The following is a 233,989-nucleotide window of genomic DNA, read 5'->3' as shown; positions in this document are numbered from 1 at the left end:
TGATTTCAATCCTGGGGGAGAGAGTCATAGCACCAGATTGCGCTCTTTAATGGTATGTTAGTTTGAGCTTGCTCTATCTGCACCCATAGTTTAGTTGTCATGTTGCGTCTCCAGTCAAGTATTCGACCTAGGTGGGTGGCCTGAAAATATTGACTGACGTCTGGCAGCGCTAGACCTGTGTACTGTTTAGGGTGGGCATCACTAAATGGCGGCCCGCGTCCGGCCCGAGCTGCTGCTCTTTCCGGACCGCGGCGATCGCGCCATTTAGCCGCCACTTTTGTCCCCAGCCTCCTATTTGTTAACAGAGAAGAGGAGCGGACGGCGGGACAATCCCGGACCGTGGGCGGGACCAGAGAGGTAGCTGCCTGTCATGTTAGATGGAGGTGATTGGTTGCTAGGAGGCGGTCCTAGCAGCCAATCACCAGTTCGCCGGAAAGTCAACCCGACAGCTCCCGCGCCTTTAGTCCCCGACTGTCCCGCCTCCCGCCCTCCGCTCTGTGAAAGGTAGGAGTGGAGAGGGAAGGGAGGAAAATGTATGAAAATGTTAAGGATGGGGAGCGGGGCAGTGCTGTGTGTGTGGAGGGGGGTCATGTAAAGGGAGCATCGTGTAAAGGGGGCAGTACTGTGTGGGGGGGGGGGATGTGATGGGGGCAGTACTGTGTGTGTGGGGGGGGATATGTGATGGGGCAATACTGTGTGGGGGGGAATATGTGATGGGGCAATACTGTGTGGGGGGATATGTGATGGGGGGATCTGTGATGGGGGTCATGTAAAGGGGCAATACTGTGGGGGGATATGTGATGGGGCAATACTGTGTGGGGGGATATGTGATGGGGCAATACTGTGTGGGGAGATATGTGATGGGGTCATGTAAAGGGGACAATACTGTGTGGGGGGATATGTGATGAGGCAATACTGTGTGGGGAGATATGTGATGGGGTCATGTAAAGGGGACAATACTGTGTGGGGGGATATGTGATGGGGCAATACTGTGTGGGGAGATATGTGATGGGGTCATGTAAAGGGGACAATACTGTGTGGGGGGATATGTGATGGGGCAATACTGTGTGGGGAGATATGTGATGGGGTCATGTAAAGGGGACAATACTGTGTGGGGGGATATGTAATGGGGCAATACTGTGTGGGGGGATATGTGATGGGGGTCATGTAAAGGGGGCAAAACTGTGTGGGGGATATGTGATGGGGGTCATGTAAAGGGGGCAATACTGTGTGGGGGGATATGTGATGTGGCAATACTGTGTGGGGGATATGTGATGGGGCAATACTGTGTGGGGAGATATGTGATGGGGTCATGTAAAGGGGGCAAAACTGTGTGGGGGGATATGTAATGGGGCAATACTGTGTGGGGGGATATGTGATGTGGCAATACTGTGTGGGGGATATGTGATGGGGCAATACTGTGTGGGGGGGATATGTGATGGGGTAATACTGTGTGGGGGGATATGTGATGGGGCAATACTGTGTGGGGGGGGATATGTGAAGGGGGGGTAATACTGTGTGGGGGGATATGTGAAGGGGGTAATACTGTGTGGGGGGATATGTGAAGGGGGGTAATACTGTGTGGGGGGCATATGTGATGGGGCAATACTGTGTGGGGGGATATGTGAAGGGGGACAGGGCTGTGGTGGGGAAGATGTGAAGGGAACAAGCAGCTGCACACAAAATGAGGTGCTGCACAGAAAACGTGAATGCACTAAAATGCAAAGTGCAATTTTCTGCACATGGAAATTGCATGGTACAAACGCATCATGCAGTTTCCATGTGGCTGCCTTTTTAAAAAGATGCCAGGACCTTTTCCCAGCAGAAACACAGGCGCAGCAGCCCATTCAAACGAATGGTGTGTCGTGCCTGCACCCCTTGGTTGCGATGTAAAGTATCGGGGTAATCGCACAAAACTGCGATGCGGACCTTCGGCTGGAAGAAAAATTTACTAATCGGACCTCCATGAATTTTAATTCAATACCCCTGGTTTAGGGAGTGAGATTTGGGTCCTACGGAGTCAGGGTTTTTATTGGCCCATATAAAACGGGTGAAGAGGGCATGTACTTGCTTAAAGAATAAGTTTGGTATATGTACAGGTAGGGCTTGGAACAGGTATAGGAATTTAGTTAAAATACACATTTTTATGAATGTAACAGTGTTGATGTCTGCGCTGTGTGACAAAGGAGAAAGGGGGGGGGGGGGACAGTGTGACTGATGAACACACTAAGTGCATAAAACTCCAGAAAAAATGTAATAAAGTGAACCTGATATTGTGAACAATAAGTGATCTAGATGCATCAAATCTTCAACAAAAAATAAAATATGTGAAACAAAAGGCATAAATCCAAAGTGAAACACAGTTATATGTGTAAAACTTTACAAAAGGATAAATGTATACAAGCCAAAAGAAATTGGCATAAAGAGCACACACGTGCAAAAGTAATTTAGATAAGGTGAAAGTAAAACACTAAAAAAGTCTCTAGATAGTGATCCCAGAGCCAGGTGTTGAGGAATGGATAGCTTCAGTGTGCACACACCTCCTGTGATTCTTAGCAGCTCACCTCACAGCTGTTAGACTGACAGCCTGACAATCTTCACATAAAAACACAGCAGTTGTTATGGTAAGCCTGGAATACAGCTAAAGGACCCGGTCCCGGGTGGTCACATGTGGAAAGACAACAATGGAATAATAGTGTAACTCTGTAACCCAATACAGTTGTGGAAATAAGTGAAACACCAATGCACTCACTCAAATCAATAAAATAATGGGCGTATCTCCACGAGCGCCGACCTCGTAACAATCTCCTGTATGTCCTTTCTTATCTCTCCTTGCCTCACACTTGCAGCAATTCGTTACTCAGAGAGTGGCAGAGCAATGGGAAAAAGAGGAAAGGCACATCGCATAATCCCGTAACACAGGGCACGTTTATTGGTAAAAACAATAATAAAAACTCATATGCAGCCAAACTGCGGTTTATATATATATATATATATATATATATATATATATATATATATATACACAGTGCCTTGTGAAAGTATTCGGCCCCCTTGAACTTTGCAACCTTTTGCCACATTTCAGGCTTCAAACATAAAGATATAAAACTGTAATTTTTTTGAAGAATCAACAACAAGTGGGACACAATCATGAAGTGGAACGAAATTTATTGGATATTTCAAACTTTTTTAACAAATAATAAAATGAAAAATTGGGCGTGCAAAATTATTCAGCCCCTTTACTTTCAGTGCAGCAAACTCTCTCCAGAAGTTCAGTGAGGATCTCTAAATGATCCAATCTTGACCTAAATGACTAATGATGATAAATAGAATCCACCTGTCTGTAATCAAGTCTCCGTGTAAATGCACCTGCACTGTGATAGTCTCAGAGGTCCGTTTAAAGCGCAGAGAGCATCATGAAGAACAAGGAACACACCAGGCAGGTCCGAGATACTGTTGTGGAGAAGTTTAAAGCCGCATTTGGATACAAAAAGATTTCCCAAGCTTTAAACATCCCAAGGAGCACTGTGCAAGCAATAATATTGAAATGGAAGGAGTATCAGACCACTGCAAATCTACGAAGACCTGGCCGTCCCTCTAAACTTTCAGCTCATACAAGGAGAAGACTGATCAGAGATGCAGCCAAGAGGCCCATGATCACTCTGGATGAACTGCAGAGATCTACAGCTGAGGTGGGAGACTCTGTCCATAGGACAACAATCAGTCGTATACTGCACAAATCTGGCCTTTATGGAAGAGTGGCAAGAAGAAAGCCATTTCTTAAAGATATCCATAAAAAGTGTCGTTTAAAGTTTGCCACAAGCCACCTGGGAGACACACCAAACATGTGGAAGAAGGTGCTCTTGTCAGATGAAACCAAAATCGAACTTTTTGGCAACAATGCAAAACGTTATGTTTGGCGTAAAAGAAACACAGCTCATCACCCTGAACACACCATCCCCACTGTGAAACATGGTGGTGGCAGCATCATGGTTTGGGCCTGCTTTTCTTCAGCAGGGACAGGGAAGATGGTTAAAATTTATGGGAAGATGGATGGAGACAAATACAGGACCATTCTGGAAGAAAACCTGATGGAGTCTGCAAAAGACCTGAGACTGGGACGGAGATTTGTCTTCCAACAAGACAATGATCCAAAACATAAAGCAAAATCTACAATGGAATGGTTCACAAATAAACATATCCAGGTGTTAGAATGGCCAAGTCAAAGTCCAGACCTGAATCCAATCGAGAATCTGTGGAAAGAACTGAAAACTGCTGTTCACAAACGCTCTCCATCCAACCTCACTGAGCTCGAGCGGTTTTGCAAGGAGGAATGGGCAAAAATTTCAGTCTCTCGATGTGCAAAACTCATAGAGACATACCCCAAGCGACTTACAGCTGTAATCGCAGCAAAAGGTGGCGCTACAAAGTATTAACTTAAGGGGGCTGAATAATTTTGCACGCCCAATTTTTCAGTTTTTTATTTTTTTTTAAAAGTTTGAAATATCCAATAAAATTTCGTTCCACTTCATGATTGTGTCCCACTTGTTGTCGATTCTTAAAAATTACAGTTTTATATCTTTGTTTGAAGCCTGAAATGTGGCAAAAGGTCGCAAAGTTCAAGGGGGCCGAATACTTTCGCAAGGCACTGTATATAATCATACACATAGGTTGGAAATTATGGACTTTTTCAACCTCACCTACTATGTAACTATGAGACCAAAATTTTACTTTTCGGCCTAATAGCATTTTGCTATGTGTGGCAGAAAACGAACACTGCACATCACCCTGAACACCCCATCCCCACCGTGAAACATGGTGGTGGCAGTAAAATAAAAATAATGATGATGAATGTTATTGGCTGATTGTAACCAAAGAGGTTACGAAAACGAATGCACAGAATATATAGCAGTAAAATAGCTAGAACGAACTTGACAATTCAACATGAACGATGAGGATTCGACAAAGCATCGAAAAACATACAAACTTCAAATATGTCATTGAAGGCTTATGGTGTCTGTCGAAAGTTCTAAGAAGATTTGACGAAGCAGCTAAACTGTACGACGCTGCAATCATACATTTCTGATCAAATGCTTGGTCCATAGGCTATAGAAAAGTTCTAATGTTGGTTGACTACTACTAATAATAAATATAATTATTACTAGTCATACAACATTAGAATTCTTCTATAGCTAGCTTGTAGGCGGAACATTCGACCGGAAATGTACGATCGCGGCGTCGTACAGTTTCACTGCTCTGTCAAATCTTCTTTGAACATTCAACAGACACCATAAGCCAGGGGTGTCCAAACTTTTTTCAAAGAGGGCCAGATTTGATGAAGTGAACATGGGTGAGGGCTGACCATTTTGCCTAACATTCTTTGAACCATTAAAATTAAATGCAAATTAACAAATACACTGCCCAACAAGAATTCTCTTGCCTCTGTGGCTGTGTGTGGTGAAGAGTCTAAGGATGAGCTCGGGCGTGTTATTTGGATATACCATATTTATCAGCGTATAACACACACCTTCACTTTAAGAGAGAAGTTTTTGGATTTTTTTTTTTTTTAAATAAAGAACTGTGAATCAAAATAAGGTTCACTGCCCATCAATGCAGCCTTACCATTGCCATGAATGCAGCCTCTGAATGCAGCCTCACCATTGCCATCAGTGCAGCCTGATCAATGGCCATCTGCAGCCTCTAAGGGGGCGGGACGAGCGCAAACAGATTACATACATAGGAATCTCATGTTTGCTCGGCGGCTATTTTAATACTAAGTCATGCCTCCTATGATAGACAGAACAGTCATCTAATAGCAGCCCAGGAGACGGGACTTACTATTACAAACGCCACCGAGTAAACAGGAGATTCTCCGGTATGTAATCTGACAGGACTCGTCCAGCCCCCTCCCTGTCCCCTCCGAGGCTGCCAGAACAATAAATACGGTATATAGCTTTTGTGGCCCCCCCAACAAATCCCAGTGGCGCTCAGGGATTCATTGGGGGCCACAAAAGATATATATATATCCAAATTACCAGTGGGGCCTCATTAAACTGGAACGAGGGCCGGACTTTGGACATGCGGGCCGGACTTTGGACATGCCTGCCATAAGCCTTCAATGACAGATTCAACCTTAATTCATTCAGATTTTCGTACGAATGCAATTTCTAACTAAAAACAAAATAAATAAAAACGAATTTCGGGAGTAACTAAATAAATTTATTTTTCGGATGAAAAATATTTCAGTGCGCACATGTCTACTTGCATCAGAGATTAGCTTTCTGAAGGATGTAATGTAAAGGCTACTTCATCCTTAACCACTTGCCGACCATTCTACGGCGGCAGGTCGGCTCTCCTGGGCGAGAGCACGTAGTAGAACGTCAGCTCTTAGAGTGCCCACTAGGGGCGCGTGCGCGCCCCCGACTCCCGTGCGTGTGCCCGGCGGGCGCGATCGCCGCCGGGCACACACGATCGCTCGTTACAGAGCGGGGACCGGGAGCTGTGTGTGTAAACACACAGCTCCCGGTCCCGTAAGCTAGAGTTTAAAGCAAAATAGTTTTTTTGATGGAACCTCCACTTTAACCACTTACGAACCTCCAGCCATCGTTATACGTCGGCTGTTTGAAGAGGATTACCGTTATGGTAGCAGCTAGCTCATATAACCCCCGATATTCTCTTCTTCAGTGGGCGGTCCGCTACAAAAGATAAAAGTGGTTTCTCTGGTGCCCTCCGCCGCTTATCGGAGCCGTCGGCAGCGATCCAGTCCTTTCCCTTGATGTGTGTGGAGATGAGCGAGGGGAAGATGGCCCCACCCATCGCCATATCACTGCAGGGTGGAAGCGACATCAAAACATCACTTCCACCTATAGCTCTTAGAAGGGACTTTTTTTTTTAGAATGACATAAAAATATTATATTCTAATTATATATATATATATATATATATATAAAAAATATTGCATTTTAGTGTAAATATGAGATCTGAGGTCTTTTTGATCCCAGATCTCATATTTAAGAGGATCTGTCATTCTTTTTTCCATTATAAATGTTTACATTCCTTGTAATAGGAATAAAAGTGACCCAAATTATTATTTTTTTTAAATGTGAAAAAAAAAAAAAATAATTTTTTCGAAACCGTCTGTCCCGATGAGCCAGAAGCGACGCGCAGAAGCGAATGCATATGTAAGCAGGGCCCGCATATGAAAACTGTGTTCAAACCACACATGTGAGGTATCGCCGCGATCGTTAGAGTGAGAGCAATAATTCTAGCCCTAGACCTCCTCTGTAACTCAAAATATGCAACCTGTACAATTTCGCCTATGGAGATTTTTAAGGGTAAAAGTTTGTTGCCGTTCCACGAGCAGGCGCAACTTTGAAGCGTGACACGTTGGATATCAATTTACTCAGTGTAACATTATCTTTCAGAATGTATAAAAAAAAAAATTAAGCTAACTTTACTGTTGTCTTATTTTTTTCATTAAAAAAAGTGATTTTTGTGCGACAAAAAGTATTGCAATGACCGCCATTTTATTCTCTAGGGTGCAAGAAAAACATATATATATAATGTTTGGGGGTTCCAGCAAAAAAAACGTTTTTTTACTTGTAAAAAAACAAAATTTCAGAGACTCAGTCCTTAAAAGGGGTTGTACATTTATTTTTAAATAAATAAAAAACATGTTATACTTACCTCCACTGTGCAGCTCATTTTGCACAGAGTGGATCCGATCCACGTCTTCTGGGGTCCCTCGGCGGCTGTCTCTGGTCCTCCCTGCAAGAACTCCACACATTCATGCGAGCTCCCTCGCATTGTGTGGAGACCTTGCGGGCGCGCTCCCGTGATACAGCGAGCGGTCATAGCCGCTCACTGTATCACTCAGCCCCGCCTTGTCATTGGATGTGATCGACAGCAGCGCCGGCCAATGGCTGCGCTGCTTTCAATCCATCCGCTCTAGCCAATCAACCGGTCAGGCTGAGGATGTCGGGGCCGAGCGCGGGACTTTCGAGTGGTCAGGTAAGTATAATGGGGGGGGGGGGGGGGGTCGGTATTGTTGGAAGTTTTTTCACCTTAATGCATTAACTACTAGCCGACCGCGCACCGTCATTATACGGCGGCAAGTCGGCTCTCCTGGGCGAGAGCCCGTAGCTATACATCCGCTCTTCGAGCGGCCACTAGGGGCGTGCGCGCGCCCCCCGCTCGCCCCCGACTCCCGTGCGTGTGCCCGGCGATTGCTCGTTACAGAGCGGGGACCGGGAGCTGTGTGTGTAAACACACAGCTCTCGGTCCTGTCAGCAGGGGAAATGCTGATCTTCTGTTCATACAATGTATGAACACAAGATCAGTGTTTCCCCTAGTGAGGCCACCCCCCCCACAGTTAGAACACACACAGGGACATACTTAACCCCTTCACTGCCAGTGGCATTTTTATAGTAATCCAATGCATTTTTATAGCACTGATCGCTATAAAAATGCCAATGGTCCCAAAAATGTGTCAGAAGTGTCCGCCATAATGTCGCAGTACCGAAAAAAAAAAAATCGCTGATCGCCGCCATTACTAGTAAAAAAAAATATATTAATAAAAATGCCATAAAAATACCCCCTATTTTGTAAACGCTATAACTTTTGCGCAAACCAATCAATAAATGCTTATTGCGATTTTTTTTTACGAAAAATATGTAGAAGAATACGTATCGGCCTAAACTGAGGAAAAAAAATGTTTTTTATATATTTTTGGGGGATATTTATTACAGCAAAAAGTAAAAAAATATTCATTTTTTTTCAAAATTGTCGCTCTATTTTTGTTTATAGCGCAAAAAAAAACAAAAACGCAGAGGTGTTCAAATACCACCAAAAGAAAGCCCTATTTGTGGGAAAAAAAGGACGCCAATTTTGTTTGGGAGCCACGTCGCACGACCGTGCAATTGTCAGTTAAAGCGGCGCAGTCCCAAATCGCAAAAAGTGCTCTGGTCTTTGGGCAGCAATATGGTCCGGGGGTTAAGTGGTAAAGGTGACAAAACTTTTACCTTTACAACACCTTTAAGTGGTTAAACAGCTGCTGTGTCCCACAAAGAACTGACTAGTACTCAAAGTTCTGCATTTTATTGTTCCCGGCTGAATTTACCTCTCAGCATGCGTTTCCCTTTCAGTTAAGAGGAAAATGAATACACCATACAACATAAAACTTTATTTGTCACCTGAACATTTGTACAAGGAGAATGATGTACAATATATTCCATGAAGCAGCCAACTACAGTCCAATATACAGAACTCTGTTTAACAAAGAAAATAATTAAGGCATCTTTTTAAATGGATATGTCATCCGCAAACACACACACAAATACAAATTGTAAAACGTAAGTTTTCCGCACTCATAAGGAACCTGCAGGCTTACTGGGTAAGATATTGCAAAGAGGAATGAGTATAAAGAAAAAACACACCAGCCAATCAGATTTTAACATTTATGTCAGAAAAGTGCAAGGCGATTTCCGATTGGCTGCTGTAGGCAACAGCTCCTTTTTGCGCGCTTCTTTGCTTTATGAAATAAGCCTGCTTTGATGTGCGTGAAATAATGGATTCGGATTTGGTGAAGTAGACAAAGATCAGTAAATAGGATGAAATATTTTGTAATATGGTCTTTGGATCGGTCATAAATGCCAAAACAGAAAAAATAGGATTTTTGTACTCACCGTAAAATCCATTTCTCTGAGTTGATGGACGGACACATCCTTCTTTGACATTAGGGTTATGCTTCTTCCTACCAGGAGAGTCCTAGAAGGAAGCGGATATAACCCTAAGGTCAAAGGCTGCTGTGTCCGTCTATGAACGGAAGAGAAAATAGGATTTTTGTACTCACCGTAAAATCCATTTCTCTGAGTTCATGGACGGACACAGCAGCCTTTGACCTTAGGGTTATATCCGCTTCCTTCCAGGACTCTCCTGGTAGGAAGAAGCATAACCCTAATGTCAAAGAAGGCTGTGTCCGTCTATGAACGAAAGAGAAATGTATGTTGCTGCTGATTGGTAAAGTGACATTTTGCACACCGCCAGTGAAAATCGTGTTATAGGGATTTTCACCACTCCAAGCCATGCAGCCGGTGCTTGAGGAGTTGGGGGCAGAGGAGCTCTGAAATGCACACCTTTTCTAGCTGGCTACCAATCGCAGCAACTAATCCAGGAGTGGTGTAAGGCCAAGACATCCAGTCCCCCCTGCTTATCATTGTTACTTCTTTAGCGAAATGCTGGGGATGATAGCAAAATGGTATGTGACTCTGCATAAAGTCTTAATCTTTCTCACTCCACCAGCACTAGGGTTGTCACCTGTCTGGGATTTACCCTGACAGTCCGGGCTTTGAATCTTGTGTCCAGGTTTCAGTCCACCTGTAAACCGGACATATTATTCAGACCAGACTGTGGCTCTCTAAGATAGCTGGAAAGAGAATTGGGTGTTCTTCTTCCTCCCGCCTGCAGGAGGCGGTAGAGAACCGGCACAGTTCAGTGTCAGCGAAGCACCGAAGGGGAGTGAAGACTGGAGGGAGGAAGGAGGAGCTGCGTTGTTTTCAGTTTTGATGCGCAGAGGGACACCTGGGTGCACCTGATGTAACAGGGGGACTGTGAAGGGTGTACCTGATGTAACAAGGGACTGCAATGAGTGTAAGGGGGGAGGGAATCTGAAGGGGGCACCTGATGTAAGGGGGGAGGGAATCTGAAGGGGGCACCCGATGCAAGGGGGGGAGGGAATCTGAAGGGGGCACCTGATGCAAGGGGGGGAGGGAATCTGAAGGGGGCACCTGATGCAAGGGGGGAGGGAATCTGAAGGGGGCACCTGATGTAACAAGGGACTGCAATGAGTGTAAGGGGGGAGGGAATCTGAAGGGGGCACCTGATGTAAGGGGGGAGGGAATCTGAAGGGGGCAGGGAATCTGAAGGGGGCACCTGATTTAAGGGGGGAGGGAATCTGAAGGGGGAACCTGATGCAAGGGGGGGAGGGAATCTGAAGGGGGCACCTGATGTAAGGGGGGGAGGGAATCTGAAGGGGGCACCTGATGCAAGGGGGGAGGGAATCTGAAGGGGGCAGGGAATCTGAAGGGGGCACCTGATGTAACAAGGGACTGCAATGAGTGTAAGGGGGGAGGGAATCTGAAGGGGGCACCTGATGTAAGGGGGGAGGGAATCTGAAGGGGGCAGGGAATCTGAAGGGGGCACCTGATTTAAGGGGGGAGGGAATCTGAAGGGGGAACCTGATGCAAGGGGGGGAGGGAATCTGAAGGGGGCACCCGATGCAAGGGGGGAGGGAATCTGAAGGGGGCACCTGATGCAAGGGGGGAGGGAATCTGAAGGGGGCAGGGAATCTGAAGGGGGCACCTGATGTAAGGGGGGGGGGAATCTGAAGGGGGTACCCTTTAAAATGCTGGAATTTGCAGAAGACATGAGAACTTTACATCTGGGCAGGACTGGTCACCTGACACAAATCAGAAATACTGAACTGGAGTATATGACAAAATACAGATCCAGAGATTACCTTCAGTGACCACATGTAGATCCTGATCTGCTTGGCTCCACAACCTCTCTACTGGGTCAAAAGTCATCCATTCCAATAAACCACCTACTACTGGCCCTTTAAGGGACCGTTTACGGCAGATCAGTAGGTTGGCTCCCGATCGACAGCGTGGTCACTGTGTTGGGGGGTACTGAATGAATGGGCTCCCAGAAACGATGCCACCTGTAGGCATACACCTGGCAGTGCAGTTTGGAAGTCCACCTCTGTGCTGCTATATAGATGTATATGGCCGGCAGCAATAGGTTAAAGGACCAAGCAGAAGCCACGAGGTAGGATGCGATGGGCCAAGGTCACCTTTTGCAGATAAAGTCAAGGTTTGCATATACTTCAGCTGTCCCTAGCATTGAGTCTACTGATTATGCCAACATCCAGTTGTCATTGAAGGTAATATCTGGAGTATTTTGTGATCATATGTGCCATCTAAGTTACCCTTGTAACGGGTTTTGTACAGAAGCCATTGCTGTCCTGAAAATGCTTATTGCCTGGCAGCAGATGTTTCAATAGTTTCTAAATCATTAACCTGGAACGGGTATGCATATAATTTGTCTTTCCCCTGCCACCTGCTGGTTCCAGGTTTGTGACTGGAGAAGAAATTGCCATTTTTAGAAAGAGGTAAGCAGGAAAAAAAAATTCCTTTCAAATGGAAATCTCGCAAGAAAAGTTACAATAGGCACAGTCACCGCGTTCTCCATTGGCCACACTCTTGAGAAGCGCTAAAATGGAATTACTGTACAAAGAGGAAACCGTTTTGAATAGAGATAACTGCACCCATCTTCATAAAAAAAAAAATGCTTTTATTTTTTTATATTTTACATAGGAGCCTGGAAAGCATTACTGATCACAGTAGATCATTACTTTCCATATTCGCTGGCAAATACCAAAGTAGAGACCTTTGGTTACATAAAGTGTCAATAGATACGAGTGCAGCTACATCCCCTTCCACTGAGATCTAGGAGTCCCTCCGACACAATCAAACCCTCTAAGGGCCCTTTCACACGTACGGACAAAAAGTCAGTTTATTACAAGTCCGTTTACGGACTTGTAATGTATCCCTATGGGATTGCAGACGTTAGCGGATAAACATCCGCTAACGTCCGCAACCATCCGCGTCCGCAAAGATCCGCTTTTGCGTACAGAAGAAAACCCTATTTTTCTTCCGTCCGGCGGAACGGATCGGATGAATACGGACACACGGTCCGTATTCATCCGATCCCCCATAGGGGAGAGCGGAGGAGAGACAGGGCGATCTCTGCACTGTGTGCGGGGACCGCCCTGTCCGCCGACAGCTCAGCTGGGATTACGGAGGAATCCCCGCTAAGCCAAACGGGCTAACGGAGCGTATCAATCAATTACCGCTCTGTGTGAAAGAGCCCTAACACTTCTGTGAATGAATGATGGCGCTCTGTGGTCAGAGCCACAATCAGCCACTCCAATTTCAAATCCTATGCCCTGTACACACGATCGTTTTTTCCATTGGAAAAAGTCAGATGCGGGGTTTTGGTCGGGAATCCCAACCGTGTGTATGCTCCATCAGACTTTTCCCAACAGAAAAACTGCTGGAAAAAGATAGAGCGCAGGTTCTCCATTTTCCCGTCAGGAAAAAATCCGATCAGAATTTCCAATTGGGTGTACAAATTCCGACGCATGCTCGGAAACAAATCTAAGCATGCTCAGAAGCATAGAACTTAATTTTCTCGGCTTGTCTTAGTCTTTTACGTCACCACGTTCTTGGCAGTCAAAAGTTCACAGAACTTGTGTGTGACCGTGTGTATGCAAGGCAGGCTTGAGCGGAATTCCATCGGAAAAACCATCCAACTTTTTTCTGACTGCAATTTCTGCTCGTGTGTATAGGGCATTACAGGAGCCAGCCAGGGAGGAAACCTACCAGCTTCTGTAAGGGGGGGTGTGTTGGGCTGCAGACTCTGACCATGCTTCATGTTGAAATATGGTCAGAAAGATGGAGTTAGCAATTGCTACAAAACAATCCAGATCTGGACGATTCTGAGCCAGCTTAAAGGAAAAGTCCAGCCTGAGATTCTTATGCCGCGTACACATGGTCGTTTTTTGTGATGAAATAAAACAACGTTTTAAAAAACGTCATTTAAAATGATCGTGTGTGGGCAAAACGTTGTTTTTTGTCTTCTGAAAAACGAAAAAAAAAAAAAAAAAATCGAACATGCTTACATTTTTTATGTCGTTTTTCAAAATGTCGTTTTTTGTGTCATTTAAAATGATAGTGTGTGGGTAAAACGACGTTTTTAAACCCGCGCATGCTCAGAAGCAAGTTATGACGCGAGCTTGAATGGAACAGAGTGCCGTCGTACGTGCTGAACGTAACCGCGCTTTGCTAGAGCATTTTGAAAAAACGATGGTGTGTAGGCAACGTCGTTTTTTAAAATGAAGTTTTTTTACAAGACAAAAAACGACCGTGTGTACGCGGCATTAGGCCGAGCTTCTCCTAAAGGGTCACAGGAGTGCAATTGGTTTTGCACTCCTGTGACCTGTTTCCAGTGGAGAGCGGTATGAAGTCTGCTCTCCGCCAACGTCACTGCCATCATTCAGGGCAGCGCGTCATCACGACTTCCAAGTCGGGATCCGCCAGCTGCTCTGATTAATGGCAGTCTCAGCGAGCCACTGAGACAGCCTTTCCCTGCCCCTCCACTGCTCAGTACTCCAATGAGCGTGGAGAAGCAGAGAGGAAAGACGCTGACTGACAGTCGGCAGCTTTCCTCTCTGGGATCTATGAGAACCGAGCCATCGGCGGTGTTCGTTGGCTCGGTTCTCAGTGCAGAGGCCTCAAGGGACAGATGGAGCATCGGTCTGATGCTCCATCCACCGAGGCAAGTATGAATCTAAAAAACCTGAAAACCCATACCTCTCTTAATTATTTACCCGGCTGTCTGCAATGTACTGAGGCTGAACAGCTGTTGTCTGCAAAGCGTCACTGCCTACTTCCGGGTTTAGGGCACGCATACCCGTACACAGCGGGAGCCTGTCAGCAGGTTCAGGCCAATGATTTATGGCTGGGACCTGCTGATTTGCTGTGTACATTCACAGCTCAGAGTTCTGTGTTGCCATTCAACACAGAGCTCTGTACACAAGAAACTATCTCTGTTTCTCGTCCCTGCAAACAGAGATGGACTAGTAAAAGTAGCACACTTTACACACAGTTAGCCACATATTAAACCCCTTGATCACCCTAGATGTTAACCCATTCCTAGCCAATGTCATTAGTACAGTGACAGTGTATATTATTAGCACTGATCACTGTATTAAAATCAATGGTGATGTCAGTGGCAGTTAATCAGTTCCCTACATTGTGATTTAGTGTCAGATTGCCCACTGCCCTACTGCAGTCTCATTAAAGTGGTGATGCTTCAGTGTCTCTACGAAGCCGATTTGGAGTTTTGGAAAATCTCTGTAAATGTCCACCAACCATTTGTTTTGAATGAAAAAAAAAAAAAAGGAGAGAGAAAGAACATTTTAGCACTGGCCTGTAAAGTGCCGATATGAAGATGGGCAAATATCTCATAGCTTATTGTCCTTACTGAATGATCTTCCTGCCTAACACAGTGCAGGAAAGGTGGCCAATGGGTAGTGCGAGAATTTGCCTCTTCTGCCCTACATTTCCCTTCACCGTGACGACCTACCTCACTAGTCAAAAGGAACGTACTGAAGGTTGGAGAGGCCAGGAAAGAAGCGCCATCCTGGAATAAGGCAGCAAGTAAATAAGCTGCTATCATGTGCAAGCACCTCTAGGCACCTCCATTGTTTAACCATGACAAGTTTACTGTTATGACATGGGAGGAAGGGTTAGGTTTGGTTAGATCAGTGTTTCCCAACTCCAGTCCTCTAGGCACACCAACAGGTCATGTTTTCCCTCAGATGAAACGGCTGTGGTGATACTAAGGCAGTGAAACTGATCAAATCACCTGTGCAAAATAATGGAAATCCTGAAAACATGACCTGTTGGTGTGCCTTGAGGACTGGAGTTGGGAAACACTGGGTTAGATACTGTAAAATCATACAATGAAAACAAGTAATACTTTATTTTTCTGCAGAAAATATTATTTTTTTTCTAAGAGGTAACCTGGTGGGTTGAGTCAGCCTCTGGTTTCTTGCGTGTTCCAGCACTGAGATCTCCCTGCCAAAAATACCCAACTCTGATCCAGGCCTCTTGGGAGTATTTGGGTGTTCTCACCCCCTTGTTTTGGTTCCAGTTTCTCCTGTTACATCTTCCATAGCATACCATAAAATCTAAGTGAGTGAACGGGATCAAGGACACAGTGAAATCCCAGACCAGTGCAGGCATGGTGGGAAACCCTCATGATGGGCACAGCGGGTTTGCAGACCTGGGAACACAGCTCAGGGATTGTGGGAAACCCTTATAATGGGCACACCTGGTGTTTAGACCCAGGATCTCAGTTCAGGATTGGAGGGAACCCATTATAAAGGGCACAGCAGGTATAAAGATTCAGAACTCATTGTAGGGATCCTGGATCTCCCCTCATAATAAGCATATACAGTGGACAGACCTGCAGAGATCTTACCAACAGAATGGCTGAGAAAGAATAGAAGCTATCAGGGGATTAAACTCTCTAGCAACCCCCCCCCCCCCAAAAAAAAAACAGTTTTAAGTGAAGTATCCCTGTAAGTTGCAGTTATTCTAACAGCAGAACCCATTACAAGCAGTCTTTGGTTTACCAGTTTGCTTTGTGCTCCAGGAAGGACGCTCTCAACAGACCTTTCCTGTTTAGTAACACCTTCTCTCTTGTGCGTATCATAGGTGAACCATTAGGACTCCCAGGACTGTCCTCAGTGTGGTTTAGGAACATGTCCATCCACATAAAAGTTTCTGGTTATTTTGGGGAGTGTAAACTCCACTCCGTTCAGTTCTTCAGTGAGAATAATTTGACATCCAAGTCTGGAGTTCTCCTGTAATAATGGGGCCATGTCCAGCATATCATCTTCCCTATAACAAAGGGGGGGGGGGGGGGAAAAAAAAAACAAAAAATGGGAATTATAGTAGCCCGTCATTTTAGTCAAATAAATCAATCAAAGTAGAGCTTTGTGATGTGTGGTTTCTACTGCAACATTTAAGTGTTAAAAGCTGCGATGAAAACTATGAAGAATAGCAAAAGTACCAAAGAAGTACAAAACATTCATTTGGCTTCGTAATGGCTGCAGAAGTTGGAAACTACTGTGAGTGCTGGTAAAAAGATCCAACCCCTGGAGTCTTATGCTGCGTACACACGATCGGAAATTCCGACAAGAAAAGTCCGATGTGAGCTTTTGGTCGGAAATTCCGACCGTGTGTATGCTCCATCGGAATTTTGCCCTCGGAATTTCCGCCAACAAAAGATTGAGAGCAGGTTCTCTTTTTTTCTGACGGAAAAAGTTCCCATCAGAAAATCCGCTCGTCTGTATGCAATTCCAAAAAAACATGCATGCTCAGAATCAAGCAGAAGATCCAAACTGCCTATTGAACTTCATTGATCTCAGCTTGTCCTACTTCACCGCATTCTTGACAGTTGGAATTTCCGACAAGATTTGTGTGACCGTGTGTATGCAACACAAGTTTGAGCCATTTCGTCAGAAAACAAAATCCACGGTTTTCTTGTCGGAATTTCCGATCGTGTGTATGCGGCATTACAGATATACAAGAATTCAGATTACAGACAACCAGTCCAAACATTGTTGCGCATACATTTTTTGGTGTAGTCAGAGCTGTCTCCTCCATTAAAAAGGGGTTGTAAACCTTTGTGTTTTAACCTTAATACATCCTATGCATTAAGGTGAAAAAACACCTTGCAGTGTCTGGCCCCCCATTTTACTTACCTGATCCCCGAACTTCCGTGGGCGCGATCCCGCGTCGCTCTCTCCACGGCTTCTCTGCTCATCATTGGATAGATTGACAGCAGCCATTGGCTCACACTGCTGTCAATCAAAACCAATGACGCGGGCGCCTGGGGTGGGGCCCAAGTCATACACTCGGCGGCTATAGCCGCCGAGTGTATGACATAGGAGCGCGCCCGCAAGGTAACCCCCTCAGGAGAGAGCTTCCCAGAGGGAGTTATCTGAGGCGGGAGGAGCTGCGAGAGCCATCGTGGGACCCCAGTAGAGGAGGATCAGGACCACACTGTGCAAAACTAACTGCACAGTGGAGGCAAGTATGACATGTTTGTTATTTTAAAAAAAATGATGTTTATTAGTCTATATGGATCATCACTTACACTGAGAGGATGTTATGATGCAAGGCACCATATACACATATCTATTCTTACATATTTGGCAGCACCACCACACCCCTCCCCCGTCATTTTATACTATTTCAGCAACTTCACTTAGCGCGGACTTAACGGTTTATATACTATCCATAAGAAGTCTGCTAGGCTTTGGTGAGAATTGCCAGTTTATTCAGCATCTCATATTTGAGGAGAACAGTCTGAACTATATTACCTCTCATCTGGCTCAGGAAGTTGATCGAAATACTCTTGGCTGACGTAGACCTGACATGTGGAACATGCGAGGGAAGATTCACAGGCTCCTGAGTGCAGAAAAAAAAGCATTGTGGTAAAAGTTAGACAATAAAATGAAAGCAGAATAATTAATGTTCAATTGTCAGACTGCATATACGCGAAGACACGTCTTTTTTACTTTCATATATATATTTTTTAAATCAGCCAATTAGTCCAGCAAGAGTATACCATTTTTTCCTAAGACCCCTTTCACACTGAAGCGTTTTTACAGCGTTTTAACGTTAAAAATAGCGCTATTAAAATGCTCATAAAACGCTCTCCATGCATCTCAATGGACTCTTTCACACCGAGTCCTGCAAGCAGCATCTTTGGAGCAGCTTTTGGGCACTGAAAAAACCCCGCCAAAAACACCATTGAAATGAATTGAAAGCGCTGTAAAAACGCCTGAGGCCCTGTACACACGATCAGTCCAAACTGATGAAAACGGACTGAAGTTCAGTTTCATCGGTCCAAACCGACCGTGTGTGGGCCCCATCAGTCCGTGAACCTTCAGTCCAGAAATTTATAACTTGCTTTAAAATTGAACTGATGGACTGATAACCGATAGGTCAAAACCGATGGTTAGTACGCAAAAGCATCGGTTCCAAACCCGGGCATGCTCAGAATCAAGTCGATGCATGCTTGGAAGCATTGAACTTCTTTTTTTTCAGCACGTCGTTGTGTTTTACGTCACCGCGTTGGACTTGATCGGTTTTTGAACCGATGGTGTGTAGGCACATCAAACCATCAGCCTTCAGCCCGTTTTCATCGGATGGACTGATCGTGTGTACAGGGCCTCACCCCTTCACACTGAGGCACTGCAAAAGCGCCCTAAAACGTTAGGGTCTTAGCGGTGCTTTACCAGCACATTGGGATTGCAGATGAGGCTTCGCTCGAATAACGCTTGAAAAATGCCCCAGTGTGAAAGGGGTCTAAGGGTATACAAGCAGCAGCCCAACACTCCTGGAATACTGCTCTAATCAGCAGTTTTGCACAAGGAGTGATAAATAAAGTTGATTAGAGCGGTGTTCTGTTTGTCGCTTCAGGAAAGCTGGGCCGCTGATTGTGCACGAGAACCAAGGCCCGACTCCCCTATGTGCTGGCAGCATAGTTTTTTTTTTTTTTTTGCTGCAATATCTAGCTCATGGGTGTCCAACCTGTGGCCCTCCAGCTGTTGCGGAACTACCAGTCCTCTCATGCCACTCTGGCTGTTTGCAATCAACATCTATCTGCTGTAACCATCAGTAACCACTGACTAAACTCTTCCCTGTAACACTGGGCTACATTGCATGACTGATATCAACTACTGCATTCTTAAAGCGGGGGTTCACCCGAAAAACATTTTTTAACATTAGATTGAGGCTAATTTTACTAAGCAGAATCGGGTGTTTTTTTTTTTTAAATCAATGCAGTACTTACCGCTTTAGAGATCGATGTTCTCCGCCGCTTCCGGGTATGGTCTTTGGGACTGGGCGTGCCTATTTGATTGACAGCCTTCCGACGGTCGCATACAGTGCGTCACGAGTTGCCGAACGTCGGTGCGGCTCTATACGGCGCCTGCGCACTGACGTTCGGCTACTTTCGGGAACTCGTGACGCGCTGTATGCGACCGCCGGAAGGCTGTCAATCAAATAGGAACGCCCAGTCCCGCAGCCCATACCCGGAAGACGCGGAGAACATCGATCTCTAAAACGGTAAGTACGGCATTGATTTAAAAAAAAAAAAAACACCCTATTCTGCTTAGTAAAATTAGCCTCAATCTAATGTTAAAAATTTATTTTTTGGGTGAAACTCCACTTTAAGACTTTGAAACTGCTGTTTATACCTGTCTGTTGAGGTCATTCTTTATTTTATTATGGTGCTTTGGCCAAGATCAAACACCTATCCTTATCTTGCTGTCCCCCTTTCGCTTAGCAATTAGTTTAGAGCAGAAAACCTTTAAACTCTTATGCCTGTACACACGACCGTTTTTCCCATCGGAAAAAGACAGATGAGAGCTTTTGGCCGGGAATCCCGACCGTATGTATGGTCCATCGGACTTATTCCTACAGGAAAAACTGCCAGAAAAAAACAAAAACAAAGAGCAGGATCTCCCCCCACCCCATCAGGAAAAAATCCTAGTGGAAAAAACGTTCGTCTGTATGGAATTCCTTGGCTCATCGTAGTCTTTTACGTCACCGCGTTCTTGGCAGTCAAAATTTCACTGAACTTTTGTGTGATCGTGTGTATGCAAGGCAGGCTTGAGAGGAATTCCTTTGGGAAAATCACTTGTGTGTAGAGGGCATTAGACCTTTCTGCTGCCTTTGACACAGTTGACCATCCAACTCCTCCTCAATAAACTCCACTCCCTTGGCCTTTGCGACTGCTCTTTCCTGGTTCTCCTCCTCGCTCAGCAGACTTTCATTGTCACATACAACATCTCCTCCGCTCCTCTATCTTTCTGTTGGGGTAACCCAAGGCTCTGTCCTTGGGCCCCTCCTATTCTCTCTCTCTATACCTCTTTACTGGGCCAGTTGATAACTTCCCATAGCGTCAAATACTACCTCTATGCTGATGACGCCCAGATCTATCTCTCCACGGATCTCAAACTTACTGAGTGACATATCTGTATGGATGTCACGCCTCTTCCTTAACCACTTAAGCCCCGGACCATTTTATTGCTAAAATGGCCGGGACACTTTTTGCGATTCGGCACTGCATCGCTTTAACTGACAATTGCGCGGTCGTGCAACGTGGTTCCCAAACAAAATTGACGTCCTTTTTTTCCCACAAATAGATCTTTCTTTTGGTGGTATTTTTTTTTTAACAGAACTTTTGGTGGTATTTGATCTCCTTTGCGGTTTTTATTTTTTGCGCTATAAACAAAAATAGAGTGATAATTTTGAAAAAAAATGCAATATGTTTTACTTTTTGCTATAATAAATATCCCCAAAAAAAGATATAAAAATGTTCCCCCCCCCCCCCCCTCAGTTTAGGCCGATACGTATTCTACATATTTTTGGTAATTTTTTTTTATACTAGTAATGGAGGCATTCAGCGATTTTTATCGTGACACATTATGGTGGACACATCGGACACTTTTGACACATTTTTGGGACAAGTGTCATAAAAATGCACTGATTACTGTGAAAACTACACTGGCAGTGAAGGGGTTAACCACAAGGTGGTGCTGTAGGGGTTAAGTGTTCCCTAAGGAGTGATGATTACTGTAGGGGGGCGTGGCTAGCTGTGACACATCACTGATCGTGCTCCCGATGACAGGATCAGCGACAGTATCACTAGGCAGAACGAGGCGATGCGTTTATACTAACATCTCCCCGTTCTACCACTACGCGAGACGGTCGCGAGTATGCCCGCGGCAATCGAGTCTGCGGGACCCGTGGGTGCGCTCACGGAGATTGCGGCGGGCGCGCAACAACCGCTCCCTAAAGGGGATGTATATATACGTCCTTTTGCCTGCCCGTGCCATGCTGCAGACGTATATCGGCGGGCGGCACGCGGTTAAGCTCTATCTGTCTAAAACTGAGCTTGTAGTATTTCCTTCTCCCCGATCCCCTCCCCATGACTTTACCATTGAGATCAACAGCACAACCATTGGTCCCTCCACACACGCAAAGGTGCTGGGTGTAATTTTAGACTGACCTCTCCTTCAGTCCCCATATCTCCGCAACATCTCCAGAATTCGCCCCTTCCTATTGACCACAAAACAGTTTATTCACTCCTTGGTTATTTCCCGCCTTGACTACTGCAACTCCCTCCTCACTGGCCTACCTTTACATAGGCTATCCCCCCTTCAGTCTATCATCAATGCTGCTGCTAGACAAATACACCTTACTAACCAATCCACAACTGCTGCCCCTCTCTCCACTGGCTTTTTTTATTGTAAAGCGCTGTGTAAACTATTGGCACTATATAAATCCTGTATAATAATGCCTCTGCCTTTGGGAGCCATGCTTGCAACTGTCAGCCTTGCAATGCCTCACGGGACTTTCCTTGCAATGCCTCATGGGTCCTGTCAGTGGCGGCCCGTCCATAGGGGGTGCCCGGGCGCCGCCCCCTCCTGTAGTCATAAAAAAATAAAAAAAAATAAAACGGGCCCTTTAAGGCTTATAAAAATTCGTTTTGCAGCGCCGCGCAAATAACATACACTCATGCATTGCAAAAGTTCCCTTCTCCTCCTGTTCTGTATGACAGTCATCACCTGAAAAGGAAGCAAGGGGAAATCACCTGAAAAGGAAGCAAGGGGAAATCTACCTCATGGGGACAAGGACAGCAACAGTCAATGTTTTTTTTATTATGCTCTATTGAAGCACCCCCTGCAAAATCAATATACTCAGCCTTTTTTCAGGTTATGTCACAGGTTCTCTTTTTTTATGATGGTGGATGGATCCTAATGCCCTCTACAGCTCTCTCCTGCGAATGTAAAGATGAAGCCAGAGCCTTGACACACTGGGCTCATGGGAAGTGAGGCCTAGTGTCATTCAACATGGAAACTGGGTTGGGTTGCCAGTCAGATATTCTGCATAAGGCGGCGCTGAAGAGGTGGCAAATATAGCAAATGGAGCTGCCATTTTAAAAAGCTATTGGGGGGGTTAATTTTTTTGTATCCACCACAAGATAGAATTGGGTTTTTAATGTTGAACTCCAGCTTTTGATACAATTCACATATTTTGTTTCGCCCAAACAAACTATGTCCCTCACCAACATGTGAGGCCCCTGGATGTGCAGTATGAAGATGAGGCCACATACAGCACTGTGTTCCGGGTTCGAACCGCGACTTTCCTCTCTTATATCCGGAACAGAATAGAGTCCGATTGGCGCTCAGCTATTCAGAGAATGCAATGTATTCTAGTAGTGAATACGAATCTTCCTACAATTGTCTGAGGCAGGGGTTCACACCATCGCCGCATTCGTCTCACAGCAGGGGTCGGGTGCGTCCTGGTTCATTGTTTCAGGTCCGATTTCAGCCCAAATTTTGGGCTGAATTCTGACCAAAGGACACACAGGGCTCCTGTGCTGATTCGCAGCGGAGATATGTGAACCGGCTCCATAGAGAGTCGGTCAAAATCTAATGCTATTGCGAAATTGGATGTGGTGGGAACCCTCATCCAATTCGCAATAGTGTGAACCCAGCCTAAGTCAAAGGTTGTGACGTCATCAGCCAACCTCTCTGACTCATTGCTAGAATACATTGCTTTCTCTGAATGGATCCGATAGATAGACTATTGTGTTCCGGGTATAGGACAACAAGGCCTCGGCGGAGCACAGTGCGGTATTCTGTATGTGGCCTCAGCTAAATACAGTTTATACAACACATTCAGCAGCCTCACATGTTAGTGAGGGACATTGTTCATTTGGGCCAAGCTGGCCGAAATTAACTGTGTAAAAGTGTATCAAAAGCTGGAGTTCAGCTTTGAGCAGGGAGGAGAAAATCAGCTTTGGAGACAACACATCTCCTGCTGACCTTCATGTCTCTTTAATAATGGAAATTATTCAGCGCTGGAAAATAACAATTATCAACAAAATATGCTAGCCAGCACTAAAAGGATAAATTTGAAAAAAATTCCCAAAATGGCATAAGTAGTGAAACAGTGCGGCGCAAACAATACAATTATTTAAATGATATAATAAAAGTCCATGAGTGTCTATAAAAAAATATATTACACTGAATAATATATTTATATATATATATATATATATATATATATATATATATATATATATATATACTCGTGGCGGGAAAGCGGGTATCGGCGTATACCGCGCACCCACGATTTTGCCCTGATTTTCAGGGCAAAATAGTGCGCGGTATACGCCGATAAATACGGTATATATATAACAGTAAAAAAGTGAAAAAATCAAGTAATCAAAAAGAAGTCCATCAGTGATGAAGTGAAAGAGAAATCCAAATGAATTTCATTAAAAACGGTGCAGATTCCAATCTAGTGACCAAAGAAAGATCCTCCACCAAGAAGAAACAGATGGCCTCTCACCTCAATGATTCGACCCTCAAGGAGTCACACAGCGTTGTGTAAAATAAGGAATCCAGATAAATGGCATTCAGCAAGTCAATGGACAGCTCCAGATGTCAATCATGAACTCGGAAAGATGGCAACATGTGTAAACATATAAAAGAAAAAAGAGAGATCTAATGCTCTCAGTAGCAACAAAGGGGTGTTTATTAAAACAATAAGAACCACTCACATGGTAGAGCACTCACAACAGAGTGCAGGTACACAGGCAGAAGACGCTAGCAAGCGTATGCAGCATAGGGCGGGACTTCATCAGTGTCGGGTGTGGAGAAGCTGATGAAGTCCCGCCCTTGGGACGAAATGTACGAGGGGGAGGAGTCACGTGCTGACGTCACCCGCGATCACCTCTCCCATCCTATGCTGCATACGCTTGCTAGCGTCTTCTGCCTGTGTACCTGCACTTGGTTGTGAGTGCTCTACCATGTGAGTTGTTCTTATTGTTTTAATAAACACCCCTTTGCTGCTACTGAGAGCATTAGATCTCCCTTTTTTCTTTTATATGTCCACACATGTTGCGATCTTTCCGAGTTCATGATTGACATCTGGAGCTGTCCATTGACTTGCTGAATGCCATTTATCTGGATTCCTGATTTTACACAACGCTGTGTGACTCCTTGAGGGTTGAATCATTGAGGTGAGAGGCCATCTGTTTCTTCTTGTTGGAGGATCTTTCTTTGGTCACTAGATTGGAATCGGCACCGTTTTTAATGAAATTCATTTGGATTTCTCTTTCACTTCATCACTGATGGACTTCTTTTTGATTACTTGATTTTTTTACTGTTTATATATATTTTTATAGACACTTATGGACTTTTATTATATCATTAAATACATTTTATTGTTTGCGCCGCACTGTTTCACTACTTAGACCTTCATGCCTCAACTAGGGGTGCAACGGATCGTCACCGATCCATGATCCGAACGGGTCACCCCCGTTCGGATCGGCACACCCCGCGATCCGTGGAGCGCTCCGGAGCCTAGGCCTAGGAAAGTCCCCGACCTTCGGCCTAGCTCCGGAGCGGCGGCCATCTTGCTCCACCCAGTCTGCTTGCCAGAGCCCAGCGTGACACGCCTCCCCGGGGAGGCGTGTCACGCTGTGCACTGGGCTCTGGCAAGCAGACTTGGAGAGGGAATGTTAGTGAAGCACTGGTTGAGAGGAGGGGAAAACATTTTTAAAAAAAGAGCACAGTAGCAATTCACAAGGGTGGATTAAACAGGACTTGTTAAAAGTACAATCTTGCTGTTTTTACAGCAAGATTATTTACTACTACTGCATGTTATTTCCCCCCAGTTCTGACAATGACTATAAAGTGTGTGTGTGTGTGAATATATATATATATATATATATATATATATATATATATATAAAATTATTATTATTATTTTTTTGGACCGATGAAAAGGGACTTTTTTTTTTTTGCTAATCCGAAAATGATCCGATCCGGGACTCCTGATCCAAGGATCGATCCGATCCGTGATTTTTTTGATCCGTTGCACCCCTAGTCTCAACTGTATTCTGTAGTGATGTGGAAGTTGGCGGGAAGGACCAGTGAGAGCTGCAGGGGACCCAATTTCTCCCAGTGGATATCGGGGGAACAGTCCTTAGCAACCCAGGCAGCAGGAGCGGTAGATGCTCCGTTTGTTTACAGGTACCCTTTCACACTCAGGCGCTATAACGCAAAAAATAGCGCCTGCAATGCAAAGCGCCCTGAAAGAGCCGTTGCTGTCTCCCAGTATAAAAGCCCCAAAGGCTTTCACACTGGAGCGGTGCGCTAGCAGGACAGTAAAAAAAAGTCCTGCTAGCAGCATCTCTGGAGTAGTGAAGGAGCAGTGTTTATACCGCTCCTGCCCATTGAAATTAATGGGCTGCAGCAGCACTTTGCAGTGGTTTTAACCCTTTCTCGCCAGCTAGCGGGGGGTAAAAGCATGGCCGAATAGCACCACAAAATTTACGGTAAAGCGCCGCTAAAAATAGCGGCGCTTTACCACTCACGCACCACCGCCCCAATGTGAAAGGGGCCTAAGAGACAGGAGTCTCTTTAAACGTATCTAATCTTCTGTACATTCAGTAACCACTTACCTTCCAAGTCTACGTCGTACCTATGAGCAAGGTACAGAACACTCTCTCCGATCTTCCCTTTAACAGGAATGCGCTTGCCGGCCCTATCTATAAATACAACATCCACCCTGTGAAGAGAGTTGACATGCGTTTACAATCCATTCATACAAAATTAGCCCATTAAAGTCCACCTAGCCCCACGCTTTGTATTATTCCTTTGCATTTGTCTGGTATGACCAATGCCTTCTATTTTAAAGTGGTTGGAGGATTGTGAACAAAAACATTGACTTTGTAGGCACCACTTAAAAAAGTAACAATGTTTTTTTAATAATACATAAATATATATACAAAATGTATACTGAATGCATCCAATGAAATACATAAAACAACAAATAAAAAGAAGAAACCATGTGTAAAACCACAGGAAGGCACTCAATAGATAGTTGTCACTGTTGCAGTGATATACATGATGAAAATGCCCATGCTGGAATAAAGGAAGAGTGTCTCCTGGGTGAACACAACCGGAATCTTGAAGCATAAATAAGTAGCTCAACATGTTTCGCGATTCAAACTTTGCTTACTCAGAAGCTTCTATATAACAAGAAAAAAATTACATTTAAAAACGTATTACGTATTTCATGGCTATCTGACCTTCAATTCGTGTCTTCAGTCCATTGCGCATGATCACTCGTTTTTAAATTAGTTTTTTTCTTGTTATATAGAAGCTCCTGAGGAAGCGATGTTCGAATCGCGAAACATGTTGAGCTACTTTTAATGCTTCAAGATTCCCGGTTGGGTTTACCCAGGAGACACTCTTCCTTTATTCCAGCATGGGCATTTTCATCATGTATATCCCTGCAACAGTGACATCTATTGAGTGCCTTCCTGTGGTTTTAAACATCGTTTCTTCTTTTTATTTGTTGTTTTATGTATTCAGTATAAATGTTGTATATATTTATGTATTATTAAAAAAAACTTTGTTACTTTAAGTGGTGCCTACACAATCCTCCAACTATTTACTAAAATGTGGCACTATAGCTAATTGGGGAGTTGATTGCCACCCAAGGGCATAAGCAATCAAGTTCCGCATTCTAATTTAAAGCGGTTGTTAAGCCACTCTAACCTGTATACACAATTAGCACTGCCTCCTATTGTAGTATCCCCCCTTCTGTGTGCGATTTATGGTTTGGGGTTGTTTTTCAGGGGTCTGACTTGGCCACAAAGTAGGCGTTGCACCGATCCATTGTAAACAATAGGGTATGGACTTGTTAAATCGCATTGACAAGTCACACCAGTGTGAATGGGGGCTAAACCTCTAAAATGCAGGACCTACCTTATCGACATCAAATTAGAATGCTGGGGAGTAACTTTTGTTATGAGGGGGAAGAATGTTGGAGGCAGAGCCAGGTGGGCTGCTGATAATAATAGCAAATGGGGGCCTGGTGTGTATTGAATTTCATATTGCTCAACAGATTCAAGAGTGAACAACATCAAAAAAGTTTAATCTGCTTCGATTTCGTCTTCCCTGGTTCCTTCTTCTTTCCTCATTAACACGCTAATTAAATCTTTTGAAAACCTATTTCCAAGAAATACTTTATTTTAGACACAGTGACATCATCACTACAAGGCCTCGGTGCTTCCCTGTATAATGCAGGTAGGCATATAATGGGTATTAGGAGGGGCTGGCAAGGTGCCGTACATAGTTTGCTGATGCTGAACCTCCACGAGTCACTGAGTCAAGAACTGAAACCCTGTAAATGAAAAGGGGCAGATCAGGGATAGTAAGGCTCGGGAGGAAAGGGGCTTTACATAATACTGGACATCCTCCAGCCACGAAAGGAGACAGGCTCTATCTGACTTGCAAGTTGCTGCAGTGTCTAATAAAGCTCACAGTGTGCAGCAAAATCAGAATACAGAAGAAGAGCGTGAGCAAGACTGAAGACAAGGCTGCAGTTCAACTTTACTACTACAGTAAAACCTTGGATTGCGAGCATAATTCATTCCGGAAACATGCTTGTAATCCAAAGCACTTGTATATCAAAGCAAAATTTCCCCATAAGAAATAATGGAAACTCAAATGATTTGTTCCACAGCCATTTATTCACAAGTCCTTCTGTTCATAGTCCATATAAAAAGATTATAGCAATGTGATTGGTTGTGTAACCATAAAATATCATTCAGAAATGGAAGCCTCCGCAAGGGGATTAGAAGAAAAATCCAGCAGGAGCTCCAGAGTATAAAAGAGAAGAGAGGCGCCTCCAAGTGTAGCAATATGGTTACATTTAATACAGGTACAACATTTAGCAACTCACATGGTTGATGATGATTAAAAAGGGCACATAGACCGTCCTCTTACTGTCGGCTCTCGCCGATGTCAGTCTGCAATCGTGACCGGGAAGACTATCCTGCAGTATAGCGATCTGAAAGAGAGGCTTGAACCGCTCGTGGAAGGGTGGTCTATGAGAACAGCTTTACCCTGGATCCCTGCATACTTAGATGTGCCTGTTTTAATCATCAACCATGTGAGTTGCTAAATTTTGTACCTTCATTAAATGTACGTGGAAAAAATACTACGCATACCATAAACCATAAATAAATTGTAAGCTGCGACTCAAAAAATGTTATACAACATAAACAGTAAAATATAAGGAGAACGGAGTTGCGCTATAAATAAGCAATATAATATGCCTAATGTAATGAAAACCAATCAAACAAATGCACAATGGTGAATACAATAATGAGTGAATGACACAATCATATACGTCACAATCAAAAAAGAAAAAGGTCCAATCATAGACGTGTGATGATATTCAATAGTGACCCCAGAGTGATATTGATCCACAAACGGTCCAGACACAGTGATGACAGAAGCACCTCCACCACAATCAAACACTGACCCTTACCAGAAGGAATGATCTCTAGGAGATCAAAAACAGCATAAACATATGGAATCCTTGGATTAATCGCCAAGCTCGAGCGGATCTTCACCAATAGGTAATTCCTCAAGCAATGCCACAGTGGAAGGAATATGCAGAGAGAAGGGGACTCGCATAGCATAAAACCTTAGGATGTTTTATTTAGAATAAAAGGATGTACACTTACATCAATGATGTTAAAAAGGAGCGCTAAAAAGTCAAGCCGGCCGGCTTCCAGAACGTGCAGCCCGTATCTTCCGGGTCTGATCATGTGATGCGTGACCACGTCCCCATCGAGACGAAACGTTGGGAAGCGACGTTCTGACGTCACCGCATTACGTGATCAGACCCGGAAGATACGGGCTGCACGTTCTGGAAGCCGGCTTGTTATTTTAATGCTCCTTTTTATCATCATTGATGTAAGTGTACATCCTTTTATTCTAAATAAAATATCCTAAGGTTTTATGCTATGCGAGTCCCCTTCTGTCTGCATATTCCTTACACTGTGGCATTGCTTGAGGAAATACTTATTGGTGAAGATCTGCTCGAGCTTGGCGATTAGACCAAGGATTCCATATGTTTATGCTGTTTTTGATCTCCTAGAGATCATTCCTTCTGGTAAGGGTCAGTGTTTGATTGTGGTGGAGGTGCTTCTGTCATCACTGTGTCTGGACCGTTTGTGGATCAATATCACTCTGGGGTCACTATTGAATATCATCACACGTCTATGATTGGACTTTTTTCTTTTCATCTCATTTTTCATTTTTTGATTGTGACGTATATGATTGTGTCATTCACTCATTATTGTATTCACCATTGTGCATTTGTTTGATTGGTTTTCATTACATTAGGCATATCACATTGCTTATTTATAGCGCGACTCCGTTCTCCTTATACTTTATTAAATGTAACCATATTGCTACACTTAGACCACTTTCACACTGGGGCGTTTTTCAGGCGCTTTGGCGTTAAAAAAAGCCCCTTCAATAAGAAGGAGGATTTAGGAGCGGTGTATTCAATGCTCCTAAAGCGCTGCAAAGAAGCTGCTTGCAGGACTTTTTTTTGATGCCCTGCCAAAAGCAGCGCCTCAGTGTGAAAGTGTTCAGGCTTTCACATTGCAGATGCAGCTTCTTTCAGGCGCTTTTTTTTTTATGCTAAAACACCTGAAAAATGCCCCAGTGTGAAAGGGACCTTGGAGTCACCTCCCTTCTATTTTTTTTACTCAGTTGTGACATGACGCTACTTGTATATCAAGACATTGCTTGTATATCAAGTCAAAATGTATTAACATTTTTTGCTTGTCTTGCAAAATGCTCTCAAACCAAGTTACTCTCAAAGCAAGGTTTTACTGTATAACATAATAGTTCTGGTGTTTTTTTCCCCACCGTTATAGAATTATATAAACATTTTTCTTCTAGGAATTTACATCACAGCCAACTGTCCAGAAAGTAATGAGAATGATAATTTAAAAATGATTTTATAATTGAACATGGGGGTTGATTTACTAAAACTGGAGAGTGCAAAATCTGGTGCAGCTCTGCGTGGTAGCCAATCAGTTTCTAACTTCAGATTGTTCAATTAAGCTTTGACGAAAAAAATAAAAAAAAGGAGGAAGCCGATTGGTTTCTATGCAGAGCTGCACCAGATTTTGCACTCCACTTTTAGTAAATCCACCCCACTGTCTCCTTCAAAGTATGGACCTTGTGAGTGTACACAACTCTACCAGCCATTTTTCCATTCTTCACAGCATCTCTGGAAGTCAAGTGGGATGGCGTTTAGAGCCTGGGTAGTTGGTGGTGTGATAGGCTTCCCTGAAGAGATTCAGGGATCATCTAAAGACAGCCAGAGTAGGAGATAGACAGTTTGAGGTAGAGAGTTCCAGAGGATGGAAGAGGCTCTGGAGAAGTCCTAGAGATGACCATGGGAGGAGTAGACAAGGGAGCTCGAGAGCAGGAGACCTTGAGAGGAACGGAGAGGACAGTTTTGGGTGATATTTGTTGACAAGATTAGTGATATAGCTCAGGGTAGAGTTGTGGATTCATCTCCTGTGATCACTCGAAAAAATTCAGTTCGCTTCCCAGAATTGTTATTGAAAGGGACCTCATCGGGTCCCTAAACCAATCCAAATACCAGTAGCTTGCAAGAGATGAGTAGCTATACTGACCTCCTCTCTGTTCCTTCTGTGTACCAGCTCTCCAGCCTTCATTAGAATATTGGACATTTACCACTTCCCGGAGTGTCAGATGCCTGTGATGTGGTTTCAGCCTCCGACTCCTTATTCAGAATACAGTAGAAGCAAAAGGGGTCAGAGGATAGAAAGGTTCATGGAGGGGGAACATCAGCATCTGGCACTTCTGAAAGTATTGAATGCCGAATCCAAAAAGAGAAGCTTTTTAGCACGAAGAGTGTGAAACCACACCTAAGTCCAAAGGAAACTGTTCATCAAAAAAAAAAACAAAAAAAAAAAGTTTCGGGGTCTGAACCCTACCTCTCTTCTTCATGGCTTAAATGCTATATATATTCTAGTAAGGTCTCAAATAAGCTTATTTTGTCTGCTGATGCAGATACTGCTGGCCATGGATCCTAATCCAGCAATCAGCTTCCCTGGACAGGTTCCAACAGGAAAGGCTTACTTTGAGTCCACTCATGTTTAACGGAATCCATGATGAACGGGGAGTTGCTTTGACGCCCCAAAGTGCGTTGGCCGTCTTTTAACACAACCTCAATAAATAGATTTGAACCCTTATCTTTTGGTCTGGCGCTCCTTTCATGTATGCACGTCTTTTTCTGGTAACTTGCTGGAGTACACAACTGGAGGCGAGCCTTGTCTATTGTGAGCAGCCTAACCTGAACCAGTGAGCTCTTCAAATGGTTTTTGCCACCTTACTACTATGTTTAATTAAACTCATACAGGGCAGTTTGAAGGAATTTGGGGGCCCCAAGCGAAATGGGGGCCCCCAAGCACCCACCCCGCACACAAAACCTACGTTAGCGCTACACTATTTTTTTTACACCCATGTTCTTACTCCCCTCCCCCCCCTAGTCCCTATGTGTTTCTATTGTCACCTCCCCTTCTTCCCTGTAGACTGTAGTGTGGCCAAGCTCCTCTTCCTTCTCTTATTCCGGTGTTCTATCATTATAGGTCCCCAGTCCCCTATCATGTAAGTACCGGGGCTGGGTCGGGTACCGCGCGGTACAGGACATTCAGTTTCCTGTGTTCCCAGGCCGGACTGAAAGGAAGTGAGCACTCAGTATGCACTTCCTGTCAGTCCGGCCGGGAACCGGAAACTGAATCTCCTGTACCACGCGTGGTACCCAGCTGGACTGACAGGACTCCAGGAGGAAGGAAAAGGAGCTCGGCCACGCTACAGCCTGGGAAGGGGAAGTTGGGGGCCCCAGGCAAGCTCGGGGCCGCAAGCAATTGTTTGTTTTGCTTGTCCTGTAGCGACGGGCCTGAACTCATATTAAAAAGTCCCAGCGCCTCTTTGATTCCCTTTTTTTCCCCATTGGAACTCCAATTGGCTGGGATCCTATCGGGATCTAGAAGGAGGATTGAAGTCAGACTGAGGAAAGTGAAGGGCAACCGCCGGTGTTCTATCAGAAAGTCACTACCTATCAAAGTGCAACCGAATCGACATTCCATTGCGGCCATCTTGGTACACCCGCACTCGTCTGCACTAAGCCTACAGTCTGAAACCATAAAGCGGACATCTTTTTACACCCACCAGAGTTTTGCATTTTCACACTTATTTTTTACAAGTTAACTGAGCTTATATAGTGACATACAGGATTTTGAAATCCGTCAAGCTGTTTTGATGTTGAATCTTAAAGCGGAGGTTCACCCTAAAACATCTATATACCATTACATCCAGCATACTTCCGACATCTACAGTATGCTGTTTTTTTTTTTTTTTGCCGTACATACCGTTTTATTGTTATTTTTCCCCCCGGCTTCCGGGTTCTGGCTCCCGCGGGAGTGGGCGTTCCTATTCAGAGGTTAGATGATTGACGTCTGGTGAAAAACTTCCCCTGGCGCATAAGGCGCGTCACCAGTTTTCCGTAAGTAGCCGACCTGCAAGTCGGCTCTATACGGCGCATGCGCCCGCCGTGTAGAGCTGACTGCGCAGGCGCCATATAGTTCGGCTACTTACGGAAAACTTGTGACGCGCCTTATGCGCCAGGGGAAGTTTTTCACCAGACGTCAATCATTTAACCTCTGAATAGGAACGCCCACTCCCGCGGGAGCCAGAACCCAGAAGCAAAATAACAATAAAACGGTATGTACGGCAAAAAAAAACAAAAAAACAACAGCATACTGTAGATGTCGGAAGTATGCTGGATGTAATGGTATATAGATGTTTTTTAGGGTGAACCTCCGCTTTAAAAGCAGCGGTGTTCTGTCAGATTACCAAACCTGTGAGATCAGCAGGCTTGCCGATGCCTTTAAAATTCAACATCAAAACAGTGTCACGGACATCCAAATACTGAATTTGACTATATAACCTCAGTTTACCGGTAAAAAAATATGTGTACAATGCAAGACTTTGGCGGGTGTAAAAAGATCTCCGCTTCCTGCCTGACCGTAGGCTTAGTGCAGGCGGGTGTACCAAGATGGCCGCAACGTAACGTCACTTCCGTTGCATTTTCTGATGGGTAGCGGCTTTCTGACAGAACACTGCCAAGAGTTAACATGCAGCTAGTACTTCCAGCAGGAGGAAACGGCCTCTGCAAAAAAGCTAGATGGGAGATTTAGGTGCAGATAAGCGACTTCACCAGGTAAGAAAAACTGAACATCTGAAAGGAAGGGATAGAGGGGGTGGAATAGATTTTGGCCAGATTTGGGCTATAAAACTCATGGTGATTGCATGGGTTTTCCTTTTTCAGGCTAAGGAAATTTTCAGCATGTACAGGAAATACTTGTTGATTTTACCATAAAAACGCAGCGTTCTTGCCATTTCATGTGAACTAAATACAGACAGCGAAAAACAATATTATCTTTTTTTCTAAGCTGTCGTTTCTGAAATAATAATTTCCCTCCACCTACGTTCCTCTTTCTTACTTCAAAACATTGTTGTTTTTGGGTAGGCTTTCAGGTGTCATTACATCCGATGCTTGGATATGGCAGGGTTGGACCTATTCGGTTTTATTGCTGTCCGTGTTCCTGACCCCCTCTACATTTGCTATCCCCAGGGCATTGCTCCATGGAGAACTTCCTGTGCTCCCCCCCCCCATATACTCCTATGGAAAATCCACTAAGGAGCTTGAAATTTACATTTTTTTTTTAACCACTTGCCTTCCAGCGTACGTATATAAACGTCCTGGACAGCAAGGGCCAGATTCTCAAAGGCGTTACGACGGTGCAACACCATTTGCGCCGCCGTAAGTCCTAATCTGGCCCAGGGTATCTATGCGACTGATTCTTAGAATCAGTTACGCATAGATACCCATTAGATCTGACAGGCGTAAGGCTCTTACGCTGTCAGATCTTAAATGCAATTTTTTCCCCCCCGCGCTAGGTGTCGCATCGTCGTTTTCCCCGTCATCTATGCAAATTAGCTAGTTACGCGAGATGCGCGGACGACGCACTGATTTTACGACGTTTCCGTAAGCGTAAACTTGCCCCTGCTATAATGAGTGGCAAGTTTACGTAGGTCCGTCGTATGCCATGTTAAGTATGGCGTCGGGTCAGCGTTGGCTTTTTCCGTCGTTTACGCAAGTCGTTCGCGAATACGACTTTACGTCAATGACGCTCACGTCGGCGTCATTGACGTTTTCCGTCATGAGCTGGAGGATGCGCACTGGCATTTTTCCGCCTGGCGCATTGCGCAGTTTCGATCGGCGCGGGGGCGCGCTTAATTTACATACAAGCCGCCCCCTTTGAATTACGCGGCCTTACGCCGGGCCAATTACACTACGCAAAAGGAGAAATTAAGGAACAAGTGCTTGGAGAATACGGCACTTGCTCCAGTAATTTGGGGCGGCGTAGTGTAAATGGCTTACGCTACGCCGCCGCAGATTCTACAAGAATCTGGCCCCAAGTGCTTATATACCAGGATCAAGACTCCAGCGGTCGCTCTGATCCTGGTACCGTTTTTTCAGCTGGCGATGTTACTTTGATTATTTTTTACTTGGCCCAGCAGTAAAAGTTGATAACAATGGAGTAAAATACAGGGAAATGCTTTGACTCACGTATCTTCACATGGCTCACTTGCAGGACCAGCGTCTTCTGATTGGGCAGCAGCTAAAACACAAATAATTTAAGTCATATCCTTGAACCACAAGCAATAATTATAAACCGATGCAACACAAAACAAAGTGCAGTAAATATACAATCACAAGAGCAATAAATAAAAATATTGAAAGTGAATCTAAAAATGGTGTAAACTAGAAGTGACAGTCCCAAGTAAAGTCCCCTCTGCAAGGGCCAGTTCACAGCATAAAAACACAGTCCGGATGCGTTCCAGATGTTTTTCTGAATGTGCGTTTTTGATGCGGTCCAGTGCATTTTCCCCCTCTTTTTTTTTTCTCTTAACCACTTCAGCCAGAAGTATTTGGCTGCCCAATGACCGGGTAATTTTTTGCGATTTGGCACTGCGTCGCTTTAACTGACAATTGCGCGGTCGTGCGACGTGGCACCCAAACAAAACTGACGTCCCTTTTCCCCCCCACAAATAGAGCACAATTTTTGGATTAATTTCCCGTTTTATTTATTGTTATTTTATTTTAGCGCTGCACTATGTCCGTTGACGTGCCAGCTGCTAGTTCCTTTCTCTGAGCACCTGCTGTGTCCACCGGCTGCTGCCAGTACCACGTAAACCAAGAAACCCCAGTCTGATTTGAAATCTTTACCTGGGAGAGACCTTGCTGATGCAGTATAACTACCTTGCGTCTTCTTGCTGTGCTCAGTCTTGCCATGGTGTATGACCACCTGTGACATGAACCTGTCTTCTGTAACCTCACCTTAGTATCAAAGTTTGGCTGTTCCTCACCCAGTTTTAACCCTCTTACACAGCCGTTTCCGTTAATGACGGTTTTAACCTACATATGAAATTGATGATCATTAGCCCCTGCTTTGTATAATGGGTTAATCATACACCTGACTCTAAGGCCCCGTACACACGGCCGAGGAACTCGACGTGCAAAGCACGTCGAGTTCCTCGTCGAGTTTTGGGATGAAGCCGCCGAGGAGCTCGGCGGGCCGCCTTCTCCCATAGAACAACGAGAAAATAGAGAACATGTTCTCTATTTTCTCGTCGAGCTCCTCGGCGGCTCCATCGAGCCAAAACTGTACAGACGACAGAGTTTCTCGGCAGAATCCGGGTTTTGACCGAGTTTCTCGGTGAATTCTGCCGAGAAACTCTGTCGTGTGTACGGGGCCTGTACGGGCCCTGACTTGTAAGAGTATAAGAATTGATGCAAAAAGGCATTCCTACCAAATAATGATTTGATTTGAATTTTTCTTCTGTTCCCTCACTTTGCATTTTGTAAATTGATAAAAATAAACTCTTAAAATATATATATTATTTTTTAAAGAATTCTTACTTTACAGCGATGATCACTGTAACAGCAATGATTTGAACGGTCATGAATGGGTTGCATCCATACCAGCTGTGATTTACCGTTGTTGTGTGCTGTAATTTTCCCACAGCTATCTCATGATACAGGGTGCTTTGATTGGCCCAAGTACCATGTGATAGCTGTGGGTCAATCACAGCATCACTATAGGAATTACAGCTGTTATGAATGAAATTTAACAGCTTTGTTGACATTGTGATTGTACAGCAATCACATGATCCGGAAGCCACAATCCGCTGTGTCTGTCGTGGAAGCGGCCCACTTCTCACCCCTAACCTGGAAGGGGCAGAATGGCGTACATGTACCGTATTTATCGGCGTATACCGCGCACTTTTTTGCCCTGAAAATCAGGGCAAAATCGTGGGTGCGCGGTATACGCCGATACCCGCGCTGAGTTTGAATACTGCGCCGACATATACCGAGCACAGTACACTCGTGTATTGTCGGGCAGTCTCGGCTCCTCCCGTGCTGACGTCCTGAACGTACAGGACGTCAGCGCGGGTAGCCGAGCATTGCCGACAATACACGAGTGTACTGCGCTCTGTATATGTCGGCGCAGTATTCAAACTCGGCGCGGAAAAAGAGCGGGGAGGACGCCGCAGAAGGACGCCGGACCCGACGAAGAGGACACCCGAAGCCGCAGACGGACGCCAGATCCGACGAAGAGGACACCCGAAGCCGCAGACGGACGCCGGACCCGACGAGGCCGCCGCACAAGACACCAAAACTGTAAGTACAAAAAAAACGTTTTTTCCACAGGATTCGGGGGAACTTTAGGGGTGCGCTGTATACGCGGGAGCGCGTTATACCGCGATAAATACGGTATGTGATCCTGCCTGCCCATGCCGCAAAAAGTGTACTGTGAACGGGCGGCAATCAGGTAATTTTTTTTTTACCACTTTGTGGCAGTTTTCCTTTGATAATAATAAAATGAAAAAATAAAAAAATAAAAAATCAGGAGATATCTATTTTCTTTTACCACCCAAAAAAAAAAAAAATGCAATCTGTCCTAAAAATAAATAATAATAAAAAATAGGAAATAAAATAAGAAAAAATATAATGCATCTCGATACGCAAAGTAGTTGCGATGAAATTTACAGTTTTACTGACACGTCGAAGTTGCAAAAAAGTGTTCAGGTGTTAGTTTTATGTATTACATTTTATTATAGATGCTTATACAGCACTGTCAATTTACACATATGTATTGTACATTTACATCAGTCATGAAGAAGACAAAAAAAAAGAAAAAAAGAAAGGGAAACACGCAAAGCATTATAATTCCAACGCATCACACCCCCATACACCACGGACTCTAGTGACGGTGTGTTTTATGTGTGTAAATAAATGGGCATAAAGAATGTCATACGATTTCTCCATTACCACATCCCATTACCTGTAGTCTGGAAGGTTCTGCACCCGCCCTCCACATTGGACGTCCGCGGTTTTCCCACAGTTTGTTGTTCCCGCGATATTCGAGATATTCTGGCGAAGGCAACTTTACGTATGGACCAGGAGCAGCACTGTCCTCCAGTCCTGAGGCCTCTGCTTATCAGAGACACAGCCATCAGGAGCCGGGACTCAGCCACACCTTTCTTATTCAGAACCTTCTCCAAATGAGCAACTTCTTCTTACAACTGGAAGATCTCCAAAGAGGTGAAACTCTGGGAGGACAGAAGGGAATAAAAAACGTCATTATGGATTGCAGTAAATGGAGTCTATAAAACATCACACATCAGGCTGGTCTTACAATGAAGCAGAAGGAAGCGAGGCTTTACATGAGTCCTGCTAAGTTCTGTAACCACTTGATGACCAGGCTTTTTTTTTTTACAAGTTAAAATTCTTTTTTTTTTTTGTTGCTAGAAAATGACTTAGAACCCCTAAACGTTATATATTTGTTTTTAGCAGAGACCCTAGGGCAGGGTTTGACAAATTTGCTTGGAATCTAAGAACCAGCTAAAAAAGTTAGGAGCCAGAAAACGCACCCTGTCCCGACGAGCTTGCGCGCAGAAGCGTACACATACGTGAGCAGCGCCTGCATATGTAAACGGTGTTCAAACCACACATGTGAGGTATCGCCGCGATTGGTAGAGCGAGAGCAATAATTCTAGCCCTAGAGCTCCTCTGCAACTCAAAACATGCAACCTGTAGATTTTTTTAAACGTCGCCTATGAAGATTTTAAAGGGTAAAAGTTTGTCGGCATTCCACGAGCGGACGCAATTTTGAAGCGTGACATGTTGGGTATGAATTTACTCGGCGTAACATTATCTTTACTGTTGTTGGCATAACTTTACTGTTGTCTTATTTTTTAATTAAAAAAAGTGTAATTTTTTCCCAAAAAAGTGCGCTTGTAAGACCGCTGCGCAAATACGGCGTGACAGAAAGTATTGCAACGATCGCCATTTTATTCTCTAGGGTATTATTAGGATAAAAAAATATATATAATGTTTGGCGGTTCTAATTAGAGGGAAGAAGATGGCAGTGAAAATAGTGACAAATTACATTAGAATTGCTGTTTAACTTGTAATGCTTAACTTGTAATACCAACGGCCACCACCAGATGGCGCCAGCTCACACGAGGAAGAGCTGGGAACTTCACAAGGCCGCGGCCTCAATTACCATACATCACAGGCCCCCCGCGATCGAGCGGCAGGGGAGGTCGGGGCCTAGTCCGTCGCGATCCTGGGGAAAAGGCGCTCCGGACTAGGCCGAAGCCGCGGCCTCACCTAAAACATCCTGCCCGCAGCGATCCTGGGAAAAGGCCGCTCGCGGCCTTTTCCCAGGATCGCGGCGAACTGCGGGCAGGATGTTTTAGGCGAGGCCGCGGCTTCAGCCTAGTCCGCGGAGCGCCGGTCCTATGGAACAAAATGTTTTATTATTTTTTTGCCCACCTTTCAAGCCAAGTCGCCAGGACGCTATTTCTAGTCGCCATGACGACTGGGATTTGTCGAGCCCTGCCCATGGGAAAAAAATAGCGATCGTTGCAATATTTTAAATGTCGCAGCTGTCTTTCAAACGCAATTTATTTAGAAAAAATACACTTTAATGAATAATCAATAAAGAAAAAAAAAAAAAGATACAAAAGTTAGACCAGTTTTTTTTTATGAGTAAATAGATACCCAAACATGTAATGCTTTAAAATTGCGCATGCTTGTGGAATGGCAACAAACTACAGTACTTAAGGCGAAGCTTTACATTTTTTTTTTTTACAGATTACCTGTTTTGAGTTACAGAGGAGGTCTAGGGCTAGAATTATTGCACTCGCTCCAACGATACCTCACATGTATGGTTTAAACACCATTTACATATGCATGCGAGATTTACGTATGCGCTTGCTCCTGCCCCGCGAGCACGGAGAGATGGGCCACTTTTGCATCCAATACATTAAGGTGAAAAAACACCTGGCTGTCAAGGCTCCCCCCTCCCCTTACTTACCCGTTCACCTGCTGTGCGCGTCCCCCGGCATCCTCTTCTCCACGGAGTCTCGGTGTTGATTGGATAGATTGATGGCAGCGTAGCTATTGGTAATGCGCAGAAGTGAACGCATACATGAGCAGCGCCCGCATACGAAAACGGTGTTCAAACCACACATGTGAGGTATCACCGCAATCATTAGAGCGAGAGCAATAATTCTAGCTTTAGACCTCCTCTGTTACTCAAAAGATGCAACCTGTAGAATTTTTTAAATGTCACCTATGGAGATTTTTATGGGTAAAAGTTTGTCGTCATTCCACAAGCGGAAGCAATTTTGAAGCGTGACATGTTGGGTATCAATTTACTCGGTGTAACATTATCTTTCACAATATAAAAAAAAACAAATTGGGATAACTTTACTGTTGTCTTATTTTTTTAATTAAAAAATGTGTATCCCCCAAAAAAAAGTGCGCTTGTAAGACCGCTGCGCAAATACGGTGCGACAGAAAATATTGCAACGACCACCATTTTATTCTCTAGAGCAGTGATGGCGAACCTTGGCACCCCAGATGTTTTGAAACTACATTTCCCATGATGCTCATCTACACTGCAGAGTGCAAGGGCATCATGGGAAATGTAGTTCCAAAACATCTTGGGTGCCAAGGTTCACCGTCACTGGTCTAGGGTGTTAGAAAAAAAATATATATAAAATGTTTGAGGGTTCCAAGTAATTTCCTAGCATAAAATAAAAATTATTTTAACTTGTAAACGACATTTTCTGTGAAGTAAAAAATGACGTTTTTGAAACTTCAATTTTCAAAGACGAAGTTGCCTTCCATTGAAGCTCACTTCATAACTAGCTTCTGGGCATGCGCGGGTGTAAAAACGTCTTTTTAAATGACGTTTTTTGCTACACACGGTCAATTTCTGTGAAGTAAAAAACGACGTTTTGAAAAACGACACATAAAATTGAAGCATGCTTCAATTTTTTTTGGTCGTTTTTTACAAGACATAAAACGACGTTTTCCCCCACACACAGTCAATTAAAGTGACGTTTTTAAAAACGTCATTTTTTTTCATCACATAAAGTGATGGTGTGTACGGGGCATTAAACTTGTGGCGGCGTAGCTTAGCGTGTTTAGGCTACGCCGCCGTAAGTTAGCTAGGCAAGTACATGATTCTCAATGTACTTGCCTGCTAATATACGGCGGCGTAGCCTAAAGCGGGCGGGCGTAAGGAGCGCCGAATTCAAATGACTTGGAGGGGGGCGTGTTTGATGGTAATGAGGCTTGACCTCACGTTTTTGACGTTTTTTTTTCACTGCGCATTGCGCCGGGCGACTACATTTCCCAGTGTGCATTGCGGTTAAGTACGCCGCACGGGCCTATTGATTTTGACGTGGATGTAAATCCCGATTCGCGGACGACTTACGCAAACGACGTAAAAAATTTGATTCTCGCGGCGGGAACGGCGGCCATACTTTAACATTGTTATTCCACCTAATAGAGGGAATAACTTTAGGCCTGCTAATGCCTTACGGAAACGGCGTAAATCTACTGCGGCGGCATTTACATATTCTACGCCGACCGCAATGGAAGCGCCACCTAGCGGCCATCCGAAAAATTGCAACCTAAGATAGGACGGCGCAAGCCGTCCTATCTTAGATATGTTTAAGTGTATCTCTGTTTGAGCATACGCTTAAACATAAGACGGCGTAGATTCTGAGTTAGGTCGACTTATCTACTGATAAGTCGGCCTAACTCTTACTGAATCTACCTGAGTCTGAAAAAATAGGCCTAGTCCTTAAGTAGTTAAAGCCACAGCTACCTATAGCAATGAGTTTGAAAAGCACATGGGGAGGTCCTGTGTCAGTACATACAGGACAGAAGCAGGTAAGGACGATGGAGAGAAGTAATCCAAAGGTTTTTTTTTTTAGGGTTATTATTCTTCTCTTGAGACCAACCAAACCCAGACTTCATATTGAATTTCTATACAGGAATGTGACCTCACTGTACCAGCCATGATCTAGAGAAAGACTTCAGCAGTTTCCCATAGCAACAAGTTAGGCATTTAAAAAAAAAAAAAAACAGCCGATTGGCAACTGCTATATTTATACTCCTAGGTGGTGGAGAAGTGGGTGGTCTATCATCCCTCCTGATAATCCCTTCACTCACCTGGACTCCCCACCTCCGGTTGCTATGCCACCTCCAACATGGCGCCTTCCCTACTTCCGGCGACCTCTACCACCATAGAGATGTAAGTCGCCCCGCCCCTCCCCTCTCGTTCCCCTAGGCTGGCTCTCTGTGGTTGTGCGGTCCTCCGCCACTCCCCCCGTGCTCTGCTCCCATTGGTCGCGGCGCGCGTTGTTCCCGCCCGTTCCCTCTGCGGCGGAAGTGACGCAGTGGAGCGGCAGTGCGGTGATGACATCTCGGCGGAGCTAGAGGGAGATTGAGTGGCAGCTGGGCGATGTGAGAGGCCGCCGGGTCGGGGGACGGAGGGGTACCCGGGTCACTGACTGACTCGCTCCTCAAGCCGGTGAGTGTGCGGAGGGGGAGCGGCCTTCCGCTGGGTCCGTGTGAGGGGGGCTTAAGCCGGGGGAGGGGGCCCTCTGCCTTATTAGGTGTAGAACCGGCTGCGTTGCCCCTAGCGACCCTTCACGTTACTTTTATACGTACTCAGGCCGTGACAGGAAACGAATGGGAGCATTTGATTGGTTGCTAGGCGGGGAAGTGTAGGCCTCGCGTGTCTGCGGCCCACCTGAACTCCAGCTGCTCCCCTGTCCTGGGCTGACCTGCCCTAGCAACAGGATAGGGAGAGCCTGATTGGTTGCTAGGGGCAGCTGCAGGTACGTTGGGGTGCTTCACCCCTCGAGCTCTGGCTGCTGAACTGCCCTAGCAACAGGAATGGGAGATGCTGATTGGCTCATCGAGGACAGCTCAGACAGTCCCTTTGTCAGGCATTTTCTATAATCTGTCAGGTTATCTGCATATTATTAGGGCTGATTGCTGTTCCTTATTGCCATGGATGTTTATTTCCAGCAGAGGGGGCTCCACCCCATGTTGTTGTGTGCAGGGAGCCCATGTCTGCTGACAGACACCCCTCCCCCAAATACAGCCATTAGACTGGGATGTCATTCTGCTGCAGGCAGGAGGCAAAATTCCCACAGTCTTTTCTCCCCCAGCGATGATAATGCAACATTGTAACACTGACTAGGCTGAGAGGAGGTCATCAGTCTGCTGCATGCAAGAGGAAGCATATCCCCAGTCTCCTCCACTGATCAGACTGCAATATTCTAACTCTGCCTTGGCTGAGCTGGTGCCACCAGTCTGCTGCATGCAAGAGGAAGCATATCCCTAGTCCCCTCCACTGATCAGACTTCAATATTGTAACTCTGCTTAGGCTGATCCGATGCCACCAGTCTGCTGCATGCAAGAGGAAGCATATCCCCAGTCTCCTCCACTGATCAGACTTCAATATTGTAACTTTGCTTAGGCTGATCTGATGCCACCAGTCTGCTGCATGCAAGAAGAAGCATATCCCCAGTCTCCTCCACTGATCACGCTGCAATATTCTAACTCTGCCTAGGCTGAGAGGAGGTCATCAGTCTGCTGCATGCAAGAGGAAGCATATCCCCAGTCTCCCCCACTGATCAGACTGCAATATTCTAACTCTGCCTTGGCTGAGCTGATGCCACCAGTCTGCTGCATGCAAGAGGAAGCATATCCCCAGTCTCCTCCACTGATCAGACTTCAATATTGTAACTTTGCTTAGGCTGAGCTGATGCCACCAGTCTGCTGCATGCAAGAGGAAGCATATCCCCAGTCTCCCCCACTGATCACGCTGCAATATTCTAACTCTGCCTAGGCTGAGGGGTGGTCATCAGTCTGCTGCATGCAAGAGGAAGCATATCCCCAGTCCCCTCCACTGATCAGACTGCAATATTCTAACTCTGCCTAGGCTGAGATGACATCAGTCACTGAGTGCAGGAGAAAGCATTTCCTCAGTCTCTTTTTCACCAGGGATGAGAATGCAACATTATAGCTCTGCTTAGGCTGAGATGTCAGTCTGCTGCAGGCAGCCTTTTCTTTAGTCTCCTCTGTCTCTCCCAGTGATCAGACGGCAACCTTATTACTCTGCCTAGGCCGAGATGTCATCAGTCACGGTGGGCAGAAAGGAAGCATTTCCTCAGTCTCCTTTTTACCAGGGATAAGAATGCAACGTTATTACTATGCCTAGGCTGGAATGTCCGTCTGCTGCAGGAAGAAAGTGTTTCTTCGATGTCCCCATCTCACCCCCAAGAACTTGATATTTGTATAACTCCTCCCATGAGCCGGCCTACTGCTGAGAGATGTTGTGAATTTTTCTCCCTAAATATCTTCCTTTACCTTAGTGCAGTCCTCCTTCACTTACCTCATCCTTCCATTTTGCTTTTATTGTCCCTATTTCTTCTGAGAAATCCTCACTTCCTGTTCTTCTGTCTGTAACTACACACAGTAATGCAAGGCTTTCTCCCTGGTGTGGAGTGTCGTGCTCGCCCCTCCCTTGGACTACAGGAGCGTCAGGACACTCTCTACATTGCAGATAGAGAAAGGAGCTGTGTGTTAGTGGGCGTCCTGACTCTCCAGTAGTCCAAGGGAGGGGGCGAGCACGACACTCCACACCAGGGAGAAAGCCTCGCATTACTGTGTGGAGTTACAGACAGAAGAACAGGAAGTGAGGATTTCTCAGAAGAAATAAGGACATTTAAAAGCAAAATGGAAGGATGAGGTAAGTGAAGGAGGACTGCACTAAGGGAAAGGAAGCTATTTAGGGAGAAAAATTGTACCTTTACAACCCTTTAAGACTGGTGTCAGTGGTGTATTTTGAAAATAAAGTTTTATTTTTTTGCTTTTCTAAGGAGCCTGCAGAGCATTGCACGTGCATCGGTTCAATCTCAGGATAGCTGTCTGCACTTGCCTTGTATGGTCAGGCAGTAACTTGAGAGACAGAAGAATGAACTACCAGAGCGCTCACCAGCACCCTCTTAGTTCATTGAGAACTACAAGCTGTCAGCCGCCATGGCTGATGGAACATGTAGTCTCTCCATTCACAGGATACTCTGAATGATGCGGCTGTGTGGGCGGAGCCCTGCGCGGTCATGCTGTGTTCAAATTCTGACCGTGGGTCGGGGACAAAATTTGCCACCTGCTGTCATAGCTGGGTGGGCTGCAGATGCTGGAACATGTTATACGTTCCATGCTAAAACCAGGTTAACCGCTTCAGCTCCGGACACTTTACCCCCCTTTCATGACCAGGCCATTTTATGGGGCACTGCGTTACTTTGACTATTGTACAGTCATGCAACGCTGTACCGATATAAAATATCACTCGCTAGGAGACATTGGGGGTTATTTATGAAATGCAAATCCACTTTACACCACAAGTGCACTTGGAAATGCAGTCGCTGTAGATCTGAGCGGAAGCTCTGCTGATTTTATCATCCAATCATGTGCAAGCTAAAATGCTGTTTTTTATTTTCCTTGCATGTCCTCCTCAGATCTACAGCGACTGCACTTTAAAGTGTACTTTCAGTGCGTTTGTAGTGCAAAGTGGATTTACCTTTCGTAAATAACCCCCAATAGGTCGCTGCTTCACCGCTCCGGAGATCTGAAATCACAGTGGCTTTCTCTCTTCTCCTCCGCTGACAGGATGGGCTAGGCGGGTTCTGATTGGTTGGCACCGACCAATTGGAATGTCTTCCATTATGAGGTATGTTTAGGAGATTAATCCACAGGGATTTCAAATCCCCAGACCCGTGAAGTGGCGACCTGATGTTTCCAAGCGGGTGATCCCCAGCCTCAGGTACAGCGGGACTGGGGGGAGGGGGGTCCAGTGGAAGTTCACCTTACAGATTTTCTGTAAAGGTGAACTTGCCCTTTAAATCTTCTATATGCAACTATCTTCAGTTCTTAGAAATCCCACCCCTAGCAAGAGACAATTCTTACACCCCCACTTCCTTGCATGCCATAGGTCTATCCCCCTCTGGCAGTATCCAATTACAGTCTGTGCTGGCCCAGCTCTTCTGCCCCTTTCTTTTACCTCAGTACATAGCCTTTTGTGTAGCAGTTGGAAGGGCATAATATATAGAACATGGGTATTCAAACTACGGCCCTCCAGTTGTTCAGGAACTACAATTCCCATCATGCCTAGTCATGTCTGTGAATGTCAGTGTGTTACAATGCCTCCTGGGATGTGTAGCAACAGCTGGAGGGCCGTAGTTTGAGGATCCCTGATATAGAACATCTCTTGGGTGACAGCTCTGGGTTGTCAGAGCTTTTAGACGTCTATACAAGGGGGGAGTTTACAGGTAAATAATATGAATACGAGGCGTTTAGACTGGGGATTGAACAATATCGTTTTTTTTGGTGCCATACCAGGGTGGATATAAATAAAAATCTTTTTTTAATCGTTTTTTTATTAATTTTATAAAATGCTTTATCTAAAGATAGTTTTCTATTTAAGATACATTAATAATTTTGTTTATTTAACATGAAATGTAGTTTGAGGCCTGTATGTTCTGCAATGTTTACATTTCTGGTAAACTCATTCAATGAATACAAGCTGGGATAACATGCACTGTATTGATGTATTAACACAATAACCATGAAATAAAACAAAGTTCAGGACTATTATTTTAGCCCATTGTTTTGCAAATCTATGTACATTACAAACTGTATCAGTTGTGATATCGCTGTTTTACTAACCTGACAGCTTATTATAAATAAAATTAGTACTTTACATCTAAAGAGCACCTGTCATTTCAGATCCATCATGGCAGCATCTGTTAGCGGGCATACTTTCACCTGCTGCCGCCACGTCCCTCTCTTTGTTTGGTCACTGCCGCATCTCCAGCCGTCCCATTAAAGTGAATGGGACTGTTGGTGAGTCAACAGCAGGTCAGAGGGGGAGCCGCTGTGGGACAGAGATGACAGTTGCTCTATAAAAATTATGATTTTTAAATCAAACATTTTTACTAGTGATTTAACCATTTGCTGACCAGCGCATGACTATATACGTCGGCACAATGCCACGGCTGGGCAGATGGACGTACCCCATTAAGAAGCGGCATTATGGGAACGCGCCGCCACCAGCTCTGTGAGTCTGACTGTGAGTCCTGCGGACTCGATGTCAGCGGGGATACCCGCAGTTCTCTCACAGAGAGGAAGAACGGGGAAATGCTGATGTAAACAAGGCATTTCCCCCGTCCTTCCTAGTGATCGGACACTAATCTCAGCTCCCTGTAATCAGGAGTGGTGATCAGTGTTGTGTCACACACACAGCCCCCCCTACAGTTAGAAGCACTCCCTAGGACACATTTAGCACCTTCACTGCCACCTACTGGTTAAGACCTTCACTGATTTTACATTAAACAGTGCATTTTTATAGCACTGATCGCTGTATCAATGACAATGGTCACAAAATGGCATCAAAAGTGTCTGCTGTAATGTCGCAGTCATGATAAAAATTGCTGATCGCCACCATTACCAGTAAAAAAAGAAATGGTAAAAATGCCATAAAACTATCCCCTATTTTGTAGACGCTATAACTTTTACGCAAACCAATCAAACGCTTATTGCAATTTTTTTTACCAAAAAATATGTAGAAGAATACGTATCAGCCTAAACTGAGGAAGAAAATAGTTTTTTATATATTTTTGGGGATATTTATTTATTTGCTTTTTTCAAAATTGTCGCTCTATCTTTGGTTATAGTACAAAAAATAAAACCCGCAGAGGTGATCAAATACCACCAAAAGAAAGCTCTATTTGTGGGAAAAAAAGGACGTCAATTTTGTTTAGGAGCCACGTCGCACGACCGCGCAATTGTCAGTTAAAGCAACACAGTGCCGAATCGCAAAAAGTGGCCTGGTCTTTGGTCAGCCAAATGGTCGGGGGCTTAAGTGGTTAAATCAAATCCATCCTGGCCGATATGATACAGATATTTCGGCCGCTTCTCCTGTCGATGGCTGACGATATTTGCCGATATATTTTGTACATTTCAAAACATTTTTACACTGTCTTTATTTTTTTTTATTTTTTTTATCACTGTTATTGGTGTCACAAGGAATGTAAACATCCCTTGTGACAGTGATAGGCATTGACAGGTACTCTTTATTGAGGGATCGGGGGTCTATAAGACCCCAAACCCCTCCTCTGCACTTGAAAGTATTCAAAATGTCAAGATCAGTGTTTTTTAATACTTTTTTGTTTGTTTGTTTTTTTGTTTAAGGCTGCATTCACACCTAATCGCATCGTTTTGTACCGCGATTTGCGGCGAACGCGAACGCCGAAGCCGCCTGAAAAAAAGGGTCCGAGACTTGTTTTGAGCTTCAGGCGTTCGGCGTGGAGACGTGAACCATCTCCATAGAGGGCAATGGTATTTCTCCCCTCCAGCATATCGAGTGTCGGGCGTAAATACGCCTAGGTGTGAATGGAGCTTTAAAACTGGTGCCTTTTAAGATGCCAGTAATCCGGGAAGTGAGGTCATGAGGGGACGTCCCTTCCCGTTGCTTGTAAAAGCTGCTGAGCTGCATCAGTTGTTACAATAAAGCAAACCCCTTGAAGCAATATCTGTAATATCGGTCAGTTTTTTTTTTTTTTATTATTCTACTTCTGAAAGGGTGTTTTTGGATGCTTTGAAAGGCAGAGGAGGGATTTGGGGTCCTATGAACCCCAGATCTCTCCATAAAGAGTACCTGTCACATGCCTATTGCTATCGCAATGATTTTAACATTCCTTGTGACCGCAATAATTTTTTTTTTAAAGTGACAGTGTAAAAATAAATGTAATTTAAAATGCCCGCACCCCGGCTCATAGGCGAAGGTGGTCCTGCACTTCCCCAATCAGCGATTCTCACACGTGACGTATTGCTGCAAATGTCAGCTCATGAGCACTAATTCTAGCACCAGACCTCCTGTGTAAATCTAAAGTGATATCCTGTAAAGGCATTTAAAGCAGTGCCTATGGATAATAAGTTACATAGTTTGTTGCCATTGAACGGGTGTGCGCAGTTTTAAAGTGTGACATGTTTGGTATCTATTTTTTTCGGTGTAACATTTTATATTTTACAAACAAAAATGGGTTATGTGTTATTTCCCCACCCCAACATTTTTTTTTTCTTTAGGGCAGGGGTCTCAAACTGGCAGCCCTACAGCTGTTGCGAAACTACAAGTCCCATGAGGCATTGCAAGGCACTGACAGTTACAAGCATGACTCCCACAGAGAGAGGCATGATGGGACTTGTAGGTTATCAATAGCTAGAGGGCCATCATTTCGAGACCCCTGCTTTAAAAAAAATATAGTATGTTTGGGGGTTTTACATTTTTTTATTTTTTTTTGCAAAAAAAATAAAATAAATATTAAATTGGCTCTGCTGCTGTCAGTCAGTAAGCCACTAAGGGGGCGGGCTGGGTCACAGCTCCATGTCTGAATGGACACAGGGAGCTCAGCTCGGGGTGCCTCCATAGTGCTGTGGGGGCACTCAACAGGAAGGAGAGACCAGGAGCACCGAAGAGGGACCTGAAAAAGAGTATCCAGGTTGCTCTGTGCAAAACAAACTGCACAAGGCGGGAAAGTATAACATGTTTGAAAGTCTTTGTTAATTTTAACAAAAAAAATAAATAAATCAATGTAAAGTGAAGTTCCACTCTTTGTTTATTCTTAAAGGTCAGCAGCTACTAAAACTGTAGCTGCTGACTTTTAATAAACATACACTCACCTGTCCCATGGTCCAGTGATGCGGCCGCCTGAACCATCGCTTCTCTCCCTCTCTGTCTCGCCGACATTGCAAGTGTGGGCACCCGACTGTGACAGCTTGGAGCTTCAAGCTGTCGGTGGCGCTCCGCTTTAAGCTTTGACCATAAAGCCTGGAAGCTGACTGGTTTCTATATGCAGAAATAAACCTGATTTTGTGCTCTCCAGCTTTAGTAAATAAGACCTCAGGTGTCTTAAAGCGGAGGTTCACCGGTAATATGCTCTTTTTACCCTTAGATGTATGCTCATTTAGTCTAGGGGAATCGGCTAGTTGTTTTAAAATCCGAGCAGTACTTACCGTTGTAGAGAGCGATCTTCTCCGCCACTTCCGGGTATGGGTCTTCGGGACTGGGCGTTCCTTCTTGATTGACAGTCTTCCGACAGGCTTCCGACGGTCGCATCCATCGCGTCACGATTTTCCGAATGTAGCCGAACGTCGGTGCGCAATATAGAGCCGCACCGACGTTCGGCTTCTTTCGGCTACTCGTGACGCAATGGATGCGACCGTCGGAAGCCTGTCGGAAGACTGTCAATCAAGAAGGAATGCCCAGTCCCGAAGACCCATACCCGGAAGTGGCGGAGAAGATCGCGCTCTACAACGGTAAGTACTGCTCGGATTTTAAAACAACTAGCCGATTCCCCTAGACTAAATGAGCATCAATCTAAGGGTATCAAAGGTTAAAAAAACATTTATGGGAGAACCCCCTCTTGAAGATTGTGGTCCAGTTTCAGTCCTGGTAGACTTGCTTCGGTTAATATTGGACACACTGAAATAGTTTACCTCTTGTCATTTCTATATTTGAAATCATATTTTTCTAATTAGAAGAGAAATATTGGAGTGTAAGTGTTCTCCACCTCCATACACAAGCTTCGCCCAGTCTATTTATTAATAGGTTATTACATCAATCTGGCTGACAATGATCAAATTCTAGTATGACATTGTACCATGTTGGTCATCAATTAATGAGATGTGTGTGTGTGTGTGTGTGTGTGTGTGTGTGTAATATATATATGAGAGAGGGCTGCACGATTAATCATTAAATTGTGATCTCTATTCAAGCCCCCTCACAATATTAATCTGGCATATTCATGTACCGTTCTATGCTCACAGCTGTCAAAAAAAAAAAAAAAAGGCAAAGTTTATCACAACATTGCTCAGCGCTAAGAGATAAAAAGTTCTTTTAGTTCAAAGGGATGATCTTTTGTCTGTAAATGTCAGTTTAACCACTTAAAGGCCAGGCCTTTCTGACACTTGTTACTTACAAAATCAGTATATTTAGCTAGAAAATTACTTATAACCCCCAAACATGTATACACGCACAAAATAAATATATATAGGCAGATTCATAAAGACTTACGACGGCGTATCAGTAGATACGCCGTCGTAAGTCCGAATCTGCGCCGTCGTATCTTTAAGCGTATGCTCAAATTGAGATACGCTTCTCTGTTGCTAAGATACGACCGGCGCAAGTCTCCTACGCCGCCGTATCTTAGCTGCATATTTACGCTGGCCGCTAGGGGCATGTACGGCGATTTACGCAGAGAATATGCAAATGAGAAAGATACGCCTATTCACAAACGTACGCACGCCCGTCGCAGTAAGATACGTCGTTTACGTAAGGCGTTTTCAGGCGTAAAGATAAACCACCAAAAAGATGGCGCAGCCAATGTTGTGTATGGACATCGGGACAGCCATCGTATTTCACGTCGTCTGCGTAAGCCGATTCAGAATGGGACTGGGCGTAGGTTACGTTCACATCGAAAGCATTGACTATTTGCGACGTGATTTTGAGCATGCGCACTGGGATATGTTCACGGACGGCGCATTCGCCGTTCGTTAGGCATGTCATTTACGTGGGGGTCACAATTCATTATTCAGCAATTCAGTAGCCCACTACAGCTTACTTTGAATTGCGAGCGCTTACGCCGGCCCATTTACACTACGCCGCCGTAACTTAGGACGCAAGTTCTTTGTGAATACTGTACTTGCCTCTCTAACTTACGGCGGCGTAGCGTATATGAGATAGGCACGTGTACCTGAATCTGGCTAATATTATTTAGGTGTGTGTGTGTGTGTGTGTGTGTGTGTGTGTGTTTTTTTATATTTAGAGCTGCACAATTAATCGTCAATCGTTATCGCGATTTTTTTTTTTTTTTTTTTTCCTGTTGCGATCTTGACAAAAGGTTTCCTGATCTTTGGTATGCAGAGAATTTTCTCTCTGCTCTCAGCCAGCAAAAGTCAAAGTCTGGGCTGTCTGCCAAGTTTTAGGGCCAGTTAACACCACATGCAGTCCAGTGCGTTTTTTTTTCCTGCATGGAAAGTGGGTTATATGGTTTTCAATGACACAGTTCACACCAGTGCTTGCAGTTCCAGAAAAAATAAGTAGACCTTGCTGCATTTTTACTTGCACTGGACCATCCTGGAACGCACCTAAATGCACTGGAACACGCTTGTCCTTATCTAAGGTTAATAAAAGAGGGGTGAAAAAAGCACTGGACTGCATTAACCACTTCAATACCCGTGTATTGTCATATGACGTCCACCTAGGTGGCTCTGCCATCCTGGGTGGACTTCATATGACGTCCTCGGGCCTCCTGGCCATTTGGATCAAGTGTCCAGCGTGTGTGGCGGCAACCAGGTGAGGAGTACAAAGACAAGTGTGTCTTGCCTACAGTCAAGCATGGTGGTGGGAGTGTCATGGTCTGGGGATTCATGAGTGCTGCCGGCACTGGGGAGCTACAGTTCATTGAGGGAACCATGAATGCCAACATGTACTGTGACATACTGAAGCAGAGCATGATCCCCCTCCATTTAGAGACTGGGCTGCAGGGCAGTATTCCAACATAACGACCCCAAACACACCTCCAGGACAAGCACTAGCTTGCTAAAGAAGCTGAGGGTAAAGGTGATGGACTGGCAAAGCATGTCTCCAGACCTAAACCCTATTGAGCATCTGTGGGACATCCTCAAATGGAAGGTGAAGGAGTGCAAGGTCTCTAACATCCACCAGCTCTGTGATGTCATCATGGAGGAGGGTAAGAGACTCCAGTGGCAACCTGTGAAGCTCTGGTGACTTCCATGCCCAAGAGGGTTAAGGCCGTGCTGGAAAATGGTGGTCACACAAAATTTTGACACTTTGGGCCCAATTTGGAAATTTTTCACTTAGGGGTGTACTCACTTTTGTTGCCAGCGGTTTAGACATTAATGGCTGTGTGTTGAGTTATTTTGAAGGGACAGCAAATGTACACTGTTATACAAGCTGTACACTCACTACACAACATTGTAGCAAAGTGTCATTTCTTCAGTGATTCCAACAGTACAACATATAAGATCTATTGATACCACCCCTTGGGGCTGTCACATGCTTGTGGCCTCTGGGCATAAACATACATGAATTCTGAAGCTCTCTGACGTCTTGTGTTGACTGAGACTCGCAGCAATCATTACAGAGAGAATGGGGAGATAACACATGTTCAGCATGCAGAGAAGATTGTAGGAGGACTTGTGTATGCAGTGCATTAAAGCCAAGGTTAATCACAGGACGGAGTGAGCTAAGCTCTCTGAACTATCAACCACGTCATAGTTATTGTTTTTACACATTTACAGAGCCGATCCAGCAAAGGCGATGTATACAGCTTGAATGTTTTTCTTATGGAAAGTATGCTTTAGGGCTGGGTCACACCAAAAAACACACTCCAGGTGTGTTCCTGAATGCATTTCTGCATACTCTTTTTTTGACGTGTTCCTATGTGTTTGTGTTTCCGGATGCATTTCAGAGCTTTTGTCTTTTTGCCTTTTTTTGGGGCGTTTTTTTGGTGCTTTTCCAGTGCGTTTTTTGAAGTTTACCGCGTACCAGTACAGTCCTCTGCAGAAAAAATGCAGAAAGTTTACTTTTTTCATTTTCCCTCGAACTGGTATTGCCATGTGTAAAGGAATGACCCGGGACAAACAGACTTTGTAAGGATGAGGGGTACTCCTGTACCGGCGTCACCAAGGAGTCTTATGTCTAGGGTCACCTTATGTCCGATAGGGCCATAGGGTGACTGAGAAATGATATCCTAAATTACAGGACAGGGGACATCACTGATAGTTCATATTGCAGGATCTTGAGATATTGCAAGTTGTTGGTTAATTGTGACCCAACCAGTCAATAGTGACTCATTTCTATGATTAGCCCTGGCTAGTGACATGCTAATTGAGTCAGGCTTCTGGAAGACCTTTCATTGTGTGATAACACTGCTTAAAGCTTATTGATGCTCAGAGGTGTGAATACCTTTCTGTCAAGCTGTATACGGAGACAGAACGTCTGTCTAGGGATGTGGATTGAGAAGAGATCATTGTGTGATGGTGTTTTGTTTGCACATTCCTTCATTAACAGAACTCAGTGATTAGGTCAGGATAATTATAGCCCGGCATCAAGATGTCTAGAATGTTTAGCAATTAGCCATCTGAAGGTGTATTGAACCCCCCCCCCCCCCAGGGTTGGGGTGGACAGTCTGATTGTTCCTGTAATTTCTGTCACATACTTGTACTGCATAAAAAGCTGAGAAGAAACCATTAAAGCATTCATTCATTTTGGAACAAGTACAGAGCTGCGTGTCTCGTCTTGATTCTGGGGAAATGGGATGGATCGGGTCCTGTTGGTTGGAGTGTCTATTAGCTGTCTTGGAAGGTCGTAAACGGTGGTGACCGTTACACCATGGAACTGATTACATTTGTGTGAACTATGCTATTGGAAAGTATATAACCCGGGGTTCGACAAACCCCGGGCGCCAGGTCTCATTTGCGGTTATCCTGTCTCTCCGTGCCCCCCCCCCCGGCGCGACCGTGTTGGGCCGCGCCGGCCGGTAATTAAGGCCACGGCTTTGCGGCCTTCTGCAGTCCTATGCTTCTCTGGCATTCTCTTGTGGTGGCCGTTGGTATGACAAGACAAACTGCAATGCTAAGGCTGCTTTCACATTGGGCAGCGGAGGTGCGGTGACGGTATAGCCGCGCTATTTTTCGCGCCGCTATACTGTCGTATTTACCGCGATATTCAGGCGCTAGCGCCTAGCGGTGAGGTTTTAACCCCCGCTAGCGGCCGAAAAAGGGTTAATACCGCCCGCAATGCGCCTCTGTAATGGGAAGGCGTGGTATAGGACCGGTAAACACCCCTGCTCCTATTCTGTAATGGGAAGGCGCGGTAAATACCGCGCTCCTATACCGCTCCAAAGATGTGGCTAGCAGGACTTTTGGAGCGGTCCTGCTACCACACCGCTTCAGTGTGAAAGCCTTCGGGCTTTCACATTGAAGCCTGCAGGGCAAGATTTATTCATGCGGTATAGCAGCGCTATTTTTAGCGCTGTACCGCATGAATCACGCCTCAATTTGAAAGGGGCCTAATGGAGCTTCCCATGCCTGTTTTTTCACTGCCCGCCCACCTCTTTCCCTTTACTTAGAACATTATATATATATTTTTTATTTTAACACCCTAGAGAATAAAATGGCGGTCATTGCAATACTTTCTGTCACACCGTATTTGCGCAGCGGTCTTACAAGTGCACTTTTTTTGGGGGGAAAATACACTTTTTTTAAATTAAAAAAATAAGACAACAGTAAAGTTAGCCCAATTTTTTTTTTTATATTGTGAAAGATAATGTTACACCGAGTAAATTGATACCCAACATGCCACACTTCAAAATTGCGTCTGCTCGTGGAATGGCGATAAACGCTTGCCCTTTAACCACTTAAGGACCGCCTCCTGCACATATACGTCGGCAGAATGGCACGGCTGGGCACAGGCACGTACTAAGTGCCCAGCCGTGGGTCGCGTGCACCCGCGACCCGGTCCGAAGCTCCGTGACCGCAGGACCCGCAGACCCGATCGCCGCCGGTGTCCCGCGATCGGTCACAGGAGCTGAAGAACGGGGAGAGCTTAGTGTAAACACACCTTCCCCGTTCTTCACAGTGGCAATGTCACTAATCGTCTGTTCCCTGATATAGGGAAAGGCGATCAGTGACGTCACATGTCCAGCCCAGCCCCTAAACTGCAATTGTCATTTTTACAGTAAACAATGCATTTCTATAGCAATTTTTGCTGTCAAAATGACAATGGTCCCAAAAATTTGTCAAAATTGTCCGATGTGTCCGCCATAATGCCGCAGTCACAAAAAAATCGCTGATCGCCGCTATTAGTAGTAAAAAAAAATAAAAAAATATTAAAAATGCCATATAACTATCCCCTATTTTGTAAACCCTATAAATTTTGCGCAAACCAATCGTTAAACGCTTATTGTGATTTTTTTTTCTTTTCTTTTTCTTTTTACCAAAAATAGGTAGAATACGTATCGGCCTAAACTGAGGGAAAAAAATAATTTATATCTTTTTTGGGGATATTTATTACAGCAAAAAGTTAAAATATATATATATTTTTTTAATTGTCGCTCTATTTTTGTTTATAGCGCAAAAAATAAAAACCGCAGAGGTGATCAAATGCCACCAAAAGAAAGCTCTATTGGTGGGGGAAAAAAAGGACGCCAATTTTGTTTGGGAGCCACATCACACGACCGCGCAATTGTCAGTTAAAGCAAATTATGCGTAATGGTCCGGGTCTTAAGTGGTTAAAGGTGACGTTTAAAAAAAAAAAAAAAATTCTACAGGTTGCATGTTTTGAGTTGGAGGAGGTCTAAAATTATTGCTCTCGCTCTACCAATCGCGGCCATACCTCGCATGTAGGGTTGAGAGGCGTGCTACGCCACCTCTGGCTGAAGGAAAGTCCTGGGTGCGAGGGCCACATGAAATAACCTGGCGGGCCAGATTTGGTCAGGCGAATCCGTGTGTGTGACACATGTACTACCACACTGCAACTGTGTGCATGGTTGTGGTTACACCCTATGCTGCCTTTTCAGCTAAAAGTGTGTGTGTGGGGGGGGGGGGGGGGGGGGTGGTTGACGGGTGGTAAAAATCTAGCTCGGCCATGTGGATTTTCTTTCCCCAACCGACTTGCTCTCTAAGGGCTTGTTTACACTAGTCTGTGGACTATTAGTGCTGTATTCGCTGCTCTTTTTTTCCATTGAAAACTGTCACAGTGGCACGTGGAACTTTGTTTACTCATTCACAGATCTGTATGCCTTCAGGAAGGGCTATTTTGGGAAGGGGGGACCCATTCGGCACCATGTTATACCATACATGAGTAGAACATGGCCTTAAAGTGGCTGTAAAGGCTCAGCTGTGTGTTTGTTAATTAAAAAATAAAAAATAAAAAAGTTATACTTGCGATTTGTAATTGTATTTAGGGGTGCAACGGATCAAAAAACTCACGGATCGGATCGATCCTCGGATCAGGAGTCACGGATCGGATCATTTTCGGGTCAGCAACATTGCCCCCACATTAGTAATACTAGCCACTAGCCAGTAGTTTAACATTGCCCCCACATAGTAATAATGGCCAATAGTTTAACATTGCCCCCACATGACATTAGTAATAATAGCCAGTAGTATAACATTGCCCCCACATTAGTAATAATAAATTCAAGGTACATCTATAGCCACTCAGTAGTATAACATTGCCCCCACATATTAGTAATAATAGCCAGTAGTTTTTGCATTGCCCAACAATCATGATTCAACTCACTGTACTGGCAGTCTTGCAGATGCATTCAAAATAGATCGCGGCGCGTGCTCTGGTAGGAATAGCAGAGGGGTGATGACGTCAGCGCGCACCGCTGCCGGGTGTACCAAGATGGTCGACCGCTCCGGAGCTAGGCCGAAGCCACAGTCTTTCCTGAGGCCACGGCGGGGGTGCGCTCCGCGGATCGCAGTCTGTGCCGATCCGAACAGGTCGACCCGTTCGGATCGCGGATCGGGCACGATCCGTTGCACCCCTAATTGTATTACACAGAGTGGCCCCAAACCCCCTCTTCTGGGGTCCCCTGCCAACCATCTTGGCTCCTCCTGTTCTTTGCTTTTTTAGCAAGCCGCTTGCAATGGAGGCCGACATGCAGGCTTTTTCCCGAGCCAGGCTTTGTGCAGTGTGTCTTGGCCCCACCCCCTCTTCACACGATTTGACGTTTGACAGCAGGAGGAGCAAATGGCGCTTGCTACCTCAGCAAAGCAGACGGGCACAATGCTGGATCCAGTGAGGAAGGCATGGTGGGAAGTGGGCTATACTACTACGATCATTTTTTACCTAATGCAGAGAACACATTAAGGTGAATACCTTTTTTATAACACTTTTTTAAAGGTACATTTGGCCTTTGCCAGAACATTTCACTGCAAACAAACCTCAACCCAATACATTGGAGAGTTGTCCACACGCTTTTAGTCACCTCAGTAGGTGTGATGAGATGTCAACAAGCCTTCGCGATTCTCAAAGATTTCATCACTTGAATGAAGATGACCGGACATGTAAATCCGTGTGTCTGTCTGTCTGGTAGTCTTCATGCCCTTGCTGTTTCACACTTATTGTCTCGCATTGCTTGCTTTCCTGCCGCTGCCTTTCATTTTATAAGCTGCCAAAAATACATAACTGGCTTGTGGGGGGAGAGAGACACGACGGAGCTGAGGAAATGTTACCAATTACATAATCCTACCAAGATCCTGGACTGACGCACAAGGACTGCTATTCCATGGTGACAGTGGCATTTAGGAAAAAGAAATGTGCCCACTGTATATGGTGACACACCAGGAGTGTATACAATTTTCACTGATGGGTCCACTTTAAAGCGATGCTAAACGCACCCTGTTTAATTTACATTGTTCCTTCTATTTCTGTATGTGGTTGCCGCCAATATTCTTTTTTTAAAGCAGAGTTCCAGCCTTTTACTGTTTATTAAAAGTCAGCAGCTACAAAAAGTGTAGCTGCTAACTTTTAATAAACACACTTGCCTGCCCCAAGATCCAGCGACGCGGCCGCCCGGAGCTCCACTCCTCTACGACCGGCACCTTCATTCATAGTGTGGGCACCCGGCCGTGACAGCTTTCGGCTTTCGTCGCTCTATGAATGGACAGGCGATCTCCTGGGACTTGTCACCTGTCCCAGGAGATGGCCTAAAGTAGTGATGGGGAACCTTGGCACCCCAGATGTTTTGGAACTATATTTCCCATGATGCTCATGCACTCTGCAGTGTAGGTGAGCATCATGGGAAATGTAGTTCCAAAACATCTGGGGTGCCAAGGTTCCACATCACTGGGGAAGGGGCCGCCTAAGGCAAGCGGAGGAGTCGCCTAGGTGGAAGTGGGACAGGAAGTCCCACTCCTACCGAAGCCCCCACTACCCCCCCCCCCAAAAAAAATTACATGCCAATGTAATGTGGCATGTAAGGGGGCAAGGAGTGCTTAAAGCGGAAGTTCCACTTTTGGGAGGAACTTCGCTTTTAATAAAAAAAAATACTAAATACTTTTTTCCTTATATACAGCTGTCGTATGACCCAGATTTTTCCCAGCCTGTCTGCTGGGAAACATAAGCAGGATTCGAGCCAGGACTCTGTGCAGGCCAGTCAAGTTCCTCCACCCCAAACTTGCTCAGCCATGTCTTTATGGACCTTGCGTTGTACACTGGTGCGCAGTCATGTTGGAACAGGAAAGGTCCCTCCGCAAACGGTTCCCACAAAGTCGGGAGCATGAAATTATGCAAAATTTCTTGGTATGCTGATGCCATAGGAGTTCCCTTTACTGGAATTAAGGGGCCCAACCCCTGAAAAACAACTTCGCACCATAATCCCCACCAAACTTTACACTTGGCACAATGCAGAAGTCGAATACCGTTTTCCTGGACTCAACCCAATAGAACACCTTTGGGATGTATTGGAAAGGAGACTAGGAGCCAGACCTTCTCATCCAATATCAGTGCCTGACCTCACAAATGTGCTTCTGGAAGAATGGTCAAACATTCCCATAGACACTCCTAAACCTTGTGGACGGCCTTCCCAGAAGAGTTGAAGCTGTTATAGCTGCAAAGGGCGGGGGCCAACTCAATATTGTACCCTATGGACTAAGACAACATTTTTTCATCTTTCCATCTATTAAATCTTATGCCCTTATGGTAAAACATTTTTTTTTCCCCTGACAGTAAATACCTTATACAGTCCACTTCCTGTTTCGTGTCTGATAAAAAGCCTAGGCTTATGATGACATGCATCTCTCTCTCTCTCTGTGTCTGTCAATCCAGGAAGTGAACAGGCAGTAGCATCAGCTGCCCACAGTTAAAATGGATGCAGCCAGACTTGGTGAAGGGAGATTTCTGCAGCATATTTGGCATAATATGCAAAGTGGTTGGAGGGAAGCTTCAGCATGGCAAAGATGTTTTTATTACAAATTATGTGGGCAGACTGCAGTTCCTCAAAGCAGAGTTCCAGGCATTTTTTATAGATTATTAAAACTCAGCAGCTATAAAGTCTATCTGCTGACTTTTAATAAATATACACAACCCTGTCCTACTGTCCAGCTCCTCTGCGGTGCCGAGCTGGGCAACTGGCCATGACAGATCTTGGCTGGGCGCGCACTGCACATGTGCGAGTCGCGCTACGCTCTGAGTGGACAGGCAATCTTCTGGGACCTTTAAAGTGTCCTAGAAGATTGCAGAGGGGGAGAAGACGCCTGGGGGAGAGCATTAGTCTCCTAGGTGGCCTGAAGACAGAAGCAGGAAGTCCCTCTCAAAACTAGGCACCCACTCCCCCAGATGTGGCATGTAAGGGGGTGAGGAAGGCTTAAAGTGGAAGTTTCACTTTTGGTGAGTTTTTTGATCCGTTGCACCCCTAGTATAAAGGCAGGTGTCCCAATACTTTTGGTAATATATAGTGTAGGAGAGAATGTGTGCGTATTTTTGCTTAATCCCACACTACTGATATTAACACAGGAACAGCTGCTGGAGTGCTTTACCTCCTTCAGTTGACCATTTCTGACTACGATAGGGGCCAGTGTAGCACAAAATCCGATGCATTGCACACTGCTGCCTTTTTTTTTTTTTTTGTACAAACAGTTATTTGAAGTTTAAAAAAAATACACTTCATTCCTGTTGCTCTACCGCTGCACTGCTGTACAGTGCCATGAGATTCTTTACAGCGCACTGCAGTAAAATGCATACAGCATGGGATGCGTTGCAGTTTGAATGGGGCACACAGGAAACCTCTTTCCTTCTTGTGTTCTTGCGATGACAGGCGTTTTACAATGCAGTAAAATGCTTTTCAGCGCATTTTTTGGGAATTGGCCTTAATTAATGAAGCTGACTGGTTCTTGAATTCTGCAGTGATTTAGTCCGATGGGACAAACATGAACATTACCAGAACGTACAATTTTCCTTTTTAATCAGTACAGTTTTTGTCCAAAAACTCAAGACCACGCATGCCTGGAAATGAAAGACTACGTCACTTCTGAAGTTTTTTTCTGTCTGAGTATTTTTGTAAATTGAGTAACCTCATATGAGGCCAGCATGCAAAAAAAAAAAATGGACGATCATTCATCTGATATTCTCATGTGTGCGAGGCTTAACTACTTCAGCCCCGGAAGGTTTTGCCCACTTCCGGGCCATTTTTTGCGATACGGCACTGCATCGCTTTAACCGACAATTGTATGGTTGTGCGGCATTGTGCCCAAATAAAAATGTTGTTCTTTTCCCCCCCAAAAACATGGCTTTCTTTTGGTGGTGTTTGATCACCTCCTGTGGTTTCCATTTTTTGCGCTTTAAACAAAAGTTGATTGACCAATTAAAAAAAAAAAAAAAGAAACTATTACTTTTTGCTATAATATTCCCCCCAAAAATTAAAAAAAAAATCTTCATTCATTTTAGACCAAAATGTTTTCTGCTACATATATTTGGGAAGAAAAATCCCAATGAGCATATATTGATTTGCAAAAAAGTTATAGCGTCTACAAAATGGGGGATTTATTTGGGGACTTTAACTTTCTTTTTATTTTTTACTGGTAATGGCAGCTATCTGCTATTTTTTTTGTTTGACTGCAGCGGACAAATTTGACCCTAAGTGACACTTTTTTTTTGGGGGGACCAGTGACACCAATACAGTGATCAGTGATTAAAAAAAATGCACTGACCCCTGTATAAATTACACTGGTAGGGGTAACTGCAGGGGTGATCAAGGGGTTAAATATGTTCCCTGGGAGATGTTTCTAACGGGGGGGGGGGGGTGGATTCATTGGAGAAAAAGAGATCGAGATTCAGCTAAGCGGAAACACTTTTTTATTTTATTTTTTATTTTTTTTCCTCCTTGACGGAGCAGCGTTGTCCCTTCAGTGTTTGGCGGCCGCCAATCACAGCGGAAGCGTCACGCATGCCCCCTTAACCGTGTGCATGAAATCGCATACAGGTATGTGATTTTTTTTTTTTTTTTGGCGTACCCGGGCAGTCCTGCCTCAGTAAATGTACGTGGGGTGGTCCAGAAGCGGTTAAAGTGTTACTAAACCCAGGAGCCTGCATTCACTATATCTGATCTCCCACAGAACATGGAAATGCAATTATTTTAGTAAAAATAAACTACTAAATACCCCTTTGTCACCAGTTAGAGCAGTCTTATGACTTCTATCCGTGTCTGTTTAAAGCTTGTAGGAGGAGTTTTCATTGTACTGTCCCAGAGGCTGCAGGATCTCTGACCCTCAGTCTGGACAGTGCTGATTGGCTCTGTGCTAAACACACGCACCCTCTCAAGAAAAAAAAAAAAAAGCAATACACACCAAACTGAGCATGTGCAGAGTGACAACAAGGCTCTGTACTGTCAGGAGATGAATTGGGGACAGTGAAAGAAGGGGAGAAGACGGTATCAAACTTATTTTTACACAATGCAGAAGATTATTCCCTGAGTATAATGAGCATGCTTTACTGCATATACAGACTGATTTGACCTTTTGTGGGTTCAGTAACACTTTTTTTATCTATCATACAACACCTGGGTGTATAATCTGATTTTTTTCCTGCCTCCAGACATAAAACTGGCCCTGCTTGTTACACATTGTGATGGACTTTGTACGAAAATTGTATTCTAGAAGTATGTATTTTGTATTTAATAACACAGCAGCTATAATGTCTGTCCATAGAAGAAACATTTATGGTTCTTTATTATATTCCAAATAAAATGCACGTCGTTAAGAGATGTTTTAGAAATGTGTTTATATTCAGTAAGTGTCAGGAGACACACCAGCCTTTGTATATAGCTGGAGGCAGTAAATTGCTGGACGAGGTGTGTATACCTACAAGATCGTTCCTACTTGTATCTTTCTGTTCTTTCCGGCAGCCTGCTCTATAATATGGTTTGTTTTGGATTCTCTCTTCTAGGAGTTTGAAGAGTGGAGGAATTTAGGAGTCATTTAGGGCAGTGTCTAGGTGAAGCTGTATTTTTTATTTATTTTTTCCAAGTGGAATGGGGTGTTTCCTGTTATGATAGTTCCTCCTTTATGGTTGTAAGGAGATCTTCCCTGCTGCTAAATAATACTTGTTTGTAGGTTTTTTTTTTTTCTGGTCATGGGGGAGATTTACTAATACTGGAGCATTCAGAATCTGGTGCAGCTGTGCATAGCAACCAATCAGCTTCTAAGGGCCCTTTCACACGGGCGGATCAGTAATGATCCGCTCTGTGTCCGCAAAAGCTCAGCGGGGATCCTCCGTAAAATCCCCGCTGAGCTGGCAGCTGACAGGGCGGTCCCCGCACACTGTGCAGGGACCGCCCTGTCTTTCCTCCGCTCTCCCCTATGGGGGATCGGATAAACACGGACCATATGTCCGTGTTCATCCGATCCGGCAGACGGAAGAAAAATTGGATTTTCTTCCGTCCGCAAATGCAGATCTTTGCGGAGGCGGACGATTACGGGTGTCAGCAGATGTTCAATCCGCTGACACCCGTAATCACATAGGGACCAATGTATGTCCCGTTTTCATCCGCAACGGACAGATGAAAATGCGGACATACGGTCTGCACGTGTGAAAGGGCCCCAACTGTTTAACGAGGAAGTAAACCCTGATGGGTTTTACTTCCTCTTTATTTCCCTGCAAAGGTAAAGCATAATGGGCTACTATGCATCACATAGTGGCCCATTATGTGTCACTTACCTGAAACCGAAGCCTGCAATGTCACTGCTGTCTCCGCTAGCAGCGAGCGTCCATCTTCTCCCCTCTCCCTTCCGGGGCCGCAAGCTCTGTCTCTGTGACTGGCCGGAGCCACCTGACGTCACTCCTGCGCATGTGCGCTGGAGCCGCCAGTCACGCCATGACCTCCTTTACAAGCGGCATGATCGCTGTTTCTAAAGTGCGCCGCGTTTACGGCGAATGCGCCGTAGACATTGGCGCTCATCTCTATTGTATTTCCAGCAACTACGGGTAAGCCTTAATATAGGCTTAACTGTAGGTAAGTGGTTTTACAGGGTGTACAACCACTTTAAAGAGGGGGTTCACCCTATACATTTTTTTTCCGAGCATTAAATTAAGCATAGTAGCGCGAGCTACAGTATGCCTTTATTTTATTTTTTTGCCCCGTACTCACTGTTTAATGATTCGTATAGTGAAGATTCCGTGAAGAGCCGAGACCTACTCCGGCTATCTTCGGGGAGCGTGACGTGCCATAGCCGGCCGTCAATCATCTTCCCTCTGGGGAGTCGGAATCTTCACTATACGATTGAACAGTGCGTATGGGGCAAAAAAATAAAATAAAGGCATACTGTAGCTCGCGCTACTATGCTTTATTTAATGCTAGAATGTTGTTATTGAGGGTGAACCACTGCTTTAAGCTTTGGCAATAGAACCTGGAAGCGGATTGGTTTCTATGCAGAGTTGCACCAGCTTTTGCACTCCAGTTTTAGTAAATAACCCCCTTTGTGTGTGTGTGTTCTCTTCATTGGCCTAAATGTAGGCAGGGGTTGCTTTTTCGCTGAGGCCCGCATCTTGTGCATGGGCTGTTTATGCGGCTTGAGCTGTTGGGTGCTACATGTGAAGGTGAGCATGCCCGACCGCAGACAGTGTGCGTATAAACCCGCATGCCTGTCAGAGGACAATCTGCCAAGTCCATGTGTCCTCATACGCTTGCATAGACTGGTGACTCAAGCTACATAAACAATTGGCCCATTGAAGGAACGGCACGGGTATGCCATTCCCTAAGTGCGCATGTGCTGGTGACGTCACCGACTGCTTCTTAAGTAAATATCTCCTAAACCGCGCATGTTTAGGAGAGATATACTGTACCTAATAGGTAAGCCTTATAGGCAAAAATTATCCATGAGTTTACTACCACCTTAGATATTTACTATTTACTAACGTGAGGCCGCTGGATGTGTTGTATATAGCTGAGGCCACATACAACATACCACAGTGTTCTGGGTGCAAGCCAAGACCTTCCTGTCTCATTCCCGGAACACAATGGAGTCTATCTGATCGGCACTCAGGTATTCAGAGAAAGCGATGTATTCTGGCAATGAATACAAAGCTTCCTCTGGCAGAGAGGCGGGCACAAGCTCTGACTCAGCCAATCAGAGGATGCTTTGTATTCATTGCTAGAATACATCGCTTTCTCTGAATGTCTGAGTGCCAATCAGACCAGGGATATGCAATTGGAAGACCTCCAGCTGTTGCAGAACTACAAGTCCCATGAGGCATAGAAAGACTGACAGCCACAAGCATGACGTCCAGAGGCATGATGGGACTTGTAGTTTTGCAACAGCTGGAGGTCTGCTAATTGCATATCCCTGAGATAGAACCTATTGTGTTCCCGGTATGAGACAGATCTCGGCTTTCACCCAGAACACAGTGCTGTATGCAGCCTCACCTTGACCCAAACTATGTTAAAGTGGAGGTCCACACAAAAAGTGAACCTCCACTTTTCGGAACCCTCCCCCTTCCTGTGTCACATTTTGGCACCTGTCTGGGTGGAGGGGGCTGCAGATACCTGTAGAATACAGGCATTTACACCTACTTCCAGTAATAGACTGCCGCAGGAGTAACGCCCCATCGCATCACCCCCTGCTGTCTTCTGCGAAACACACAGGTCCCAGAAGGCAGCAGGGACTAATGAGGGCGCGCTAGGCAGCTCACGCATGTGCAGTAGGGAACCGGGCTGTGAAGCCGCAGCGCTTCACTTCCTGATTCCCTCAACCAAGATGGCGGTGGGGGCAGCCGAGAGACGAGTGATTGCTCGGCCTTGGCTGCCGACATCGCGGACGCGCTGGACAGGTAAGTGTCCATTTTTTTTTTAAAAGTCAGCAGCTGCGGTATTTGTAGCTGCTGGCTTTTAAAAAAAATTGGGTGGACCTCCGCTTTAAGTATCAAAAGCTGGCATTTGGCTTTTAGACCCCCTTTCACACTGAGGCAATGTTCAGGTGGTTTAGCACCTGAAAACTGCCTCCCATGCCACCCGAGGGTGAAAGCTTGAGTGCTTTCACACCTGGGCGGTGCGCTTGCGGGACGTTGGAAAAAGTCCTGCAAGTGGCATCTTTGGGGTGGTGCGAGTGCTGTATACACCGCTCTGCCAAGCCCCTGTCTATTGTGCGATGAATGGGCAGCGCTTCAGAAGAGCTGCAACACGGGAATTTTTATCCTCTTCTTTGGGGTAAAAAACTTCCGAAAAGCACGGCCTAAACAATGTTTAAGTGCCAGTAAAACAAGCGGCGCTTTACCGCTAACGTGCAGGCGGCCCCAGTGTGAAAGGTGTCTTAAGTGGTTCTAAAGCCTTAGGGCCCTTTCACACGTGCGGACCGTATGTCCGCATTCTCATCCGTCCGTTGCGGATGAAAACGGGACATACATTGGTCCCTATGTGATTACGGGTGTCAGCGGATGACCATCCGCTGACACCCGTAATCGCCCGCAAAGATCCGCATTTGCGGACGGAAGAAAATCCTATTTTTCTTCCATCTGCCGGATCGGATGAACACGGACATACGGTCCGTGTTCATCCGATCCCCCATAGGGGAGAGTGGAGGAAACACAGGGCAGTCCCTGCACAGTGTGCGGGGACTGCCCTGTCAGCTGCCAGCTCAGCAGGGATTTTATGGAGGATCCCGCTGAGCTTTTGCGGACACACGGAGCGGATCATTACTGATCCGCCCATGTGAAAGGGCCCTTAAGGTGTTTTAACTTTGTGCATGGTACATGTTTAAGAAAAATAAGAGCTGTGTGCTCTACTTTTGGGGAGAAGCCTGGCTGGGAATTGAGGGTTGTGACCCTCAAATGGGACTTGAGGACTAAACGACAGTTCTTTCTACCGTTTTACTGTTTGTATGGACTATGTGCAGCCTTTACCAAATCTCTGGAGCAGCACTAATCCCATTGCTGTAGACTGTTTGCATTTATTTCCAATAATATAAAAAAAAAAGATGCAAGTACAACATGCAGCCTCGTGTGATTAATGAGATTAGACGTGTGACTTGGTGTGGAATAGAAATTATCCAAGGACTGGTACAAACCCGATGGTCCCGGGAGCAGGTCATGATCGGGGAAAGGAGAATCACCACAGACCCTGTTCCAGGTGATCTCGGCTCCCATGCCCCTTGAGCCCCAGTTCGGCTGGACATCCGGAGCCCTAATCTGAACCACAGCAGATCACAGGCCTGCATGAGAGGTGCTCCAGCTGTATGGGGGTTGTAGTGGACTTGGATCAGAGGGAATGGGGTCAGCTGGTCTCAAACCAACATCCATGCACATAATGGCAGAAAACAGGTCTGTGTGAGCTTGGCCAGTCACAAAGGTACATATTATACCCTGGATAGCATGTTACTGGTAGAGCCTCAGCTGCAGGTTATGGCCACGTGAGGCAGCGATAGAGCTGCATCTACATACAACGCTCAGCATAAATTAATACACCCCCTTGTAAAAGTAGGATTCATTAAGGTGAAAAAACAAGAGCGTTTACAACCCCTTTTAAGTTTTTGATGCGTTTTTTCAGTCACATAACTTATGAAAAACACATAAGCACAGTAAAATCGCATGCCTTTTTGGCCCCGTTATCGGCACCTTTTTTCTATAAATCGGCAAAATGGCGAACACAATTTTTGGCTATGTTTCGGCCACTGAAATTTCATTGCAGCTCTAATGGTGGCTTTTTTTTTTCATTCTGAATAGCATAAGGAATGAATAAAACCTGTCTGAATTGTATTGTTTTGCCATCTGTCCCTTTCCAGATATTTTCCTTCATTTCTTCCTGTCTTGTAGACATAACAGGAAGTGACAAGAAAATCTCAGAATTTTAGGTCCCATTCACACGGACGGATAGAATGGTGCTTTTAGCTGCAGATTTTCTAGTTTTCTACCGCAGCTAAAAGCACACAATGCTTTCCTATGGCCCCATTCACACACCGCGTTTAGCTGCGATTTCGTTGCATGCGGTTTGGTGCAAATAGAATGCGTCCAGGTGCGATTTAGCGCAGCTATATGCACTTAACCGCAGGTAATCGCAGTCTTTTGTGTCAACTGCGGGATAGCAGCGTGAGGAAAAAAAAAAGAACAGGAAGCACATCATAATCTAAAAAAATAAAAAGGGTTGCTATGGAAATGACTTCCACAGCTAAACGTGGCCGCACGTAATCGCAATGTACAAATGCAGCTAATCGCAGTGCCCAGAGCCTTGAATTTCACTGAAAAAGTACATGCTTTTAATTGCGGCAAATCTGCCGTCCGTCTGAAAGGGGCTTTACTGCAAGTGTCCCAGGTGACGGATTTCCCTTCTTCTTAAAGTGGTAGTAAACCCTGTCTGACATTTTTTACTTACAGGTAAGACTAGATTAAGGCTTACCTGTAGGTGTTTGCAATATCTCCTAAACCTACATGGTTTAGGAGATATTTGCCGCAAAGAACGGCGGATTGATCGCCTTGGCCACAACCAGCATGTTGTATTTTTAGCATGCGATATTTGCCATCGGCTATAGCCACTAGCAATAATCACTATGGGGTTGATTTACTAAAACTGGAGTGTGAAAAATCTGGTGCAGCTGTACATAGAAACCAACCCGCTTCTAACGTCAGCTTGTTCATTTTAAGCTTTGACAATAAATCCTGGAAGCTGATTGGTTTTGCAGAGAGAGAGCAGATTTTGTGCACTCCAGCTTTAGTAAATCAACCCCTGTGTTCTCCCGGCAGGGACAGTTCCCCTTTCCTGCAGGGAGAACACAATAGCTGTGCGATAAAGATTCCCCCCCCATCGACCATGGCTGTGTTGATGAGGGAATAATGCAATTTTGTTCCCAGCAACCCATGTTTGAAGGATAGACAATCGCACCTATGGCCTGCTTTAGACACGTGTTCTTCTATACCGTGCTATATACACAGACTGGAGATTCTGTCTCTGCAGATCAGGGAATGTGGTCAGAATTCTTGCTGAAGGATATCTGGGGTAAGACCAATTAGCACACAGTCTATTCTGTTCAGTCAGAGGGAAAAGCTAGCATTGAGAAGGAATAGTAGCACAATCCATCCTCCTTTTATCTGCAGGCAGGCTGATAAGACTTGGGCTTATCTCTCTTATCTTGGTCTACATAATAGTTCCAGGTCAGTGACTCCAAGTATGGATTCTGGTGGGTCAATGGGTTTATGTCTTAATTGGTAAGATTATTCACGTTCAAGTGGACCTTGAAAATTATCTATTGGTCTTTCCTTTTTTTTTTTTTTTAAAGTATGAGGCACATATACAAACTGTTGTAATTCCTACATCTTCACCTGATTTGGATGTAAATACCCTCAAATTAAAGCTGAAAGTCTGCAGTTAAAGCGTATCATGTTCGTTTCATTTCCATTGTGGTGGTGTATAGAGACAAAAAGATTAGAATTGTGTCGCTGTCCCAAAATTTATGGACATGACTGTGTATGTGTGTATATATGTGTGTGTGTGTATAATATATATATATATATATATATATATATATATATATATATATATATATATATATATATATATATAATCACAATTATAAAAAAAATTATACATACAATATTCACACACCAACACAGTTTTAGATTTTTTTTTTTTTTCCCAGGTATTTACCAAGACATAGTCAAGCTATAGTTCTATTATGGCTAAGGGCTGAAAGTGCACACGCTCAGGTTTAATTTAAGGGTATGTATGTCCAAATTGGAGGAAGGGTTTGGGAATTGCAGCTCTTTATAGCCATCCCCGCTTTTTCAAGAGCCCTAAAGTAATTGGACAATTGAATCACAAGCTGTTTCATGGCCAGGTGTGGGCTACTCTTTCTTTCGTTACGTTTTAATTAAACAGTTCAAAGGTCTGGAGTTGATTCTAAGACCCCATACACACTATTGGATTTTCTGCAGGTTTTTGTCTTCAGATTTACCAAAACGATGTAGTGCAAGGCCTTCCTGATTGCATACAAATTTAAACTTTTAAGGTTTGATTTCATATTTTGGTTTTGGTAAATCTAAAGACAAAAATCTGCAATCTAATAGTGTGTATGGGGCTAAAGTATGCATTTGGAATTTTATTGCTGTAAACATACATCATGCGTTCAAAGGAGCTGTCCATGCAAGTGAAACAGGCCATTGTAAGCTTCAAAAACGAAAAAGAGATGGCAGCAACATCAGGAGTGGCCAAATCAACAGTTTGGTACATTTTGAGGAAAGAACGCACTAGTGAGCTTGGCAACATAAAGCCTGGACGTCTACGGAAGACAACAGTGGTGTATGATCACAGGTTCTTCTCTATGGTAAAGAAAAACCCATTCAAAACATCCAGACAAGAGAAGGACACACTCCAGGAGGCATATCATTGTCAAAATCTACAATCAAGAGAAGACCTCACAAGAGCAAATACAGATGGTTCACCACAAGGTGCAAACTATTCATAAGCCTGAAGAATAGAAAAGCCAGATTAGACTTTGCCAAAAAACATCTAAAAAAATCTAGACCATTTCTGGAAAAGCATTCTATGGGCGGATGAGACTAAGATTAATCTGTACCAGAATGACGGGAAGAAAAAAAAATGGAGGAGGCTTGGAACAGCTCATGATCCAAAGCACACAACGTCCTCTGTAAAACGTGGTGGAGCTTGCAGTGTGATGGCAGTAGCTCTGAGTCATTGGTGTTTATTGATGATGTGACAGAAGCAGCCGGATGAATCTGCAGTGTTTAGAGATGGATAGACTGTCAGCCCAAATACAGCAAAGTTGATTGGACGGTACTTTCACATAACAGATGGACAATGAGCGAAAACACACTGCAAAAGAAACCCAGGAGTGTTGGAAGGAAAAGTGGAATATTCTGCAATGGCCGAGTCAATCACCTGATCTCAACCCAATTGAGCATGTATTTCACTTGCTGAAGGCAAAACTAAAGTCAAAAATCCACCAACAAAGAACCCAAGACAGCTGCATTTAGATCCTGGCAAAGCATCAAAGGAGGGAACCCAGTCTTTGGTAATGTCCATGGGTTCCAGACTTCTGGCAGTCATTGGCAGTAAAGGATTCTCAACAAAATATTACAAATTAACATTTAATTTATGATTTATATTTGAGCCCCTGAAAATGGGGGGACTGTGTATAAAAATGCAGTTCCTAAAAGTTGCACTTGAATTTATGCTGAAAGTTTGCAATTCACTTGGATTGTTTTGTATTTAATTTTATTCTGGTGGCATACAGAGCCATAAAAATGAAACTTGTGTGTGTGTATCTATATATCTCTAACTTTGCATTAGAGCTGGGCGATATTTGGCCCCAAAAAAATCTGCGATTTAAAAAAAAAAAAAAAAAACTTGGTTTATGTTTCGAATTGATTTTTTATAACAAAAAATTCTGATGGAAACGCGCCGGTCCTAAGGAGCTGCCGGCAGGAGTTTTTAGGCAAGGCCGCAGGGTTCGGCCTAGTCCGCCGCGATCCTGGGAAAAGGCCACGGACAAGGCTGAAGGCGTGGCCTGGACTAAAAATCCTGCTTGCTGCGATCTTGGGAAAAGGCTGCGGCTTCAGGCCTATTCTGCAGCGTCCGGCCTTTTCCCAGGATTCGCTGCAAAATGCGGGCAGGATTTTTTAAGCGAGGCTTCGGCCTAGTCCGCGGAGCGCTGGTCCTATGGGGGATGGGAAATTGAATTGATTTGACCTCCCAACTCTATTCAAGATTCAAATCGATTTTTTTTTTTTTTTTTCCCAGCACACAAGTGCAAAATCACTTTGTTTTGCTAGAAAATTACTTGGAACATATATATATATATATATATATATATATATATATATATATATATATATATATATATATATATATATATATATATATATATATATATATATGTTATTTACGAAATTTGCAGTGCAGTCGCTGTAAATCTGAGGGGAAGCTCTGCTGATTTTATCATCCAATCATGTGCAAGCTAAAGTGTGTGTGTGTTTTGTTTTAAAAAAAAAAGAAATATATGTGTGTAATTATATATATATATATATATATATATATATATATATATATATATATATATATATATATATATATATATATATATATATATATATTATTTATTTTCTCCCCCTCGGATCTACAGCGACTGCACTTCCAAGTGAAGTTTGCACTTGTAGTGCAAAGTGGTTTTGCCTTTCGATAATCACTCCCCATTTGTGTATTGGTGGCCGTTACTTTGGAATTTCTCCAAGTCCTATTATAAGCCCGATGCATGCCGTCCGTTTCCGTTTTCTCAGTAGGTGTCTCCCTGTTCCCTTGCACTAGTTTTACACTTGCTGTTATAATACAGCTGTAAATAGCTTTTACCACGTTTTGTAGACATTTTGGCCTCAGCTTAACATCACATGCATTGAGAGGTATCGCGTCTCAAAATAGGAAACCAAACAGATTAGCTAATTAAGCCATGCCCGCTGCAATGAAAATCTGCCCATAAATGTTTTATAAAGGAAATGCTCCCTCTCGAGGCATTCTCCACAGCATGGAGCTTTAATGGCCCTTTGGCTGTGAAGTTTCTGTATCTCTCTAGTGTATTTATTTCATGAAACCCCAGTGCTGTAACCTTATGTCTCTTCTCGCATTCCCGCAATGCCTTAATGCAGTATCTGGTGCTCACAGCTGTCAATATAAGAGGCCAGCCTGCTTTTAATTATACCTTGTCCCAGCCTCCCGTAACTGCCTGGATGTGCTCCTGTATTGCAGCGTCCTGCAAGAACCTCCGGATTGTACTGATTGCAAAGAGCTGACCTCTGTTCACTGGAGACACTTTCCCCGTCTCTGCTATATTTATTGCAGACATTTGTAGCCTGAAATTCAGCTCTCCGCCGCAGAGATCACTGTTATCTGAAAGCGGACCGCCCGCTAAAGAGGATACTGGAGTTATGGTAACTAGCTGCTGCCATAAAGATATCCCTCTTCAAAATACCAACGTATAACGATGGCGGGCGGTCCGTAAGTGGTTAATATTCGATTACAATATGACTTGTGTCGCAATATATTTTATATATAGTGTGTGTGCAACGGATCAAAAAAACGCACGGTTCGGATCGTTCCTTGGATTCGAGACGCGAATCGGATCACCACCATATATAGTCCCCACGGTAATGTCCACCACATCCCCCCCTCCCCCACTGTAATGTCCACCACATCTCCCCCCCCCCACTAATGTCCACCACATCTCCCCCCCACTAATGTCCACCACATCTCCCCCCCCACTGTAATGTCCACCACATCTTTCCCCCCCCCCACTGTAATGTCTACCACATATCTCTCCCCCCACACTGTAATGTCCACCACACACACCCCCACTTTAATGTCCACCACATCTCTCCCCCCCCCCCCACTGTAATGTCCACCACATCTCTCCCCCCCCCCCCCCCACTGTTATGTCTCCCACATCTCCCCCATCAGCGCGCCGCTCTGGGGAGCTCACCTAGGCCGCTGCTGGGTGTACCAAGATGGCCGCTGCTCCGGGGCTAGGCCGAAGCTGCGGCCTTTCCTATGGGCTCAATCCGCGGATCGTGTGGTGTGCCGAAATTTATTTTAATACCCCGCCCCCACGAGAGTGGAGTTGCCCTTTTTTAAATGCAATAAAATGGTTGTAGGGCAGAAGTGATGTCGCGGCATTGAGTCAAGTGGGGGGGGGTCATCATTCTCTCACTCGACTTGGTGACTAAGGGGAAATGGTGTGGATCGTCTCAGCAGCTACCGATGGCTTCGGTAAGCGCCAGAGACTGGCACGCGGCAGGGTGGGCGTGTCAGCACAAAATCTGATCATTGGAGAAAAGCAGGCTGAGTACCCAGCATAGTTGGAGAACTGACCTCGCTGTTCTCTCCTGGTTGGTGTGGTCCGTTTCTAATGGGAAAGCAAAGGGACTGGCAGGAACACCAGTGATTTGGAAAAAAGATATGAAAAAAAAGTGCATGGTACAGCAGGCACATACCAGGAATATGAAATGCTGGGGTAAGAAACTTTAAGTAGCACCAATTTTTATTTTATTTTTTAACTGCTGCCATTCAAAAGAATAGGCTGCGACTTGTCATTCGACTTTGATGTTTAAATTCTCCCATGACTAGTCACACAAGTGTGAATGTCGCCTTGGGATTGCGCATGCTGATAAATCCTATACTCTGTTGAAACGTGAGCCTGTTTTTAATGGCAGTGATGTCTGCTGGGATGTCTTTTAAATACCAGAGCAATTTTCTTGTTTCCTTGTTCACAGTGTGGAATACATCTGTACCTCGCTGACTCAACCTGTCACTACATTTCAGCTCGCTTACTGTGAGCGCAAAACCCGCATCTCTCTCCTAATGACTCATTTCCCTGATGACTTATTCATCTAGTGCAGAGTAATATTTGCTGCATGTTCGGGATTTACACCCTGATTCACTGACATCAGCATTGCTTTTTATCAGAAGGTTGTTCCATAAAGCGTTCCCTCACAGGGTCCAGTGTACTAGTGATCCCTCACTGACGCAACATTAGCGTCTCGTAAAGCAGACTTTCACTTGACACCAGCTTAACCCTCCTGCCTGCAGTCTTCTGGGACACCTAACATGAGACTGCAGGACCAGTTATATAGCTCTTCGTGATGTGGTGCATTCACAGTGGGGAGCCGGCTGTGAGACCCGAGGAAGTCGCAGCTTTCTCCCACATCCAAGATGGCGGTGCTGGGCATCCAGAGCCTGGGGAAGATGGGGGCTGGGAAGTACCTGTTAACCACTTAAGACCCGGACCATTATGCAGCTAAATGACCTGACCCCTTTTTCTGCGTCGCTTTTACTGACAATTGCGCGGTCGTGCGACGTGGCTCCCAAACAAAATTGGCGTCCCCCCCCCCCCACAAATAGTGCTTTCTTTTGGTGGTGTTTGATCACCTCTGCTATAATACTTTTTGCTATAATAAATATCCCCAAAAAATATATAAAAATGTTTTCCTCAGTTTAGCCCGATACGTATTCTTTTACATATTTTTGGTAAAAAAAAATCGCAATAAGCGTTTGGTTTGCGCAAAAGTTATAGCGTTTACAATCTAGGGGATAGTTTTATTGCATTTTTATAATTTAATATTTTTATTTTTTTTTGCTAGTAATGGCGGCGATCAGCGATTTTTTTTTTTTTTTTTTTTTTTTTTTTTATATATATATATTCCATTGACTGTGGAGGCTACTGGTCTATCCGTCATTATTGGGGAGCCACAACCTGTGGCTGAATTGCAGTTCTCCGGTTGGAGTATCTATGCTTTGAGCCCGGGAGAGACCTTAACTGTAAATCGCTCCATCCAGTGTTCCAGAGGTATAAAAGGCAGTGAATTTTTTTTTTCCCTCTCTTTCGTGACTGTGACATTATGGCGGACACTTTTGACACATTTTTGGGACCATTGTTTTCACAGCGAAAAGTGCTATAAAATTGCACTGATTACTGTGAAAATAGCAGTGAAGGGGTTAACCACTAGGGGGCTCTAAAGGGGTTAAGTGTGCCCTGATTTATGTTTCTTACTGTAGGGAGGTGTGGCTGGACGTGTGACGTCACTGATCGCCGTTCCCTATAACGGGGAACAGGCGATCAGTGACAAGCCACAGAGAAGGTTTGTTTACACTCACCTCTCCCCATTCTTCAGCTCCTGTGACCCGATGGCGGGACACCGGCGGTGATCAGGTCTGCGGGTCCCACGGGCGTGGTCACAGAACTTCGGACCGGGTCGCGAGCGACCCACAGCTGGGCACTTAAAGGACAACATACCTGTACGTGCTTGTGCCCAGCCGTGCCATTCTGCCGATGTAGATCGGCATTAGGCAGTCCTCAAGTGGTTAATAAAAGTCAGAAACGACATTATTTATAGCTGCTGACTTCTGTTTTTCAAAGGCCAGTTCATACCAGAATGCAGTGCGAGAAAGGAGCGTTGCGTGTGCGTTTCCCATACCCCAGATGACCTGCCCTTGGGATCTCTATGTAGGTGTCAGTGAATTGTTAATTGCACCCCAAATGCATATGACAAATGCAGTGCGTTTGTGGGCAGCGTGTCAGCCACTGCACAGAACAATGATCGGGTGTCACAAAATTAACAAAAGAGCTTGTGTTCCTGGAATAGGCTCCAAAAGTAATTGGTACTGACAACAGCCAGCTTGGAGACTGGAACCGTGCATAGTACAGTGTGTTTTATTCTCCCACCCCCACATATGACGTTATACGATGTCCTTGATTTTTGGTGATGATATCAGAATGATGCATCACCCCAGTATTCTCTTTTTTTTTTTTTTTTTTTAGCTGGCAATGGACTTTTATGTAAAAGCAATCCTAGTGACTAAATAGTTGCTGGATTGCTTTTACATCTGTTTGATCAGATGCTTTTAAGGGCAGAGAAAATAACTGGGGTTTAATAGACCCCATATGTCTCAGTAAAGAGTACCTGTCAGTGTTATCATAAAATGTTGTTCATTGCATGTGATGGCAATAAACGTGCTAAGAAAAGTAAATAAAAATTTAAGGTACTCAGCCCAAGCCTTCTGTCAGCTGACATCACAGAGCCAGTCCAGGCTCGAAAGATCACGACCATATATGGTTGGAATACACCCAGGAGCCTTAGAATTGGCACCTGGCTCAGCCTCTCAGCAAGCCGGTGAGAGCCTGAGTCTTTTGCTCCCACCCCCTTTACAGCCCAGCGCTTCAGTGAGCGAGGACCGATGCTGCATCCATCTAGGTAAGTATGAGTGCAAAATAAAAATTACTCCCATACTTCTCTTTTTAAAGTGTCGCTTTATGGAGATTATTAGGTACTGGAGTTTGGTGCCATTCCACGGGTGTACGCAGTTTTAAAGCATGCCATGTTTGCATTCAAAAACGGCCTGTGCAAATACTGTGCTGTGTAAAAAAAAATTGCAACACTGACCATTTTATTCTCTAGGGCCAGGGTGTTTAAATATAAAAAAAAAAAAAGTCATTTTTAAACAGGTCTTGTTAAAAAAATAAAAAATACTTTGGCGTGAAATCTATCTAAAGATAGTGTGTGTGTGTGTATGTATGTATGTGTGTGTGTGTGTGTGTGTGTGTGTGTATATATATATATATATATATATATATATATATATATATATATATATATATATATATATATATATATATATATATATATATATATATATATATATATATATATATATATATATATATATATATATATATATATATATATATATATACTTTAATAATTGAGTTTATGAAGCATGAAGTGGAGCTTAGTTATGTAGCACAAGGCTGTATATTTTGCAATATTTCCATTTTTGGTAAACTCATTGAATGCAAGCTGAGTTAACTTTTGATGCATTCACACAATTTCACAGTAACCATGAGATAAAACAAAGTTCAGAAATATTCCTTTTATTTCATTGTTTTGAAAATCTGTGTACACTACAAACTGTGTATAATTTGAATCGGTTCTGATATCACTGTTTTACTAACCTGATGGCTTATTCTTCTAAATGGGAAACCTTCATTTTGTTTGCAAAAATATTAAAGATAATTACCAGCAGTCCTTAAATTTTAAAGGGCACCTGTCATTCCAGATCCATCATGGCAGTGCCTGTTAGTGGCATCCACTCACCTGCTGCCGCCATGTCCCTAATGTTGTGTCACTGCCGCATCACCAGCCGTCCCATTAAAGTGAACGGGACTGTCTGTGAGCCAACAGCGTGTCGGATGAGGAGGAACTGCTGTGAGACAGAGATGACAGTTGCTCTTTAAAAATGATGATTTAAATGGAGTTGAATTAAATCGAGCCTTTTTACTAGTGATTTTAATCAAATCCACCCTGTCTAGTGCCTCTGTTTAAAAAATAAAATAAAAATTATCTTTTGGGCTTTCGAAGTAATTTTCTAGCAAACTTTTCTATATATAAAGTGTGTGTGTATTTATTTTTATTCTCTGTTCTGCTGAATCCAACAGCTTATTAGTGGAGACCCTAGAGAATAAAATGGTGGTTGTTGCATTTATTTTTTATCTCACAACTGTATTTGCACAGCGATCTTTCGAATGCAATTCATTTTTATTTATTTTTTAATAATGTGAACGATTTTACGCCGCGAGAATCGTGATCTTTATTCTAAGCTAAAAACATTTTGGCTAGAATCGTGCAGCTTGTATATAATCTCTATATATTTTTCACGATTGTATGCACTTATCACATGTCTGATGAAGGGATTCTGTGCGGCTCCGAAACGTCGCACTTCTTTGCTGTGATGTGATCTCTCTTCGCTAAAATCTGGACTTTACTTGAAAACAATCGTGTGCCAGCAAATATTCACAGTGTGTTTTTGTAATTGGGCTCAAGATGTGTGCCATTTCCTCAGGATAGAAGAGTGGTGCAAGCATAAAGCCTCCTCCCCCTCTTTCATTTTCCCTATTCGGAAGCAAAGGCATGTGAAAGGATGGGATAAAGTATGGCAGCTGGTTTTTATAGCAGTGGACATGTCTGAGTTTAATATTTCTAAGTCAGATATACTGTAAGTCAGGGGTGTCCAACCAGTGGACCACGTAGCCCTCTGATGTGGCCCGCGACCTCCTACTCTGGAGTTGCGGGTTGGTAGTGTTGTGAATGAAGCCAGCAGTAGAGGAAGTGAGCAGCTGCAGAGCCACATAAGCCAATGCTTACTGTATAGCATCGGCTCCTGTCATAGGTGGAGTGATAACAAATGCACTCTGCCTGGGACAGCAAGTTTATTATTAAAATCGCAGTGTATATATGGACATATCATCATCTGTTCTACAGTGGTTACTGGGCTGCTCACAAACTGATACGCAGGTGTAGCGCAGTGTTCCTGCAGCTTGCCTGCACTGAGCCTTAGTCTTCTGGTTAAACCTGTGGGTTTGGTGAACTTTCACAAAGTGCACCACACCTACAGGATATGATAGAATTCTATGTCAAAGTACAGCTAACCTGCAGCAAAGCCACAGGTGCACTGCACTGTATCCACGGTGTGGGCAGACCGCAGAACCAGGGCCACCATCGGGGGGGGGGGTACAAGCAGTACACCTGTAAGGGGTCCGGTGGTCCCCAGGGCCCTGGATGGCAACCCCCCTTTTTTTTATTTTATCTTTTGTTCGTCAGCACCCAAAGCCCCCCCAACCGTAATTTGCGGCAGCCTGAAGTTGTGTAAAGAGCCCCAAAACTCCTGCGCAGACCATTAATGTAAAAGTAGCCTTAGGCCCCTTTTAACATGATCTGTCTGACCCAATCGGACCCTCCATTCACCTCTATGGAGTAGCAGATGTAAACAGACTTGTGTCCGTTTACACATGCCTCCTTCCAATCTGATCTGCTAAAAAAACAGAAATGGACCCGTCCCCATCCAAACTACGGCCCTCCAGCTGTTGTAGAACTACACATCCCATGAGGCATTGTAACACACTGATATTCACAGACATGACTAGGCATGATGGGAATTGTAGTTCCTGAACAACTGGAGGGCCGTAGTTCGAAGACCCATGGCGTATAGAATAGAGTGGGCTGTGTCTGTGCTTTGCATGGGCAGTGTGGACGCAGACCTGTCCTCTACTTATTGTGGCCCCGCGACTGGTTGTGGCCCTCACTCTTCACAAGGTTGGACACCCCTGCTGTAAGTTAACAAAGGGTAAATGCAAAGGAACGTACGTGCTTTGTTTTTAATTCTCGCTGTTTGGAATTTGGATTAGAGTTTGTTAGTCAGTATAGCGGAGCACGTGTGCGTTTCTCTCACTGATGACTCGCCTGTCCAGTACAGGAAGGGGGTGGAGATTTCTCCTAGTAGTTAGGTTGCTAATCCAAGCAATGTGCATTAAATGTGACTGTGGAGGCAGATTGTAATTTGTCACCAGCTAATGCCCGAAAGGTAAATATGTATTTCTATTGCTGTTTTATGTGGGGGTGTGTGCGTGTTTTTTTTTTTTTTTTTTTTTTTTTTTTTTTTTTCAGATGGTCGTTACATTTTAATGATTTTAAATTGAGGTCAAAATTCTTTTGTTTGCCTTTGGGATCTTTTTCCTTTTCTGCCTATCTTTTGAATCTCATTGTCCTCTTGTGTAGATTTTGTGCACTGATGAGCCTAACCAGCATTTCTGAACCTTGCGATTTTATATCTGTCAAGATTTTATCTCCGCTACTGAAATGTGCTTGACCTGTGTGTGGGAAAAAAACTCCCTAATGCACCCTGCTTCTTTTCCTTTTTTATTATGTTTTAAAAAGGATATCCTTGTTTTTCGATGAAGTTTGTTAACTTTAAAGCAGGGGTCTCCTAACTTTCTGGACCAAGGGCTTGTGTACTGCCCTTGACTTTAATGGGGCCAGACTGTGGCCAGTGTGACTAGAAAATGCCCTGGCATCTATGGGCTTAAACAATGCCCTATCATTGGTATTAGTGGTGAGCATATTGCCCCATTGTTGGTATCGTGGGAGGAATGGTGCCCCGTCATTGGTGGGAGGAATGGTGCCCCGTCATTGGTGGGAGGAATGGTGCCCCGTCATTGGTGGGAGGAATGGTGCCCCGTCATTGGTGGGAGGAATGGTGCCCCGTCATTGGTGGGAGGAATGGTGCCCCGTCATTGGTGGGAGGAATGGTGCCCCGTCATTGGTGGGAGGAATGGTGCCCCGTCATTGGTGGCGGTGGGAGGAATGGTGCCCCGTCATTGGTGGCGGTGGGAGGAATGGTGCCCCGTCATTGGTGTCGGTGGGAGGAACGGTTCCCCCCTCCCAAGGGTCAGATAAAGGAAAGCAAAGGGCCATATCCAGCCCCCGGGACGCCGTTTAGAGACCACTGCCTCAAAGCATTGGTTTCCAAACACTGGCTCGTGGGCCAAATTTGCTTACCTTTATCTCAGGCCCTTGAGCCACTATTCCTCCCACTGACACAAACACTGGGCAACTGATCCTCTTGCTGTGAATAACGATGAGGCATTTTTTTTTCTTTCACTGATACCAATGACGTGGCACTATTCATCCTTTCACTGACTAGACACTGTTATTTTTTTAATCCCCGTTTTTTTATAGTGGGGGGGAAAAAAAAACGCAGCGGTGATCAAATACCACCAAAGAAAGCTCTATTTGTGGTGGAAAAAAACCTACATTTTATTTGGGTACAGTGTCGCACGACCGCGCAGTTGTCAAAGTAACCCAGTGCTGTATCGCAAAAAATGGCCTGGTCACGAAGGGAGGGTTAATCTTCCTGAGCTGAAGTGGTTAAGCTGGTTTTAAAGGATCATGTTTTTTTACCTTCATGCATTCTGTGTGCAGCTCCGTCTTGATCCAGCGATGGGCACGAGAGCTGAGCTTCTCCGGGTCACTATTTACTCATTGGCTGAGACAGTCATTGTCCATTACAGCCAGTGATCAATGAAGAGAGAGCGGGTGGTGGGGCAATGCCGCAGCTTTTTGTATCTAATGGACGCATATAGCGGGGCTCGGGAGTGAGCATGTACCAGTGTCCCCCAGAGCACTGGCTGAAGAGGATCAGGGCTGCTCTAAGCAAAACCACTTTGCACGGCAGGTAAGAGCAGGTTGTGTTTTTTTTTTTTTTACACCAAAAAAATGAAAACGCTGGAAAAAATGCATTGCGGAAAACCATGATCTATGCATGTTTTCTGCACTTCTTTCGAATTGAACTGCCCTTGCGATTGTTAATGGGTGTTGGTGCAATCTTAACAATACCCCCCCCCCCCCCAAACACAGGCCGTAATTGCAGTGCACTTGCCTAGTTTTGACAGATACCCACTCCAACCTCCACTTGGATCGCTGCGGCCTTCTAAACTGAAGTTTGCTACATCTTTCCCTAGGGACGCTGGGACAGATCAGAGTAGTTCTGACTGATCTGCAAAGCATACTATCTCATTATGAATTACTTACCTGAGATCGAAGCCCTCGCAGCAGCCCTCGTTCGCCTCCTCCGACGCCGCCATCTCTCCCGGAGTGACTTCTGGGTATCGTGGCTCCGGCGCTGTGACTGGCCGGAGCCACAATGACGTCACTCCTGTACATGTGCGCGCGTGTGCTGCCACTAACAGTATGATCGCCTTTGGAAACGGCACGCTCAGTCTCTCCTAAACCTTTTAGGCTTTGGAGATATTTCTTGCACCTACAGGTAAGCCTTAATCTAGGCTTACCTGTAGGTTAAGGTGGTTGTAATAGGTTTACAAGCACTTTAAAGCAGGGTGGATTTGATTTAAATCGCTAGTATAAAGGCTTGATTTAAATAAACTCTATTTTTTTTTTTTAACCACTTCACCCCCGGAAGAATTTTTCCCTTTCCCGACCAAAGCACTTTTTGCGATATGGTACTGTAGCTTTAACTGACACTTGCGTGGTCGTGCGACGTTGCACCCAAAGAAAATTGACGTCCTTTTTTCCCCACAAATAGAGCTTTCATTTGGTGAGATATGATCACCTCTGCGGGGTTTTTTTTTTTTGCGATATAAATAAAATGTCAATTTTGGAAAATATATATATATATATATATATATATATATATATATATATATATATATATATATATATATATATATATATATTTTTTTGCTATAATATCCCCAAAAAATATATAAACTATTTTTTTTTTTTCAGTTTAGGGCGATATATATTTTACATGTTTTTGGTAGCGTATATTGATTTGCGCAAAATAGGGGATAGATTTATGGCTTTTATTTTTAGCAATGGCGGCGATCTGCGATTTTTTTATTGTGACTGCGACATTATGGTGGACACATCGGACCCTTTTGATGCTATGTTGGGACCGTTGTCATTTATACAGCGATCAGTGCTATAAAATGCACTGATTACTGTGTAAATGACACTGGCAGGGAAGGAGTTAAACACTAGGGGGTGATTAAGGGGTTAAGCATGTCCTAGGGAGTGGTTCTAACTGGGGGGGATGGGCTACCAGTGACATGACAGCGATTACTTCTTGTTTACATAGGCATCTCCCCATTCTGCAGCTCCGTGTCATGATCACGGGGGACCCACGGGCATGGTCACGGAGTGCGCGACTGGCGAGCCTGCGCCCACCAAGCCGTAATTTAAAGGGGATGTACCCGTACACCCGTTTGCACAGCAGTGCCATTTTTTTTCCGACCAACATCGTTGTGCGCTGGTCTGCAAGCGAATAAAGAGCAACAGCTCCTCCTCTGACCTGCTGTTGACTCACCGATGGTCCCATTCACTTAATCGTATGGCTGGTGATGTAGCAGTGATAGGTGTGAAGCACGTGGCAGCAGCAGTTGAGTGGATGCCCACTAGCAGGCGCTGCCATGATGGATCTGAAATGACAGGTGCTCTTTAAATGTAAGGACTTCTTCTTGCTGGTAGTTAAAATCTTTACATTTTGCAAACAAAATGAAGGTTTCCTATTTGGAGTAATAAGCTGTCAGATTAGTAAAACAGCGATATCAGAACCGATTCAATCATACAGTTTGTAGTGTACATAGATTTGCAAAACAATGGGATAAAGGAATATTCCCGAACTTTGTTTTATCTCATGGTTACTGTGAAATTTTGTGAATGCATCAATGCAGTGCATGTTATCTCAGCTTGCAGAGCTTAGGTTCAAATGGAAATATTGCAGAATATACAGCCTCATGCTACATAACTAAGCTCCATTTCATGCTGAATAAACTAAATTACCAATGTATCTTAAATGGGAAAACTCTTAAAATAAATTTTAATAAAAATCAAAAAAATGTATTAACCACTTGATCACTGGGCACGTAAACCCCCTTAATAACCAGACCAATTTTCAGCTTTCGGTGCTCTCACAATTTGAATGACAATTACTCAGTCATACAACATTGTAACCAAATGAAATTTTCGTCCTTTTTTTCACGCAAATAGAGCTTTCTTTTGGTGGTATTTAATCACTGTTGGGTTTTTTATTTTTTGCGCTATAAGCGAAAAAAAACTGAAAATTCTGTAGAAAAATAAATAATTTTTCTTTGTTATAAAATTTAGCAAGTTTAGTATTTTTTTCTTCATTCTTTTGCATAAATGTGAAAGATGAAGTTGCGCCGCGTAAATAGATACCCAACATGTTACCCTTCAAAATTGCGCACGCTCGTGGAATGGCGCCAAACTTTGCTACTTAAAACTCCCCATAGGCGACGTTGCAGGGTATTGTGGGGTATTGCACAGTATGGGTATGGGATGGATGGCTTACTGGATCTGTGACTGCATGTGTCACAGATCCAGCCCACAGCAGCTGCTGCTGCATCCGCTCTCTCTCCCCCCCTCTCCTCTCACACTGTACCGTTCGGTACAGAGAGGGGAGGGAGGAACCGGCGTCATCACATGACGCCGGTTTGTTTACAAGTGATCGCTCCGTCATTACCGTGTGTGCGCCCCAGAGGGCGATTCTGGGAGGACGTCCTCCCAGAGTTAAGCAACCGCCTTGTAGACGTACATCGTCTATAGGGCGGTTGTTAACTGGTTAAACATTGATTTTTAATCCACCCTGGTTTAAAGCAAGAGTACCAAAGATCACTACTAATAATAATAATAATGATTGGTGAAGAGGACGTAATGTTTAATTGTTGCAGAACTTAGTTGATTGTTATGGGATGAAATTCTACAGACCTTTTGGCCGGTGCATTTATCCTCAACTTGGACAAATCGATTCCCTGGTTTTGGAATGTTGTAGTCCAGTCGACTGATGGATCGATCTGCAGGTCAATGGTGCCTTTTTTGAAGTTTTGGCGCCAGACCTTATGCAGTCAGTTGGCTGGCGATTGATTGTTGCTGTGTAGTGCCAGCGCAGACTTAAGATGTTGACTTCCAAGGACACAATATTGAGTCTTCAGCAACCTGGTAATGGATGGTGCATTCCCAGAAATCTGTTAACTGGTCATGTCCATGCCGGTACTTTACAGTCGGCGTCAGCTGGAGCATTAACCCAGAGGGTGACGGTGAATAGTAGTCTGTTGCTTACTACTAATATAAGGAAATAGTTGCTTGGGAAAACCCCTTTAAATACCACGTGCGTTGTGTCTCAGCCCAAAAACGAACCAAACTAATATTCGTGATGTAGATAATGTATAAATGCATAACCCAGATTTTTTCTCTTTTATGTAGCACCAATACAAATTTTGGGTTCCTTCTGGATCCCTAAGAACCTGGCTTATTCACTGTACCCAGATTTATTAAACATATATTATCATACACTGTGTGTGTGTGTGTGTGTGTGTGTGTGTGTGTGTGTGTATTTTTTTTTTTTTTATTTATATACTAAATGTATATCTTATTCCCAGAAAATTCTTAAAATGTATATGCTGTGCCAGTGGCTTGAAGAGGTTGTAACCCTACAAAAAAATCGGCCATCCTTTTAACTTTATAGCAGGTTAAACGGCATAGGGCTTGTGCTGTTTTATGTCTTTCTATGCTGTAAAAATACTGGTTGATCTTGCCTGTTCTGTGCCCCCATCTTAGTGTGGTGACCATGGTAATCATGGCTGCTGATCCCCCCTCTCCCCCTCTGTCAGCTCCTGTGTGAACATAACGGCTCCCCTCCCCTCTTTTTCTGCCGCTATTGGTAGCTGGCAGTAAAGATCATTGCCAGTCCTGTTTTTCCTAGCCATGCTACACTGTATATGTTTGTAATAAATTATGCCTCTAAATTCCTATTTCAGTTTGTTTCTGGCCAGTCATGTGACCTCTGGCCGCTCTCCTCCCCCAATCTAAAGGGATACAGTAAGAAGAGCTGAGCAGACAGCACAGCGGTCACATGACCTCAAAGGAGGGGTCTCGGCCCTTCCTGTAGCCGTTGGTTCAGGGGAGGAGAGCGGCCGCATGCCACGTGACCAGCCAGAAACAAGGTATTTAGAGGCATCATTTTATATGTGCACAGTGTAGAGTATGGCCTGGTAGAACAGAGGGCTGGCACTAATCTGTCTTTGAGTTTACAACCACTTTAATTAGAACCTTTAGGGCCCTTCCCTCCAGGCTTATTGGTGGAATGCCAGGGCCCAATTGTAAGTGGGACCCTGGTAGCTCCACCACTGGTGTCAGTTATTTTTTTTTATTTTGGGGGGAGGGGAATTGATGACATATCAAGGGTCTAAAAAGAGTTCACCTGTGTGAGTGAAGTCTTGTAGTGCAGCAAAAGGCATGCCAAAAAGTTTCATTCCACGTGTGGGTGACATTGTGGTGGTGTCGCAGTTTCCAGTAGGAGGGGGGCCGAACTTCCAGGAAATCGGGCCGCGGCCCGTCTCCCAGAAGTGGGGAAGGGTGACCTGCCATAAACGGGGAAGCATATACGCGGAAGTTCCACTTTTGGGTGTCACGCCACTTTAAGTTTACATCTTTGAGACCATTCTTTTATATGCCTCATTTTCTTTTTTTGTAGGTTAATGCCAGTTTTTGCTGCTGTTTGGAAAACTGACAAGATATCTTTCAACTGGTGCTCCATGATTTGAACGCTGGTGTGTTCTCAACTTGACATGAAGATGGAGGCAGTTGGAAAGAGTGAACCGCTGTTGGAATCTGAAGTGCCTCCTGTGACCCAACAGTCAGTGGACTCTACCCCTGATGAGGGAGCACTGGACCTACAAGCTTCCCTGAAGGACAATGCACAGGATGTCCCTGACTCTTCCGGACTTTCCTCAATGCCGTGCCTGCTGATGGAGCTGAGAAGAGACTCTTCAGAGTCTCAACTAGCATCTACTGAAAGCGACAAGCCAACAGCGGGCCGGGTATATGAGAGCGACTCCTCCAACCACTGCATGTTGTCCCCTTCTTCCAGCGGACATTTGGCCGACTCGGACACCCTGTCTTCAGCTGAAGAGGCTGAGCCTCGGCGTCCAGAAGCAATAACCGAAGGCTGTGACGCTGCTTCCCAAGGAGCCGCGGTGGCTCGCAAGTCACGGAGGTCTCGCTCCGAGAGCGAGACATCAACCATGGCTGCAAAGAAAAACCGCCAGTCCAGTGATAAGCAAAATGGCAGAGTCACCAAGGTAAAAGGTCACAGAAGCCAAAAGCACAAAGAGAGGATTAGGCTATTAAGGCAGAAAAGGGAGGCAGCCGCACGCAAAAAGTACAACTTGTTGCAGGACAGTAGCACCAGTGATAGCGACTTGACCTGCGACTCCAGTACAAGCTCGTCGGATGATGATGAAGAGGTTTCAGGAAGCAGCAAGACAATCACTGCAGAGATACCAGGTAAGAATGTCATTGACCAAACTTGCTTGGCCCTCTTACGTGGTGAGCACAAGTGTCTAAACCTTTGTTTCCATCCCCAGCTGGTAAGATGCAGTTTCATGTGACCATTTTTATTTCCTTTTTGCTTTTTTTGGCACCTATAAAATTGTTTCCCTGCAGAATTTTTTTATGGTTTTTAACAATCTAAGGGCCCCAAAAATGTATAATGGGAACACATTTGTAGACCGCCTGGAGCATTAAAGTTTATGTAAGCCCAACATCTATTTTTCGCATTGTGCAGTTTTCTTATGAAAATCAATTTTGTGAATCTGTTACATTTTCTTACCTGGATATCTTACAAGTTACTGCATTTTTTTTCGGTTGTTCTATGCAGAACTGATAGGGAGCCCAACGAAAACTGAAGCAGAATTCTCAGCTGGGAGTTGGGAAGTGACTTAGTTTTGTGATCCTGCAACTGGAAATGCTGTTACTGGCAATCTCCATGTATGAAACTTTGCAATAAATTGGCAAATATCTTTTGCTTAAAGGGTTAGCTAACCTCAAAAAACAAACCCTGTGCAGACCATGAACACCTAGTACTAAACTAATCAGATTTAAAGTATGCATTTGTGCTTCTCATGCCTGTGAACCAGTGGCCCTTTGCTTGCCTCCATCTGGCCCTTGGGGCACTATTGCATTCACAACTGACACCTATTAAGGGGCACCATTCCTGCCGCCAACACCAATGAATGGAGAGTTAGTCCTTCCACTGACACCAATGAATAGACATTGTTTACTCCTACTTGCCACAGTCTGGCTTTCCTAAAGTCTGAAGGACCGTAAACTGGTCCTTAAAGTTTGGAGACTCCTGCTGAAGATGGTTTGTGCATGACGTGGAGCCTGCCTCAAGTTCTTTTTGTTTCCAATATTTTTATTAAAGTTTTAAAAGAATACAATAAAAACAAGACCATTTGTCATTGCCATAAAAATAGACATACAAGTACTAGTGATTGAGAGCGCAAATATATAGCCAACATACACTACTTTCTCGGGTCCATATACTAGAACTACCAATGAACAAGATCCAAATTATCTCGGGATCTCCTAGCTAAATTTCCAACTGGTCTCAGGGACCCATCACACAATAACAAATTTGGAGAAAAAGTCAAGAAAAAAGAGAGGGGATAGCCAAGAAAGAGAGAGGGGAAGGGAGGTGCACTCCTACCTCAAAAGACAAATCTCAAATATTGGTCCAGATCATTACGTGGTCGTGAGATATTTGATCCAGGGGTCCCATACTTTATGAAACCCAGCCACCTTGTCCTCCAAAATAGCCGACAACCTCTCATTCACCATAATCCAGGACAATTTAGTCTTCATTAAATAAAAAGGAATAGTAGGAGACTTGCCTCAAGTTTTTATAGTTTTCACAGCTCTGTCCTGTCCCCTTCTGTAGGATGAACCAGTTATGACAAGTGCCCCCTAGTGGTGCAAGAGCATCCGACTGATCCCCCTCACAAATGCACAGCACTGTCTTTTTACCCCAGGGACCTCTCCAATCGCAGCTGTCAATCTCACCTGCTCAGTAGAGCACAGTATGCATGTGCAGGCCTCGGAAGGACAGCGCTCACTCCTGTACTTCTAGGGGGTCCCAACAACTGGTCCATCCTGGAGATGACAGGACGGAACTATGAAAATTACAGTGCATCCGGAAAGTATTCACAGTGCTTCACTGTTTACACATTTTGTTATGTTACAGCCTTATTCCAAAATAAACGTAATTTATGATTTTCCTTTTAAAATTCTACAAACAATAACCCATAATGACAACGTGAAAGAAGTTGCTTTGCAATCTTTGCAAATTTATTAAAAATAGAAAAGTACAAGTATTCACAGCCTTTGCCATGATACTGCAATATTGAGCTCTGGTGCATCCTGTTTCCACTGAACATCATTGAGATTTTTCTACAAGTCCACTTGCGGTAAATTCAGTTGATTGGACATGATTTGGAAAGGCACACGCCTGTTTTATATAAGGTCCCACAGTTAACAGTAAATGTTAGAGCACAATTCAAGCCACGAAGTCCAAGGAATTGTCTGTAGACCTTCAAGACAGGATTGTATCGAGGCACAGATCTGTGGAAGAGTACTGAAAAATTGCATTGAAGGTCCCAATGAGCACAGTTGCCTCCATCTGTAAATGGAAGAAATTTGGAACTACCAGGTCTCTTCGTAGATTGGGTCGTCCGGCCAAAACGAGCAATTGGGGAAGAAGGGCCTCAGTCAGAGAGGTGACCAAGAACCCGATGGTTACTCTGACAGAGCTCCAGTGTTTTCTCTGTGGAGAGAGGAGAATCTTCCCGAACAACCATCTCTGTAGCACTCCACCCATCAGGCCTGTATGGTAGAGTGGCCAAATTGAAGCCACTGCTCAATAAGACCCCTTTTACACTGGGGCGGTTTTCAGGCTCTATTGCGTGAAAAATAGCGCCTGCAAACTGACCCTAAACAGCGGCTGCTGTTTCTCCAGTGTGAAAGCCAGAGGCCTTTCACACTGGAGCGATGCACTAGCAGGACCGCTCCCAAAGTCCTGCTAGCCGCATCTTTTGAGCGGTATGTTTGCCGCTCCTCCCCATTGAAATCAATGGGACAGCGCGGCTATACCGCTGGCAATGCGCCACTGCACAAAGATTTCAAACCAACTTTTTTTACGTTGTCGTTATGGGGTATTGTTTGTAAAAATTTTGAAGAAAATAATGAATTTATTCAATTTTGGAATAAGGGCCTTTTCACATGTATGGATCCCGTGAGGATCCTTACCTTTATCATCCCATTGCTCAGCGGGGATCGCTCCGTTGATCCTGCACGGTGCAGGGACCGCCCCGTCAGATCTCCACTCTCCTTTATGGGGGGGGATCGGATGAACGCGGACCGCCTGTCTGTGGATGGAAAAATAGGATTTTCCTGCAGAAACGGACCATAGCGGATGCTCATCCTCTGACATCCGCAATCCTATATTGATACATTTATGTCCGTATTTCATCTGAAAACAGATGGATGAAATACGGACATACGGTCTGCAGGTGTGAAAGGGCCCTTAGAATGTAATGTAACAAAATGTGAAGCACTGTGAATACTTTTCAAATGCACTGTATTAGAAGTGTTTGGGAAAGGCTTTACTCCGTGTACAAATGGCCTACATGTATGAGTAAAGCATAAATGCACATTTAAAAAAAAAATGGCATAGTTTAGAGTTATGGAACAGTGTTTGTGGGCTGCATAGTGAGATGATAATATATATATATATATATATATATTAAAAGGTGAACTAACCCTTTAGGAAAACCTGTATAAAAATAAAATGAGCCACAATGCCAAACATCTAAAATGATTTCTGGCCTTCCATCCAATTTTTTTTTTTTAGTCTTGCATCTCTAGTAGACCATGACAGTCTTGTTTGGACTATAAAAGCAATTTATTATAATTCTGAATTTTATATAGCGCCAACAGTTTGCACAGCGCTTTACAACATGAGAGCAAACAGTACAGTTATAATGCAATTCAGTAGAGAAGGAGTCGGAAGGCCCTTCTTGTTAGAGCTTACATGATAAGCAACTGATCATAAATCACTAATGTTTCAAAAAAAAATTTTGCTTGAAAGTTTTCATCGGGGATCGAATAATTTTTTTCAAATTGGTTTGGAATTTTCCCCTCTTGTTTCCTCCCTTTTTTATTCTTGGATCAATCTGATTAAGTGAAGTCCTTTATAAGAAGATACAATCCTTTTTATCAAAGTGATCATTATATTGAATGATAATTTACACTAAATCAGGGATCCCACACGTCTTTGCTTGCCCAACTCTCCGGGTTCATTTCCAGCTATAGTATGTTTTAGTCCCTGGTATCCAGCCCTTTTCCCAGAATAGAGAAATCCTAAAATTTTATAAAAATTCTATATGTGTTATCAATTTTTAAAGCTGAGTCCCTGTGAAAAAATAAGTCACCAGGGATAGTACTTAACATGACCTGAAGAGTATCTCCTTGTGCTGGTGACTGCAGTGCTGACCATGCCTGTCCTTTCCATCCCTCCGTTCCATTCAAAGAAACCATATTACTGGTCCCACATGTGATTGCAGGCAGACCTTTCATTCATCTGCCCATCCCCCGCATAGTGCGCTTTACATTGTGGGGAAGAGCAGGCATTGTCGGCACTTGATGAGTGCCTGTCACAATTGCAGATGCCCTTATAGACACCAGCAGCATCGGACAGTCACCATTCTTGGGTATTTGGGGGGCAGAGGACTTCTGATTTGCCATATATACAGCAACCACAAGCATAATGGGATGCTCTTCATTCATGGTAAGTGTACCACCCCTGGTGCCATTTAAGGAAAAAAAATTGCTATGCTTCAGCTATAAGTTGGCCATATGCTGAGTGAATTTTGGGATGTTCATGGACTAGCTGAAATGCTTTTTGTGGGTGGCACTTTTAGCACCCTCCTGCTTGACATCAATTGAAACCTCAAAAGAGCCTGACTGAAACTTGTCGGGTAAGCAGTAGTCAAATCCAATCAGATCTGGTGTAACCTTGGTTGGGGTAGACGGCCCCTTCCTCCTCCCATTAAGGTACAGTCTGGAATCCCTGATGGAAAAACTGCTGTCGTTAAACCTAAAACTTGAGGCACACAGAATGGCTGTATTGTAAGCAGCCATTCTCCATTTTTGTGAAGTTCATGCTATTTAATTTCTATTTGCGTAGCTTTAAATGTATTTTGCGTTTTGTAAAATATATAATCTATATATTTTGAACTGATTGACACCAACCACTCTACATTATCTTTACAGACTGCAGTGTTACTTTAATTTTTTTTATGTAACCTGCATAATATGGCCAGAGCTGCACTGCTATCATACTTTCAGCTATAGTAGGTGTGATGGGAGACCTCCAGCTACCAAGAGTACAATGGGTAATATGAGGTAGAACTCCAGCTTCCAGAGGTGTTATGGGTGATGCCAGGTAAACCTCTAGCTGCAAGGACTGTTATGAGGGATACAAAGTGGGCCTCAAGCTACATGGACTGTTATTGGGGATACCAGGTGGGCCTCAAGCTACATGGGTGGTTATGAGGGACACCAGGAGGGCCTCCAGCTACATGGGTGGTTATGAGGGACAGCAGGTGGGCCTCCAGCTAGAAGGATGCTTATGAGGGACACCAGGTGGGCCTCCCGCTACAAGGATGCTTATGAGGGACGCCAGGTGGGCATCCAGCTACATGGATGCTTATGAGGGACGCCAGGTGGGCCTTCCGCTACAAGGATGCTTATGAGGGACACCAGGTGGGCATCCAGCTACATGGATGCTTATGAGTAAGGATGAGTTCTGGCGTGTTCGCATAGAACACGTGCAGAGCCCGCCAGGAAGTGTGCACGGCGCTGCGCTAATAACAGCCAGGGAGACATTTCACGATCCCTGCAGCCGAGCATCGGGACAATGTCTCCCTGGTTCTGATTAGCACAGCGCCGTGCACACTTCCTGGCGGGCGCTGCACATGTTCTATGCGATCATGCCAGAGCTCATCCTTATGAGGGACACCAGGTGGGCCTCCAGCTACATGGATGCTTATGAGGGACACCAGGTGGGCCTCCAGCTACATGGATGCTTATGAGGGACACCAGGTGGGCCTCCAGCTACATGGATGCTTATGAGGGACACCAGGTGGGCCTCCAGCTACATGGATGCTTATGAGGGACACCAGGTGGGCCTCCAGCTACATGGATGCTTATGAGGGACACCAGGTGGGCCTCCAGCTACATGGATGATTATGAGGGACACCAGGTGGGCCTCCAGCTACATGGATGCTTATGAGGGACACCAGGTGGGCCTCCAGCTACATGGATGCTTATGAGGGACACCAGGTGGGCCTCCAGCTACATGGATGCTTATGAGGGACACCAGGTGGGCCTCCAGCTACATGGGCGCTTATGAGGGACACCAGGTGGGCCTCCAGCTACATGGACGCTTATGAGGGACACCAGGTGGGCCTCCAGCTACATGGACGCTTATGAGGGACACCAGGTGGGCCTCCAGCTACATGGACGCTTATGAGGGACACCAGGTGGGCCTCCAGCTACATGGACGCTTATGAGGGACACCAGGTGGGCCTCCAGCTACATGGATGCTTATGAGGGACACCAGGTGGGCCTCCAGCTGCATGGGCTGTTATGAGGGACACCAGGTGGGCCTCCAGCTGCATGGGCTGTTATGAGGGACACCAGGTGGGCCTCCAGCTGCATGGGCTGTTATGAGGGACACCAGGTGGGCCTCCAGCTGCATGGGCTGTTATGAGGGACACCAGGTGGGCCTCCAGCTGCATGGGCTGTTATGAGGGACACCAGGTGGGCCTCCAGCTACATGGGCTATTATGAGGGAATCTAGGTAGACCTCCAGCTACATGAGCTGTTATGAGGGATTCTAGGTAGACCTCCAGCTGAGTTGGGTGTTACAGATGATGCTATGTTGACCTCCAACTACAAGAGGGGTGGTTTGAGGAAAGTCGTTTGTATAGGTGATCGTCATCTTATTGTATCGTCTCCATAAAAAAAAACAAGCTTTTAATTGTTGGCCTAACCAAGGCAGATTTATTCTGACAGAGGTTGGGTGATTCAGCTTCTTGGGCCTCCTGACACTCTCTATTATGACAATTGAGTCCCATCACTTCTGCGTTATTTACTGTGCTATGAGTTTAATTGTAGGTCTGGGCAAAAGGGGAAAAAAATACCTCAACTTTTCCCAATTTATTATGTTTTTTCAAATATTACAAGTACATAAAAACACCTTTTTGATCTGCCAGAAATCCAGGGAGCTCCTTGTTTCCTGTAGGTAGCTGACAATGCAGTGCTTCTGGGCACCAAAATCCTAAGCCTTGCTTATTAGGAGCACACTGGATTTCTGGCAAATCGGCAGGTATTTTTCCATAATTTAAACACTTTTTAAAGGGACAAAGCTTTGGAAAGTGCAAATTGCAGGGATGTACTGAATGTTGTTTTTATTTATTTTTCCCTGACATACCCTATAATTTTTTTATGTCCACAGCTGGTGGATAGCTCGGGATTATCTGGTAAAACTGACTCAACCCCCCCCCCCCCCCCCTCTCCCAAGGAGTTTCAGAGATTTTTATGTAAAAAATTACTGATTCTTGGCTGCTATAACGTTAAAGCTCATGTTTGAGCCAATATGCAAAACAGAAAAATCAGCACAAGGGATCTAACTTTGTTAGTATGATGTGTCCATTGTGGTCTTCTTCCAGGAGAAATCTTCTGTCCTGTCCCTCACACTTGCACCCATAATCTTCAAACAGTATCTCTGAGAGGAGGGTGCAAAGCGATCAATCATCTGCTTGCCCTGCATTAATAGATCTGTAGTACAGCTTGTAAGAAGGGCAGGCAAAGTCAAGCTCTTTATGAGAGCCCCAACTTCCCATTCGCTGTATTAACCCCTGCTGCATCGGAAGATTATGGGGGGCAGGACAGAGGATTTTTCCACAAAGACACATTTTTTAACATAAGGGATGCATTATACTAAGGCCCCTTACACACGGGGTGGGCGCAGTTGGAGTTTGCCTACTCGGTGTAGAATCTGTCCGCTGGTCCCTCTCCTCTTCGCTTAGGTGGAGTAGACACAGCCCGCTCTCCTCTATAGGGGGTCAGATGTAAACGGACTGTATACACCCGACTGCCATACAATCCCCCAGACATGGGGAACAGATTCCCATCCAATCTGTATTTGGCAACAAGATCAGATGTCGCGCAAATGTCCATTGACACCCGTAACTCCATAGAGGAGACTAGAGGGTTCGATTTGAGTGCGCTTCTCCTTTTTTTTTTTTTTTTTTTTTTTTTTTGTCACTTGTACTGATTTTTCATTTTTTTTTTCCCCATTATAGCTAAACTTAAACCTTAAGGTTGTTAATTTGAAGAATAACTGGTGTATGATCTTGTTTTAATCTACATTTTTTCGCATTTTTCAAAAACAAGGTTTTCTTTTATCCTGTCCAGACTGATGATAGGACTAAAATACCAGTAACGGAATCCAGCGTCTTCACATTCTTGTTATGGTGGCCAGGGCCACTCTATCAAAGTTTTCTCATGCTGAATGCTCATCTACTAAATGGATTATATAGAAACTCTGTTTTAAAAATTCTGCGGTTAAGAAGTTTTACATCTTATAAAAACACCTCAGAGAGAGACCATATTTCCTTTTTAGGCCCAGTTCACACCTGTACTGGTTTCCAGCAGAGGACACATGAATGATGGGTAACAGGGATCAACAACCGAGTTAGCTGATAGTTAACGTAACTAAAACTCGGTGCTGTACATTAAAACATTCAGAAATTTCACGCCTCAGCGAACTCTTTGAGGGCCATAAAAATGATTGGCAAGGCGTGAAACGGCATACAATGCGCCGCGTGTTCTCGGAAAGCCCTCGCTCGGCAACACAATCTTCCTGCTGCTGTCAATGAAGGCGGTTAAAAAGATTTCAGGACTGTGTTTTTTTTTTTTTTTGCGATCAAGACATTCACCTGAGAGGTCAAGAAGTGCCTTGTGCTTTTTGACCTCTCCCACGCAAACCATCGTGGGTGATCTGGGGAAGAGGTTGGAGAGATCGTTGCACCACACTGGTCATAATCGGGCAAAGTTCAAGTGTCAAGAGGTAAGATCCCTGTGCATGTCGGTGTGTGTGCTGTGTTTGTCCCAGTGATGATGCAGTCTTTGCCATGCAGTCATGTGTGTGTTTGTATGCAACTATGTGCATGTGTGTACAGAGGTTTTAAATTTACAGGCGCAAGCATGAAATCATCAGAACATTAGAAAAGTGTGTGCATGTTTCTATGTCGGGAAACCTGCCCTTCTGTCCGGCTTGGTTTATTCCCCTGTAAATACGCACTGAAATTTCAGCCGACGCATCTGAACTGTTACCATGTACATTAGTGCTTATTGCTAGCTACCATCCATGTTTGGTGCCCATTTACGGCAACCAAAAGACAAACGGCCCTTGAATTATTAAGTCACTTGATCTTGACCACAAGATAACCTTAGAACAAGGCGAAAAGAGTGCACTACATGTGTAATAAAAAATGGCTGCTAGCACACTAACAGATATAAATTGGTTCAAGCGCCCAGAGGCGATTCAGTTCGCATGAGTAGCGCTATACAAGTCATTCATTCATTCATTCAAGTAAATTACAGTGTAGCCCTTTACTTCATATTAATGTGTTACAGAAAAATTTAAATAAAACCATCACTAATGTGAAGACAAATATGAAACTCCACCCAACATAAACTCCAATAAATGGATGAAAATCTTCAGATACCGGTAGTGTGGTGGATTTACTAAAAATTGGAGCATGAGAAAACTGGTGCAGCTCTGCATAGAAACCAATCTGCTTCAATTAAGCTTTGACTATAAGCTCTGGTTCACGCTGACTGCAGGAATGAAATCGTGCGAGTTCAGCTCAACTCGCACCATTTTATTCCTGCATGTCAGTCCAGACTTTGGGGGTGATTTCAGAGACATCTGTGCAGGTTTCTTCAGATGTCAATGGAACTTGCACCCCAAAATCGCCAAAAGTATTACAGGAAATCATTTTTGGAAATCTGTGCGGCGTCGCACCAATTCAGACGCTGCAATCGCCGCCAATTTGACATGTCAAATCGCATTAATGCAAACCAGGGATTAAACCTGATGTTGGAAGCGGATTGGGTACAATGCACAGCTGTACCAGGTTCTGTTTGCTTCAGTTTTATTAAACCTCCCTCAGTGTTTCACCACCATATGCCTCCACCACACTTTAATGTAGAACTATAGGAACCTCCTTTTTCCCATTTTTTTTCTCTTTTTTTCCTTCTTTCTTCTTTTTCTTTCTTTCTTTCTTTCTTTTTTTTCTTTCTTTCTTCTTTTTATTTCTTTTTTTTTTTCTTCTTTTTTTTCTTTCTTTCTTCTTTTTATTTCTTTTTTTCTTTCTTTCTTTTTTTTCTTTCTTTCTTCTTTTTCTTTCTTTCTTTCTTTCTTTTATTTTCTCTTTTTCTTTTCTTATAGAGCGAGCGGAAGATTAGATTAGATGTTAACTTTTTCTTTAATTTTTTTTCTCCACCATATTTGTCCCATTGCAAATATTAACCTTTACTTCCTGTCCTAGAGTCAAACAGGAAGTGATTGGAAATTCCTGCAAATTGAGAGCATTAATTGGGAACCCCCAGGTCCAGAACTAGTGTCTCTATTGGAAAAAGTAGTGCGTTTTTTTTTTTTTTTTTTTTTTTTTTACTTTCAATAATGATAAACAGGAACAAGTAGAGCATGAATCTCCTTTTTACGGGGGCAGAGACGGCAATAAAAACCTGACAGGATCTAATCCCTTTCCACTGCATCCAAAACTAAAAAAAAAGATTTGCCTTTAGTTATACTTTTAAGTCGCTTCTGCTTACCAGAAAGTTTTGACCCCCCCCCCCCCCCCCAATTATAGTGGTCAAATCCTTGCCACAGGACCGCTTTTTAAACTTTATGCCCAATACATAGGCTACCCTTTGGTACATCAATAAGCTATGGTAAAAGACCAGAGGAACCACATAATGTGAAAGCATGCAGAAATCTCAGTAAAAGGCAACAAACACGTTTTGTGGCCAGTCCCGGCAGAGGGGGTGGGCCATTTGCAAACAGAGCGTAATGATGTCATGAGCCGAGGCTCCGCCCTACAAGTTTCACTACAAATGGCATCTTCTGGGCCATGCCATGATAGATGCATAGGCCGGAGGCTCGGTTTGTGACGTCATCACGCTCTCAGTTCCAAACACGAAATTGCTGCATTCTAGCCGCCTTTGACCACTCTGTAATAGGGGGTAAAAACTTTCTGTTAATCGGGGAGACTTGAGGAGTAGTGGAGGTGTATGGTGGTGAAAAAACTACTGTATCTGAAGACTCATCACTTTATGGGAGTTGTGTGGATTTTTTTCATATTTACTTTGGTGGACTATTTTATTTATTTTTTTATATATATCTATCCAATTTTTGTTGCACATTTTGTATGAAGTAAAGCGCTTATACATGACAAGATAACCTTTAACCTCAACCTAACCGTCTAAATAGTCACCAGAACTTGGCCGAACACTTAAATCCTGACATTAGAAGACGTGTACCATCACCGCAGTAGATCTGTACAAAAATCATGATTACGTATTCAAAAAAACTAACAAAAAAAAACCCCACACATGCTCCTGGCTGTCTGTGCCTTGCCTTCCATAGTTTCAAGAGAAGAAAAAAAATCTAATTGTGTATGTAATTGTTTGTACTTCAGGCAATGTTTTGTTCCTGTGTGCCTTCTGTTGTTGGTGTCCCCTTGGTAGTCCCTCGGGTTAAAGCCATCCTTTACCTCAAATTATATCTTTTATTGCTATGCTTGCCTTCTCTGTGTTCAGCTGGATTGTGGAATGCTATGCACACCACTTCATTTTCCAGAACATTCATACCACCTACCTTCGGGCTTTGCTTTAATGGGGACTGAAGCTCTTCTTTGTAGTACCACCTTTTTATGGGAGAGTATTTCAAATTCAAAGCCTTCATCCTCTATAAAAAGGGTGGTTTAGTTCTAAAATGCCTGGGAGAGGACAATTTACTAAACCAGGGCTTGACAAATTTTGCTTGCAATCTAGGAGCCAGCTAAAAAAATTAGGAGCCAGGAACACGCCCCTTCCTGCCGAGCTTGCGCGTAGAAGCGAACGCATACGTGAGTAGCGCCCGCATATGAAAGCGGTGTTCAAACCACACGTGAGGTATCGCCACGATTGGTAGAGTGAGAGCAATAATTCTAGCCCTAGACCTCATCTTTAACTCAAAACATGCAACCTGTAGAATTTTTTAAATGTCGCTTATGGAGATTTTAAAGTGTAAAAGTTTGTCCCCATTCCACGAGCGGATGCAATTTTGAAGCGTGACATGTTGGGTATCAATTTACTTGGCGAAACATTTATCTTTCACAATATAAAAAAAAATTTGGCTAACTTTACTGGTGTCTTATTTTTAAATTTAAAGTGTATTTTTTCCCAAAAAAGACCGCTGCGCAAATACGGTGTGACAAAGTATTGCAACGACCGCCATTTTATTCTTTAGGGTGTTAGAATGAAAAATATTTATAATGTTTGGGGGTTCTAACTAGAGGGAAGGAGATGGCAGTGAAAACAGACAAGGGAAGCTCCATTAGCATTGCTGGTTGTCTTGTCATATCAATGGCCACCACAAGATGACGCCAGATCATGGAAGGAAGCATAGGCCTGCAGAAGGCTGCAAAGCCACGGCCTCAATTACCGGCCGGCGCGGCCCGAAGCGGTCACGCGGTGGGGGCGCACGGAGACACAGGATACCCCAGCTGTGCCGTGCCAGGTCGCCCAGGTTTATCGAACCCTGTACTAAACTGATATTGTATGTTGATCTATAGCAGTGGCCTTCAAACTGCAGACCATATGTGGCCCTTTTGCTTGCCTTTATCTGACCCTTGAAGCACCATTCCATCCACTGACCCCAGTGATTGGGTACTATTCCTCCCCCCCCTAAATACCAACAATAGAGCACAATTTCTTCTGCCGATACAAATAATGAGGCACTATTCCTCCCACTGATACCAATGACGGAGCACTATTCCTCCCACTAAAAAAAGATGGGGCACTATGCCTCCCATCAACACCAATTTCAGGGCGCTATGGCCCTTTGTTTAGAAAGTTTGGCGACGCCTGAACTATAGCATCTGTGTAAGTAGTAAACTATTGAAAGCAATCTGCATGGATATCTAACATGATTGAAGCCTATTTTTAACATTTGAGTAATTACAAAGGACATGTAGAGATGTATGGAAAGTAGAGGTCGACCGATATGGGTTTTTCTCTGGCCGATACCGATATTTAGAATTTGGGCCGGCCGATGGCCGATATATGATGCCGATTTTTGCGGCCGATATTTTAGGCCGATTTTTTTATTTTTTGGCAGGTGGCGCTAATTGGCACTGGCAGATTGCACTGGATGGAACCAATTGGCAAAAGCAGATGGCACTGATTGGCAGGTGGCACTGAATGGCACTGGCAGGTGGCACTGGTTGGCACGTGGCACTAATTGGCACTGGCAGGTGGCACTAATTGGCACTGGCAGGTGGCACTAATTGGCATGTGGCACTGGATGGTACTGGCAGGTGGCACTAATTGGCAATAGTTAGCACTGGCAGATGGCACTGGCAGGTGGCACTAATTGGCAGGTGGCACTGGATGGCCTTGGCAGGTGGCACTAGTTGGCACTAGCAGGTGGCACTGGATGGCACTGGCAGATGGCACTGGATGGCACTGGCAGATGGCACTGGGTGGCATTGGCAGGTGGCACTGGATGGCATTGGCAGGTGGCACTGGATGGCATTGGCAATGCCAGGTGGCACTGGATGGCATTAGCAGGTGGCACTGGATGGTATTGGCAGGTGGCACTGGATGGCGTTGCCACTGGCAGGTGGCACTGGATGGCATTGACAGGTGGCACTGGATGGCATTAACAGATGGCACTAGTTGGCATTGACAGGTGGCACTAGTTGGCATGGCATTGGCAGGTGGCACTGGATGGCATTGGCAGGTGGCACTGGCTGGTTGGCATTAGCAGATGGCACTGGCAGGTTTCACAGCACATAATGTAGTGGATAATGTGTGAAACTCTCTATACAGTTTCACAACTGCTGCAGAGAGAAAAAGAGGAGCTCAGATTCATTGCGATGTTGAAGGTGGGCGGGACCCGGGTTGGGCGGGGCTCAGCTGTCCACCAGCCAATAGGATGAGATCATTGGCTGGATAGCTGCTGAGTCCCGCCCACCCCGGGTCCCGCCCACCTTCAACATCGCAACGAATCTGAGCTCCTCTTTCTCTCTGCAGCAGTTGTGAAACTGTATGAAGAGAGAGTTTCACACATTCAGCTACATTATGTGCTGTGAAACTGTGAGAGCAGAGAGAGAGAGGAGCTCAGATTCATCGTGATGTTGGAGGTGGGCGGGACCCAGCAGCTATCCAGCCAATGATCTCATCCCATTGGCTGGTGTTGGACATCTGAGTCCCGCCCACCCCGGGTCCCGCCCACCCCGACATCAGTCCGACAGCTTCATTCTCCTTCACACACACGGCACTGCTCTGCAGACAGTGTGGAGAAGGGAGGGGGAACCCCATGTTCCTCCTTCCTTCTCCACACTCTGCTGATGCAGATCTGCTAAATATCGGCCACATTTGGATGATAATCGGCCGATGCCGATTTCTCCAAAATGACTGAATATCGGCCCGATATATCGGCCAGCCGATATATCGGTCGACCTCTAATGGAAAGGCCCTACACCGTTGTTGAGGCTCTTCTGTACAGTATGGCCTTACCTCAGCCTATAAAATCACCCACAGGCTATAGATAGCAATTTATAAAATATAAGGAAAGCTTTTCTTGCAGTTGCTGAATTCACATAATTCTTGCTGCGGCGGGGGGCAAGTATTCTATTTCGGTATCGGGGGTATTTGCGGGAGTACGAGTACTCCCGCCAATACTCGGTATCGGGACAACCCTAATAATAAGCATCCTTTACCTGCAGACATTTTTCTTTTCACTTCCTCATTGTTCCTTTTTTGCTCAGAAGTTGCTCTATTTCTTCTCTGTTCTGTTCACTTCCTGCTTGTCTGAGTGTTACTCACCACCGTGAAGAGAGGCTTTACTGCGGTGGTCAGTAACGTGCTCGCCCCCTCCTGGGAACTACATCTGTGTGGCAGGACGCTCTCTACGTATTCGAGACTTCAAGGAGGTGTGAATTACTGGGCATGCCGCAATGCATACTGGGAAATGTAGTTCTTGCATGAATGAGCGCCGCAAACCAGGAAGTGAATGATAACAGAAGCTAGAATGCCGTAGGTGATATAGATGAAGGAATTTGATAGGATTCTGTTAAAAAAACAGTAAATACCTTACACTATTCTGTCTGTCTACCTTGCAGACATTAATTTTAGGCAAATTTTTTTTTCCTTTACAACTCCTTAAAGCGGTTGTAAACCGCATAAACTTTTTTTTTTTTCCCCAAACCTGCAATGCAAAAGGCATAATAGGCTAGTATGCATCGCATACTAGCCTATTATGAAATACTTACCTCGGAACGAGGTGTGTACCACTTACCTGGTCCACGTCGAGCAGGATGTCATCTTGCTCCGGCGTGTCTTCCGGGTATCGCCGCTCCAGCGCTGTGATTGGCTGGAGCGGCGATGACGTCACTCCCGTGCGTGCGCGCGGGAGATTTAAAATCGGCAGGGTCCGGCGATGCCGGTCCTTCAGCCGTGGAGTCCCCCCTGCGCATGCGCCGCCCGCATTGCGGGGGTAATATCTCCTAAACCGTGCAGGTTTAGGAGATATTCTCCTTACCTACAGGTAAGCCTTGTTGTAGGCTTACCTGTAGGTAAAAGTCCAAATAGTGGGTTTACAACCACTTTAAGAGTTTCAATTCGTATGCAATCAGGCAGGCCCTTGCACTACATGAAAATAGCAAAAAATATTGCGCAAAACCACAAGTGGTCGTGGATCAGGCTGCCAACATAACAAAGCAGGATACTTCGTGAAAAACAGTGTGGGGAAAAATGTAGCGCCAAAATTTTAACGTGATAATAAATCACCTAAAAGGATGATGTGAAAGTGCGTATGACAATCAAACGACTGACACTGATTGCTCTAATGACACAAAAATTATATATACAAAACCTGTGAGGTAAGATCAAAACAGATGCCACTCAGTTAAAAATACCAATGTGAATGGTGCAAAATCACATGATAAGTGATCTGATCAAATATAAAAATGAGAGAGCATCTAGTCTCTCATAAACACCCACTGGGTGTTGGATGAAAAAATGCAAGTGCAAAATCCATACAAAATGTGAACTAAAAAGTCCTTTGGAAGTACATATAGGTTTCTTCAGGTATTGGGGTGGAGCATAAGATCTTCAACACAAATAACTCTCTTCAAGCTTGGACAACAATTATAAAGGTGGGTACTCTTACCAGAAAAGGTGGACCCTCAGCCTCACCATGCGGTGGGAGGGTCGTCAAGGCTTTAACAGACTACCGTCTGAATCTGGGAGTCTCCACTTGGGATGATACGATCCAAGGATGACCATACAAAGTCTTGATTGTCCGGAGAGAGTGTTGTAGATGAAAATCAGCCCGTCAAGGTTGCTCCAAACACCCCGATTGTTATGCAAAAAGAGAACAATATAGAGGTGCTCCTCATAGTGTAAAAAGTAATTTATTAAAAACTTTTTCAAAATTGCACACACAGTGGCAAAAAATAAAATCAAATAAAAATGAAAGTGAAAAGCTAGCAAAGCCACACTTAAGTGAACAGTTGTAAAACAACAGCAAACTGAAAAAATCAGTAAAAAACCACAACAAATAAAAAAACAGCAAGCGCGCCCACCTTGAAAGGTAAAGGAGAATTACCAAAAAAGTCAGCAGTAGAGTTATAAGAGAGCTATCACCCGACCGGTTTCGTCACGAGAGGACTTCAACTGGGGTTTCTGACAGTTCCTCACACTCCATTACTATAAATACCTGTTCCTCCAGATCCGTGACAGCCAACACCTGATCCGCCACGCTACGATGGCGTGCGTTTCATGCATGTATTTCCCTTCACTCATTGCGTTCCAAGGCCGGAAGTGGTCATAGATACCCGTTGATAGGACTATATCAATGTCCTTCATTCTCCTCTCCCTGGATAGGACAGAGTAAGAGCTGGGTTTCTCCTAGGAATGCAATAGCGTCATGACGTCAGAACGTCAGCGCCATGTTTTTTAATAGTTGGGACAGCTGTGTGGGTTACCAGGTCACTTCCCTCTCCGCCAATCAGAGTGGCACAGATACAGGAGTCCGCCATCCAATCAGCAGCACTCATCAAATCCCCCACGACGCGGGAGGCGCCAGCACGTTAGCGCCGCGCCTCATCGTGCGTTCCAGGGAGTAACTAGACAGTATACACTGAAAAGATGCACGGATCTGGAGGAACAGGTATTTATAGTAGTGGAGTGTGAGGAACTGTCAGAAACCCCAGTTGAAGTCCTCTCGTGACGAAACCGGTTGGGTGATAGCTCTCTTATAACTCTACTGCTGACTTTTTTGGAAATTCTCCTTTACCTTTCAAGGTGGGAGCGCTTGCTGTTTTTTTATTTGTTGTGGTTTTTTACTGATTTTTTCAGTTTGCTGTTGTTTTACAACTGTTCACTTAAGTGTGGCTTTGCTAGCTTTTCACTTTCATTTTTATTTGATTTTATTTTTTGCCACTGTGTGTGCAATTTTGAAAAAGTTTTTAATAAATTACTTTTTACACTATGAGGAGCACCTCTATATTGTTCTCTTTTTGAATAACAATCGGGGTGTTTGGAGCAACCTTGACGGGCTGATTTTCATCTACAACACTCTCTCCGGACAATCAAGACTTTGTATGGTCATCCTTGGATCGTATCATCCCAAGTGGAGACTCCCAGATTCAGACGGTAGTCTGTTAAAGCCTTGACGACCCTCCCACCGCATGGTGAGGCTGAGGGTCCACCTTTTCTGGTAAGAGTACCCACCTTTATAATTGTTGTCCAAGCTTGAAGAGAGTTATTTGTGTTGAAGATCTTGTGCTCCACCCCAATACCTGAAGAAACCTATATGTACTTCCAAAGGACTTTTTAGTTCACATTTGTATGGATTTTGCACTTGCATTTTTTCATCCAACACCCAGTGGGTGTTTATGAGAGACTAGATGCTCTCTCATTTTTATATTTGATCAGATCACTTATGTGATTTTGCACCATTCACATTGGTATTTTTAACTGAGTGGCATCTGTTTTGATCTTACCTCACAGGTTTTATATATATAATTTTTGTGTCTTTAGAGCAATCAGTGTCATCAGTCGTTTGATTGTCATACGCACTTTCACATCATCCTTTTAGGTGATTTATTATCACGTTAAAATTTTGGCGCTACATTTTTTCCACACTGCCTTGCACTACATGGTTTTGGTAAACCTGAAGAGAAAAACCTGCAGGAAAATTGATAGTGTGTATGGGGCTTAAAGCGGAGTTCCGGCCACAATTTTAAATATAAAAACTTTTTAAATATAAATACCCCTGTAATACACAAGCTTAATGTATTCTACTACAGTTAGTCTGTAAATTAAGGTCCATTTTGTTAGGTTGTTACAGCATTTAGACACTTTATAAAACAGAAATTGACTGGGGCCATCTTAAGTGTGGGCATCATGAAGCCAGACCGTATGACAGGAGATGACAGGGAGGATGGAGATGACAGGGGTGGGTGACGGGGAGGATGGAGATGACAGGGAGGATGGAGATGACAGGGGTGGGTGACGGGGAGGATGGAGATGACAGGGGTGGGTGACGGGGAGGATGGAGATGACAGGGGTGGGTGACGGGGAGGATGGAGATGACAGGGGTGGGTGACGGGGAGGATGGAGATGACAGGGGTGGGTGACGGGGAGGATGGAGATGACAGGGGTGGGTGACGGGGAGGATGGAGATGACAGGGGTGGGTGACGGGGAGGATGGAGATGACAGGGGTGGGTGACGGGGAGGATGGAGATTACAGGGGTGGGTGACGGGGAGGATGGAGATTACAGGGGTGGGTGACGGGGAGGATGGAGATGACAGATGGAGATGACAGGGGTGGGTGACGGGGAGGATGGAGATGACAGGGGTGGGTGACGGGGAGGATGGAGATTACAGGGGTGGGTGACGGGGAGGATGGAGATTACAGATGGAGATGACAGGGGTGGGTGACGGGGAGGATGGAGATGACAGGGGTGGGTGACGGGGAGGATGGAGATGACAGGGGTGGGTGACGGGGAGGATGGAGATTACAGGGGTGGGTGACGGGGAGGATGGAGATGAGATGGAGATGACAGGGGTGGGTGACGGGGAGGATGGAGATGACAGATGGAGATGACAGGGGTGGGTGACGGGGAGGATGGAGATGACAGATGGAGATGACAGGGGTGGGTGACGGGGAGGATGGAGATTACAGGGGTGGGTGATGGGGAGGATGGAGATGACAGGGGTGGATGACAGGGAGGATGGAGATGACAGGGGTGGGTGACGGGGAGGATGGAGATGACGGGTGAGTGACGGGGAGGATGGAGATGACAGGGGTGGGTGATGGGGAGGATGGAGATGACAGGGGTGGGTGACGGGGAGGATGGAGATGACAGATGGAGATGACAGGGGTGGGGGAGGATGGAGATGACAGGGGTGGGTGACGGGGAGGATGGAGATGACAGGGGGTGGGTCACGGGGAGGATGGAGATGACAGATGGAGATGACAGGGGTGGGTGACGGGGAGGATGGAGATGACAGGGGTGGGTGACGGGAGGATGGAGATGACAGATGGAGATGACGGGGAGGATGGAGATGACAGGGGTGGGTGATGGGGAGGATGGAGATGACAGATGGAGATGACAGGTGTGGGTGACGGGGAGGATGGAGATGACAGGGGTGGGTGACGGGGAGGATGGAGATGACAGGGGTGGGTGACGGGGAGGATGGAGATGACAGGGGTGGGTGACGGGGAGGATGGAGATGACAGATGGAGATGACAGGGGTGGGTGACGGGGAGGATGGAGATTACAGGGGTGGGTGACGGGGAGGATGGAGATGACAGATGGAGATGACAGGGGTGGGTGACGGGGAGGATGGAGATGACGGGTGGGTGACGGGGAGGATGGAGATGACGGGGGTGGGTGACGGGGAGGATGGAGATGACAGGGGTGGGTGACGGGGAGGATGGAGATGACAGATGGAGATGACAGGGGTGGGTGACGGGGAGGATGGAGATTACAGGGGTGGGTGACGGGGAGGATGGAGATGACAGATGGAGATGACAGGGGTGGGTGACGGGGAGGATGGAGATGACGGGTGGGTGACGGGGAGGATGGAGATGACGGGTGGGTGACGGGGAGGATGGAGATGACAGGGGTGGGTGACGAGGAGGATGGAGATGACAGGGGTGGGTGCCGGGGAGGATGGAGATGACAGGGGTGGGTGCCGGGGAGGATGGAGATTTCAGGGGTGGGTGCCGGGGAGGATGGAGATGACAGGGGTGGGTGACGGGGAGGATGGAGATGACAGGGGTGGGTGACGGGGAGGATGGAGATGACAGGGGTGGGTGACGGGGAGGATGGAGATGACGGGGTGGGTGACGGGGAGGATGGAGATGACGGGGAGGATGGAGATGACAGGGGTGGGTGACGGGGAGGATGGAGATGACAGGGGTGGGTGACGGGGAGGATGGAGATGACAGGGGTGGGTGACGGGGAGGATGGAGATGACAGGGGTGGGTGACGGGGAGGATGGAGATGACAGGGGTGGGTGACGGGGAGGATGGAGATGACAGGGGTGGGTGACGGGGAGGATGGAGATGACAGGGGTGGGTGACGGGGAGGATGGAGATTTCAGGGGTGGGTGACGGGGAGGATGGAGATGACAGGGGTGGGGCTGTATATTGGCGTATCTCTAGCAGGCAGCACACACATGGTTTGATCTCTGCTAACACTGATGACAGGCTGGACACACACCCCCGGCTGCTGTCATCTTCATCCCAGCCAGCCGGCATTGAGGAGCCCACACTGCCGCACGGTCCCCCCCCCCCCCCCTCCTGATACCCTGCCCACATTCGCCCAGCGGCCAGATTATTGCTGGGATCCTGAGAGTGACAGGGGGTGGGACCGCATGTTTCAAAGACAACCGCAATGCTTACCTTGGCGGTGGGCAGGGCTGTTAAACATCTCTCCGCCTCCGCCCGCCCTCCAGCCCGCTCGCTCGAGCTGAAACAGCAGCGATCCTTCAGCCCTGCCTCCTGGGATTGATCACAAACATGTCCCGGGAGGTATAGCAGCGCTGCGCAGCGGCGGGAGAAAGAAACTCACGGCGATAACAAAGTGAGTTTTTAAAATAAAATAAAAAACACATGCCAAATATGTTTAAGGGGGCAGTATGCTATACAAAGCTTTAAAGTTAAAAAAGAGGGTGGAACTCCGCTTTAAGCCCTTTTCTGACGTTTACAAGTTAAAATCTTTTTTTTGCTAGAAAATTACTTGAACTCGCAAATTTTATTATATATTCATTTTTTAGCAGAATAAAATGGCGGCCGTTGCAATATTTTATGCCAGACTATTTGCACAGTAGTATTTCAAATGCAATTGTTTGCAGAGAAAAAAAAAATGAACAGTAAAGTAAACTCAATTGTTTTGTATAATGTGAAAGATTTTACACAGAGAATTTTTATCTTTATTCGAAGAAAAAAAAAAGTGATTCTCATTTTATCCAGAATCGTGCAGCTCTAGGTGCAAAGCAAACCAGCTGCTGTTTTTCAAGAAACATTTAAAGCAGAAGGCAAACTAACGTGTTCCCGATAAGATATTTTCACTTTCTAAATTCCGCTTCACTATAAGCTCTATTTTCTTTAAGGCTTGAAACGTATTTCCAGTTCTGTTGGTTGAATTGCCGTGGTTGGTTGAATTTACAGTTTTAAAAAGTATGAGTGTCATTTTGCAATTTATTTAGCAATTTACTTAAACAAAAATGTTACACATGTTTAATATATATATTTATTTTTTTCCCCCTTCTAGGCCAAGCTTTGAAGATTCTGCAGGCTGCCCAAGGCACTGTACAGCTCCAAGTAGTTACCAAGAGTACAGGAAAAATACATTATGAGTACATTGATCCAAAGGAGTTAGAGTTCCTTCTACCCTTTGTAGGAATGGCGTAAGTGGTTTTTATTTATCTTTTTTTTTTTTTTTTTTGGAGGATGGACACAGTAGAACCCTAGATAAGTCAATGGTATATGCCACCACCTTAAAGTCCATCTCCAGCACTGGGTGAAGTTTAAATACTGTATTTATTGGCATATAACATGTACAGGCGTATACCACACACCTTATTTTAAAGAGGGGGGGGGGGGGATTTTAAATAAAGATTTTTGAAGCAAAATAAGGGTCAGTGCAGCCTGATCACTGCCCATCTGCAGCCTCGCTATTGCCCGTCAATGCAGCCTGATCAATGCCTATTTGCAGCATCACAATTGCCCATCTATTCAGCTTAATCATTGCCATGAATGCAGCCTGATCAATACCCACCTCTCCTCGGATTACTGCTACTGCTGACTTAAAAGGGACAGGGAGGGGTCGGGATGAGCGCCGTCAGATTACATACAGCGAGTATCTCCTGTTTACTCGGCGGCCTCTTTAATACAGTCCCGCCTCCTGGACCGGCTTTTATGATGGACAGAACACTGGTCCAATGCCGGCCCAGGAGACGGGACTTCCCATTGCAGAGGCCGCTTGGTGAGGAAACAAGTAGATTCTCGCTGTATGTAATCTGACGGCATTCGTCCCGCCCCCTCCCCGTTCTCTCTGAGGCAGCCCATATTGCAGTATCGGTGTATAACGCGCGCACTATATTTGCAACCGATTTGCAGGGTGAAAAAGTGAGTGTTATACGCTAATAAATACAGTAGTTTTTTTTTGGACAAAGATGGCCCAAACAAACTATTTTGTTCACAAAAAGATGGAATGGCTGAGGGTGCTGTATAAACAGTATGTAGCCCTCCGCTTTATACAGTATACAGCTCTGTGTTCTGACAGTGGGATGGGAAATTCCTGTTCCACTCCTCAAACACAATGGAGTTGGGCTAAGCCATTCAGAGGTAGCTTTGTATTCTGTGAATGAATATGAAGCTTCTATTGGCTGAGGTGGGCAAATTCTGTTATGATCTCTTCAACTCAGCCAATCGAATGAAGCTTTGTATTCATCCATAGATTACAAAGCTCCCAACTCTGTTTTGTTCCAGGAATAGGATGTTCCCATCCTACTGCCAGAACATAGCAGGGTTGATTTACTAAAACTGGAGACTGCAAAGTCTGGTGCAGCTCTGTATAAAACAAGCATTTACGAAAAAAAAAATCCTTAACAAGCTGAAGTTAGAAGCTGATATATAGCTGAGGCTACATGCAGCCGCTGCATCTTTTAACTGCTTGCTGACTGCATAAATTGGTTATATGGTGACAGAGTGGCTCTTCTGTGCCAGATCGCATACTAGGTATGTGATCCAGCACTTCCGGTTAGGGAGCTAGCGCTCCACCACTGTGCTGTGATTAGACGCAGCACAAGCCAATTAGCAGGTGCCAGCCAATGGATGTCCGTTGGCACCTGCTGATTGATGAGGAGAGACAGAACAGAGCTTTGGCTCTGTAACCAACGCAGAGCCATGTTCTGTCAACAGGGATGTGATGAATTTTTTATTTTTTTCCCTGCAAAGCACATTCGTTAGTAAAAACAGTACACAAAAACACAATAACAGTTTGATCTCCCTAGATGTTTACCACCACTTCAGCCTGTGTCACTAGTACAGTGACAGTGCATATTGTTGGCGCTGATCACTATTCGTGTCACTGGTTCCCACAATGTGTCAGATTGTCCGTTGCAATATCTGTGTGTGCCCCCCCCAGCTGAAGAAAAGTGTTGTATGCTAAATAGAAATATATATATATATATTTTTCATTTCACAGAACAGAAAGCAGCTGGGGTTCTGAAACCGAGTCGGCAGAGGAGGACCACTTTGTAACAACTGCTGACCCAGGTGAAGGAACAAATGTTGGTGTAAAGGAAGGAAATGAGCCTGTCGGGGGAACAGCTGCAGGAGGCACCATGACATGCACAATGGATCAAGCGAGAAGAAAGGAGTCTGTTGGTTTAGTTTATATGTGATTTGACAGTGTTTTAGAGCAAACCAACAGCTTTTGGAGCTCTTATGTTTTTGTTACTTTAAAAAAAAAATATGTTTTTACAAAAAAAAGTTTAAGTTTTTAACAGAGCGACGAGTGTGTGCTCTGATATACAGTGGAAATGCGTGTCTTATAATTACATTTAATTATATCCGCAGGCCCATCCACCTGCGTTTTTCTTGGACCCCTTCTTCATGCAACTCTACTAAGCTTTCATTGTTGCTGGTGTACCACTATTGCCCCCAGCTGGCTGCTAGACGCATCAAGGGTTGTATCATCAATATCCTTATTAGCCATGTCATTATTTCCCTCCACAAATATCTTACTACCGACATGGACAAGCACTTCGCCTTCATTGCAGCAGCTTCATTAGGGTTTGGTGATCACTTAGAAAAATTGCACTTTTTTTTTGTATTGTATATTTATATTAATGCTGTTTGAACTAATGTAAATAGTTTTTTTTTTTACTTGAATGTCTTTTGTGGTCTAAATGTTGCATAGTTATGGTTGTGATTTTTCATGGAAAATTGTAAAAAAAAGTTTTTTAATAAAAAAAAAAAAAAAAATACAGCAATATAATGGTGTGTGTGTGGTACAGTCTTTCTTTTTTTTTTTTTTTTTTTTTTTTATTCAAATGCATTTAAAACCCTTCACATTCACCCTTCAACAATGAATACTATTTGTCGACTACAATATAACTAAATGTAAAATGGCATTTTAGTCAAGACTGACTAAATTGTAATTTGACAAAATTAACACTGTTCTGTAGTACATGTTCAAATCTTAATACCGTAAATGATAAATTTTTTTTTTTTTTTTTGTTTTTGTTTGTTTTTTACTCCAGCATTATCGGAGTTTGCAAATTATGGAGAAATGCTTAACCACTTCATTACCCAGCCCTTGTAATATGGCGTCCACAGATGGGATCTCCCATCCTGGGTGGACGTCATACGACGTCCTGGGCTTTGTGGGGGGATGATGCCTGCAGCTAGAAGCATCATTCAGATATCATTCTTTCGTGCCTGCGATTATGTGCATGAAGAGAACAATCATAGCTGCAGTTCTGCCGCTTGATCGTTCTTATAGGTGGCGGGAGGGGACATCCCTTTCACCGCCGCCATTCAGTGCTTCTCCGGGCTCTCCCGTGCCATCGGGGGCCCGCAGAAAAAATCGTCCGGCGCTGGATGGGAAGCATAGAGATGACTGGTGACCAGATGGTCACCAGTCATCTCTATGACCATCGGAGGCCCGGCGCAATGTGATGACGTCACGCCCGGGTACCCGAAAAAAAACAAAGCTGCGATTGCGGCTAGTAAGCATGAGATCGGTGACATTTTTTTTCACGATCTCAAGCTTTTCAGCCTGGAGGAGAGATGTGCGGTCTTATTGACCCTGCATCTCTCCATAAAGAGGACCTGTCACACACCATTCCTATTACAAGGGATGTTTACATTCCTTGTAATAGGAATAAAAGTGATTAAAAAAAGGTACAATAAATAAAAATTAAAACGCCCCTGTCCCCGGTAGCTCGCGCTCAGAAGCGAACGCACACGCAAGTCCCGCCCACATATGTAAACGCCGTTCAAACCACATATGTGAGGTATCGCCGCATGCGTTGGAGTGCCAGCAATAATTCTAGCACCAGACCTCCTCTGTAACTCTAAACTGGTAACCTGTAAAAATGTTCAAAGTGTTGCCTATGGAGATTTTTAAGTACCGAAGTTTGGCGCTATTCCATGAGTGTGCGCAATTTTAACGCGTGACATGTTAGGTATCTATTTACTCGGCGTAACATCATCTTTCATATTCTACAAAAAAATTGGGCTAACTTTACTGTTTTGTTTTTTAATTTCATGAAACCGTCATTTTATTCCCTATGGTGTCTGCTAAAAAAAAACATATATGTTTGGGGGTTCTGAGTAATTTTCTAGCAAAAGAATGATGATTTGTACATGTAGGAGTGAAGTGCCAGAATAAGCCCGGTATTGAGGTGGGTATACAAGCCCTGTATTGGCGTGGTTAAATAATGCATTACTATTTAACTGCACTCATTCGATTTTAGATGACTAAAATGTACTGGAGATTTGGTCGACTAAACGTGACTAAAACCCTTGCAGAAGACTAAAATGGGACTAAAACGCTATTTTTAGTCGAGACTAAATCCTCGTACACACGATCAGATTTTCCGGCGGGAATTGTGATGATAGGCTGTTGTCGGAAAATCCGACCGTTTGTATGCTCCATCAGACAATTGTTGGAATTTCTGCCAACAAATGTGGGGTTAAAATTTTCCGACACGTATGCTCAGAAGCAATGCTCACCATAACACAACATTCGCAGTAGGTGCCCAATGGAGCTGAAAAAAACACGTAGTTTTGTGTTTGTTGGCTGACAATTCTTTGCCGTTTTTGTATGCAAGACAAATTCCTGGCCAACGCCATTCAGACAAAAGTCCTATGCTTAGTCTGATGAAAATCTGATCGTGTGTACCAGGCTTAAGACTTAATCAAAATTAACACTGCCCTTTCACGCCCAAGGGTAAAACAAATCTTAGAGGAGCTCTTTTTTTTTTTTGTGTTTTTGTTAAGTCAGCACCTACAAAAAAATGTAGCTGCTTACTCCCGCTCCTCTCCCTTCATTGGTTGCCAGCAAAAGACAGAATCACTTTCAAGGCACTCTGCCTTACGCATAAGTGTATTCAAGGAAACGCCCCCCAATATCTATGCGAAAAAATAAAAGCCCATAACACCAATAGCATTCTGCGATCCACAAATCAAAACCTACTTCAAATACCCAAAACCAGACACAAGTCCAAAGGAGATCGAAGATTTGCAGTCCAGGGACCTTGGCTATGGAATGCACTACCAACTAACATCCGGCTGGAATCGGACCACTTGGCCTTCAGAAGAAAGATTAAAACCCATCTCTTCTGAGGTCAAGGGGTTCCTTGCCCATGAAAATGGAAACAGCGCCCAGAGGCGATTCAGTTCGCATGTGTTGCGCTTTACAAGTTTCTCACTCACTCCCTGGTGCCGGCATTTCAACTGTGGGTACAGCTTGCGGCTACACTGTGCCTGCTGAAAATTCATCAGGTTTCATGGGACCTGTGACCCTCCCAGAAGAGTGGAGGAAGGTGGGAGCGGGTACCTGTCAAAACTAGGTAGGTTAGGCACAGGAGGGGATTGAGGTAGAAATGCTTTAAGTCTGATCCTCCCCTTTTGAGTGGAGCTCAGCTTTAATGCCTGAGCACAATTTAGCAACTTTGATGCTGGTAAAACCGTATATATCGTTGCATCTACTTTGTGCATCCAGGATTATAACTTTTTTTTTTCTCAGGCCAACATGGGCTTTCATTTGGTAGTAAATGGTTATGGATATTTTTTGATTTCTTTAAAGGAAACCTGGGCCAAAAGAGTAAAATATATATTTCTAAATTTTAGCTGTACCTACCACCAAAGAACAACCCAAAATAAATTTTTCTCCTGATGATTTTTCTCCTGATGATCACAGCGATACTGCATATATGTGTTTGTACCATCCACCGGCAAACACAGGGGCAGGCTTCACAGCGACTGATCACTGTTGTAGCCAATCGAAGGCTACTACAGCGATCAGGTGACCCGGAATCAGGAGTTCTGGGTCCCGATTATAAATCCGGGGCTCTCCATGAGACGCCCAGAGGCGATTCAGTTCGCATGTGCTGCGCTATATACGTTTTTCACTCACCCCACATCTCTCCACAAAGAGGACCTGGCATGGCCTATTCCTATTACAAGGAATGTATTCATTATAATGGGAATAAAAAAAATGTATAGTGCTCCCGAGCCCCCCCCCCCCCCGTGCTCGCATGTAGAAGCGAACGCACGTTTCGGTTGCGCCTGCAGAGAAATTCATATTTACTTTTTTATTATTTTCTTAAATTGCATAACGTGGAGAATACTTAATGAGTTGTTAAGGCATAATGTTTTTTATCTTGATGCTTTCTATGCATTCAGATAAAAAACCTTCTGTGTGCAGAACCCCGTAATTACTTACCTGAGCCCCATCGCTCTCCGGCGATGTCCACGAGTGTCCTGGCCGTCCAGGACGCTCCTTCTGATTGGCTGAGACTTGGTAGCGGAGCCATTGGCTCCCACGGCTGTAAAAGGCAATTAGCCAATCGGAAGACGGGGTGGGGCCGGGTCGCGGCTCCATGTCTGAATGAAGACACGGCTGTGACTCGGCTCGGGTGCCCCCATGGCAAGCTGCTTGCTGTGGGGCCATTTGACAGGAGGGAGAAGCCAGGAACACCAAAGAGGGTCCCGAGAAGAGGAGGATCGGGGCTGCTCTGTGAAAAACAAACTGCACAGACCAGGTAAGTTTAACACGCTTGTTTTAAAATAAAACACAAGCCTTTACAATCGCTTTAAAGCGGTGTTCCACCCACAAGTGGAACTTCTGGTTTAAGACCTTCTCCCTGGATCCTGTTTGTGAAAAATGGCTTTTGGGGAAGGTTCCCTGATTTTGACAGGTACCTGTCCTACTTCTTTTCCGGTCACGTTAGGCGATTGGAAGTGGAAGTTCTCCCTCCCAAAGTTGTCTGGGACACATCACCGGTCCTAGAAAACTTTGGGGTCAAAACATGAATTCCTCAGATTGGGACTTTGAACTGGGCCACAAACAGTTTGATGGTAAAAAAAAATATTCAAAATTGCTATATATTATCAATGTGCAATAAACTTTGAATATATATATATTTTTTTTTTTTACCATCAAACTGTTTGTGGCCTGGTTTAAAGCTGCATTCACACCTGAGCGTTTTGTCACCTGAAGCATGAAGCTATAAAACGCTAGAGGGGAAAAAATATATTCTTCTCTATGGAGATGGTTCACATCTCCACTCCAAAACGCCTGAAGCCGAACGCCTGAAGCTCAAACAAGTTCCGGACCCTTTTTTGTCGCGCAAATTGGGCGGATTTGGGCGTTTTAGAACGTTTCTATTCCCATAGAAAGTAATGGATACGCTCGATACAAGCATCTAGCGCGACAACGAGCGTTTCGCTTTAATCTGCTCAAGTGAAATTGATTTTACATAGGAAATGACATTATCAGACACAGGAAGTGCACATATCACCATTTTTGAGAATAGCACACATGGAGTCCAGCAACATGGAGGGGGAAGTGGATGAGACAGTATCTTTTAGATCATTAGAGCTTTATCAGAATGGTAAAGCAGCACCCCTGTCTGTATGATTCCAGAGATCCATGCTACAAACTTCGAGCGAGCAAGAGGAGGGCATGGAACCAGATTGCCAGCGAAGTTTTCACAAACTGGGCAGTCCTAACTGGCTGTGTGAAGGATGAGAAAGGTAACCCTGCAAACATAACTAACCACCAAAATTACCATAGAGAGATAATAGGATGATTTGTTATTTAGTACATTACCACTTAAGACCCGGACCAATAAGGACCTTGCCCCTTTTTGCGATTCGGCACTGCGTTGCTTTAACAATTGCACAGTCATGCGACATGGCTCACAAACAAAATTGGCGGCCTTTTTTTCCTGCAAAAAGAGCTTTATTTTGGTGGTATTTGATCACCTCTGCGGTTTTAATTGACAATTCGTAAAAAAATTCAAGATTTTTTACTTTTTGCTAAAATACATATCCCCAAAAAAAGATAGCATTTTTTTTTTCTTTACTTTAGGTCGATAAGTATTATTCTACATATATGTTTTAAAAATCGCAATAAGCGTTTAACGATTGGTTTGTAAAAAATGTATTGCATTTACAAAATAGGGGATATTTTTATGGCATTTAAAAAAAAAAAAATTATACTACTAATGGCGCCGATCAGCAATTTATTTTCATGACTGCGACATTATGGCAGACACATCAAACAATTTTGACAGATTTTTGGGACCATTGTCATTTTTACAGCGGAAAGTGCTATAAAAATGCATTGATTACTGTGAAAATGACAATTGCAGTTTAATATGGTCACATATGTGTACACACACATTGCATGTGTGTAGGAATGTGGCCCGGATGAACTGGAATGGCACATCTATTGCCTCCTTCTTATGTAAGCACCTAATGCAGAGGTCTCCAAACTACGGCCCGAGGGCCAGATGTGGCCCTTTGCCAGCCTTTATCCGGCCCTTGGGGCACAATTCCTCCCACTGACACGAGGCACTAAACCTCCCATTGACCCCAACAATGGGGCACTATATTATCCACTGATACCAATGATGGGATACTACTCCTACTAATAGGGGGAATACTCCTCTTCCTATTGACCAACAACTCTGAGGCCATATGTTTTCACTGATGCCGGGCCTGTGACTTTTTCTTCCCTTGCTGGCCCCAATCCGGCCCTCCTAAAGTCTGAAGGGCAATAAAGTGGCCCTTTGTTTGTAAAGTTTGGAGAACCCTGACCTAATGCATAAGAGTATAGAATTGTCAGCATGTCACTAATACGTAATGGCACACTCTGACCCCTAGTGGATATTGTATGGATACTCCACCCAAAGATAAATATATATAAAAATCAGAAACATGAGACTTCTCAATACAGCAATCATTTTTAATTCTTCAGTACAGCATAGTATATGGTTAAGAAAAAACTGAAAAGGTAAAATTATTTAATTGCATCAAGCTGCCATGGGACCTGTCCTGCTGGAGACATAAAGTATGACGCAAATTGATCCCTGACATGTGTACCTTGTCTGCTTCCACGAACACCAGTCCAATGAGCTCTTTCCATGTTCACATGCAGTGGGTCCTCAAACTCGAATCCATCCCGCTGCCTTACAAAATTGTGCAAGTCACATGCAGCTTTAACAGCACAGACTGCATTTTGCATATTTGGAACAATGGGAGTGTGTAGGACCCGCCATTTGTTTGCCAAAATACCAAAAGCACATTCGACAACTCGATGTGCTCTTGTTAGCCGGTAATTGAACACACTCTTCTGTTCAGTTAGATTATGACCCGAATAAGGCCGTAGAAGATGCGCACTCAGAGCAAAGACCTCATCACCCACAAAAACACTGGGTAGGGGAGGGCCATTTGTGCCCGGGAATGGACTGTATTCCGGAAGGTTCAGACTATTGGTAAGCAGCATGTGTCCAAAAGATGAGTTACCAAATATAGTAGAGTCAGCTCTGCTGCCATACGACCCAATATCAATGTAACGGAAACAATAATTGGCATTAGCCACAGCCATTAAAACAAAAGAAAAATATTTTTTGTAATTAAAATACTGGCTTCCGCTACCCATGGGCTTTACGATCCGAATATGTTTTCCATCGATCGCTCCAACGCAATTGGGGAAGTTGCAGCGTTGCCAGAAAATTTCTGAGATCTGTGACCATTCCTCTGCTGTAGGTTTCTTAAACACAATATCCTTCAACACTTCCTAAATAGCAGAGCAGGTGTCACGGACGATGTAACTTGCAGTCGACTTTCCTATACGAAAGGCATAGTGTAGGCTTGCTAGCGATTTGTCCGGTTGATAGATACCTACAAAGAAAAATATATATACCGTATTTTCCGGCGTATAAGACGACTTTCTAACACCTTAAAATCTTCTTGAAAGTCGGGGATCGTCTTATACGCCGGTAACCTAACCTTACCTTATCCTAAAGACATGCAGAATCGCGGCCGTATGTTTTTTCAAAAGCCACGCCTAGGAGGCACTGTGTTCAGTGTCCGCCTATCACGGAGGCCCGCTCGTCCTGTGTTTAGTGTCCGCCTATCACGGAGGCCCTCTCGTCCTCGGACGAGAGGGCCTCCGTGATAGGCGAATACTGAACACAGTGCCTCCTGGGAAGCTTACTGTTTCACCTATCACGGAACAGAAGACGTCGGAGGCGCGGCTTTTGAAAAAACGTACAGTACGGCCGCGATTCTGCATGTGGATAAGGTAAGGGCACAGCGAGGGGGGACACGGAGCGGAGCGTGGACGGGGAGAACAGCACAATGGAGGGGTAATGTAATGGGGCACAGTCTGGCATGTAATGGTGGCACCGTGAGGCGAGGCATGACTAGTAGGAAGGGGGTAGTCTTATACGGTGAGTATATGCCAAAACCAACATTTTGGCTGGAAAATTAGGGGGTCGTCTTATACGCCGGCAAATACGGTATATTTTTATTTGTTTTTTTGACAGTTAAAATGCTCAAAACAAGACTAAGACTGCAAAGGGAACGTAGGAGTGGATCGGCAGCGTGTGCCCCAAAAGATTACATGTTTGCTAGAGAATTGGAGTTTCTTCGACCATTTCTGGCTTTGGGGAGGTAAGCTATCATCTGTACTAATGTCATTAAACAAAATGTAATAAGTAAGTTATAATAACTAATTTTTTATTTTCAGTACTGAACACTGCTGGGAGGAAAGTACTCCAAACAACGATTTGGACACAGATGCTAACAGTCAGCAAGCAAGCCAAGCATCAGGTGATCAAGCGGGCCAAGAGACGGAGAGTCAATTGTCGAATCCATCACGGTCTACATCTGCCACACCTGTGGGAGACGAGGAATCCATGCTACAAATATGTCCTCGTGTACCAGCTAAAGCAATAAGAAGGAAGGCTCCAGAACCTGATTTCAATCGAATGTTAGACATCATGGCCTCTATGTCTGAAAGAATGTCCAGCAACAGGTCGTACGTTCAGGATTTTGCTAGATGTCTGGAGGGGCTGATGGAGAGGGTACCATCAGTACTCCAGGCAGACATGTTGGCAGGTACCATACATTACATCGCAACTTTCATTCCACCAACCACAACATATCAATCCTTTGAACCTCCACCACCCTATGGTCCCTATGCAACTCACCCTCCGCACCATCTGCCAGCACCACCCCTTCCTCGGTTGTCATCACCACATATTGCCACCCACCTTCCTCGACCAACAAAACCACCTTCTACTTACCCTCCTCTGCCAACACTACCACCTTCTACTTGCCCTCCTCTGCCAACACCACCACCTTCTAATTATCCTCCTCTGCCAACACCTTCTAATTACCCTCCTCTGCCAACACCAACACCTTCTAATTACCCTCCTCTGCCAACACCACTTCCACCTTCTAATTGGCAGCATAATAAGAATCCCTCCACCTCCAGCTGGTCACATTTTGGCCATGCTATGAATGTGGTGATGTCACCTGATGAGCGAGAGGACGCCTCCCAAACATTCCATCAGCTATAAAAAAAAAAAAAAAAAAAAAATTGTTCTATGAGCAACGTTGGCTCTATTTCTTTGTTTTATATTGTTGAGTTGTATATGTGAATAACTAACAAAAGAACATAAGTTATATTTCAAAACTATTTTAAAATGTTTAAAAAAAAAATAAAGTTTATTTTTGCCTTTAAAAACATGTGTTTGGTTTTTATTTGATGCATATACAAAAATTATTAATATTGGGTTCTATATGCAATAGAGTCTTCAAAAAAATTTGAAAACATAAATAAAAAATTACATCAGTGTGATGATTAGTCGCTCCACAGGGGGTATACTATTACGAAAATATGTGTCCATTCGCTGCAACCGACTACTGAGTAAACCCAATAACTCATCAAAGCTGTTGTTAAAAAAAAAAAAAAAGTGGGGTTTTTAGTGGACATGATAAGAAAGGAACAATGTCAAACAGCATGAATCCAAGTAATTTTGACTAACCTTTTTATGGACATCCTAGTGTAATCCAAAAATTTCTCCTCATGATCACGTAGGTCACTGTACATGACCCAAAATTGGCCTCTCTCTTCCCGACCAGCAATTACGGGGTGGATCCAGTATCTACGTGCCCTTCTTTCTCCTCTCTCTTTCATATAGAAAATATGCTGCCACAAAACATGCCATCTCATCACCACTCATCTTTGCAAATCTCAATAGAAAAAAATGGGAGTAGGAAGCACACCTTCAACCTCTGCAGCAATGCTGGCAGCACATACATCTATTTCCCAAATATAACCTCTGGATATGATGCTGAGCACGTGCACTCAACATATTTGGTCGACCATGACAAGGCCTGTTCTGAGTGGAGCCTGTCCTGGTAAATTGCTGTATGGTCTTTGCCACCGTGCTGCAGCTTAGTTTCAGGGTCTTGCCAATCTTCTTATAGCCTAGGCCATCTTTATGTAGAGCAAGAATTCTATCTTTTTCAGATCCCCAGAGTTGACCAGTTTGAGGGAGTGAGAGTGATAACACTGAATTTAACACGCCTGCTCCCCATTTACTCCTGAGACCTTGTAACACTAACAAGTCGCATGACACTGGGAGGGAAAATAGCTAATTGGGCCCAATTTGGGCATTTTCATTTAGGGGTGTACTCACTTTTGTTGCCAGCGGTTTAGACAATGGCTGTGTGTGGAGTTATACGATTATAATAAATATTTACAAAAATGGGAGGGGTGTACTCACTTTTGCGAGATACTGTAGGTACTGATACAGAGAACATTGGGTCCCACTGGGGTTGGGTATATGGTCGAAAGTGTCCTCTTCCCCTGTGTAATGGGGGACCATGGTAGTTGGTTGTCCCATAGTATGATTTTAAATGACTTTTTAAATGACTTTTCTTCCTTTAGAAATGTCATTTTGCTGCTGGACTGTTCTAAACATGGGGAAAAATGTGCCACTTTACAGGCATACTATAGACGCCCCCCAGGCACAATATTTAAAGGAATATTTTATTTTTATTGTTTCATTTTAAGCATTATTAAAATCACTGCTCCCGAAAAAACTGCCATTTTTAAAAGTTTTTTTTTACATTTTTTTTAATTCCTCTTGGATAAAGTTGATTGCATGAAGGCCCACCATCTGGAGTAGAAACATGCATTGGAAGTTTCTTGCTTGAAATGAGTGTTGAGTTTCTTTGTGCAGCAAGTGTAGAAGTTCCCGTTTGACTTGCGAGATCTTTGGGGGGGGGGGTCCAATTTTTCAAGATTTATCTTCTGGCGATTGAGACAGATCAGGGCCCAGTCCTTGTAGAAAGGGTGGGTGTTGGGGAACCATGGTAGAAGTTGTCCCAACGGCTGAAGATGAGGAGCAAAGGGTCTTTAGGTAATTTTCGCAGGGTTATATCGAATATGTAGGAGATGACTTGATTCCAGAATGTGGAGTATGCCCAGAAGTGGTGGGTAAGGGATGGTTTTGGCTGGGGACACATGGGCCAATTGGCTGTGCCTTTGTCTTTCGTGTCTAAGGCCCCGTACACACAACCAAGTTTCTCGGCAGAATTCAGCCAGAAACTCGATCGGAGCTGGATTCTGCCGAGAAACTCGGTCGTGTGTACACTTTTCACCGAGGAAGCCGACAAGGAACTCGTCGGGCCAAATAGAGAACATGTTCTCTATCTCCTCGTTGTTCAATGAGGAAAGTTGGCTCGCCGAGATCCTCGGCGGCTTCAACACAGAACTCGACGAGGAACTCGATGTGTTTGGCACGTCGAGTTCCTCGGACGTGTGTACGGGGCCTGAGAGGAAGGCTATATAGGCACAGTGTAGGGTCTTTAGTTGAGTTTCTCTCCAAGATTCGTTGAGGGAAAATGGTAATCTTTTTTATATTTGCCTTTATTTGCTTCAGTTGGTGTTAAAACGAAATGATTCATTACAGCACAGCGTCTATCCATACAGCACAAACCTGCACCTGTTCCCATGGTTAAATCTGTTCCCATGGTTAAACGTAATATTTGTTACTTGTTTTTATGGATGCATACACTCGGCATAGTGCAAAATGTTTGACACATGTCATTTCTCTCCCGTGCTACATGCAGCTCCGGTCTATGAACTCCTAAGAAGTCTTGTGAATGCAGGTGGTTGGTGAAACAGTCAGTTTGGAAATTTTAAAGCTCTTTTTTTTCTACCATTGATGGTCACAGGAGGTTTGTGGTGGAAGTTAGAGGTCAAACTGCAGCTTAGTCTCTAAGAATGATTACTTCAGCCACAAACCTTACACAACAGAGCAACCACTCTCACTCTTGCTGCATTCAGTGTTTCAGGATTGTGTATTAAAAGCAGTGGGTGGAGCTGGGAACTGTGGTGCAATTATTTGATCTGGAGTTCCAGGCCAAAAAAAAAGAATATATAAATAACGTGTGCTACGTGGTGTTATCTGGTTGAATCACTCTGCATGTTGATAGTTGTCAAGGGTTCCTGCTGCCAGGTCTTCCTCTGAGGATAATGCAGGGTTATTAAACTCTCTAGTCATTAATCGTATCAGTCCTTCATCCATTATGCTTCTAGGGGGGGTTCTTCTTCCAGTAGTGTCTTCTCGTCTTCCATTCTGTTTGAACTTATGCAGTTGACTCATTCCCTCCCCGTCCCTATCAATTATCTATTCTGCCTCTCTAAACTCTGCTCTAACAGCAACCCCCATCCCTCACTCCTCTCACCAAATATGCCCCATCCTGCTGACTGCTCTCCCTACATTTTCTCTTCAACACCTGCACCCCTCTACTTTCACCACGGTGCCTTAACCTCCCCCCCCATCTCTTTTCCCAATGCACCTTCACCACCATTACTACCACCTTATCTGCAGACGCATTTTTCACTCTATGCCAATGCGCCTCCACCCCTCAAATTGACACCTGCATAACCACGCCCACTTTGACAGCCACACCCCTTCTTCACAGCCACACCTTTTACCCCCTCTGTTATCAAACTGATGCATGCGTCTCCCTTGCCATTACCCCAGTCCAAGAGGAATGTGCCCCCCCCCTTCCCATGCCTCTGAACCCTGTCATCTCCACTTTCCCCACTGTACCTGCAACTCCAAAATGATATCATTAACCCAACCTTGCCCATTTTTGAACGGGCACACCTTTGCTAGTGTGTCATAAGGGTTTTTGGTAAACTTGGTAGGAAAAAAAAATACATGCCCTATACACCCTGGCTTTCAACAAGCTCACCTTAAAATGGGGAACATCCCTCACTTGGGTCTCCTTGTATCCTGGGAAAGCTGAGGGCACCAATTCTCAATTTCTTCACCGTGGCAGAGCAACGATTTACCAAATTTTGGTCTCCTCAGCGCTTTCAGATTCCTAATGGTGTTTTATTTTGTTTTATGGACTTTAGGGTAAGCCCACACTAGCATATTTATAGTGTAATGTTTTTCAAGCCTTTTTATTATAATTGCTTTAACTGAAAATAGTACAGTTTAAATGCCCCCTAAACCTGTATTAGTTGGATCAGCATGCAAAGAGAGCGATGCAAGACAGGCAGGCTTAGTTTGTCAGGCTCTAGTAGCCTTGAACAAAATGGCAGCTGTCTGCACACGGACACAAACTCCCTTTTGCAGAAATGTGAATAAAATAAGATGGTCCTCGGATCCTGTTTTCCACCTGTAGACAACTCCTTGGGTGGGTTTCGCCCTTTTTCAGGACTTGGCTTTGGATCCTGTTCTCCACCGGAGAACTTCTCGGGTGCGCTTCGGACTTTTTCAGGTCTTCTTTGTAGAGCCCTCTACGATTAAGCCCTGAGAAGGGCGAAATGCACCTGAGGCGTTCTCTGCAAGTAAAGAACAGGATCTGAAGACATCTTATTTTATTCACATTCCTGCAACAGTGATTCGGTATCTGTGTGCAAATGGCCGCCATTTTGTTGAACTGACAATTGCACAAAACTGCTGGTAGAATCGGGTCTTTCCTTTTTTTTTTTTTTATGATAATTAAGCTTTTTTTGTACTTTGTGAAAAGATGCTTTTGTTTTACACATTTTAATTTTCTATGTTAAATAGTTTAGTCTATATACAGTATCTAATGTAAATGGAGTTATAGCTTGTATTCCATGTTGGCACGATGGACTTGGTCTATGCATTCGATCATCGTCCCTAGTAAAGCATGCTTTTTTTTAGGATAAACGCATCTTAATTATGTTCTCTACATGATTGCTTGATCTTGTCTTACACCATGGCCTCAATGTTTTTAAAGCTGGCTTCAGTCGTGCCGGGGGATCTTCAGGAGCATCAAGGGATCTTCCAAGATTGCTGGAAAGGGGCACCGTATGGGATAGAAACTGCATAGGCAATGTCCTGGAAGAAGCCATGAACTGTTTTGCTGAGATGCAGAGACAGACGGAGGAGAAATTTCGCATGTGGATAGAGAAACTAACTCGACTAGACACAGACGAGGAAGGCAAACAGCTAGACCCCAGGGAACCTAAGCTTCACCTCGCTGGGCAGAGTTTTACACCAAGCAGTTCTTCTAGCACCTTTGTGGCTGCTCAAGATAGTCCCACCATACCCCAGCAGGGTCTTGGCTCATACGTCGGCTACCAGAATGTTGACTCGCTAGAATTTCAGGAGTCTGCATTAAACAATAACAACAACTTCCCTGAAGCCTTTCCGGAGAATGGGAACATAGCTGATCCGGATATTAACCAGTCTTAATTACAGTACAGCTTCACTGGTCTTTGCTTTTCCCACTTGAATTGCACCAACCCAGTGCTCTTCCAGTCCTATGTTCTAGAAGGGGTGGCTAAACACTTCAAGGTCCCTTACCAAAGCTTGTCTACATGCATATCTTCAGATAATGCCCAGAAATACTGTACAATTGTCTGCTGCAAGTGCATGCCTTAGAGTCTGAAAGGGCCGTATACATAGGTAGATGATCGGTGATATGTACTGTTATACAAGACTGAATCTAATACTGCAGATGTAATATTTTGAAAGTGCGCAAAAATATAATATAATCCAGCCCTATTATGGGTCACAGGACTAATCCCTATGAAGTATTAATGCTCTGTATGCAAAGTAGATCTCCATTAGACTCAGGAATTTCTGATACAAGTCTATGCATTGCTCCTTGTGTTTTCAGAAATTCTTATTGACTCTATAATTTGCCTGAATAAGCTGGTCACCTGAAAATCTGAAGGAGTGAAGGGGAAATGGGGGGTGTTTTTTTTTTCTAACTGAAAATCTTTATTTTTTATTTAAAAAAAAAAAATCTTTCAAATGTATGAACAATTGTTTGCATATTCACAACTTGCCACTGTGTGTTCAGCTCCAGGCAAGAGTATCAGCTATACAGAGTTTGATTTTTAGCTTTATTTTGAATGACCTGAAGCGTAAGAGAGAGCAGATTACATGGAGATCTGAATAACCTAATCTCCCCCTTCCACTAGGGGCGCTAGACCCTGAGATTAATCAATTATAGGCAGAGATTAGACCATGAATTGGTTATGCCAGTTCTCCAACTGTAATGCATTTGGTGCTAGGGGTCCTTATTAAAATTATTTTAAATTTGAGTTTACCCTCTGTTACAAATTGATGTGTAAATTAGGTACAGTATTAAATCCAATCAGTTTGGGTAAACATGAATATTTGTCCAAAAAACATTTATGCCTTAAATACCTTTGTCACTGGTAGAAGATCACAATTCCAATATGATTTTTATTTTATTTTTTTAAAGCCCATAAACTCCACCCTGTTATCCTTTTATCAGCAGTAAAGTTTATGGGCTGTTTTCTGAACGCCCTAAAATCGCTTTCAGGAGTCGTTTTTCTGACCACAAAAACCACCAAACGCTCATAAACGTTGATAAACACTTAAACATGGCTCGTACAAGTGTTTTGATACGTTTAAGGCTTGGTTCATACTAGCCACTGGTCACAGCAGGGGTCCAGTGCGTCCCTGTACACCGTTTTCAGGTTCAATTCCAGTCCCAATTTTGGGCTAAATTCACACCTGAATTGAAGCTGAAGACACACGGGACCCTTTTTCAGTGTGTTCCGCAACCGCCCCGGAGATGTGTGAATCGGCTCCATTGAGAGCCGGTCACAGTCTCCTGTCATGCGAATTGGATGCAGGGAAAGATGCATCCAATTTGCATCAGTATGAACCCAGCCTAAAAGTTTACCTAAACCTTTTTGAAATTATACTTTTATTTTTCTGTATGAAACAAACTTAAATTTTTAACTTTTTTTAGCCATTTTAAAAAGGCAGTGAAAATGGTGTGCACCCATCTAACTTTTCCTTTTTAAATAAAGGTTACAAGGGGAAGGATGGGAAAGGGCAGACCCTACATATTTTTGTTGAATATTAAAACATTTTTTTTTTTTTTTTTTTTTTTTATGATTTTACTATATCAGCTTAAACAGGTTTGTTTGAAGCAAGTTGTGGGGCATTGGTTTTCGTATAAGCTAGTGTGACTCCAGATCTGAGGAACTATGGTGAAATCTCATTCCCTTTCATCAGGTTCCTATAAATTTCACCCAGCGTTTTCTTCGAGTCCCATTGATATAAAAAAAAAACCTTGAGTCAAGCCTGTTCGCTCTGTCCAAAAATGTAATCTCTAGATTGTGTCCCCCCCCCCCCCCCCAATTAAGAAAATAAAAATATCACCTTAAAAGTTTCCTATACATTGAGCATAAGTGTTTTGGTATAAAGAAATACAAGAGTAAATGACGAATTTGCATATTAAAATCATGATCCGTATTTTTTTAGTGGGTTTTACCAAAGTAGACCCTGCCACCTACCACAATATCCTAAATATGTGCTGAAATGTACCAATTCTTTAGTCAGAATGTTAGCGTTTGTAGGTACTTCTTAACATGTTTTTACCATGCATACTCAAGGGGCAAAATGTTGTACATCAATAATTTTCTGCATAATCACTAATATTGCCCCCCCGGTAGATAAGACAATGTTCCCCCATCCTTCCTTCCCTCTTTCATAGATTCAAAAATGCACATTTGCATGATGTAAATGTGGATCTATGTACAGCAATCTTTCATCAGATGGTGACCAGTGATTTTTAGGTTTTCAGGCCTTATAAGCACTCCATAAATAAGTATAAAATGTTAAGTGACCTGAGGCATTGTTTTTGTTTTTTCTTTTCCTGTTTTTCATGGAATACACTGGGAATAACTTTTTTAAAGTCTAGTTGATTTTTGTATTATGTTTAGATTGGTAGAATTTTTAACATATGTTACATTAATAATTGAAACATTGGGCAAGTTTTCTTTAAGTATGCATTTCTTTTAATTTCTCATTTTAAGAACATTTAATCTCAACCCCTGAAAGTGTAATAACTAGTATTCTATGTTTTTTCCCAGCTGTTCTGGGGTGTTCATCAGTTTTTCAGTGCCCGGAACCATGTTTTTTTAATATGTTTTAACTTTTTTAATTTTGTGTTTTTAAGAAAAATGAAACCCTAAGTTGTGAAAGGAATCTGTGAGGATGGAAATATAAAAGTTGCTGACTGACTTTAAAGGTGAAGGCCCTGTACCTCTTACCTTGTTCCTTAAGTAGGAAGTCTCTGATCTGGAACAAGCATTCATAGCAGGAACTCTGTTTTCAGACCTTTCCTACAAGCTTGTTTCAAGTCGGATGTGTCATTGAAAAACTGAGCTGGGTCTAGAGAGATTGAGGTTTTCAGATCCGATTTGCTTTTTAGTGAAGCGAGGACCAAGATGGCAGCCTATGTGTCAAGGCCATTTGAAATGAGTCAATAGAGACAGGGCACCCATCTATGAAGCTGTGTGTGAAATCATTGCGTTATTTAAAGAAACAGCTGACTGAGGTTTGTGGTCAGTCTTGGATCACATGACCAGACATCGACCCCCAAAGTTTCTACCATAGAGACTTGGGAAGCTCAAGTTTAACCAATTGGCACCTATGCCTGGATTGTGATTATACCCTCTGGAAGGGACAACATGGTCAGTGCCTTTTGTTTTGTTTACATGATCCAATGCCAGCTTGACCCTGAAACCACCTGCTTTCTTTAAGATAACAATTTCTGCTGTATCACTTTAATGTTTTGAAAATCCATATTAACATCCTAAGGCAGCCAATAGTTAGACATGGCACATTGATCTTGACACCACAAATGTTCTGGTTTCTTTATGAATAACCAATATTCTTGGGCCGAGCTAATGAATAAGCTTCATTGTCGGTTATGTCATTGGTTTCCAGTGACGGAATTGGCTGTCTTTTTTGCAATGCTATTGGCTTCCCGTAGTGTAGTTGGATTTCTTTTCAACAGTACTGACGACTTTCGGCAAAGGGATTGGCTTCCTTGTTGGCTTTGCTGCTCCCTTCCTGTAAAGTAGTAATCTGTCTTGTTTTCAGTGCCTCTGGCTTCCCATTAAGTGGTAGGCTGACTTGTTGGCAATCTTACTGACTTAAAGTGGTAGACAAACTTGTTGGCAATACTGGTGACTTCCATTAAAGAAGTAGACTACCTTTGTTGGCAGTGCCGCTGGCTTCCAGTAAAGTGGTATGCTGCCTTGTCGGCAATGCTGCTGGCTTCCAGTAGAGTGGTAGTCTGCCTTGTCAGCAATGCTGCTGGCTTCCAGTAAAGTGGTAGGCTGCCTTGTCGGCAAAGCTGCTGGCTTCCAGTAGAGTGGTAGTCTACCTTTACTGGAAGCCAGCAGCATTGCCGACAAGTGGTAGGCTGCCTTGTCGGCAATGCTGCTGGTTTCCAGTAAAGTGGTAGGCTGCCTTGTTGGCAATGCTGCTGGCTTTCAGTAAAGCGGTAGGCTGCCTTGTTGGCAATGCTGCTGGCTTCCAGTAAAGTGGTAGGATGCCTTGTTGGCAATGCCGCTGCCTTTCAGTAGAGTGGTAGGCTGCCTTGTTTTCAGTGCCACTGGCTTCCAGTAGAGAGTGGTAGGTTACCTGTTGGCAATGACACTGGCTTCCATTAGTGCTTGGCTGCCTTATCAGCAATGGCGCTAGCTTCCAATAAAGTGGTAGGGTAGGTTTTCAGCAATGACACTGCCATTCAAAATGGCTTCATTTTTATAATGCAGACACACCAGGTGTGCTACCTTGCACCAGTTATTTCTATATAATTACCTGTGTGACTGTTGCATAATAAGGGAGGACAGTCCTTAGGGTAATTGTAAGAAAAGGGACATTCTACAGAAGGAATTCAGTGCAGGCTGTCCTTGACCCGGGTCTTTCTAATCGTACTAACACTACATTGAGGTGGGGATTCGCCTGCCCTGCTGCTGCTGTATGAAAGCTGCTTTACAGACCTCCGGCCTATTGTAGCATTTAACCTGCGAACTGCCAAAGGGCTCTAGATACATGGCAAGTTTTTAAACTTCTTTTGTTCTGGGTATAGAATGTGCAATGATGTACAATCACAACACTAAGTCTGCCTTTCCTATCAGGACGGACTGTTTATAATGAGATGAACCTTACCGAGCAGTATTCACGGTCATTTCCTCTACTGGCGAGGGATGAAACTATGCGCTAATAAAGTGTTAATGTATTTTCAGTTGTGCTACCTTTGCAACAAACTCTGTAAAACTTAAAGCTGTAACTAGTGTAAGTTAGTATAAATAAATCGTGTTTATCATTTGTCCGTGTGGTTTATTGATTAACAGGAATTTTGTTTGAATGCCATCAGTCCAAATTAAACTCTTGTTTAAATGTTTTCTCCTTGGTTTTGCATTGAGCAGAGAAGGGTTAGACGCTAACCACTAGTAGTGTCTGCTTTGAGGAGAGGGCCACCAGGTCAGGAAGTGGAGGGGAATCTTCGCAGTGGGGGTCCAGCAGGAACAACCTCTTAACTCTTTCCTTGTTCTATCTAAAAGTACAAAAAATACAACAGAGTTCCACTTTAAGCGATTAAAGGCAAAGCCCCCTATATGTGGTGCACAGTGGGGTGAGATGAGTATGGTGATAACATTTCCTTCGCTTTTCCATTCTCATTTCGCTAGTTCATGATTACTGAACTGTAAAGCCAGCCTGCCCTTACAGGTAGGCATTTTGGCAACGCCACAGAATGTTTTGTGGCTAACCGTCATACCTAGCTAAAACAAAATTATTAGTCATTAGGGTTAGCACCGCTAGTTTTCTTTATCGTACATCACGGGACACAGAGCAGCATAGCCATTACATATGGGTTATATAGTGTACCTTCAGGTGATGGACACTGGCACTCTCCGACAGGAAGTTCCCTCCCTATATAACCCCCACCCATAGTGGGAGTACCTCAGTTTTTTCGCCAGTGTCTTAGGTGTTGGTGCACGTTGAAGGTTGTGCCTGCAGTTTGTCCTTGGGACCAGGGCCAGCCGACCGGATCCGTCCAAGGTGCTTCATAGCCAAAGTGGACGGTACCCGGGCCCCAATTCGTGGATGGGGTTTTGCCTATAATGCCTCTCCTTGGAGGGCTGGACTCTGGGTTCCAGGACTGGGTTTTTTAACCTATGAATACCTGCTGCCAGTAGTGCTGTATAGGTCCAGGTGTGTGGTGTTCCTGACTTGGACCCCGGCCCCTGAAGGTCTATGACCATACCCACGGTGAAGGGGGAAGATTGGGCCTCTTGCATGAGCAATACCCTGCGGCGTGGAAAGGTAAGCGGGGGGCCTACGGAACTTGGTTTGTCAGTGGGCTCCCCACAGGGGACTCTGGGGAAAAGCCTTTTTTATGCCTCTGTGCATGGGCTAAAAGAGAAACCACAAAGTCTGCATGACTGGATGGCTCAAACACCCAGGTATACTGTTCCTCTGGCTGGGCTAATAGACTGCTGCTGCTGCTACAAGGTGTTTTGCTCCATGAAATGTAAAAGGGAGCATGTCAGGTTTAAATTACTTACTTCCTGATGTCTGTGTATCTCCAGCAGTTCCGGGCTCCTCTCCCCACATGGATTCTGCTTCCTGCTTCCTGAAAGCGGCGTCGGGAGCGCGCGCGCGCACGCGTGCGCGCGCACTGTTATAGGCGCCGACGCTGCGTGGAGGGGCGGGGGACGCCCAGGGAGTTCCCTCCCCTCTGTACTTCAGAGGGAAAAACTCTATTTAGCCTGTCAGTTTGCTGAAGGCTGTGAAGGGACACGGAGCAGCGATGCTGAGCTGAGCAGGATAGGTTTGCCTATGTTATGCTGACACAGTGACACCTAGTGGCCGTTTTTTTGTACACACCTTGCTAAAGAGCTGTTTAAGCTCATATTTTCTCTAAAAAGCCGGTGTACTAAGTAGCAGTCAGAGTACTTAGTATTTGGTACTCTCTTAGCCCAGCATTAAGGGAAGCAATATTAGGATATGATTAAGCCCTTGGGGCTCAATATTGCTATCTCTTGTTAGGTTTTGGGAAGTTTAGTTTCTGTCTAACATTACCCTAGCCTAAATTTTTTTCCTCATTTATTTAAATGTGTGTTTTTCTCCAGCTATTACAGTTAGTTGTATATTAGCGGAGTATCTCAGATTTGTTATTATGGCTCCTAAGGGTGCAGGGAACGCTAAAAATGCTAAAGGTGTTAAAAAGCCGAAGGGTTCCCCATCGGGCTCGGAGGATATTTCCCAGAATCCACCTGCCCCTACCTCCCCGGAGGATCCGGAGGTTGCTGCCCTGGGTGAGCCATCGGGGTTGCTAGGTGCTATGGCGGGCCCTATTCAACCAACTCCTTCCTATGTCACGGAAGAGATGTTAGCCTCCACCTTGGGTGGATTTGAAAAGAGGATGGCCGCTCTTATTACGGCCTCTTTATCCGGGAAGAAGCGGGCTAGGTCCCCGTCTCCCAGGTTTGAATCTCCTGAGGAAGATGTCCTTTCCACTGAGGAATTGGAAGATACAGGAGACCAGGCTGAGGATCATCTGGACCATTTGGGTTCTGAAGATTCTACTATAGAAGAACCTTTTTCAGCTTCTCACGCAGAAAAATTGTGGGTTCAGTCCTTAACGGATATGGTGCGGTCAGCTTTTAAAATGCCTTTGCCTCAGCCTCTGGCCTCCGCTGTGTCCTCATTGGGCTCCCTAAAAGCGCCCCAAGCCAACCTGGTGTTCCCGGTCCATCCTTTGTTAAAGGACCTGATATTTCAGGACTGGGTTAAGCCAGACAGGATTTTTCTGCCTCCTAAAAGGTTCGCAGTTATGTACCCTTTAGAGGAGGAGTTTTCAAAAAAATGGGCTGTCCCCACTGTTGACGCAGCCATATCATGTGTCAATAAAGCTTTAACATGTCCAGTGGACAATATTCACATGTTCAAAGATCCTGTGGATAAAAGGCTTGAGACCTTACTAAAGGCATCCTTTTCCACAGCGGGGGCAGTGGTCCAGCCAGCTGTAGCTGCCATTGGCGTCTGCCAGGCTTTAAAAGACCAGGCCAAGCAGGCCCTAAAGGACCTCCCGGCTCAACAGGCTCAGGACTTAGCCGATCTACCTAGAGCCTTATGTTTCGCGGTAGACGCTATCAAGGATTCAATCCAACAGGCGTCCCGCCTATCCCTGTATTTGGTCCACATGAGAAGATTACTTTGGTTAAAGAACTGGTCTGCAGAAACCCCCTGCAAAAAACTCCTTACAGGATTCTCCTTTCAAGGAGAGAGATTGTTTGGAGAAGATCTTGACAAATATATTCAAAAGATCTCTAGTGGTAAGAGCACCCTTTTACCGGTTAAGAAAAGGTTCCGAGGTCCCTCTTTTAAGCGCCCAACCTCTCCAGTTCCAGGGCCCTCATTCTCTAGGCAGTATCGACGGCCTCCTGGACGCGCAGCTGCAAACAGGCCCCAGGGGCAAGCTGCAGGGAACAAGAGACCGTGGAACCGTAAGCCGGTTAAGGCTGCCCCTAAGGCAGCCTTGTGAAGGGGCGCCCCCACTCTCTCGAGTGGGGGGAAGACTCCGGTTGTTCTCGGAGTTGTGGGGGGCCCAAGTTACCGACCAATGGGTTCTGTCCTCAGTAACTCAGGGGTACAAGCTGGAGTTTCGGGAGTTCCCCCCTCCTCACTTTCAAATGTCAAGACTTCCAGGCGACCCTCAGAGACAGGCATCGCTTCTGTCCGCCCTAGAGCGACTCCTATCTCAAGGAGTGATTATGGAAGTACCAGCAGGGGAGCAAGGACAAGGGTTTTACTCAAACCTCTTCGTTGTCCCGAAGCCAAACGGCGACGTCAGGCCTATTCTGGACCTAAAGTTATTAAACCGCTTTTTAAGAGTCCGGTCTTTTCGAATGGAGTCCATTCGTTCGGTGGTGGCCGCCCTCCAAGGAAAGGAGTTCTTGGCCTCCATCGATATAAAGGACGCATACCTGCACGTTCCGATTTTCCCAGGCCATTACAGGTATCTGCGTTTTGCCCTAAACTATCGGCATTATCAGTTCGTGGCTCTTCCGTTCGGACTAGCCACGGCCCCTCGGGTTTTTACGAAGATCCTGGCCCCCGTATTAGCCATCCTAAGGGAACAGGGCATTCTGATCATGGCCTACCTAGACGATCTTCTGGTAGTCGACCACTCAGCGGCCGGTCTAAATCGGGCAGTGTTGCTAGCAGTAAACTGCCTAGAGTCCCTGGGTTGGGTTCTAAACCGGGACAAATCGGCTTTACAGCCCACAAGAAGGTTGGAGTATCTAGGTCTGATTTTAGATACAAGACAACAACGGATCTTCCTGCCCCAGTCCAGAGTGGACTCGATAAGGGAGTTAATCCACATAGTCCTAAGCAGCACAAGGCCATCTATACGCCTCTGCATGCGCCTGTTGGGAAAGCTAGTGGCCACCTTCGAGGCAGTGCCCTATGCCCAGATCCATTCTCGGAGACTACAGAGAGCAATTCTCGCGGCCTGGGACAAAAGACTCCAGGCCTTGGATCTTCCCATTTCCCTTCCCTATGCGGTAAGGCAGAGCCTGTGTTGGTGGCTAGTCACAAAAAATCTTCTGAAAGGAAGATCGTTCAATCCCCCCTCATGGAGGATAGTAACCACGGACGCCAGCCTATCAGGTTGGGGTGCAGTCCTAGACGATTTAACCCTACAGGGGAAATGGTCAAGGGCAGAATCAGCCCTACCCATAAATGTCTTAGAGATCCGAGCAGCTCGGTTGGCTCTTTTGGGCTGGACGGAGGTTCTGCAGGGCTCCCCAGTAAGGGTACAATCCGACAATGCCACTGCCGTAGCTTATATAAACCACCAGGGTGGCACCAGGAGTCAGGCAGCCCAAAGGGAGGTAGATCGGATCTTTTCATGGGCAGAAGCCCATGTCCCCTGCATCTCAGCTATCTTTATCCCCAGGGTGGACAATTGGCAAGCAGACTTCCTCAGCCGCCAACAGATGTCCCCAGGGGAGTGGTCCCTCCATCCCGAAGTGTTCCAGGTCATTTGCCGGAAGTGGGGTACTCCGGAGGTGGACATTATGGCGTCCAGATTCAATGCCAAAGTAGCAAACTTTGTCTCTCGAACGAGGGATCCATTGGCCTGCGGGACAGATGCCTTGGTGTGTCCTTGGCATCAGTTTGCGCTAATCTATGCCTTCCCTCCAATACGGATGCTACCCCCCGTCTTCTTCACAGAATTCAAAGGGAACGCAAGCCAGCGATTCTAGTGGCCCCAGCGTGGCCCCGAAGACCTTGGTACTCCTTGATAAAAAGGATGACCGTAGAGGAGCCTTGGGTCCTCCCTCTACGTCCGGACCTCCTCTCACAAGGGCCATTCTACCACCCTGCCTTACAGGCCCTAAATTTAACGGCCTGGCGGCTGAGTCCCTGATTCTCAGAAACAGAGGCCTTTCAGGGCAGGTCGTTTCTACCCTTATAAACGCAAGAAAACCAGTTTCCAGGTTAATATACTATAGGGTGTGGAAGGCCTATATTACCTGGTGTGAAACCAGGAAATGGGATCCCCGCAAATATACTATTGGGAGAATCCTGGAGTTTTTACAGTTGGGAGTGGAAAAAGGTTTGGCGGTCGGCACAATCAAGGGGCAGGTGTCTGCCTTGTCGGTCTTCTTCCAGAGATCGTTGGCTGCCCATTCCTTAATGAAATACTTTTTACAAGGTGTTATTCGGGTGAATCCCCCGATTAAAGCTCCCCTGTATCCTTGGGATCTAAATTTGGTTCTATCGGCCTTGCAAAGGCAGCCCTTTGAGCCCTTGTCCGTGATTCCTTTGGTCCTTTTGACTAGGAAACTAGTGTTTCTGGTGGCCATGGCATCCGCCAGAAGGGTGTCGGAGTTGGCAGCCTTGTCATGTAAGGCACCTTATTTATTATTGCATAAGGACAGGGTCGTTTTGCGGCCGCTTCCGTCCTTCCTGCCTAAGGTGGTATCAAATTTTCACCTTAATCAAGATGTGATTCTTCCATGGGGTGCAGTCCTAGACGATTTAACCCTACAGGGGAAATGGTCAAGGGCAGAATCAGCCCTACCCATAAATGTCTTAGAGATCCGAGCAGCTCGGTTGGCTCTTTTGGGCTGGACGGAGGTTCTGCAGGGCTCCCCAGTAAGGGTACAATCCGACAATGCCACTGCCGTAGCTTATATAAACCACCAGGGTGGCACCAGGAGTCAGGCAGCCCAAAGGGAGGTAGATCGGATCTTTTCATGGGCAGAAGCCCATGTCCCCTGCATCTCAGCTATCTTTATCCCCAGGGTGGACAATTGGCAAGCAGACTTCCTCAGCCGCCAACAGATGTCCCCAGGGGAGTGGTCCCTCCATCCCGAAGTGTTCCAGGTCATTTGCCGGAAGTGGGGTACTCCGGAGGTGGACATTATGGCGTCCAGATTCAATGCCAAAGTAGCAAACTTTGTCTCTCGAACGAGGGATCCATTGGCCTGCGGGACAGATGCCTTGGTGTGTCCTTGGCATCAGTTTGCGCTAATCTATGCCTTCCCTCCAATACGGATGCTACCCCGTCTTCTTCACAGAATTCAAAGGGAACGCAAGCCAGCGATTCTAGTGGCCCCAGCGTGGCCCCGAAGACCTTGGTACTCCTTGATAAAAAGGATGACCGTAGAGGAGCCTTGGGTCCTCCCTCTACGTCCGGACCTCCTCTCACAAGGGCCATTCTACCACCCTGCCTTACAGGCCCTAAATTTAACGGCCTGGCGGCTGAGTCCCTGATTCTCAGAAACAGAGGCCTTTCAGGGCAGGTCGTTTCTACCCTTATAAACGCAAGAAAACCAGTTTCCAGGTTAATATACTATAGGGTGTGGAAGGCCTATATTACCTGGTGTGAAACCAGGAAATGGGATCCCCGCAAATATACTATTGGGAGAATCCTGGAGTTTTTACAGTTGGGAGTGGAAAAAGGTTTGGCGGTCGGCACAATCAAGGGGCAGGTGTCTGCCTTGTCGGTCTTCTTCCAGAGATCGTTGGCTGCCCATTCCTTAATGAAATACTTTTTACAAGGTGTTATTCGGGTGAATCCCCCGATTAAAGCTCCCCTGTATCCTTGGGATCTAAATTTGGTTCTATCGGCCTTGCAAAGGCAGCCCTTTGAGCCCTTGTCCGTGATTCCTTTGGTCCTTTTGACTAGGAAACTAGTGTTTCTGGTGGCCATGGCATCCGCCAGAAGGGTGTCGGAGTTGGCAGCCTTGTCATGTAAGGCACCTTATTTATTATTGCATAAGGACAGGGTCGTTTTGCGGCCGCTTCCGTCCTTCCTGCCTAAGGTGGTATCAAATTTTCACCTTAATCAAGATGTGATTCTTCCATCATTTTTTCCAAAGCCTTCTTCTAAGGAAGAGAGGTTACTACATTCCTTGGATGTAGTTAGAGCTGTAAAGATTTACTTGGAAGCTACAGCCCAGATTCGTAAGACGGACGTCTTATTCATTCTGCCGGAAGGGCCCAAGAAGGGCCAGGCAGCGTCTAAGGCCACTATTGCTAAGTGGATTAGACAGACGATTATTCAGGCCTATGGCCTGAAGGGGAAGAGTCCACCCTTATCGGTTAAGGCTCATTCCACTAGAGCTATAAGTGCCTCTTGGGCAGCGTATCACCAGGTCCCTATGGCTCAGGTCTGCAGGGCAGCAACCTGGTCATCTGTCCACACATTTGCAAAATTTTATCAAATGGACGTTAGGAGGAACGCTGATTCAGCCTTTGGGCAGGCGGTACTGCGGGCCGCAGTTTAATCTCCTCTTGTCCGGTGGCACCTCTTGTTTGTTTTTTTCTGGTTGTCTCCCTCCCCTCATGGAGCATTGCTTGGGGACATCCCATATGTAATGGCTATGCTGCTCTGTGTCCCGTGATGTACGATAAAGAAAAAGGGATTTTTATTAACAGCTTACCTGTAAAATCCTTTTCTTGTAGTACATCACGGGACACAGAGCTCCCACCCCTCTTATGGGGAATTTTGGGATGCATATTGCTTGCTACAAAACTGAGGTACTCCCACTATGGGTGGGGGTTATATAGGGAGGGAACTTCCTGTCGGAGAGTGCCAGTGTCCATCACCTGAAGGTACACTATATAACCCATATGTAATGGCTATGCTGCTCTGTGTCCCGTGATGTACTACAAGAAAAGGATTTTACAGGTAAGCTGTTAATAAAAATCCCTTTTTTTTTATTGTATGACTGTCGGTGTCTGCATCATGTTGATCTTTCTTTAGTACCTGTCTCAGAGGTGTGATAGGAAGTGAAGGGAAATCTCTCCAATGGGCACACAGCAGTGAAAACTACACACCTGAAAGAGTTTCACTTGAAATTTTCTAGTAGTGAACAGCACCTACGTACCTTGCCACTGTTGCCACAAAAAAGTAAAACAAAATAACTTCTTTACAAATGAGGAAGATAAAACGTTATCTCACCAGGAGGTGGTGACTCCTGTTTTTACTCCTACCAAAAGCTATAGCAGCCTAAAAATCAAAAGCTATAGCAGCGTAAAAATCAAAAGCTATAGCAGCCTAAAAATCTTCAACATCTGTCATTCCTGTTGCTGGCCCTTGACGCCGTTACGGTGTTCTGTGTATGGAATCACAGAGTGAAAAGGGGGAACTAGGCATCTGGCACATACAAAAGTGTTGCATGCTGAAGACTTCAGCCATTGTAGCCCTTGGAAAGTGTGGCGTTCAGTCCCATATTGCAGGGTTGCCATTAGATTACAAGTGGTTATAGTAACCAAAGTTTCACAGCCAAGTAAGGTGTCAAGTTTTGTGAATTCCACAAGAATTTTTTTTCTAAGTAAATGACTGAAATACAGATTTTAAAGTTTCCTTACACTGTAATTTATATTCTGAACACAGCATTTGTTTTATAAATTGAAGATCCAAAAATGGCCATTCTCCCTTAAGCCTTCCATATGTGGCTAGCCAAACAGATGGAGTATTACACATTTTACACAATGCGTTGTGTAAAAATATATAAAGATTGTAGATGTCCATACAGTAATAGCCAAGTCTGTAGAACTGCCACTTTGAGAGTATCTAACACCAAAACAAAAAGACCCCCTAAAAAATGTAGATGTAGTGGCTGCATTGGTCTTTGTGTTTTCAGGCTGAGAACGTTTTTAGCAAATCCAGGATATAATACCCGAATATTCTGGTGGAAATGCAGTGTCCTTGACACTTCCTGTGAACTGTAGGATTCGTGCACATGGGCATACAATTATCTGTGTTCAGATTCATAATTTATATGCAGCACTATTGTATGCTATGGGGCCATTCTTTTTGGTCCTCGGCATATAGCTGCTAAAACCAAAAATATTAAAATCTGCATCCAAGGTCCTGTGTAAAGACCTACTTGATGCTGTACGTTTTGTGATAATGTGTGTACATGGACCCTACTGGGTGATGCTGCTGCTCAATGACTACAAAAAATAACAGTATGTAGTCAACAGTGCATTTACTTCTGATTACACACTCTTGATGTTTTACATGTCAGCCCCGACTCCGTTATTCATGCTGTACCTCGTGCCGAATGACCATCCTTCCTGAATTAGTTAAGGCCCAACATGTAAACCTCAATAGTGTCTCATCCGTGGTGCAAGTGCTGCTGACTATATTGAGATTTTTCCCTGAGCAGCAACAGTATGTGCGTATGTCAATGCTGGCACAAACATTACATTCCTACATGGTAGGGACGTGTTTTTACACCACAGGATCCTGCTATCAGCAGATACTACGGTTATGCTCAGTGTTCATAAGGCATAACAGGTGGGCAAACCATCTTATTTATCTTGTGTGAACTACTGGTTGCATCAATCTACCATTTAATCAAGGCAATCAAAAGGGAGACATTTTTGAAGGGCAGCCTGTGTGACAACCATGGCTTCCTCCATAGATACAGTAGAGGAAAAAAGACTGGAAAGTTCAAGTGTAGATTTCTTAAGTAGGATTGCACTGATACCGGTAACTGTGCCAATACTAAGTCTTTGCATTATTAGCAGTACTCGTGCCAATGCCCCGATACCCAAAACGTATACCTTCGGGCTCGCTTCTATCAGCGGGATTTCCGCTCTTACAGCTGATATGTAAAAAAAAAAAGAAAGCTGCCAATTGGTCGTTAATGAACGGGGCTGCCGTGTCCTCAACAACCAATCGAATGTCCTCAGGATTCCCCTCCCCTTCTTCTCCCCTCCTCCTTCTCCCCTCCTCCTTCTCCCCTCCTCCTTCTCTCCTCCTCCTTCTCTCCTCCTCCTCTCCTCCTCCTCCTTCTCTCCTCATGCTTCTCTCCTCCTTCTCTCCTCTCTCATTCTCTCCTCCTCCTCATTCTCTCCTCCTCCTCCTTCTCTCCTCCTCCTCTCCTCCTCCTCATTCTCTCCTCCTCCTCATTCTCTCCTCCTCCTCATTCTCTCCTCCTCCTCCTCTCCTCCTCCTTCTCTCCTCATCCTTCTCTCCTCCTTCTCCCCTCCTCCTTCTCCCCTCCTCCCACCAGCTTTCACCAGGCCTGTTGCTGCATGTCCGTGGACCTTCACTTTTGGAAGCAGCCTGCATTAGGGGTGAGCAAGCCCGGCCAGCTCCCCACTTTTCACTGTCCTCCCCACTCCTGCTGGGCGGCTTCCCTCTTCACGGCTTTACAGAACTGTCCTTGCTTTGGCAACCTCACGGCTCTGCACATATTGAGGCTTCTCCCCGTGCCCTTTGTGTCTGTGCTCTGCCCGGAGGAGGAACCCCCCCCCCCCCAGCAAGCAAAAGTGAGGGTGACATGGGCGACCTGTACAGGGGAATAGAGGGCAGTATACAGTAAATATACGTGGGGCACGGCTGTGTCAAATACTAATTATCTATAAAATGTTAATACCATGAAACAAAAATTACTGGCATAGATAAGTGAAGTCCTAATATCAATGCCTAAATATATGTAGAGAAATATATACTGTAATCGTGCATTTTTTTTGGCAAAAATATAAATGCAATCTATACACCGGGGGTAGGACCTCATGGAGGAATCTAGGATGCAAAATGACCTGGGGGTCCTAGTAGATAATAGGCTCAGCAATGGCATGCAATGCCAAGCTGCTGCTATCAAAGCAAACAGAATATTGGCATGCATTAAAAAGGGATCAACTCTAGAGATAAAACGATAATTCTCCTGCTTTACAAGACTCTGGTCCGGTCGCATTTAGAGTATACTATCCAGTTTTGGCACCAGTCCCCGGGAAGGATGTACTGGAAATGGAGCGAGTACACAGCTAATAAAGGGTCTGGAGGATTTTGGTTATGAAAGGTTGCGATCACTGAACTTATTCTCTCTGGAGAAGAGACGCGTCAGAGGGGATATGATATCAATTTACAAATACCGTACTGGTGACCCCACAATAGGGATAAAACTTTTTCGCGGAAGGGACTTTAACAAAACACGTGGTCACTCATAAAAATTTGAAGAAAAGAGGTTTAACCTTAAACCACATAGAGGGTTCTTTACTGTAAGAGCGGCAAGGATGTTGACCTTCCACAGCCGGTGGTCTCAGCGGGGGCATCTATAGTTTTAAAAAACTATTAGATAAGCACCTAAACGACCACAACATACAGGGATTAACTATGTAATACTGACATAATCACACACACATAGAGGTTGGACTTCATGGTCTTTTTTCAACCTCACCTACTATGTAACTATGTCTTGGCATGTTATAATCTGAAAATTCACATCTATAGTGTCCATGTAATCACAACAAATGAGATTGTTTTCACTGAAATTTTGGTTTCACCAACCTGTGGGAAGTTAGAATTCTAAACATAATGTATGACATTTTGTTTATGCATGGAAACCAAATATATATATATATATATATATATATATATATATAATATATATATATATATATATATAATTTGTACATTTTCATAGTATAACATGCCAAGATATATTTAGGCATTGATATTGGAGTTCACTTTTCTATGCCTGTAATTTTTTGTTTCATGTTATTAACACTATAGATGGATAAGTAGAAATTTTACAGCCGTGAAGCACATATAATACTTACTTTTCGTGGGGAACATATACTGGGTGTTTGCACCAGCTGAATTGATCATGTTTATTTAAGGGGCAGCGCATACTTTTTTTGTATTTTTTGGGGGGATTTATTTGAATAGAGGGCAGTAGTCGGGATTGTGACTCCCTTCCCCACCTTATCAGCCCTTCTTATTTTCTCATCTGGCACATCTTCACCCCCCCCCCCCCAACCTCCCAAATCTCCCCTCTATCTACTCTTCTAAGGCCATGGCTATCAGTAATTGGTATCGGTACTCGGTGTTAAAGTGGTATCGGTGCATCCCTATTCGTAAGACTACTAGGTGAGAATAAAACAGCCTGAAAAAGAAAGCAAATTCAGCCACCTAATCTAACAATCTATAATTTTGGGGTTTATATACGCTTTAACATTAAAAAATAAAAAAAAATGTCAAATGGTAAACTAGAATTAGGGACTTTATATGCCGCTTAATGCTTTATTCTGTCAGTGTTGCATGTACATAGTATGGCTAGAGAGGAGAACCATCATGGATAGACCCACATGCCAGAAAAAAGGACAGAGGGTGTAAACTCTTCCCAACCTGACCAGGGTAGTGGGGTTGAAGTTTTTTTTTCCCAATAAAGTTTTTTGGTTGCTGTGGCTGGTGTTGATGATGCCCTATAGCCTTTTGCGACCTTTTTTTTAAATTGGATAAACCCTTGAAGGAAACCCCCTGGCAAATATTAGAATTTATTTTCATCATAGTAAGGAAATTACGCAAACGATGATATAGGTCAGAAAATAAATACATTCCAAATTGTAGTGTTTACTTACATTGGTGGTCAGTAAAGTACCGCCTTACACCGGTGGTCAGTAAAATTCTTCTTTATACTGGTGGTCAGTGGGGCAGAGTCCATTTACATTGGTGGTCATTGGTAGAAGGCACCTCTTACATTGGTCATTGGAGGAAGATTCCCTTAGATTTGTGGTTATTGGGAGAATGGACCTCTTAAAATGGTGGTCAATGGAGGGTCCCCTAGGATTGGTGGTTATTGGTAGAAGGGACCTTTTAAAATGGTCGTCGGTGGAAAAAGGTCCCCCTTAGATTGGTGGTTGAAAGAAGGGACCTCTTGAAATGGTGGTCGGTGGAGGAAGATCTCCTTAGATTGGTCATTGGGAGAAGGCACCTCTAACTATGGTGGTCAGTGGGATAATTTCCCCATAATACTGGGGGTCAGTATCAGAAGGGCCCTATTGCGCTACTCTGTTGATGGGTAGAGTGCTTACATTGGTGGTCAGTAGAAGAGGGCTCCCTTAGTCTGGTGGTCAGTGGGAGAATTTTCCTAATATGCTGAGGGTCAGTGTCAGAAGAGCACCATTACACTGCTGGTCCGTGGGAAGAGTTTTTACATTAATGGTCAGGGAAGGTGATCATTGGGAGAATGGACCATTTTACACTGGTGGCCAATGTGAGAAGGGCCCCATTACTACTGGTGATCAGCAGTGTTAAGTTCGTCAAAGCGGCTAAAACATTTTAGTTGACTAAAATACGACTAAAACTAAAATTGCATTTTGGTCAAAAGACTAAAATGGGACTAAAACTAAATTGAAATTTTACTTCAAAATGAACACTGGTCTGTAGTGCATGTTCATACCTCAATACCATAAATAACAATATATTAGATTTTTCACTCCAGCAGTATATAATGAGTTTGGAAATTGTGGAGAAATGTTAACTAATGCATTACAATTTAATGACACCCATTAGATTTTAGATGACAAAAATGAGTTTGACGACTAAAATGTACTGGAGATTTAGTCGACTAAATACGACTAAAATGGGACTAAAACTAAAATGCCATTTTATTCCTAAGACTAAAACTAAATCAAAATTTGCTGCCAAAATTAACACTGGTGATCATTTGAAAAAAGAATGAGAAGAGTGAGAAGAATGTCTACATAACGGCCCGAAAAAAGTTATTGGTACTTATCTGTGAGGAAAAAAATTGCTCGATTAATCCCCTAGCAACACCTGCAAGACCCTGGTTAAAGGCTGATGTAGGTGCTGTCACACAACTTGTAGTGTTGTATAATACATTGTATCCTAATTGCATTATTTTTATTCAGTTTGACAGCCTTTATTATATTCTAATTCAAATAAGCTGTTTACTGTAATTGTATTGAAATCCTGTTCTTCCTCTTCTAAATAAAATTGGATCTACCTTGATATCTAGGCATGAGTGAGGAACAGTGGAGAAAATAATTTGAAATGTTTTGATGACATTTTATATTCCTTTTTTATATATATTTTTTTGTTTTTGTTTTTTTATATTGATTTTCTGTTAAATGTATTTTTTTATGTTTTTTACCTGCTTTGTATAATGTTCAAAGTTGTTATAATTAAGTTTGCAGTGTCCGATCCTCTTGGGTGGTCCAAGGAGGCTGCCAATGCATGCCAGCACTGTGACATTGTATAGATCCTGTCTGCTGACTCTGTACATGTGTTTAAGAGAGTTTTTAAGCTTTGCTGTTTGGGAGTGTGGAAGATACCAGAGTGCAGTTAACCCCCAAAGAAGATTTGGCGTAGAGCCCCCTTTCCAAGTATTTCCTCTGGGTAGGTGATAAAAAAAGATCACTCTGCATGTATATACATTTCAGATACATATTTTTTGCATGAATGTACATGTAGGAGTGGTACAATTTTGACTTGAGACAAGATCCTATTTTTTTTATTTATTTTTCGCTTTATAGTGGCAACATGCAGAGGAATTTATGTATACAATGCTTTTCTAAATTTTATTATCTACTCTAGAGCAACGAAGGCAAACTGCATGTAAAGTGTAATGCCTAAAACTCAAATTTAAGAACTGGTTACACTTTTTTCGTAAATTGGACACACAGATTAATGTGTGGTAAGGAGATGATCCGCTTGTCAATATTGTACTTAACCCTCGTATCTTCTGCACTGATATAATGTCATACTTTTCAATGTTTTTGTTACTATACACCAGAATTCTGAGATCAATGGGTCACAGTCCTACAATGTGTAATAGGTATGTTTAAATTATTGGTGTCTCCTAAATCATTGCATTTTTAACTTTCAGCAACTTCCTGACACTGGGCTATCTTTATTCGAGCTCTGCTCCTGGCCTTGATAAGATGTAGCCCTACAAACAGAACAAAGGGAGACATGGCAGTCCATTGACACAGGGGCGACAAGTTGAGTTGGAGGAGGTGGAGGAATGATCTAGTGCAAGGGTACCCAACCAGTGGCCTGCGGAGCCCTCTGATGTGGCGAGTTGGCCAGCCTGGGTTGGCGAGTTGGCCAGCCTGGGTTGCCGACCCGCCATTTCAGAACATCGATGTTGTGAATGAAGCCGGCTGTGGAGGAAACAAGTGGCTGTAGAGAAGAGCCACATAAGCCTGTATAGTGCTCCTGTTACAGGCAGAGTGATACCAAATGCACTCTGCCTGGTGCAGCAACAGCCAGCAATAAGCGTTAAACGCAAGTTTACTACTAAAATCACAGTGTATATATGGGCATATCTGTTCTGAAGTGGTTGCTGGGCTTCTGTTATTAGCTGCGGGTTTGGTGAGCTTTCAAAATGTGCAGCACACCTTTAGGATATAATGGGCGTCTATGGCAAAGTGCAGCTATCGAACAGGAAAGCCACAGGTGCACAATCCTGTACCCACGGTGTGGGTGAACCGCAGAGAATCATTGTGAAAGCAGCCTTAGACACCTTTCACACGATCAGTCCAACATAATCAGTCCCTCCATTCAACGCTATGGAGTGGCAGATGTAAACAGACCTCCAATCTGATCCGTTAAAAAAAAAAACAGAAGGGGATCCATACCCTTCCGTCTGGGAAAATCGGATTGGAGGGCCAATAGAGTAGGGCGGGCTGTATCCGTGTCTGCTTTGGATATGCATAGTGGACACTGACCTGTCATCCACCGGCTCCACTCATTGTGGCCCGTGACCGATTACCAGGGCGCTTAAGTGGCACTCGCTCTTCAAAAGGTTGGGCATCCCTGATCTAGTGTTGCGTTTTTATGGTGCCCCTGACCATTTCCTTCTGGGGTTTTAAAAAAAACCTAAAGTGACTAGATTTTTCTCACGCTTGCATTCGCTCAAAACTGAAAAAATTCTGTCAAATTGTCACAGTGGTGGGAATGAGAGAGTGCCCAATTCACACTAGGAGCCCATTGCAATGCTTTTTTTTTTGTTCCAGCCCAAAGTTGGGCATTAAGTGAAATTCTAAAAAAAAAAAAATGTGCAGTATTCAGCGAGAAAATTTCAGCTGTGGTCATATTTTTTGGATGGAAAAAGAGAGCAGGCACCTCCTAGGTTAGAACTTGTGGCATTTTTTGGATGGAGCTGGGAAAGTTCAGGTCTCACCCACTGGTGAGTTTTCCCCCACACTACTTGTTCCTGTGACACCAGGGCAAGAATTAAGGGCACTTTTCCACAGTTTCGTTACAAAAGCACGTGAAAAATGCACATGCGTTAGGGCTAGTTTATACTTGCTTCACAACAAAGCTTTGGACCTGCTTTGTTAAAGCTCTCTGAACACCAGTCGGAGCCCTATCACCCCCCGATATCTAACCAAAGCCCCCCTCCCCCCAACAGGGCTGATATAAAAACAAAACTAAAAAATAATTATAATAAAAATTGAAAGGTTATATTGTAAAAATATGGAAAAAAACACTGACACTGTCCACTCCACCTCCCCCCTAAAAAAAGAAAAAAAGCATTGTAAAAAAAGAAATAAGAATAGTAAAAAAAATACGTCTCATCAGTGCCACCAATCAGGCGCTGCATATTGTTGCCACTGTCACACGAAATTAATAAAAAGAATCGGTATCGGCGAGTACTTTAACCACTTCCATACAGGGCATTTTTAGTTTTCAGCACTGTGGCACTTTGAATGACAATTGCGCGGTCCTGCAACGTGGCTCCCAAACAAAATTGATGTCCTTTTTTCCCCACAAATAGAGCTTTCTTTTGATGGTATTTGATCACTTCTGCGGTTTTTATTTTATGCGCTATAAACAAAAGAGTGACAATTTTGGAAAAAAAATGAATATTTTTAACTTGTTGCTATAATAAATATCCCCCAAAAATCTATAAAAAAAAATGTTCTTTCCTCAGTTTTGGCCGATACGTATTTTTCTACGTATTGTTGGTTAAAAAAAAATCGCAATAGGCATATATTGATTGGTTTGCGCAAAAGTTATAGCGGCTACAAAATAGGGGATAGATTTATAGCATGCTTTTTTTTTTTTTTTTTTTTTTTTACTAGTAATGGCGACGATCTGCGATTAATTTTTTATTGTGGCGGACACTTTTGACACTATTTTAGGACCATTCACATTTATACAGCGATTAGTGCTATAAATATGTACTGATTACTGTGTAAATGTGATTGGCTCGGAAGGGGTTAACACTAGGGGGTGATCAAGGGGTTAATGTGTTTCCTAGGGAGTGATTCTTACTGTGGGGGGAGGGGACTGACTGGGGGAGGTGACGGATCAGTGTCCCTATGCCCCAAGAGACACACCATCGGTCTCCTCTCCCTGACAGGATGTGGATCTGTGTGTTTATACACACACACAGACCCATGGTCCTGCTCAGTTACTGACCCATGGTCCTGCTCAGTTACTGGGCAATCGCGGGTGCCCGGCGGACATCGCGGCTGCCAGGCATCGGGTTCCCAGTGTGCGGCATGGGGCGTGCACCCCTAGTGGCTCGGGAAGGCGCGACGTCATAGGACGTCCACCCAGAACAATAGGCTCATGGTCCCGCCATCATATGTATCAAGTATCGGTACTTGTACTCGGTCTTAAAAAAGTGGTATCGGTGCAACCCTAGTTGAGACCACAAGCATCTGTGACAGTTCTCATTCAGTTCTCATTCACAGCATTCTTTGAATGAAACTGGGAAATGGCTAAATCGGTGGATTTAGTTCGACTTTAATGATGTAATGCTTTGTCTCTAGCATTGCTGTCTGGTTGATTCCTTTTTGAAAACATAATTACCCTTAAAATGTCATTTTGTAACGACTATCACACTATTCTTGTGGGACCGTGACCCTGACTTCAGAGTTTGGATCCGTTGATCATGTGTTAACATCATGTCATGTATTGCACTAATAATCCATGTCATGTTTTATGATGATTACTTTGTGTTTTATTATGTATTGGAATGCTGTTGGAGTTTTTGTGTTATGTGAATATTGAACCTATTGTCCCCGACCAGCAGAATAGAAGTACAGAAAGTGTAAAAACATGAATTCATTTTTTAGGATGTATTGATCAGGGGTTGTAACTGTACATTAGGAGAAATGTATTGGTGCTAGAGGGAGTCCCAGGCTGCCAGTTTTTTTGTTTATATTGGTCAGTGATAGCATGTCTTCCCTTACCTCTCTGCTTTTTCTGGTGCAGAGGTTGGACTGACTTGCTCCTGAATTCCACTTACAGTTGAACGCCTTTGCTGTAAAATGGGAATAACCTACAGATAGGCACACATTTAGTGCTGGTTCACACATTGCATGTGATTCGCATTTGCATGTGATTCGCATTGCAGTGCAAGTCAAATGCGATGTCTGTGCGATGCGATTTCAGCCATACAGATAGTATGGCTGATATCGCATTCGGAAAAAACTCGCACAGGACCCCTTTTCTTTTTTTTTTTTTTGGTCTGCACCAAAATCCGGTCGTATGGGTGTTCACACCCCTGCAATCTGATTTACGTCCGGACGGTCAGTTTGCAGTGCAATATGCAAGCTAAAATGGGGGGTGCCAATAACAATGTATTGATACTCCCAGCAGTTTGCATATGGCAGTGTGAACTGCCGTGCGATGCGGGAACTTGCCTTGGATTCGCAGGTTTCCCCATCGCGCAAGTGTGAACAGCGTCTTAGAGTAGAACTATAGGAAAAACTTTTCTCTTTTTGTCCATGGACGGACACAAGTCTTGACATATGGGTTATGTTCCTGTTCGTAGGAGAGGACTAGTCAAAATACTCACTCTGATTAACCTGTGTTAAAAAGATTTAAATACTTAACTATTCTCAGCCCGACTTGGTCAGGTAATGTGATCCCCTGGTGTCAGCAAGCAGTTGCAGGGGAGAGGAGTCGACCGCAGCTGGGAAAGGTGACATCCCCAATAAGCTTCTATCTACTAGCCATTGTCGGTGCTCCCTCCTCTCCCCTGCAGCTGTTGCTGGCTGACACACGGGAGTCAGATCATGTGACCAGACCAGTCTTAAAAAAGCAAAGTATTACAGGTACTTGTATAACGTAATCAGTTCACACAGGGCTTTACATATATATTGTACATTCACATCAGTCCCTGCCCTCAAGGAGCTTACAATCTAAAGTCCCTAACGGACATTCATTCATACACATACTAGGGCCAGTTTAGACAGGAGCCAATAACCTTCCAGCATGTCTTTGGAGTGTGAGAGGAAACCCACACAGGGAGAACATGCAAACTCCAGGCAGGTAGTGCCGTGTAGGGATCGACTGATTATCGGGATGTCCGATTATTGTGGGCCAGTATCAGCATTTTCTAAAAAATCTGTATCGATCACAAACTAGACCGATATTGGTCTCTGCGGGCCACGGCTATCTTTTTGGGGCCCAGAAGCCTGCAGACCCAGTGCGCAGGGCCCACGGCCCACGCGCACTAGACCTAACATTCTGAGTCTGACAGGCCTCCCTCACCTCGATACCAGGATGGACATGCCAGCAGCCACCCACCCCACAGCAAGGTGCCAGGCCACTGAGGCCAGCCTGCCAGCAGCCACCCACCCACAGCAAAGGGCCAGGCCACCCACCCACCCACAGCAAAGTGCCAGGCCAGCCAGCAGCCACCCACCCACAGCAAGGTGCCAGGCCAGCCAGCAGCCACCCCCTCACCCACAGCAAGGTAGCAGTCACCCACAGCAAGGTGCCAGCCAGCAGCCACCCACCCACATCAAAGGTGCCAGCCAGCAGGCACCCACTCACCCACAGCAAGGTGCCAGCCCACCAGCAGCCACCCACTCATCCACAGCAAGGTGCCAGCAGCCCAGCCAGCAGCCACCCACAGCAAGGTGCCAGCCCAGCCAGCAGCCACCCACTCACCCACAGCAAGGTGTTAGCCAGCATTAACATGTACCAGATTTGTGTAGTTTAAATGTACAAAATATTGGCACATAATATTGGCTATCAGCAGGAGAGGTGGCTGAAATATCGGTATCATATCGACACCGAAAAAAAGCTATAGCAATCAATTCCTAGTGCCGTGGTTGGGAATTCGAATCAGCGACCCTAGTTAGGTTTAGGCTGTAATTTTACCTTAAAGATTTTTGTAGTCTAGTTCAACCTCAGTATATATGGCTGCTTTCAGGTTGCGTTTCAGATTTTGCAACAACTTCTGTTCTCACTAAATATAATTATCGATTTAACAAAGTACCAGCCTTCTCCGTGCCAAGTGATGGCTTTGTTCATCCCAACTGGGGATCCCTTACGCAGAGCTAATGTATTCTGACGGTGGGGAGAGTTATTTACCATTTAAACACTCTTCGTAATAAAAACCAATATCCATATAATTATATACTTTAATTCCTAGCACCATGGTTAGCACATCCAGCGTGCTCTGTGATCACTGTCTTTGGATACAACTAATCACAGATCGCGGTAACTGGCCAATCTCAGCCCCCCTTTACCATGTGATCACAGCTGATCACATGTAAACAAACTTTCCTTTCCTCATGCGCTGTCACAGCGTGAGGAGCGCCAGTAACCAGTGATTTTGACAGCACCTATTTACACTGATAATCAGGGTACTGATCATCTGGGCTGCCTCATCAGCTCACATCAATGAAGGAGAAAGATGACTTATTTTGCAACAGAAACTTAAAAACATTTATTTTTCCCCTCCAACTTTACGGTCTTTTTTCATTTAGCAAAAATAAAAAACCCAGTGGTGAATAAATACCTCCAAAAAAAGCTTGATCTGTCTTAAAAAAAATAACAATTTAAATTGGGTACATCGTGCAATTGTCATTCAAAGTGAGACAGCGCTGAAAATTGGCCTGGGCAGAAAGGGAGTGAAAGTGCTCAGTAGGCAAGTGGTACCCACTTGAGAAAAAAATATTCCGCACAATCCAGCGAGCGGAACAAAAAAAAACTAAAAACAGAGGAGCTTGCTATACTATGTGATGTTAGTACAACGACCTCTCTGCTGAGCTTTTGCGTTCTGACAGGGGCCCCCCTACCCCACCTACCCCCTGCCAAAAAACACACTGGCCAGTGATCGCAGCCATTGACTATGAGTGCTGGTCATATGCCAATCGGAAACTGTTTTTCCATCATGCCTGATCGATAGAAGTGAGGTGGTTGGCTAGCTTCTGTTTAAAGGCTGTTGTTCACATGTCGATATTTGGCCCTTGTGAATCAGCCTTAAAGAGATTATAAACCTCAGAAAAAAAGAAAAAAAAACTTGCAAGACAAAGGCATAATGAGCTAGTTTGCATTTCATACTAGCTTATTATTAAATACTTACCTTAGAACGATGCAGTGCCACCCACACTCCGCTCCCACCGCCGACATCTTTCACCAAAGTTACTTCTGGATTTGTGGGCTCTGGCGCTGTGATTGACATCACTCCTGGGCATGTGCGCGGGAGCCGCCGGTCACGGCACGGGCCCTGAAAAAAGGGCACTAGCACGCTTTTTCTTCAGTGCGCATGCACTGATGATGCTGGAAGCAACATTTATAGTGAATGTCTCCTAAACTGTTCAAGTTTAGGAGATATTTACAGTACATACATGTAAGCCTTAATATAGGCTTACCTGTAGGTACAAGTGGTGTGACAGTTTACAACCACTAAGTCTTAAAGCGGAGTTCCGGCCACAATTTCACTTTTTATATATAAATACCCCTGTAATACACAAGCTTAATGTATTCTAGTAAAGTTAGTCTGTAAACTAAGGTCCGTTTTGTTAGGTTGTTACAGCATTTAGACACTTTATAAAATAGAAATTGACTGGGGCCATCTTAAGTGTGGGCATCATGAAGCCAGACTGTATGACTTCCAGGATTTCAGCCTTGCAGATCAGGTTTCAGGACCTGTACTGTCCAAGTCACATGATTCTTTGAGACTGGGGAGTGCACAGACTCCTGGAAAGTTACACCCACTACATTCCCAGGAGTCTGTGCGGTGTAGGTTAGGAAGCTTAAGCACCTAGGTGCAGGAAGTGGGAAGATTAACTATTCTGCCTAGCAACAACACTTTGAAGGCATCTAAAAAAAAAAAAAATTTCTTAAAGGACTAATGATATTTTTTTAAGACTACTGATGTAATGTTATATTTATGGGTGGAATTCCACTTTAAGCCCTGTACACACAGCCAAGAATCTCGTCAGGAAAAAACATAATTTTTCCTGATGAGATTCTTGGCAAGATTCTTTTGCCGGCGCTCGTCACATTCGATGCTGTCGCCGCCATCTTGCTACACCCTACCTATGCCTAGGAAGCTACCGTGCATGTGGCGAAGTAATTTCGAGCATGTGCGGGTTTCCACTGCGACAGGTAAGTATACAGACGCTCGGGTTTCTCGGCACGAAAACACTGCCGAGAATCACGACGAGAAAATAGAGAGCAGGTTCTCTATTTTTCTCATCGAGATTCTGTGCATTTTTCTTGACGAGAAACCTGAAAGCCTCGTACACACGCTCGGTGTACTCGGCAAGAATTCTCTGCTCTTGCCGAGAAAACCGAGTGTGTGTACGAGGCTTTCGACCGTAAAGGGATTGCTTACAAGTTTCTTGTACCCTCTTTCTTTGCACGGTACTTTAGTCACCCCTACATACATGTACAATAGAAGTAAGGTTGAGGGATTGCCCGCATCACACGGCCAACTATACAAGCGCTCCATCCGAACTGTCTAAAGAGCATATAGATTTTTTTTTTAGCTGTAATAAGCGTTTTTGTAGTAGATAACTTTTTGTATGTAAATTCTGCAGTTTAAATGTAGAAGTTAAGATGACCTAATTTGAAATATCATGATGATCACATTTGTTTTTTAATATATTGTACTTTTTTTGTCTATGGCTGTAGAATATGAGCGTGATTAACACGAGTCCTGTGCACACGCAGGTTGACATTTCTTCTGTTTGTGTTTGTTTTGTTTTTCTTGCAGATGGACCACCAGTCGTGACCCATTATGACATCTCTGATACAAATTCTGACACGGAAGTGTTGAACGTAGACAACATGCTGGCAGCCACAGTTGTCAAGGAGCATAATTCCGTGCCCAAGCAGGAGCCCCAGCCATCGTGGCGCACGAGAGGCTTACTTGAAGAATTGAACGCAGATTCTGGTACTTGTTAACTGCTGTGTACTATTAAGATTGATACACATTGGCAGGTTATTCCCATGAGGCTGTTAAAGCGGATGTCTGACTTTTAATATTAGGACACTTACCTGTCCTGGAGTCCAGCGCCGTCCGTAGCAGAGGACGAGCGATCGCTCATCACTCTGCTGCCCCCCCGCCATCCTCGGTGAGGGAACCAGGAAGTGAAGCCCTCTGGCTTCACTGCCCGGTACCCTACAGCGCATGCGCGAGTCGCGCTACGCCTGCCAATTGGCTCCCGCTGTGTACTGGGAGCCGAGTGTTCCCAGAACACAACGGGGGGGGGGGAGGTGACGTCATGCCCGCAGTCTGCCCGAGACTGTGTGGCCGGAAGTGGGTGCAAATACCTGTCTTTTTTTCTCCTTCGTGGTGGGCGACGGTGATGGGCACTGGTAAGCGGCTCTGGACAGCAATACTGGTGGGCACTGTTGGGGCTGCACTGATAATCAGGACACTGGTTATCAGAGCCGATGTCCTTTTTAACATAAGCTGAAAGCCATCTTAATGTACACTAAGTTTCTCCGATTTCAGAAAAGGTTCCTGTACTATTTCAAGGCGATTTTCTTGGCGACCCGTAGATTTTAATGGCAGTTGCCTCCAAGTCGGATCTCCATCTATATTGAAGCGACTTTACAGGAAACAGAAAATTATTTACCCAGGTACTCCCCACGTTTACCCAGGCACAGAGCTGATTATTCTGTGTTTGGCCAAAGTCGCCTGTCCTGGAGGCAACTTTAAGTCGCAATGAAAGTTGCTTGAAGTTGCCTCCAAATCTCTTTGCAATATCGTGCTGAGTCGGGTTTCCCCTGTGTGAACTGGCACAAGGGATTTGGTAATCAGAGTGTGCTTCCCGACCACGGGAAGATGCCCATGTATGTCTTCCGGCAAAGTAAGCCCACGCCGTAGCAGTCTTTCAGCTATAGTGCAGGCGGAAAGCGGTTAAGTCAATCGTGACATGTCCATAATATCAATCATGCCATTATTCAAGGCTAGGTCTTTGGGTACATATAATATAATATATATATATATATATATATATATATATATATATATATATATATATATATATATATAATTCGCTCAACCATAGGTTAAAGGGGTTGTAAAGGTTCGTTTTCCATTTTCTAAATAGGTTCCTTTAAGCTAGTGCCAACAGGTTCACTTACCCTTTCCTTCGATTCTCCTTCTAAATGTTTTTTTTCTTTGTCTGAATTTCTCACTTCCTGTTCTTCAGTAAGCTGTTCTTTCTGACTAACCCCCAGCCAGAACAGCTTGGCTAATGGGGGGCAAGCTTACTGAGGGGAAACAGGAAGTGAGAAATTCAGACAAAGAAAAAACATTTCGAAGGGAAAAGGTAAGTGAACCAACAATGCACTAGCTTAAAGGAACCTATTTAGAAAATAAAAAATGAACCTTTACAACCCCTTTAAGTCTATCCATTGTTCTTTTCCTTGTACTTTTGGGTCTTTAACCACAAAAACAATCCTACATCATACCCACCCAATAAATTCACAGCATTGGTTTCCTCTGACTATCTTCTGGAGCTGACAGTAGTGAACTGAACTGAATTGAATTGAATTGAATTGTGGTTTAAATCTTCATTCCTGTATTTGCTAACCATCATTAGAATGAGCATTATGTAAAGCTGGTCATAGATTAGGATGGACTGAATGGGGGGGGGGGGGGAAAGAGGAAAGGATTCCTCCATCCACACAAGCAGGCCCCCGCTGAGACATTGTTTTCTGGCAGTGGGGACTCTTCACTGTCCTAATTCACTGATTGACACTCCTGTTGTGCAGGGGCAGCCACTAGACATGTGCAGAACGTTTCCGGAATTATTCGATTTGTTTTCTAATTTAATTAGAATTTTTGGAATTTGATCAAATTATATTCAATTGTGGGGGTCTGCGGGAGGTGGATTATCGGAATCTGGAAGCCCTCTTTAACAAGGGGTCCCCCAGATCTTGGCTCCCCCCCATGTGAATGAGTATGGGGTACATACTACCCCTGTGAAAAGGGGGAAATACTGCGCTGATCTAAAATATCAAGTGAGCAGCCACACAAGCAATATGACAAAAATTGAAAATACAATAGTGGAAAAATATGCAGCGCTAAAAATTCTTATAAAGAACAAATTATGCATCAATGTGATGATAACACAATAACCTGTGAATGAGTGTCCATTTGAAACAACCAACACAAAAAGAAAACACAAAGAAAAGAGTCCATCAATAGGGGGTGTATGACCACATCCTCATCTTTGGAAAAACTTTCTGCACGGTAGAATCAGAAATAGATGGAATACTCTTACCAGATGACGTGGATCTGCTTGTCAGCGACAACAGATCACAAAGGCATGTAAGGGATCGGCTCGGCTCTGCTCGGCTGGATGATGGTACAGTGGTAGACTCACCACGGGGTATCCTGTTGGATGGCTGTAAGCCTGGACTGGAACCTCACCGTAGGTGTACTCGCTCCAACTCGAATCCGTGGACAGGAACAGAGGGTCCGATTCTTTAAACGCCAACTGGTGATACGAACAGTGGTGTCCACTGATGCAAGGTGCACACTGGTATGGAGTTTTGAAAAAACTTTGCATCCAAGCAAGTCATGCAGGGAAGAGAAAGAAAACAATGCTCCGGATGGTGCAGGTAAAAGAGGGTAGGTTTTATTGAAATAAAACCAATAACATGAAAGTGATCACTTCAGTATAAAATTGAATAAAAGCAATATGGGGTGCAGGTATAGCAAGCCCGACGCGTTTCGTCCAAGTGGACTTCAACTGGGGCATACTACCCCTACTCATCTACCAAAAAAAGTGCTAAAAAAATAAAAAGACAGACCGTTTTTGGCAAGTCCTTATTTGGGAAAAAAAAAAAGTCTCCTGGTGTAGATCCATCGTCTATTAAGATGTCCACCGCCAATCCGCAAAAAGGTCCGCACCCAACACGGTCTCTCACCATCTGAAAGCTCCATTGCTATATAAACAAGGGGACAGGACCACCCGATTGGTAGTGAAAGATTGCAGTTAAATTACTGCAATCTTTCACTACCAAAGTACCGCATCCATTCATAAAATGGCGCATGCAGTATTTTAGTATCGTGGTTTTTTTTTTGAATGCCAAAAACTTTTTTTAAAACCGCTGAGCGGTATAGTGCTTAAAGTGGTACATACCGATTTCTGAATGAAGCCCATAGAGTTATACAGAAGGTGAATGGATTGGCAGAGCAGCTGGGCCAGCAGACAATAGTTAAACTCTTCTCAAAAGGGAAGGCCTATGACACGTATGGAGGGCGTGGGGTCTGTGCTATGGACTGGAGTTTTTGAGAGTGAATTAAAAAAAATTCAAAAGATAAGGCTTTAATTCTGCAAACATATATGATTCTCATGGTCACAAAAATACAAATGTTGCACTTTTGTGACTTTGGTAATAGAGGGCAGTCTGTGTTCTTTTATGTACAGAGCATGTCCCGAAATTTCATTTTCGGCTTATGCAATTGGCTGGCTGCTTTCTCTTGACACTGGGACTTGGCATTAGAGAAGGGCCTGGATTCAATGTCTTCATTTGAACTTGACTGCAAATAAATAACCTTAGTTCTAAAGTAGAATAGTGAGCAGGCTATGGACATTCGGGGGAAAAAAATGTGTATGTATGTATGTATATATATATATATATATATATATATATATGTATGTGTGTGTATACAGGTCATTCTCAAAAAATTAGCATATTGTGATAAAGTTCATTATTTTCTGTAATGTACTGATAAACATTAGACTTTCATATATTTTAGATTCATTAGACACAACTGAAGTAGTTCAAGCCTTTTATTGTTTTAATATTGATGATTTTGGCATACAGCTCATGAAAACCCAAAATTCCTATCTCAAAAAATTAGCATATCATGAAAAGGTTCTCTAAACAAGCTCTTAACCTAATCATCTGAATCAACTAATTAACTCTAAACACCTGCAAAAGATTCCTGAGGCTTTTAAAAACTCCCAGCCTGGTTCATTACTCCAAACCGCAATCATGGGTAAGACTGCCGACCTGACTGCTGTCCAGAAGGCCATCATTGACACCCTCAAGCAAGAGGGTAAGACACAGAAAGAAATTTCTGAACGAATAGGCTGTTCCCAGAGTGCTGTATCAAGGCTCCTCAGTGGGAAGTCTGTGGGAAGGAAAAAGTGTGGCAGAAAACGCTGCACAACGAGAAGAGGTGACCGGACCCTGAGGAAGATTGTGGAGAAGGACCGATTCCAGACCTTGGGGGACCTGTGGAAGCAGTGGACTGAGTCTGGAGTAGAAACATCCAGAGCCACCGTGTACAGGCGTGTGCAGGAAATGGGCTACAGGTGCCGCATTCCCCAGGTCAAGCCACTTTTGAACCAGAAACAGCGGCAGAAGCGCCTGACCTGGGCTACAGAGAAGCAACACTAGACTGTTGCTCAGTGGTCCAAAGTACTTTTTTCGGATGAACGCAAATTTTGCATGTCATTCAGTAATCTAGGTTCCAGAGTCTGGAGGAAGACTGGGGAGAGGGAAATGCCAAAATGCCTGAAGTCCAGTGTCAAGTACCCACAGTCAGTGATGGTCTGGGGTGCCATGTCAGCTGCTGGTGTTGGTTCACTGTGTTTTATCAAGGGCAGGGTGAATGCAGCTATCTATCCGGAGATTTTGGAGCACTTCATGCCTCCATCTGCTGAAAAGCTTTATGGAGATGAAGATTTCATTTTTCAGCACGACCTGGCACCTGCTCACAGTGCCAAAACCACTGGTAAATGGTTTACTGACCATGGTATTACTGTGCTCAATTGGCCTGCCAACTCTCCTGACCTGAACCCCATAGAGAATCTGTGGGATATTGGGAAGAGAAAGTTGAGAGACGCAAGACCCAACACTCTGGATGAGCTTAAGGCCGCTACCGAAGCATCCTGGGCCTCCATAACACCTCAACAGTGCCACAGGCTGATTGCCTCCATGCCACGCCGCATTGAAGCAGTCATTTCTGCAAAAAGGATTCCTGACCACGTATTGAGTGCATAACTGAATATAATTATTTGAAGGTTGACTTTTTTTTTATTAAAAACACTTTTCTTTCATTGGTCGGATGAAATATGCTAATTTTTTGAGATATGAATTTTGGGTTTTCATGAGCTGTATGCCAAAATCATCAATATTAAAACAATAAAAGGCTTGAACTACTTCAGTTGTGTTTAAATATGAAAGTCTAATGTTTATCAGTACATTACAGAAAATAATGAACTTTATCACAATATGCTAATTTTTGGAGAATGACCTGTATGTGTATATATATATATATATATATATAAAATCTCTCCCTTACAAGCAGTAAATGAGCTTTAGAACAAGCCCTCACAGACCTCTGTAGCTGTAGGTTCTGTGGGGTAATTGTACTGCAGAATGTACTTGTTTTATGTCGTAACTCCACTTTCTCTGCCTCCAGCCTTCTAATAAAACCACATTTATATATGCACAGGAAGAGGGGAGAACAGAGTGTTGAGACCCCATGGGAATCACTATAGTGCTATAGAAATTTTAGGATGCATTGCACCAGATATGTTTCACAACAAAAATGTATTTCTCTAATACAATGCTATGCCATTATATGTAACCTTCAAAATAATTTACTTAAGTGTTAACTCTAACTACTTTTTTGCTTTTTATCACTGCGTTATTTTAACTGGTAATTGCGCGGTCACAAATGTACCCAAATGAAATTTTAGATTATCTTTTTTTTACACAAATGAAGTTTTTCTTCTGGTGGTGTTTGATCACCCTCACCACTTTTTTTTTTTAATTATATAAACACTACTTTTTTTACTTTCTGCAATGAAGAATTTCCAATAAAAAAAAATCTTCATACATTTAGGCCAATATGTATTTTACTACACGTCTTTGGTAAAAAAAAATCCAGTTGAGTGTGTATTGATTTGTCTGCGTGAAAATTATAGCATCTACAAATGATTGTGTATATATACTGGAATTTATATTTTATTTATTTCATACTAGTAATAACGGTGATCAGAAACGTATTATATAATAGAAACCTGAAATCCTCGTACTCACGCTCGGTATACTCGGCAATGTTTTCTTGCTGGTTCTTACCGAAAAAAACGAGCGTGTGTACAAGGCTTGACATTCAGAGACATGACTAGGCTTGATGGGAATTGAAGTTCCTGAACAACTGGAGGGTCATAGTTTGGAGACCCTTGGTATACAGGGAAAGGATTAGAAACCTTAATCATTTAAAGTAGGGATGTCCCGATACCGATACTAGTATCGGTATCGGTACCGATACCGAGCATTTCCCCGAGTACTTGTACTCGGGGGGGAAATGCTCCGATGCCTCAGCCGATACCTGGGCAGTCAGGGGAGTTGCAAGTCTTCTCCCCCGTGCTGTCTTTCCTCCCCCCATGCTCCGTGCCGCTCTTCTCTCCCTATGTCAGTGCCGCTCTTCTCTCCTCCCCCTGTCAGTGCCTTTCTTCTCTCTCCTCCCCCCCTCTGTCCGTGCCACTCTTCTCCCCCCCCATCCGTGTCGCTCTTCTCTCCCCCCCCCCCTTGTCCGTGTTGCTATTCTCCCCCCCCGTCCGTCCGTGCCGCTCTCCCCCCTCAATTTGTGAGGATGGAGAGCGGAGGTAGGAGCCGCTTGAACCCGGCTCCTACCTTTTCCGAATGGACAGAGTCAGTGTACATTAACATAACTGAGCATCATAAACTGTGTTTACGATGCTTCAGTTTATGAATGGAGAGGAGCTTCCCTCCATTCATTTCAGCTGAGGCTGCAGAAAAAGGGACTGGGGAATCTGTGTCCTTAGTCCCTTTCTCTTTCTTAAAGGGGAGATTTCAGAGGTATTTTAAGACCCCTGATATCTCACCAAAGACCCCCAACAGGGCTGATAAAAAAACAAAAAAAAAAAGTAAATAAAAAAAAAAACACACTGACAATTCACTCCCCCCCCCCCCCCAAAAAAACAACAACAAAAAAATCACTGTAAAAGAAAAAAATTGTAAAAAAAATATTAAAAAAATACCGCCACTGTCACATGACATTAAAAAAAAAGTATCGGTATTCGGTATCGGCTAGTACTTGAAAAAAAGTATCGGTACTTGTACTCGGTCTCAAAAAAGTGGTATCGGGACAACCCTAATTTAAAGGAACACTCTCAAAATGCAATAATTAAATTGCATAACAACTGATATCTTGGAATGTGTTCGCCATGAGTGTGGGAGAAGACTGTGTGTGTGCGGAGAGACGTGGCCAAGACGTAGATAATCTTTTGTAATGAATATTTTCAAATAAATGTACATTTAGCTACAGTTTCCTCATGTATGGTGACTTTTTGGACACCTTGTGTAACTGCAATTCTGTAAACATAATACCTGTGTGACCTTTACTAAAGCCAACAGAACAATTCAGTACAGTCTTTGATCCTTTTTTTTTTTTTGCACTAACATCCACTTTTTCATACTTTTCTTGACAAGCTTTCGGGGTTAGTGTGAGATGATACAGAGAGAGGGAGCTATAGACCGAAGGAGGAGGTGGGGGGGGGGGGGGAATATCAGTCACAAAGGTGAGCATGGTCATAAAACTGTTGGATAATGATTTAGAAAACCCTCATCTACATTTAGTCTATTTGTTGTGTCAAAAATTATCTATCTTCAAAAGTTTTTCCTTTCCTGAGTAGTTTTCAAGTTCCCTTTTAAGAACTAAAACATTCATGTCTTCCATCGTGTGGTCTGGTTGTGAGAAATGATCACCCACAGGTGTGCATGTTATCTTGTTGTCTATATAAATCCATGTTTTACCAACATGAGATTCTTTGCAAAATTTTTTTGCATTGGATGTGGTAGACCACATTACTGGAGATTCAGGTGTATGATCCTGTGTTATTGAAGGTCCCATTTGTGTGTGTGACACTTGAACCGCTTAAGGACCGCCGCACAATGATATATGTCAACAGAATGGCACGGCTGGGCACAAGGGAGTGCATGTACGTCCCCTTTAAGAACCCAGCATTGGGTCGCGGGCGCACTCGCGACCCGATCCGAAGCTCCGTGAGCGCGCCACGGACCCGAGCGCCGCCGGTGTCCCGCGATCGGGTCACAGAGCTGAAGAACGGGGAGAGGCAAGTGTAAACAAACCTTTCCCCGTTCTTCTCCGTGGCTTGTCTCTGATCGTCTGTTCCCTGTCATAGGGAACGATTATCAGTGATGTCACGCGCCCAGCCACGCCCCCCTACAGTAAGAATCACAAACTAGGGAACACTTAACCCCATACTGTGCCCCCCTACAGGTTAACCCCTTCACTGCCATTGTCATTTTCACAGTATCCAGTGCACTGTTCGCTGTAAAAATGACAATGGTCCCAAAAATGTGTCAAAAGTGTCCGATGTGTCCGCCATAATGTCGCAGTCACGATAAAAAAATCACAGATCGCCGCCATTACTAGTAAAACAAATTAATAAAAATGCCATAAAACTATCCCCTATTTTGTAGACGCTATAACTTTTGCGCAAACCAATCAATAAACGCTTATTGCGTTTTTTGTTTTTTTTACCAAAAATATGTAGAAGAATACGTATCGTCCTAAACTGAGGGAAAAAAATGTTTTTTTTTTTTATTATATATTTTTGGGGGATATTTATTATAGCAAAAAAAAATTCAAAATTGTCGCTCTATTTTTATTTATAGCGCAAAAAATAAAAACCGCAGAGGTGATCAAATACCACCAAAATAAAGCTCTATTTGTGGGGGGAAAAAAAGGACTTTGCTTGGGAGCCACGTCGCATGATCGTGCAATTGTCAGTTAAAGCGACGCAGTGCCGAATCGCAAAAAAGGCCTGGTCCTTTAGCTGCATAATGGTCCGGGGCTTGATTTGGAATGCGCAGTTTGCAGCTTTTTTTTTTTTTTGCAGGATTTGGTTCCTTTATTTTGTAACTTCAGAATACATTTTTCTTATTAGTTTCTGAGGTCGGGTGGTTGCCTGAAAGCCAGTATTGGGGGTCATTGGAATGTTTCTTTTTCATCCTCTGTTATGATGGGTTGTAAATATTTGATTTATCTTTCTTCTCTAGTGCTGGTTTATATATGTGGTTACTAGAGTTGTATGGTAATCTTTTTCTCTTTTTTTTTTTTTTCCCCCTCTTTATTTGAGAAGATTTTCTTTTTGGATTTACAAGGCTGTTTTGTATGCTTGCATTGATGGTTTTGATGATTTTGTCCTTGTAACCCTATTTATGGAAGGAGTCTGTTAGTTTTCTGAGATGTTTATCTCTGTCTCCTGGGTCTGAGCATATACGGTTGGTATCTTTATGGCCTGGCTGTGTATGATTGCCTGTTTAGTGTATTGGGGGTGAAGGCTGGAACTGTGGAAATGGTTGCATCTGTAGGTGGGTTTCCTGTGTATTGAGGTATGCAGCTTGTTATCTCTGTATACTGTGGTTTTTAGGAAGTTGACATGTGTGTTTTGAATAGTCCATTTTTAGTTTGATGGGTGAAAAGTTTTGGATAATGCGTTAAATTGTGTTTGTTTTTATTCCCCTTCTGTCCGTATAATAGTCATCGATATAGCAAAGTATCTGTATGGCTTTTGTTGTATGCTGTTCAGGAAGTTGGCCTCCAGGTCAGCCATAAATAAGTTTGCATATTGGGGTGCAATTTTGCTTCCCATAGCAGTACTGTTACACTGAAAATAGATGTCATTATTAACCACTTTAGCCAAAGACCAGAGCACTTTTTGCAATTCAGCACTGCTTCGCTTTAACTGACAAATGCTTGGTCGTGCGACGTGGCTCCCAAACAAAATTGACGTCCCTTTTTCCCACAAATAGAGATTTCTTTTGGTGGTATTTGATCGCCTCTGCGGTTTTTATTTTTTGCGCTATAAACAAAAATAGAGCGACAATTTTGAAAAAAATTCTATATTTTTTTACTTTTTGCTATAATAAATATTCCCAAAAAATATATATATATAAAAAAATAGTTTTCTTCAGTTTAGGCCGATACGTGTTCTACATATTCTACAAATAGAGCTTTCTTTTGGTGGTATTTGATCACCTCTGCGGTTTTTATTTTTTGTGCTATAATTAAAATAGAGCAACAATTTTGAAAAAAAATTATATTTTTTACTTTTTGCTATAATAAATATCCCCAAAAATATATAAAAAAACTTTTTTTTTTCTCAGTTTAGGCCGATACGTATTCTACATATTTTTCGTAAAAAAAAAATCGCAATAAGCGTTTATTGATTTGTTTGCGCAAAAGTTATAGCGCCTACAAAATAGGGGATAGTTTTATGTGATTTTTATTATTTTTTTTACTAGTAATGGTGGTGATCAGCGTGTTTTATTTTTTTATCGTGACTGCGACATTATGGCAGACACATTGGACACTTTTTGGCGTTTTTTTTTTGGGACTATTTATATTTACACAGCGATCAGTGCTATAAATATGCACTTTTTACTGTGTAAATGTGACTGGCAGTGAAGGGGTTACATAGGTTGAAAAAAGACACAAGTCCATCCAGTTCAACCATAAAAAAAAAAAAATCGTACAATCCCATATACCCAATTCTATACCCACAGTTGATCCAGAGGAAGGCAAAAAACCCCAGCAGAGCATGATCCAATTTGCTACAGCAGGGGGAAAAAATCCTTCCTGATCCCCCGAGAGGCAATCGGATTTACCCTGGATCAACTTTACCTATAAATGTCAGTACCCAGTTATATTATGTACATTTAGGAAAGTATCCAGGCCAGCAATCTACTGAGCTGGCCAGAACCACCTCTGGAGGGAGTCTATTACACATTTTCACAGCTCTTACTGTGAAGAAACCTTTCCTTATTTGGAGATGATATCTGTTTTCCTCTAGATGTAAAGAATGCCTTTTGTCTTTTGTGTTGACCGTAAAGCAGGGCTCGACAAAATCCGGGCGCCCGGTCGCAATTGTGACAAGAAATTGTGACCTAGCGCCCGCCGGTAATTGAGGCCGCGGCTTTGCCCACGGCCTCAATTCCTGGCCGTTGCAGCAGAAGAGGTAGGGGCGCAAGGAGGCACAGGATCCTGTGTCTCCTTGCGCCCCTGCCACGCAATCGCGGCGGGCCCACGATGGCCGGTAATTGAGGCCGCGGCTTTGCAGCCTTGTAAAGGCCCAAGCTTACGTCTGTGACCTTGCGCCATCTGGTGGTGGCCGTTGGCATTACAAGTAAAACAGCAGTTCTTTCAAGTGTTTTTTCACTGTTTTCACTGCCATCTTCTTCCCTCTATTTAGAACCCCCAAACATTATATATATATTTTTTCATTCTAACACCCTAGAGAATAAAATGACGATCGTTGCAATACTTTCTGTCACATCGTATTTGCGCAGCGGTCTTACAAGTGCACTTTTTTGGGGAAAAAATACACTTTTTATAGTTAAAAAATAAGACAACAGTAAAGTTATCCCAATTTTTTTTATATTGTGAAAGATAATATTCCACCGAGTAAATTGATACCCAACATGTCACACTTCAAAATTGCGTCTGCTCGTGGAATGCCGTCAAACTTTTACCCTTTAAAATCTCCATAGGCGACGTTTAAAAAATTCTACAGGTTGCATGTTTTGAGTTGCAGAGGAGGTCTAGGGCTAGAATTATTGCTCTCGCTCTAACGATCGCGGCGATACCTCACATGTGTGGTTTGAATACCATTTACATATGCGGGCGCTACTCAGGTTTGTGTTTTCCTAAATAGCTCCCTTTACCTTAGTGCAGTCCTCCTTCACTTACCTCATCCTTCCATTTTGCTTTTAAATGTCCTTATTTCTTCTGAGAAATCCTCACTTCCTGTTCTTCTGTCTGTAACTACACACAGTAATGTGAGGCTTTCTCCCTGGTGTGGAGTGTTGTGCTCGCCCCTCCCTTGAGTGGGGAGGGGGCGAGCAGGAGAGTCAGGACGCTATTTACATTGCAGATAGAGAAAGGAGCTGTGTGTTAGAGGACGTCCTGACTCTCCTGCTCACCCCCTCCCCCTGAAGAGATGGGGCGAGCACGACACTCCACACCAGGGGGAAAGCCTTGCATTACTGTGTGGAGTTACAGACAGAAGAACAGGAAGTGAGGATTTCTCAGAAGAAATAAGGACATTTAAAAGCAAAATGGAAGGATGAGGTAAGTGAAGGAGGACTGCACTAAGGTAAAGGAAGCTATTTAGGAAAAACATTTTTTACCTTTACAACCCCTTTAAACTAACATGTCTATAGTTACTTGGTAGTTACTATAGTTATAGTTGTCTATAGTTACTTGGTAAAGACTTTGTTCCCTTTTTAAATATAGGCACCACATTGGCCTTGGGCCAATCCAGGCCCAAGGCTGAAGAGCTTAAGTGTGTCCTAGGGATGTGTTCTAACTGTAGGGGGATGGACTACGTGTGTCATGACACTGAACACCGCTCCCGATTACCATAACTGATTAAAGGGAGCTGTGATCAGTGTCCTGTCACTAGGAAGAATGGGGAAATGCTTGTTTACATTAGCATTTCCCCATTTTTCCTGTCCGTGAGACGATTGCGGTAATCCCCGCGGTCGGACTCACGGAGCCCGCGGCAGGCGCGCGTGCGCCCACAATGCCGCTTCTTAAAGGCGATGTGTGTATATACAATGTGAGCCATTGTGTCGACGTGTGTGTGTGTGTGTGTGTATATATATATATATATATATATATATATATATATATATATATATATATATACGTGAGCCGGTCCTTAAGTGGTTAAAAGTGAAGTACCCCAGAGGATGATCCTTAGAACGAAACGCGTTGGGTAGGATTACTGATGCCACTGTTTTTATCAATTTTAATAGCGCTTTTCACATCACCGCAAATGTCAGTGTTTAATTTTCTTCTTAAATAAATACTGTGAGATATCTTGCAGAATTATGCTATGTGCGCCCCTGTTCTTCTTTTTTATATTTCCATCTATACCATCATTTGGATGTTTTAATATGACATATGATTGGGAGCCCTATTGTGTTCTTGGTATCTGTACCTGCTGGATTGCCTTTCTGGGGTATACTGAGCCGGCTGTAACATCTCTCCTATGGATCATTGATTTCCAAAAGTTTGCTTGACCCAGCGAGTGCACGCTTTTCTGGGTTCAATTCTTCTGGTAAGCCTCATGACATACGGTGGTGGATCTTCTGTCAACTCTTTCTTACTCGGTCACAATTAGAAAGGATTCATTTACCTAACAATTGGATTGTTTCACTGACTTTTGTTTGCACATTCTGTTTGCTCATGAGTTTTTTTCATCACGGTGGACACATGTGGTGTTGTTTACTATAGATCTATTTTTTGATATCTGTTATTCGATATTCTGTTATACTTAGCGCTGCACTTTTTTCTAAGTAGTTGTGTTTCACTGCCTCAATGCTCGACACTTTCACCCCCTTCCTTCCCAGACAAATTTTTAGCTTTCAGCGCTCTCCAGTGTTGCCAATCTACCAGTTTAAAATTTTCTGGCACGACACCTGAAATTTACTGGCGCAGCCACGCTTTTACTGGCATTTCACAAAAGTTACTAAATTACATTTTTAGGTGCAAATTTCAGTATTTAGGCTACAAACAAGTACACTAGGCAAATAGCAATGTGATTTAAGGTAGATATTAGGGTAAAAAAAAATATTTTTGTTATTTTCGATATTATAAGGGCAAATTATTTAGTCACATCACCCCCTGCCTCCATCCCCCTTTGCCACCAACACCCCCTGCCTTCACCCCCCTCTTCGGTGCCACAATCTCCCCCTGCCTCCAATCTCCCCCTGCCTCCAATCTCCCCCTGACTCCAATCTCCCCCTGACTCCAATCTCCCCCTGCCTCCAATCTCCCCCTGCCTCCAATCTCCCCCTGCCTCCAATCTCCCCCTGCGGTGCCAGTTAGGATGAAGGAAAAAAGGTGGGACAGCCGCACTCCAAAAAAACTCCTCCTTTAATTAAAAATCACAAAATACATGCCACAGCAAAAAACAGCACAACAAAAGAAAAGCTGACGTTTCGCACTATGCCTTAGTGCTTCTTCATAGCTAGTGTGTAAACAGTAAAATGAGTGAATATATACCTTACAACCCAATGAGTGGGAGGGGGCTCTGGAAACAATTAAGTTAAACAGGGTCCCCTGTGAAGTTTGGGTGTGTCTCGACAGACAATCAGAGAGTGTCTCATGTGGACTATGTCTCATGCAAATTCATAGTGAATAGTGAACATTGGATAGAATGATGTGTTGACCCAATAGAGAAGTGGGGTGCAGAAAAATGTGAAAGAGAGTGTAGGAGTATGTGTAAGTGTGAAGAAATATATTTGAGTGTAAGAGAAGTGAATTAAAGTGGACAGGAAATGGAATGATATGTGTAAAACATGTATAACTTGTATAAGTAACAAATAAAATGAAATTAAGAAAACAAAAAATATGATATGAATTGAAGTGCGATAAAGTAAAGTGAAATTAATAAAAAAAAAAGAAGAAAGGAAAACAAATAAAAAGTGAAATGGGGAAAAAAGGGGAAGAAAAAAAAAATAGGGGTGAATATGACGGTGAACCATATAGAGGACGATGCATCATTTACTGGCGCAGACACGCTTTTACTGGCATTTCACAAAAGTTACTAAATTACATTTTTAGGTGCAAATTTCAGTATTTAGGCTACAAACAAGTACACTAGGCAAATAGCAATGTGATTTAAGGTAGATATTAGGGTAAAAAAAAATATTTTTGTTATTTTCGATATTATAAGGGCAAATTATTTAGTCACATCACCCCCTGCCTCCATCCCCCTCTGCCACCAACACCCCCTGCCTTCACCCCCCTCTTCGGTGCCACAATCTCCCCCTGCCTCCAATCTCCCCCTGACTCCAATCTCCCCCTGACTCCAATCTCCCCCTGCCTCCAATCTCCCCCTGCCTCCAATCTCCCCCTGCGGTGCCACCAACATCCCCTGTCTCCATCCCCCACCCCCTGCCTTCAATCATCCCCCTGCCTTCAATCATCCCCCTGCCTTCAATCATCCCCCTGCCTCCAATCTCCCCCTGCCTCCATTGCCCCCTGCCTCCATCCCCCTCTGTGGTGCCACCGCATCCACAATCACCCCCTGCCTCCAATCTCCATGCGCAGTTCCAAGCCAAACCGATTTCGGCTATTTTTACTGGCACATTCCCACAACTACAGACCTTTACGAAAGTGGGGGAACTGTCCATAAAAATACGTACGGTTGGCAACACTGGCGCTCTCACACTTTGAGAATTGCGCGGTCGTGCAACACTGTACCCAAATGTAATTTTTTTTATCTTTTTTCACACTTTTTTACAACCTTTCTGTTGGTGCTATTTTATCACCACTGGGGTTTTTATTTTTTATGCTACAAATGAAAAAAGAATAAAAAAAGTGTAAATTTTTTTTTATTTTTATTAGTTTCTGTTATAAAATTTAGCAAATAAGTAATTTCTCTTCATACATTTTAAACCAAAAATTATGCTGCTACATTTCTTTGGTAAAAAAAATAACCCAAATCCGTGTATATTTGGTTTGTGTGAAAGTTGGAGTCCACAAGCTATGGTAACAATAACAGATGTGGATCGGCCACCGGCGGTGATGGGGGAGTGACAGATGTTTTGTGCACTGTGACAGATGTATTGGGGACACTGACGTGTGTGTGGACAGGGGTGACAGTGGTGCTTGGTGTACTGTTTTTGGGGGAATCTGTGGCCGCTCTCTTTATGAAATTATCCTTACACAGAGAGCTGTCACAGGGCTGCAGGTTCCCCCGCTCCTCCTCTACTGAGCTTGGCGGCGTGAACTGTCACAGAGACGCGCATCTCTGTTAACATTGTGATGGCTGTGATTGGACACGGCTGTCACGTGATCGGGAGGGCCACTCACAGCGCCCATATCCCGATCTCTGCTCAGCTGGATCCTGTGATCACAGGATCAAGCTGCAGCGTGTCTCGGGCCGTGCTGCGAGCACGTGTTCTGAGGACGTTCCTGAACGTCCACTCAGAACGAGGAAAGCACCACCCTGCCGTTTATGTAAGTGGCCGGGTGGGAAGTAGTTAAAAAATTAATTCAATGAGCTGTGTAACTTCCTCAGCGCTCTATTTGTGGTTTGAAGATAACAATCTGTGACATGCAGCAATCCCATCCTTGTGAGCAATGTTACTGTACAGAGACTCTACATCCATAGTGATTAGAAGTGTGGTGGTTATTGCCATATATTCTTCTTCAGGAAATCAGTTGTATCTTTCAGAAAACTAGCAGTATTCGTGATCAACGTTTTTTAACCCTTTTTCTGCAAGGCCTGTGATTTGTTCATTAAATATGTTCATACCTGTTATGATACTCTACCTGGTGTGACGGATCTCAGATACCCCAGGTGGGCACATCCGCCAGACCTGTGTCTCCTGTCCTCCAAACGCACCCGCAGTCTGCAGATTCCATAACCAGCCCTTAACCCCTCAATCAGCGAGACAGTCCACACAGGTGTTGAGGGTTAAACATGCAGAGCATAAACTGTTTATTAAATACAAGACATACACTTTTACACACAGTTAGGGACACTCCCCTTAGCTTTGTCATAGAGGGGTGGGGGTAGGGGACAAGGAACAACCAATGGGAACTGAACAATTGTACATTAAAACAGAAACTACAGATAAACACATGGGCGTCCGCTCCATAGGGCAAGGGGGGGCAATTGACCCCCCCCCCCCTGAAAAAAGAGTTTTGCGGCCACGGGCTGTCTGAGCGGTCCTGGGTTGGATGTCACACAGGCACAGCGAGCAGAGTGAAGCTGTCTCCCCTCCAGTGTTTGTGTACACAGGGGGAGGGAACCTGCTGTGCCTGTGATGTGCTGATGGCTGATCTGAGGTACTGAATGGGATGGGGAGGGGGGTTTGTGCTGAATGGGGGGTCCATCTGTGCTGAGGGGGGGGGGGTCTGTACTGAAAGGGGGTATGTGCTGAAGGGGGGTCTGTGCTTAAAGGGGGTCCATCTGTGCTGAAGGGGGGGTCTGTGCTGAATGGGTGGGTCTGTGTTGAATGGAGGGGTCTGTGCAGAATGGGGGGTCTGTGCTGAAGGGGGGGTCCATCTGTGCTGAATGGAGGGGTCTGTGCTGAAGGGGGGGTCCATCTGTGCTGAATGGAGGGGTCTGTGCTGAAGGGGTTCCATCTGTGCTGAATGGAGGGGTCTGTGCTGAAGGTGGGGTCCATCTGTGCTGAAGGGGAGTCTGTACATTCTCTAGGCTATATTTATATGGGCATGGAGTGAAGCTGAATTATCTCAAGAGCTATTTCACACTGCCAGCTGGCCGCGTTGTCGGTAAAGCGGCGCTTTACCATCATTTTAGCTGCGCTATTCGGTCGCTAGCGGGGCGCTTTTAACCCCCGCTAGCGTTTGAAGAAAGGGTTAAATGCGACTGTGTATCGCCGCTGCCGAAGCGCCCCTCCCTGAAAAAATTTCAGCGGACGCCCATGGATAAACATAAAGGGATTATGGTAAGCAGGCAGTCTCTCAATACACATCCCCTGCGGAGAGATGTCTCCAGGCCATTGTCTGTACCATTTACCTACACAATTAGACACAGCAACAGGGGGGGGGGGGAGAAGGGATGTAGCATTACATTACATTATCTCAGTGCCAGCTTGTCCCCAGGTCTCCAGTCTCTTCTGGGCCATAATCTGTGTGTAAGAGGCCAGCCCACAGTCCCTTCCAAAACACACAGTGACAGTGGGTTCTGTCACACCTGGCTTGTGGATCTTTGGCAGAATTTAGACATCCCCAATTTCTGCATTATCTGGAATCGCACCAAGTTCTTTATGTAGGTGGGTTTTTTTTTTTTTTTTAATGAGACCTTTTAATTGTTTTACTCTAAAGCCAGATCTACCCAGACATCACTAGAGGGTGTTTGAAGAGCTTAAACCAGTTCCCTAGTCAACTGAAGGAGTAGACCCTTTAGTGCACAGCAAGATCTTCTCAGAGTCAGGAGGTAACGGTTGCAGACGGCTTTGCTGGAAACTGGATTTTTCTCATATGCTGCTGGGACAAGGACAACTATACGTATAGTTGTACTGGAAGTGCACTTATGCTTTAAACCTGAAACCAACTAATGCCCCGTACACGCGATCAGGATTTCCAACGGGAAAAAGTCAGACAGGGAAGAAAAAAAAAAAAGAGAACCAGCTCTCTATCTTTTGCCGGCCGTTTTTGGCAGATTTTCTGTTGGAAAAAGTCAGATGGAGCATACACACGCGGTCGGGATACCCGACCAAAAGCTCTCATCAGACTTTCTCCGACAGGTACGGGGCATCAGAATATTGTGCAGTTTGAGACCTTTTTTTTTGTGAATTTCATTTCATTGCAACAGTTTCTAGTTTGACTTATTATAATTCTCACCTATCTATTCAGTACCAAGCTGTGTCTTTGTGTCTCTGGACTTATAATTTTCCTCTTATTGAGAATCTGCAGATTTTAATGCAGTGATTCTCAACCAGGGTTCCGTGGAACCCTAGGGTTCCTCCAGAGGCTGCTAGGGGTTCCTTCAGCATTGGGCAATTTCTACCGCTCCATTGAACTTTTTAGCTATTTGTAAGGAGGTAATTCTTCCCTATGACTACAAGTGTAAGGACCATTCTTCCCACTGACCACCACACTAAGGTATCATGAATTGTAGATTTCTAATTTTTAGCAGGGGTTCCCGAGACCAGAGAACTATTTCAAGGGTTCCTCTGTGTTGAAAAGGTTGAGAAAGGCTGTTTTAGAGTCTGGAGTGCTATAGCAATGACCGTAAACCCTACTAAAATACAGGCACCTTATCGGATTTATCATCCCCAAACTATTTAACTTAATGGTGGCATCTGGTTTGCTGAGACCTCTTTTGAGCATTCAGTAGACGAGACATCCTGGTTTTACTTTCTAAATTTCTTCAAACCTGCTTCAAAATAGGTGTTTGCTCTTCCTTGTCATATTTAGCAGGGAACTCTTGCTGGAACAGATGACCAGACCTGGAAATTCAAGCACAGAAATCTTACTACCTTGAGAGATATACCAAGGGGTGCTGATAAGTATTAAAGGGGTTGTAAAGGTTTGTTTTTTATTTAATGCTTTTATAGTGCTTTGTTGGTTCACTTACCTTTTCCTTTGATTTCCCTTCTAAAAAATGTTTTTCTTTGTCTGAATTTCTCACTTCCTGTTTCTCCTCAGTAAGCTTGCCCCCATCATCCGAGCTGTTCTGGCTGGGGGTTAGCGTGCTCGCCCCCTCCCTTAGGATTACATTTCTGCGGGGAGACACTGTTCACATCGTCTCCCTGTAGGGATGTAGTCCCAAGGGAGGGGGCGAGCATGCTGACTAACCCCCAGCCAGAACGGCTCGGATGATGGGGGCAAGCTTCCTGAGGGGAAACAGGAAGTGAGAAATTCAGACAAAAAAAAAACATTTAGAAGGGAAATGGAAGGAAAAGGTAAGTGAACCAACAATGCACTAGCTTAAAGGAACCTATTTAGAAAATAAAAAACAAACCTTTACAACCCCTTTAAGCCTTACACAGAAAAAATTAAGCTAGGAAGCTGTAACTGCCACACTATTCTACATATTCCCCCAGGAAGTCAATGCACCTGTGACATCTGTCCTGCAGCTTCTTAAGTCCCTGCAAATAAAATTCTTCCGACTGCTGGTGTAACCACTCATTTGCAGCATTAGTTGCCTCTGGAACAAATCGTTGTCCCTTTGTGTTTTTGGATATTGGGGAACAGATGATGGTGAGGAGCCAGGTCAGGCGAAGAGGGTGGATGGGACATCACTTGTAAGCCTAAGGGCTCTTTCACACGGAGCGGATACATATTGATCCGCTCCGTTAGCCCGTTTGGCTCAGCGGGGATTCCTCCGTAAATCCCCGCTGAGCTGTCGGCGGACAGGGCGGTCCCCGCACACTGTGCAGAGACCGCCCTGTCTCTCCTCCGCTCTCCCCTATGGGGAATCGGATGAATACGGACCGTGTGTCCGTATTCATCCGATCCGTTCCGCCAGACGGAAGAAAACTAGGGTTTTCTTCCGTCTGAAAAAGCGAAACTTTGCGGACGCGGATCGTTGCGGACGTTAGCGGATGCATCATCCGCTAACGTCTGCAATCCCATAGGGATACATTACAAGTCCGTAAATGGACTTGTAATAAACAGTCCGTTCGTCCGCCCGTGTGAAAGGGCCCTAAGGAGTTCAGTTTTGCCACTGTTTCAACTGCAGTGTGTGACGAGGCGTTGGCCTTCCTTTTTTTTTATTTTTTTTGGTTGACAAAAGTTTTGGGTTCCACTTTACTTAACTGTTGCACATGAAGGGCCACTGTCACCCAAAGTTGGTGACATTTCATCATGGATCTGCTTTGCACCTTTCTTTTGGAGAAACAGGAACTTGATTACGGTCCTATGCTCTTCCACGTTGTTTTTTATTTTCTGAAGGTGCTGCCATTTTTACTTTGGACCTGGAAAAAAAAAAAAGAAGTTCAAATCATAGGTAGTTGAATTGAATATAGACATATTGGCCAGTACACCCTGCAATTTACAGTTTCCTAGCTCAATTTATTTTCTGGGTAAGGCTCAATACTTATCAGCACCCCCTCATATGAAACAAATAGGAGACTTAACTCTCCAGCATCTACCAGAAAGAACTATCGATTTTGGTGAACTGACCCTTTAGTGTAGAAAATGTTGATGGAACTGTACACAGGAAATGCCATTAGACCCATGAGTAAATATTCTGAGGCACATTCATCCATTCATACCAGTTAAGGCAGGGGTGTCCAAACTTTTTTCAAAGAGGGCCAGATTTGATTAAGTGAACATGCATGAGGGCTGACTATTTTGCCTGACATTCTTTGAACCATTAAAATTCTGCCTAAGTGTGTTAGTCTGAGCACGAATACATGGCCCAACAAGAATTCTCTGGCCTTTGTGGCTGTGTGTGGTGAAGAGATGAGCTCAGGCGTGTTATTTTGATATACTGTATATATTTTATTTGTGGCCCCAACGAATCCCAGAGAGCGCTGCTTAGGACTAAGGATGAGCTTGGGCGTGTTATTTGGATAATACCGTGTTTATCGGCGTATAACACACACAGGCTTACCATTGCCATGAACGCAGCCTCACCATTGCCATGAATGCAGCCTCACCATTGCCATGAATGCAGCCTTACAATTGCCATGAATGCAGCCTTACCATTGCAACCAATGCAGCCTTACCATTGCAACCTCACCATTGCAACCAATGCAGCCTCACCATTACCATCAGTGCAGCCTGAACGATGCCCATCTGCAGCCTCGGAGGGCAGAGGGAGGGGGCGGGACGAGTGCCAACAGATTACAAACAGGAGAATGTCTTGTTTACCCTGTGGCCTCTTTAATACAAACTCCTGCCTCCTATGATAGACAGAACAGTCGTCCAATGGCATCCCAGGAGACGGGACTTCCAATAGAGACGCTGCTGAGTAAACAGGAGATTCTCTTTATGTAATCTGACAGCGCTCGTCCTGCCCCCTCCCTGTCCCCTTCAAGGCAGCGCCAATAAATACAGTATATATCTTTTGTGGCCAAATCCCCAGGGGGCCATATTAAATCAACAGGGGGGCCGCATTTGGCCGCCGGGCCTGACTTTGGACATGCCTGAGTTAAGGGGTCCGTGCATCTAATTCAGCTAAGATGCAGGACTGTATTTGAGAACACTCATTAGACACGTTGCTAATTGACCATCATCCTTGATGTTGCATTAGTGAACAAGTCCTATTTGATAGTGTGTACACACTGCTCCTAAAATGCCCCAAAGATGCTGCTTGCAGGACTTTTTTTTTTAACGTCCCGCAAGCGCGCTGCTCCAGTGTGAAAGCACTGGAGTGATAGGAGTAATGCTATTTTTAGCGCTAAAACTTCTCGGTGTGAAAGTAGCCTAAGTGCAAGTTTCTTTACTTGTGTTGAGCTTCCAGAATCTCTGTACTGCAATTGAAATAATTTAACCATAGTCTCTGGTTTAAAATATTTAGTCTCTGTGTACTTTTTCTCTCTGCAGGTCATCTGGATCCAGGATTGTCTTCATGTGATAAATTACCCCCTAGCGAGACACAGAATAACGAGGATGAAATAAACATTGCTTCTTCGGGCAGCGAGGTGGAGATAGTCGGGGTTCAAGAAAACGCAAGGTATGTCTGTGATTGGGAATCTTTTGGTTTGCTATGCCAGTCCAGCTTCAAGTGTCAACAAAGGCACATGGCAAGTGACAGCCTTTTATGTTCAGCACTAGAGATGGAAAGGCCTGGGCAAAAAGGAAAACCTTTTTTTTTTTTTTTTTTTTTTAAAGCCATTTTTGTTTTCTGCAAAATATGGAAAAAATTATGTGGAATATGTTTTTACATTGATAAATAAAATATCTATGACATGGTATTTAAGAATGAAGACCTTTTTAACCACTTCCCGACCCCCGCATGTACATATACGTCCACAATATGGCACGTACAGGCTCATGGGCGTACACGTACGTCCTCACCTATTAGCGGGTGGGGGGTCCGATCGGGACCCCCCCCCCGCTACATGCGGAGGTCGGGTCCGCTCGGGGAGCGATCCGGGACCACGGCGCGGCTATTTGTTTATAGCCGCTCCGTCGCGATCGCTCCCCGGAGCTGAAGAACGAGGAGAGCCGTGTGTAAACACGGCTTCCCCGTCCTTCACTATGGCGGCGCATCGATCGCGTCATTCCCTTTATAGGGAAGACACGATCGATGACGTCATTCCTACAGCCACACCCCCAAACAGTTGTAAACACATACTAGGTGCACCCTAACTCCTACAGCGCCACCTGTGGTTAACTCCCAAACTGCAACTGTCATTTTCACAATAAAGAATGCAATTTAAATGCATTTTTTGCTGTGAAAATGACAATGGTCCCAAAAATGTGTCAAAATTGTCCGAAGTGTCCGCCATAATGTCGCAGTCACGAAAAAAATTGCTGATCGCCGCCATTAGTAGTAAAAAAAAAATAAAAAATAAAAATGCAATAAAACTATCCCCTATTTTGTAAACACTATAAATTTTGCGCAAACCAATCGATAAACGCTTATTGCGATTTTTTTTACTAAAAATAGGTAGAAGAATACGTATCGGCCTAAACTGAGGAAAAAAAATGTTTTTATATATGTTTTTGGGGGATATTTATTACAGCAAAAAGTAAAAAATATTGCTTTTTTTTCAAAATTGTCGCTCTATTTTTGTTTATAGCGCAAAAACTAAAAACCGCAGATGTGATCAAATACCACCAAAAGAAAGCTCTATTTGTGGGGAAAAAAGGACGCCAATTTTGTTTGGGAGCCACGTCGCACGACCGCGCAATTGTCTGTTAAAGCGACGCAGTCCCGAACTGTAAAAACACCTTGGGTCTTTAGGCTGCATATTGGTCCGGGGCTTAAGTGGTTAATGAAAGATTTCTGAGACTTTACGTAAAGTCTTAAATTATTGAAAGTTCTCTCAGCTGAAGACAAGCAAATCCTGGAATGCAGTTCAAGTAACACTACTTCTCAATCAGGCGAAATATGTATTTCTGACACTAGGGGGCACTGCAGGTAAATGGCTCCAGTTCAGTTTGCTTGTGGGCTCCATGTTGTACCTCCTACAGTTGGGTGGGTGATGGGATACAGTAGATGATAGTTTCTGTCCTCTCAGGCCTTAATTGACAGGTAAACGGGTACTTTTATCTGACAAACTACTTTTTTTTTCCTTTTTAAATGATGCCTATTCATGTTCTGCACCATCATAGGATAAGTTTTACACATAGTCTGGTCAGTAAATAGTTTACTTTCATCCTCTCAGTAAAAAGTTGAAAAGTTCTCAACATATACAGTCCTATTTGTAATAAATAAAATAACATTTTAAAAAGCAAGTTTAGTTTATTGAGCGTAATAATTTGTTTCAAGCATAATATTTTTATATACATTTAATTTCCCAGTGTAACAAAACGACTTTCGATTTGTAAAACTACTCCACAAAATTAGATTTTTTTCTGGAAGAAACGGAAAAGTTATTTTTCGCATTGGCTTCAAAATTTCTGGAAAGGTTTCATCTCTAACACACCGTTATACCTCCAGGATGATAATTGATTTCCTTTTGATTTTTTATATACAGTGACTTGAAAAAGTTTTAATACCCCTTTGAAATTTTCCACATTTTGTCATGTTACAACCAAAAACGTAAATGTATTGTATTGGGATTTTATATGATAGACCAACACAAAGTGGCACACGATTTGAGAATTGTAAGGAAAATGATAAATGGTTTTCATAATTTTTTATTTTTACAAATATCTGAAAAGTGTGCACAATCCAGAGTAGACACACAGACAGAATTCTCACCGCTCCAGGTGAGCCTCGTGATGATCAGGGGTTGTTGAACCACCAGGGTGCTGGCAATGCGGTAATAGCAAAAAAACAAAAGAACAAAAGCTGGACAGCCGCACTCCAAAATTTTCTTTAAAAGAGATGTCTTTATTTTCAACTGTGCATACAGTCACTGCAAGCCCACAAAAATCAGTATGGCCAACGTTTCGCACTGGCGTCAGTGCTTAGTCATGGCTTGACTAAGCACTGACGCCAGTGCGAAACGTTGGCCATACTGATTTTTGGAGTGCGGCTGTCCAGCTTTTGTTCTTTTGTTTTTTTGCTATCTGAAAAGTGTGACTTGCATTTATATTCAGCCCCCCTAGGTCAATAATTTGTAGAACCTCCTTGCGCTGCAATTACAGCTGCAAGTCTTTTTGGGGGATGTCTCTATCGGCGTTGCACATCAAGAGTGGCATTTGTTCTTCGCAAAAAAGCTCAAGCTCTGTCAGCAAAATTCAAGTTTTGCCAGAGATTCTCAATTGGATTTAGGTCTGGACTTTGACTGGCCCATTCTAACACATGAATATGCTTTGATCTAAAGTACCATTCCATTGTAGCTCTGGCTGTATATTTAGGGTCGTTTTCCTGCTGGAACCTTGGAAGTCTTTTTCAGACTAACAGGTTTTCTTTTTGCCCTGTATTTGGCTCCTTCATCTTCAAATCACCTCTGACCAGCTTCCCTGTCCCTGCTGAATAAAAGTATCCCCACAACATGATGCAGCCACCACCTTTCTCAGTGGAGATGGTGTGTTCAGGGTGTTGTGTAGTTTTAGTTTTCCACCTCACATAGGGTTTTGCTTTTAGGCCAAAAAGATCAATTTTGGTCTCATTTGACCAGAGCACCTCCTTCCACATGTTTGCTGTGTCCCCCGTGTGACTTCTCGCAAATGGGAGGACTTATGGCTTTCTTCTTGCCACTCTTCCATAAAGACCAGATTTGTGGAGAGCACAACTAATGTCCTGTGGACAGATTCTCCCACCTGAGCTGTGGATCTCTGCAGCTCTTCCAGAGTTGCCATTCTTGGCTGCTTTTCTGATTAATGCTCTCCTTGCCTGGCCTGTCAGTTTAGGTGGACGGCCATGTCTTGGTAGGTTTGCAGTTGTGCCATACTCTCTCCATTTTCGAATGATGGATTGGACAGAGCTCTGTGAGATGTTTAAAACTTGGGATTTTTTTTTTTTATAACCTAACCCTGCTTTGAACTTTTCCACAACTTTATCCCTGACCTGTCTGGTGTGTTCCTTGGCCTTCATAATTGCTCTTTGTTCACCAAGGTTAGCAAACCTCTGAAGGCTTCACAGACCAGCTGTATTTATACTGAGGTTAAATTACACACAGATGGACTCTATTTGCTAATTAGGTGACTTCTGAAGGCAATTGGTTCCACTAGATTTTAGTTAGGAGTATCAGAGTAAAGGGGGATGAAAACAAATGCACACAACACTTTTCAGATCTTTATTTGTAAAAAAATTTGAAAACCATTTATGATTTTCCTTTTACTTCACAATTATGTGCCACTTTGTGTTGGTCTATCACATAAAATCCCAATAAAATACATTTAATTTTGATTGTAACATGACAAAATGTGGAAAATGTCAAGGGGTATGAATACCTTTTTAAGGCACTGTAGTAGATATACGAGGGAATAGTCTTTTTTTTTTTTTTTTTCGTTTAACCCTCTGGTTGAGCGAAAAAGACTCCTCTAAAGTGGGAAAAATAATTATTTGCTCCCCTGCAGATTTTGTATGTTTGCCCACTGACAAAGTAATGAAGGGTCTATCATTTTTTATCATAGGTGTCTTTTAGATGATAGAGACAAAATATCAACTAGAAATCCTGAAAAAGCACATGATACAAATGATATAAATTGAGTTGCAGTTCACTAAATTAAGTATTTGATCCCCAAGCAAAACATGACTTGGTACTTGGTGGAGAAACCCTTGTTGACAAGAACAGAGGTAAGACGTTTCTTGTAGTTGGTTACCAAGTTTGCACACATCTCAGGAGGGATTTTGGTCCACTCTTCTTTACAGATTTTTCTCTAAATCCTGAATGTTTCTTGGCAACTTGAAGTTTCGGCTTCCTCCCTACATTTTCAATAGGACAAAGGCCTGAAGACTGGCTAGGGCACTCCAGGACCTTAATGAGGAAGTAAACCTCATTATGTGTCACTTACCTGAAATCGAATGTACCTGAGATCGCCTCGGTCCCGTACACCGCCATGTCCCCTCGTCACCATTTCCTGTTATCGCCGCTCTGGCACTGTGATTGGCCGGAGTGGCGATGACGTCACTCCTGGCGCGAAAACATGGCATTAACTCAGTTAATACCATTCACAAAAACGGCACCGCTCAGTGCGCCTGCGCCATTGTCTACGGCGGGCATGCGCCGTAGACAGCGGTGTCCGTTTCTGTGAAAAATATCTTCTTACCGTGTATATTGCAAGAGTGGGTTTACAACCACTTTAATGTGCTTCTTCCCGTTGAGCCAGTCCGTTTTTGCCTTGGCGGTATGTTTTGGGTCATTGTCATAGTGGAAGACCCATCCATGACCCAGCTTCACTGTTGGGTGTCTTTTTTTTTTTTTTTTAGAAAGAGGAATAGGTTACTCATTACTCATGTAAAGGACATGCCTATAACAATATCCAATCAAAAGACCACCAGAGCCACTGTACATGCACTACTTGTGTGCCGAGAAGATATCACATGGGTCTGCAGGTTCTTACACGTTTCAGGGGAGATCCCTCTTTCCTTTGGATACAAGAGGAATCTTCCTTTGAAATGGATAAGCATCCGCGGACCCATGTGAAATCTTCCCAACACACAAGAAGTGCATGCACAGTGGCTGCGGTGGCCTTGTTTGGATATTCTTAGGAGTATGTCCTTTACGTTGGTATTTGTGTATAGTCCCCTATTCTGCTTTTTTAAATGGCATAAAAAGACAATGCACTAGGCTGGTGTGCCCCCTGTTGTTTTTTGCAAAGTGGACCGCACTAACTTTAAAGTAGATCTACACCAAAACGTTAACTTTTTTTACAGCTTTGGCTAGAGTAAAGAATGATTTGCTCCTCACTCTGTTTCTCCCTCTTGGGAAGGATTGCTTACCCTTTCTGCCTTGTAGACACAACAGGAAGTGAGAGGCAATGCTTCCAAAATAAGGGAAATCCCCTCCTAGATAGTTGTCACAAAAGCAGTGTTCTGGTGTAAGATTTTTACCTTTTTTATTTTTCCTTTTCTTTCTGCTCTGGTCCACCTCACTTTTGATACCTGTATGCAGGGCTGAGCTGAGGGGTAGGCAGAAGAACAGATGCCTTAGGCTGTGGGTGCAAAATGGCCATACCTGCAGCCTTTGCTAAAGTAGTTTTGGAGTGATGGGCATTTTGGCCTTTTTTCCTTATGTTCTCAAGGATTTTGCCCTGACACTACCTCCTACCATCTTCAGGTAAATTATGTGTCTTGACCACTTAAGCCCCGGACCATTTCGCTGGCCTAAGACCAGGCCACTTTTTGCGATTCAGCACTGTGTCGCTTTAACAGACAATTGCGCAGTCTTGCGACGTGGCTCCCAAACAAAATTTACGTATTTTTTTTCCTCACAAATAGAGCTTTCTTTTGGTGGCATTTGATCACCTCTGTGGTTTTTATTTTTTGTGCTATAAGCAAAAATAGAGCGACAATTTTGAAGAAAAATCTATTTTTTTTTACTTTTTGCTATAATAAATATCCCCAAAATATATATAATTATTTTTCCTGAGTTTAGGTCGATACGTATTCTTCTACAATATTTTGGTAAAAAAAATTGCAATAAGCGTTTGGTTTGCGCAAAAGTTTTAGCGTCCACAAAATAAGGGATAGTTTTATGACATTTTTATAAAAATGTTTTACTAGTAATTGCGGCGATCAGCAATTTTTATCGTGACATTATGGCGGACATATCGGACACTTTTGACACCATTTTGGGACCATTGTCTTTTTTACAGCGATCAGTACTATAAAAATGCACTGATTACTGTAAACATTACACTGGCAGTGAAGGGGTTAACCTGTAGGGAGCGCTGAAGGGGTTAAGTGTGACCTAGGGAGTGCTTCTAACTGTTAGGGGGCGGGGCTTGCCGTGACGCATCACTGATCGCGATGACAGAGAACAAACGATCAGGAACATGTCACTAGGCAGAATGGGGAGATGTTGTGTTTGCACTAACATCTCCCCGTTCTTTAGCTCCGTGACACGATCGCGGGACACCAGCGGACATCGATTCTGCGGGTACGGCCGGCACAGTCCGAGCGGGAGGGTCGCGAGCGTGCCGCAGGCGGCAATTTAAAGTGGACGTATATATACATCCATTTGCCTGTCCATGCCATTCTGCCAACGTAAATGTTCGTGCGGCGGTTAAGCAAAATAATGTAATATTTGATTTTTGTAATAATGGTCACCAAGACTTTTCCAAACTGCCCCAACAACGAACACAGGTTCAGCTCTAACGTTGCCTTGGGGCTTTTTTGGGCCATGGTAAGTTCATATTATGCACGTGTCATTATGCAATGTCTGAGAAATATATATCAATTGATTATCTTTCTCTTTCTTTCCGCAAGGTTTGTCCACCCCCGGGGCGGAGTTATACAGAGAGTATCATCATGGAAGCATGCAGCTGGCTCCCAGTATAACAGCTCCCACCAAACACCATCATGGACAGGGGTGACTCCCCAGCAGAACTGGACTGCCCCTTCAGAAGTAGTTGACCTTACTCTGGACGAAGATTCAAGGCGCAAATATTTACTGTAAAGCCGGGCCCTCACTGTTTTTGTCCCCGTTTCCCCTCTTCCTCCGGCACAATCCTTCCATTGAGGTTACACATGCTCTCTTCCAGGAGTCCGGGAATTTTTATGGTTTGATGACCCATGCATTAACAAGCACATTAGTAATTTTATTTTATTTTTTTATTTTTTTTCACCTAAGCGGCTGGCCAAATCCAATTTTAGATTACTGCCCTCCCCTACCCTCTCTGAATTGCAATACCTGTCCAGAATCATCAAGGTATAAAATACCTTTCAGTTTTTCCCTTATTGATAATTTAAATGCTTTGTTTATTAAAAAAAAATAATATATGCATAAGTATTTATACTGTATGATTAGAAATAAACATTGATAAGGATGCTTCCTCGGCACATCAAGTAAACTCAACCCCCTTGTTTGCTGTAGGAGTTTAGTTCAGGGATATATCTATGTATCATTAAGAGAGCCATTTCTAACTGATTTTGCCACCTTTAATTCTCTGCTGTCAGATGGAAGGACAGCCATGTCTGGGCACAAAATTGTTGCTGCTGTTATGTGCAGGAGGTAACATGTATCGAAATTTTGTTGTAAAGTTTGGTTAAAGCAGAAATTTGCTCACCTTCAGTCCAGCGATGTGACGTCCTAAAGCTCCCCACCAGCTACTGACATCTTTGGACAGTCACCTTCCGGGTCTCTTTTGCCTGCCGCTGTTAATGGCCGGACCGAGATGATGCCACTCATGCTCATACACAGGAGTTCCGTCAGCTTTGGCATTGCCGAATTTGTATGAGTTGTCTGTGCGCAGTTCACTGTACAGGGGCAGACAGGCAGGCAAGTAATTTTAATGCAAAAGAGACCGGGCATGACAAATCCTGCCTGTAAGGACATTTTTATTTTTTAGCATCAAGTCCCACTTAAAGCTTTGAGCAGTCATTACCTGATTTCGTCCTCCACATACTGTCTTCTCAGATACCGAGTCTGAACCAGTACATAGAGTTACGGCCCCAGATCTAACATGAGGCACTTGACTCAGTAATTGTCGCTTTCATCAGGGTCCAGTAACTCAAGTTTCTGAGCCTTTGGCTGAGTCAGTTTAAAGGTGATTCCCTTTACAAATGAGGAACTTTTGACCCTTAATTTTAGTGTCCCAGAAAGGTCCCCCCCCCCCAATCAGGTTCTTGTAAGCAACAGTAGGAATCTCATTCAGCTGTCTTGAGGTGGTGTAGTCCTGTCTTCAAGCCTGTCAGCGATCTTGGGCTTCTGGTCCAAGCGTCGGCTGCAGGCAGTCTGAAATTCAGCCAGTGGGGTCAAATCTTTATTGATCTGGACGTTCAGTGCCTTAAAGTGGTTGTAAACCTCAGACATGAAATATGAACAAAGCATATCCCTCTATAGCAGGGATATGCAATTAGCGGACCTCCAGATGTTGCAAAACTACAATTCACCTCTGCCTTTGGGAGTCTTGCTATGCCTCATGGGACTTGTAGTTCTGCAACAGCTGGAGGTTCGCTAATTGCATATCCCTGCTCTATAGTGTGTACTTGTCTCAATTAAGAGCACTAAGTATCATTTCTGTCTGCTGCCTCATTCCTCTATCTGTATCAATCACTTCTGACACATTTTCCTCACATCAATAGAAAACGTGTGATGAGAGGGACCTCCAGCTAATTGACAGCCTCAGCTCTACTTCTGTATGCTGTGTGGAGGGGGGTGTTTCTCTCTTCCCTCCAATTGGCTTTTCAGAGCTCTTCTCACCCAGCTCTGTAGAGTGTGACTTCAGCTCTCCACCCTCCTTTTTTTTTTTTTATGAACGCTCACACAAGTTTTTTTAAATTCAGTACTTTGAACAGATGTAGAGAAGAGATGGCTGCAGGTAGATATGTTTCATCTCTGTGTATCACCCGACGCCAGTCACTTTACTGAGTATATGTAAAGGTTTACAACCACTTTAATTGAACTAGCTGTTAGGAGGATAGTAGGATTGTGGCTGCACAAACTACCCTAACTTTTTGTTACCATAGCAGGTAACTGTTAGTATTGGAAATTGCCTGCACCGTACATGTGGCTTTTTTTTGGCAGATTAGGCCTTAAAGCAGAACTTCAAGAATATGTAAAGCAATTACCCTTCTTACCTGTTATGCATTCATTAATTAATGATGAACTGCATTAAACAGAACTAGTATAGGTAAATCATTTTGTATACGTTTTCTGTAGTCCTCGGCACAGCAGACTAGGGGGAGGGTGGCCAGCACTGCACACCTTTCGAGAATTCATGTTCCCAGTCTTGGCACTCTTAACAGGTTGAACATGTTTGCAGGAGGGGGAGAGCAGAGGGGTGTGACCTCCTCTGTGCACGTTTTTTTCCCGCTGTCCATTCCCTCACTGTGGAAGAAGAGGTCTCTCTAATGCCTTTGGGGGAGGGGATATAATAAATCCAATAGAGCCCTGTTATATCTGAGTGGAAGAGCTGCGATATCGGTTTTAATTCGTAGTTGCTCTGTAGCTGAAGATTGAGATAGACTTTGGAAGATAAGAGTGTGCAGGAAAAGCCATATTGCTGCTTGAAATCTTGGCAGCATCCCACTTTAAAGCCTAAAATCACTTTATGGGCACTTGGAAGGCCCCCCGTCATGCTATGGACAGGCAGTAGTGCCTATTGTCTTCACTGTTGCAGAATGGCCTTTAGTTACGTGGAGCAAAAAGCAGAATGACAGATTAATTTTGATTGAAGCGTTAAAGAACATTTACGGCTTGCTTCATTCAATAAAGACCCAAGTCTTTTATCCAAAAAAACTAAGACAAAGTTTGTTTTTTCTGTTGAAGTTCCATTTTATTGTATTCTGTCAACTGCCATACTTTAATTTCAAAGTATTTTAAAAGGCAAATCTCTTTCGAAGATAATTCACTGCTTGGAGGACTCAACTTACCTCTTCAAGAGGCCACTCATGTTTTGAAGGCAGTGAAAAGTAGTGGTCCTTTTACATTCACTGTTTCTTAGTGTTGGTTGGCTTGGAGCCAAAAAGGTTGTTGGGCTTCCTTATCTTGGTGGCCTCTGTTTGGGTGGTGATGCCTTGTTTTTAGTAAATGAACTGAGCATGGGGCAAAGAATAAAAGGACATAAGTGACCCTAAGGCTCGGTTCACACTGCTGCGACCTGAAAGTGCAAATTCAGCCTGATTTTGAAGCAATTTCAGGGAACGCCTGTGTCATCTTTGTGTAATGTCGGATCCGAGTCACATAAAGTAAGATATGGATCCGGCTTTGAGGCAACTTCTATTAGTCTATGGGCACAAGTTGGATAGAAGTCACCTTGAAGTACAGGAACTTTTTCTGAAGTCAGAGGGACTTCAGTGGTGCCAATTAAGATGTCTCTCTCTCTCTCTTTGACTAACGTGGGATTTCACATGTTGCACAAGTTGGATCCCAAGTCGCGGCAGTGCGAACCGAGTCTTGGCAGACTGGTTTAATTCTTATTCTCTCCCTGCACTCTGCTGGATTTCTTGAACAGCCAGGTAACCAAGAACTGAAAGTGCTTTGTGGCGCCCATCCTAGCATACGGTTTTGTATGAAATGCTGCATACCTTTTAGAACAGACATGTTGACCTCTGAGAATAGAATCACAGATACCTTCATAAAGAGCCAGGCTTCCCTAATTGGAATACTGCAATATTTGTGGATTAGAATGTCAGGAATCTAGTATACTAAAAAGTAATTGTATATATTTAATATTACATTTGTGGATTAGAGAACTGCATCTTGCAACATTTTAATACTAGTAAATGTAATAAACATTTAATGGAGCACAAAAAAGCAAAACTGTGCATCATAGCTTTAAAAGGTTTGTAAAGGTTTGTTTTAAAAAATAAATTGTTATACTTGCCTCCTCTGTGCAAGGGTTTTTCACAGAGTGGCCCTGGTCCTCCTCTTCTGGGGTCCCCCAGTGGGGCCCCTGGCTCCTCCTCTTCTCAAGTGCCCCCATGGAGAGCTGCTTTCCATGGGGGCACTCATGCGGGCATGCTCCTAAGTCCTACTGCTGCGTTCATTGACATAGACAGCAGCACGCTGCTCCGCCCCCCCCCCCCCTGTCACTGGATTTGATTGACAGCAGCAGAACGATCTGGTTCAGATAAGTAAAATGGAATGCATTAAAGTGAAAAACCTTAGGGGGTCGATATTAATGTCAAAGCAAACCTGTCGGTTTTAAAAGCTCGCATTTAAGGCCCCCGTAGACGGCTCAAATTTCTGTTTTTCAGCACGCCAAAGAGAACAATCCTTGGATTTCCCCTGTCTACTCTAACAGCATAAATAGAGGAAATATTCGTGCAGCAATGGCACCTGTGGCTGCTGTCAAAGTGACTGTACCCAGCTTGGTGAAACCAGGAGGTGGTTGCAGGGCCACCCACAGATGGGATTTTCAAAAGATTTAGAAGAGTTTGGGTGAAATTTAAGCCATCTATGGGAGGCCTTAAAGGGATTTTAAACGTTATATACAGCAGGTATAGAAAATCGCCTTCTTAATAGCACACCAAGCCATTTGACTTCCAAATGTGATAATTGTGATTAGCTCAGCATGAAAAGAGATTTCCTGGAGCATTTCAGTCTCTGATGGTGCAGCTGAGGAAAACAATCAACTGTGGGTGGCAAGGCATGGTCAAAATATCTCTAGGATAAAGTTGTGGACAGGCACAAGTCAGATGGATACAAACACATTTAAAAAGGCTTCATCAATGCCTAGAAGCACAATGAAGTCTATTATTAAGAAGTGGAATGTATTTGTTACAACACAGACCCTACCATGAGACCTACAGCAACTCTGAAACAGTTGCAGGCATTTATGACAGAGTGGTCATTGTGTGCATGTGACAACAATATCACAAATTTGGTTGGATGGGAGGGTTGCAAAAAAAGACACTCCTCAAAGACCATGTGCTGACCACCATGACTAAGCTTTGCCAAAACACACCTTGAAGATTCTGAAGCTACATGGGAAAAAGATGTTCTGGTCAGATGAGACTAAAATTGAATTATTTGGCCTCAACACCAGACTTTAAACCCCATTGAAATGACTTTGAGGCCCCGTACTCACGACCAAACATGTCTGCTGAAACTGGTCCGCAGACCAGTTTCAGCAGACATGTTTGGCCGTCTGTTGGCCCGAGCGGACCATTTTCAGGCGGAGCGGACAGGTTTCCAGCGGACAACTGTTTCCTGGACTTGCTTTAAAACAGTCCGCTGGAAACCTGTCCGCCCGGACATGTACGGTCGTCTGTACAGACCTACCGTACATGTCCTGCCGCCTGCATCCCTCGCATGCGTCGAATGACTTCGACGCATGCGTGGAAGCATTTTAAAGGCGGGCCGCCCACGTTGTCGCGGCGACACCGCGTCATCGACGCGGCGACACCGCGGACACGCCCCGCATAATGTTTACGCGCGGACTTCTGTTCGATGGTGTGTATAGCCATCGAACAGAAGTCCCCGGGCAGTCCCCGGCCAGACATGTCCGATGGAAACGGTCTGCAGACCGTTTTCATCGGACATGTCCTGCCGTGAGTACTAGGCCTGAGTCTTCGAACGCTCACCATCAAATTTAACTGAACTTGAGCAGTTCTGCTAAGAAGAGTGTGCAAATATTGCAAAGTCTAGATGTGCAAAGTTATTAGGTAAGCATTTAGGGGGTCTGAGCACAAAAGTTTTTTTTACCTAATACAGAGTATTAAAACAAATCATCCTTTACAGCCACTTTTAAAGTGGTGGTTCACCCTAAAATCCACTTTCTGTCACTAGATCCAGCATACTGCTGACATCTGCAGTATGCTGGATTTTTTTTTTGTACTTATCGTTTTATCCGTATGTCTGCTCCGGCTCCGAGCGGCGTATCCTTCCGGGTATAGGCGTTCCTAAGTAAAGCGCAGTTGATTGACGGGCTTGGATAGCGCGTCACACCTTCCGGAAATAGCCGACGTGACTCTCGGCAATTTACGGTGCCTGCGCAGTCAGCTCTACACGGCAGGCGCAGGCACCGTATAGCGCCGTAAGCAGCCGAGAGTCACGTCGGCTATTTCCGGAAGGTGTGACGCGCTATCCAAGCCCGTCAATCAACTGCGCTTTACTTAGGAACGCCCATTCCCCGACGGATTCCCCGCTCGAGCCGGAGCAGACATACGGATCAAACGATAAGTACAAAAAAAAAAAAAAAAAATCCAGCATACTGCAGATGTCAGCAGTATGCTGGATCTAGTGACAGAAAGTGGATTTTAGGGTGAACCACCGCTTTAAGTTAAAAAATTAAACCAAGATCAAAGCACTATGAGGAATATTTGGCTAACAAATAGATACAGGGGCAATGTAGAGTTTCCTCTTAGATTGAACTTTTACCTTTAAATGTTTAAAATGGCTGACAAGCTCACTTTAAATTGGTTTGTATTTCAAATATCATTACAGCTGCATAGCACAGTGTTGCAGTTTTAGTAAGAACCATGAAGAAGGAATAAGTGGCTGCATTCTTACTGGCACAGGGTACAAACGCAAAGCCAATTCTCTGTTGCTTTAGGAGGTGGTCCACCTCACCTCTGAATGCTTGTAAATCCAAGCATAGTTGACACAAGTCACTCCTTACCAACCCCCCCCCCCCCCCCCGGGTTTGAATCAAATATGCACTTTGATTAACGCCAATCTAACAACTTGAAGACCCTCAGATTCTACTGGGCACGAAGTCCCTTCAACCTATACTATTTTATGCTTGCTTCACGACAGCTCTGTCTTGTACCTTTAACTTAAATTTTAAGCATCATCAACAGCTTATAAAATGATCGAGCAATTTACACTCCCTGACCATGCCCGCTGTATCATCAGGTTTAACAGTCCATGTTAACACTGTGCAAATACTTTTTCTATATTGGGGCAGCAGTACTCCATTTTCGACTTTCAAATTTTTTACAGCACTCACTTCTGTAAAAAGTAGGTTTCACAAATCTCTATGCCTCCCATCTGTTTAAAGCAGTTATAAAGACAGAAGGTTTTTTCCTGATGCATTCTATGCAAAACCTTCTGTGTGTAGCAGCATCCCCTAATTACCTACCTGAGCCCCTTTTCTTGCCAGCGATGTCCTCGATCCCCTTAGCCATCCAGGACACTCATCCTGATTGGCTGAGACAGCAGCGGGGCCATTGGCTCCCATGGCTGGCAGTCAGCCAATCAGGGGAGAGAGGGGGTAGGGGCCAGGTCAGGGCTCCGTGTCTGAATGGATACACAGAGCTCTGACTCGGCTTGGGTGCCCCCTGTAACAAGCTGCTGGCTGTGGGGTACTCAAAGGAGGGTAAGGGCTAGCAAAGAGGGACCCGAGAAGGAGGATCCGGGCTGCACTGCGCAAAATCAACTGCACAGAGGGGGTAAATAGAACATGTTTGTTTAAAATAAATAAAAAAAATGTGCCTTTACAATCACTTTAAGCTATTGAGGAGTTGGTTCAGGAGTCCAAGCATTTCATTGATTAAAGAAAACCGTAATACAAGGTGTGACCGTCATCTGCACAGCCAATGCTTGTTGCTGCCCCATTTGGTTTGTGCCTGTGGCAGAAGCCATTTTGTATATTGAAAAATGTTAAACACGTATTCATTTGGAAACAGTGATATCTTGGATGAATTCTTTAAGCAAAATGTATAAATGACATTGTAGTTAAGGGAGAGGTTCACATGAAAAGTGAAATATTGATCTGAAAGCACAACTTGGCTTACTTTTGTTTGTGGGGTCTGGGGAGGGGCGGTTCCAGTCATATCTTTTACATACCAACCACTTCCACTCCTTAAAGCCCATAGGGGCCCACTTAAGTTATAGCTTCAAGGCTTTGTTGACTAGTCTGTTTTATAAATGACACAAATTTACAGTAGCCTTTATACACTGTCTTTGGCAGCTTGTTTTGAGTTTAGTGAATTACCATTTCTGAAAATTTTGCTCCAGAACCTTTTAGCAAAGTATATTCATCAGTCAGTACCTGCTTTCTCTATAGATTCCTGAGATTGATCTACTACCACCAGCAGAGACCAATACTTTTTACCTGTGAGTGTGAAGCTTCCTGTGGTGAAAGCAGTAATCAAAGAAATACAGGGGTTGGACAAAATTATGGAAACAAGTATGGTATAAGAACTAAATCGTTACCAAATATGGTGTTGGTCGCCCTTTGACTTCCAAGATGGCCTGAATTCTCCTGGGAATTGATAAATATAAGTCTTGGAGGGTGGATAATGGAATCTGATACCACTGTCCTTTCGGTCTGTTGACCGTGCTTTTGCTCATCAGATGGCGTTTTCCCGGAAACTGTATATGCCGTCCTAACCTTTGATACTGCACCTCGCGACACTGTAAATTGGCAACTTCAGTCAGAGGTACCAGCTACGCGAACACCAACAATTTGCCCTCTTTGAAGCTCAGGAAGCTCTGATATGACTGTATTACTAGCAGTGAATGACAGTGTTAGCTAGGTGCCTCATCGCAGCAACATTTTTTTTACATCGCTTCCACTTTCAACACCAAACATGTCGTCACTTTTACACCTGCAAATCATGTAGTGTTTCCATATTTTTGTCCAACCCCTTTAATTTCCTCAATATGCTCTACGTGGCTAAAATGTTGCGGGCAACTCAACCACTACCCTTATCCAGTATGAGCTTGTTGGGTATTCTATTCCAAAACCTTGGTCACTACTATAGAGTCGCCCCTCTACCCCTGCAGCTATAACGGCCTCTAGTTTTCGAATTTGGAGTGTGTCTGTGGGAATTTGTAACTATTCATTCAAAAGGGCCATTTCTGAGGTCAGGTACAGATGTTGGGTGACCTTGGCTCATGTTCCAATTTATTCCAAAGGTGCTCAGTAGGGTTGAGGTCAGGGCTTTATATGAGCTATTTCAAGTTCCTCTTTGTCAGACTGGTCAGATGCTGTCTTTATGGGCCTGGTTCTGTACACCTGAACGCAATAACAGGGAGGGATCTCGACACATTTTTCGGCCTATACTCTTCTCGGCACAGCTCAGAATAGAATGCATCACTCCAAATGTGCTATGAATTTGTTGATTCAGTAGCATGCTTGTAATGGTATATGGCAGGGATAAATACATTTAGATGAAAGGCTTAGTTTAGGTCACTATGCTGTATAGTTTTATGCCTTGTTGGCTTATAGCTGCCCTAGTCGGTGTTCTAAAAATTAAAGCCCATGCAGTTGAAGCAGAAATTTCCTAAATAACGAGGCCCACTTATGAAGCTTCTGTTGAGCAGTTAAAATGGAACTTTACCCATAACAACTTGATACAAATAAAATTCTTGAGCAAGGAACATAAATTTCAAATTAATAATTTTGCTACCATAATTGTGTGTTGTAAATTGCTTCCAGCATTGCTTCTGTTTCTGCTTACTGGAAACAGCCCTTTTGCTAAAGCCCAGAACCCCAGCAGTAAATCGTAAAGCGGAACTAAACCCATCAATGTAGCGATTTCAAAAAGTTACGTTCCTGGAATCTCGGGATTGCTAAGAGCCCTTTCAGACGTGGGGACCGTATGTCCGCTTTTTCATCCATCCGTTTGCGGATGAAAAAGGGACATACATTGGTCCCTATGTGATTGCGGGTGTCAGCGGATAAACATCCGCTGACACCCGTAATCACCCGCCTCCGCAAAGATCCGATTTTGCCGACGGAAGAATGTCCTATTTTTTTCTTCCGTCATCAGATCGGATGAACACGGACATGCGGTCCGTGTTCATCTGATCCCCCCATAGGGGAGAGCGGAGAAAAGACAGGGCGGTCCCTGCACAGTGTGTGGGGACCGCCCTGTCAGCCGCCGGCTCAGCGGGGATATACGGAGCGATCCCCGCTGAGCTTACGGACACACGGAGGCGGATCATTACTGATTCGCCCCGTGTGAAAGGGCCCTAACTCACATTTTCTTGTGTCCTCAACCAAACTGTCAAACCATCAGATGGCTGGTGTCATAAGTGATCGCATTTGTGGCACCATGGCAGTTGCTGATTAAACAGAAGCAGCTTACTGTAAAGGATAGGAGGGTTTAATTCTGCTTAAAGGCTGTCAGCAGATTGATCTACAAGATCTACAAACTCGGCAATGCCTAAAAATAGAGAATAACCAACTATGTGCAGAGCATATTACTGGATTTTACACAGTATAGGCACTTATTTTAATGTTTTACGTAGCTACACCTGCAAAAGGGGCCAGCCTGAAGTCATTTAGCAGGACTTCATTTTCTGAATAAAGTTCCACTATAAAGGTAAATCCACAAATCTTTTTAGGTCCTTTTTGTGGCTGTTATGGGTAAAATCGTCAGTCCTACTGTTGGATGGCAGTTTGTTGTCTGGCATTGCAGAAACCAACCAACTTCTAAGGGGAAAGGATTGGTTGGGCATTTTTCAAAATCATCTTCTTTACTATTGTGCCTAACATAAGTCAGCACTGTTTCTGTCCTGTGAAGCGCCCCCCTCCTCCTTCATTGGGTTTATCATGCATTAATGTTTGTGTCCAAGTTGTAGCCTGAATGACTTGAGAATGGTAAAAGTACATTCAGGGCTGTCACAAACCAGCAGTGATGTTGGGAACTCTATAGTGAGTCCTAGGTCTTTCCAACATTGGTCTCCTCTCCTCTTGCATGTTCAAGTTTTTTTTTTTCTACAGCATTAGACTGGTGGGCAGCCGAATGACGTGTCGTGGTGTAATCTGGACCATCCTCTCTCCTGGTGTCAGACTAGAAGGGGGATGTGTGCAAATGCAGAACAATAGACTCTCCCACTTTAAATGATTCAGCTTGGAAATCGGGGGGGGGGGGGGGGTTTCCCCAAGAACTGAGTTTATTTGTTATGGAGTTCTTCTCCAGAAACCAGACCTCCTAAATACGGTCAACCTAGCCGACGTACGTTTTATCATTTCACTGCTTACACTAAAAGAAAACACTTTGTATACATAGTTGAATGCAGATAACCGGACAATTTCTGTGACTTCCAAGTAATACTGAATGAGTTTACTTACATCACTGTCAAACCTTTTCGGCCCAGGTGCCCCATCACAACACAAGATGGTCAAACATTTTTAATTGTTTTGGTTGAGCATGCACATGAGCATATGTAGATACAGGATCATTTGACAGTGTCTAACTAGGCTTCCTACTATTTGTGCACTGTTTTATTTTTATTTTTTCAGATTATGTATTTTAGTCTCTTGCTGTTTTAATTTTATTTAAAACACTACTTTGTATTCCTTTTAACCGATTTTTATGTTGGTCAAACTAGCTAACGCAATCACTGGATGTATGTGGGTGTTTAGAGAAGTAATGACATGCCTAGCTTTAATTATTATTTTTTTCCCCCCTTCCACTTTCATTTTTTTAAATATTTTCTTTTTTCTTCAGAAAAAATTTAACTTTAAACCGTTGTTTGGTTTAAAGGCGAATGCACTTGATGGCTGTTGACATACTAAAGTGTATGTGTTGCCTGCACACTAAGCTTTATTGAATAAGGACAAAGAATGGTTGGTGTACATATGGTAGTATTGGCTCCATGTGGATTTTTCTGTAGCTAGCATTGGACTCCATTCACGCTTGTGCAACTTGGGATACCCCATGGTTCCCCATGTTTTCCAATGATAACCATTCATATATGTGCAACTTAGGCCCCGTACACACGTCCGAGAAACTCGACGGGCAAAACACATCGTTTTGCTCGTCCAGTACCTTGTGAAGCCGCCAAGGATATCGGCGAGCCAACTTTTCCCATTGACTAACGAGGAAATAGAGAACATGTTCTCTTTTTGGCCCGACGAGATCCTCGTCGGTTTCCTCGGCGAAAAGTGTACACACGACTGTTTTTCTCTGCAGAATACGTCTCCCATTGAGTTTCTGGCTGAATTCTGCCGAGAAAACCGGTCGTGTGTACGGGGCCTTAAAGTTGCAGTGACTTCAAATAGTTCATGCACTACTTTGGTCTGACTTTCATGCAACTTGAGGGCCATAGACTTCAATGTTAACCCAGAAAAGTTGCATGAAAGTTGTACCTGAATGTTATACAATGCAACAGTTGTGCAGCAGCTGTTCATTATCACTGGTCAAAGACAGTCGTGCCAACGTTGCACTCTGGAGTCGTACAAGTGAGAATGGAGCCTTAAGGTTCTTTAATGCTCTGATTTTGCAAAGGAGGAATCTGAATGTATGTTCAAGATTAACAGAAGCTGAATCAGTTATGCTGGCCACATATGTATTAATCCCACATGCTGTTGATGGAATCAACCAAAGATCGATCATATTGGATTGTCTAAAAAGTTCCATTCATTTCAGCTAATCTTCCCAGTATCATTTTGGGTGATATTGACTCAAAGGCAGAAGATTGTGTCACTTTCACTCGAACAAACTAATTTATTTACACATGGAACGGTTGTCACAGCATAGTTAATGTTGGAGCAATGTGGGCAAGTTTTGCTGTTTCCGTACTCTTTGTCACATTTCACCAATAACACGGTTTGGAAGAGATTTCTGAAAGTAAATATGAGGCATATACGGCCAACATAACTAACAGTTCTACCTTCAGGCACAATGATGAATTTAGCCCAGCATGCAGTAACCCATAGCAACCTATCAGGAACCCTTTTACATCGTAAAATTGGAGGAAGTCCTAGGAATTGGGTAACCAACATGCCTGGTATGTAGACCACCAGGGGGCCTAAAGTGACACTTTTTACTTTGCCTATTCATTGAGCAATTTAATTTCCTTCAACCAGTGGTGAAGGAAAGAAATTGCATAATGTATAGCCAGCCTTAGCACAAAGTCCTCCTACAGACGTTTTGTTAAATGAGGCCTATGGGATTTTTTGATAAAGCAAATGCACAGAGCAACCGCAATAACCAAAAACTTGCAGTAGCCAATCAAATCCCTGTTTACTGCAGGCTAGGTCAGTAAAAGACATTCTGTTTGGTTGCTATGGATTTCTGCCGTTTCCATGTTTGTACAATCTGCTATAAATTTACCATCGATATACATGGCTGGGTATGAACTGAATGGGTTGTTGCATAAACATAGTTGCCTGTAAATTGTGCATTCCATTTGTATGATTTGTACAGTGCACCTAAGAGCCGGTTCACACTGGGGCGTCTCGTCAGGCGACTCAGCCACCTGACAAGTCGCATCCCATTCTATTCACCAGAACCGTTCTAATAGGAGCGACGCAAGTCATTCCGACTTAGAAAAAGTTTCTTGTACGACTTCGGGGGCGACTTGCATTGACTTCTATACAGAAGTAATTTTGCAAGTCGCCACTGAAGTCGTCTTAAGGACGCCTTGCCGAGTCGCCCCCGAAGTCGTGCCGCCACAGTGTGAACCGGCTCTAAGATTTACTCAAATCATTTCGTATGAAAGTATAAATAAAGGCAAAAGTTTTTCTTTAATTTTGGATAGAGTGGAGATGGATTTAGTACACCTGACAGGTTTTTATTGCTGTCTGTGCCCCTGTTAAGGAGATTCACCCTCTCTATTTGTCCTTTTTACCATTATCGAAAAAAGTAAAAAAAAAAAAAAAAGTTTTGGGTTGTCCCCGAAAAAGTAATAGGAGATATTTTCCAATGGGCGACACTAATTCTGGTGACCTGGGGTACCCCAAGGGATTTTCTCTCACTTCCTGTTTTGACTGTGGGACAGGAAATGAAGGGAAATCTCCCTAATGGTAAACAGATGGCAAAAAATTATTAAAAAGCCCTCTCATACTCTATCAAAAATGTAAAAAAGTTTTGTCGATCGTTCCTATTTGAAGGTTTACATAAATCATCCTTTCACTTCATATCTTGGCAAATCCAAGAGTCACCATGCATGTTGGAACTAGTGGTGCACCGAAATGAAAATTCTGGACCAAAGATTCAGGAAGCACTTGGCCGAAACCGAAAATGGACAGTTTTAAAAAAAAATATATATATATATATACAGTACAGACCAAAAGTTTGGACACACCTTCTCATTCAAAGAGTTTTTCTTTATTTTCATGACTATGAAAATTGTAGATTCACACTGAAGGCATCAAAACTATGAATTTACACATGTGGAATTATACATAACAAAAAAGTGTGAAACAACTGAAAATATATTTCATATTCTAGGTTCTTCAAAGTAGCCACCTTTTGCAGCAGACACATCTCTAGAACTGTTAAAGTGGTAGTAAACCCTCCTATCATTTTCAGCCAAGGTAGCTGCCATCTTGGCCTCTGTTTAATCTACAGCTGCCATAATGCTGCACATGTGATCAGTTATGACACCAACCATTGGATGGTTTGACAGTTTAGTTGAGAGCACAACCAATGGGAGTGTTACATTTCCGGCATGTGCCAGAAAGGTAACTGTTTTATGGATGGGTTTACTTGAATCAGGCCTTCATGGTAGAATATCTGCTAGGAAACCACTGCTAAAGAAAGGCAACAAGCAGAAGAGACTTGTTTGGGCTAAAGAACACAAGGGATGGACATTAGACCAGTGGAAATCTGTGCTTTGGTCTGATGAGTCCAAACTTGAGATCTTTGGTTCCAACCCCCGTGTCTTTGTGCGACGCAGAAAAGGTGAACGGTTGGACTCTACATGCCTGGTACCCACCGTGAAGCATGGAGGAGGAGGTGTGATGGTGGGGGGGTGCTTTGCAGGTGACACTGTTGGGGATTTAATCAAAATTGAAGGCATACTGAACCAGCATGGCTACCACAGCATCTTGCAGCGGCATGCTATGAATGAATGAATGAATGACTTGTATAGCGCAACGCATTCGAACTGAATCGCCTCTGGGCGCTTTTTCCAGCCAGTATCTGGTTGGCTTGTGCGGTCATTTTACCCCGAAGGATCAAGACACGCTATTCCATCCAGTTTGCGTTTAGTTGGACCATCATTTATTTTTCAACAGGACAATTACCCCAAACACACCTCCAGGCTGTGTAAGGGCTATTTGACCAAGAAGGAGAGTGATGGGGTGCTGCACCAGGTGACTACCTCTTGAAGCTCATCAAGAGAATGCCAAGAGTGTGCCAAGCAGTAATCAAAGCAAAAGGTGGCTACTTTGAAGAACCTAGAATATGAAATATATTTTCAGTTGTTTCACACATTCATAGTTTTGATGCCTTCAGTGTGAATCTACAATTTTCATAGTCATGAAAATAAAGAAAACTCTTTGATTGAGAAGGTGTGTCCAAACTTTTGGTCTGTACTGTATATATTATATTATATTTTTTTAAATATATTTGTATTATATTTGACTTTCTGATTATTATCATGAATTTAAAATGCATTGCCCCTGGTGTGTTAAAAATCTTGCTCTCCACATTTTTAGCAAAAAAAAAACGTGCCTCCCTATTGAAAATGCAGCACCCGTGTTGCGTTTTTCAGTCACGTGACCGTTTTTCTGGCGCCGATTATAGCCACCTTCTTTTTTTTTTTTTTTCTATCGGCAAACCCTATTTTCGGCGGCCAATGTATCGGTGCATCCCTAAGTTACAACTTGGCCATGCAGTCTTTGTACAATCATTTTTTCGATGTACCAAAATCTATCCTATCAATTCATATCTAATCGGGCAGAAACTTGCTTTACAGATCTAAAGGAGATTGTACAAATCAGACGGTAACCGATGTGGTGAACTTGAACTGTAATGTGCATGAAAGCACAGATTGTACAATTGAATTGTACCACGTGGGGCCAGCTTAATGTCTTTGCCTTATTGAATGAGCTAGTGTGCTGTGGATAAGTACACCATTTTGCAGTGACAAATCAGAATGTGTGGGCATCGAAAGTCGTGTGGTGTCATTATTCCTAATATTACTTTGTGTCTTCCTTATTTTCTTTTAGAAAAAGTTGCTCACCACCCCCCCCCCCCCAATTATTTCAGGATTTTTACGAGTGCGAATCTTACCGGTCTGGTAACCATTCGCTTCCCCTCTTGGTTCTGAAGTGGTTACATACACAATGGGTTATTTGTCATAACGCAAAGTGCAGAAACCCATCACAGCCAATCAGAATTCGTTTTTTATTCTGTCGAAGCTTTAAGCTTCTAATATCTGGCTGTAATGGTTTACAGTACTCCACTGCTGTTTGCGCTATGCTAAATTATGTTTTTTTTTTATTTATTTATTTTTTTGTTCTTGTTTTTTTCTTTTTATTTTTTTTCTTTTTATTTTTTGTTTGTTTTTTATCTCTTACTCCACTTTCATCTAGTTTTTGGTCTTCTGGGGCAGGGAGGGGAAGAAATAAGAGTGTTATTATAAATACATATATTTTTTGGTGCAAGACGAGACCTTCTGTTTTTGAAAACGTCTGTAGAATAAAAGTTACAACTATTTTAAGACCGAATAAAATAGAGTGAATTATTTAAACAATGTTGCTTGTGCTTTTATTGAAAATCTGACCCTTCTCTACAATGCTTTGACCTGAAATGTCTGGGTTGCATCGAGTTTTGTCTTCCAGGATGTTGTGGTTTTAAAGAGAATGTCACTAATTTTCATTTTTTAACTTTGTCATTTTGTGGTTTGACAGTTATTGGATGCCAGATGGCGGATTCCAAAAGCTGAACTCCGGCCTTCCCTTCAGTCTTGCACAGTTGTACAGGCTCCTCTCCTGTATTGAAATTGCTTACACACCTCACACTGCGAGCGACTCGCAATGTGCACTAGAAGATGCAGCAAGTCAAATAGGGCCTGGCTTATTTCTGCCCCACCCATGTCCCTGGCTCTCCCCATTCACTGAATTCCATTTTTTTTCAATTATCTAGTCTCGATATCTAATGTGGGCAGTACTGGTCTGCACGCAAATACATTGGCCCAGATTCACAAAGGAGATACGACGGAGTATCTCAGATACTCCGTCGTATCTCTCAGAGTATCTATGTGACTGATTCATAGAATCAGTTACGCATAGATATCCCTAAGATCCGACAGGTGTAATTGTTTTACACTGTCGGATCTTAGGATGCAGTACCGCGGCCACCGCTGGGGGGAGTTCGCGTCGTTAACCAGCGTCGGGTATGCAAATTAGGAGTTACGACGATCCACGACGGTTTTTCGCGTTCGCTACGTCGCCGCTAGTCTAGTTTCCCGTTGCAAAGTTAGTCGTCGTTTTTGGTGCCTTAACTTTAGTCAGCAAACGTATTGCTGTCTAAAGTATGGCCGTCGTTCCCGCGTCGAAATTTAAAACTTCACGTTGTTTGCGTAACACGTCCGGGAATACGGAATTACCCTACGCGCGTCGCCGTTCGGAAAAATTACGTCACTTCGCGCAAAGCACGGCGGGAGTTACGAAACGGAGCATGCGCAGTAGGTCCACGCCCATTTAAATTACGTGGGCTTACGCCGGAGGCAAGTGCTTTGTGAATCAGGCACTTGCGATGAAAACTTGCGGCGGTGTAACGTATACGATACGTTATGCCGCCGCAATTCTACCTGAATCTGGCCCATTGAGCCTAGTAATCTCAAGCAACCACCTACTATAAAGCCCTTTTGATATTTGCATAACTCCTCCCAAGAGCCAGCCCACTGCTTGCATCAGGACTAAAGCTGGCCATAAATGGTTTTGAATCTCCACTGGTTCAGAAGGGACCAGCAGAGATTTGATCCGTCTATGGGCAGGCTGATTAGTCCATCCATCAACTTGTGTACAACCTAAATGTCCTATTTCTAGCGATTATTATCAGTGGCTGTAGCCACTAGCAATAATCATTGTGTTCTTCCGGCAGGGACAGCTCCCCAAACCCCACCATCACACTGGGAGAACACAATAGCGCCACGAGAGGGATTCCCCTATCAACACTTGCGGTGTTGAGGGAATCGATTGTTTTCTTTCCTGCAACCACAGGAAAAAAAATTGCAAAATCTATGGCCTGCCTAAGGGCTCTTGAAAACAGTGCTGAGGCAATAAGGCAGATAATAGCTGGGGAGAAGGGCCAACAGAGTGCTGTATAAACAAAAGCTTCTTGAAAACTTCACAGCACCCTGCTGGTCCTTTCACCAGTTATTCTTTGTAGACATTGTCTAGAAAAGCACAGATGTCATGTCGGTGATGTCACTGGGTCCAAAATATGGTATGTAATAAAAATGGAAATATTTGATTTAAATAGTTAAGTAGCATGTAGATTAACCACTTGCCTACTGGGCACTTATACCGCCTTCCTGAATAGGCCAATTTTGAGCTTTCAGTGCTCTAAAAATTTTCCCTGGTTCACATTGATGCTACTTTGAAACCATGCTACTTCACTTGAAGTAGCGCGATTTTAAAGTGCCACGGTCAGCGCGATTTCAGCTGCTACTTGATAGACATTTGTGTGGCTTCATGCCCAGATGTCTATTGAAGTTGTACCTGAAATTGTCAAAGTAGTGCAGAAACTACTTTTGGAGCGGTAAAATCGTTGTCGCACCGATTGGACCAGTGCCATTGCTTCCAATAGACTGCGACTTGTCATGCGATTTGATCTCTCAAATTGCGCCATCGTGAACCTAGGCTTTGAATGGCAATTACGTAGTCATGCAACCTCTGTACCCATATGAAATTTTTGTCCTTTGCACACAAATAGAGCTTTCATTTGGTGGTATTTAATCACCACAATTTTTGTGCCATCATTAAAAAAAAGACCAAAAATGTTGTAAAATAAAAATGCATTTTCTTTGTTTCTGTTATAAAATTTTGCAAATTAGTAATTATTATTCATAAATGTTGGACAAAAGTTATACTGCTACACATCTTTGGTAAACATAACCCAAATAAGTGATATTATTTGGTCTTTGTAAAGGTCATAGGGTCTACAAGCAATACTGCCAATCATTGAAAATTGATCACAACTGATGTACTAACGACTGATCTTGAATCACTAACAAGCCAGGACAGTACAAAAAAAAACCCAAATCACCTCTTTTTGGAAAGTAGACATTCCAAGGTATTTAGTAAGAGGCAAGGTGAGTTTTTTTTTAAGTTGTAATTTTTTTCCCATAATTCTTTGCAAAATGAATATTTTCTCTTTTCGTCCATGGATGGACACAGCTCCTTATATTCTTGACTTGTGGGTTATGTTCCTGTTCTATAGGAGAGGACAGTCCTCTTCTATAGAACAGGAACATAAACCAGTCAAAATTTACAGAGGCTGTAAGGATTTTACGGTGGGTACAAAAAATCCTATTTTCTCTTTTCATCCATGGACGGACATAGCCTCTGTAAATCTTGACTTTTGGGTTATGTTCCTGTTCTCTAGGAGAGGACTGTCATCTCCTATAGAACAGGAACATAACCCACAAGTTAAGAATATAAGGAGCTGTGTCCGTCCATGGACGATAGAGAAAAGGATTTTACGGTGAGTACAAAAGATCCTATTTTTTATTACACTAAATTGTCATATTAACAGGTTATTTCTCTCACATGACATATGCATACTTGCAACTACACCCCAAGACACATTCTGCTACTCCTCCTGAGTATGGCGATACCACATGTGAGACTTTTTCACAGCCTGGCCACATACAGAGGCCCAACATGCAGGGAGCACCTTCAGGTGTTCTAGGAGCATAAATTACATATCTAATTTCCTGACTACCTGTCACACTTTTGAAGGCCCTGGAGCACCAGGACAATGTAAACGTTCAGAATTTTTTTTTTTTACATGTTTTTGGAAAATGTGTAAAGAAAATGAAAATGCATTTTTTTTTGAACACCACAGACGCTGATGAGGATCCACTGGTAAGCTGGCACTGATGAGCACTCACTAATGTGCAGTATTGGTCACTGATGAGCACTCCCTGATGAGAACTGTAGGGCACACAGCATTAAGCCAAATCAAGCTGCTGTGGTGTTTCTCTCTCCTCTCCCACCCACCAATGTAGAATGTGAGGAGAGAGAAACCCTGCAGCAGCGTGAGCTGAACCGGGCATGATCCTGGTTTGTTGACCAAGTGATCGCTCCATCATTGGACTGATTGATCACGTGGTAAAGGGCTGCTGTAATTGGCCCTTTACCCCAATCCACAGACCCAGCGCTCACGGACACTTGCAGATGTGCGCGCGAGTACAGGAGGCAGTCATATGAGGGCCTCCCTGCACTAGTTGGCCGTGCTGTAGCCATCATTTGACTATAGCACTGTCAGGAAGTGGTTAAATGGGGCTAGAAAAGGCAAAATACAAACATATTAAGCTTCAGGGAAAAATAACAATTGTGCGGCCGCACTCTAAAAGTAAATACCTTTATTTTTTTTATTTTTTTTTTTTTTTTTTTTTTCCAACAATGTTTTTTATTAAGGATTTTAGAAAAGATACAGTACATATAACGACAATGGATATACACAGTGAAGAAGTTACCCGAAAGTGTCACACTCCCCTTGTGCCATTGCTCACAACATATTACGTATAATGAATTTATACAACCAAAGTAACAGTAACATGGCATGTTTATGGCTGGCGGACCCACCACCGCCCACAACTATGGCAGTTCCAGGTAGCCCTCGGGTGCAGAGGATCCCAGCCAAGACCACCCCCTCCAGTCCCTCACAAATGGCCGGAGCGGCAGTCCCAACCAGAACTCCCCATCCCCGCTTTACGTGGGCATGCGGAAGTGTCCACCCGCCCTATGCTCAAAAACCAGGAACGTTCAGGTATCTCACATTTAACCATATCACAAATATGCAGTGAAGAAAAGGAAAAATAAAGTAAATACCTTTATTAATCCATGGTCCGTACAAACATTGGATAAACAATCTAATGCGTTTCACACCATTAATGCCGCTGCTTAGTCATTCTACAATGATATATATATATATATATACACAAAAGGAAATGAAAAAAGTCCTAAATGTCTTGCAAGTTGACGCCCATAAAATCACGTGAAAGGACGAGTCCAGACAGCTAATAAATTAAGCTTCAGCTTTAAAGTAGACGTCATATAAAAAAATCTCAATAAATCAAGTGTTGAAAGTACTTTTCAGTATATTTAAATCTGCAGCTTTAATTTTAACCACTTCCAGTGCAGGCCTTTTCTGTCACTTTTTGTTCACATGTAACAATGAGTATTTTTTGGTAGAAAATTACAAACATTTTTTATTTATTTTTTTAAAGCAGAGGTCCTAGAGAATAAATTGGTGGGTTGGCATAGAAAACTTGTCTCCTATATTGTACTGCATCCATAAACCATGTATATCATTTCAAAAACAGAACATAGAATGTCGGACTTTAATGGTACAAGAACAGGACTAACGCAACATTTCAATAAAATCTAAATCTTTAATAAAAATAATCTAGTAAAACCTTACGAGAGCAGATCTCTGACATTAGGCTGTATATGTTCGAAAAGACATGTATAACTTTGCTGAACTATCCAAGAGGTCAACGCGTTTCGCATTGGTACGCTTCTTCAGGACCTTTCATATCTTGGCAGCAAAGACAGTCGGCCTAACTAGATAAACAAACAGAAGATAAATATTGTTGTTGCATCATTTGTATATCATGATGTGTCATTTTGTGGCACCTACATAACCCCTGGGAGAGATGATTAGGAGATGGTGGTGGACGGTTGGTCTTAAGGAAACAGTTACTTTAGGTGTAATATACAAGGGTTATCAAGGTGGCAATATGTCCCCGCCTACATAAAAAAACAATAACTTTTTCTCAAACTCCATATAAGCGGCTATGGTAGGAAAGCACATAGGCTATAAAGGAATACACTTATACAAAATCGAGGGACAGAAGGGAAAGTGTATTACCACTCCAGGTGGATCAATGGAAAAAACCTCTCCTCAGGATAGGGCTGGGGAAAAATCGATTTGAATCGTGAATGGAGTTGCAAGGTCAAATCTATTCAGATTTTCATCAAATGATTTTTTTTCACCAGGATCGGCGCTGACACCGCGCCGGTCATGAGAAGCTGCGGGCAGGAGTTTTTAGGCGAGGCTGGACGCTGCGGACTAGGCCTAAAGCCGCGGACTCGCCTAAAGACTCCTCCCCTCAGCTCCTCAGGACCGGCGCGGTGTCCATAAAAAAAAAAAAAAAGATTAGAATCGTGAATCGTTTTTTTTTTTTTAATCGCTAACTTTTTTTAGTAGAAAATCGCCCAGCTCTATCTCTGCATTGAAGCAGCAGGTGCAGGGTATGCATATAGCAATTAGGTAAGGGAAAGTTCTGGACAGCCGCACTCCAAAAAAATTAGCCTTGATTTGTAAAAAGATATCAAAAATACATACCACAGCAAAATATAGGACCGAAGAGCTGACGCGTTTCACACTTTCAACAGTGCTTAATCCTAGCTACACAACCACCAAAATGAGTTTCACTTATATAATTCTCCATATTGGACATGTGACCAAATGTGCGATTGATTAAATCCACTTAATTTGCTAGTCATGATTTCCGATTGAATCGAATTAACGTGTGGTTGAATATAGGTGCTCATGAATATATCTAAGTGAGTGAAGGTAAAAAAACTAAAAATAATTTAAATAAATTCCATAATGTGATTATAGATACTAAATCACTGTGCATGTGTATATACAAAAAATTATCTGAAAATATAAAAATATGAAATATATTGTGTACAAAATTTAGGAATAATGAAATGTGAAATGATGTGACTAAATTACTAATAATGAAGAATGTTCATAAACCAATAAACACAACCTTACAGAAATATGTATAAAGAATGTATACTTATATATACTTCAAGAACAATAGACCTCTATTGTGTGCCATAAAGCTACAAATATCAAAAAAGAGATAGGACCCTGCACATGTAAACTATGAATATAGGCACTTACTATCACAGAGATTTCTTTGTATACAAAAAACAATCATTATTAAAAATAGAAACAAAAATATATTAAAACCAAAAACATTGTACCATAAAACACGCACAAGATTTATAATGTGCACCAATGATTATGTCCAGAGATTTCTCAACACATCTAGCATAAAGGCTGATCGGGTTATTGGAAAATTCAAACAATATTGTGAGCATTCTTGTCAAATGGAAGAAGGGAAGTAGGCATGGGAAAATAAAGCAGAAACCACATAAGAAATTTAGAACTACCTAGACACAGTTGCATGAATGTAGCAAACCATGGGGCATCAGAAAGCCATTTAAATATATTTAAATATATTCATTTAAATATATGTATTAAGCGGAACTATATATGCATAACACACACATGCATACATGTAGAGAAAGAGAAGGGTTTCACCATGCCAGATATGCCCAGTGTCGTGCAGGGCCATCTTAATAGCATCATGGGCCCCTGGGCAAAGTAATGCTATGGGGCCCCAATTTACGCACCTACACTCAAGAATAAAGGTACAATATTTCTACTTTACAGCGTGTCACTTGCTACTGTCCCCTGCCACCAGATTCAGCGTGTCACTTGCCACCGTCACCTGCCACCAGATTCAGCGTGTCACTTGCCACCGTCACCGGCCACCAGATTCAGCGTGTCACGTGGCACCAGATTCAGCGTGTCACTTGCCACCATCACCTGGCACCAGATTCAGCGTGTCACTTTCTACTGTCCCCTGCCATCAGATTCAGCGTACCACTTGCCACCGTCACCTGCCATCAAATTCAGCGTGTCACTTGCCACCGTCACCTGTCATCAAATTCAGAGTGTCATTTGCCACCCATCCCCTTTCACCAGATTCAGCGTGTCACTTGCCACCCATCCCGTCACCAGATTTGGCGTATCACTTGCCACTGGTTCCTTGTCAATAGATTCAGCGTGTCACTTGCCACGTCGCCTGTCACCAGATGCAGATTGTCACTTGCCAAGTCACCTGCCACACGTTGCGGATTGTCACTTGCCACATGGGGAGCTGAGAGAGAAGATGGGGGTCTGACAGAGAAGATGGGGGTTTGGCAGAGAGGAGGGGGGTCTGGCAGAGAAGATAGGGAGCTGACAGTGAAGATAGGGGTCTGGCAGAGAGGAGGGGGGGGGGGGCTTCTGTTATCTTTTCTGTTAATATTTTCCTATTGCAGATTAGAAAAAATAATACATTTTAAATTAATTTTAACTTCCAAAAGCCCCCATTTTCCTTGGCTCCTGATTTTTTAATTATAATTTTTTAAATAGCCTCTTTAATTCTGGGTAGCCACCCTACAGTCACATCTTCTGACATCATCTGTGTATCTGTGAGCCTTGTCTCCTACAAATTTCCAAGAAGGTGTTTGTTCTCCTTGGTGCTTAGCTGCCCTCTAGAGGTGAGTTTGTGGTACTACGTCTGTCTAAACATTAAAGGGTCACTAAAGGAAAACATTTTTTTTTGCTGAAATTACTGTTTACAGGGTATAGAGACATAAAAGTTAACTGATTCCTTTTAAAAATAGATTAAATTCAATCATATAATGTACCTCTAGTTTCACTTTCGGTTTTAAACTGGTTTTATGTTTATGTGAAGTAAAGAGACCCACAGAACAAAAACAAACAAATCCAGGGCAGTGTTTTGTTTTTAAAATTAATCTGATTGGTTCTGAGGAGTTTTAGACACACAGTAATGACAGCTTAGACCACCGTGAAAAGCTCCCAGTATGATGGTTATAAGGAAACAGGCAACCAGGAAGTGTGGAGATCACAGCAGAATTACAGCAACTTCAAAGCAAAAACGAACAATAAGGACATGAAACCAGTACTGCAGTAAGGTAAAGGAAGCTATTTAGCTAAAAAAAAAAATCCTTTAGTGATCCTTTAACCTCCAGACAAATTCAGTTGTACATTAACCACTTCAATACCGGACACTTTCGGCCCAGGCTAATTTCCAGCTTTTAGACCCCTTTCACGCTGAGGGCGTTTGGAAGGCGCTATAGCATTAAAAATAGCGCCTGCAATCCGCGCTTAAACAGCTGCTCCTCACACTCCAGTGTTTGGAGTATTGCGCTGGCAGGGCGTCAGAAAAAGTCCTGCCAGCAGCTTCTTTGGAGCGCATTAGAGGCGGTGAACTCACCGCTGCTAATGCGCTCCTGCCCTTAGAAATCAGTGTGCAGTGCTGCCGTACCTAGGGTTGCCACCTTTTCTTCAAGTCAAACCCGAACACTTTAGTGGCCCACGGCAATTTTTTTTATAATATGAACTATACATATATTGTGCTATTAAATACCATTTCTAATCATATGAAGTTAATAACAAGGGCCCCCCTTTACATCTGAATCCACAGAGTTTCCCTTTTACATCTGTAAGGGGGGGGGGGCTCTGTGGACTCTGATGTAAGGGACTCTGGGGCCTCTAACATAAGGGATGCTCTAGGAACCCTGATTTAAGGGGGAACACTGAGAACTCTGATGTACGGAGAAGACTCTGATGTAAGGGGAAAAACTGTGGCCTCTGGTGTAAAGGGGAACTCTGATGTAAGGGGTGCTCTGAGATTAGTGTACTTACTCAGAGGCAGGAGAGAGAAGGAGGAGACTTTAGTCACAGACAGGGATGGATGATGAGCTCCTTCACCCCTTGCAGTCAGCACCTCTCATCCAGATGTATCGGAGGCTGCTGGAATTCAAATTTCCAGACCCAACTTTCCTTTTCTGAGGCAGAGCGCCTGGGATTGGAGTGTGGGAAGACACAGAGGGGTAGGGGTGGGGGGAATAGGTGCAGATCAAGCCCTCTCTCGGGCAGTGTGAAAGAGTGTATCAGATACTCTCAGCTTAGACAACTGCAGCCAGAAACCCTGCTGGGAAGCCATAGTCCAGTCTAAATAATGTGTCCGGGTTTCAGGCTGTCTGAAACCCGGACACATGATTCCAAACCCGAACTGTCCGGGTGAATCCTGGACAGGTGGCAACCCTAGCCGTACCGCCGGCAATATGCCGCTGTAGCGGCGCATTGTGGGTGGGAAATCTGACGGTAAAATAGCAGCGTGGCATTAACCCTTTCTCTGTCCCGCGATCGGTCACCGGAACTTAAGAACGGGGAGAGGTGAGTGTAAACACACCTTCCCTGTTCTCCGTTGTGGCAGTGTCATTGATCGTCTGTTCCCTGATATAGGGAAAGACGATCAATGACGTCACACGTCCAGCCCCGCACCCCCTACAGTTAGAAACACATATGAGGTCACAATTAAAGGAGTTGTAGTTGTAGTTTGCTGAAATTACTGTTTACAGGGTATAGAGACATAACAGTTAACTAATTCCTTTTGAAAATGATTAGAAATAGATAAAAATCAATCATATAATGTGCCTGCAGTTTCTAGTTTCGTTTTCGCATGTGGTTTCCTGCTTCTGTGATGTACAGAGACTCAGAGCCAATACAGGGCAGTGATGGTTTGGAAAACGAAACTGATTGGTGCTGAGGGGTTTTAGACACACAGTAATCACACCTCCTTGATTAGTGACCACAGAGAGAAAGCTCCATCCGATTGGAGGTGAACCATTTGGCCTTCAGAAGAAAGATCAAAACCCATCTCTTCTGAGGTCAATAAGTTTACTCAGGAAATGGATACTAAGCGCCCAGAGGCGATTCAGTTTGCATGTGTTGCGCTATATAAGTTTTTCACTCACTCACTCAGTGGTTATCAGGAAACAGACAACCAGGAAGTGTGGAGATCAAAGAAGAATTATAGCAACTTCAGAGCAAAAAACGAACAATGAGGATATGAAAACAGCACTGCATTGAGGTAAAGGAAGCTATTAAGATAAAAAAAATCCTTTACAAACCCTTTAACCCCTACAGCGCCCCCTAGTGCAGTGTTTCTCAAGTCCAGTCCTCAAGGCGCACCAACAGGTCATGTTTTCAGGATTTCCCTCAGATGAAATGGCTGTGGTAATTACTAAGGCAGTGAAACTGATTAAATCACCTGTGCAAAATGATGGAAAGCCCGAAAACATGACCTGTTGGGGCGCCTTGAGGACTGGAGTTGAGAAACACTGCCCTAGTGGTTAACTCCTAAACTGCAATTGTCATTTTCACAGTAAACAATGGATTTTTATAACACTTTTTGCTGTAAAAAGGCAATGGTCCCAAAAATGTGTCAAAATTGTCAGATGTGTCCTCCATAATGTCGCAGTCACGATAAAAATCGATGATCGCCGCCATTAGTAGTAAAAAATTATTAATAAAAATGCAATTTTTGCAAAACCAATCGATTGATAAACGCTTATTGCAATTTTTTTTATACCAAAAATGGGTAGAAGAATACGTATCGGCCTAAACTGAGGATTTTTTTTTTTTTTTATATATTTTTGGGGGATATTTATTATAGCAAAAAGTAAAAAATATTGCATTTTTTTCAAGATTGTCGCTATATTTTTGTTTATAGCGCAAGAAATAAAAACCGCAGAGGTCATCAAATACCACCAAAAGAAATCTCTATTTGTGGGAAAAAAAGAATGTCAATTTTGTTTGGGAGCCTCGTCGCACAACCGTGCAATTGTCAGTTAAAGCGACAAAGTGCCGAATCGCAAAAAGGGGCAAGGTCCTTAACCTGCATAATGGTCCGAGTCTTAAAGGAGTTGTAAAGGAAATTTTTTTTTTGCTGAAATGACTGTTTACAGGGTATAGAGACATAATAGTTAACTGATTCCTTTTAAAAATGATTAAAAATAGATAAAAATCAATCATATAATGCACCTGCAGTTTCCGTTTCATTTTTGCATGCTGTTTCCTGCTTATGTGATGTACAGAGACTCAGAGCCAATACAGGGCAGTGATGGTTTGTAAAACGAAACTGATTGGTGTTGAGGGGTTTTAGACACACAGTAATCACACCTCCTTGATTAGTGCCACAGAGAGAAAGCTCCCATGACTTTTTTCATCAGGAAACGGACAACCAGGAAGTGTTCAGAACAGAGAAGGATTACAGCAACATCAGAGCAAAAACGAACAATGAGGACATGAAACCAGGACTGCAGTAAGGTAAAGGAAGCTATTTAGCTAAAAAAATTGGTTCCTTTAGTGACCCTTTAGGTGGTTAAGAGTTACCTTCATGTGAACTAAGGGGGCCAAGCCCAACCCCTGAAAAACAACCCCCACACCATAATCCCCCTTCCACCAAATGATTTGCAAAGAAAAAATGATCCGCACTCTGGTCATTGCTCTTAAAAATTTGTAGTATTTATCAACAAGCCACAGTGAACAAACGCAAATAGGAATGGTTGACGCGTTTCAGCATATAAGGCTTTAGTCTTAGCCTTGGTGGTTATGACTAAGGCCTTATAGGCTGAAACGTGTCAACCATTCCTATTTGCGTTTGTCCACTGTGGCTTGTTAATAAATACTACTCATTTTTAAGAGCAACGACCGGAGTGCGGATTTTTCTTCATTACTCTACTCAGCGACTGTGGATCGAGCACACGGGAGCCTTGCTTTCTTTGTGATGTATGGGTAGCAGAACTGACTTTTTTGTTTATATACCAAATGATTTGCACCAGTGCACAAAGCAAGGTCCATAAAGACATGGATGAGCGAGTATCAACCCAATAGAACACCTTTGGGATGAATTAGAGCGAAGACTGCTAGCCAGGCTATCTGGAAGAATGCGCTTCTGGAAGAATGGTCAAACATTCCCATAGACCAGTGATGGCGAACCTCGGCACCCCAGTTGTTTTGGAACTACATTTCCCATGATGCTCATGCACTCTACAGTGTAGTTGAGCATCATGAGAAATGCAGTTCCAAAATATCTGGGGTGCCAAGATTCGCCATCACTGCCATAGACCCACGCCTAAACCTTCCGAACAGCCTTCCTGAGTGTAATGAGTCTAAGCCCTGGTTCACACTGAATGCGTCTATGAAATTGTGCGACTTCACTTGAAATTGCATGATTTCAAAGCCGCATGTCAATGCGACTTAACTGACATCTGTGCGACTTCATGCACAGATGTCTATGCAAGTTGCACCTGAAATCATCAAAAGTAGTGAAGGAGCTACTTTTTCAAATCTGTGAGGCACCACAGTCAGCGTCGCACCGATATGAACAGTTCCATTGCCTACAATAGGGTGCGACTTGAATGAGGACTAATTGCTGATGGTATAATGTCCCTGATCAATGGTACTGCATTGGGTGGCCAATTTTTTTTGCACTCTAATGCCGCGTACACACGATCGTTTTTCGGCATGAAAAAAACATTGTTTTTCAGCATGTCCAAAAAACAAAGTTTTTCCAACTTCATCATTAAAAACGATGTTGCCCACACACCATCGTTTTTGAAAAATGATAAACAAAGCGCGGTGACGTACAACACGTACGACGGCACTCTAAAGGGGAAGTTCTATTCGCTTTTGGGCTGCTTTTAGCTGATTCCTTATTAGTAAAAGATGATTTGCGCTTTTTTGTCTGTTACAGCGTGATGAATGTGCTTACTCCATTATGAATGGTAGTTTTACCTGAACGAGTGCTCCCTTCTCATAACTTGCTTCTGAGCATGCGCAGGTTAAAAAAGTAGTTTTTGCCCACACACGATCATTTTTTACAAACCGAAAAACAACATTTTTTAAATTAGACGTTAAAAAATGCAGCATGTTCGAATTTTCTTTTTGTCGTTTTTCAGAAGCCGAAAAACTATGTGAAGCCCACACACCATCATTTTAAATGACGTTTTTAAAAACAACGTTTTTTTTCATGCCGAAAAACGATCGTGTGTACGCGGCATTAGAAGTAATATGCTACAGGAAACTTTAAAAAAGTTAAATAAAAATAAGGTACAGGTAACTCCTGTTTTCACTATATAACTGATTAGTGTGTTTGGCCTGCAGTTAAGTAGCGATCTCCAAATTTAGGGCCTTCATTATTATCTTATCCCCCATGTTCAGTTTGGTAATCATCGTCTGGTAATCAGGCTCAGCTGATGAGGGTGACATTACTAATCAAGGTCTGTAATCACTTACAATCTCCTACTGTGCCAGCAGCTCCATGCTAAATTATTCTTCATTTGCAAGATCTTCCATTGGCTCTGTGCAGGTAAAACCTTATCTATTATTAAGCAGCAAACAGTGACAGCAAAGAGACTAAATTTTTCAAGGAAAAAAATAGAAACATTCAAATCGGGAAGAATAAGTCCCACCTAGCAGGGCCGATCCTAGGCAGGGTGCATTGCACCCAGGCGCCTGCAGAGGTGGGGGCGCCGAAGTGCCAGAGTTCTCCCCTTCCTCCTTCTCTCCTTGTTTGTGTCCGTCCAGAACTAGTGTTCTGAGCATAGGTATGTGTCCGTCCAGAACTGATGTGTGAGCATAGGGCAGCCCGTCCAGCCTGGCAGTGCTCGGGGGAGGGGTCGCTCCTCTTCCTGACATGAGAGTTCTAGTTTTCAGTGGCTGCTGAGTGCTGATGTGCAGGAATGAATTCCTAACACTGGGAGTCTTGGATCCCGCACTGGCTCCACCAACTCCAGTTGGAATGCCTCCCACTCCCATCTCTATTGCCGGCTGCACAGAGAGAGAATCGAGGTGAGTCACAGTGTTCAGTGTGCTGGGGGATGGCATCCCCAGTATCCCTTTACTCGTCCTCTGGGCTGCCCCTGCTCTAGATGTTTTATGGCATGATAGATTGCATAGGATACACAGCCCCTGCCCATTCCTGCACCTAGTCCATCTACAGATGTGATGTATAAAGAGATGTAAAGGGGAGGAATTAGTAAAATGACAATGCCCATGTGGGGCGCCAGAAATATTTCTGCACCCAGGCGCTTGTGACCCTAGGATCGGCCCTGCCACCTAGTCCTTAGTCTATAAGCCTACCCACCTCCTGCTGCAGTTAGGACCTGGAGTATAAAAAGGGTCCTTCCAAGAGAATTACGCTATGCCAATGGCAACCAATCAACTTCCAACTGTCATTTCTGCAGTGCCAAACTATAGATTGTTCTTACTCGTGTTGGGACACTTTTTATACTTATGCTCTCAAGTTTTTAGCCTCAGATTCCAACTCTGAATTATGATAGACCTTAAAGTGGTTTTAAAGACTTATTTTCCCCTTAATGAAGGGAGACCAGACGTCCCCATTTTCCGAGGACAGTCCCCGGATTGAGCATACTGTCCCCGAACCAAGTCTGTCCCCGGATTCAGGGCCTGATTAACTCAGACAGGGCATCCATCCCATGCTGGCTGAGAAACAGCCTGGTGGCTCAGACGCCCCCTGCCGCACGATCTCGCTGCCGCTCTTGCTGCTGTTCAGTGGAGGAGAGGCAGAGTCAAAAATTGACTATTCAGTGGAGAGGGTCCAAGCAGATGAAGCTGCATGGAGAGATGGAGAGTTTAGCTGTTGTGTGGGAAGGGCTAAGAGGCGGCTGCAGAGATAATCTGTGAGAGGGTGCAGAGGTAGGGTTGCCACCTTTAAACCTGAACACGTATAAATTATACAGGTTCTGAACCTAATTTAACGCAGGTAAGGCACCAAGTGAGTTTAATTAACAACGTAATCAGCCACGGAACCTGTCTAATTCATATGTGTTCGGAAAGTTAGGGGAGGTTGAACTTACCCTAACCACAGCAGCTCCTAAACGATCCTACATGGACAGATAGGTTTTTATGGAGTGGAGTTTAAAAGCTTTGGCAAAAAAAAACGCTAAAAGCTCCTAAACTTAAGTTTAGGAACGGCTAGTGTACATAGAGCCTTACACACCAAAATCAACCATATAGTTAGGCTTCTTGTACACAGGACGTTTGAAACACCTCTTCTGAACACTGGAAACTTGACAGCTAGTACCGGACGGTTAAAAACATCCATTTTGCTGCTTTTACATATGGCGTTTAGCGGTGGTTATGAGTGTTTGCGTTGAGAAGCGTTTTTTACAGATAATCTCAGGAGACCCTCCTATTTTGTGAGAGAAGAGAGAGCTTTACCTATGGATCCCATCTCTCTTCCCCTTCTCTTTATCTCTCTCTCCCCCTCTCTCTCTCTTCCTCCTTTTCTTCCTCCCCCTCTCTTTCTCCCGCTTCCCTCTCGCTCTATCTCGCCCTCTTCTCTCTCCCTCTTTTTCTTCATCTCTCTCTCTCTCTTTTTCTCTCTCTCTCTCTCTTTTCTCGCTCTCTCTCCCTCTTTCCCCATCTCTCTCTCCCTCTCACTCCCTCTCTCTTTCTTCTGCTCTATTTCCCTTTCTTCTCTCTCCTTTCATCTTTTTCTTCTTCACTCTCCCTCTCTCTCTCTCTCTCTTCATCTCTCTCTCTCTTCATCTCTCTCTCTCCCCATCTCTTTCCCCGTCGCTCTCTCCCCATGTCTTTCCCCGTCGCTCTCTCCCCATGTCTTTCCCCATCGCTCCCTCCCTATCTCTTTCCCCATCGCTCTCTCTCCCTCTCTTTCCCCATCGCTCTCTCTCCCTCTCTTTCCCCATCGCTCTCTCCCCATCACTCTCTCCCCATCTCTTTCCCCATCGCTCTCTCCCTATCTCTTTCCCTATCGCTCTCTCCCCTTCTCTTTCCCCATCGCTCTCTCTCCCTCTCCCTCTTTCCCTCTCTCCCTCTTTTTCTCCCTTTCCCTCTTTTTCTCCCTTTCTCTCTTTTTCTCCCTTTCCCTCTTTTTCTCCCTTTTTCTCTTTTTCTCCCTTTCCCTCTTTTTCTCCCTGTCCCTCTTTCCCTCTCTCCCTCTTTTTCTCCCACTTCCCTCTCGCTCTATCTCCCCCTCTTCTCTCTCCCTTCCTCTTTTTCTTCATCTCTCTCTCCCACTCCATCTCTCTTTCGATCTCTTTAGGGAGGGAGAGTGAGACAGATCTCTCCCTCTCTTTCCCCATCTCTCTCTCTCTCTCTCTCTCTCTCTCCCTATCTCTCTCTCTCCCCGTGCCTGCAGGCAACAGCATGTGGTGAAAATTTCGTTTTTCCCACATTTTACATGTTCCTACATGCTTATAAATGCGTTTACAGGCGGTTACAAGCATTTGGCGTTTGAAATGCTGGTAAACTACAGTCCTAAAGGCGATTTATCTGCTTTCCAAAAAATACCTGTAGCCTCAACTGCCTCTAACCTACTATAAACGCCTAAGGCTGCATTCACATCTGAGCGACAGCCGCGTTCGCGTGTAGCGGCGTATTTTGCCGCGAGTACAAAACGTTCACTTTTTTTTTTTTTTTCTCAAAGTCTTCCCATTGCTGTCAATGGGAAAACGCCTATGTCGCCTGAAAAAAAGGGTCCGGGACTTTTTTTCAGGCGACAGGCGTTCGGCGTCTATGAGATGTGAACCATCTCCATAGACAGCAATGGGAATTCTCCCCTCGAGCGACAGAAGCGTCCGGCGTCGGGCGTTTTGTCGCTCAGGTGTGAATGGGGTCTAAGTGTGCAGGATAACACTGAGGAGAGTTCAGGGGCTGCTGAAAAAAATGCCCAACTGCTCCGAAACATCCATTTAGCAGGTGCAGTGTACATGAGGCCCTAAAGGTGGTGCAATGACTTCCGAGTCCCAACTTGTCCCGGTGTCTAGCACAGTGGTTCTCAAGGCCTGTCCTCGGAACCCCCTAACAGGCCAGATTTTAAGAATTACCTTGGGGAGATGCAGACTAGAATACTGCATTCACTGAGCAGCAAATGATATCACCTGTGATGTATTTCAGTTATCTGGCAAACCTGGCCTGTTGGTGAGTCCTGCGGACCAGAGTTGAGAGCCACTGGTCTAGGATGAATGAGATATGTTAGGACACCCACAATCTTGTTCTTGGTTGCAAAGGTCTTTATTGCATAACCATATAGAACGACAATGTTTTGGCATCCCACAGGGGACCCTTCATCAGGTTTGTGATGTTTATGAAGATGACACAGATTCTTCCAGTGTAAGGTTGGTTATAGATGAGCAGATGATTCACTGAGAAAAATGTTCCATTGTCTTCCTGACAATTAAAGCGATTGTATTGTCCACTTGGTGATTTTTTTATTTTTTTTTTACTACAGGTAAGCCTATAATAAGGCTTACCCGTAGGTAAAAATAATATCTCCTAAACCTGCACGGTTTAGGACAGGGGTGTCTAACCTTTTGAAGAGCAAGGGTCACTTAAGCGACTTGGTAACCGATTGCGGGCCACAATGAGCGAAGCGGATGGATGGTAGCCCACTTGGCTCTATAGAGCCTGTAACGGTCACCACCGTTTACGACCTTCCATCAACCCACGACAGCTTATCCGACACACCGACAAACCAGCAGACACGATCCATATCAATTCCCCAGAAAATGAGACTGACAGCTCTATTCTCTGCTTCAAAATGTATGAACACTTTTAATGGTAACTTTCAGTCTTGTATACAGTTACAAGGCATGTTTCAGTAATCACAGGGACAAAGAACTCTCCACCCCCCTCATCACACACTGGGGGCTTCCATACAGATTTTAGAGAGACACTTTGGCACCGGTCTATAATTAACATGACCTAATTACTACACCTGAGAAGTCGCATTCCTTTATCAGTAGAATTCAAACAAAACACCATCGCACAATGAGTTCCCCTCAATCCACATCTTTAGACAGATGGTCTGTCTCCGACAGAAAGGTATTCACACCTGATCATCAATAGGCTTTAAACAGTGTTATTACACAATGAAAGGTCTTTCAGGAGCCAGCCTCATTTAACAACTCAATAGCCTGGACTAAGCATTGAAAGAGTCATTCTATTGAATAAACCAACACTGGTAATATCTCAAGATCCCCTGCAATACATGAATTATCAGTAATGTCCCATCTCATGTAATTTAGGATATAATTTCTCAGTCACCCTATGGCCCTATTGGACATAAGGTGACCCTAGACATAAGACTCCTTGGTGATGCCGGCACAGGAGCACCCATCATCCTTCCAAAGTCTCTGTTTGTCACGGGTCATTCCGTTACAGAGCCCACTCTACTCTCAGCACACCAAACTCGCAGGTAATAGAAGTCTATGGCTCAGTGCAGGTAACCCACAGGTGCTCTTCTCTGCACCTGTGGATCCGTTTGAAAGCAGCCCAGTAACCACTACAGAACAGTAAGGTGCTCATATATACACTGTGATTTTAGTAATAAACTTACCTTTAATAATAGTATTCTATTCTATTTTATAATATCCCAGAGCAGGGGGTCGTGGGCCACATCAGAGGGCTCCGCGGGCCACATGTGGCCCCCAGGCCACTAGTTGGGCACCCCTGGTTTAGGAGATCTTGACCCTGCATGATATCGGCGGCGCATTCGCTCTATAGGTCCAGAACGAAGGGCTCCCGCGCGCATCCCGGAAGAAACGCAGAGGGAGCATGTCAGCTCCCTGAGTGGTGACTAGGGTGACCACATTTCCAAACTGCCATTCAGGGACACCCCCCCTTTCCAAAAATCAGCTTGTGCTGTAACGAATCACAGCACAGTGATTGGACACGAAGGGTGGGATTTATGATTTCTCCAATCACAAACAAGGGGCGAGGATTGTGCTTCTCCAGGCATTCCCGGCCAGGACAGGTACTGTCAGTGTGTAAAGCGGTGATGTGGCGGCTTTTTTTGAGGGCATCAGATTGGTCCGGTGGGTGGCTGTGTCAGTTTCATTCCGTGACTCCCGTGCGGGTGCCCGGCGGTCCTGTCAGGGGGGGGAAATGCTGATCCTCTGTTCATACAATGTGTGAACAGAAGATCAGTGTTTCCCCTAGTGAGGCCACCCCCCCCCCGCAGTAAGAACACACCCAGGGACATACAGGGAGTGCAGAATTATTAGGCAAGTTGTATTTTTGTGGATTCATTTTATTACTGAACAACAACCATGTTCTCAATAAACCCAAAAAACTCATTAATATCAAAGCTGAATATTTTTGGAAGTAGTTTTTAGTTTTTTTTTTAGTTTTAGCTATTTTAGGGGGATATCTGTGTGTGCAGGTGACTATTACTGTGCATAATTATTAGGCAACTTAACAAAAAAAATATATATACCCATTTCAATTATTTATTTTTACCAGTGAAAGCAATATAACATCTCAACATTCACAAATATACATTTCTGACATTCAAAAACAAAACAAAAACAAATCAGTGACCAATATAGCCACCTTTCTTTGCAAGGACACTCAAAAGCCTGCCATCCATGGATTCTGTCAGTGTTTTGATCTGTTCACCATCAACATTGCGTGCAGCAGCAACCACAGCCTCCCAGACACTGTTCAGAGAGGTGTACTGTTTTCCCTCCTTGTAAATCTCACATTTGATGATGGACCACAGGTTCTCAATGGGGTTCAGATCAGGTGAACAAGGAGGCCATGTCATTAGTTTTTCTTCTTTTATACCCTTTCTTGCCAGCCACGCTGTGGAGTACTTGGACGCGTGTGATGGAGCATTGTCCTGCATGAAAATCATGTTTTTCTTGAAGGATGCAGACTTCTTCCTGTACCACTGCTTGAAGAAGGTGTCTTCCAGAAACTGGCAGTAGGACTGGGAGTTGAGCTTGACTCCATCCTCAACCTGAAAAGGCCCCACAAGCTCATCTTTGATGATACCAGCCCAAACCAGTACTCCACCTCCACCTTGCTGGCGTCTGAGTCGGACTGGAGCTCTCTGCCCTTTACCAATCCAGCCACGGGCCCATCCATCTGGCCCATCAAGACTCACTCTCATTTCATCAGTCCATAAAACCTTAGAAAAATCAGTCTTGAGATATTTCTTGGCCCAGTCTTGACGTTTCAGCTTGTGTGTCTTGTTCAGTGGTGGTCGTCTTTCAGCCTTTCTTACCTTGGCCATGTCTCTGACTATTGCACACCTTGTGCTTTTGGGCACTCCAGTGATGTTGCAGCTCTGAAATATGGCCAAACTGGTGGCAAGTGGCATCTTGGCAGCTGCACGCTTGACTTTTCTCAGTTCATGGGCAGTTATTTTGCGCCTTGGTTTTTCCACACGCTTCTTGCGACCCTGTTGACTATTTTGAATGAAACGCTTGATTGTTCGATGATCACGCTTCAGAAGCTTTGCAATTTTAAGAGTGCTGCATCCCTCTGCAAGATATCTCACTATTTTTGACTTTTCTGAGCCTGTCAAGTCCTTCTTTTGACCCATTTTGCCAAAGGAAAGGAAGTTGACTAATAATTATGCACACCTGATATAGGGTGTTGATGTCATTAGACCACACACCTTCTCATTACAGAGATGCACATCACCTAATATGCTTAATTGGTAGTAGGCTTTCGAGCCTATACAGCTTGGAGTAAGACAACATGCATAAAGAGGATGATGTGGTCAAAATACTCATTTGCCTAATAATTCTGCACTCCCTGTACTTAACCCCTTCCCCGCCCCCTAGTGTTAACCCCTTCCCTGCCAGTGGCATTTTTTGGCATTTTTATAGTAATCCAATGCATTTTTATAGCACTGATCGCTATAAAAATGCCAATGGTCCCAAAAATGTGTCAAAAGTTTCCGAAGTGTCCGCCATAATGTCGCAGTACCGAAAAAGAAATCGCTGATCGCCGCCATTACTAGTAAAAAAAATATATTAATAAAAATGCCATAAAAATACCCCCTATTTTGTAAACGCTATAACTTTTGCGCAAACCAATCAATAAACGCTTATTGCGATTTTTTTTACGAAAAATATGTAGAAGAATAGGTATCGGCCTAAACTGAGGAAAAGAAACGTTTTTTATATATTTTTGGGGGATATTTATTATAGCAAAAAAGTTAAAAATATTCATTTTTTTCAAAATTGTCGCTATTTTTGTTTATAGCGCAAAAAATAAAAACCGCAGAGGTGATCAAATACCACCAAAAGAAAGCGCTATTCGTGGGAAAAAAAGGACGTCAATTTTGTTTGGGAGCCACGTCGCACGACCGCGCAATTGTCAGTTAAAGCGACGCAGTCCCGAATCGCAAAAAGTGCTCTGGTCTTTGGGCAGCAATATGGTCCGGGGGTGGTTAAAAGGATATACAGTATGTACCCATGGGGAGATCTGATTGTTCTCTCAAGTCACATACACAGATCGGCATGTAAGATAATGAGAACAGCAATCATACTTTGCATAATGTCACCTCTGGCACTACCAGTGTGAAAGAAAGAGAAATACAACCAGCCTCCTGCTCTATTTGCCTGTTAGGGTGATCGTCTGGTTCCAGTACTTTCTGAGTCACTGACCTGGAAGATGTATGCAAATCATAAAAGCCAGTGACTCCTAAATGACTGAAGCAAGAGGATCAGCATAACAGAAAGGTAACTAGCATTTGCAGAATGAGACGTCTGCAAGGGCAGCAGCCTCCATGATTCTCTCAGGAAAGATTTCCTTTAAGAGGCAGATGTGCCAAAGGTCTGAGTAGGTGGGTGATGTCACGTTGGAGCTGTGTGAGTCCTCTGCCCAATTTGGGAGTACTGACTTGTCTGCTATTAATAGTTTGTTTCCTGCAATTGAGTGCAACATCCACAAGAGGGCAGCGCTGTATTGTACAGATGCAGTATATGGAATTCCTGTATATATTTGTATGGGCCAGTGTATGCTTGCTTCAAAACAAGGCTTCGGACACACTTTGTTAAAGCTCTCTGAATGCCAGTCAAATGGTTAGCTTACAGTCCTGTTTACACCTTGCTTTTGCTTGGTATTTTGTGGGGCTTTGGTGGAGCTTCAATGAGGCTTTGGTGGAGCTTCAATGAGGCTTTGGTGGAGCTTCAATGAGGCTTTGGCGGAGCTTCAATGAGGCTTCGATGCAGGCTTCAGTGGGGCTTCAAGCAAGCTTTACCATAGACTTCTATGGAGGCTTTAAAGCACAACTAAAGCGACATGGGGTATTGTTTTTGAAGCAAAGCAAAAGCAAGGTGTAAATAGGACTGTAAGCTAACTATTTTATTTAGTGTAGCACCCAATACCATAGGTAGGTGCTAGAGGTGAGGATTTTTGTGTGGTACTGGTAAGCTGCCAGGCAGGTAAATTTAGGCAGGCCTATGCTGCCCGCTAGGCCTGCTTGTGTTGATCTGGGGGCAGGGAGTGGTTAGTGTAGCAGCATGGGCGTCCGCTGAAATTTTTTCAGGGAGGGGCGCTTCGGCAGCAGCGATACAGTCGCATTTAACCCTTTCTTCAAACGCTAGCGGGGGTTAAAAGCACCCCGCTAGCGACCCAATAGCGCAGCTAAAACAAAGGTAAACCGATGCTTTTTAGCGCCGCTTTACCGATAATACGGCTAGCTGGCAGTGTGAAATAGCTCTTGAGATAATTCAGCTTCACTCCATGCCCATATAAATGTAGCCTAGAGAATGTACAGACCCCCCTTCAGCACAGACCCCTCCATTCAGCACAGATGGACCCCCCCTTCAGCACAGACCCCCCCATTCTGCACAAACCCCTCCATTCAGCACAGATGGACCCCCTTCAGCACAGACCCCCCCATTCTGCACAAACCCCTCCATTCAGCACAGATGGATCCCCCCTTCAGCACAGACCCCCATTCCGCACAGACCCCCCCTTCAGCACAGATGGACCCCCCTTCAGTACAGACCCCTCCTTCAGCACAGATGGACCCCTATTCAGCACAAACCCCCCCCTTAAGCACAGACGGTCCCCCCTCCCCCATCCCATTCAGTACCTCAGATCAGCAATCAACCCTGCACAGGCACAGCAGGTTCCCTCCCCCTGTGTACACATAAACACTGGCGGGGAGGCGGCTTCACTCTGCTCGCTATGCCTGTGTGACATCCAGCCCAGGACAGCTCAGATAGCCCGCGGCCGCAAAACTCTTCAACACCTTCTCGATTTTCCAGGGGGGGGGGTCAATTGCCCCCCCCTTGCCCTATGGAGCGGACACCCATGTGTAGCAGTGGGTGTGACCATCTGTGCTTCAGTTCTTGAGCGCCTCCCCTGCTTCAAGGGAGAATGTTCTGGAAGAGGGGCAGGGCTGGGAGCTGGAGTGGCAGGGAGCTCATGTGAGGAGTCCTGACCAATCCTCAACTGGAATTGGCAGGGGCAGCCTCCTTCTTAAGCTCAGGTCCAGCCCACTGGAGGGGAGTTGTCAGCTGGTAGAAGTAAAGAGTGCTAAATCACAGCAGGAGGCCATCCCCATCTGGGGGGGGGGGGGATGAGCATCTGATGCCTGCTGAAAAGGTACAAGCTAAATCATATATTATGCTCAGGGCTTTTTTTTCTTAGAGGATAGGTGCAGGAACACCCCCTTTTGGAGTTACCCCTTGCACCGTCCCTTGGTTCCACCCCTTACCTGCCTCCCAGTACCGCCCCTTTTAGAGAATACAGAACTAAGTAACATTTGTGGTACTAGGTAATTCGTATGGAATTTGTTAATGATAATAAGAAAAGCAGTAAAATAGATCCCATGCAGCCAACAATAGACTCCCCCCCCCCCCCCAACAACCATAGAGCTCCACAGCAACAATGGAGCACCCACATCAAAATACCCCCTCCAGCAACAGTAGACCCCGGCAGCAACAACTGATTCTCGCCGTATTAATAGACCCTCCATAGGCTGCTCCCTCGACAGTAGATCCCTCCCAGCAACTGACCCCCTAGTAACATAAGACCTACCCCCAGCAAAAAAAGATCCCATCCAGAGACAATAGGTTCCTGAGCAGCAACAATAGACCTCCCCAGCAAAAACAACACCCGCCCCTGCAAAAATAGATCCCCTCCAGCAACAATAGATCCCCCAGCAACCAGCATTAATGGACACTGTAGCACAACCCAGTACACCTTGCCATTATATACATTCAGTGCTGGAGGTGCCGGAACTGCGTTCCCCCACGTTCCTGCTGATTTTGCTATGTTATAAGATAGAATCATTTATTATTTATCTATATTATGTGAAATTACTGGTTGAAAGTTAGAACTTCAAACTTCAGTGATTTGTCCGTTAATCCACCTGCTTGAGTACAGTTTTTTTTTTTTTTTTTAAATTGTTTTTATTGAAGTTTTCACAACATACAAAAAGAAAATTTAAACAGACAATACAAAGACATACATTTACACAGCTCAATTGTGCATATGTTTTACAGGAAACTTTGTGCTATAAATCACTACCACAGTGTGCTTCAGTTGTAATGTCAGGCATGATGGGGACAGGGGTGCACCCCGCCTCCAGTATGACACCAACTCCCGTGTCGACACCTGAGACTAATCCATATCAGCAGTGGGACCTATGTTAAATGGTAGACGTGGTGGTTATATGGAACAATCATCCAACAGTTTCCGACTCAGCCAACCAGGCTCGCCAAACTTTATCATACTTCTGTGGACATCCACGGTTGAAATATGTATCCTTGTACAGGGGGAGGCTGGAGTTGACCAGCCGTCTCCACTGCACCAGGCAGGGGGGTGTGGGTTTCTTCCAGTGCATAGCAATATTCTTTCGTGCATAAAAAAGTAGCAGGCTTATCAGTGTACGTTTAGCTGAGGACGGAACAACGTTTTCAACGATACCCAGGAGGCAGACTTCCATTGCCAGGGGCAGTTGGACTGCTGCAACCTTGTTGACCAATGTTAGCACCTCCTCCCAATATTGTTTCACTGCAGGGCATTGCCAGAAGATGTGAGAGAAGTCGCCAGGGGAGGCGCTGCATCTCCAACACTCCGGGGAGTGCGCGGGGTTCATTTTATGAAGTCTATGCGGGGTGAAGTATGCTCGATGCACAATTTTAAATTGCACTAGTCTGTCCCGAACCGAGACCAGGGTGCTAAAGGGAAGGTCCCACACGTCGTCCCAATCGTCCGTGTCCAATGTGGGTATGTCCCTCTGCCACCTGGATCTCAGCCCGTCCAGGGGAGGGAGAGACACAAAGGTCAGGAAGGAGTACAAGCGCGAAGTGGGCTTCGCCTCACAGCCAAACCTAAGCGTTCTCTCCAGCTCCGACTGGGCCAAGATGCATGCCGACCGAGGAAATTGAGCTGTAAACGCATGTGACAGTTGGTGATGTCTGAAGACATAGTGTGGAGGTAGGTTAAATGTGGACCGGAGCTCCTCGAAGGGCATCAACTCATTCTGCGAGACAATGTGTGACATCAACTTGATGCCGCGTCTCGACCACGCAACAGGATCTGGAAGTCTATAGAAGTGGTCTAAGGTAGGGTTCAGCCAGATAGGGGCATTGGGGGAAACCTCGGTGGGTTTGCACTTTTCAATAGCTAGCCCCGTCCGCCACGCCCGTAGCGTGGTAAGCATGGAAGGTGTCAGGGGGTACGGCGCGCCTGGGCCCCGGAACAACAAGAACCGGAGGGCCTCCAGCGAGCCGACCACCGAGGCCTCCAGGGCGGTGGAGGTGTTAGTCCCGTCCGGGCTCAACCACCAGGCCGCGGTCACCAGCTGGGTTGCCAAAAAGTATTTATAGCAGTCGGGGAATGCCATTCCCCCCTGCGTCCGTGGCCTCATTAGCGTTGTCAATTTGTATCGTGGCGGAGAGGTGCCCCAAATGAAAGAGGAGAAAATTCGGTTTAATTTGCAAAAGAAGGACTTGGGCACCCACTGAGGGGAGTGGCGGAAGAGGTACGTAAGCTTTGGGACGATTTTCATTTTAAGGAGATTAACCCTTCCCCAGACAGATAGCGGGAGATTTTCCCAGGCCTTAATCCTCGACTGAGTCTCCAGGAGGACTGGGGTCAAATTTAGTAGAATAAAGTCTGTGGCTAGGGCTGAAACCTGTACTCCTAGGTACTTGAATGAATCAACCCAACAGAGAGGACTATCAGGTGGGGAGGTAGACCTGGCCGCTTGGTCAATCGGGAAGAGCAGCGACTTGGACCAATTCACCCTGAGTCCAGTGACCAGGGCGAACGCGTCCAGCACAGTCAGTGCACCCTGCAGCGAGGGACCCGCGTCATTTAAGAATAGCAGCATATCGTCCGCGTACAGGGCCACCCTCTCCTCCAGCAAGCCCACACGAAGTCCTTTAATAAGTGGTGAGGTGCGGAGAGCCTCCGCCACCGGTTCAATGGCAAGGGCAAAAAGGGCTGGAGAGAGAGGGCAACCCTGCCTCGTTCCCCGGTAAAGCCTGAAGGGGACAGATAGTCCCCCATTCAGACGCACCGAGGAGGTGGGAGCCCTGTATATTACCTGAAGCCAGTCGATAAATCGTAAGGGGAATCCCATTCTTCGCAACGTTTCCCACAGAAAAGGCCATTCGACTGTGTCGAAGGCCTTTTCGACGTCCAACGAGGCCACAGTCCTCGTTCCTACGTTTAGGTGTTGGGTGTGTATGTTGGTGAAAAGCCTTCTGAGGTTCACATCCGTGGACCTCCGGGGCATGAACCCTGTCTGATCTGAGTCTATTACCGTGGGCAGCATGGGATACAATCGAAGGGCGAGAAGTTTAGTCAGGATTTTAAAGTCGGTGTTGAGGAGAGCAATGGGCCGGTACGAAGCACATAGAGTTGGGTCCTTAGGAGGTTTGTATATCAGTGTCAAGTGTGCATGGTACATGGACAAAGGGAGATTCCCGTCTGTCAGGCTGGAAGTGTATATCTGGGCCAACAAGGGGGCCAGGAGGCCCACATGCGCCCTGTAAAAATCTAGGGGGAGTCCATCTGGGCCAGGCGCCTTCCCCGGCGGGAAGGACTGAATGGCGTTCTGTACCTCGAGGGCCGTGATCGGTTTAACCAAAGTCTCTCTCTCCCCGTCCGAAAGCCAGCCCAATGCCAACGGGTCCATCAATGCGTTCAAGGACTCAGGTCGGAAGTCTGTGGGCAAACTGGAGGAATACAACGTCTTATAGAAATCCCCAAAGGTTTGGAGAACGTCTTGTTGGGAGGATACGGTTCCCCCCCCAGGAGTCTGAAGGGACGAGATTGTCGTGAGGGGTTGGTCGTGGTGGGCCATCATAGCCAGCAGGCGACCATTGCGGTCCCCTTGTTCAAAGGCCCGCTGCTTGCCCTTGTGGATCTCTAGGCGCGTCGCCTCTGCCAGGTGTAGCTGCATGTCCCTTTGGGCCACCATCAGAAGATCAAAGTGATCCGGGGTGGGGTCCAAATTGTATCTGTCAGTGCTGTCAGTGGCGACGCGTTCCAGTTCACGAGTCTGGGCCGAGTGTTGTTTCTTGACATTGGCTATGGAGGAGATGTATTGCCCTCTAGTGTATGCCTTGAAGGCATCCCAGACAACCCCGGGGGAGGAAGTTCCTGCGTTATGTACCCAGAACTCAGAGAGTAGGGGGGGTAAGGTTTCAGCTATGTCGGGGTGAGTGACCCACTGCGCTCCCAGCCGCCAAAGCGCAGCACTGCGCGATGTCGGAGACCGGAGCTCTACTACCAAAGGATTATGATCCGACAGCCCGCTAGAAAGATATTCCGCCCCCAACACATCCGCTAACAGTGCGGGGTTGGAGAAGGCCAAATCTATCCGAGACGCCGTCTTGTAAGAAGCCGAGAAGCACGAATAGGCCCTCGCCCCTGGGTGCTTCCATCTCCAGATCTCCTCCATACCCACCGCCTGAGCCCAGGCAGGCAGGTCTAGGGATCTATGTTTAGGAGGCACCGGCCTATCTAAATCATGTGACAGGATGGAATTGAAGTCCCCCATTATCAGAACCCTCCCCGGACAGAACGGGGTAATCTTATCCATCACCTCGTACAGTAAGGCAGGCGAGAAGGGGGGGGGGATGTAGAGGTTAACAATGATGTATCTCTGAGCCCAAAGCGTGAAGACCAATATCACATATTTACCTAGGGGGTCCGTACGGACCTCCTCAATCACACAAGGGAAATTTTTGTGAATAAGGATTGACACCCCCCTGGCATAAGTAGAATAAGTAGCATGTATTGCCCGTTGAACCCATGGCTTTTTAAGAGTTAGGATCTTGCTGCCCATAAGATGAGTCTCCTGAAGCAGAATGAGCTGGGGTGAGCGGGTTTTTAGGTACTGGAAGAGGGTGGCGCGCTTAAACTTCGAGTTCAGGCCCCTGACATTCCAAGAGAGAATGGAGAATGAGTCAGGCGAGCGGTCAGCCATTCGGTAGAATAGACAAAAAATGGAAAGGATAATTATCTAGGCACACCCCAGGGCATCCCAGGGGCAGCAAGATCCCAAGCACACAGCACTGTACATTGCAAGTATCTATGTATGTCACATTCAAAAGGTAGTAAAAGGCATTGAGCATAGCACATTGAACAAACAACAAGAATAACAACATTCCCAGGCACTGGGTGCCTATCCTACTATGTCCCGGCCCCCGAACAACGGTCAGGAGGGGCGGGAATAGTTTTTTCCCCAATAAACAGTCAAAAAAGGGTGTAAATGAGCCCCTAAAAATTGGGGGCCCTACACAACAGGCGCCAGGTCGCCTACTTTGGTACCCGGCAGCGGGTATAACACAGACCAACAGTCGGTGTCCAGGTTATTAATAGCGAACGTGTCAAAAAAAAAAAAAAACAACAGCGGAGGGGGCGATTCACACAGGGGGGGGGGGGGGTAGCAACCTGGAGTGCCACCACGTCCGTGGGCCGAGAAAGTGTATTCTAGTTTGTGCACTGAGCAGCTACCGCTCCTATGGACCACAAGAGAGCTGATTCCCAAGCAGAGCAATGCATAGCTGCCGCCTCCCAGAGTCCATCAAGGAGGGGGGAGCCTGTGGGAGGTCGGGGTCACATAAGTATGCAGGAAGAAAATGATGAAAAGTAAAAATTGAAATACTAGGCAAAAGCGAAATAAAATTGGGAGAGGGACCACAGGTGCATGTATAGGGAACAGGGAGAGGATGACGGAGCCCGAGTCTAATGCCAGGAAACATCGCAGGTAGGCCAGTCAATCCGCAGATCCAGCAGTATAGGGAAGTGGGGGAGGCGGGGGGGCAGCCCCGATTACTGTAAAACAGGCCTGAGCGGCTCACAAAAGGGGACAGAAAAGTAAAAATGTAAAAAATGTAAAAAATGTGAGCAGAGCAAAATTAAAAGAAAAAAAAAGGGGGTGTATCCAAGGGATGGGAGCCTGTGCAGGCACAGGGGGGCAATGTCGGAAAGGTGGCAATGCCGGCCGTCTCGCCAGATGTGGGGGGGCTGACATCACAGGGGGAGCCAAGTGGGCAACAAAGAAGGATACTTGCCACGAAGTGGAGACCCTCAGCGACTCTCCAACCACGACATGGCCGCCTCTGGATCCATGAAGAAGCGTGTGCGGTCCCCGTCGATCACCCGCAACTTGCTGGGATAGAGTAGGCTAAATTTGAGGCCTTGATCCCGCAGGCATCTTCTCACCTCTGTGAAGGAGCGACGTCGGTGCTGCACCTCTGGAGAGTAGTCAGGGAACAACATGATCTTGGCTCCGTTGTAGAGTAGGTCTCGCTTCTCTCTGGCAGCAGCAAGGATACGGTCCCTGTCTCTGTAATTTAGCAGGCGGAGGAGGAAAGGCCGAGGAGGGGCTCCCGGGATCGGAGGCTTGGGGGGGACACGGTGAGCTCTTTCCACGACGAAAGTAGGCGGCATGGCCGGCAGGCCCAGGAGGTCAATCAGGAAAGTCTCAGTGAATTCTGCAGGCCTGGGGCCCTCCGCCCTCTCAGGGAGGCCAAGGATCCTAATATTATTCCTCCTGAGCCTGTTTTCGGTGTCTATAGATTTCTCTTGCAGGGCCTTAACCTGGAGTTGCAGGGCATGCAGGTCCCTGGAGTCCGCTCGTGTGGAATCCTCCAGCTGTGAGATGCGGCCCTCCGCCTCCATGAAGCGGGCCCTAAATTTGTCCATGTCATGGCGGATCAAGCTGACATCCGCAACTAGGTGGTCAATTTTGACCATGACTGAGTCCCGACCCTCCTTGATCGCCGCCAGAAGCTCAGCGTGCGAGGCGGCGTGGGATGGCTGCGGATTAAGGGAGGCTGGAGAGGCAGCCGACATCTCCTGTGCTGGAAGCCTCGTGTGCAAGATGGCCGCCGCAGCTCGGTCCCCTGTCCCCCCGGAGGAGCGCAGCTTACCCGGAGACAGTGGAGGGGGTCTCGGAGTACCGGGTGCCCTCTTGCGCCCCAGGGTGTCGGGCTGGTGGGTACTGGAAGAAGGAAACAGCGCTGAAAAACTGCCCAGGATGACGGTAGGAGCGGAGCTCAGCTAGCACACGTCTGGTCTCGTTCACATCCTGGCCACGCCCCCTTGAGTACAGTTTTTAACAATATAGTAAATTACCTTAAAAAAATATATTATAATTATTTGTATATTACTTATAGTAATTAACCCCTTGCCACCAAGGCCAATTCTGACACTTCTCTCCTACATGTAAAAATCATAATTTTTGTTGCTAGAAAATGACGCTGAACCCCCAAAAATTGTGGGCTAGATTCAGATAGCCCTGCGTAATGTTGTGCGGGCGTAACCTACGTTACGCCGCCGTAAATTAGGGCGCAAGTTCCGTATTCAGAAAGAACTTGCGCCCTAAGTTACGGCGGCGTAACGTATGTGCTCCGGCGTAAGCCCGCCTAATTCAAACTTGGATGATGTGGGCGTATTTTATGTAAATTTAGTGTGACCCCACGTATTTGACGTTTTTTAATAACGGCGCATGCGCTGTTCGTGAAAGAATCCCAGTGCGCATGCTTGAAATTCCGCCGCAGATCGTCAATGCTTTAGACGTGAACGTAACTTACGTACAGCCCTATTCGCGAACGACTTACGCAAACGACGTAAAAATTTCAAAATTCGACCCGGGAACGACGTCCATACTTAACATTGCGTACGCCTCATATAGCAGGAGTAACCTTACCCCGGAAAAAGCCTAACGTAAACGACGTAAAAAATGCGCCGGGCGTACGTACGTTTGTGAATCGGCGTATATGCCTAATTAGCATATTCCTCGCGTAAATCGACGGAAGCGCCACCTAGCGGCCAGCGTAAAATTGCAACTAAGATACGACGGCGTAAGGGACTTACGCCGGTCGGATCTTAGTCAAATCTATGCGTAACTGATTCTAAGAATCAGGCGCATAGATACGACGCCGCAACTCAGAGATACGACGGCGTATCTGGAGATTTTGAAATTTGTGGGCAATTTTTGAAACATTTTTTTTGGGGGGGGGGACAGTTTCATGAATAAAAAAACCCACTAAAGATAACCCGATTTTTTTTTTTTTTTTGTATAATGTAAAAGATAATGTAATGCTGAGTAAATAGATACCCAACATGTTACTCTTTAAAATTGGGAACACTCGTGGAATGGCGCCGAACTTCACTACTTAAAAATCTCCATAGGCGACGCTTACATTTTTTTTACATGTTTAGAGGTACAGAGGAGGTCTAGTGCTAGAATTATTGCTCTCGCTCTAACGATCACGGCTTGTGTAACCTGTGTGTATCTGGCTCTGATACTAGCCAGGGCCTTACCAGCCACTGACCCCACCGCATATCCCTGCTATGCATGTACATTTATATTTGGTAACTATGTATGACAAAATTGATTTTAAATGTTTGTAACGCTTGCTTTTTGTAATAAGATTTAATTATACTTACCCTTCCTTCACATCATAAATTGCCCTTTCATATCAGGAGTCTCCCCTTCACGTGACAGTCCCTCTTGCACCCCCTCCTTCAAATTGGAGACCCCACCATCATTCACATCGGAACCCCCCCGTTTAGATCAAGAGCCCTTTCCCTATACATAAAAAAACACCCTTTACACCAGGAGCTCACCCCCCCCTCTACATTAGGAGCTCTCTCCTTAGCATCAGGAGTCCCCCTTTCAGGTCAGATCACAAACAGAAAAAAATCCCAGCACACTTACCAGCAAGCCTGCAAACATAAACAGGTTGTCCCTGTCTAACAATTCACGGACAATTCAAGGACAGAGGCTTTAGTTGCATACATTTGTAAATATACATGCGCTGCCGGCGATATTTCCCAGTGTGCATGCTCCAAATGACGTCGCTAGGACGTCATTGTTTTCGGCGGCAACGTAAATTCCGGCCATCCGTATTCCCGACCGACTTACGCAAACAACGTAAAAATTTGAAACTCGGCGCGGGAACGACGGCCATACTTAACATTAGCTACCCCTCATATAGCAGGGGTAGCTATCCGCCGGAAAAAGCCGAACGCAAACGACGTAAAAAAAAAGCGGCGGGCGTTCGTTTCTGAATCGGCGTATCTCCTCATTTGCATATTCGTCGCGAGTAAAACACGAAACGCCACCTAACAGACAGCGGAAGATTGCAGCCTAAGATCCGACGGTGTAAGTCACTTACACCAGTCGGATCTAAGGGAGATCTATGCGGAACTGATTCTTATGAATCAGTCGCATAGATCCGACCGTCGGATTTCAGAGATACGACGGCGTATCAGGAGATACGCCGTCGTATCTCTTTGTGAATCTGGCCCACGGTCTTTTTTAATGACATTAAAAAAAAAGTCATATTTACAAACCCGAAAAACGGTCGTGTGTACGCGGCATCAGAGCTCTTTGCCATGTTGAACTTCCAGTGACCAGTATGAGAGAGTGAGAGCGATAACACTAAATTTAACACACCTGCTCCCCATTCACACCTGAGACCTTGTAACACTAACAAGTCACATGACTCCGGGGAGGAAAAATGGCTTATTGGGCCCAATTTGGACATTTTCACTTAGGAGTGTACTCACTTTTGTTGCCAGCGGTTAAGGCTGCATTCACACCTGAGCGTTTTGTCGCCTGAAGCGCGATGCCCCAAAACGCTAGAGGGGAAAAAATACATTATTCTCTATGGAGATGGTTCACATCTCCACTACAAAACGCCTGACGCCGAACGCCTGAAGCCCAAACAAGTTCTGGACCCTTTTTTGTCGCTCGAATTTGGGCGTTTGGGCGTTTTACATTGGTGACCCTAGACCTGTAAAAAATTGCGGTAAAAAACACAGCGTTTTGTCGCGGCAAATCACGGTAAAAAACGCCGCAAAACGCTACGCTCAGGTGTGAATGCAGCCTTAGACATTAATGGCTGTGTGTTGAGTTATTTTGAGGGGACAGCTAATTTACACTGTTATACAAGCTGTACACTCACTACACAACATTGTAGCAATGGGGTTTATTTACTAAAGGCAAATCCACTTTGCACTACAAGTGCACTGCAAGAGCTCTTGAAAGTGCAGTCACTGCAGATCTGATGGGGACATGCAGGGAAAATAAACAGCATTTTTGCTTGTACATGATTGGATGATAAAATCAGCAGAGCTTCCCCTCATTTCAGAGCTTCCCCTCAGATTACAGCGACTGCACTCCCAAGTGCACTTTGCACTTGTAGTTTGCACTTGTAGTGCAAAAGTGGATTTGCCTTTCGTGAATAACCCCCTTTATAAGAAATTTTCTCTCTCCTTTTCGGGTGCCAAAAGGATTAGCATGTTAAGTTGTGGTGTAAATGGACCCTAATTATCAAGAAGCAAAGTAGAAAGCCACTTCCCATCAGTGAACAAACAGGGGCAGATTCTCAGAGGAGATACGACGGCGTATCTCCAGATACGCCGTCAGGGCCGGCCTTTGGGGTGTGCGACCCGTGCGGCTGCACAGGGCGCCATGGGCAACAGGGGGCGCCGTGCAGCACACACAGCTCACAGAATGTGAGTCACATCAGGGCCGATTCTAGATGGGGTGCAGTTCACCCAGGCGCCACAGAGGTGGGGGCGCTCAAGCCTGCCCTATACCACCCTAACCTGCCCTATGCCACCGCAACCTGCCCTATGCCACCGCAACCTGCCCTATACCACCCCAACGTGCCCTATGCCACCGCAACCTGCTCTATACCACCCCAACCTGCCCTATGCCACCGCAACCTGCCCTATGCCACCGCAACCTGCCCTATACCACCAAAGCCTGCCCTATACCACCCCAGCCTGCCCTATACCACCCCAACCTGCCCTATGCTACCGCAACCTGCCCTATGCCACCACACCATGCTCTATACCACCCCATCCTGCCCTATGCCACCCCAGCCTGCCCTATATCACCCCAACCTGCCTTATATTACCCCAACCTGCCCTATGCCACCCCAGCCTGCCTTATATTACCCCAACCTGCCTTGTATTACCCCAACCTGCCCTATATCGCCCCAGCGTCCCAATACCACCCTATACTTTAATTTACAGGGGCCATTTGGGGGGGGGGGGGCGCCACAGGATTATCTCGCACAGGGCGCCTGAACACCTAAGGCGGCCCTGTACGCCGTCGTATCTCTTATTTTGGGCGGTCGTTTCTATGCGCCTGATTCTTAGAATCAGTTACGCATAGATTTCTATTAGATCCGACCGGCGTAAGTCTCTTACGCCGTCGGATCTTAACTGCATATTTACGCTGGCCGCTAGGGGCGTGTACGCTGATTTCCGCCTAGAAATATGTAAATCAGCTAGATACGCGAATTCACGAACTTACGCCCG

General features: G+C 44.3%; 2 protein-coding genes and 1 long non-coding RNA gene across 8 annotated transcripts; 1 reads left to right on the top strand and 2 right to left on the bottom strand.

Annotated features, from left to right (window-relative positions):
- Positions 1-9,932: 9,932 nt before the first annotated feature.
- LOC120926483 lies at positions 9,933-11,171 on the bottom strand. Its single transcript, XR_005746951.1, has 3 exons — positions 11,090-11,171; positions 10,820-10,876; positions 9,933-10,677 (listed from the first exon to the last, which is right to left on the bottom strand). It is a non-coding gene; the product is annotated as an uncharacterized LOC120926483 (long non-coding RNA).
- Positions 11,172-15,581: 4,410 nt separating this feature from the next.
- FDX2 (ferredoxin 2) lies at positions 15,582-42,343 on the bottom strand. The gene is made up of 6 exons (XM_040336427.1): positions 42,240-42,343; positions 38,047-38,312; positions 35,268-35,319; positions 26,185-26,291; positions 18,014-18,101; positions 15,582-16,526 (listed from the first exon to the last, which is right to left on the bottom strand). The coding sequence occupies exons 2-6, from the start codon at positions 38,216-38,218 to the stop codon at positions 16,370-16,372; spliced, it is 576 nt and encodes a 191-aa protein (XP_040192361.1). The 5' UTR covers positions 38,219-38,312; positions 42,240-42,343; the 3' UTR covers positions 15,582-16,369.
- A 71-nt stretch (positions 42,344-42,414) lies between these two features.
- On the top strand, positions 42,415-183,269 carry C1H18orf25 (chromosome 1 C18orf25 homolog). Of its 6 annotated transcripts, XM_040336393.1 has the most exons (5): positions 42,430-42,600; positions 86,558-87,369; positions 153,430-153,609; positions 175,732-175,861; positions 182,681-183,269. In XM_040336393.1, exons 2-5 carry the CDS (start codon positions 86,652-86,654, stop codon positions 182,868-182,870), a joined length of 1,218 nt encoding a protein of 405 aa, XP_040192327.1. In that variant the 5' UTR covers positions 42,430-42,600; positions 86,558-86,651; the 3' UTR covers positions 182,871-183,269. The 6 variants fall into 6 exon arrangements, with proteins under 6 accessions (XP_040192307.1, XP_040192336.1, XP_040192327.1 ...); XM_040336373.1 differs by lacking the exons at positions 153,430-153,609; positions 175,732-175,861; positions 182,681-183,269 and adding exons at positions 119,360-119,486; positions 119,563-120,505 and having other exon boundaries at positions 42,415-42,600; XM_040336408.1 differs by lacking the exons at positions 153,430-153,609; positions 175,732-175,861; positions 182,681-183,269 and adding exons at positions 109,057-109,192; positions 110,995-111,742.
- The last annotated feature ends 50,720 nt before the right edge of the window (positions 183,270-233,989 follow it).

This window comes from Rana temporaria, chromosome 1, assembly GCF_905171775.1.
Source record: "Rana temporaria chromosome 1, aRanTem1.1, whole genome shotgun sequence".
Lineage (NCBI taxonomy): Eukaryota > Metazoa > Chordata > Amphibia > Anura > Ranidae > Rana > Rana temporaria.
This window is presented reverse-complemented; position numbering and strand designations above follow the sequence as displayed.

Bases quoted from the DNA above. Each gene is read 5' to 3' on its own strand.
- C1H18orf25 (XM_040336373.1), top strand. From the start codon at position 86,652: ATGAAGATGGAGGCAGTTGGAAAGAGTGAACCGCTGTTGGAATCTGAA. The intron at 87,370-119,359 runs GTAAGAATGTCA...TTTTTTTGACAG, and splicing joins AATCACTGCAGAGATACCAG to TTAAAATGCTCAAAACAAGA. The intron at 119,487-119,562 runs GTAAGCTATCAT...TTTTATTTTCAG, and splicing joins CCATTTCTGGCTTTGGGGAG to TACTGAACACTGCTGGGAGG.
- FDX2 (XM_040336427.1), bottom strand. From the start codon at position 38,218: ATGGCTGTGTCTCTGATAAGCAGAGGCCTCAGGACTGGAGGACAGTGC. The intron at 18,102-26,184 runs GTAAGTGGTTAC...TTCTGCACTCAG, and splicing joins GTACGACGTAGACTTGGAAG to GAGCCTGTGAATCTTCCCTC. The intron at 16,527-18,013 runs GTAATATAGTTC...CCTTTGTTATAG, and splicing joins CTTCCTGAGCCAGATGAGAG to GGAAGATGATATGCTGGACA.